This window comes from Colletotrichum phormii, assembly GCF_030913505.1.
Source record: "Colletotrichum phormii strain CBS 102054 chromosome Unknown BDP81scaffold_10, whole genome shotgun sequence".
Classification (NCBI taxonomy): Eukaryota; Fungi; Ascomycota; class Sordariomycetes; order Glomerellales; family Glomerellaceae; genus Colletotrichum; species Colletotrichum phormii.
The window spans coordinates 995,701-1,205,429 of record NW_026851452.1 but is presented as its reverse complement, the minus strand read 5'-3'; the positions used below and the strand labels follow the sequence as shown (position 1 = coordinate 1,205,429).

At 54.0% G+C, this 209,729-nt stretch overlaps 67 protein-coding genes across 67 annotated transcripts; 36 read left to right on the top strand and 31 right to left on the bottom strand.

The window, feature by feature from the left end:
• Positions 1-9,114: 9,114 nt before the first annotated feature.
• On the top strand, positions 9,115-11,242 carry BDP81DRAFT_471755 (uncharacterized protein; the record flags this gene model as incomplete). The annotated part of the gene is made up of 3 exons (XM_060594594.1): positions 9,115-9,372; positions 9,744-10,191; positions 10,598-11,242. The coding sequence occupies 3 exons, from the start codon at positions 9,115-9,117 to the stop codon at positions 10,942-10,944; spliced, it is 1,053 nt and encodes a 350-aa protein (XP_060445377.1). The 3' UTR covers positions 10,945-11,242.
• Positions 11,243-11,839: 597 nt separating this feature from the next.
• On the top strand, positions 11,840-12,334 carry BDP81DRAFT_394420 (uncharacterized protein; the record flags this gene model as incomplete). Its single annotated transcript, XM_060587957.1, has 1 exon — positions 11,840-12,334. The coding sequence occupies one exon, from the start codon at positions 11,840-11,842 to the stop codon at positions 12,332-12,334; it is 495 nt and encodes a 164-aa protein (XP_060445376.1).
• A 152-nt stretch (positions 12,335-12,486) lies between these two features.
• BDP81DRAFT_428278 (P-loop containing nucleoside triphosphate hydrolase protein) lies at positions 12,487-15,115 on the top strand. The gene is made up of 6 exons (XM_060590411.1): positions 12,487-12,509; positions 12,615-12,848; positions 12,959-14,029; positions 14,143-14,302; positions 14,404-14,464; positions 14,680-15,115. The coding sequence occupies exons 2-6, from the start codon at positions 12,618-12,620 to the stop codon at positions 14,768-14,770; spliced, it is 1,614 nt and encodes a 537-aa protein (XP_060445375.1). The 5' UTR covers positions 12,487-12,509; positions 12,615-12,617; the 3' UTR covers positions 14,771-15,115.
• BDP81DRAFT_27985 (uncharacterized protein) lies at positions 14,963-15,785 on the top strand. The gene has a single exon (XM_060582995.1). It carries the CDS (start codon positions 15,154-15,156, stop codon positions 15,652-15,654), a length of 501 nt encoding a protein of 166 aa, XP_060445374.1. The 5' UTR covers positions 14,963-15,153; the 3' UTR covers positions 15,655-15,785.
• A 3,820-nt stretch (positions 15,786-19,605) lies between these two features.
• On the top strand, positions 19,606-20,325 carry BDP81DRAFT_27928 (uncharacterized protein). Its single transcript, XM_060582992.1, has one exon. The coding sequence runs from the start codon at positions 19,648-19,650 to the stop codon at positions 20,191-20,193; it is 546 nt and encodes a 181-aa protein (XP_060445373.1). The 5' UTR covers positions 19,606-19,647; the 3' UTR covers positions 20,194-20,325.
• A 596-nt stretch (positions 20,326-20,921) lies between these two features.
• BDP81DRAFT_449749 (uncharacterized protein) lies at positions 20,922-23,106 on the top strand (the record flags this gene model as incomplete). Its single annotated transcript, XM_060592447.1, has 2 exons — positions 20,922-21,512; positions 21,586-23,106. The coding sequence occupies 2 exons, from the start codon at positions 20,922-20,924 to the stop codon at positions 23,104-23,106; spliced, it is 2,112 nt and encodes a 703-aa protein (XP_060445372.1).
• Positions 23,107-23,421: 315 nt separating this feature from the next.
• BDP81DRAFT_27924 (uncharacterized protein) lies at positions 23,422-24,016 on the bottom strand. The gene has a single exon (XM_060582990.1). It carries the CDS (start codon positions 23,855-23,857, stop codon positions 23,531-23,533), a length of 327 nt encoding a protein of 108 aa, XP_060445371.1. The 5' UTR covers positions 23,858-24,016; the 3' UTR covers positions 23,422-23,530.
• Positions 24,017-24,876: 860 nt separating this feature from the next.
• Positions 24,877-25,664, top strand: BDP81DRAFT_319535 (ER membrane protein SH3; the record flags this gene model as incomplete). The annotated part of the gene is made up of 2 exons (XM_060584444.1): positions 24,877-24,964; positions 25,099-25,664. The coding sequence occupies 2 exons, from the start codon at positions 24,877-24,879 to the stop codon at positions 25,662-25,664; spliced, it is 654 nt and encodes a 217-aa protein (XP_060445370.1).
• A 214-nt stretch (positions 25,665-25,878) lies between these two features.
• On the bottom strand, positions 25,879-29,918 carry BDP81DRAFT_27906 (valyl-tRNA synthetase). Its single transcript, XM_060582987.1, has 5 exons — positions 29,631-29,918; positions 29,081-29,515; positions 28,078-29,014; positions 26,558-28,026; positions 25,879-26,500 (listed from the first exon to the last, which is right to left on the bottom strand). The coding sequence occupies exons 1-5, from the start codon at positions 29,659-29,661 to the stop codon at positions 26,094-26,096; spliced, it is 3,279 nt and encodes a 1,092-aa protein (XP_060445369.1). The 5' UTR covers positions 29,662-29,918; the 3' UTR covers positions 25,879-26,093.
• A 227-nt stretch (positions 29,919-30,145) lies between these two features.
• BDP81DRAFT_374651 (uncharacterized protein) lies at positions 30,146-32,131 on the top strand. Its single transcript, XM_060586698.1, has 3 exons — positions 30,146-30,399; positions 30,470-31,409; positions 31,465-32,131. Exons 1-3 carry the CDS (start codon positions 30,286-30,288, stop codon positions 31,983-31,985), a joined length of 1,575 nt encoding a protein of 524 aa, XP_060445368.1. The 5' UTR covers positions 30,146-30,285; the 3' UTR covers positions 31,986-32,131.
• Positions 32,132-32,315: 184 nt separating this feature from the next.
• Positions 32,316-33,447, top strand: BDP81DRAFT_449745 (6-phosphogluconate dehydrogenase; the record flags this gene model as incomplete). The annotated part of the gene is made up of 2 exons (XM_060592446.1): positions 32,316-32,440; positions 32,502-33,447. 2 exons carry the CDS (start codon positions 32,316-32,318, stop codon positions 33,445-33,447), a joined length of 1,071 nt encoding a protein of 356 aa, XP_060445367.1.
• Positions 33,448-33,782: 335 nt separating this feature from the next.
• Positions 33,783-34,226, bottom strand: BDP81DRAFT_394413 (uncharacterized protein; the record flags this gene model as incomplete). The annotated part of the gene is made up of 1 exon (XM_060587956.1): positions 33,783-34,226. One exon carries the CDS (start codon positions 34,224-34,226, stop codon positions 33,783-33,785), a length of 444 nt encoding a protein of 147 aa, XP_060445366.1.
• Positions 34,227-36,070: 1,844 nt separating this feature from the next.
• Positions 36,071-37,611, bottom strand: BDP81DRAFT_449744 (uncharacterized protein; the record flags this gene model as incomplete). Its single annotated transcript, XM_060592445.1, has 8 exons — positions 36,071-36,597; positions 36,653-36,800; positions 36,854-36,920; positions 36,972-37,023; positions 37,076-37,107; positions 37,165-37,196; positions 37,405-37,503; positions 37,564-37,611. 8 exons carry the CDS (start codon positions 37,609-37,611, stop codon positions 36,071-36,073), a joined length of 1,005 nt encoding a protein of 334 aa, XP_060445365.1.
• Positions 37,612-38,621: 1,010 nt separating this feature from the next.
• BDP81DRAFT_461179 (Anp1-domain-containing protein) lies at positions 38,622-39,786 on the top strand (the record flags this gene model as incomplete). The annotated part of the gene is made up of 2 exons (XM_060593743.1): positions 38,622-39,704; positions 39,766-39,786. The coding sequence occupies 2 exons, from the start codon at positions 38,622-38,624 to the stop codon at positions 39,784-39,786; spliced, it is 1,104 nt and encodes a 367-aa protein (XP_060445364.1).
• Positions 39,787-40,399: 613 nt separating this feature from the next.
• BDP81DRAFT_481335 (ubiquitin-conjugating enzyme) lies at positions 40,400-41,769 on the bottom strand. The gene is made up of 2 exons (XM_060594962.1): positions 41,196-41,769; positions 40,400-41,096 (listed from the first exon to the last, which is right to left on the bottom strand). Exons 1-2 carry the CDS (start codon positions 41,464-41,466, stop codon positions 40,771-40,773), a joined length of 597 nt encoding a protein of 198 aa, XP_060445363.1. The 5' UTR covers positions 41,467-41,769; the 3' UTR covers positions 40,400-40,770.
• Positions 41,770-42,724: 955 nt separating this feature from the next.
• On the bottom strand, positions 42,725-45,658 carry BDP81DRAFT_319725 (cell wall proline rich protein; the record flags this gene model as incomplete). Its single annotated transcript, XM_060584462.1, has 1 exon — positions 42,725-45,658. One exon carries the CDS (start codon positions 45,656-45,658, stop codon positions 42,725-42,727), a length of 2,934 nt encoding a protein of 977 aa, XP_060445362.1.
• Positions 45,659-49,562: 3,904 nt separating this feature from the next.
• Positions 49,563-49,936, bottom strand: BDP81DRAFT_428250 (uncharacterized protein; the record flags this gene model as incomplete). The annotated part of the gene is made up of 1 exon (XM_060590410.1): positions 49,563-49,936. A coding segment is annotated over one exon (184 nt), but the record flags the coding sequence as incomplete, so codon positions are not given.
• Positions 49,937-52,795: 2,859 nt separating this feature from the next.
• BDP81DRAFT_394408 (uncharacterized protein) lies at positions 52,796-53,276 on the top strand (the record flags this gene model as incomplete). The annotated part of the gene is made up of 3 exons (XM_060587955.1): positions 52,796-52,862; positions 52,928-53,073; positions 53,136-53,276. 3 exons carry the CDS (start codon positions 52,796-52,798, stop codon positions 53,274-53,276), a joined length of 354 nt encoding a protein of 117 aa, XP_060445360.1.
• A 1,108-nt stretch (positions 53,277-54,384) lies between these two features.
• BDP81DRAFT_394407 (uncharacterized protein) lies at positions 54,385-55,832 on the top strand (the record flags this gene model as incomplete). The annotated part of the gene is made up of 2 exons (XM_060587954.1): positions 54,385-55,106; positions 55,187-55,832. The coding sequence occupies 2 exons, from the start codon at positions 54,385-54,387 to the stop codon at positions 55,830-55,832; spliced, it is 1,368 nt and encodes a 455-aa protein (XP_060445359.1).
• Positions 55,833-61,873: 6,041 nt separating this feature from the next.
• Positions 61,874-65,559, top strand: BDP81DRAFT_488708 (PX domain-containing protein; the record flags this gene model as incomplete). The annotated part of the gene is made up of 7 exons (XM_060595244.1): positions 61,874-62,024; positions 62,092-62,321; positions 62,412-62,720; positions 62,785-63,062; positions 63,118-63,483; positions 63,536-64,379; positions 64,430-65,559. The coding sequence occupies 7 exons, from the start codon at positions 61,874-61,876 to the stop codon at positions 65,072-65,074; spliced, it is 2,823 nt and encodes a 940-aa protein (XP_060445358.1). The 3' UTR covers positions 65,075-65,559.
• A 29-nt stretch (positions 65,560-65,588) lies between these two features.
• BDP81DRAFT_428241 (uncharacterized protein) lies at positions 65,589-67,621 on the bottom strand. The gene has a single exon (XM_060590409.1). It carries the CDS (start codon positions 67,412-67,414, stop codon positions 65,897-65,899), a length of 1,518 nt encoding a protein of 505 aa, XP_060445357.1. The 5' UTR covers positions 67,415-67,621; the 3' UTR covers positions 65,589-65,896.
• Positions 67,622-68,347: 726 nt separating this feature from the next.
• BDP81DRAFT_488704 (RmlC-like cupin domain-containing protein) lies at positions 68,348-69,656 on the top strand. Its single transcript, XM_060595243.1, has one exon. It carries the CDS (start codon positions 68,807-68,809, stop codon positions 69,602-69,604), a length of 798 nt encoding a protein of 265 aa, XP_060445356.1. The 5' UTR covers positions 68,348-68,806; the 3' UTR covers positions 69,605-69,656.
• An 841-nt stretch (positions 69,657-70,497) lies between these two features.
• BDP81DRAFT_461173 (ELMO/CED-12 family protein) lies at positions 70,498-72,645 on the bottom strand (the record flags this gene model as incomplete). The annotated part of the gene is made up of 1 exon (XM_060593742.1): positions 70,498-72,645. One exon carries the CDS (start codon positions 72,643-72,645, stop codon positions 70,498-70,500), a length of 2,148 nt encoding a protein of 715 aa, XP_060445355.1.
• Positions 72,646-74,426: 1,781 nt separating this feature from the next.
• On the top strand, positions 74,427-75,136 carry BDP81DRAFT_319987 (uncharacterized protein; the record flags this gene model as incomplete). Its single annotated transcript, XM_060584487.1, has 2 exons — positions 74,427-74,727; positions 74,808-75,136. 2 exons carry the CDS (start codon positions 74,427-74,429, stop codon positions 75,134-75,136), a joined length of 630 nt encoding a protein of 209 aa, XP_060445354.1.
• Positions 75,137-75,994: 858 nt separating this feature from the next.
• Positions 75,995-77,967, bottom strand: BDP81DRAFT_461171 (oxysterol-binding protein; the record flags this gene model as incomplete). The annotated part of the gene is made up of 7 exons (XM_060593741.1): positions 75,995-76,430; positions 76,481-76,794; positions 76,844-77,093; positions 77,148-77,426; positions 77,482-77,592; positions 77,660-77,765; positions 77,853-77,967. 7 exons carry the CDS (start codon positions 77,965-77,967, stop codon positions 75,995-75,997), a joined length of 1,611 nt encoding a protein of 536 aa, XP_060445353.1.
• A 239-nt stretch (positions 77,968-78,206) lies between these two features.
• BDP81DRAFT_27704 (uncharacterized protein) lies at positions 78,207-79,077 on the top strand. Its single transcript, XM_060582975.1, has one exon. The coding sequence runs from the start codon at positions 78,401-78,403 to the stop codon at positions 78,974-78,976; it is 576 nt and encodes a 191-aa protein (XP_060445352.1). The 5' UTR covers positions 78,207-78,400; the 3' UTR covers positions 78,977-79,077.
• Positions 79,078-80,906: 1,829 nt separating this feature from the next.
• Positions 80,907-84,860, bottom strand: BDP81DRAFT_27681 (uncharacterized protein). The gene is made up of 3 exons (XM_060582971.1): positions 84,569-84,860; positions 81,119-84,440; positions 80,907-81,066 (listed from the first exon to the last, which is right to left on the bottom strand). Exons 2-3 carry the CDS (start codon positions 84,381-84,383, stop codon positions 80,999-81,001), a joined length of 3,333 nt encoding a protein of 1,110 aa, XP_060445351.1. The 5' UTR covers positions 84,384-84,440; positions 84,569-84,860; the 3' UTR covers positions 80,907-80,998.
• Positions 84,861-87,939: 3,079 nt separating this feature from the next.
• Positions 87,940-89,599, bottom strand: BDP81DRAFT_319793 (uncharacterized protein; the record flags this gene model as incomplete). The annotated part of the gene is made up of 2 exons (XM_060584469.1): positions 87,940-89,018; positions 89,077-89,599. The coding sequence occupies 2 exons, from the start codon at positions 89,597-89,599 to the stop codon at positions 87,940-87,942; spliced, it is 1,602 nt and encodes a 533-aa protein (XP_060445350.1).
• A 1,166-nt stretch (positions 89,600-90,765) lies between these two features.
• Positions 90,766-91,803, bottom strand: BDP81DRAFT_27641 (uncharacterized protein). Its single transcript, XM_060582969.1, has one exon. It carries the CDS (start codon positions 91,591-91,593, stop codon positions 91,090-91,092), a length of 504 nt encoding a protein of 167 aa, XP_060445349.1. The 5' UTR covers positions 91,594-91,803; the 3' UTR covers positions 90,766-91,089.
• Positions 91,804-92,510, bottom strand: BDP81DRAFT_27640 (uncharacterized protein). Its single transcript, XM_060582968.1, has one exon. The coding sequence runs from the start codon at positions 92,371-92,373 to the stop codon at positions 92,014-92,016; it is 360 nt and encodes a 119-aa protein (XP_060445348.1). The 5' UTR covers positions 92,374-92,510; the 3' UTR covers positions 91,804-92,013.
• Positions 92,511-95,022: 2,512 nt separating this feature from the next.
• BDP81DRAFT_461168 (uncharacterized protein) lies at positions 95,023-95,904 on the top strand (the record flags this gene model as incomplete). Its single annotated transcript, XM_060593740.1, has 2 exons — positions 95,023-95,110; positions 95,162-95,904. The coding sequence occupies 2 exons, from the start codon at positions 95,023-95,025 to the stop codon at positions 95,902-95,904; spliced, it is 831 nt and encodes a 276-aa protein (XP_060445347.1).
• Positions 95,905-96,409: 505 nt separating this feature from the next.
• Positions 96,410-98,219, bottom strand: BDP81DRAFT_394396 (ubiquitin-conjugating enzyme; the record flags this gene model as incomplete). Its single annotated transcript, XM_060587953.1, has 9 exons — positions 96,410-96,419; positions 96,468-97,342; positions 97,404-97,572; positions 97,625-97,636; positions 97,695-97,791; positions 97,848-97,869; positions 97,925-98,019; positions 98,073-98,106; positions 98,187-98,219. 9 exons carry the CDS (start codon positions 98,217-98,219, stop codon positions 96,410-96,412), a joined length of 1,347 nt encoding a protein of 448 aa, XP_060445346.1.
• Positions 98,220-99,802: 1,583 nt separating this feature from the next.
• BDP81DRAFT_319697 (replication factor C) lies at positions 99,803-101,123 on the top strand (the record flags this gene model as incomplete). Its single annotated transcript, XM_060584458.1, has 4 exons — positions 99,803-99,918; positions 99,990-100,068; positions 100,117-100,899; positions 100,953-101,123. The coding sequence occupies 4 exons, from the start codon at positions 99,803-99,805 to the stop codon at positions 101,121-101,123; spliced, it is 1,149 nt and encodes a 382-aa protein (XP_060445345.1).
• Positions 101,124-101,246: 123 nt separating this feature from the next.
• Positions 101,247-102,791, bottom strand: BDP81DRAFT_320054 (uncharacterized protein; the record flags this gene model as incomplete). Its single annotated transcript, XM_060584495.1, has 1 exon — positions 101,247-102,791. The coding sequence occupies one exon, from the start codon at positions 102,789-102,791 to the stop codon at positions 101,247-101,249; it is 1,545 nt and encodes a 514-aa protein (XP_060445344.1).
• A 366-nt stretch (positions 102,792-103,157) lies between these two features.
• BDP81DRAFT_428224 (Sec63 Brl domain-containing protein) lies at positions 103,158-110,192 on the top strand. Its single transcript, XM_060590408.1, has 2 exons — positions 103,158-109,475; positions 109,533-110,192. The coding sequence occupies exons 1-2, from the start codon at positions 103,390-103,392 to the stop codon at positions 110,062-110,064; spliced, it is 6,618 nt and encodes a 2,205-aa protein (XP_060445343.1). The 5' UTR covers positions 103,158-103,389; the 3' UTR covers positions 110,065-110,192.
• Positions 110,193-110,702: 510 nt separating this feature from the next.
• Positions 110,703-113,301, top strand: BDP81DRAFT_27530 (uncharacterized protein). Its single transcript, XM_060582961.1, has 6 exons — positions 110,703-111,123; positions 111,212-111,704; positions 111,775-112,126; positions 112,178-112,402; positions 112,456-112,989; positions 113,042-113,301. The coding sequence occupies exons 1-6, from the start codon at positions 110,919-110,921 to the stop codon at positions 113,081-113,083; spliced, it is 1,851 nt and encodes a 616-aa protein (XP_060445342.1). The 5' UTR covers positions 110,703-110,918; the 3' UTR covers positions 113,084-113,301.
• Positions 113,302-113,907: 606 nt separating this feature from the next.
• Positions 113,908-116,502, top strand: BDP81DRAFT_428221 (origin recognition complex subunit; the record flags this gene model as incomplete). The annotated part of the gene is made up of 7 exons (XM_060590407.1): positions 113,908-113,958; positions 114,011-114,226; positions 114,284-114,357; positions 114,407-114,635; positions 114,691-114,830; positions 114,884-115,157; positions 115,207-116,502. 7 exons carry the CDS (start codon positions 113,908-113,910, stop codon positions 116,344-116,346), a joined length of 2,124 nt encoding a protein of 707 aa, XP_060445341.1. The 3' UTR covers positions 116,347-116,502.
• A 1,561-nt stretch (positions 116,503-118,063) lies between these two features.
• BDP81DRAFT_27503 (uncharacterized protein) lies at positions 118,064-118,937 on the top strand. The gene is made up of 2 exons (XM_060582960.1): positions 118,064-118,617; positions 118,698-118,937. The coding sequence occupies exons 1-2, from the start codon at positions 118,289-118,291 to the stop codon at positions 118,819-118,821; spliced, it is 453 nt and encodes a 150-aa protein (XP_060445340.1). The 5' UTR covers positions 118,064-118,288; the 3' UTR covers positions 118,822-118,937.
• A 315-nt stretch (positions 118,938-119,252) lies between these two features.
• Positions 119,253-120,122, bottom strand: BDP81DRAFT_394390 (pre protein translocase subunit Sec66; the record flags this gene model as incomplete). The annotated part of the gene is made up of 3 exons (XM_060587952.1): positions 119,253-119,543; positions 119,614-119,918; positions 120,017-120,122. 3 exons carry the CDS (start codon positions 120,120-120,122, stop codon positions 119,253-119,255), a joined length of 702 nt encoding a protein of 233 aa, XP_060445339.1.
• A 963-nt stretch (positions 120,123-121,085) lies between these two features.
• Positions 121,086-123,199, top strand: BDP81DRAFT_319399 (NPL4 family protein; the record flags this gene model as incomplete). The annotated part of the gene is made up of 4 exons (XM_060584430.1): positions 121,086-121,169; positions 121,223-121,347; positions 121,397-122,885; positions 122,933-123,199. 4 exons carry the CDS (start codon positions 121,086-121,088, stop codon positions 123,197-123,199), a joined length of 1,965 nt encoding a protein of 654 aa, XP_060445338.1.
• A 759-nt stretch (positions 123,200-123,958) lies between these two features.
• BDP81DRAFT_461160 (carbamoyl-phosphate synthase) lies at positions 123,959-127,666 on the bottom strand (the record flags this gene model as incomplete). The annotated part of the gene is made up of 5 exons (XM_060593739.1): positions 123,959-124,066; positions 124,126-124,869; positions 124,917-125,502; positions 125,554-127,234; positions 127,327-127,666. The coding sequence occupies 5 exons, from the start codon at positions 127,664-127,666 to the stop codon at positions 123,959-123,961; spliced, it is 3,459 nt and encodes a 1,152-aa protein (XP_060445337.1).
• A 1,645-nt stretch (positions 127,667-129,311) lies between these two features.
• BDP81DRAFT_319395 (tRNA synthetase class II core domain-containing protein) lies at positions 129,312-130,909 on the bottom strand (the record flags this gene model as incomplete). The annotated part of the gene is made up of 2 exons (XM_060584429.1): positions 129,312-130,460; positions 130,514-130,909. The coding sequence occupies 2 exons, from the start codon at positions 130,907-130,909 to the stop codon at positions 129,312-129,314; spliced, it is 1,545 nt and encodes a 514-aa protein (XP_060445336.1).
• Positions 130,910-131,234: 325 nt separating this feature from the next.
• BDP81DRAFT_428211 (uncharacterized protein) lies at positions 131,235-133,010 on the top strand. The gene is made up of 2 exons (XM_060590406.1): positions 131,235-131,716; positions 131,767-133,010. The coding sequence occupies exons 1-2, from the start codon at positions 131,460-131,462 to the stop codon at positions 132,542-132,544; spliced, it is 1,035 nt and encodes a 344-aa protein (XP_060445335.1). The 5' UTR covers positions 131,235-131,459; the 3' UTR covers positions 132,545-133,010.
• Positions 132,609-133,817, bottom strand: BDP81DRAFT_320052 (18S rRNA biogenesis protein RCL1; the record flags this gene model as incomplete). The annotated part of the gene is made up of 1 exon (XM_060584494.1): positions 132,609-133,817. The coding sequence occupies one exon, from the start codon at positions 133,815-133,817 to the stop codon at positions 132,609-132,611; it is 1,209 nt and encodes a 402-aa protein (XP_060445334.1).
• A 719-nt stretch (positions 133,818-134,536) lies between these two features.
• On the top strand, positions 134,537-136,702 carry BDP81DRAFT_319219 (pentatricopeptide repeat domain-containing protein; the record flags this gene model as incomplete). Its single annotated transcript, XM_060584417.1, has 1 exon — positions 134,537-136,702. One exon carries the CDS (start codon positions 134,537-134,539, stop codon positions 136,700-136,702), a length of 2,166 nt encoding a protein of 721 aa, XP_060445333.1.
• A 140-nt stretch (positions 136,703-136,842) lies between these two features.
• BDP81DRAFT_394384 (uncharacterized protein) lies at positions 136,843-137,949 on the bottom strand (the record flags this gene model as incomplete). Its single annotated transcript, XM_060587951.1, has 1 exon — positions 136,843-137,949. One exon carries the CDS (start codon positions 137,947-137,949, stop codon positions 136,843-136,845), a length of 1,107 nt encoding a protein of 368 aa, XP_060445332.1.
• Positions 137,950-138,471: 522 nt separating this feature from the next.
• On the bottom strand, positions 138,472-141,490 carry BDP81DRAFT_406553 (Nop14-like family protein). Its single transcript, XM_060588982.1, has 2 exons — positions 141,161-141,490; positions 138,472-141,104 (listed from the first exon to the last, which is right to left on the bottom strand). Exons 1-2 carry the CDS (start codon positions 141,458-141,460, stop codon positions 138,660-138,662), a joined length of 2,745 nt encoding a protein of 914 aa, XP_060445331.1. The 5' UTR covers positions 141,461-141,490; the 3' UTR covers positions 138,472-138,659.
• A 293-nt stretch (positions 141,491-141,783) lies between these two features.
• Positions 141,784-142,850, top strand: BDP81DRAFT_394382 (uncharacterized protein; the record flags this gene model as incomplete). Its single annotated transcript, XM_060587950.1, has 2 exons — positions 141,784-142,156; positions 142,207-142,850. The coding sequence occupies 2 exons, from the start codon at positions 141,784-141,786 to the stop codon at positions 142,848-142,850; spliced, it is 1,017 nt and encodes a 338-aa protein (XP_060445330.1).
• A 3,555-nt stretch (positions 142,851-146,405) lies between these two features.
• Positions 146,406-148,895, top strand: BDP81DRAFT_319995 (CAP-Gly domain-containing protein; the record flags this gene model as incomplete). The annotated part of the gene is made up of 2 exons (XM_060584489.1): positions 146,406-146,896; positions 146,951-148,895. 2 exons carry the CDS (start codon positions 146,406-146,408, stop codon positions 148,893-148,895), a joined length of 2,436 nt encoding a protein of 811 aa, XP_060445329.1.
• A 1,442-nt stretch (positions 148,896-150,337) lies between these two features.
• On the top strand, positions 150,338-151,855 carry BDP81DRAFT_319963 (kinase-like domain-containing protein; the record flags this gene model as incomplete). The annotated part of the gene is made up of 3 exons (XM_060584485.1): positions 150,338-150,457; positions 150,562-151,195; positions 151,311-151,855. 3 exons carry the CDS (start codon positions 150,338-150,340, stop codon positions 151,853-151,855), a joined length of 1,299 nt encoding a protein of 432 aa, XP_060445328.1.
• Positions 151,856-152,268: 413 nt separating this feature from the next.
• BDP81DRAFT_319699 (family 38 glycosyl hydrolase) lies at positions 152,269-155,667 on the bottom strand (the record flags this gene model as incomplete). The annotated part of the gene is made up of 4 exons (XM_060584459.1): positions 152,269-152,878; positions 152,931-153,661; positions 153,715-155,458; positions 155,522-155,667. The coding sequence occupies 4 exons, from the start codon at positions 155,665-155,667 to the stop codon at positions 152,269-152,271; spliced, it is 3,231 nt and encodes a 1,076-aa protein (XP_060445327.1).
• Positions 155,668-157,717: 2,050 nt separating this feature from the next.
• Positions 157,718-158,996, bottom strand: BDP81DRAFT_27349 (uncharacterized protein). The gene has a single exon (XM_060582948.1). It carries the CDS (start codon positions 158,795-158,797, stop codon positions 157,850-157,852), a length of 948 nt encoding a protein of 315 aa, XP_060445326.1. The 5' UTR covers positions 158,798-158,996; the 3' UTR covers positions 157,718-157,849.
• A 3,238-nt stretch (positions 158,997-162,234) lies between these two features.
• BDP81DRAFT_319404 (muts domain V) lies at positions 162,235-165,397 on the top strand (the record flags this gene model as incomplete). The annotated part of the gene is made up of 2 exons (XM_060584432.1): positions 162,235-162,705; positions 162,791-165,397. 2 exons carry the CDS (start codon positions 162,235-162,237, stop codon positions 165,395-165,397), a joined length of 3,078 nt encoding a protein of 1,025 aa, XP_060445325.1.
• A 334-nt stretch (positions 165,398-165,731) lies between these two features.
• BDP81DRAFT_27300 (ribosomal protein L10) lies at positions 165,732-167,111 on the bottom strand. Its single transcript, XM_060582942.1, has 3 exons — positions 166,816-167,111; positions 165,940-166,703; positions 165,732-165,886 (listed from the first exon to the last, which is right to left on the bottom strand). Exons 1-3 carry the CDS (start codon positions 166,987-166,989, stop codon positions 165,880-165,882), a joined length of 945 nt encoding a protein of 314 aa, XP_060445324.1. The 5' UTR covers positions 166,990-167,111; the 3' UTR covers positions 165,732-165,879.
• A 197-nt stretch (positions 167,112-167,308) lies between these two features.
• BDP81DRAFT_481309 (WD repeat domain-containing protein) lies at positions 167,309-169,263 on the top strand. The gene is made up of 3 exons (XM_060594961.1): positions 167,309-167,986; positions 168,043-168,744; positions 168,799-169,263. Exons 1-3 carry the CDS (start codon positions 167,412-167,414, stop codon positions 169,163-169,165), a joined length of 1,644 nt encoding a protein of 547 aa, XP_060445323.1. The 5' UTR covers positions 167,309-167,411; the 3' UTR covers positions 169,166-169,263.
• On the bottom strand, positions 169,232-171,589 carry BDP81DRAFT_428190 (DnaJ domain-containing protein). Its single transcript, XM_060590405.1, has 5 exons — positions 171,413-171,589; positions 171,056-171,168; positions 170,928-170,997; positions 170,035-170,871; positions 169,232-169,982 (listed from the first exon to the last, which is right to left on the bottom strand). The coding sequence occupies exons 2-5, from the start codon at positions 171,089-171,091 to the stop codon at positions 169,663-169,665; spliced, it is 1,263 nt and encodes a 420-aa protein (XP_060445322.1). The 5' UTR covers positions 171,092-171,168; positions 171,413-171,589; the 3' UTR covers positions 169,232-169,662.
• Positions 171,590-173,808: 2,219 nt separating this feature from the next.
• BDP81DRAFT_319994 (uncharacterized protein) lies at positions 173,809-175,089 on the top strand (the record flags this gene model as incomplete). Its single annotated transcript, XM_060584488.1, has 6 exons — positions 173,809-173,856; positions 173,913-174,012; positions 174,117-174,655; positions 174,713-174,769; positions 174,844-174,974; positions 175,050-175,089. The coding sequence occupies 6 exons, from the start codon at positions 173,809-173,811 to the stop codon at positions 175,087-175,089; spliced, it is 915 nt and encodes a 304-aa protein (XP_060445321.1).
• Positions 175,090-175,299: 210 nt separating this feature from the next.
• On the top strand, positions 175,300-176,767 carry BDP81DRAFT_27219 (cytidine deaminase). The gene is made up of 3 exons (XM_060582938.1): positions 175,300-175,983; positions 176,083-176,164; positions 176,221-176,767. The coding sequence occupies exons 1-3, from the start codon at positions 175,628-175,630 to the stop codon at positions 176,296-176,298; spliced, it is 516 nt and encodes a 171-aa protein (XP_060445320.1). The 5' UTR covers positions 175,300-175,627; the 3' UTR covers positions 176,299-176,767.
• Positions 176,768-179,272: 2,505 nt separating this feature from the next.
• On the bottom strand, positions 179,273-181,573 carry BDP81DRAFT_428169 (ATP-dependent RNA helicase eIF4A). The gene is made up of 5 exons (XM_060590404.1): positions 181,203-181,573; positions 180,956-181,030; positions 180,809-180,877; positions 180,395-180,753; positions 179,273-180,339 (listed from the first exon to the last, which is right to left on the bottom strand). The coding sequence occupies exons 1-5, from the start codon at positions 181,234-181,236 to the stop codon at positions 179,686-179,688; spliced, it is 1,191 nt and encodes a 396-aa protein (XP_060445319.1). The 5' UTR covers positions 181,237-181,573; the 3' UTR covers positions 179,273-179,685.
• A 644-nt stretch (positions 181,574-182,217) lies between these two features.
• BDP81DRAFT_319660 (F-box domain-containing protein) lies at positions 182,218-183,983 on the top strand (the record flags this gene model as incomplete). Its single annotated transcript, XM_060584454.1, has 2 exons — positions 182,218-182,579; positions 182,816-183,983. 2 exons carry the CDS (start codon positions 182,218-182,220, stop codon positions 183,981-183,983), a joined length of 1,530 nt encoding a protein of 509 aa, XP_060445318.1.
• A 1,885-nt stretch (positions 183,984-185,868) lies between these two features.
• On the top strand, positions 185,869-188,164 carry BDP81DRAFT_320016 (smr domain-containing protein; the record flags this gene model as incomplete). The annotated part of the gene is made up of 3 exons (XM_060584491.1): positions 185,869-186,809; positions 186,865-187,551; positions 187,606-188,164. The coding sequence occupies 3 exons, from the start codon at positions 185,869-185,871 to the stop codon at positions 188,162-188,164; spliced, it is 2,187 nt and encodes a 728-aa protein (XP_060445317.1).
• Positions 188,165-189,274: 1,110 nt separating this feature from the next.
• BDP81DRAFT_320217 (uncharacterized protein) lies at positions 189,275-190,603 on the top strand (the record flags this gene model as incomplete). The annotated part of the gene is made up of 2 exons (XM_060584506.1): positions 189,275-190,065; positions 190,138-190,603. 2 exons carry the CDS (start codon positions 189,275-189,277, stop codon positions 190,601-190,603), a joined length of 1,257 nt encoding a protein of 418 aa, XP_060445316.1.
• Positions 190,604-191,094: 491 nt separating this feature from the next.
• Positions 191,095-193,065, bottom strand: BDP81DRAFT_449698 (uncharacterized protein; the record flags this gene model as incomplete). Its single annotated transcript, XM_060592444.1, has 2 exons — positions 191,095-192,588; positions 192,832-193,065. The coding sequence occupies 2 exons, from the start codon at positions 193,063-193,065 to the stop codon at positions 191,095-191,097; spliced, it is 1,728 nt and encodes a 575-aa protein (XP_060445315.1).
• Positions 193,066-194,037: 972 nt separating this feature from the next.
• On the top strand, positions 194,038-195,514 carry BDP81DRAFT_394366 (Alpha/Beta hydrolase protein; the record flags this gene model as incomplete). The annotated part of the gene is made up of 2 exons (XM_060587949.1): positions 194,038-194,098; positions 194,166-195,514. 2 exons carry the CDS (start codon positions 194,038-194,040, stop codon positions 195,512-195,514), a joined length of 1,410 nt encoding a protein of 469 aa, XP_060445314.1.
• A 49-nt stretch (positions 195,515-195,563) lies between these two features.
• BDP81DRAFT_461139 (carboxylesterase) lies at positions 195,564-197,417 on the bottom strand (the record flags this gene model as incomplete). The annotated part of the gene is made up of 4 exons (XM_060593738.1): positions 195,564-195,760; positions 195,822-195,879; positions 195,940-197,016; positions 197,121-197,417. The coding sequence occupies 4 exons, from the start codon at positions 197,415-197,417 to the stop codon at positions 195,564-195,566; spliced, it is 1,629 nt and encodes a 542-aa protein (XP_060445313.1).
• Positions 197,418-199,251: 1,834 nt separating this feature from the next.
• Positions 199,252-200,328, bottom strand: BDP81DRAFT_298037 (uncharacterized protein; the record flags this gene model as incomplete). Its single annotated transcript, XM_060583108.1, is given in 3 exon segments — positions 199,252-199,534; positions 199,548-199,713; positions 199,782-200,328. Coding segments are annotated over 3 exon segments (996 nt in total), but the record flags the coding sequence as incomplete, so codon positions are not given.
• Positions 200,329-201,492: 1,164 nt separating this feature from the next.
• On the bottom strand, positions 201,493-204,922 carry BDP81DRAFT_320189 (DEAD/DEAH box helicase; the record flags this gene model as incomplete). Its single annotated transcript, XM_060584505.1, has 13 exons — positions 201,493-201,530; positions 201,614-201,719; positions 201,770-201,854; positions 201,909-202,013; positions 202,071-202,298; positions 202,345-202,788; positions 202,843-203,070; positions 203,123-203,226; positions 203,278-203,279; positions 203,335-203,809; positions 203,870-204,052; positions 204,104-204,369; positions 204,457-204,922. The coding sequence occupies 13 exons, from the start codon at positions 204,920-204,922 to the stop codon at positions 201,493-201,495; spliced, it is 2,730 nt and encodes a 909-aa protein (XP_060445311.1).
• Between the last annotated feature and the right edge of the window lie 4,807 nt (positions 204,923-209,729).

Genomic DNA, 209,729 nt, shown 5'->3' with positions numbered 1-209,729 from the left:
ATGGTTCGTCAGTGATTCACAGCCAAGCGCGATAGGCTCCGATATCTGCGCCAGAAAGGCGTCCACCTTCCGTGGGGTCCACGAACGGGAGATAAACTCATTTCCTTGTCTCTAACTACCGACGTTCTTCAACCTTCTAGAAGTGATTAGCGTGGGGAATGGGAGATTGAGCGTCCCGGATTCCAACCTCAGCTTTTGTCATCGATGCGGTCTCTCAGTATCCGTACGAAGTACCGCACACCGCACAGCCATCGAAAAACTAGAAACGGACAGGAAGCCGATGCATCTATCAAGACAACGAGAAGACAAAAGTAGCCTCGGCCAACGGCTAGCATTTCGGGATACCTAACTAAACTAGTGACAGCTCCATGGTCAATAGACCGACAACCTCGTACCGCCAGGATAAGCAGCACTGTGACACGAGTCGGTAAATGGGCGCGAAAAGACGACAGGCAATCTGTATTGAATGATGCATCCACCTGAATGAGAGAGCGACATGCGGGTGGTGACTTCATCAAAGTCCACGGGAGCCAGCTCGCAATGCAACAACTTTCACGTGGCGAGAGACAGTTGCAGTTTGCAGCCTCAGGTGAGCGGTCAGTGTAATTTGCTGCACCAGGAACTTGGAACTCTACAATGTTGGTAGCCAGTAAGGTGCCGAGACGCTTCCAAGATATCAATGTTTACCCGGTGGGTGATTGGGGGCAAACTGCCGTTTCCGACAGATCATGCGCGAACAATGTTGGTACTGAGGGTTTTCGCCAGACTTTGGCACATCGGATACGATGAAAGCTAGGTAAGGTAAGGTAAGGCAGCTCACGGAGCACAAAACACAAGCTACAACCCCACCACCAGGACGACTAGAGGCAACAGACACGAGAATTTTGGCATCCAACCCGTTCACCTCGGACTCGGAAACTTGTCGGTACTCTTGCGAGTATGCAGCGCCCAACTTTCGAGGTCTTTTGGCAGCCCTGAAACACACTGTCTAGATGGTAGCTTCGGGAAGAGGCAAACTTGGTGGGAAACTTCGCCTGCATCATGCCGAGTGATGAACGGCGAAGGAGTGCGTTGGTCACAACCATTCTCAAACCTGCATTGCATCGATGTGTGGTGAGCAGACAGACTTTTTCGCGTGGAAAAAGACGTCCGCATGGTCGCAAATGCAGGTGTTTGAATACCTATCTGGGAGCGAGTGCACACTAAGGCGGGCATGCATATGGCAACCCTCTCTCAAACTACGTTATGCTGCAACTTTGCACCTGGGAAAACGAACGGCGTGTTCCTGAAGCAGAGACGTGATGGAGGGGTGGGTGAGTGGGCACCGTCTGCCTCCAAGAAACCCATTGCTTTCCAGCAAACCGGCTGTCTCTCCGGGCCTCCGGGCACACCGGTGTCTTCTGCCCCGGGGATTTTAGAGCGGGCTTGGGCCGAATGGTGGGTTGCATTTGTAGCTTGATGCAGGCAAAGGGCTCGCTCAGGCACACGGCGCACAAGGCCGCATTCAATTTCTTATCCCGATTTTACTACCTCAGAGTGCTCAGTTGTTGGCCACAGGTGGTCAATAAGACATCGCGTGAAGGGCGATATCGACGCAACCCAACGCTTGACACACACTCTCTTTCTCTCTGGGTCTCTCTCCACACGATGCGTGTCGTCGCCACAAGTTCATGATGACCAGGGCCTTGGGAGGGATGATGTCGCGAAGCAGGGCCAGGTACTCTCGACAAAGGCATCGAGACTTGTGCGACACTAGAATTCTCCATTACTGGGTCTACACTAATACCTCGGGGGGGGGGGGGGGGGGGTCGCGGCTGCGTGAAAATCGCATCTACCAGTCTGCGCTCGAGACTCGGCGATGATGGAAGCACACTCACTCTGAACTTCATGACTTATTCCCCGAGATTCTATCTTGAGAGACCGTCCTCTGGACTTCCAATGGACCCTAAACCTGACCACGTTGATGGCTTTTTTGTGTGCCCGACTTAAAGATCAGGGTAATTGGGCTGCTAGTGGCTTTGCCTGTGATGGCATCTTCCTGGGTCAAGATTGCGATCTTCAGTCTTTAGTTGAAGATCCGAATGGGGCTCTTGTCAACTTTCGAGCGGGGGCCGCCATCTTCATGCGGAAGAGGACCTTGCGTTGCAACACTACCAGAAAGCCCTCCCCCCGGCTCGTAGGATAGAGGAAAGAGAGGGACACTGGGACAGAGAGAGAAAGAGACGAGAACATCATCGGTGACGACCCTATGCTCGAACCGGTGCTCACCGCTGAATATCGAAATTCGGGAGCCGTCACGTCTGCCGAATAATTCCGTCGATCCTCACTTTTTGTGCCTGGGGAATGTCTTCCCTTCTACCGACGACGCAGAAACGTACGTGCTTGGATGAGACGTAGATCACAGCAAGAACGTGCGAAAGTCACCTTGGACACTTGGAAAGCAAGCACTATGGTTACGTAGTAGTATGAGAAGTTGAAAACTAGGCCATCAGCATCCCACTATTGCTGTCGGCACTGGCCTAGGTGCAGCAAAATGCAGCAAAATGCAGCAAGCATTTCTTCTGTCGGGCCCTCTGCCGCCAAAAGGTCGCAGACAGCGGCCGGCTGCTCTTCCTGCGTCTCCCCCCCGCCCGCTGAGTCGACGGAACCCCGCACATTCCGGCCGGTTTGCCCTCTGTCGCGTTCAGGCGAGCGGTAGGAAGTTTGTACGGCCTATACGGAGTACCTACGTGTAAGAGAATTTTTTTTTCGGTTTTTTGTTATCCATCGTCGTTGCTTTTCTCGCTAAGAAATGTCTCGCAGATGCTTTGACCTCTCCCTCTCTCTCTAGCTCTCTATCAGGAACCGAACGGCGGCAGGCAAATTCTGGCAGGCGGAGCGCTGGGGGATCCGCGCGGTCCACGCCAGCGACGCTGCCGCTGCCGCTGCTTGGCTCGATGAAGCGTCCGTGTCACATGCCGAAAGCTCTTGGGACGACACTGACAAGCCAGGGGATCCTCGAGGGGGGAGGGAAGGAGGGAGGGAGGGTCGCGGGTGGGATGGAGGGGAAGACAGGCGGATCGAGAGAGCTGCCACTGTGTCTGTTCGCCGGTCTAAGAGGATTGGATTCTTGACGTTTTTTCGTCCGTCAGGTTCTGTTGGCTTTGTGGCTCGGGCCCTGATGCTGACAACCTACGCTATATTGCTGCCGGCGGCAGCGACGTGCAGGCGAAAACAGAAGAAGGAGGATGAGTCCGGTCAGATCTAGGGGATGTGAGATATCGTAGGCCGCTTTGCTCCGCGGTTCCGCGTCCATGAGGGGATGCGTGAGTGCGTTTCCCCGGAGAGGCGGCGCTTGTCAAGTGACTGGCCGACGATGCGTCCTGGCTGGTGTGTCGAGGCCCGTCCAGATCCAGCCTGGCACACCTTGGGTTGGGTCGCTCTAGTCCGTCTGAGCACCGGAACGGCGGCGAGGAGCGGATTCGCGGAGAGAGACTCCCGGGGGGAGGCGTGTTTTGCTCCTCTCTCTCTCTCTCTCTCTCTCTCTCTCTCTCTCTCTCTCTCTCTCTCTATCGGCGGTGGCGTTTGTTGAATGGGCTGACTCGTAGCTCCGAGACCCTTACAACCCCAACGATGGAACACAGAGTGAGAGACGTCTTCATCGTTTCTGTGTCGCCCTATTTCTAAGAGTCTAAACTCACCGGACTAACGCTCGGGGGAGGATGAACTAGGTTTTAGGCCGCCTCACCTTTTTTTCTTGCTCCTCTTGTCTCACACAAGAGGCTCGGGGCGGGCCATTTCTACACACCACCAGATCCCTCCTTTTTCTCACTCTGCTAGGCGGGCGGAGAGTTTCCCCCCTCCCTTGGGCTTAAAGGGCGCCGGCGCACCGGAGGACAAAGAAGCCGTTGAGGGGGCCACGGCCAGCGGGGGACTACGGCGGCTCGGGCATGTTTGGCTCTTCCGGCTTACTACCTTACTCACTCCCAAGAAGGGCGCCGCGTGGTTTCAGGCGGCTTGTGGGGTATCTCGCTCTTCTTTGAGGGTGTCGTGGGTGTGTGTGGAAGCCGCGTTCCTGAGCGTGATAACTGAGAAGTTTGTCGTTGGGTTGGTGATCATCGGGGGGGGGGGGGGGGGGGGGCCAGCGTGAGGGTGACTATCCCGAGATGGTGTTAGTTTTTTTTTCGGGGTATCTATCCGTCAGGCGTGGATAGCATGGGAGGCCGGGTGCCGCAGTTTAGTCGAACGCGTCGCGACGACAACGCGGCGAGGTTTCGCGATTGGAGGCGTTCGTTGGGGCCGTCGTCATGTTTGGTAGATAGTCCCATGGCGTTGTGCGTGGCGTGTATTGCCACATGTTTTCCGGGCCCGGGGACTTGACGAAGAAGAGACCCATCCCGTTTTCTGAGGTCCGGCCGGAGGCTGCGGCTGGTTTTTTATTTTCTCGTATCTCGATATTGTGAGTTCAGGTGGGCTGAGGATGGTATGCAGGGCTGTACAGTTAAGGGGCTGATCGGATCCCAAGATGTTGGGTTGGCTCGCGGTGACTGTGTAGTCTTGGGAAAGGAGAGGTTTCGTGCCCGGTAGGTCATGTCCAAGGTATCACTCAATCAGAAATACATTGGATAATGGTTGCCGTGATAGCCTTGATGGCTGTTGTCTTTGTGGTGCGTGACCACTTCTTGCTCTCGAAGGCTGGCAGAGCCTTGGTGAGATTCAATGTGTGACTCGGACGTTCCATACCTGGGATGCCTTTCGTGCCTCCTTGTGTACGTGCTGTGTGACTCGAATCATGTCCTGCGCCTACGTGTAGGACACGAACAAAGTGGCCGTGACGTCGTTCTTGTCTTAGGCGACCTAGTTAACGTGCCTGGGAATCCGGGGGCTTTCTCTTTGTGAATTTGATCGTAATATTGGGGCATGGTATCGAGAAGAGGGATATGAGTCGAGTGTGCTATAGAGTTGGCTCAGCTAATTTCTCGTTCTCAGCGAGGTATCCCTCTGTCTTCATACTTTGAGTCGTTTTAAGTCTGTTTTGCAGGCTGGTTACGTTCTGCACTGTTCATCGCTGGCTGTTTGGACTATCTCATTCGCCTTGTCGATAACGATGCGATGTTTTCGACGGATAAAGCACGTGTTCCATGCCAGCTCAGGCATACAGGAGGTCAGATAGCGACTTGGGATATCTGGACTTGTAGCTCGTTCCAGGGCAGCATGTAACTGTACCAAAAGCCCCAGTCGCAAACGCTGCCGCTTTGCGATGTACTATGAAGCAACTCGTGATTTCGTATGCCCTAGGGATGCCGGTCGAACTTCTCAAGTAGAGTAGTTTGAATCGCTTCTTGAAAACCGCGAAGAGGAACTGAGTCGTGTTGCGACATCATCTCGACCCCGAGGACCTCTGCGTCCTGTTCACTTGGTGTTCTGCCGGGATTAGCGACTTGATGTCAGTTTTCTCTCTCGCGTACAATGTTTCAAGGTTGGTGGACTGTGAAGTTTGTAGTCTTTCTGGAAGCAAGATGATGTATAACGGAATCAAGGGCTCTACGGTGTCCCTGGGGTGAAGCGTGGTCATTCACAAGGAGGCTCATGGTAATCTGCACAAAAGACAAGTCATGCGCAGAGTAATAGAAGGGGGGTTGAACATGGTAAGGATGGCTCGTGGGTGGCCGCGTGCCTATATCGACTACATGGAAGTAGAATTCTTGCGAGTTGTGGTTGGCATCGCCTCTGTCAAATCAATGCGCTTGAGATCTTCTTCGACGTTTTCTCGTATGACCTACAGTCACCATAGCACAAAACGTAAGTCTCAAACTACGCCGAGTTCAAGACTTGAACGTGACAAAAAAAACCTCCCATATAAGAAAGCACATATCCCCAGGCACGGGGGTTCTCAAGTATCCCCTCCTTGCCAAGTAATGAATCCGTATCTCGAACGCAGGTGACTCTAAACTCCCATTACATGTCCTTGAACATCAGGTAGGGGCAAAAATTGTTGACATCTCCACGAAGTCTGTACGCTCGTTGTGGACTTTTAAATATCAGGGGTTGAAGTCCATCGATAATTTCAGAGGAGTAGCCGCCAATGTGAGCTAGGTACGGAAAGGAGGTGCCAACCAATTATTCTAATAGACCAAATTCATGTTGATTGTTGATTCGCGATGATACTCCCGATCGAATTTGATGCATTGTCGAACATAAACAGTCCTTCTTGGGGCCCCTGTACTAACAGATCATTCTCTTCTGTATACTTCTCAGATACCCACAGGAGTTGTATGTTTCTGTGATTATCTTGTCATGGGATACTCTTCCCGTGGGGGGAAAGTGGAAGTTGAAGGGTGTGTTGGCCCCTATTTCCACGCTCAGGGGCTTGCTACTCGCTCTACGTCCATGGACTTTGGAAGGACTCGTCTGTCTTTCAACTCTCCGCTTCCGGCTTCGGATGGGCAAGCCAGCCATGTCGAGTGTAGCCATTGCTTATATTTGCCTCTCTATGCTCTGCAAGTCCTCTCAACCGCCGACAGCAATTTCATTCGGTCAAGAAAGATGCAAGAACACTGGGAGTTGAATACCACTAACTGCACTTGACGACAAGTCATGGTATTTTTCCATCTTCGGGGTTGAAAGCCTGGACGCGTCATCGCTCGCCTGCAGATTGATGGTGCGAGAAGAAGCAAATGGAGAGAAGAGGGTAGGTGCGGTCCGGTAAGGTGCTTCAATCAAGTGCCCGGGTTCGACTATTGCATATATGAATCCCCAGATGCTTCCATTTCCGTATCGCGTCTCCAAGCATGGCTTTGAAGTTGTTCATCATGACTAGATCCCAAGGATTAAATCGACCGACACATACCTAAGCCCGGTTCTAGTCGATCAATTGCATGGCCCTGACAGGTACATTAGTGTCAAGGGTGCTTTTCTGCACCTCGAGCTGCTCCCAGATACTTGTAGACATTTCGACAGTTTACAAGGGAGAACACTCCAAGGACGTGGATGAATAAGGAGAACTACTTCGCTATGAAGTACTTTTTTTAGTCCCTTTTCCTGTCGCGTTCCGCACATCCCATCTATAGGCCCTTGAGGACAACATAGTCCCGTACCTTGTCCTCGATACCACCGCGCTGACGCTTTCTATGGGACTTTCTTGTGGAGGTAGACTACAAAGGAAACCATAGAGCCTGTGGGATTAGCTTCGTCTTTTTATATGGCAATCTACCAAGTCCCTGGTGGCATCGATCTAGAGTCCATGGGTCCAGGCGAGCGCGAGCGAGATCAATGGTATTTATGGTGTAGGTTGTTGCTATCCGCTTTTTTCATATCAAGCGGCCAACACAATGTCTCTGGTAATTACCCTGTCCGAGTAGCCTTGAGTTTTCCTAACCAGAAGATATCCTCGTTCTCAATATCGACGCTCTAGCATTGATCAAGAGCCTACATCTTCATATACCGTCCTTCTCGCATTTATTATTGATTGAATACTACGGCGGCAGATGGCAGTCAACGGTAGGGTGATGTTCTTTCCCTCTTGAAGGTACCTTACGAACCTGTGCGAACATCCCGAGCAAGTCTGCAGTCTCGTACAAACAGAATCCTATTCAATGCGGTCTCGGCCCTGGTTGACACCGTGACCGTGGGGATCCGATCGGCGAGAGGCACCGTTGAGGCGGTCTTTTGTATTGCTGTCTCATATGACTTTAGAGCCATACTACTACTGTTGGACTCAGGTATATGACAATGAATTCATTTCATTGCCTGGACTGCTTTTCTGCTCATGCCAAGGATCGGCTCCGCCCAGGTACCTTCTTTCGACTTTCGCGACGTTCGAGTAGGCACGCATTTATCTTAGCCATGAGCCGGCGCGCGTATCAATGGCTTACTATCATGGAGCGGTGCCTCGGACCACCGGTGATATTCTTCGCGGGGGCGCGGGTTCCTCATCTCGGTGGTGATTGATCTGTCGAGATCACATGAGAAGCATCTTGTGAGGGTTGAATCTCTGCTTCCCTGTGAACTCTATCTACAGTCCTCACACCAACAAGCCATACGTTGGCAAGATAGTACTCCACTCTACAGATTACCTCACGGCAAGTGCATTTGGCCGGGAAAATTATCAAAGTGGTACGGTTGCAGTTCATCTCCGCTTGTGATGGGAAAGGTGACATCGTTCCAAGTCTTGACCGCGAGCGAACGCACAGCAAGAACTCAAACATTACACACCTCGAGTCTTTAGCTTGAGATTAACCAACGTGATGACTTTCTCGAATAAAGGTGCAAATGAAGTCAGCTTTCCGTTGGAAAAGGTAGAAGTGAGGTTGTCAGACGTCCGCCGTGGGCCGAAGGTGACCCGTACAGCCGCACCGACAGCCGGTCCGATTGGCGACGGGTAGGACCCCGTGCCATCGGCATCGGCGGGGTCGAGCGGCTCTTAGAGTTCTAGAGACGGCCTAGATCTTGGGATGGTCGGCGACCAACCAATAGACGGCAAACCCCTCCATCCCAAATTCCATTCCCAATGGATAAAATCAGATAAAGCTCTAGAGGGGCCCGAGCTACCTATGTCATGGGGTTCTTTTTTTCACCATGTATCCGTACACGTGAAGAAGACGGAAACTCGACTCGTCTCGTCTCATTTCATTACAGGAAAGGAGCTGCACTTGCCAGCCTCATCTTGTTCAAACTTTATTCCTACGCTACCTTTTCCTATACCACCTTGCCATCCATACTCTCAAGTCTCAACGGCCATCCTTTTAATCCTCCACTGGCAACGCTTCCCAGGTCGGTCCCCCAATTATTACCGCGTCCTCCGCCGCCGGCCGAGAAAGCGCGCTAGCGAACGGCGGCATTGCATGAGGAAAACGGCACTAACGCACCTCCATCAGCCGCCCTGCGCGATCGCCCACCCCAACCTTCTCCATATCTAAGCTCAACGGGGAGGAGAGCTTTCCCAAGAGCCGAATTCTGGCCAAGAAACTTTTTAGTGCCATTTCTCGTCTTTCAAACCCGTCTCTCCCCTCTTGATCACGTCACCAGACCCTTGTTCTGGCGTGAGGGACGCCATCTTCAAACCCCCGTTTTGCCTCTGTGTGCCTCTTGTCTGTTCGTCCGAGGGCACGTCCAAATGCCCATGTCTCGGACGTGATGGCTTCCGCCCGCGATGAAGCCGCATCGATGCCGGCAGCGGCAGCGGCTACTGCTTTTCTTCCTCTGCCACCACCACCACCACCATCACCACCACCGTCGTCCGATGCTCATCAACCGCAGTCCCAGTCCTCCGCGACCGCCTCGCCGCGAGGGTTAAGTAGGCGTTCCTCCTCCTACGACGGACGCTCTCCAGCGTCGCCGCGCTCGCTTTCCCGGAAGCAGAGCACCAACGAGCGCATCAACGAGATATTAGAGGTACGTTCTTAGCTTCTCTCGCTTCTGCATCCTACCCACTGTCAACCGAGGACCTGGAACTGCGGGTTCTCTTTGGTGTGTTTCCATTATGTGTTTGTCCACGAGCATGTACATTTCGCCCATCGCTTGGCACCGACGCTTCTGGCCGCCAATCTACGGCATTCTCTGAACCCTAGTTACTTCAACGTTGGCCTCGCTTCTCCGTTTCCTTTTCTGCCCCATCCCCATGTTCTGCTTCCTCCTTCCCAATTCCGGATCCTTCTCACCCGTCCACCATCGTACCTCCTCCTCCTCCTCCTCCTCCTCCTCCTCCTCCTCCTCCTCCTCCTCCTCCTCCTACTTACATCTCCCTCTCTCTCGCCCCAAAACAGACCGCACGAGGCCGCGCACAAGCCATGGGCGGCGGACTCTCAACAACCCGCTCCGCCCCCGCCAGTCCCCCGCGGCACTACTCCCGCGCGGACGGCTCCCACGATGAGAACGTCGGCATCATCTCCCGCGGCCCGGACCGCAACTACCAGAGCATGAACTCGGCACCGCCGCCGCTGCCGCCGCCGCCGCCGTCTGCCGTCACCACTACGGCGACGACCCCGGAGCTGGCTGGTATGCGGCCGCGCAAGTCGGTCCAGTCGACGAGGAATTCCCTGCCGGCGCAGGCCGAGGAGGAAGAGGAGGAAGACTACGACGCCGTGGTCGCGCGGGAGGAAAGGGAAAGAGAAGCGCAGAGGAAGGAACCCTGGTACACGATCCTGCTGTCCAGCTTTCAGAGCATTGAACTGGAGAACAAGGGCAGCGTGGCCCGCGATCATCTGGCCCTCGGTACGTATCCGCCTCATATCAAGTCTCTCTACTCCAAGCCCTCAGCCCATCCGGGTTTCAACCATCACGGTCAGCGCCTCTCAACAGCCACCAACGGCCAGAGCACAATCCTTTATGACCAACCTATTCTCCTCTATTCAACAGGCAAACGGGGGTTCAACCCCTCGGGCGCTTTAGCCCAGCGGTGAATATGGACCACTCAGCCGGGGACGGGGGATTTCCATATGTCTTACGAGACGGACCTCGCCCCCTTGAGTTCGACTCCACGCTAGGGAGCTATTTTTTTATATTACTTTTTTGCACTTCTTTGCACTCTTTCCACTCCCTCACTTACAGAGAATCATGACTGCGCATATATGTAACGCAGTTCCAGCTAACCTAGACCACTCATTCTCACACAAAACAGAACGCACATTCCTCGCATGGCTCCGCACATCCCTCGCCTTCGCCTCAATAGGCATCGCCGTAACCCAGCTCTTCCGCCTCAACTCGTCCCTCTCGACGCCGGGCACCGACGACCCAAACAGCCACACCCTCCGCCAGCTGGGGAAACCGCTCGGCGCGACGTTCCTAGGCATCAGCATCCTCATCTTGTTCCTGGGCTACCAGCGCTACTTCCGCGCCCAGCAGTGGGTTATGAAGGGCAAGTTCCCCGCGAGCCGCGGGACTATTATTATTGTTTCCATGGTGGCTTTTGCGCTCATGGCTGTGAGCTTGGTTGTTGTTGTGGTTGTGAGTCCTACGAGTAGGTAGGGAGCGGTGATGTTTTTTTTTCCTGTCTCTTAACATATGATGTTCTTTTTTTTTAAAAAAAAGAATATGACGCGGGGGAAATATATATCTATATCTGGCTGCATATATCATAAGAGCGTTCTGCATCAACGGGATACTGGGGCTTTGAGTTCGTTTGAAAGCTGCGTGTTTATGTTGTGTCTAGTTTCTCCCTGATCTAATGCAGCAATGAGCACGCAATAATACTTAATCGTCAACCGAAGACGCTGTATGTAGTACTTGTAGTCATATACATGACATGAGATATTCTCGTTTGCAACCCAACCAGCGTCATGTGATTCAATGTTGAGGAAAAGTGTTCCGATATGAAAGTCAGCGAGGGCAGTCCTTGGGCACGCTGACTCTGAGGGACAACCCCTCACCCAACTACGTACCCTTTCCAACATACGTACTAAATTCATAGGAAATTTCCTCCCAATCTCTGTACAATTCAAAGCTATGCCGGGCAATTGCATCAATGGCATGCTGCAAGATGCAGGTATCCGACCGTTCGACAACCTCATCTCATCTCGTACCTGAGAGCTGAGAGCTTCCCCTCCAAACTTCAACCTATCAGATGACGTCAAAAGCTGCAGTCTGCACCTCACTTGTGGAGACCCGCACAGAACCACTTACAACCTCCTCTCACAACGACACTCACACCTTTCATCTCAACGGCAGCTCCCTCACCTCAACTTTCCCCACAGTCCCGAATATCACCACTCATCAACCTACACCACCCGAGGTCTACAAACCTGACTGCACCAACAAGAAATCCCAATCCCAAGAGCACAGCAACCACCTCTAAAAGGGGACCACACGGAACAAAGACCAAGGCAAAGACCCCTCCCAAAAACAACCTCCCCCCCCCCCCAAAATGTCCCCCTCATCAGAACCCCTCTCCCCCCCCTCCTTCGCAACAACCCAACTCTCGCTCCTCGCAACCGAACTCGCCGCAGAAGTATCAGAATCATCCGCCCTCGTCTCCTCCCACTCCCCCACAGCCCTCCAGCGCGCAGGCCTCGCCCTCCCCAACCTCGTCGTCATCGCCCGCCGCACAGGCCTAGGCGGTCGCACCGTCCTCGAACTCTCCCCGGATCCCGCCACTTCCTCTTCTTCCTCTGGTGAGAATGAACTACCGGAACACGGCCTCCGGCCGGGGGACATTGTCCTCATCTCGGAGCAGCCCGCGGGCAACGCCAAGAAGAAGGAAGTAAAAGAGCTCGAGAGTAAAGGGGCGAGAGGGGTGGTTACGAGGGTGCGGAGGGAGGTTGTTGGCGTTGCTGTTGATGAGGGGAAGGGGGAGGAGAGGGAGTTTGGGGGGAGGGTTTGGATTGTCAAAGTTGCTGATGATGTCACGTACCGGAGGTGAGATTTCTTCTTTCCTTTTCTCTTTCACTTTTCTCGTTTTCTTTTTAAGTTGTCTTGTTCTGTTTTGTCTGTCTTTGAGGGATCCCATGTTGGGGAGAGATAGAAGCTTGTAAGCTGCATCACTCGAGACCAGAACTTCATGGATGCACGCTAGGGCTTCTATAGGTAGTTGACAACTAGTCCATGACCTGTTGTCAACAATGGCTTCCTAAACCATGGGCAGTATCAAAACTCTACAGTATCTACGGAAGGCAGACAGGGCTGACGGGGGGGGGACCTACAGAATGAGCCAAACCATGGGCAAGATCGAAAAGATGACGGAATCGGAGTACACGTCCTTCATGCGCGTCCTCTTCGGCCTCTCGAGCCCCTCACCGGTACCACCAGACCTGGCATCCGATCCGGAGCTCACAAAGATCCAATGGATCGACCCGTCCCTAAACGACTCCCAAAAGGACGCCATCCGCTTCGCCCTCGCATCCCGCGAAGTAGCCCTCATCCACGGCCCGCCAGGCGTGAGTCTTACTTACCCCCTAAACCAATCCCTCAGTCCCCTCTGCCATGCCACAGAACTAGGATAGAAGAAACGTCGTCCATAACTGACAAAGAAGGGGCAACAACAAAGACCGGCAAAACCCACACCCTAATCGAACTAATCCTCCAACTCACAAAACTCAACCTCCGCATCCTCGTCTGCGGCCCCTCCAACATCTCTGTCGACAACATCGTAGAACGCCTCGCCCCGCACAAGCTCCCCATCCTCCGCCTAGGCCACCCAGCCCGCCTCCTCCCCAGCGTCCTCGCCCACTCCCTCGACGTCCTCACCCAGACCTCCGAGGCGGGCGCCATCGTAAAGGACGTCCGCGCCGAAATGGACGCAAAGCAGGCCTCCATCAAAAAGACGCGCAACGGCCGCGAGAAGCGCCAAATCTACGCGGACCTCAAGGAGCTCCGCAAGGAGTTCCGCGAGCGCGAGCGCGGGTGCGTGAGTAACCTCATCCGCGAGAGTAAAGTCGTCCTGGCGACGCTGCACGGCGCGGGCGGGCACCAGCTCCGGGACCAGCAGTTTGACGTCGTCATCATTGATGAGGCGAGCCAGGCTCTCGAGGCGCAGTGCTGGGTGCCCTTGCTGTCGGCCAAGAAGGCTGTCTGTGCAGGTGATCATCTGCAGCTGCCGCCGACCATCAAGTCGCTCAATTCCAAAGTGAAGGCGGCGGTACCGCCAGCAACGGTCCCAAAAGAAGACGCGGAGAAGCACATCAAGGGCATGACGCTGGAGACAACCCTGTTCGATAGACTGCTCGCCCTGCATGGGTCATCCATCAAGCGTATGCTCACCACGCAGTACCGCATGCACGAGAACATTATGAGGTTTCCCTCGGACGAGCTCTACGAGGGGAAGCTCATCGCCGCGGACGCGGTAAAGGAGCGCTTGCTCAAAGACCTACCGTACGAGGTCGAGGACACGGAAGATACCAACGAGCCGCTCATCTTCATCGACACGCAAGGGGGCGACTACCTCGAAAGGAGCGAGGACGACGACAAGGACGCTGTCAAGAAGGCAAAGTTCAGCTTGCACGGGGAGAGTAAGAGCAACGAGATGGAAGGGGCTCTGGTCCGGCAACACGTCCAGAAGCTGGTCGACGCGGGAGTCAAGCCAGAGGACATTGCCGTCGTGACCCCTTACAACGCTCAGGTAAGCCTAGTCAGGCCCAACGAACCTCCTTGATTCCGGACTTTTTTGTTTGGAACTGGTCCGTCGTCGCGAAGCAAGGCATGAAAGCTGATATCGGATGAACCGAACCACAGCTCGCCATCTTAGCGCCCCTGAAAGAACGGTTCCCGGGCATCGAGCTGGGCAGCGTGGACGGCTTCCAGGGCCGTGAAAAGGAGGCCGTCCTTGTCAGCCTTGTACGGAGCAACTCCGTGGGAGAAGTAGGGTTCCTGGGCGAGAAGCGCCGACTGAACGGTAAGCTTCAAGTGAATGATGAACCCGCCGGCCGCGGGCCCGGCTGGGAAGATCCCAGCACGCGACCGGCCGTTAGCGCATGAATGTTAATGCGTTCTTAGTGGCGATGACGAGACCCAAACGCTCGCTGACGGTGATCGGGGATTCGGAGACAGTCAAGAGGTGAGTCGGTTTGAGGAAGTTGCTTCTTTTCCCCCCATCTCTTCCCCAAACTTCCCCCTTCTCTAGTTGGTTTTGGGACGTGCGGCGCAGAGGTATTCTGCGGTCTGCACAGATGGTGGCAGGCTTGTCCTGAGACATTTGCTGAGCCGCGTCAAACGTCCAACACTTCGGGCCTGTTTCTTCTGTTTTGCTAACTTGGGTTGCGCCATGATCAGAGGCAGCAACTTTCTCAAGAGGTGGATGGACTTCCTCGAAGAGAACGCTGATCTGCGTTATCCGGATTTATCGTCACTTCAAGGGTCCTGAAAGGTCCCCAAATTTGGGATGGTTGGGCAGGCCGTGGGCTGGCGGCGGCACCGAGAAACCATCTTCCATGCAAGGCCCGCCCCTAATGTCAACCTTTATGCGACGAGAGGACTCGTGGCGACAAAAGAACAGACGATCTGGAATACCGACGAACCGGCTTTGTCGATGTGGTAGCCCGCCGTGGAGAAGGGAGCTGGGATGAATCCTTATGCGGTAGGATGTGCTGGTTTCCCAACGTTGCCAAAATAGGAAAGGGCTGCATTGTCTGACTTTTTGGCGCGGCGTATCGTAGAATTTTGAATCGGCCGTCAACCATGCTCGCGGCCCACAGGGGTTCATTGGGGGGGGGGGGGGGCGGAGGGTGTGTCCGTTGACGCAAGTTGATGGGCGCCGGGGCACAGGGCCACCACAGGCGACTTGGGTCACGTCGTGGCGTGTTTGTTGTCCTGGACCAAATGGACGAAAGAAGACGGAAGAGAAAGACTCTGGAAGTGGAGGGACGGGGGCACAGATGTCAGCCGTCACTGATCAGACGAAGAAAGTGGCATCCATGTATGTTTCAGGTTACTTTCCTCGTCTGGCGACCTGTGCCATCCTTGTTCGCGTGGCCAGACCCGCCATATTCTCCTACCGAGGAGTCTCGGGGGATGCTTGACTTAGAGTTGGCTCGCTCGGTCTCGACGAGATTGTGCGCTGGAATTCGCGGTGTCTTCGGGGTTGTGTACGGAGTCTGCGGACTATTCGTACGGATAGAGTATTTGAAAGCAGACCTGAGACTGCGGCTGATATTGGGTTGCCCGCACCAAAACTCAACAAATCAGTCTCGAGCCTCTTGGCACAAGATATCATCTGCAATCCGACCAGGGCTCTCTCTTTTGAGTTAGTTTGAAGCCATGTCCGTTGTCAAGACGAAACCAAAGTGAAAACTTCAGTCACCCACCTTGTACTTCGTATCTCTCGCTGCGTCAATTCCGCGCAGCGAATACATCTTGTTGGCTTTGGCATCTGTGGTTATCAGATTGTACCGTCCCGACTGCAAGACAAGTTTGGGGATGATAGAGAGTGAGCTATGACACTGCACAGCCCATATCACTCACAGTACGGCACATCAACTCACTTCCAGAAGAACGGTTCATCCCCATACCTATGAGACAAGGCCAATACCGGGGCAAACCACCAATTGGACGCATGTTCCGGTGGCTGGAAGAGCGCTGGCGAGTAATGTGCTTTGCTAGTATCGCTAGCCGTGCCATTTTGTTATACTCGGCTCCTATAGATGCCGGCCGCTCGTGCTCTGGGCTGACGGCCGATCATAAGTCGGTTGTCTCGCTATATGATGCTGCGCCAAGGTCCACTGGGCGAGACGATCAAACCGTTGCTGGAGCGGGATAGCTTCTTTGGTGTTGGATCGAGGTTGGATCGGGGGCTACATTGACGTGATTGACTAGGCACAAGTACTTCGTGTGGGTGATTTGGCGTGGCTTTGCTATCCGTACCGCCCACGTAACAGTACTATGCACTGCATGATGTTGGTTGTCCACGAGGGAGCCGCTGCCTTCCTGGTTGAAGCTATATCACGAATGCATATAGGCACCAGAAATAGCTGACTGGTCAAGAAGAATTTTTCCGATGCCTTGCCCTCTGCGACTCTGGCGAGGTGTCATAATCCAGAACCCAAAGAAAGAATCCACTCATCAAAGATTTGCGGTGAGTTCGCGGTGCCTTTGGCCGTCGCTGAACAACCCCCACGAGTCAGTGTGGACAGGCCAAAGAAGCCAGCATATGCTGCGTTGCGGAGAAGCTGTCCACATTGACACGAGCCGCAGGACGGTCGTCGAGCTTCGCCCAAAAATGGAATGGCCTTGATCTAGGCAGACGATAGGGGACAACGGGGGTTCTTCTTGATGGGCAAAAGGCTTGCAAGCCATGTGGTAGTTTAGCCTCTGAATCCTGCGAGGTGGGGCTGTCCTAAATGCAGTTGTGTGGATGCTGGTCTGTCTTTTGGACGCGAAGATGCTGCACGTCGTTGACGGGGGGGCTGGAAGACGCGGCCGAGGAAGGGTTTCGCTCCTCCAAGAAGGGGCCCAAAGTGAGTTATGATGGAAACTGCTTGATTCCTATTGAGGTACTGAATTGTGCCGCAGCATCCAGAGGTTGCCGCCGGTGTGAACCAAGAATAACGCAAGTAGGTGGCAGGTGCATGCAGGAGGACGTGGCATGTGGTTGCAGCGATCCGAGTGAGGAAAACTCCGTCGTAACCTGCGGCTCGGTGGCACATTGGATTCGTCCGAGAGACTAGCAATCACATCTCTGCAGCGTTGCTTCTGAGGAGCTGAAGCTAGCGCTACCACAATGATGGACAGTCGTTGAGCCATCGGGATTCAATCAGCTAGAATCTAGTGTGAATGGCTGTCAGGTCTGACGGCGGCGGCGCCAGTGGAAGTGACAGAGGCATCCGACGGCAAATGAGATAGTGCAAACGGCCAGGCGGACGAGAGGAGTTAAGGCCGTTGGTCTTGGGTGGCAGGATCCTTGAAACCCAGCATTCCATTTGCCGGTGCCCTCGCTCACTTCCCATTGGGGTAAGGCAGGCGTTCGCTGATACCCTAGCGCGGCGTCATGATATCGGACGACTAGTTGGCGATAGAGGTCTTGGATGGCGGGTGAAGATGCTAGCTAGGCTTGGTCGATTTCCGATGGTGTTGGTCGATGGCTGTCAGACCAAAAGTTACACGCACTGTCGGTTGTTCGTAATAATCATCAGCACCCTCGAGCAGCATGGCTTTGACCTCGTCCACGACTCGCCCGTCAACTTGATGAACGGCTGGGATACAAAAAACCGAGACTTGAGAGACGAGGCCTGTCGCTGTCATGGAATGAGCCATGGCGGGACGGGCAGCGGGAGCGAGTTCCCTTGTTGGGCCCCCATGTTGATGGGAAGAAAAAAGAAAAGGAAGCAGAGACTGAAACAAGACGCCAAATGCGGCAGCTCCTCGGAGGAGAAGTCGGACCAGCAATCCGGGTGAAATGGAGCCGGCAGGGCCGGGAATGACCTTTCCATCTACAGACTCCATACTCTTTCCTCTCAAGTCTTCTCAACCTTCTTGCCCAGGTAGATTTCTGTGCAGGTTCTAAGGTACTCCGTACGGAAAGTTCTTACTCAGTGCCGCCTGCAGATATCATGTCAGGACCACAGATGGTGGCAGTCACGCAGGAGGAGCTTTCCAGTATCCACACAAGGTACTTCTCGAGCAAGGTATCCGTACAGAGTACATAGGTAGCACCCTGGGTATCTACGGATACTTCGATACTCGGACGGAGTACCTCGTAGACTCCTCATCTCACAGCTGTCAGTGCAGGTGAGTCGCGCATGTGGGGGTAGTCACGGTCGTTTAACAAGCAGGTCGCGTGGATCACAATGACCTTTTAGGCATTCGGGAGGGTAAGCTGTTTTGCGTTGAGGCTGAGACACTGCAAACCCGTACGAAGTGTGGCCCTGGACTTGGAACTGGAACTGAAACTGGAACTGCCATTGACGAGATGAGAAGATCCAACAATACCTACCGAGTTCGGATATTCCAAGGCCTCTTTTCATAGCTTTGTACAAAGTATGGGCACCTATGTTTTCCAATACATTGCTCACATACCTTACCTTACTCAGTCGGTGCAACGAGCCCCAATACTGACCACTTCAATGCCACCTTTCACGATATTCCACTCCAACATGCCCCCCCCCCCGCCTACCACTCGTTCCCTTGATCGACGCCTGGAACATTGTTTGTTGATGGACAGAAAGCCGACGTCGCTGGCGGCGAGCTTGGTGCTTGCCTGTATGACAGTGTCGAAGACCAACCTACGCGCCTCTTCCTCCCACATTCCACCCAACCCTCACGTCGCTCATACACGCCCACGACGCCCTCTTCCTGCGTATGGACGACACACGATATCTCAAACGTCACAATTGGTCAAAGTCGACGTCCACCCACGTTCCTCGTCCAATCCCGACTCATTCTCAACCACACAGACCTACCACAACAACAGACACCACACGCAACTCTTGCAGCTCACGTCTAGTCCCGGCTCTGCATCCCCTGGCAAATGGCCTGCTCCGACATGCACAACAAAAAGGTGGCTTGCCTTGGATGGGCAAGGACACCGAGTTCAGTTGGTCGAGGTGTCACCGTCTGCGCCTCTAGCGCGACGACACCACTTCCAGTCCTCCGAGTCCAATGACCCCCAAATGTCCAATGGCTCATCCAATGGCTTCCTCCAAGGGTCCTTCCAGAGTCCAACATGCTCTCCCCAGCCAGGGGGTGTCCCACGTCCTTTCTCCTTCCCCACTGCTCTGGGCGCCCCAAGCACTGGCCTCAAACAAGGGCCATCCCCCGAGCTAGGGAAGCCAAGAACGACATGGAGCAGGGGGCGGCGAGCGAACGGCGACGGCGAAGGCCACGAGGGGCACCGGGGCACCACCAGGGCACCCTGACGAAATGAAATGGAAATCGCCGTGGAATGGGACGCTTCGGCTTCCATTGCGGCTTCCAGCTTTGTCTTTGACCTCCGACCTTTCCTGCTGCCCTGTCACTCTGCTGAGTCCTCTGTTCGCGGCTTGTCCTCTCTTCTTTTCGAATCAACCTTTGGTCTTGAGGATAACAAGGTGCGGATTATTATGTGTGCCATAACATGACATGAACGTCCAGAATTGGGAAAACGCGTCTGCATGGACGGTGGCTATCCGTAGGCGCAGAAAACCAAACGGCTGGCCTATCCTTCTTCTCGAATCTTGCGGCTTGCAACTTGCCCCATCACTGTATCCTAGACGCGGCCAATACGCACCATTGACGGCGTTCCAATGGTCCGTATCCTCCTGGTCGTGCATGCATACTTGTTTCATCGCGCTAGCATCTGCGTCTGTTCTGCATCTGCCTTTCTGCCTCTTCTTCCGTACGGATACTTGGTCTCCATCAGAGCTTCCCGCCCTTGTCTTTCCATCTCCCTCCCCTTCAGGAACCCTTGCTGGTTCATTGTATGTAAAGTCTGATGTACACATCTTGCGCGAGAACAACCGATACAGATACATGCCATTGCTTTCCCTTTTCTCCCGCCCTTTCTGGCTCTTTGTTTCTTTTTCCTCCTGCCCTCTGCCGTGTCGTGCTTTTTGCCGTTGTAGACACGCGAAAGAAAAAAAGAAAAAGAAGCATCTTCTGAACCAACCGCATCTCTTCGCTTCTTCCCCGACCAGTCTTACATCACTAGACGTCTACTATTACCTATTACTTGCCTCACCCGGCTTATTATTGTCAAAGTACGAAGACCGTACCATATTTACTTACCCCCTGATCTGCTTCAGGTACCACTACTTTGCTCTCACGTTCCTTGCACTTCTACCACTATTCATCACGCATTCCTCTCTTGTCGTCTAATTCATACCGTTCACCAACCATTCTTCTCCCACGCCCTACCTCAAGCTAAGCGGCGCGCTATACGCCACCGCCCGTTCTAATCAACATTGCTCCTCCGGCCCGCCTCGTCAGCCTGTCGCAGACCTGCCCGGGTGCTCCTTTGATACATGACGCATGCGCTGCTAGGGTCCCCCCTTCTTAGTTGCTTAACTACTACCCCAATCCTCGATCCCCTCGTGGGTTTCTCTCCTTTATTCGCCTCAGTTCTCGTGCCTTGATTGACCACTCAACATCCTTCTCTCCTCTCGTACGGATACTCACCGTTACCGCGGCTGTAGAGGGCGCATTTCGCCACCCCCTCCGCCTCTCCGATTCCGACAGGCCTAGACGACGCGCCGCATTGCTGGCTATATGCACCATGAATCAGGTTCCAGCATAGATCACCACCTGGCCTAGACATCTGGCGCGTCCGATCAAGAATCCCAGCCTCGACTGGCGAACCGGGCATTGGCATTGGAACTAAACAAACCTTCACGGCACGGCACCGGACGCATCCCGTTGGCAATCCTTTGTGGGCCTCACCAACATTCTCTCTGCCCTTCCTCGTCACTTCTCTTCGGGCCTCACCACACTTCATGGCTTAACAGGGGTCGACTATCAAATACAACGCTCTTCGTCCTCCGGCCTCCTTCACACTCGCTCTAGACCTAGAGCCACGCACGAAGTAATCACCAATTGTTGGAACTGCCATGGGCCTCTTCAAGTCGGCTAACCCACCCGCCGCTCCTGGCGCAGTACCACGATCTTTAACGGGCCAGTCCATCCGGGGCAAAATATCAGGCCCGATTCCTATCCCTAGCCCAGTCGACGACGAATTTCCAATGCGCAACCCAGGCACCGGGATTGCTACGCCCCTGACAGAGGGCGACATGCAGCAGCAAATGATGCATCCGCCGCAGGCCGAACAAAGGGCCGGATCGATTGTCTCGGTCCCTCAGCCTCAGCCCGAAGTTTCACAGGCCCCGAGAGCAGACTCGGTGATTGCACCAACGGGTTCCGCCGGTTCTGGCTCCGGTTCGGCATCATCGCCAACATCCGCGTCACACGCCAACACGCCCCAGTCACAAAGAAGAACAAACGTTTCCAGCAACTTGCGGTACTCTGCCGTGAGTGCGTCATCTGAACAGACGGGCGCGAGCAAGGATCGCCCGCAACGCAAAAAGTCAACATTGCGCGGCGCATTGGGGAGGCTTTTTGGTCGCAAAAAGAAGACGGGCTCTCAGGGTTCGACCGATTCGCAGCGCGTATCGACGTACAACGCCTCGAACCAGCACAAGAGCGTAAGTTTCGGCACCGGCTGCTCCCGTACCATGGCATTCTTTCTGAACTTGGAGACTGACGGGGGACCAACAGGACACTTCGGGGTTAAGCCGAGTCAAGGAAGCCGAACCAAAGCGATCGGCGTCCTTGCCGATCACCGAGTACGACAGAGCATTACGGTCTCACTCCATTGGGCCCCAAGACATTACCGCCATTGAGAGTGCGCGCAATTCCATCAACGTCGACCCAACTCTGTATCAAGGTCACAAGAGGGCAGCTACAGCCACCACAAGTCAGACCTACTCGGCCCCTTTCAGGAGTCGCGAGGGGGAACTCGCAGGTCTCTCGCCTCGCCCCGCAAGCACTCACGTACGCGGGAGTCGCTTGTTCACAGATGACGATGACCCCGAAGAGATTGGGCGAGCCATCACTAGTGATGTTAGCCAAAAGCGCCGATCCAGGAGTCTTAGCGGAATGCAAAATCCAGAAGGACGATCCGAAGTTCGGCGCAGAAGCGACGAAATCCGATATTGGAGGGAAAGCTATGACCCAGCCTTCATCGCATCGCCGGCGTCGTCCAATATTCCAGACCATGAAAATCAGTTCACGGGCATGGCTCCTCCCATGAGCATGCCCGAGTCACCAATCGAGCAGGGACATGTGCACACACCACCTCAACCATTCTCGTTTGGGAACTTGACGCACATGAATGTCATGGCTGGCATGAAGATCACGCAGGCGGCCAGTATCGAGACGCGCATAGAGACACTAGAGGAGAGGATGCACCGTGTGGAGGACGTGGTTACACATCTCTGCAACTCTGTTCCTGGATTCCAGATTCACATGAACCAGCCACAACGTCCTGCGCCTTCGGTCCCAGGTTCGAATCCATCTTCTCAAACGACAAGCACTGCAGTCAATCCGGCACTGCAGCAACTCTCGCGCCAACAAGCCCCAGTCTCTCGGTACAGTAGCTCTGCGCATTCCAAGGAATCCCACACCTCCTTCGGCGAGACTCCCACGTATGTGGGCTCTCTTCAACTCCCTGCATCTATGAACAGGCCGACGTCGAATTCCACCATCCGAGGCGTAACAAGCTTACCGGCACTATCTCGTGTCGAGCCGAACAGGGCACAAGAGACCTTCACAGCAGACCACTACACGATGCTCCTCGCGCTGTTGGAGACGGAAAGAGCCTCTCGACAGGCCCTGGAGTCTCAGGTCAAGAAGCTGACGAGACGCTTGAACATGATCTCTGGACCCAGCGGTCATGGCCGCATGTCTCTGGCAATGGAGCCTCCCCCAACGGCCAAGTCGTTTGGCAGCGTGTCTGCCTTTGACCAGGATTCATCCGACGAGGAGGAAGCCGCGTCCAGGACTCATCGGTTCTTGGCTGAAGACTCTGGCGTCGGGACCGGCCCTGGAGACGAGGACTCGTACTCGGAGGTTTTCGCGACGCCAAGGGAAGAGCAGCATCACGGCTACGGCGCTTTCGGGGAGGAATTGCGCGACGAGTACGAAGACCCCCAGCGGAAGAAGGCAGCCAGGACATTGTCGCTGAGCCAAATGACGCTGGGTAAGAAGCCGCCATCCTCGATAGGGGTGCGGATTTGATGCTTTAATTGCGGTACTGTTATGCATTGTTTCCATTCCAGGTTTGTCATTATACCCCGGGAGATGTTCTCCCACTCACGAGGCGACGATGACGATTCTGTTCTCGGCAGTCGTTGAGTTGAAGGCGTCCCCTGTCTTTGCGATTCAGCACTGATACCTGCCCGGAGCTTCTGACGGGCTCAGCATTGTCATGGTAGCGAAACATTTTCCATATTAATTATTTCTTCTCTTTTTTTTTTTTTTCTTTCTTTTTTTTTTCTTTTTTTTACCCGTACATATGACTACCCATTTCCGTTCTTGACGATCTGGTTGGAACAGTCTTTGTGGGATGCATCCCATTGACGAGGATTTCTGGTTTCTTTTTGTTTTATTCAAGCGTGCGGATATCTCGGTGAGAGGAAAGAAGGAAAGGTCAGCGAGCCTTCTACTGGTGCAATCGAATTTCAGGACGATAACGCCCGGCAGAGGTGGAAAAGGTTGGCCAGGTTGCCTCAACTTGGTTCTGCAGGTTGTGTGCGTGTATAACATGAAGACGTGCCCTCGGTTGGACACGGATTAGTTCCAATGATGACAAGACCCAAAGTACTCTGTTGCTTTTGACACAAGATGTGCCAGACCTGTGATTTACTACGAGTGATGCACAATTTACATCTTGTGCGACAGACAGGCAGACAGACAGACAGACAGATAAACAAACAAACAACGGGCCCGGATGACAAGGCCAACCCAGTTGTAATCTCCGGATTGTCATCTCGGGGAAGGAGGACCAGAATGTTTCGAGAACATCTCCAGGGCCTAAAAACCCCAGGCCAGGCCCGGCAAGCCTCCAGCCACCCTTACCGTCGGGCCAGGTGAGCGGAACGCGGATTCGGGAAAACTGGCAGTGTTGATTAGTTGCCCGGCTTGTGAGTATGTTGTCAGCTCGCCCGTACTTGGTGGCGTTTGTTCGGTCGTAACTTGTCAGTGACAGCCTGATAGGTAATGTCCTTCCGCCCCGCCCCGCCCCGCCCGACGAAAGCCGCACTTCACAGGAAAGCTACTCCTCAGCTGAGAGAGCCTGAGAGACGAGAAACGAGAAACGAGAAAAGTCAGCCAGCCAGCAGAAGCTTTGTTAGCGGGCAGCTGGGCCCGACGCCAGACAGTGTTTCCAATTGGAATTCTCGGGCTTCCAGAAGACTAGGCAATCTTAGCTTAATCCACTCATGAGTCGCTCCCCTCGGTCCAGCCAACTCCGCAAAAAAAGATTAAGATTGAAATTGATAGAGGATTTGTGGATAAGGTGAGGTAGCTTCTCCGCCAGAGTGAGGTGTGGGCAACCTACGTAAGCACAACTCTACCTAAACTGGAGGTCGTTATCAGTGGGAACAAAAGTCTCGGGGACAGCACAAATACGACTTGGTACGGATAATTGAGCATTTCTGCGAACAAACAAACGCACATACCACCCGTCCAACCTCTCTCTCCTCCGCCCACGCTTTTGCCCCTCCGAACGCTTTTGTTCAACTACACACGACTCTGTCTACCAACCCCTCCCACGTTGTTCGTGAGCGCGCGCGATTGATTGATTGACATCAATCGCAGTTGAACGTATCGGTCTCCTCACCTCTACCGAGAAGCCAGCGAGAGATTCCCTCGTATCCTCGACGAAACCGAGTCTTTGCGCTTCATAAAACGAAACCTTTTCGTCGCGAAAGCAAAGTTCGCGCGCATTTTAGACCTCTCTCTTCGCAAGCCACATAGTCGACAGAAAACAAGAAACGACCGCCCAAGATGTCCGGCTGGGTCGATCGGTCCAAGACCACCCAATCGCCCAACTACCGCGGCTCAACCTCCTTTGCGACGTTCATGATCATCGGGCGTACGTCTCCTCTTCCCCCTTCCCCCTTCCCCCTTCTCCCTCTACCCACATCTCGCGCATCACCAGCAAAGAAACACAAAACAGATCCAAGAAGAAGAATCCAAAATAGCTAACAATCTCTCCTCCCCAAACAGCAACCTGCTTCTTCCTCGGCATCCTCTTCGCCTCCTTCCCCTACGACTTCCCCCTCCTCTGGACCTCCGCCCCCGTCCCAGAAACCTTCTTCACCCACCTCGAAACCCACCTCAAATTCATGCACCAATCCCCGCCCCTCATCGGCCGCCTCCTCAACATCATCGTCTTCACCGGCTTCCTCGGCTTCTTCATCAAACTCTTCCGCCCATCAGAGGCAAACGTCCTCTTTGACGGCGCCTCCCTGGTCCTCTACCTCATCGGCGTCGGCGTCTACATCACCAACATTGTCAAGGGTCTTCGCTCCGTGAGCGCGGGGATCTGGGATGACCCCAATTTTACCGGGGAGGTGAAGGACGGTCCCGTCACGGGGGAGGTCATCCTGGGAAAGGAGGATAGCTTAAAGGTGCTGGCGGCGAGTAATACCATTTTGGCGCTCGTGTTGGTGGGTGTGTTGGTGTTGCAGGCTGGGCAGTGGTATGCTGAGCGCAAGGACCGCGAGGACTTTGCGAAGCTTGAGAAGGAGGAGAAGGGGGCCAAGGGGTCTGCGAACAAGAAGAAGCAGTGAGCAACGGGTGCGTTGGGCTCTTCTAGGTGGTACGTGGGTGTTGTTACGCAGATGGAGACTGTGGATCTGTTGAGGGGCTGTGTGAACATGTCATTGCGATTGGTATGCCCTCTACATCAGCTTTCAATGCGGTTAGGGTAGTTTGAGGTGATGTTTGGTGTCGATCGCATCGGTTCAAATAAGGGTCACTATATGAGTCGCATCATACAAGTGGACAGGCAGATTGTGCCTCATTCGAAATATACCATGTCTTAACGCCACTCTTTTTGAACTTTGACATTCGGGCTCTATTTAGACCCTGACCTCTTGATAAGGTAACAACGACAAGCAAAGAAACCCTGCTCCCTCCACGAGCAGTCCTATCGCATCTCTACCACAGACGAATGCGTCTACCATTTTTTACTCCTTCCTCACATGCGAAAAAAGCCCTTACTCGAGCTTGAGCTGCTCAAACTGCTTAATCGTGTCCTCGAAACTCCTGGCCTCGGACTCGAGATCGACGAGCTTCTGCTTGTCCAGCTTCTGGACGGCCTCGGCGACCTTCTCCTTGTAGATGGGGTCGTTGAGGACCTTGTGCTGCTTGTCAATGTTGGCGCGCGCCTTGTCGAGCCTCTTCTTGGCCTTCTCGACCTCGGCGTCGAGGTCGACGCGGCCCTTGACGTGCAGGTACACAGAGGCGGACGAGGCGACGGGGAACGCGACGCAGCCGGCGGGACGGGCGGCGTCGGAGGCGATGATGTCGATGCCCGTGACGCCCTTGCCGCTGAGGGTCTTGATGGAGGCCACCTGGTCGTTGATGGTCTGGTGAGAGGTGGCGTCGTGAGACTGGATGATGACTTCGGTTCGTGTTAGTGGGCGGGATCTACATCGCAACATCGGCACGGGCGACTTACTCTTGCTCTCCTCCTTCTGAGCGTACTCGCTCATGAGCGATCTCGCACCACGCGAGCATCCCAGAACAAGCTCGTAGGCGGCCTCGGACTTGGGGTCGTCAAACTTGGGGTCGTAGACGGGGTAGCTGGCAAGCATGATGGACCTGGTCTTGTCTTCAGGACGGCGAGGCAGACGCTGCCACAACTCCTCCGTGAGGAATGGCGTAAAGGGGTGGATCATGGTCAGCGCACCCTCCAACACGGTGTACAGGGTCTGGACGGCGCTGGCGGCCTCCTCGGGCGTGCCATCTCTGATGATGGACTTGCTGTTCTCAATGTAGACATCGCAAAGGAAGTTGAGAATGTACTGGTACACAATACCAGTGGCCTGCTGGAAATCCCTCGCCGCCAGAGCGGTGTTGATCTCCTTCGCGGCGTTGTTGAGCTTGTGAAGGATCCACTTCTCGGCGAGAGTGACACCAACGGTAGCCTCCTTGGCGGGAACAAAGTCCGCGGGCAGGTTGCCGAGGACGTACTTGGACGCCTGCCAGATCTTGTTGCAGAACTTTCTCCAGCCGGTCATGACCTTGACGTCAAAGTTGACATCACCGCTCGTCGATGTGAGCGCAGCCATGGTGAAGCGAAGACTGTCAGCACCGTTGCGAGGCAGACCATCAGGGAAGGCCACCTTCTGGTACTTCTCGGCCTTGGCAACTTCGCTGGGGTGGAGGTTACCAGTGCGAAGCTTGGCGTGGAGGTCCTCGAGCTTGATACCAGCGATGGCGTCCAGGGGGTCAATGACGTTACCCAAAGACTTACTCATCTTACGGCCCTCAGAGTCACGGACGAGACTGTGGCAGTACACCTCAGTGAAAGGAACCTGGCCAGTAAGCTTGATACCAAGCATGACCATTCTGGCGATCCAGAAGAACAGAATATCCCAACCAGTCTCGAGAACGGAGGTAGGGTACAACTCCTGCAGATCTTGGGTCTTGTTGGGCCAGCCCAGGGTTGAGAAGGGCCACAGACCAGAAGAGAACCAGGTGTCGAGAACGTCCTCATCTTGCTCAAGAGTGAACGTCTTGCCGGGAAGGGCAGCCTTGGCCTTGGCCTCGGCCTCCTCGCGGTTCTTGCCAGCGAACCACCGCTTGTTGTCCAGGGAATCAGACTTCTCGCCCTCAACCTTGGCCAGGTAAACAGGGCAGCGGTGACCCCACCAAAGCTGACGGGAGATACACCAGTCGTTGATGTTGGCCATCCAGGCGTAGAAGCTGCGCTCGGAGGACTCGGGCTTGATCTTGATTCTGCCGTCCTTGACAGCGGCAACGGCATCGTCGGCCATGCTGCGCATGCTCATGTACCACTGGGGCTTCAGCAGAGGCTCAATGACGTCCTTGGAACGCTCGCAGAGAGGGATAGTCATGGCGTTGTCCTTCTTGTCGACGTAGAGACCGAGCTGCTTGAGCTCCTCCTGGATGGCATAACGCACACTAAAGAGGTCAGTTCACGTTATGCTATACGAGATCAGCACAATCACTTACTCGAATCTCTTTTGGCCCTGGTACTTGCCACCATTCTCGTTGATGTTTCCATCATCGGTAAGAATGTTGATGAACCCAAGACCGTGCTTCTGTCCCAAGTTGAAATCGTTGGGGTCGTGGGCCGGGGTGAGCTTGACGGCACCGGTACCGAACTCCTTGTCGACGTAGGTATCCGCAACGATGGGCATCAGACGGCCCTCGATGATGGGGTGCACGGCCTTCTTTCCAACCAGGTGCGTGTATCTCGGATCATCCGGGTGAACGGCGATACCTGAATCACCCAGCATGGTCTCAATACGGGTGGTGGCAACCTCAAGATATTCATCGGTGCCCTCAATCTGGTACTTGAAATGAATCAGAACACCAAACTCGATCTTCTTCTCGTAGCCGGGAACCTCCAGCAGTGTCCTTCCAGTCAGCTCCTTGTTGATAACCTCGAGGTTGGAAAGGGCGGTGGTGAGCCGGGAAGACCAGTTGACAAGTCTGTTGGCGCGGTAGATGGTGCCCTCCTCGAACAGTCTGACAAAGGTCTCGGCAACGGCGGCGGACAGGTTCGCGTCCATGGTGAAGGCCTCACGGCTCCAGTCGAAACTTCCTCCCATCTTTCGGAGAGCAGCGTTGATCTTGTCGTGGTATTCGCCCTTCCAGGTCCAGACCTTGTCGACAAAGTCCTCACGGCCGAGGTCGTGACGGGTCTTTCCTTCTCTTCTCCAGAGCATGTTTTCGACAACGCTTTGTGTCGAGATACCGGCGTGATCGCAACCGGGGATCCAGAGCGTCGTCTTGCCCAACATGCGGTTCCATCGAATCATGATATCTTGAAGGGAGTCGCCGAGGGCGTGGCCCAGATGCAGGGCACCGGTAACGTTGGGAGGAGGGTGGGCGATGACGAACTTGCCCGCGGGCTTAACCTTGCCATCGGCAGTAAATTCGGGCTCTGTTGAGGTTGAATTAGCTCAGGCAAAGCCTCCCGCGAAGAGGGGGGTTGCCGGGAATCACTTACTGAAGAAGCCTTCCTTCTCCCACCAGTCATACCAGGCACTCTCGACAGCTTCAGGGTGATACGCCTTGAAGTGGGGGTCCTCAAGAGGCTTGAGGCGCTTCTTCTCTCCCTTGGGGGTATCTTCAACGTATTCGGGGATGGCCTCCTCCTCCTTCTTCTCGGCCTTGGCCTTCTTCTCCTTGTTCTTGGACGCAGCGGGGGCGGCAGCGGCCTTTGCGGCCTTCTCGGCGAGCTTTGCCTTGAACTTGGCGTCTTTCTCGGCCTTCTTGCGCTCCTTCTCCAATTCCTTCTCGGTCTTCACCTTTGGAGGTGCGCCGGTAGTCGCACCAGCATCCTGGCCAGCGGCATGGGTGGCATCCGTCGAGGCAACCTGGGCCTTGGTTTCGTTTGAGACGGCAGGAGGCGCCTGCTCCTGGAGGCCCTCAGTGGCGCCGACTAGGAAAGGAGACACTTGGTCAGCTCAATGTCTGGAGGGCATCACAATGGGAGTTGGCTCGGGAGGCATCGTGAGAATGTGGGGGGTGGGCTGGGGGAGGAGGGGCTTGCGCACTGGGGTTTCCGCGTCCGCTGTCGGTGGCCATGGTGGCACGTGTCTGTAGGAAAGGTCGAAGACGGGGAGGACGTGGACGTAGACTGAGTGATGGAGGGCGCACGCGTAGTGCTCGAAGAAATATTGAGTTGGACGTGGTGGATATGTTTGCGAAGAAGCCCGGGGAGGTGGGCTTCGACTGATGGTACAAATACAAAAAAATCTCCAAAGGTCTCTGAGGAGGGGCAAGCAACTATGACTCGGCGGTCTGATTGCAGCACTTCGCGGATTTGAGTCACAGGATTGGGTGTTCGAGGAGGAGGGCCTTGGAGGGGTCATGCAGCTAAAATTCGGGTGCGAGCCACACGCGCAAGGAACCTGAGGTGCTCAAGTCCGATTTTCCAGCCACAGGGCAGGGGTGGTCAAGGTACCTTATCGATGACTTTCCTTATCGATAAGAAATATCCGTACCAAAGTTCCATTGGATGAGTTGCACGCCGCTTTTGCCCTGGCGCATTTCCTATCGACTGATAGAACTTGGAAGCTCAAGCTCCAGCCACACCAATCAAGGTCGTTGGATAATTCATCATACATTCATTCACTTCCTACCTTCCGAAGCTGGGAACCTGACTCACCTGGATTCTCCATTTGTTTCAATGGTGGTGGCCGTGACGCCATGTATATCCAGAGAGCCATCCCCCGGTTCGCCCAATATGCCAGACAACCACTCTCAAGACGAGGGATGCAAACGGCATGCTTCAGTATCCACGGAAATGAAGACAGTTGGCAGGTGAGCCTGCCTTGAAAGATCTTACTTGCATCGAGACCTCCTATCTCAGTCATACTGACCGCGTTCATAGGGCACTCTTGTTAAGAAAGTGACCAGGACCGTCAGGGCCTTTGAGAATCAAGGCCTCAAGAAAGTCGACGGCACGGTTGTAGTGCTTGCGTCCCGGCAATATGCGTCATGGCTGCTAGATGACAAGTTCATGGCCGCATTGCTGCGACCCTTTGGTGATTCGAAGTCAGACCTCGAAGTGGGCCGCGAAGTCACCGCTCTCGCCGGTGTAGTCGATGGGCTTCACCCCCTCCGTGCATTCGGTGACATCCCACACGGATTCTCATTCTACTACGGGCCAGAGCATATAATCATGCCGAGCCTGTGGCAGAAGAATCTTTCTGACGCGCAGTCTGCTCCGTCCAGCAACGCCAAGCTGAACGCTGCCATTACCTTCTCCTACGGAAGGAAGCCTGACAATTACGTATGCACACTTCCCTTGGCAAACACAATCTTCCAGAATGGCCTCCAGTCGACGCTCATCGCTAGCCGCTGGTATCTCAACAAAAAGGGGGGCTTGGATCTGATCGAGCGCGAAGAGCGGCGGGCTCAGGAAGTCAACATCTTCACCAACAGAGAAAGCGAGACAAACAACTTGATTCAGGCATCCCTGGTCCCGATCACGGCTCCGCGAAAGATCGTATCGGGTCTGGGCAACATCATCAGACAGGTTGAGGTAGATGGCAAAGAGACGCCCGCTTCAGCGGAGCTCGAGACGGCTGTCCAGGCGCTTTTTGACAGGCGGACGGCAGAGGGCCACGAATTCCCTCCGGGCCCCGTGGGTGTATGGGGCCTCGTTTGCCCCCCTGGCGATGACCAAGCGGGAAACATCGAATTCTTGAATAAGTGGTCGGGGTGGGCGTCAAAGATACAGAACGCTGGAGACGAGTGGAGACTGGCCTTGGATATGAAAGACTATCTCAAATGGCTCATCAAGAGGGGTGTCAGAGTCTATAAGATTCGTAAGTTGAATACCCAGCTCACCAAAGTGTAAGCTCATCTAACACTCGAGTGAAGAGAGTGGTGGCGGCGGCTGGGGCAAGAAGGCAGGCCTCCTTTCGCTCGACCCCGAAGTCAAGTATTCTGCTTCCTCCGAGGAAGAGGACCTCGACAGTTTTATCCGTTCCTTTGAGAACCGGAACGAGGGCGGCGGTGTCGATTTCGAACAAGGCGTCATCGCTCCGGGCTCGTACATCCAATACTTTGTCGCCCCGCCCTTCGCCGCCGCCAAAGTGCATGCGGCAGCGGAAAAGGAATCTCAGTTTACCGACTGCTTTGGAATGACGGACGACACGCGATTGGAGGCATCGGCTCTGGTCCCCGTTTCGAAGGCGTGGCAAAGCATAAGGCACCAGTTCGGTGCGGTGACAACCCACGGGCTCTTCATCGAGTGCAGGTCGGAGCCTCCTGTCGTTCGGGAGACGAAGCTGGACGTTCCCGGAGCGTGGATCGGACATTTGGGATTTTCAGACCAAAAACGTTCCAATTTCAGGAAGCTTAGCCTTGAGACGGAAGGAGGCTTGGGGACTAAGGTGTAAAATCTACGATTGTAAGATTAGGAGAGAAACCGCTGTAACTATTTGTACTGGAAAAGAGCTCTGTTATGTATTTCTATATTGTAGCTACGAAGCTTGGGCCGGTGATCCGGTGTTCGCGGTGTAGGTAGGTAATTGAGTGGCGGGGGTGGGGGGGGGGTTTGACGAAAAAGAACTGACGCAATTCTGTAACTTGCAGCTCAGATCGCCGCAAGTGGATGCGCGCGCACCTTTCTCTCATACATCTCACTCACCCTCATCGACCAGATATGTTCCCAGCATTTAGACAGACATCTCAGACAACATAACCCTTAACTCACCATTTTCTCGATCATGGCCGCAGACAACGGGACGCCCTCAAAGATCGGAGTCATCTCCATCGGCGACATGGGCGTCGGCATAGCCAAGCTCCTCATCGCCAAAGGCTTCCAAGTCGCAACGAACTGCAAAGGCCGCAGGTAAAGTCAAAATCCTCCCTCCTTTCATACATCTCCCAGTTGACTCACTCATATCTCACAGTGAGGACACCCTCCAACGCGCCCGCGACGCAAAAGTAGAGCTCCTAGAAACATATGAAGCCCTAGCATCCCAATGCGCCGTAATCCTATCCGTCGTGCCCCCGCGCGACGCAGAAGCCACATCAGACCGCATCATCGACGCCCTCGCCGGCACATCCTCATCGCGCGAGACGCCCCTCTACTTCATCGACATGAACGCCGTAGCCCCCTCAACCTGCAAATCCATCGCCGCCTCCTTCGCCCGCGCCCCCCGCACCCCCGCACGCTTCATAGACGCCTGCATCATCGGCGCCCCGCCCAGGCTCAAATCCGCCCCCAACGCCGGCACCAACGTCTCTGCCTCGGCCCCACTGCCCGGTACTACCGGCGGCGGCGATGACGACAACGACCCGGATGCGTGGTCCGTCCCGGGCATGCCCATGTCCGGCCCTTACAAACTATCCGACCTATCCCTCCCGGGCACCACGGAAGACACAGACTTTGGCGCCCGCCTCAGCACCGTCCTAGGCGGAAACCACATCTCCGATTCCATCGGCGCCGCCTCGGGCCTGAAAATGTGCTTCGCCTCCCTCTCAAAGGGCTTCACCGCCATCGCGACCCAAGCCTTCACCTCGGCCCACAGAATGGGCGTCCTCCCGCACCTGCGCGCCGAGCTAGCCGCCCGCCTGCCCTCGCACCTGCAGTCCGCCGAAAAGGGCGTGACGACGATGCCGCCCAAGGCGTACCGCTGGGTCCGCGAGATGGAGGAGATCAGCGAGACGCACGCCGAGGAGGGCGGGTTCGGGCCCGAGTTGTTTGTGGGCGCGGCGGGGGTGTACAAGTCCGTGGCGGAGGATTCGCCACTGGGCGGGGAGAAGATTGGCAAGAGGAAGAGGGGGACGACGGTGGAGGATGTTGCTGCTGCTTTGACAGAGGGGTTTGAGAGGAAGAAGAAGAAGACGGAGTGAATCTGACGGTGCTGCTAGAATCACGACTTTGGTGGAATGGTAGGCGTTGGGGAAAAAAAATGAGTCAAAAGTAGATATCAAGACTTAAACGGTGTCTCTCAGTTACATTTCAATGCCGCACTAGTTTTTGTAGTTTTTAAAACATTGCTCTCGACGCCGTTCCGTACCATGAACCATATGCTGCCTGCCCAAACCTCCTAGCGCCTCTTATCTCCAGTACTATTACACCATGTTCCATTATGCGCCGGTCAGGATACTCTTACACGATTAATATCATCGCACATTCATCGCACATTCATCCCACAAAACTCCTTGCCGTTGTTCCAGTACAGATATTACAACACTGATAGCGTCAGGTCCCCCGAAAGCTTCGCCTTGATGTGGACCTCAACATCCAGATTGAGCCTGAGGTCGACTATGAAGCCTCGCTCGCCTTCGTGTAAGATTTCTCGCGGGTTCTTCTCGCGCTGCGGTCGAGGTGTAGAGAAGTTGGGACCGCCAGGAGGGAGCTCGCCCCCGTCCTCGAGCATCTCGGTTATCGGAGCTCTCAATGAGAGATTCATATCCGACGGTGGCCGACGGCACGCCGGAGGCCGCCGGATCGGCGGGAACGCTGAAGAAGAAGAAGAAGACGAGCTACTCGTGGTGTCGGTGTCAGATGCCAGCGCAGACGCGCTGTTCTCGCCGAGGCGCGGTACTCTCCTAGGCGCGGCCCGTCGGTTCGAATGGCCTGGGCGGAGTGGTACCGGGTCGACGAGTTGCTCATCTTCCGAAGGCATCGCTGTCGATGGTGCTGGCGCAGGCCGAGGGGCAGCTGGGCGTCTCCTCGCAGGCCTTGATGCAGGCTGTCCCGAGCCTGTGTGACTGAGCCTTGGGTTGGGAGCACCCTCCTCAGTTTCGTCAGTCTCCCTGTCACGATCAGAACCGTCTGACGTAGGTCTCCTATTTGATTCTGACCCCTGTGGCCGCGACGGTCTCCTTCGTTGCTTGGGTGGTTGAGACTTGGGCCGAGGGCGTGATTGTTGTTGAGGGTTGTGCGGTGTAAGTCTGGAGTTGTTGTGTGAAGATGGCGATGGGCCCTCCGTGTACTGGGCTGAATCCATCCCGTGTAAGTGATGAAAAATCTGCCCAGTAGACCCGGTTGATAGATGACGACGGAGTATAAGCTGGTTAAGAGTTGGTAGAAATGACCCAGGATGCGCTGAACAGTACGATGGTGTGTTGCGTATGTTCCGCTGATCTCAAAAGTTAAGATGTTAGAGCTTCGAGGGTTGAAACAAACCCTCGTGTCGCGGTCTGCAGGTGGTATGTCTCTTTATGTGTTGATCGTCGTTCCCACGATTCAGTCATACAGCGGAGGGCGCACAACTGGCCTTCGGGCTCGGGAGAGGTGATATAAGTCTGAAATACCACTAATAGCCGTCATATTGTTGCGTTTGCGGCTTGCCCTATCGTCGGTCCGTTTAGGGTCGCCTGGTCGATGGTAGTAATCGGTGTCCCCGTTGGAATAAAGTGTGGTCGTGGCCGTGTTCACGGTTCACCGTCGACTCTCCATTCCGGTTGCAACGATTTCCAAGGTTTGAGGTGACGGTGGGAAGAGGGAGGCAAGGTAGACGCCGGGAGAGACCTGGAGTAGTTGTGGTGGGAAACTTGGGGGAGAGATGGGAGGATGAGAGGCGCAGACTGGGGGCCGGGGAGTAGGAGTGGGCAGTCGGGTGCCAGAGCTTCCTGCGACGTGCAAACGCGGGCGCGGGCGAGGTGCATGTACCCTGACGTTGCAGGTCGGGACGTGCACTTTGGCGGGGGACCTGGGGCGACACTGGCGATTTTTCTTGGTTTTTGGAGGACCGTTGCCAAGTTGCATGTCGCACTCTCACATGCATGGAGGGTCCCCAGCGATCGCAAACTTGATTTTTTAGGGGGGCGGCGCCGCGGCGGCTCACTCGTGGACCTCCCCAGATAGGCATGTCCCTTGTTTTGACGACTTCGGTTTACGGGCACTGCATTGTAGTGTACAGACAGCCCAGTCTCACCTACACCGAGACATGCCCTTTCGCCGCATGCCGGTAGGTGAGCCCAGCACGCCTACCTTACACTAGGTGGACAACCTGGCCCTGGCACGCGGCACGCGGCACGCCTAGGAACATACAGCCGCATCGACAACTCGTCATTGTTCAGTTACTCCCAGGGGGGCTCAAAGCGGCGAAAACGGGGATCTGCAAACCTACCGAGTAACATCGGCAGGAATATTTCAGGAATTCCTCGGTGGACCACTGGACGGGCAAGTGGGCACAGAAGCCACGGAGGCAATGCCGAAGAAAAGGGTCCAAGATTCCAAAATCCTTGATTGGTACCCTGATTCTCTCCAGTCCCTGATTTTCGACCATGCGCGGACTGCAATCCGGATTCTGTCCAAGTTCTCCAACAAGTTAATGGTGTTATTGTTGACTTTTATAGTTAAGGGTCCACGATGCTATTGGTGTAGGCGCAAAATGGGGGTCTTTTGAAAACTGGCTATCCACGTGTCTCATCCAGGCTTCCCCTCTCGCGCAACTTGGTCTGGTAACTGGTCCGAGACATTCCGTGCAGCATAAATCAAGGCCAGACTGAGCTGGATCAGGGTTTACTCGATCATGTCGATATCGTCGTTCGTGGCGGGTACCGCGGCAGCGGCAGCGCCACCGTTCGGCTGAGGCGCAGTCTCTCCGGAGTTTCCTCCACCAAAGTAGTCCGCCATCTCGGCATCCAGTTCCTCCTGGGTCTTCCGAGTACGGCCGTCTCTACCCGAGCGACCACCTCTTCCGCCTTCTTGATCTCTGCCGCCATCTCTTCCACCGTCTCTGCCACCATCTCTACCACCCTCCCTGCGAGCTCCGGGTCTGCGGCCGCCGCCACCGCCACCGTTCCCGTGTCGCCGGGACATAGGGCTTCGCGAACGGTTTCCACGGTTTCCTGGGATGTATCTGTCAATGCCTCTCTCGGCAGCCTCGTCGACGTCATATTTCCGTCCAGGAGACATGGATCTCGACCGACCGCCGGGAGCAGAGATTCGCTCGGAAAGTGGACGGCCCGGCATCACCGCCGAGTCGAAGGGGTTGCGAGATCGACCGCCAGCTCCGCCACCCATGATTGACAGCTTGATCGGTTGGCCTGAGAAGTTAGTCTTTAAGCTGCCACTAACGTAGGGAGTAAGAGAGGCGCATACCGTTTGCATTGGCGCCGTCGAACTGCTTGATCGCATCCAAGGCATCCTCGCGGGACTCCATCGTCACGAAGGCAATGCCTTCCGAGCGACCAGCGCGATCATACTTGAGGTCCAACTTTGCGACAGGGCCGATTCTGTTAAACAATTCCTGCACAAACTTTAGCCAAGGCCACGTTGTTCGACACCTCCAGGGGGCCGTACTTCCAAGTCCTCAGGAGTCAGCTCGTAGTGGATGTTCTCGACGCGGATTTTGGAGCTGCTGGAATCTCTGTGGCATCAAGTCAGCGTATGTTTGTACCAAGTATTGCACTGGGCCTACCTTTGTTCAGGCTCATCGCGTCTCCGTCGAGGGGCCGGTGCACGGCGGTTGTCTGCTCCGTTTTAGCTCATGCTGTGGGTATGGTATGGAACCTTCGGTCGTACCGTGCTCTTCGAATCGATCGTGAACCCATTCACTATTCACAGAGGTTAGTCACATGTTCGAGTGGGGATACGGGCCTGGTTAGACTCACCTATCGAGGTTTCTAGACTCGTCGCGGAAGGACTGTATCGCAGGACGGCGACACCTGTTAGCTAGGCCCTTGCAATCGACAGGTACCGCTCCCGGCCTTCGACGAGACGGTCGGCATGGAACCGAAAGCTGCGCGATAGTCGTGGTCGACCGGGATGAGGAGGGAGGAGGGTCATTCAACCTGGACAATCAGCCTGGAGATCTACCAGGTGACGGGTTGTGTTGTAGTGTAGTACCGTACCTTTCTAACGCCGTCGCGAGGGTATTCCTGGCGTTCGCGTTCGCGTCTTCGGGGGGCGCCTCTACCGTTTCCACGGTTGTTGCGAGGACCGTCGCTCTTCTGCAATTGCGCAAGTTAGCTCCGAGATCGCATATCTTACAAGGCTGCGGGTTCCCTTACCTTCTCGCCGAGGATCTCGTCGAGGCTGCGGTCCAGCTTGTCCGCCATATTGATTTGTTGGGTGAAAGTATGTTCAGAAAAGAATTGATGCGGCTCAAGATGTCGAATTGGGCGGTCAAAGCCTCGGCGCTGTATTGTAGGAGGTAAGCTTTGTTGCAGGGTGTCAAGGGACAACAATGCTGATCGCGACTCAAGTGCCAGAGTAGGCACAACTGGTAAAGGCAAAGCACGGCTGACTGCGGATCGACTGGAGCATCCGACCGCCAAAAGTGTGGCGCTCGCTACGGGAGGGACAAAAGTGGATATGTGGCTGTTGACCCACGACTCAGGTGGAACTTTGCTCGATTGAGTTAGCCTCAATTGGCTTCGAGATGCAGAACAGGAAATCTGAGAATAGCTCCCCATGTTTGACGCCCGGTGGGCTCCCCACTATGTACACTACAGGTCTCAGGGGTCCGAGGATTTTATCTGACCCAGACTCCCAGTGGCTCCCATCCCCCGTTCCATTCTCCACCCTTCGCTCAGTCAGTGGACACAGCGCTGATGGTTGTAAACTTTACAGGTGCTGTCTCGCTTGTCTCGCCTGTATCACCCGTGCCGTCAGCGCCCTGCATCCCCTGATGTGAGGCAGGAGGATCTCTCGGCCCGGAGTTAGTCCTCGAGGGAGATGAAGCTAAGCCCCTTTTGTCGTATGAAGTGTAACTTTACTGTAGAGCTGTCCTCCCAATGCGCCTCCCTTGAGTTGACCAGCCCGTCAGAAGTAGGAATCTCGTATCTGGCCAATTTTCTTCCACTCCCTCGGCGAGAGACACACGAGAAGGGAGCGCTCAGTGTCATCTTTTTAAATTCATTGCATTGCCATCCCAATTTCCTTCGACAAAGGAAAGAAAACCGACTGTTCTCCTCGGGACTATATTTCCCAAAACCCGCGATAACTAAAGCTCGCTTGCAGCTTCGCGAAAGCCAAGCCAAGCCGACATCCATCGAACGACCACCTCTGATCCCTCGACAACCTTTATGATTCTCGCATAGTCTCCCTACTCGCCAGATTGCCCTCCATGGCTCGTCCCATGGGGTCAGTTCGCTTGAAGAAGGCGAACCCGGTGACCCTCGTCCTCGGCGCCGTCCTCTGCATCTTTATCGTCGTCTTCCTCGTCGGGCCCTCCAAGACAACAAAAGCAGAGCCGGCCGGTACCGCTTCCCACCATCTATCGCCGCCCACGGCCCCCTACCGAAAGAAGGCCAAGGGTGACACAAGACCGCCGCCCGTCGTCCGCTACAACCTCAACAATGTCACCATCACGACCGACCCCATCGGCAACCGCGAATCCGTCCTCATCCTGACGCCAATGGCGCGCTTCTACCAGAAATACTGGGATAACCTCTTGAACCTCAATTACCCCCACGATCTCATCTCCCTCGGCTTCATCCTGCCCAAGACCAAGGAAGGAAACGCCGCGACGGCAGAGCTGCAGGAGCAGATCACAAAGACCCAGGGCTCCGAGAAGAACCGCTTCAAGAGCATCGTCATCATGCGCCAGGACTTTGAGCCGGCCATCGCATCCCAGGACGAGGGCGAGCGACACAAGATGGAGAACCAAAAGGGCAGGCGTGCCGTCATGTCCAAAGCCCGCAACTCGCTCCTGTTCACGACTCTGGGACCCCAGACGTCGTGGGTGCTGTGGCTCGACGCCGACATTGTCGAGACGCCGCCGTCACTGATCCAGGATCTGGCGGCGCACGACAAGCCCGTCATTGTGCCCAATTGCTTCCAGCGCTACATGAACACGGAAACCAAGAAGATGGAGGAGCGGCCCTACGACTTCAACAGCTGGCAGGACAGTGAGATTGCGCAAAAGATGGCCGAGACGATGGGTCCCGACGATATCTTGCTCGAGGGATACAAAGATATGCCGACGTACCGCGCGTTGATGGCGTACCTGGGTACTGACGAGAAGGACAAGTCGGTGGAGATCCCCCTGGACGGCGTTGGCGGCACTGCTTTGCTCGTCAAGGCAGACGTCCACCGCGACGGAGCCATGTTCCCGCCCTTCTCCTTCTATCACCTCATTGAGACCGAAGGCTTCGCCAAGATGGCGAAGCGCTTAGGCTGGCAACCGTTCGGACTCCCTAACTACAGAGTAAGCAAACCCCTGAAGAACCTCATTGCCATTGATCGATCCACCGCTCACAATAGTTCAGGTTTATCATTACAATGAGTAAGGGCTAGGCATCACGATGGACGTGAGCTGGGAAAACAAAAAGACAAAAAAAGAAGAGTACATCACGCCTTTCACTCCGAGGTGTTCAATGGAAAACAGGAAAAAACACCACCCACCCAAACTCGCTCCCAGTCGCCAACAGCATCGGCGGCGGTATTACGAATTTTACGCGCGGAACACACCTCATTGGAAAGAACCCCCATATGCCCCCTTTACCCCCTATGTGCAGATACCCCTCCCTGCTTTCGTATCTTGCCAACAAATAATTGCGTTCCAAATTTTCGGGCGGAAAACTGGTGATGGAGGTTGGGGTAACGGGCGTTCTTTGTAGTACATCTCACACAGCAAACTAATACACAGATTGGGAGTCTGGAACATTGGGGGGGTTGGCTGGTAAAGGGGTTGGGAGAAGGGTCAGCAGATGGAGCTGCGAGAAAGCTTCACTGTTGACAAGTGGCTTCTAAGGGGTGTAAGATAAAAACCAACGAAGCGCCGCGGGAACTCGATGGGTGGTGATGGATCGCGGGTTGAGCAAGATATCTGCAGCATTAGAGAGAGAGCACCTATTTCATGTTTTCAAGGGCTCTAGTGTGATAGAACAAATGACAATTTATCCCAAATAAATAAGTTCTTTGCTATTGCAGTTATACAATCTTTCGTGAGTGATGACAATATCCCTCAAAGTTCTCCCTACCAGAAGAGCACTCCATACCATCCTATCCTGTCCCGTCCCATTCCATGTACATTTATATATATATATATGATGCTGTCGAGTATTTTGTCCAAAAACAGAAGCCGCTGCCGAAACCCTACCCAAATTCTCTCCCCTTGACAGACTGGACTACTTAAGTCCACCAGCCAGGCAGGTCAAATTGTCTCCCAAATCACCCTACCTCCGCATAACGATGACAGCGTAGCCATCACATGGCAAAACAGCCCCATATCCAAAACCTCACTCCCTACAGATCCTCTGAAAACCCCATCTTCACGGCCCCTCATACCTTCCCTCGTCATCACGGCACCAAAACTCAACAAGCGCGCGCGTGCCCAACACGTCCCCGCCGCGCAGCAACGCCGCGACGTCGACGTTGAGCGGCGAGTCCGTCTCCGGGTACGCCAGCAGCGTGCGCACGGCGCGCACGCTCTCGAGTACGCTGTAGGCCGGCGTCCAGGCGTCCTTGAGCAGGTCGAGGCAGATCTCGCCCGTCTGGAGGGCAATGTTGGCGTGCACCACGGGGGTGGCGAAGCGTATCGTCGGCGGGCGGAGGGGGTAGTCTTGCGGGATTTGGATGTGGAGGAGCCAGCGGCCTTCTGTTTTTTGGGGGGAAGGTTCACAGAGGTTAGCTTTCAGTCTCAAGATAGGGGGCGTTGTTGAGGAGAATGGCGAATGTGCAGAGAAGAAAAACATACCATCATATCCGTTCCCGATTCCCCGCCCATTAACAACAGCCTCCCACGTCAACAGATCCTCGTCGTCGACGGGACCCAATCTCTCGATGCCCCTCTCCTCCTTCTTCTCCGACCGCCACACGTCAAGCTCCTTGATGAGCCTCTTGATCGCGCCCCGCCCGTCCGACGTGGACTTTGACTTTGACTTTTTCCCGCTTCCTCGTTCTCCTCCTGGCGCGGCGCCCGAGGGATTCGTCTGGGAATCGGGCAAGTTCTGAATGCGCCACGACATCTTGGACAAGTAGAATGTGGCTTCTTTCTCTCTCTCTTCTCTGTATTCTTCTGCTTGGCGATTCCGTTTGCTCGCGCAATGGATGGATCGACCCGTGGTTCGACTGATGGCCCCTTGGAACCAGTGACAAGTCGCAAGGAGGGGGGGGGGCGAAGATGCTGTAGGTGTCTGGGCAGTTGCTTGCAAGTCAATTGGTATGAAATCGTGTATTCGATTGGTATGTATACGACGATTGTTGAGTGGAAAGAAGGATCTCGAGTGAAGCCGGCTACACGGATAGCTGTTGGTAAACTTTTGGGATGGAGAGCTTTGGGAAGAGCCCCCAAGCCGATGGGCTGGGTTCACCTTAGCTAGTAACCGAGCCACGCTCTCCAGCTTCCCCAGGGTGCCAATGAGACGTACCTTGTGACGCGACAGGATGGGTGGGTCCTGCGGGTTCAGCCGAGGTTTCCCAGGCTGGTTCTCGTCTCCAGTCCGGTATCTGGCCAACATCATCCACATCGTCCGTACTGCCGATTCCGTCCCATCTTGATCCTTCTCGTGCCATTTCGGCTAGTGTCACCAAAGTATTCATAATGCCGAAGCTTAAGTTCATTGTCATTGATAAGTATTCAAGAGGAAATAACCAGACTGGCTCTCAGGAATATGTTCATTAATATTTGTCTACGTCGCGATTTGTGCCATCTTCCATCGTCTAGAGGGCTGAAACAGCCGGCCGGCCAAAGAACTATGAGAGACACTGCAAATGTGTCTCGACTTGTCTGCCTCGCCAAGTTTTCGCCTTCCTAAATTCGCATTTCATCCCCGATATGTCCAGAGAACGGAAACAAAACCATTGAACCACATGTTTCCGCCCCCCACAGTTGTCACCAAGACATATGGCCGCGAACCTGCTATGCTCATGCAACTTGCTGCTCATGCTATCATCACAAAGAACGCCGAATCCGAGTCCCAAAAAGCCGAGTCGTTGAGTATTCCATCCTTGCGCGTGTTGCGTGAGGCACTGGTGACGACCCGGCGATGCTTTCCTTTCGCTGGCCAGGTTGCGTCGGCACTGTCGGTTTGTGCGGACGCGAATCCCGTTCCAGCGAAGAAAGACATTGTTCCGCCAGAAGTATCTGATCGGAGAGAAGGTGTAAAGAGTTGTACAATAATTCCATATACATGCGTCATGAAGGCACATTTGTTGTATGCGGTGAAAGCCGACTGGATCGTGACCAGTCGCCCTAGTTCGTTGGTGTGTGACGCCCGTAGTTGTCTAGGATGAAGTCTCCTCCTTGCTTGGCTTCCAGAATCGCATCATCCGGCTAAGTCGTTTCGATTTGCTAGACTTGTGCTTCTTGTCACCCTCGCCATCGTATGAGACCTCCATTGAGAGCTTGCTGCGTTCTCCATGAGAACTGCTGATGAGTCTGCTCAAACTGGCAAGGCTGGATCGTCGACGCCCGAAGGCTGCCGAAGATACTGAGACAGGCCGCTGTTGGTCGGGTCGTATGGGCTCCTGCCTCAGTTGAGAGCTGGTGGCGAAAGAGCTATCCCTTGTCATGGTCGAGTGGCTGGAGGTCAATGAGGGTATATCTGCAGAGAGCCTAACTTCTGGGCCAGGCTCCCCGAGAAGCAGAGATTGAAAGTTGTTCTCCTCGTTGACTGAAGATGGTGCCGTAGAAATTCGCTGAGCGTCATAAGACATGGGCGAACGGGGTGATGGGAAGGAGGAGGCGTGGCTCATCGAATAAGGACTGACAGGAACGTGCGAAGGAGTCGGGAGGTGTAGGGGACTGACGTCGACAGGGGCCAAGTCCTTGCTCGCGAGGATTCTGCGGGGAGATGGGGTTGCGGAACCAGTAGACTCTGCCTTTTCGTTGAAGATTGAACCGGTGCGGAACTCGGGGATCTGGGCAACGGGCTCTTCGACAATGACGTCCTCTTGCAGGGGAATAGGCGCCACCTCTGCGCTCATGTTGGCATCTACCAACATTGCGTCTGTGCCAGTGGCCAGATCACGGCTGATACTGCCATCAGGAACGCTGATAGGAGTGTCGTCGAGAATGGGCTGCTGGACTTTGTTGGTGGCGGGCGGTGTCGCCTCGTCGCCAGAGGATTCCGCGCTGTCGTTGAACTCGCCTCTATTCGCACGGCTGCTGGTGTACAATGATGCGCACTTGCCAGGATGTTCGTCATCTTCTTCATCCTCCTCGAATACGTCGGCCATTGTCGAGCTGCTGCCAAAACGATGGATGCCAAAACGGCCCACATCGAATGGTACCATCTCAGGGGCGCTTTCAGCGCGGCGGTGGTAGTGCATCCCTGGTCCGCTGAAGCCCTTCATACCCTGTGCGCTGTGTAGCTGGCGCTTGGTAGAGGCTGCGGCTTTCTGAGCGGCGTCCCATTCTGGGTTATTCGCCAGAGGCGTGTTAAAAGGTCCCAGTGCGGCATCCAAATCAATCATGGGGAATGAGGTGTCATCTTGGGCCGAGGCAGGACGCGGCTTCCACTCTTGCAGGCTCTGTGGCTGGCTAGAGGTGTCCGTCACCATAAGTGTAGGTGTGACCGGCTCGACGTGCACTTCGGGCTCCACCGTGAGTGTGAGGGGCTCATCCTTTTGCTCGATTGTCTCGAACTGACGAGCAGAATCGCCCGTAAGATCCAAGTCTTTGCACTTCTTGTTCCGCGGTTTGCTCTTGCGTGCTAGAATTGATCCTGCCCAATTCTTGACCTTCTTCTTTTTCTTGGACTTCTTGCCTTCTGCCCTCTGGCCGGCGTGGTCGGAGAATTCTGATGTGCCAAACGATTCCGAAATATGCTCCGAGGTAGACGAGGAAGATGAGCTAGTTGGCTTGGATCCAGACTCTGAAGAACTGGAGCTCACTGGTCTCGTGCGGAGTGGTGACGCAGTTGCGTTAAAGGGGTCCAATCCGAAGAATGACCACCTCTTGGGCGTCTTAGTTGGACTAGGCATCGGGGGGCCGACAGAGCCTGCTTCAGGCACGTTGATTAGGGTGGGAATGGAGTTTCTCCTCCTTGGCGATGCACCGACTGATTGAATGCTCTGGGATCGTTCCAAAACCGCTCCGGCAGTGCTTGGTCTGGATTCATTGTTTTGGCGAGAAGGGGTAAGCACTAGGGGAATGATAGGCTCAGTCTCCACATGGGTGGTTGTCGTCGGGATAGAAATGATGGACGAGATGCTCCCGGATACTGAGTGTCCTCCTGGCCGGGCTGTGACTGTGCTGGAGGTATCACTGGACACCATTGATAGCGGACGCGGGATGAACTCAAGGGTGTCAGAGAAGCCAACACGAGCGCGCGTGACTGGCCGAGCTGCGGGAGAAGCCCTGCCACTTGATGAACCCGAATCCGCAGTGACTGGCCTGGTAAGTTCTCTTGGGACTCTAAGGGCTGGTTCGGATTCAACGCCCTTCAGAGTCTTCTCGACGAGACCTGCATTGTGATGGTCTAAACGTCGATCAAATTCAGCCGGGCTTGTAGGTGCACTGTTGCCCCTGAGGTTACCGGGTGCCGAAGGCTGGACGATGAGTGATAAGTCGTGGCTTGAGAGCGCAGCCGAGCGTCTGTGTTTGTGGCCGCGACCGCCAGGGGGCTTCGGGGGAAGCTGAAAGTTTGGAGACGCAAAGCCACTCTCGGATCTCGTTGGGCTTGTGCCGGTTACGGTGATGGAATCTCCAGAACGAATGCTTCCTCCCACGAACTCGCTCCCTCCTCTCCTGTGTCCGACTCCGGTTGGTCTTGCAGGTGATGCCGCTAGTCTCGGGGACACAGGCGGAGGGGATAAAGGCGGGCTAAGCAGAAGGGATGTCTCCGGGGACAATGAAGCGCCGGGATTGAATGTAAAGTTGGGAAGCGCTGGTGATCTTGAAGGTCGATCTGCTGCGTCAGAATTTAAGTTAAAGGTCGATCGGTCTTGAATTTCGATGGCAGACAGCGGGCGACGCCCAGTCGCTCTCGAGAAAGATGAGGGTGCAGAGGCCGAGGAGGGCCTTGCCGGAAAAACGAATGGTGGATTTGGTAGTGGAGGCATCGTTCGTGGAGAGTGTGGTCCGGAGAATGATGATGTTGAGGAAGTAGAATTATCCAGCATTACCGGAAGAGAAATCGCTTGCATCGAGGGCTCGTCCAAAACCCGTGTACTTGTGGATATCATCATACTCTCAGGTCCAACAGCGGCTGCCATGCTTTACTGAGCCGCTCTGCGGCTACAGGTTTGATCAGCAACTAAAAGAAGGACATAAAGAGGGCGCAAATGCGAGGTGGTCGTCGTTGATTGAGAATGGAGAATCGGTTGGGTGCTCGATGGAGGACGACGCGTCAGGGGCGTTTTGCGAGATGATGACGGGTTTGGTGATTAATTCTGCAAGGTGGCAGGTTTAGTGAGTTGGTTCTTCTTTTCGTTTTTGATATCGCGAGAAGGAATTGGAAGAGTCGATGGGCGAATAAACACCTTTCGGAAGAAGTCGAATGCGGCGCGCTGACGATGGGAATTGGGCGAAATTGGCGTTCACGATTGCGTGCGTGACAGAACCGGTCGACCAGGTAAGACAAATGCTATTTATCGAAGATGAAAATTGAAGGTGTTGTTAAGGAGCGGACGGCACAAGACCAGAAGCAAATCTGCAAGATCTACAACTAGAATTGAACCACGAAACAGAAGTCAAGAAACGACGACGGCCTCGAAGGGTTTTGGGGGAAGAGAGTTGATAGGAAGAAGAGGGGGGTTGCGACGCGGAAGACTGAAGAGAGGATGGGATGGATGGGTGGATTTGGGATTAGAATTGGGGACAGACACATACACACACACACACAACAGCGAAGAAGCGACGAGTCGGGTCCAGCGGTCGGGGTGTGTTGGCGATGGGAGAAAAGGGGGGGGTGAGAAGACAGGGATGGGGGAGGGTGTGTGGGAGGGAAAACCTCAGTTGGGTTTGGACTGGTTCGGGGAGAGGGGGGGGGCAGTCTGCAGAGGAGGAAGGAAGCCCTAGGGGAAAAAGAGGGAGAAGGAGCAGCAGGGACGGCTACGACCAGGGGGTGTGCGATTGTGATTCAACCTGGAAGTCACAGTCAGGGCCCGGACAGCAAGGCAGGGACGACCAGGGGCTGTTCAGGTTGATGGGGCAGCAGCCGTAGCGCACTCGCATTCATCCCGCAGAAGCCAGCCAGTACGGATACTTGTCTCCGTACCTGATTTACCATGCAAAGCAAGGTACCTTTCCTATGTACGGGACAGGGCAAACAGACGGGACACAGCAAAGAGGCACCTCGCGTCGCAGGATTTGACAGAGCACACCTCAGCTTGAACCCAGGAGACATGGACCAGTCATGCAGAGAGTTGGAAAGGACTCAAGGTAAACAGTACATATTATGTGTAGCAAAGGTAAGTATTATCTATTGTTCATGAAGGACGTCGATCCAGAGAGCCGTGTCAAACCAAAGTTGTGTATGTGAGGCGGTTAGAGCTGAACAAAGTTATTGGCTACTCTTTATTCACTGTTTGGGACAGTTGTTGAAACTCGTATGCGCCCACATTCGGGTTCCTAGTTGAGGCACAACACGCCGTATACCTTTCCACACTGAGCAATACCATGCTCTTCAGTTCCATATGTATCCGCAGTTCGTCAGGAGTAACTACTGGATTCCCATCCCATCAACTAAGCCCCTGATTCCCAACTCACCTCAACAATTCGAGATGGCATTGACAGCCTCCGTACTCCTTGCCGGTCTTGGTTGTGTCTGTAACCAACCCAACGTGCAGCAGTGTCGCTGTACTGCCCTGCATTCTGCATGAGGTACTGCATTCACGCACACTCGTTGCAGCAACTAGACGGGCCCTGACAGATTGGTGTTTTGCCCTGCAGCCATGTCTGCACTGAGTTGGGTGCGCCGAACAGCCTGCCTCTGCTAGCAAACCGTCCACTCAAAGCCGCCCAGTTCCTGAGCAACCTGACCGAGTGGCCCAGGTCCAGGTCATCGAGGAGGGCACGGATTGGATTCCCTAGAGTACCGTGAAGTATGGTGAGTAGGCGTGATAGCCCTACCTAGGTAATACGGTAGCACCTAGTCATCGTCGCTGAGGTGAGGTGAAGGCGAGATGCTGGCTGCCACACCTTCTCCTCCCCTCCTCCATGCTAGCGAGCTCTAACACCTGTACCAGTTCGCACTAAGACTCGGCCGTCGTTAGGCGGCCACAGCCCAGGCCCATCTTCTTCTCCTTGATGACCTTAGCGGCGGGCCAGTAGGTCGTTGGCTTGTTTGGCTGGGTTGGCTTGACGAGGTTGCCAGGCAGAAGTTGGCACGAGAGGACTAGACAGAGAGTACTAGAGTCTAGAGGACCCGCGAAGCTGCACCTCAGCCGTCAATGGCAACGCAACGTCTTCACCGCTTCCTGTGGCCTCAAACATACGTTCGCTACTGCTTTCCTTTGTCTCTCATGCGCGTACTTCGTACTTTGTACCCCTTCTTCTAGGTAAGGTAAGCTAAGCTCATGGTTTGGGCAAAGGGAATCTGACTTTTATCGAAATGTTTTTACGATAGTTCTGAGACTGGAACAGTGGATCTGGGCTGGCAATGAGTCGGCTTGCTGCAAGTCAAAGAGAACCTAGAAACAGAAGTGGACTAAAGGCAGGGAATAGAGGCGCTGAGAGTTCAGTGCACGCTGTGTCGTGCATTGTGTAAGGGATGGAGACCACGGTACCCTTGGGCTATCGTGTATGTACTTGATCGCGGTGCAATAGGTAGTGAATTTTCTGTTGGCCACCTCCACTGAGACTGAGTCTGATTTCCCGGTACGGAGTATTCGTACCTTTTTTCATCTTACCTAAGCCCACATCAGCAACAACCTAACAGGCAGGTAAGACGTTGCGGGGAGGTCACGATACGTATCTTTCCACACAGAGGTGGAAGGAACTCTCCAGGACCGCTTCCCCGGCGCATCCCGCAAGTGGCCGACGAAATGCACGGTCAGAGACTCAGAACAAGAATCTTCCCTTTTGCAAAGGGAAAAGGCACCAGATGTTGACTTTCTTCGACGGATAACTTACCAGCAAGGACTGAACCCGAAAATCCAGTACTCGGCGACAGCGTTCGGCCGTCAACTACGTTAGTATGCCTTAGCAGCAGCGCACATCATCAGCTCAACCACAACCACGGCACCTCCGGCTTTGGGGGATGACAAGACAAGGTGCCGATGGGAGCAAATCCAGATCGGTGCTATGATGGACGACCGGACGACCAGCACATGGCAAAATGCAAACCAGACGAATCATCGCAACGCCGTGCCCGACTAACAGCACCAGAGTAGCGATGGCAGACAACCGTCTCTGCAGGTACAGCAACGGCCTTGGCTCCATTTGACCACGCCCCCTCCATCTTCTAGCTGCCATCCGCCCCTTGCGGCAATTCTGCGAGAAAGCCACCACAGGACACAGCTAAAGCCTCGAGAGAAGAGACGGGACGAAGAAGGCGCCGAAAAGTTAGGCCAAGTCACATCATATTTTGCTCAACACCTACCACTTTCCAAGGTACATACATACACCCAGCTATCGCCCAAGCACCACCTCATCGGGGATTACACTTTCGCTTCGTCTTCTAACCTAGATTCAGTCCCGTATACTGAACACCTTCTTTGCTTCTTTTCCCCGACCCGAGCGACCCGGCCTGGTTTCAACCCCAATCAAAGACACCGGCGGCCGTACCTTTGAATATTGCGCGGGGGGGCATCAATTCGATTCGAATCGATAGCCACGCCGCATCTCGAAAATGGGCCGACGCTCCACGTCCAGAGCCAACGCCAGAGCCAAAGCGGTCAAGCGATGTGTGTGGGCTCACTGCAGCGTCCGAAAATGGCTTTCTTCGGTGGTAACATGGGCGCTGAGGCGGCACTGGAGCCGAATTTCTCCTCCATGTCCAGGTTCAACGGCGGCCTCTGACTGGCTTACGGTCCTGAGAACGAGAGATGGCCAGGGGTGTAAAACATATGTGCCAAGGTCCCTTCGTCACTCTTTATTGCTGGGCCTCAGAACGCCCGCGCACCCCCAGGCCCAGAGGAGACGATGGCTCCCCCTCCAAGCCTCAAAGACCCCTCCCATCTCCATTTTATTTCAATCGGCCAGATGACCGATAGCACCTGGGAGATCTGCTTGCTTTTTTCCTTAGTCTGGAAAGGGAAATCTCTGGATCCACTGGGACCACAGCTACGAGTGCCTACCGAACTGTGAACGAAGTACGAATTCACTCGAATTACAGAGGCGTTCCGAGGGGGGACAAATGCCGTTGTCAACAATTGCCTGTTTGGCAATTCACTTTCTGCATATTGGGATGGTGTACGGACACACGACTCAACGTCGTCCGTCTTTCGAGCACCAATTGGCGCAAATCATCCGTCAAATCGTCGTTTCGGGACGGTAATGGCAACATGATGCTAGAGGAAACATTCTTTCTCCTATCATTGGCAACCATCACACGCGTTCCGGATGGGATGGGATGGGATGGGATCATTATCTTATTTCTCCCATGCTCCCGTATTTGACGCCCCCGTTTCCTCAACCCCCCTTGGCCGCCTAGTGGGGGAGCATGTCACACTCGGAGCTGATGGAGCATCAAAGGCAACACAACCACACAACCCCACACAGGGCTATGTCTTCTTCTGTCACTGGCAGGCATGGCAGGCCAGTTCGTATGCACGGTGCGCTCGTTTACGAGCACAACGGCAGCAATCGATTCCAGGGCTTTGTGTTCCGTACGGGTAGTGCGCGTCGAGCCATCATGGCACAGCTTCGGCGGCGCCTTTAACGTTTGAGGAAGCCACGAACTATGATAAACCGCCCGAGGGAGGGTTTTTTCGAGGCTTGCCACTGCTTACAACGGAACAAAGAGAGTATCACACGGCATAACTCTAAAGTCTGTTTTCATTCTCGTTGCCACGGTTGGGAGCCTCAACTTGACTCAGTCGCAACCCCGGGCGTCGGAGCCGGCCAGGAGCTTTCTTGATTGAACGACTGCGGCCGCCGACTTTCTTCTAAGCCTGGTATTAGCTCTGATCAACGTCCGCCAGCCCGTTGGAAGATTAACAGGTTCTTCGTGCGACGGCGCCGTCACGGTTCACCCCATGGCATCAAAGTATGACAAAGAGGCGAAGCTATCCCCAAACGATTAGCTCTGCTTAGTGACCTGGTCATCAACTCTTGACCCTTCGATTTTCTCCGAGTCGCCCATCGCGACGAGCATCAACAAACAGGTGACTCCTACCCGTTGCTGGCCTACCAGGGCCCGATGCTTTTCTCAAGCCGCCCTCATGCGGCTGCTGCTCACTCACCCTGAGAGTTGCAGATACACCTGCAGAAGCAACAGATGATAACCTTCGCGCCTCTTGCGTCGCTCCAACCAATCTGGCCTGTCAATCGCCATGTTGCATTCAAACCCACTACGCGAATTCAAGTTGCATAGTGCACAGACGGACCTGCATGACGCCACGTACCAATCGAGGACAGCAAGAGGCACTTCGGTTTGATAACGACGAGAGGGATTTTGACAATGGTTGTTCGGCATATTGGTCGACACTTAACACAACGCGGTGAGGAATAATGCATCAGTTGCATATCTGCTGCTGTGTATCTGTTGCCGCCATGTTGAAACCCTGGGTCGATGACATGCCGAGTCTGATGGTCGTATCCAACCCTGCCATGGGCAGAATCCTGCATGAGCAAATCAGGAACAGTTCCTCCTTTCAAACACTCATCTCCCAGCAGGGAACGAAAACCATCCTCGTGATGGTGCTTTGCCTCCTTGGCTGACAGCCATCTCCACCCGACTGGGATGTTCAGTCCCCATCAGTTCCCATTTCGTCCTCTTCCCTTGTCAAATGTTTCTTTCCCCCGAACTCCCACCAATTTTTGCAAGCGCGGCTCCGGCCCAAAACATCCTGACTTGCATCATTTCATATCCGATCCGATCTGCCAACTGTTCTAAGAATACTTTCACCCAACTTTCTCCTACGCTTCTGCCAGCCGGTGGCCCTCTGGCAAGACTGTCAGGTTGTCAACGCTTGCTGGCGGCAATTCTCAGCATGCCGGGTCCGGTCGAATTGCGGGTGACCCAAACTAATCTCGCCTGCAAGATTGACCAGCAGCCGCTTTCAGCATGACCCCACGCCTCGGTAATAAAATGAAGTGGTGGCCAAGTCATCACAAATTTTAGGTGCCGCCGCTGTTCAAATTTTAGGTGCCAGCTGTCTTTACCTAATTCCCCGTCAATATTCGCTCCGTTATCCCTGCGCCTACCAGTAAAGAAATCATCATCGAGGATCATTAGAGGCTCTAAACATCGGGAACCTGGGGTTCGATGTCTGGGATATCCAAGTTTGACAGGACAAGGCGCGCGTTCGATTGATTCGGACGGCAGGGATCCCGACTCCAGAATCTGATATTCTTGGCCGAGTTGGCAGCTGGGGAAAGGAGAAATGTCTTCTCAATGTCATTTCGGCAGCCTCGTGCGCCGCCACATCGTCGGACATGAGATTGTCTGCCTGGAGTGCGGTAAATCTCAATCGCAATTTGATTGGTTTGTTGTTGTTCCCTTGAAAAGAGCCAAATTTCAACGCCATTCATCTCTGCCGACACCACACGCCAGTCCTTCATGCCAGTTCCCGGCTGAAGTTGCGTTTTCCTAGAGGCACCAATCGATATGATGTCTCAAAGCCAGGCCCAGCCATGAGCCACAACCGTTGGACGGCGGCGTAAAGAGAATGACACAAATTTCTTGGAAACAAGCTCCGGACGTCATCTCAAACGGCGGAGACGTCGGGTTATTGATGACGGGACTCGATTGAAAGGCTCCTCGCAGGCACGACTCCATGAAGGAGCGAGTCAGCTTTAGGCAATAGATCCAAAGTATATCGCGGAAACGGTCGAGCATCATCATCTAAGTCATGAAGATCGTACTCCTTGTCAATTTTTCGGTATCCCAATGTTCCCAACCTCGAGGGTCGCATCAATGTTGCTTCTGTTACGAAGCAGCGCCATTATCATGCACATCTGGCTTCAGAGCGGAGAAAGGACCCTGAGAAGCATCTTGGCACCCTTTCCTCAGCCACATGCACAGTAGCTTATTTTCTGGGTACTCGCACCGCCACAAGGAGGAAACGCAGCCTAACTGGTTGGACGGCAGCCTTGCGCCCCACCCGCCGCATTCCCTCGCATTGCAAGAAATTTTCTGTTCAGCGCGAGGGACCTACAATGCCGCCCGCTGCACGTTGAAAACTCGACTACGCAAATTAACGTTCCTCAGCCTTGGAGTCTGCGATTCTTCAACACCAGTCATCATGTCTACTGCGGAGCCCCAAATTGCTACTGCCGCTGTCGACAAACCGCTTGGCATGCGGAAGAATGGTACTTCATCAGCTCCATTCTTGGGGCTCATCCGACAACTCGAAGCTAACTCTTTCTCCCTTTAGGCAAGCAATGGCACGAGACGAAGAAGGCCTTTAGGCCGACATCAGGCCTGACTTCCTACGAGAAGCGCGCCAAGGACCGCGTCGCAATGGCGGCGATGAAGGCCAAGGAGAAGGAGATGAAGGACGAGAAGGAGGCAGAGCGCAAGGTATGAGAATGCTCTACTGTGCCTTTTCCTTTCAAGGGCTGTTTAGCTGACAGCAGTTACAGCAAAAAGTCCAAGCTATCAAGGACAGAAGAGCCGCCAAGGAAGAGAAGGAGCGATACGAGAAGATGGCCGAGAAGATGCACAAGAAGCGTGTAGAGAGACTCAAGAGGAAGGAGAAGCGAAACAAGCTCATCAACTCATGAGCAAGCTTGGCCGCCCACGGGCAGACTTGCTGTTGGAACGGGCACTGCGATCGAATCTCGGCGCCGACAAAAGTCAGGAGTAGCGCCGGTTCCCCCGTGACAAATTCCGAAACAGACTTCGGGAGTGGAGGAAAAGAGTCGGGCCTGACGCGCCCGTATTTTGCACAGCTCAGTCGACAGAACGACTCGACACAACACGGGGCTCATGCGAGGCCAAACGTTATGTCGTCGAGAGACCCCCCCGCGGAGATACGAAGGCTACGGCAAAGAGCAAACCCACAGAGCGGGCAACAGGCGACAGGGAGGCGGACTCAGAGCCGGCGGGACGGGAGAGAGAGGAGGGGGGATGGAGCTGCTGATCCTATCTGCGATGATCTACGATGTGTACTACGACGAAAGCCCAATGAGGCTACTCATCCGAGCTTTTCTTTTTTTTCCACTCGGTGAAATCGGATCAAAGGGCCAGATGGCGGCGATAGGAAACCCAGCCAAAAGTGTGCCGCGATTCATAGTTACATAGAAACAATAAGCATATGACTTGACCCTCGTTTTTGGGAAGGGGGGTTCTGGACCAGCAGTTTGCAAGCCCACCAGGGAAAGTGCTGGTGGTTCTTGTTCAGACGACGTTTCATGACAACGGGGAAGGACCCCAAGAGGCGCATGTGAAAGTGCGTCATTGGCCCTGTAGAGAGGTGTGCAGAATGGCAGCACCAACAAACCAGCTTTCACTGGGATTCTGGGAATCTCCGTGCACACTCCACCTCCACCTTTTTTCCCGATCTTCCACACTGCGGCCTCCCCTTCTGCAAGGAAACAGCCACACACCAACACCCAGTGAATCTCTTTGCCCCCCCCAAAGCATTGACCGTTCCAGGCGTAGGCCAGAAAGTCTAACTACCTAGGCCGTCCCAACCAAAGAAATCGTCTGGCTCGGGGGGTTTTATCTGCGCCCTTTCAGCGGGCGGCAGCAAGCATACTCGCTGGGCGTGTGCGGCTTTGCTTTGAGCGCGGGCGGCGGAGCCGTGGCTGAAGCGCCTCTCTCTCTCTCCATCCAGTTTCTTGAAAGGGGGTGTAGTGGAAACAGGACAAAAAAGCACAGGGTGAAACCATGTCTGCCAACGGCGACAGTGCCCACGGCTTCGAGCTGCCGTCGGCATCGGCCTCGACGTTGATGACGGCAGCCGCTGTCGCCAACTTTTCCAAAAATCACGGCCAGCAACAGCAACAACAGCAACTATCGGTACATCAACGTCACGGCAGAAGCAACAGCAAGAGCAGGACCAACGATAAGAGAGCTTCGGTCCCGATCTTGGCGCCCGTCACTGCTACCGCTACCGCTGCTGCTTCGGCTGCCCCTCCCGCAACTGCTGCCACGACCGCCACGGCCACCGCCGCCGCCGCCGCTCTCCTCCCCGCGCGACGACCGCGGCACCAGATCACGCGCTCCATCACCGAGTTCTCGCCGCCGCTCAGGATGCATCGGCACCGGCACAGTCACCACCACCACCCGACGCAGCACGCGCTGCACCTGAACGCGCAGAGCCGGAAAGATAAGGATAGGCTCCTGCTTTTGGACGAGAGGGCGCCCGGCGGTGCTGCTGGTGTTGGTCTGGGTGGGCGGAGCTCGCTGGACATGACGAGGTCGGAGTATGTTACGCCCAGCAGGAGTCCAGATTCGAGTCGGAGGACGAGCGCGCTTGTTGGGCCGATGATTGGGGGCGGAGAGAACCCTGCTGCTGCTGCTGTTACGCCGCCTTCGAGGAGGTTGAGGAAGGTGAATAATGCGGCTGCGTTGGTGGAGGAGAAGGGCAGGACTGCGAACAGGGTTGCGTACGCTTTTCTCTTTCTCTATGTCTCCGTGATGGTTTGATAGGGAGCTTGAAAACTGACTGATCGTGTGTTACATATAGGGGCTTGAAGAACTCCCTCGTCGAGCTCAGCGGGTTCTCAACAGCGACGACCCGACGACTAGACGAGACGTACTACTCGGTCCTCGAGAAGAAGAGCATGCTGCAAAACACAATCTCGGCGATCCGCGAGCTGACGGTGGCCTCGCGGCAGATGACGGGCGAGTTCGTCTCCGAGGCCGACGAGATGGCGCGGGACGTGGCGGGCCAGCTCGACACCTTTGGGCAATTCGGCGAGCAGGAGTCGCGCATCAAACAACTACAGGGCCGGATCGAGTCCGGGCGCACGCGGATCGAGGGGTTGAGCGGGCGCGTCGACCTTGTTAGGCGGCGGATCGAGGGCTGGGAGAGGGCTGATCGGGAGTGGCAGGAGAAGACGCGCAAGAGGCTGCGGGCCGTGTGGATCGTCACGTCGGTTGTGTTTGCGGTGCTGCTCTTGCTGTTTGTCGGCGCGCAGTATCTTGGTGGGCCCGCGGATCTCGAGGGCGCTGCTGGGAGGGCGCTGAAAGGGCTTGAGAGGGGGCCGAATCGGAGCGTGGAGGGGGTGTCGTCTGGCGAGAAGGAGGCGCCGAAGTTGTCGCCTTTGTGGGAGGATAGGAGGGGTAGGGAGGAGGAAGAGGATCGGTTGAGGGTGTTTGATGAGCTCTGAAGAGCTTTGAGAGGTTGACGTGTGAAATATGCTGTGTTTGAAAAGGGATTTGGGCATTGCGGTTACTGCATATTAATATTGATACCCACACAACAGAGGCAGTATTAGATTGATTGATTACACTACATACCATTCATTCGCAAGATGACGACTATCTCGAGTCTGACAGCAGGTTGGTTAGGCATAGTATACAACTTACCCCTATTCCGTTGCTGGAGCTTCTAGGCAAACCCTCGTAAAAATGACTCCGTGAGGATATGACTGTGGTTTAAGCCATCCTCGTTAGCTACAGAATTTGAGTCAAAGGGCGATGACCCTTCACCGTGGCTGTAGCTGCATTCTTCTTTAAACATCAGGTCCTTCTCGACTTCGTAAGACACCCTCTGGCACAGGAGAGCGATGGTTCTCAGTCGATCAAGTCTCGTTGTGCTACCTAGGGGCCTTATGGTAGAGCGGATTCTGAGTGCCCAATTGCACATTCGGCATCAGTCAGTCTTGATTCATCTTGGGATTCTTTCTTCTGTGTAGCACAGTTCACTGCTGCTACTTCTCACTCGGAAGTCATCAGAACTCAGGGGTATGGGACTATAATCCAGAGCAGTGAGAAACATGGGCGGCAGGGGGGCTCCTTGACAGAAGAGCGTGTCGACACTATCCCGCCTCGTTCACTTGCCATCTCGGGGTATATTAGAAGCTCAAGGTACATCTTAACCCAAACACTTCCTATCTATCAACATTGATACACTGACTAGTACGGCTTTACATCGCCTCTGTGAAAGAAAGTATTGAAAAGCGATGTTTTTAGTGAACCTAGATTTGCCTTTGGCAGTTTCTTAAGTCCGGTCATGGAGTGATGCTCTAACATCAGCCAAGAAACATGAGAAGCCGGACCAAGAACCAACAGCGGCACAGCCCCTTTCTTCAACTGTCTCTAGTCAGCATCGCATAGATGTTATGATGTTGTCTGACGGAGTGACATGCGAGCTCCTCCTGAATTATTTCAAGCATGAAGAGAACAACTCTTTAGCAGAGTGACAGAAAGGGTTCTCACGCACGTGGACATGATGTATTGTGCCTAGACATATTCTTCTCCGTTTGTGATTGAGATGTACTTCATCTTGCCTGCCTGCCTGCAATCAGGGGGTCTCACCCCGACAAGACGGTTCTTCAGTGAACTCGGCGAGCATACGAGGGGCGGCCCGCCTCTATAAGTCCCTCTTTGAGCTTTATCCTTGACGCTGTTGAGGGCAGGATGTTTTTCCCTGCCGAAATACTAGACATACGATTACCCCTGTATGTGATCATGACAGAATGCGATGGATGATCGATTACTTATTTATGATCCACCTTTGCCAACGACTTCTGTTTAACTCATAGCTGACCTCATACGATGCAAATACAGGTATTATAACTATGGAAAGATGAAGGATATATGGCAGTCAGGGAACTTGACGTGTAGTTGAAGTGCTCACACTAGACTCGACGGATGTCAGTCTCTGGACGTCACCAGATTGGCGTTCCCAGGGAGACCGTACGTTTATGACTTGATTCATTCAGTGGCTCGATGAAAGGGATCGCCCTTCAGAGAAGAAACCAGGCGGTGAAAACAACAATGCCTTGTTAGGAAGGAGCCACACAGTCGCTGGCTGTGTATGGTCTGTAGGTAAATTATTCGTTTATTCTGTCACCATCGGATTAGGAGATGCCTGGTGCAGTAGTTGCGACTGATCACTTGCAAGAACACACAAAGGGATATTTCTTCAGGGTAGCTTCTCCATCGATTATATCAGAGAATCGGGGCTTAGTGTAAATTGTCTTATGGCAACTCATTTTGGCATATATAAAGTGATCAATACCGAATGAGACGAGCAGCCGACTGAGATCCTAATGGAAGGAGAGCTTTGATGTGTGCCTTATTTTTGAACATGCAATAGAGTAGCTCGTCTCCCGAAAGTGTGTGAAAGGCTGACGTTTAAGTAGACAACATGGCCAGCGTCAACTTCTATTCATTCCTTACAAGGAGACTGGCGATCTTGTTGAGGGGCCTGCCACGGTCGGTAATACATGTCATATGCTCATAGGCAAGTTCAAAACAAAGGCTCAGTTGTATTCCGTCATGGAAAATCTTCATAAGGCGTGATACACGGTGAGATTTTGAAGGTGTAACTATTCAATGATGATATACCGATATACCGGGGATTTTCCTGGTACCATTGAGTTGATATGAACTTGCACGTCGTTCAATAGGCACTTTTCGCCTGAGTCTCACCGCTTTGCTCGCATTAGCCATACATTGGCTTCATCTATCTAATGAGTGAGCCCATGACTGTACTGTACCACCTAGATGCCCGGGGTTATTAGTGAGTACGACACGAGTACTCTTACAACAACCATGACAAATTCGTACGAATACCCTTTCGCCTCAAGAAACGTAAATACGTAAGACGAAAAGTGTGACCCTACAAATTCACAAGCAGTCACCAGTCATTCAAATTATCAAATCGCAAAAGACAATCTGCCGTCATCAGATGGGTAGTTGTTAGAAGAGAAACCACAGGCCGGCGATGTCCCGAAGCGATGTGACATCCCGCCCGCCGGCAGCCGTACGAAATCGGGCTTGCCGAGGTGATTGCTTAAATGAGAAATTATGCATGTTGTTTAGGGCCTGGACGATCACCGAATGGGCGCCCCCCGGCTCCGAATCCCGACGGTGGGAGCCCCACACCCGTGCGTCTACGGATACAGCGTCCTTGAACTCCTGGGCTTCCCGGCACCGTAGCCGGGTGGACGCAAGGGTTGGGTGCATATGGAAACGGACTTTTTATGTTTGTCTCTGTCTTCTGGTGTTCTACTGCTGTGCCGGTCTACCTATTTCCTCGCAGCATGGCAGCGTGGGAAAAGTAAAGCTAATTTGGAAATTTGGTAGTTCGTCACACTAAGGAAGATCGTCCGGGCGGGTGTCCGCAGGCCGCGGGTTCCAGAAGCCCGTCCAAACATTCCATGCTTCCGTCGTATTACGGCGCCAAAAGAGTTTGGCGCGGGTGGGAAACAGATAGGGAAACAGAACCAACTCCCGTCTTTTGGCGAACCGAGCCACGGGCTATCCGTAGTTGGCGATTATTGTGCATCAAGAGACAAGCACGGCCACGGCAACGTTTGTGGTCTCCCAGCGAGTGGATACTGCGGGTATAGATGGGAACAAAAAGTCACCTAAAAAAGGGCCGTAGAATCTCACGAAGAGTCTCCGTACCATTTGTCGTAGCGGATACGTAAGGTACGTGGTGAGGTGGGCGGCGCTAGACGTCGATTGCCCATAAGGCGATTCGGTCTCGTCCGGAGCCAAGCACCGAGGAAGCTGATGGCGACAATGATTGCGCGTCTGCGGCCTTGGCTCTTTTGCACAGCTTCGAGGCTGATGACTGAGTTGACAACAAATGTGTTCTCTGGTGGGGTTACCTACTAGGTAGTTGCTCATGACTTGTTGACTTGGGGGAGGGGCAAGGCGTTTGTTCGTTTCAACGAATGATGTGCTGCGAGGTGCAACTTCTGCAAGTCATGTTCGTTCGCCTTCTGCAACCTGATGACTATATTCTGTATTATTACTTGCTTGCTTTGCGGGTCCAGTGCATTGCGTGTGAATCGTGACGTTGGTTTAGACAAGGAAATGGCAAGCAAAGGCACGGCCAAGAGTGGACGCGTGGTGGTTGCCCAGAGTTGAGATAAGATGATGGACCAGGAAAGTTGAAGAGCTGTTTGTGGCTGAAGTGTGTGTGAGGCGTGTCGAGGAAATGGCGGCTGCGCAGCTTGGTGAAGAAGCTCAGTGGGCGTTGCGTCCGTTTCTACCGTTGTGTATGGTGTCTCTTGTGTCTGGTCTCGGCACTCGGCTCCGCATCGCTGGGGTGGATGAGAAGAGGGAAGGTATCCGTTAAGGCCATGCAGGTGTGCTGCCCCACGACGTCATGCATCCCATGGCCAATTTTCGACAACATGGAGAGACATGTGTGGCAGGTGCAGGTGGGTCACGTGAGGCAGCTCCTTCACATCTCGGAGCTGCCCCACCTACACCTTGCCCAGATATCCAGCCCAGCCAGCGCTCAGCTTTTCCCATCATCATCATCAGATCCAATACAGTAGTATTGCCTCCACAACATGTCATAGTCACCGCCACGATTCTCGGCGTCATTCTGGTGTCTCTGCTCTCGAGTCGTGGTCTTGAGATGTTTTAAGGTATTGCGCAAGGGTGGCTTGGCCCGCTGCGGTGTGGCTGGGCTGTTTGGGCCTCGGAGAGAAACAATTGGGAATAATTCGACGCAGCACACAGTTCAGGCGCAGCAGATCGTCAGCGAAGAATACCTACCTATCAGCAAGCCCGGAGATACAAGGTGGGCGGGACCGGACAGTTCCCTATTCATCCCGGACTTCCACCCAGCGCCAGCGGTGACTAACATGGAAGGCATGCGGGAGCGGAAAGTCTTGTCTTTTTCGAAAAGTACACCTCAGGTTGCTGCGCAGTGACAGCAACATGGAACGGATTGATCCCTGCCGTGCTGTGAGCTTCTTCTTCGTCTTCGTTCGTTCTTATTCGCACCTCCAAATCTCGCGTCTCCAAACTTCGCGTCACTTCGGCTTTGCTTCGCATCGCTGTCAGGCACCGGCAACAGGACCCTGAACTCTGAACTGAAGTCTGTCTGTCTGTTCACAGAGTTTACACAAAGTTGGGCGCACAAGTAAACGAGGATTGGGGACTGTGATTTTTTTTTGGAGGTACTTCCGCGTGTTACGGAAGATGGTTCCTTGCTTTTTTAGAAACGACCCCTGCCTCGTTTTATCTGCTTTTGTCAAGTTTTACTGTTTTCCCTCACCCCGCCAAACGACGCTTGCGTGCCGTCTCTCCGTGCTAAGGATATCCAACGTCCGTCCCGGCCGGGCTTGAGCCTTTTTGAGGCGACTCGCGACATGAGAAAGAATTAAAAAAACATCCCGATCTATCCCCTCCCCTCCCATCCATCCTCCTTCGCCTCACAGCTGACCTGACGCACTGCACACACCTACGCGCTCCCCCTTCAACGCCCAATCAGATCTTAGCTTAGCTACACCGAGCTCTAAGCTCATTCCGTCTCGTCTCATCCAACCTGTTAGGCGCTACGTAACCTGCCGAGCTCCCGCCATACCCTTGATGCCACCCAGCTTCCAGTTGTTGGCAAGAGCTATTAACATCTAGAAGGGTCAAGGAGGGGAAGCATCTGAGGCAAGACCAAGAAAAGGAGGGCTCTGGGCCCATGAGATTGATAATACCAGACACCAAAGACGGCGAGGGTAACGAGTGAAGAAAAGTTTAGGCGGTTTGGGGCTGGGACTAAAAAAAAGGCTTCAACCGGGCTCCCCTTCCTCGAACCCAACAGGGCCTCGCGACGAGCACCTGACAGCATTGACTTTTGGCGGGCAAGGTACATTCACCTCAGGTTGTCTAGTACCAGACCAAGTATCTCCGTCTACCTAGGTATTCACTGCTGCGAGAGCTGCACCGCAGTACCATAGTGGGCAGCGCCTGTAACTACCCCGCCATACGCGCGTTACGTACAGCAACCCTACCGCCTACCTACCGCCTGCGCCCCCACTGCGATCTGGGCCCGCTCCCTGCCCTGCGACCATAACTTACCTAGCACTCCTAGGTACCCATTGGGATCTGCCGCGCGCCCTACCTACACTATTGAGACCCGGCTCGTGCCCAGCCCAAGGTACTTACCCTGCCAGCCCCCAAGTACCCAGTCACCACCTCAGTCACCTAGCCCCCCCCCCCCGTACCGCTGTACCGTCCGTAAATTGATTATTACGTCGCGGGTCCCCAGCTGTTGCTCTGACGCCAGTCAGCTTGCCCACCTTCTCTCGACCCTTTCGACCCTTTCTTACTTCCGCAAATCCGCAACACCTTTCTCTTCTCTCTCCCACGATCTTGGCACCAAACAACGAGGGCATTCCTACAGACCTTGCCAGCCCCGAGAACGGTTCAAACAACACGAAACAAGAAAGCAACTACGCTGATGGCTTCGACATCCCAAGAACAACCGCAGAATGGCGCTGCTGTAGACCCGGCCCAGGCCCCGGTCACAAGGACTGAGCTTCCCCTTCGTTCAAAGAGCAACATGTCTATTCCCCCGCCGGGCCAGTCCCTGACGGGAAAGCAAGAGCATTGTAAGCCCGCCCGTCATTTCCGACATGATACAAGAAGAGGGAAAATATGCTAACATCCTCCTGCCAGACCTCAAGCGCGAGCTCGTTTCCGAGCAAGTCAAGTACGAAATCTCGGAGCTCAACTCCCCCACGGCCCTCAAGCGATTCGGCGCCCCCTTCAAATCCGACGTTGGAGAGGTCTCCCCCCTCGACTCAGAGCTCCCCATCCTGCGCTACATCTTTGTACACCATGTTCGCGATTTCCCTTTCCTCGACAAGGCCAGGGAGAAGGAGTTTTGGCAAGACAAGCTCCAAGTAGTAAGTGCAAAAGGCTTCCCCCGCGCCATTACAAAACGCCCACTTCCTCCGGACTAGCTTCGCTGACTCGTTCCACCACCCCAACTACAGTTCCTAGAATCTTTTGCTACGAAGAACATCTCATCCTCCGAAGACAGACTCGAAGAGACTAAGCGGCGCAAGTTGGCTATAAAATGTCAGAAGCTCGTTGAGCTGATGATGGTGTCCGGCTGCAAGACTTCCTCCGGCTTTGAGGAAAGGATACGCTTTTCCGAGATTGAAGTTGTCGACAGCAATGCCATCGACACGGGCGTCATGCATGCGTTGCCGGAAGGCAACTATATCAATGGCTGGGATGTGAACATTGCTGCCGTTCGAATCACGTCCGAGAGGAAGACCATCCGGTCTCACAAGCACGCTGTAAGCTGACTTCACTTTCTGGTTCTATCTGGGCGAGCAGAGCAGACACTAACTCCGAGTTTAGGAGTTCATCATGCGCATCCACCGAAAGGGTGAGCTCGAGTTCTTCATCGGTAGAAGATATAGCGATTTCGCCAGGTTACATAAGAGACTACGCCTCGAATTGCCGGGCAAGGTTCTGCCCACTCTGCCGAAGAAGAACAAGTCGGATACGACGACTACTGGTCTGTTCTCTTCTCTGGCCGGAGGTGGAAGCCCGGATTCTTCTGCCTCCTCGGTGTCTTCTGTTTCGACCATGATGACTGGTCTTCCTCCTCACGAAAAGGAACCCCATTCCAAGTTGTCGGTGCTAGGTGAGTACTCCTCATTCTCGTGCTGTGCGGCGGATGTTAACCAGTGTAGGCCACAAACGTGCCAGCTCTACCACTTCGGGCCGCAACTCACCGCGTGTGTCAACGGACAGTAGGCCCAAGAGCCCCCTGCCATTCCTCGGAGGAAAGAAGAACGAACAGGTGACGCTGTGGCGTGAGAGCCAGCGTGTGTCTCTCAGAGCATTCATCCGCACATTGCTCTCGAACCCCCAGATTGCGCAAACCAAGGCCATGGAGGAGTTCCTCACTAGGGACCAGATCACGCCGACGGACGCCGACATTGACGACATTGAGCGGAGAAAGGCAGTCGATGCCATGCGTGTGGAAGAGCAGAAGAAGTTTTACGAGGTAGCAAGGAAACGCGCTGCCGAGCTCGACATCTATATGGAGGAGTGCGTAATCCTGCCATCTGTATTCCCCCTACCAAGTACTAACAGTGTTCAGGTTCCGTCAAGAGATTGTCGAGCGCAACGGTCTTACGTCACTGTTCAAGGAGATCAAGGAAAAGGAGACTATCCAGGACCTGAGCATTCAGTACCGAAAGTTTGCCGAGTGGCTTCGGATAGAGGTCGCAGCCACGATCTACCATCTGTTCCTCGCTGAAGACAACTCTCCCGAGCTTTTCGCCCAAGCCAAGAGGATCCACTCGCTCATTCCTTACACCGTCATCAAGAACGTTATCAGAATTGCGAACCCAGCTGCTGTCATGTCCGGTGTCTTGGACGTGTTCCTGGCGCAGCCTTTCGGCACCCGTTCGCTCCTCCAACGCATCTTCTCTTTGACTCTCAACGACGGCATCAAGAGCTTCCAAAAGTCTATCGACACGCTCGGCGCTAAGATCGGCGATGCGGCCTTCACTGGCAAGCTCAAGATGTACACCGAGGCCGAGGAGCACATCAAATTTGCCATCAGGGAGGAGGCGGCTGCTGAGGATATCGACTTGATTGTCGTGATCCTCCGCTCGGATTACCTTGAGCCCGGTCTTACCTCGGAACAGATTGGCCGACTCTACAACGCCTATGTTGCTTTCAACAACGCCGTTGAGAACATCGACGAGGAACTCAAGCAGGGTGCTCAGCTGTTCTCGTACCTCAAGCAGTACCTGAAGCTTTGCACAAGACAGCACGACAAGGCCATGATGCTGCAGTTGGTGGAGCAGCCGGTCACACTTCAGCTGTTCAGAGACCTCTTCAGCATTTTCTACGAACCCTTGGTTCGGGTCTACAAGTCGGCAAACGTTTACAGCAGTGTCACTGACTTTGCTGTGTTCATTGACGACATGATTCAGGTAAGTAATCTAGCGAGACGCCATAGTAACAGCACTAACACGCGACGTAGGTTGTTGAGAAATGCCAGGAGCAGGACGCATCGGCAGACCCGAATCAGACCGTGCAGGCCTTCATTGATCTCTGCCAGAGACACGAGCACAACTTTTACAAGTTTGTGCACGAGGTCCACACCCATGACAACGGCTTGTTTGACCAGCTGATGGGCTGGATCGAGGACATTTTGGAGTTCCTGAGAAAGGGCCCCAAGAATGGCACTTTGAATGTCAATGCGCTCTTCGAGGGAGGTGTTAGCTCTGGTGCCATTGATAAGGCCAAGGTCATCGATGAGGTTAACCAACTCATCTCGTGGCAAGAAGCCAGGAAGAAGTGGCACCACGACAAGACACGACAAAAGATGGCGGCTGAAGGCAACGGAGGCCCCGACCTGGTCCCCACTGGCTTCTCTTCTTCCGACTTTGGTCTTGACAAGATGGACTTGGAGGACATGGCGTATGATGAAGACGACGACGAAGACGAAGACGAGGCCGAGGAGGAAGACGAGCTCGACCCTATCGAGGCCGAGCGCCGTCGCCGGGCCAAGAGACGCGATAGGCTCCGTCGGAGCGCCGGCGAGCCGGCCAAGCCGCCCGTGTCCGAGGTTCACAAGCTCAAGGAAAACTTCCTTGTCATGTTGCGCGAGGTTCTTGCCCAGTAAGCTTTTAGAGAAAGCATGATATCCCCTGGCTCGTAACTTGGGTTCACAAATACATGGGTGGGTTGGGAAAGGTTTCCATGGGTTTAGCACATTTGAGGGCATCAAGCCCCATAAACTCTGGCGTTTTATGGTTTTCATGTCTACAATACCTGAATTACTTTGAACTCGTTAAAAGATTTACATCACACATTTATCTGTGATATTTTTTCTGGCTCTCATATTGCTAGACGCTCTCTGTCTTTCTTCCCTCTCTACCGTCGGCTGATCCTTGGGAAGTGACGATAAGAATCGCGTGGCAACTCAGCATACGCAGAAGCAATGACACCAACACATGTAACTTTATTTAGCTAGCACTTTGAAGATAAGTGTTGTACTCGGACAAAGAGGCTCATGATGTGTCTGATACCAACGGTGTCCCACATGGTAGGTTGGGTATTCAAGTACAAGACCAATGTTCACGAATGGGCGCCTTCGTCACAAAAAAGGGGTGAGATGTAGTGAGGAAGAAAACAATCTTCTTCATATTTGCTATCTACTCACTACCATAGACCATAACATAAGGGCGTGCGTGCGGGGGGTATCCTCAATTCCAAACTCCATCCATCAAAATACCTTCTTCATCCAACATAAGACCATGGGAGCCCGCATTTCATGAAGTGGCTGGCTGGCTGGCCGGCTTGCTCACTGTATCCGAGTCCAAATCGAGTCCGTCCCCTTCCTCTTTGCCCTCCTTAGAAACATCTTTTTTCCAAGTAACAACCAAAACACAAAATAGTATCACAAAGAAGAAGAAAAAAAAAACCGATTCTGGCATCGAGGACTTCAGTGCTTCGAGTACAAGTCCATCATACCAGCCTTAAAATCCGCAATCTGCTCCCTCTGCGTCCTCGCCCTGGCCTCGAGACTCGCAACCCGCTCCTGCAGCTCGGCAATCTTCTCGTCCTTGGCCTTGAGCGCCGTCCGCACCGTGTCCCGGCCCCGCGCCAGGCCTTTCGCCTTCATCGCGAACCGGCCCAGCACGGCTTTGACGGCGCGCGCGGTGGCGTCGTCTACGCCGCCGCCGCCTTTTTGCTGGTCCCAGAGTAGGGCCATGACTTCTTCCGTGGGGTCGAGTTGCTCTTCTTGGGGAGTCGATGTCGGCGGCGAGGAGGCCAGGGCCGTCCCCGCTGCCGCTGATGAGCGTCCGAGTGTTGCTGACGACGTGCTCGTCGAGAAGGATACGTTGCCGGGTGAGATCTCACCGACACCCTCGTCGACTTTGCGGCGCTTCGCGTCGGGGAAGAGGGTTCGGCTGACGGTCTGCGGCGTAGGCAGCGCGCTGTCCTGGATCGTACGCTGCGCCGCCGGGGTGGAAGGCGGACCGCCACCATCATTGCGAAGCTTCTTGGCACTGCGTTCCATAGCCTCCGTCATGGCCCTCTCCTCGTCCGAGGAGACGTCGTCTAGGCCGTATTCATCGGCACCAGCTCCCTGCTGCTGCCCCTCGCCGTCGTCAGAGTCAAAGTCAAAGAGGACTCTTTTCCTCTTTCTCTGCGCGGGGGTGGTGAGCTCGGCTTCCTCGTCTGTGACCATTAGATCGTTTGGTTCTTCCTCGGGTACCTGGACAGGTCGGTTCTTGAAATATGTATCCATGAACTTTTGCTTCGCGGCGCTTCGTTGCGCCGTAGGCGACGGAGGCGGCTCCATTGCCACTGAAGGAGCTGTTTTCATAGCAGGCTTGATGGTGGAAGCCGTACCCGGCGTCAGACTCTGAGTCTGAGCAGTCGTTCCCCGAGGCGTGGCAGCATTACCAGCAGCGGCACCATCCTGCGGCATGGGCGGCAACGTCATGGTCGCCGCCCCGGCCCTATTCTCCGCGTCCTCAGCCCATAGGAAGAAATTGCACCCGCCGCGCCTCTTCTCGCACGTGTAGAACCACCGGCCCCTGTTGGCCGTCTTCTTGCTGACTTGTAGGAATTTGGCAGATTGGCGCGGCTGGCAGTTGCAGTACCAGTTCCCCTCGAGGAACAGACCGTCGAGACGCTTCTTTTGCGAGGGAGGGGGCGAGGGGGACGATGTCCTGCCGCCGCCGGCGTTGGGTGTTTTGGGTGTCGTCGTTCTGCTGCTGCCACCGCCACCGCCGCCGCTGCGCGGGGTACGGTAGACCATTTTCGTCGTCTTTGTGAAGTAGCTGCTGATATCGCGGGTTCCGGTGTCGTCAATGGTGTTCCTGATGGGAGTGGTTGCGGTTGCGAGGGCTGTAAAGGTAGCCCGCGTCCGTGGTTTGCTTTTGCTTTCGCTTTCGCTTTCGGCGTGGCCGACTTTAAGGTGTGGATGCGTCCACGGGAGGCGGCGGACCATGTGCGTTTTGTCCGGAGGGAGAAAGGACGTTGGTCCGTGGTTGTCGGGGAAGCTTTAGTTCCAGGGGCGGTAGGTGCTTCGGGAAGGTGATGTCATGCTGGGGCAGGTACCGGCCAACCTCGAATTTTTTTAATTTTTTTTACTTCGTTTGTGATCAATGGACTTTGAAATGTCGAGTTTACTTTTGTCGTTGTTCACCTCTCAATAGGCTGAAGCTTTCGCAATTTCAAGTCGTAGTTTATTGATATTTGGCAAATCTGGAGGGGGGTTTGAGTGTTGGTTTGGGAAGCTGCCCCGCGGCTGAAGCTCCAATATTGAGGGGGGCTGAGAAAGCAGACCAAGCAGGGGTGGATATTGGGGGCCATTATCTGGGACCGGGGGTGGATGGGACGGGGGAGCTTCTCCAGCCCTACGGATACGATGAACTATCTGTACCTATCCGTATGATATACCTGAGAACGCAAGGCCGACGGCACGTTTATTGAATCATCATTTAAAAGCAGGCAAAAATGAAACCAGTTCGACTACATTGACTGCATGTCACTGCCAGCCATGCGCCCTGCGCCCTGCGTCCTGCGAGCCTGGCCACCGCCGGCGACCATCTTACAACCGACCAATCTCAACCTTGTTACTGCAAAAGACTCACAACAAAGCTGATCAGAAACGAAGAGATGTTGTGCATTTATATCTGTACTAGCTGTGCGTAGAAAGCTGATGGACAAGGAGTTCTTTAAGAAGCTCATCGTCCCGCGCGGCTGGAGCTCTTGAACCCCAGTTTCTAAGTATTCACCTTGCCGCCCCGCCCCACTCTCGCACACTACTAGCCTGGAGATCCCGCGCGGGACCCCTTCCGGCAGTCCCTAAATGTCCGTTGTCCATATCCGTCCGTACGGATACTGCAGGCTCAATCTCATCAGCGACAAAGTTCATAGCTTCGTGATCAGCTATTACCTTAGTGAAGATACATAGCATGCAGAGCGCATGTTGTAAGCATTCATAAGCGTTAGGTGAGATGGATCAAATCGATGAGCTGGGTGGGGTTTGTCAAACTACATTGGCTTAGGGGAGTACTTATACGACATTTACAATGGCGCATCATCGTGAGAAGTTCGCATACAAGTATCGTTCGCCTGTCCCAAGAAGACTCAAGCCGAGAGACTCAATAAATAATTCATTCTTACAACTGACACTACAGCCGTGTGTTTTAAATCACCTTCTTTTTAATCAGCACCCTAACACCTACAACATTGGCAACCATCCACTTACAAACCATGTCGACCCTCCGAACAATACAAAAAATCTTCACCGCCTCAGAGCAATCCGAAGGCGCAGGCGCCCGCGTCCGCCGCTCCATCGGCAGCAACCACCTCCGCACCCCGTCCCCCCTTCCTCATGCTCGACCACATGAACGGCGCCACTGGCCAAGGGTTTCCCGACCACCCCCACCGAGGCCAGGAGACCGTCTCCTACATTCTCGAGGGGTCCGTAGAGCACGAGGACTTTGCGGGACACCGCGGGATTCTGCACGCCGATGACTTACAGTTCATGACGGCCGGCAGAGAGATCATGCATTCTGGGCAACCGATCCCCGCCGAGGACGGCAGTAGCGGGGCGGGATTACAGTTGTGGGTTGATCTGCCGCGGTATTTGAAGATGTGCGAGCCGAGGTATCGCGATCTCAAGGCGAAAGAGATTCCTGTTGCGCAACTTGATGACGGACGGGTTACTGTGACAGTCATCTCGGGTGTCTCTGGAGGGGTCGATAGCGTTAGGGACCTGACGTATACGCCGATATGGTATCTCGACATCCAAATTCAACCGGGCGGCGAGATCTCGCAGCAGATTCCCCAGGGCTGGAACGCGATGGCGTACGTTGTCGAAGGATCTACGCAAGTCAGCTCCTCCACCGAGGACGACCGTAAAGAGGCACGGCAGTTCCAGGCTGTTGTGTTTGGGATAGAGGGAGACGTGGTGCGGATGAGCGTTCCAGACACGGCTATCTCGGCCGCGCGGATTCTTCTGGTTGCGGGAGAACCACTAGACCAGCCTGTTGTGCAGCATGGTCCGTTTGTGGTGACGAGCAGCGAAGAGGCCAAACAAGCGCTTGAGGACTTTTATTTTCATAAGAATGGGTTTGAGAGGGCCGCGGGATGGAAGAGTCGGAACACGACGAAACTGGAGAGATCGTAGAGTAAATAGTTTGGACCCGTGTTTCATACGCAAATGAAGGTACAGATTTCACACTGGATATCTGGGCTTACCTGACGAGCACCACTTCCTTGATTATATATTACACCGCAGAGATTACAGGAGAATAGCCCAAGACGATCTTGGGATACCCAGTGCGGGCAGCAAGAGGAGTAGGCTAAACAATTCGGGTGTCGTACATGGACTTACAGCATTGATTATAAGGACGTCTTCAAAGTTGATTTATGTAGGTTAGTGTAAAAATGTCTTGATGCAAATGCCGGGGTTTTGACTACGCCATGAAACATCTACCATCGTAAGATCTGTGCAAGGCCTATCTACAAACACCATGTCTTGTAAAGGTTAAAAGCCAACCCCTCAAATGGCTGGAGTTGGGAAGTAGGTGCAACGAGCACACACTCACCATCTGTCCTGGTTCATTCATACTCATGAGTTATGGAATTTGGTATTGAAATATACTCGAGCAAAGTCGTCAAGACCCGGCTTTGGATGGCATGATCATACATGAAGAGAGACAGACAGAAAAAAGAGAGAAGGAGCCCTGCCAGCACAGCTATAAACACACCCACCAAACCTGCACATCATTTATGTAGCGCTCTCAGAAAAGTTGCCTACCAAATCCAAGCCTTTCCCATGATTACCTAACGACGCAACTAGACCGCTCGCTATGCTTCATTGTAGGCAGCCAAGCCAGGGGAAAAATTAAAACTGGTAAAGAGGTTTCCCCCCTGTCTTGGCTCCATTCGTTACATCTCTGGTCCGGTGTAGAGCCGGGAGAAGAACGCGGGTATATGTAAACCACAAAACAAAAGCATCACAAAGGAAATCGGACGCTTTCCCATCCCATGTCCCAACTCCTCCAATCGCACAAAATCTCACACGTCGTAGAAGTAGTCTTCGTCGAGACCGTCCCTGCTGGGTATCACTCCTGCACCTGGTGGTGGCCCGGTGTACGCAGCCTCGATCCTGACGTTGAGCAGCCTGATCTTGAGCCCAAAGTCGCTCACGAGATTCACGAGCTTATTCGTCTCGGCCGTGATGGGGGCCTGGTTGAGCAGCATCAGCAGACCGTCGAGCCACTCCGACGCCAGGCTGTGCGTGACCGGGTTGAGAGTCAGGATGGCCTGCTCCTTGGCATCGCCGCCGTTGGCAGCTTCGGCAGGATTGGCGTAGCTGAAGATGGTGATCTTGGTTGTCGATTTGACCGTCACGTTGTTCTTGAGCGTCGAACTACTAGTCGCGCTGCGGCTTTCCTCGTTGGAGGCTGACACGTTGGACACGACTGAGCTGATGGTGCTGAGGTCGACCTTCTCCGTCAAAATGTCAAGACCCGGATCTTGTGCTGTCTGTACCTCAAAGTCGGCGTAGTGTAGGTACCGGCGGTTGTGCGAGAGCTTAGCGAAGCGCCATGGTCGCGGCGTGTACAGGCGACGCTTCAGGTTCTCGTCTCTCGGGTTGGTGTCTCGGCGTGGTAGCGGCTTGGAAAACCAAGATCCCTGGAGCAGACATCGAATCCGTTGCTCTTTGACAAACTGAAGTGCCTCTTGCCTCAACTCCTCTCGGACTTGATACAGATGCTGACCCCACTGATCCTCGAACGACAGTTCTAGAAGCTCCATCTGGAGCTCTCGCAGTCTGGTGCAGTCGTACTCCAACAGCTCCTCCTCGACCTCCAGCACATCCTTGGTCCGGCTTGCCTGGCCGACAACTTGCTCGATGAGGATTCGGACTAGCTCTGCCACCTTTTCGAAATCTAGGTGCTCTGCGGCAGTGGACTTCCACACGCGGAAGAAAGCTTGCAGCCCGGCGGTGTGAAGACGCGACCACTGGAGGAGGAGCGGACGGAATAGCTTTTCGTTGTTTTTAATACCGTCCAAGCCTTGGTAACCCTTAATGTCCTCAACATCCGACTTCTCCACCTCGAAATGATCGTACAGGATCATCGTGACCGCGAGACTTGCCCTGGCGACTGGGCACCTTTCGTTCCTTGGTTTCGTGGATTGCTCCAGCAGCATCTTCTGGAAGCTGTCCTCGTTCTTCCGCACGTAGTCTGTCAAGTCCATCATGCCCAGGAAGCCGGGGACCTCGAACTCCTGCGTGGGACTTTCAGTTTCGAAGCCCAGTCTCCTCCATTTCTCAGGGTTATGACGCCGGCTTCCCTTCTTCCCAAGTTCGTTGAGCTCGTCCAATCGGTGAATGCCATTGACTTGCTTCTCCGGGTTGCTGGCAAGGTGAAGTCCCTTCAGTCCCCGTCTGTGCTCGGGCCGCTCGAGATCAACCCTCACCTCCCGCCACTTTCTCAGCAGAACCTTGGTCAAGGACTGGAACTCAAGCAGAGGATGCGCGAGATCCTGTAGTGACGAGCTCTGCATCAGGTTGTACACGGCCTTGATGAGACCGAGATCTTGCAAGCGCTTGATGAACTTTGACCACTCCTCCATTGCAGGGCTGTTCGCTTTTGTGATACTGGTGTCACTGGATACAGCGTCGCGGATCATGGCATTGATAAGCATGAGGGCATTGGCGCACAGCGCGTGGTCGGCGGACTGGAGCTGGGCGATAACAAGCTCAAAGAACTGCGGGTAGACTGCGACGGCGGGCTTCAGGGCTCTGAAACCAAAGGAACCTGGGGTGCGAGGGGTCGTCGGGCGGGACGACTGTGTGTGGCCGACGAGGGCGACCAGGATCGACATGGCACCGCGCAAAATGTTGACAAGAGGGTTCGTAACGATCAATTCGACAATGCGCTCCACGAGATCCCCTGACGCTGATCCCTCGAATATCTCCCAGCCCATGTCGACCTCCAAAAGGCGCGTCAGACTCTGCAGCGAGTACGCCAACGTATTTCCTCCCGCACTCATAATCAGGCGTCGTAGTATGACTAGTCCTCCCGAGGATATGAAGACGTCGGCGAAGGCAGGATCGTTTATGGAGGATTGCAGCTTGAAGACGGCCATTTTCCTGGCGGCGTCCTCGTCGCTCGCGAGGCGCGACAGAAGCGCGGGGATATCGGCCTGATCCATGGTAGCTGCGTCGAGAAGGTATGTACAGGGTCGGGTCGGGAAGAAAGAGTGTCGGCGCTGTGACCGGGTGTCGAGCAGAAGGTCGTCAGCAGATGGAAGACAGAGTCGCGTCCGTCGTAGTCATGGCCCACTGCTGAGAAAGAGAGAGAGCGCTCGGTTCGGGGTATATAAGGCAAAGGGTGTCGGACGGAAGATCTCGAGGATGGGCGGAAGAGGGTCCGTGTCAAGCAAGATGGAACACGGGCAGAAGCTTCTCTGAAGATCCTTCGCAAATGTGGACGGAGGGAATGGCGTCGATCGTGGGTATAAAAAAAGATTTTTAGGATGTTCCGTCGACAAGGGGAAAATAGTGTACACAGAAGGGTCAAGGAAGGACTGTGAGGGTGGTGTAAATTATTCGTACACACTAAAAAGGGGAGAGAAGGGGACGGTAGAGGGGAGAGTGTGCGCGAGGGCTGTCGAAGCAACAGACCAGATGTGTTGACTTTGGCCCGCGTTAGATGCGCACGGGCGGGAAGTTTGCGCATGTCCTGCAGGAGGTGGGAAAGCACAGATGCAGCGACAACGGGGAGGATCCCAGCAAGCCTCCAACTGATTTTGGGCCGTTTGGGGGTTCACTTTCACACCAGTTGGCCGGTGTTGCACCAATGGCACAGCACGGCCTGGTGTTCTTTGCTCCACCTCTCTTCTCGGGGGTGTTTTAGTGGATTTTGGGGGGGATTTGCTTGGCTTCGAGTCCGAGAGTTGGTGACTGGGAGTCTGGGACGGCGGGACTGCGGCGACTGGTCGGCAAGTGAGATAGCGCGTCCAACGACTGGTTTCACCATGCCTTCCCACCGGAGACCGTGTATATTTTCATCATCTCTCGGAATGAACCTTAATGAAATCACTCAGCGAAGCGCGTGTTTGTTGATTCTCCATCGGGGTGTGGTCTCGTGACCCTGAGGTTTGACTGTTCAACTCGGAGTTTTGACTTCTGTCGACAAGTCATCATCATCGGATGAGTGAACCTTCAGTTGCGGTGGGCAGAACATCATTCAGTTGGGCAGACGCACAAACAAATCTGGAAGCCGGTCCTCACTCCATATCATTCCATTAGACCAATCTGACGATCCTTCAGTCGGCTTCATTGGGTTGAGGAGAACCCAGTGTTTCAAACGAGTAGCTCGAGAAGCAAGTTACGACAGCCAGCGTTGCAATGGATTCAAACAAGGCGTTTTGCGTGTTATTAAGCTTCCATGGTCGTTCTAGATGAAAAGGACATCGAAATCTACCATCGATCGCGGCCAATGTCTAGACTTGGAATGAGAAAAAGCCGTTGTAAGGCTGACCTTGGGAATGTTTGGATTCCACAACAACAAGGAGAAACAACAATTGTAGAAAAAACGTTCTAGACCATCGGCTCGCAACGCCGGTACGTACTCTGTTTATTCCAGTCCCTGAAATCAATCAGTGGGGTTCCAGAAGCAAGAACCACCTGGAACCCACCACTGCTTGAGCCACATGTTTCTAGCCACAGATCCCCGCCACAGACAGAGCTTCAGCCTCAACATTACTAATCGTCGTGGCGCTCGCGAGGCTGCTAGAAATTCCAACCTCTGGTCCGTCGTATTTGTCGCGACGCAAGCAAAGCCCGTTTCCACAGCTCCATCCAACAAACGCGGCCGCCAAAGAGACAATCGCACTTTGTCCCCCTCCCGACGATCAATCGAGCACTCCGATCATCAAAACAGACGATAACGCCTAGATTTCGAAACCCTCGCGAATAGAAAACCGCAAACATGGCCAACTTCCTCGCCTCCATCTTCGGCACAGAGCTCGACAAGGTCAACTGCTCCTTCTACTTCAAAATCGGCGCCTGCCGCCATGGCGACCGCTGCTCGAGAAAACACGTCAAGCCCAGCTACTCGCAGACCATCCTCATGCCCAACCTCTACCAGAACCCGGCCTACGACCCCAAAAACCGCATGAACCCGTCCCAGCTGCAGAACCACTTTGACGCCTTTTACGAGGACATCTGGTGCGAGCTCTGCAAGTACGGCGAGCTCGAGGAGCTCGTCGTGTGTGACAATAACAATGATCGTGCGTCTTCTCCTTGTTTTTTCCTCATTGAGATTGTTGAGAGAGAGAGATCAAATTACTAACACAAAAGAAAAAACAAGACCTTATAGGAAACGTCTACGCCCGCTTTAAATACGAAGACTCTGCCCAAAAGGCCTGCGACGACCTCAACTCGCGGTGGTACGCCGCCCGCCCTATATACTGCGAGCTCTCCCCCGTCACCGACTTCCGCGAGGCCTGCTGCCGCCTCAACTCGGGCGAGGGCTGCGTCCGCGGCGGCTTCTGCAATTTCATCCACCGCAAGAACCCGTCCGAGGACCTCGACCGCGACCTCACCCTCAGCACCAAGAAGTGGCTCAAGGACCGCGGCCGCGACGAGAGGAGCCCATCGCGCTCGCCTACCCCCGAACCCACGCGTCGTCGGTACTAGAGAGAGAGAAAGGGAGCTTGGGTGAAGAAAGATGGATCGAGCTGTCTGTCGGCTACGCATTGTTCGAAAGCTTGTGGTCGTCGTTTGTGGGGGAAAGGGCCACGTCAAAGGGATACGAAAAGTGATGGACCCGGGAGTGGAGCTCTGTTGCCTTTTCTCATTCGGTCAGAACAGACTGTCTGGCGACATCTCAGGCTGGAGCGCCGGGTATTGACGTCCCGTGTCACATCACGACAAATCTAATCAGCAGAAGGTTGAGGAAGGGAGAGAGAGTGGAAGGCGAACCCCCAGAAATTGAGAATTTGATACCCACCCCCCGTACCCGTCTCAACGGGGGGATTGGAAGACGAACCAAAAAAGAAGGGTGAGAGCGGCGTTTATGGCGTTTCCAGGATGGGTTGGGGTTCTATGGGAGAAACTCTTGAAAGGTCAGAGCATCATGTAACAAAGCATGTGAGAATAGGTAGTGCTTCCAAATCGAAGAGCCACTACAACCCCTGTATCGTCGTCGTCGTCATTATCAACCTTTGCCTCGATATTTGCCTCGATACTGACAGTGACTCATGTCCAAAACTTCCGCAGTTGAATGCCGTTATTACTGAGCAGTAAGCAATGCTATACATATCTACAGAGTTATCCCTTTTCTACCAACCCCCTTCCCCGAATGTTCGCCAATGCAAAATATTTATAATTTGTTACCCCCCCCGACCGGCCCCCTTCTCCCCTCTTCCTCCCTCTCTAGCCAGAGGTCCGCCTCCCATGGTGAATGAAAGTGATGTTTGACACAAAGGGGTTGCCAGATGGATGGGTGGGAGAAGAACCAGAGGGACGTGCGTCCTAGATTAGCTTGGCTCTAACCTACTCCAAAGCGTCATGGAAGCTGTCGTTGCTCTCATCGGCTCTCTTAAGCGGCGGCACGCTCTTCTTCATGTCCGTAAAGTCCATCAAAGGTCCCTCCTTTGCCTGCGTTCCGGTGCTGTTGAGTATACCTTCAATGTCTTTGGATCCACTCCGCGCCTCCTGAGCGGCCGGAGGAGTACCGCTTGGTGGTTGAACCGCAGGCGCAGTCGCAGTTGGGGCCGTCGGGGTGATAGCTGACGCGTCGCTGAAATCGATCAGATCATTCCCTCCATCATGCTGCTGAGCGACCGGAACTGGGGTCGGGGCCGGGGCCTCTGTTGTTGCCGAGGGCTGATGGGGAGGAATGGCGTTTGCCGTAAAAGGCTTCTGCCCCGGAAGAATAGGGTATATGGCCAAGATCTGTTCGGTCTGCTTCTCTGGGCTCGTGTGGTCGCTACTTTGCGTCAGCATGTTTTGGTCAACGTAAAAATTGTAAATACTAACATGTGAGCGTTGATGATCCACTCCAACTCTTCCTCGCCTTCTTCAGGCCCACCCGGGCCGCCCTGAACGGCCCTGAAAAGCCTAGGCTTCCATTCAACGCCCTCGCGAGCTCTGGTCTCACGTTCCTCACGTTGTCTATCTTCAACCTTGGTCTTCTCCTCCGTCGCAAGCTCATGGTTGCGATCCTTCACAGCCTGAGCTGTCGGTGCCCAAAGCTTCGGGGACTCGCGCTCATCCTGCTCTTCGATAGGCCGCACCAGGGGACTGCTGGGCTTCGATCGTCTGGCGTTGAAGAACATCTCCTTATGACCAGTCTGAGGCTGTTAGCGACGCGTCATAACTGCAGCAGCATGCCGAGCCTACCTTGACATCTTTGACAAACATCTCATCGTTCCAAAAGCCTGACAGTTCGTAGAGAACTTCGCCTGTGCTTTCGTGCTTGATTGAGCCGCCAATCGCATTATAGGTACCGCTGACCCAGCCCTTCACCTTGAACTCAATGTCGGCGACCAAGTCGAGTTCTGGGCACCGGACAAAGCTGTGATCTCCAAGTTCATACTTCATCTTTCCAAAGAGAATGCCTCGGGCGTACATGTTTGGCTGCGTCAAGATGCTGGTCTCGTGGTTAGCGTATTCCTATCCTAAGTAGCTTCCAAGCCCAACATACTATCGCTCGCCCTTGGTCTTGTCCTTGCCCCTATTAAGGAAGGACAAGACCGCTGTACCCTCCATCAAGCTCGCCGCCGAGTTTCCGAGGAACTTGCTCCTGGGCTTGAGTGTGCCATCAACGCGAATGTTGTGCTCGGGGACCATGTAGAAGTAGCTGGACTTGGGAGGGTGATGCGACGTTTGCTCGGAGATGTAGTATGCCCTCGTGTTATCGGGCAAATCCCAGTAGCAGGAGAAAACCTCGCCGAGGATCGGGTTCAGGGGCTTCTTCACTCCTCTGGGTAAATGTCAGCAATGTGTACGACTTATACGGGTAGCTCGGAAGGACTGACGGTGGTTTAATATGCCATCCACTCAAGTAGAACTTGACAACGGAAACGAATCGTAGTACTGGGTCGTCGATCTCGGGTATAGGGAGGAGCATTTCGGGGTGGCACATGAAGCTACGACAAACACACATAGTCAGCGAAGGAGGCCCCAGATCCCGCGTCTTTCCCGGAGATTACTGACTTTGTAATTCTCTCGAGCATACTACGAGGCTCCAGAATGAAGGTCGGCAAAACAACGCGACTCAGATCAGCTCCAGGGCGAAGCTGGGAAATGATGTGGCCGAGCACTGGACCCCATGTTAGCCGAGTGCGCGTGAAGCATCCCGCGAGCAGCCAAATGCGGGCGCAACGGATCTCGCAAAGGCTTCACTCACCGTTGCCCTGATCGGCCTCGACCACAGTGGTGTCGTCATCTTCGGCAGCACCCCTGGCCTCGTCGACGCTTGAGCGATTGCTAGCTGGTGGGTTGGAAAGCCAAGAGGTCAGCATGGTTGAAGGCAACTTTTGTTTTTCTCGATTTGCGCACGGCAGAGGTTTGGAGAGTGGAGGTGGAGGCTTTTCGGCTCCCGGAAGACGCCAAAGCCAAGGTACGCGACTAGGGAAGCAAGCAGGGTATAGGGAGATGGGCAACAGGCCGTAAGGGTATGTAAGGTGAAAAGGGTGTAAGAATGGGCGCGAGTTTGTCGCTGTATGAAGACCACAAGGGCGCGGCGAGGAGGAGACGACTGCTATTATCCAGAACACTGGACCAGGCAGTGACGCTAGGGCTGGTAAGACTCACTGAGGCTGGACGCTCTGGAGCGTCTTCCTGGCACATGGACCAGACCCATGACTGCGACTGGCTCTTGGTGGGCTGTGGGTGCAGCGATGCCCCTCAGTTGTCTTTCAGACCGCTATCGGTCTTATCGGCGCAGTGCCCGGAATGTGCCTTCTTGCTGGAATGAGGGGTAGTGCTCCCCTAAAAGGCGTCTGCGTGTTGCTTGAAGCTGCAAGTAGGGGTAGAGTCGGTAACCTAAGTAAAGGATGGGGCCTCGCAGCCCGGTACGTAGTCGAGCGAGAGGGAGGGGAGAGAAGAGTGGCAGCAGTTGAACAGTGGACTTTGTGGGAACTTGACGTGATAAAAGTAGTTGGTGGTCGACAAAGCCGAAGATGGTTTGACTTTCTCTGGGGCAAGGGGCTTGCTGGTGAAGGAAGCGTCGGGAGGATGAAGGTTGGGAACGTATCCGTCGGATGCAAAAGTGGGAAAAGAAAGAAATCGGGTTTAATGATGTTGAGCTTGGAGAAGCGAAGAAAGAGAGAGAGGCCCGCTTGGCGAAGGGGCACTGGCGGAGAAAAGATGACCTATCGATGTCTCACTCGCTTGCTGTTTTCGATTTGCCTTGCCGCCTCTTACAACCTGGGCTGGAACGTAAACCAGAGCTGTAGAAAGGAGAATGGAGAAAAGGGTGAATGGGCGCCAACCAGGAAGAGGCCGGGCGAAGAGGAAAGGGTGAGGTGAAGGTCAGGTGAAGGTCAGATGAAGGTCGATAAAGGTAGGTAGCTGTTCCAGGTTACTGATTAACCAAGGAACGGCCGGAATTTGAGATGAGACTGAGGTAAAAGATGATTTCCCATGTCAGAAGTTGAAAAGAAGGAGCACAAGACCGTGTACAATATGGTTTGTGACACAAGATGACGATGGCCTGGTAGATTCCGTAGCAATGATTGATGGTGAGAGCAGATTGGTGTCAAGGCGAGGCAACTTTGGGCATGGTCGTAGGCGGAAGCTACCTACCTGCCTTAGCAGCTTTTTAGCTACCTACCTACCTATGATAGCTGGTCAGCACCTCACCAAAGTCGCCGATGGCCTGGGCTCCCATGCAGTCCTTACGTCGCCTGGTGTAAACCCCACAACGGAGGACGGAGGAGGGGTGATGACGTCGCGTCATTCACTGAGGTGGGAAACTTTTTTTCGTCCATTTCCCCAATGCCATCATGTCTTATGTATTAGTTCCGTGCACCACTAACTACCTGCCTTACCATGCTCACCTTGCCTGAATCGCCCTAGGAGCTCCCAAAGCTGTCATCATCTCTGAAGTCTGGTGCAATGATACCCAAGAAGAAGCCTAAAATGGCCCGACAAACCCGACGAAGAGTCACTCGAAACTAAGGTGTTCATCTGCACTTCCCCAATGCTTCCCATAATTAGTGCCAACGGACGGGGGAAGAGCAGAACATCGAGATGCCAAACCCGCGCATCCGCATCTGTTCGCACGGGAAGTGTCGGTCACCCCAGCTTCTCCCCCCTCCTTCCGTCCCATCCCATGTCCAATACCGCCAAATGCTGTGCTACTCTGCACCCAATCACATGCCCGCCGGCTCCTGTTCACAAGCCAATCAATCAATGAGCGACTCCCCCTTCTGTTCAAATGCTATGAATCCCTCAACCCACCACGCGGTGCACCCTGCTGCAGGGTACTAATTATTGACATTTATGCGGTATCAATCTTGAGGGCATTGTTCATCTCGCGATAGTCGTTCATCGTCCCTTGTATGCGCGGAAAGCATTTAGCCAAGTCATTAGTATCAATTCATTGAAAATAATCTACAGAGATGATAATTGCCCAAATTTGTGATGCATCCAAGTTGAAGATGGAGAGGAGAACACACCGAACAACATCTCAACAAGACCGAGTTGCCTAGATGATTGGCATGCCCAGGCATCTCACCCCCATTATGCAGGTCAATTGTGGCAGTGCTGCTACTTCCAAGCAATATTAACCACTTCCAGTTGTAGACCAAGACCTCATACCCCCAAAGTCCCACGTCTTTTGACCAAGAGATCCGCGACGTTCCAATCAGTCGGACCACTGAACGAACAGCTTTACTTCCGTGCAGCTCATTAGAGAATGGCCCACAAAGATATCATGGTCCATGTCACTCGCGTTTTTTCCGCACCATCGTATGCGTCGGACACACTTCATATGTCACTTGATACGCGTATCATTGTCAAGCTGCTGTCCTGTCTACCTAAGGCACATTGCTCGTAAGCGCATGCTTTTATGCCAGCCCTTTGCTCTACAACCAACATGATTTCCTGACAGGCAGCAAAAAAGTGTCCAAACCCTGATGATCTGGTCGAGCTGTTGCTTGTCCGCCTAAAACCACAAAAAAAGTAGGCCTCCCTGGAGAGGCTCTCAACGATGCCTAGCCTCGCGACCCATGGCGGCTGTCCCGGGTCTTCCGGCCAGACCTGCCACAATATCCGAGTACCTAGGCAGTTGTCATCTCGGTATAAACAAGTGCCAAATCCACCCGCCATCTTCAGGCTGCGGGTTTTGCCCTTTTCCGTCCCCATGCTTCCTTCATCCCTCCTATCTCGCTATTCGTTGTCTGTAAAGCAATGTGATGAACCGACTGATGGGTATCTTGTTTTTCGAATGTCCAGACCTTGCTTCCAACCACGACAATGCTTTGGATAATTCTTCGCTTTTCGCACAGCTCGTCACTCGTCAATTCGAGGGGTCCCTATGGGCTTCGTCTATCGGCCTCTCAGTGACCTGGAACCCTTGACGGTGGCCGGTAGACACTGCGTCAGCCGGTGGCGTTCTGTTCGGGAGTTAGCATGAGTCCGAGTCCATTCGGCAAAGGGAGAACTTACCCGCTTCGTTTTCGAAGACGAGCGTGATGTCGTCGTGTTCACCCGGCAGGTCCGGCAGGTCCAGGCAGATGAATCCCATGTCGTCCGACGGTCCGTCGGTGCCGTTGGGCATACGCGGCATGGGGAACTTGGCGTCAACAAACTTGATACCAGCTTTGCTGCTTCTCGAAAACGTCTCGTATACATCCGTGCCTTTCAAAACGAAGTTCATACACTGGCCGTGGTGAAAGTCTGGGAAGAACGCGAGGAGCTGCATGACTGTGCCTTGTTGCACCACTTGGATTCGAGTCAATCCCGCCTCCCACTTCTTGTGAATGGGAACCACCATTCTTCGTCGAGAAATTGCAAAGGTAGCAGCGAGGCCGTCGAAGATGACTCTGAATCCAGTCAATGCAGCCTGGAAAGCATGGAGATCTTTCTGAGTTGGGAAGCTGTAAGTGCGAATTGTTTGAGTCGTCTGCAGCATTTCGAGCATTTCGGTCATAGCCTTGGGGATCTCTTTGCCAACAGTCCCGTCTGCTACATTTGCAGTCATGTCGAACTGCGGCTGGCGCATCACCACGAGGGACTTGGTCTCTTGAACCTCGAGCCTCACTCGCAATTCGCCGGGTTGGAGGTTCACTCGATCAGTGAGTAAGCCCTGTTTAGATTCGACGATAACTCTCAGCCTGTCGGCTAGAACTGTCCGAGGATAGTCGTCATCGGCATCTTCGTTGATGACTCGAAGGGATGTCCAGGGGATCTGGCTGACGCCCGGAAGATACTTGCTATCCCGCAAAGAAGTCGACATGGAGAATCCGATCAGGGGCACGTCTGCATAAATCGTCTCATCCTTTTGCACAGAAGTGCCGGAAATCAGGCTGTTGAGCTGGGCCCGCTCCCCCTCGTCACCGAACGAGAGCACCATGCTCACCTTTACGCGCTTTTTCGGATCCGGGTTACTGTTGTCGTACTTGAGCATCAAGGCCGCATCACCTCCATCCGACCTAAGGAAACTGAAGGGGATTGGCATCTGTGGCGTGTAGGTGTGGTTGACACCACTGAGTGTTCTTGTGCGAGGGCCTGTCACCACGACGATTCTGTACCCCCTATGGTAAGCGCGTGGGCCTGCAGCAGCATGCTCCTTATGAATCTTCTCAAACAGAGCCACGTCGCAATTTGCCACGGGTTCCTTGGGAAACGCCCGGGCATTAGGATTTGAGTCGAAGTACTGGAATGACCGAAGGGTAGAGCGGAAAACGCAGTGCTCGTCGGATCGAGCATAAAGGGTCGACTGAACCTGGGCACCAAAATCGTACATGTTCCACAGATTTCGGTAGTCCGCATGTGAGCACTGAACCACGATCATGAAGCCTCTGGGCAGTTTGATCTCGAGTGAGTTGGTTTGATTGCGCCAGCGGACATCGTCCCAGGTTGGGCCAGAGTTTTTGTTTCCTTGAATTCGTAGGTTGACCTCTCCGTGTTGACTAGCGATAACAAAGACCAGGTTGTGCTGTTTGTTAGGTCGGACCATAGTCAAGAGACAAGGGAAGTAGAATCTCTGAGAGTCCATGCCTTGTTCCATCAAGAACACGTCCGTGCTGATTCTGCCGAATGTGAAGTTCTCAGCCGTATCATTAGGGGGCAGAGTCTCCAGAATTTCGAAAGCAGAGGGAGTGCGAACAACACCAGTCATGGCCGCAGATGAATCAGCAGTGAGTAACGCAATCATGTCAACGCTCAGTCTGGGATATTCAAGCCAGATAGACTTGTCGATAGTCTGGGGCAAGAACGCCTCCTCAGGCGGAAGAGATCCGTTTCTCTTCATTGAGACGCAAAGCTTCTTAAGAGTGCCGACCAATATTGAGCGGATCTCATTAATGCCTGGGTCGGATGCAAGGCGCGTGTTCTCCTGCACCTCAGGGATGGCTTCCTCCACCAACCAGTAGCCTTTGGAGAGGTTGGCATACGCCTGCTGACGATCATTTTCGTTCTGCATCTGGTCTTGGGGACTACTAGGTTGTGCGCGAACTGCAATCTCCAATGCCGTACGTCCTTTGATGAGCCACCACAGTGCTGCGCGTGCCAGCTCTTGCGGTGAACAGGCTGAAATAGGCTTGATTGTCTCAGCATGCAGTCTGAAAAGCTCATTGAAGTGGCGGGTTCGGGTGACGAATGTGTTGAGAGCGTCATCACCAACAGCAAGGACCGCATCATGCAAGTTGAAAGATGCCTGTCTCGAGGCGACTGTTGCAGACGGGGGCGCCATGTGATACTGGGAGTTGACAGACGGCTGCCGAGAGAAGTTGGCAGCTGTGTTCTGTTGTTGGCTGAATTCGGTGCTGCTCGAATAGATGGATGAGGGGCTCTGGTCGGGAGGCTTTCTGTAGTCATCTGGGGATCTCGGTTGGAGGGGTACCTTGCTAGGCGGCACTGGAGATCTAGTTGGAGATTCGATTATCTGTGGTGCGAGAGGCGCTTGGCCTCCATGCTCCTCCCGCTCAGCTTGGCGTGCGGCCTCTGCAAATGCCTTACCCTCTGCCTGTCGCATCTCTGCCTGTTGGTGCTCGATGAAGGACTTCCGATTCTCGTTCTTCGCGATAGTCGGGGTATCTAGGAATGGCGCTGAAACTGCATTACCCGGTGCCACCTCTCTATAAGCCGGAGGGGGTTCTTTGGGCTCGGCGGGCTCGGTGCCGACAGAGGAGAAGCCCGTTTGTGTTCTTCGCAAGCGGCCAGGCATGAAGTCTGAGTCCTCTTTCGGTGCCGAGGGCGCTCTCGGCGGGGAGTCGTGAACAGCAGCCACGGGTGTATGGCGTGGAGACGGCGGGGGTCGCTGCTTCCTGCGCCTCGATACCTCAATGGCTGGGATCTCCGATTCATCACCACCTTCGCCAATGATGTCGGGTTTCTGGTCCACAAAGCGCACAGTCAAGCCCTTGCGGTTGCTACGCCGCGGGCTCCGAGGTGGGATACCCGGGCTTAGTCCAGGGCTGCGAGCGGAGTACTGGTTCGGGGGGTTCAGGCTCTGCTGTGAGTGACTAGCGACAGACAAAGCTTGAGGATAGCGGGTAGCTGAGGAGATGTCGAGCTTCGAAAGCTGGGGGACGACGGTGGAGGGTGAGGCATGGTTGACCTGCAGGGTATCGGAGGGGCCGTTGAGGAAATCATTGATGTTGTTGCCCGTCTCTTCAGCCGTGGGCTTGCGATCTTTCTCTTTGAGGGCAAAGAGCTTCCCCATTAGACGACCCCGCCTCGAGGTCGCGGAAGGCGGCTCGTTCTCCATTGTTTGAGATCGTTATCGACGCGCGGTAATATCGAAACCATAGGAGTAGGTGGGATTCTGTGCGAGAAGGCGGCGTCAGCAAGGGCAGGTACGGTAGGAGTAGGAGGCGTGAGCTGCCTCCCCGGTGGGATGTTGGAGGAGGAAGGAAGTACGGGTATTAGCAGCCAGACCAGAAATTGAAATACCTTTGGAGAATTGCAGGGCAGACCTCAGTTGAAGCTGCCAACAAATGCCCGCAATCACTCGCAAGCGGGAAGTGCGTTTCTGGGTCTTTTCGAGAATTGGCAAGTCGAGTCGGGAGAAGGACGCGGCGGCACCTTGGAGTAGTTGTGCGAAGTGGCCTACCCAACGTTTGGCGGTAGATGGTCGTCTGTCTGCCAGGCGTGTGCGAAGCAAGGTAGTTGCAGCGATAGCAGTGACGATTCGAGGTTGGAGAAGGTCTGGATTTGGCAAAGCGAGGCCAGACGAATCGGGATTATTTGCCTTGCAGCAGGTAAGGTGGTGGTGCTTGCTGCTGGCGTCACTGCGACTGCGACCGTGACTGTGAAAGAAAGGCGGTCGGTGGCTTCAGCCCAAATGGGGTGAGATTTGGACGATGGGTTATTCAAGAGAAGCAAGGGGTTTCAGGTTCGGAGAGATCGCAGGTAGGTACGCCGTGGTATTGTAGTGGAAGGTGCGGAGCGGCACGGTAAGGTAAGGTAGGCAGGCACGCAGGTAAGTGATGGAAGGTGCAGAGCAGTGAGGTGCAGGTCGACGTGCGGGTTTGCGGGTGCGGAGCTTGACGACGACGCAGGGAAGGTGCTGTACCTGGGTCTTGCCTTCCTCACTAATAATTATCTTGCGGATACCTGGCGAAGTACGGCCACATGCACCACGTTGAGGAAGGAAGTTCCAGCGCCCTCAAGCATGGATGGAAGTTGCAACAGACGCAACAAAAGGCATGGGGGAGTTGAATGTGGGTAGGCACCCGCGAAGTGCGGATACGTGAAGTGAGATTTCCAGGTTGTCTTGGACCGACTCCTCGCTACCTCGAGGTACCTTACTCCGTACAGCGCGTCTGTCTCCAAGTTCCTTGCCTAGGAACTTTACATAAGGTACTCCCCCCTCATGCGTGGACCCTTGAAGACTCCAGTTCGCTCTTTAAGTGGCCAGGGGCTGTCGTTGACACTACTACGAGTACAACAAACTCAAGAGTCAACCCCCCCCTTTCCGGTCCCCGCCCAACCAGGCCCGGTCGAGGTGGTTGCACGTCACAAGCGAGACAGGTACTCTGTACCAGCGGGAGGGCGTTACAGCAGGGCGGGCACACCAGATGGTGCAAGTACGTACCCGGCTGTCAGGTCAGGTTGTCCCAGCATCAGCACCAATCTCGAGTGGAGGGCAACCGCGTCGTTTGCAAATCCCCAAGGAGGAGTCGGGTGGTATCTATTCTTTCTCCACTGATTCTGATTGTGGTACTGATTCTCTCCCGACTACAGGAACTTTGGCTTACGGCTCATTTTACCTGCATGAGGGAGGGAAAGAAAAACAAAGGCAGCAAGGCGATTGTCGAGGTGTTCAGACAAGGGTCTTATCAACTTGACTTACGGATACTTTTGCACGGGAGGCTGCCCTACCCGTTCGGCAACGCAAATGAGACATGAGGAAACAGGTGTCTGTCAACCTCAGTGCACCTCACGCCATCTCCATCGTGGGACATCATATTACATGGCACGCACAGCATGCTGAGAGAGGCACGTCGCAGCATGAGCACGTCCTTTCGTCCATGGCGAGGCTTGACTCCCTCACTGGGCTGTAGGGCGGCCATTCCGGGTCGAGTGTCCGGGGAGGATTGGAATCCCAAGCCCCAAGAGCACGGAACCTCTCTAGGGACCTTGTCCCTGACTCCCTACCGTTCCTGGGTACGGATGCCTTACACCGCACTAATCCTTAGGCGCCGGCCGAAGGCAAATTCCACACTATTTTTGGGGTCCCATTCTCCAGCTCCGAGGCCCAGGGTGCACCAGGCGTGCCAGGTTGGAGGGACCTGTTGCGATTGGGGGCTCTGCTGGACGACTGAGTCGGGTCTTGGTCTCACTTTCGGGGTCCTCTTTGTTGGGCGAGAATGGGACTGCTGAGTGGTGAGAACAGTGTAGGGCGGAGACGAGAAAGCGCAGGCATTGCCGTCATTGGATCGTGTTTTAAAATAAGAGGGAGGTCTGGGGGGTCTGGGGAGGGGCTTTTCGGCCTCGAGCGGTTCACGACACGAACTTGTCGTACTCGCCCGTTGACCGTTACCTATCCGTATTAGCGAACAAAGTGAATTGTCCGCCTACGGAGTACTAGGTAAGTTTCTTTCAAGGTTGAGTGGGCTCGTAAATTCTCCTTCGTGTTCATAGTCTGCATACGACCTGTTTCCATAAAATACTTAATACATTCGTATCCATTTTGGTTCCTGACCACACTTCGCTACGGCCCAACACGGTCTGGTCTGCTGGCTTCAATTCTTCAACTACTCAGTACTACCTTAGGTAGAGGTCACCTTAGAGGGTCGGTCGCCAATTGTGTGTTGACTTGCGGTCGCGTCTAACATGTTGCACGTGTGCGGATAGGTCATAGATCAAATGCAACGCAAGACGCAGTCTCATGTTCGAAGTGCTCCTTTTATCACGGATTTGCATTCACATCGGACAATCCAAGGTTCAGAGTTCAGACGCTACTAACATGATGATGTGCAGCCCTTTAGTTTCAGACATGGGACGAATCTATCAACTGTCCGAACCTTAGCCTACTTGAGCAGCCAGCTTCCTTGGCGAGCCGCAACTTGGCCATCCCATCTTATGAAGGTACACTGCAGCCGACCTACCTTGTCTTGCCGATTTCCTCAGAGATACGGGTAGTTGGAAGGCACTTACTTCCCCCTCAGAGAGGCCACATGTTGCGTGAGCAACACCCGAACTTGCCAACCGGAGCTGTTCCCTGCCAAAAGAAAAGCTTCCCAAAACAAGCAAACACCACATGCAAGATCCCGTCCAAGCCAAGATGTGTGGATAACAAATTCCTTCAACCAAAAGGCTAACCGCCTTGCCGTTGCATACAGCACGTGGCATTGACGATGCGGCCCTTTTCTATACACAATCTTGCCCGAGGCAGCAGAACTTCTCTTCTCCTTCATGAGACATCTCTTCGGGACAATTTGCTGAGGAACAAGCTTCTTGGTGGATGAAGGCATCCTAAGCATCTCGGACACTTCGCAAGTCATGCAAGCCACCAATCGAACCGCTAAGACGGCGCGAAGCCGGCACTTCTTCACACAGCGAGGTACCTACGAGTCATTTTTGCTTTCTTTTTTCCGCGGACACGACGCAGACAATTACCATCAACTCCACAACACAGTATATCGAAAATCAAGTCGCTTTCATCATTTCATTTCCTAGCTGTCGCTCACACCGCAATTAAACCCAACCCAGGGATAGCCGTCCGACCGTATCTGTATGTTCCGTACGGATACAACGTTCAAACTCGCCGCGATCCAACAAACTAAATTCCAAGCGCCGCCACGCCGTTTTCAATGGCTTCACGCATGGACCATCTGTCGGAGTCTCTTCTCAATCTTCTGACGTCCATCTAACGTCTCCCACACATTGTGTGGCGCGTCGTCGACCGTATCCCAATGCTTCAGGTTTCTTGTCAGATGGCTGAAATCTCTCTGCTTGTCCTCCCACTCGCTATCCTTGCGAACATTGACACCGGAACTGATGACCACCAGAGGCGTATTGGGGTACTGGATGGCCTTGCTGCTAATCACCTCACGCTTGGTGAGCGAATCGGCGACGAGACTCTCCTGCAACTTTGAGAACAGGTACTTTCCACTCTGTCTAGCTGAACGACCCCAGACGCGGTCTGCGCTCGTGCGTCCGCGGAAGATGGCGCCTGGGAGACGTTCGATTCCAAGAGGCGAGAATGCGCCGCGAAGCCAGTAGGAGAAGCCTCTGCCAGGGTCCGAAACACGGTGAAGAAGGTCTTCGTGAAGAGGATCGATCAAGAGAAGGCCGTTCACTTCTCTGCCGTGTCGGGAGGAAAAGATCTGAGAGTACACGGAACCGATTCCAGCGCTAGCCAGGATCCAGGGGCCCTTCTCGCCAGCTCGTGCAAGAGCCTCGCTGAGGGCGTCAGTTGCCATGCCTGCTGATAGAGGACTGGGTGCGGTATCGCTCCATCCGTAGCCCGGACGGTCGGCGAAGCAGTATCTCGAGATGGAGTCATTCTTCAGGGCGTTTTGCGCAAATTGCCACAATCCATTCTCGACTGGCAGATCGCCTCCCTCGAAGAAAACGGTGGGGAGCTTGTTGCCCGCGGCATCGGTGCCATTGCCATCGCAGTAAACGTGGATACGGTATTGGTCGCCGTCGACCCAGTACTGCTCGCCTGGCGGGCCGAAACCAGCATCAAGCGATCGCAGAATCAATGTGGCAGTCATAAGGATGATGATCAAAGACAGGATGATATAGGCCACCGTTGAGATGAGAACCTCGGTCCATTCCCAGACTGTACGCCTCGTCTCAATTCGGCCGGTGAGCCTCTCTTCCTCTTCGGCTTTGCCCCACTTCACAGTTCTATCACAAGCAAGCGCCCACAGGCTCACGACAAAAGCCCCTGGGGTGGACTTGTCAGCAAAGGATCAATCACATGATATGCCAAACTCCCAACTTACAGACAACGCTCGCAACTCCCACTCCGGCCTCTTCGTAACGGTTCTTCTGGACGGCAACGATGAGGATCATGTTGACGAGAAGCATGATAGCCATGAAGATGGCCAGAACTCGGACGGCCTTGGATGGAGCCGCAAAGAAGACGAGAGTGAACAGCAGCGTAAACAGTGACACACTCGAATAGCTGAAGGCGTAAAACCCAGAGCCGCGCGTATGCATACCAGGCGGCGTCACGAAAGAGGAAACCAAAGTCAGGGTCCACCACGTGAAAGTAAGGGCCGTGAAGAGGACAGTCACCCATCGCAGCACGCGCACCGTCCACAGGTTGTACGGAGACACTGCCGGGTCATCGGGCGTCAGGTACTGGCGGTTGTCGCTGTCGAGCCTATTCGGTAGGAGCCGAGTGTGTTCGTCGGGTTCCCGTGCCGCGTACTCGTTCGATCCTCTTTCCTCTGGAGGTCCAGGTCCATCGCGGACCTCCTCATCGTCATCCTTTTTGTTCCTTGAACCCCAAAGCGAAGACATGACGGGCGTCTTGTCGAAGCTATCGTCCAAGGCTCGCAGCAAGTGCCACTATTGATATGCAACAGGGTATCTTTCGTAAAATGCAACCTCGACCGAAAAGTACATAAACCGATGCAAAGAAAGGGAGAATACGAGAGAAGAAGGAGAAAGCTGAGAACTGGGGGAAACACGTCCAAGGAAATGGCGGTAGGTAGGTAGTCTGAAGCAGCTAAGACGAACGACCGAGGACTAGGCACTAATACTCACATCCCGCTCACAGACGTCTCAATGACGGCAAGGGGGGGGGAGGGCCCAGAGCTTCGTCGAATCGTTGCTGCAACCACCATTGACCAAAGGCCAGAGCTTCCCGGTCATGTACGTCATCCTCTGCAATTGGGGGAACGCGACACAGCGCTGTCCACCGAATGCGGAAAGGTGGGGAAAACGACCACGGCGCTGGCGCCGTGAGGATCGCCGATTGGAAGGCCCCGCCCCATCTCTCCCAGCAGTCTCGGTCGGGGGTGTCTGTCACTGTTCAGCACGTCCCAGTCGACGGCCCTCCGAAATCTCCACCCGACCTCCAGGTCGGAGCTAAGCTCCGGGCTAGCGTGGGGGATTGTCGAAGGTGCGCAGCAGCGCTGGGCAACGACAGGAGAGCAAAATGCTCGCGCCTCACTCTAGAAAAAGCAGGGAACTTGGAAGTCTTGCGGTGATGATCCAACTACCTAGTTGCTGCAAATGCGCGCTGCAATCTTTGGTGTGCCAACGACATCCATTTCGGCTCCATACCTGAGCTAACACGGGCATCCAGTGGTGTCTTGGTGCTCAAAGTTGACCAACCAACCGCATGCGATCGAGTTGTCACTCACGCTGACCAATCTTCATACCCATTCCGTCTAGGGTACCTTACAAGCCAACGTCGACGAACCCACTTCCGTGATTTCCAGCAAGTTTGAGGGGATTGTTTCGCGATTAGGGACTGATATTGCGACACTAGTCTCCAGATCTCTAAACTGGAGTTGTTCATCATTAATGTATACAACCGTCTAACGGGTACAAGTTCCACATTATAAAGCTACTATCGAATCGATATCAATTGCACAAACGTAACGTCACGACACTGTACATTGGTCAACGTCGACCGGGTTCGTCTGCAGCTGTCAAACACTGGGAACGTCACGTTGACATGTGAATTTGGCACTTAGGAACATGAAAGTAGTGTAGAAATCTTCCGTTTTCATCAGACTATGGTACTCGAAAAGACAGTCGTTTCAGGCTCTCTCTGTCCTGTGGCGCACGAAGGGCCACCGAGCCTGAAAATTCCAACGCAGCTTCCGCGACAGGCTTGTTGCCGTGGCGTATAGAAGCGGGTATAATGCAAAAGCGATTTAAGCAAATCGTCATCATCTTCCAGTCGTTATCTCATTCATCAATCCATACACTCCCGCCTCTGCCTTGCTACAAATAAAGGCATGCTTAACCCCCCAACCAAGGCCGGCCAGTGTTCACGCCTACACCCATGGGGCAATAGGGTTGACCTCCCTGCTGCCTGCCGAAGATTCGGAGGAAACAGAGCCTGTGATTCTCTCACAACCGCCATAGGTTTGGCGAATCTGCTTCCGATTTGCGAACTTCTTCTTGGCAATCGTCTCAGGATCCGGTCCACTGGAAGGCTTGATGGCCTCTTCAGGAATTGCTCCGATGGGGGCATGTAGCTTTGCACTGGCCTCGGGGTCGTTCATTGCGATACCATGCTTGTGGTACTCTTGTTTCTTGAGCTGTTTCCAGTCTTGAGAGGATGGCTCGCCAGTGCTGAACCAGTCTTTAAGCTGGCTAACCCAATGATTTTTGCTGTCCTTGGGTTTGGACTTTTCACTTCGTCTCTTCTTTGTGGGGCTTCCACTGACACTAGCTGTAGAAGCGCTGTACTCAGATATCTGCGAATGGTCGGAGAACATGCGTTCCGGAGGAGACATTCTCAAGTCCATCTCCGAGATTCTGCGTCTGAGGCCCATCTCGTCATCGTCTGAGAGATCGATCAACGTTCCTGGATGGTTGTCTTCTTCGTCTATCGCTAGCCCGATTCTATGAGGGGCTGTTCGCGTGTCGATTGCAGCTATTCCTGAGCTGGATGCCGGGCGAGGTGGGCTCGGCGGGCGTAGGTGAGTGAATGCAAGGTCGACCGACTTGGCGAACTTGTGACCGAGAACAAAAGCGCGTTTCTGGGGAGACACCTTCTTGGGTGGGCTTTCAAGGATAGCCTGAGCTGGCGGATGAGAAATTCGATATCCAGTGAGAGAATCTCGATCAAGACTCTGCGGCGAATTTCTATTGATTCTTGGCAGTTCTTCGAATTCAGTAGTCTTGCTTCTCTGTGGTGTTGAGATTCCGAGGAGACTTCGCCGTTTCTTTTTCTTCTTCTCTGGAATCGGCCCCTAGCCGTAGACAAACGCCTCTGGTCCAGTATCAAAAGTGTAAGACTGTGGATCTGTCGAGGTTTCGACTTCTTCTTCACGTATGGGTCTGTACGATGAAGCCCAGTAAAACGGGGGCTCGGTGCCACCACTGGGTGTGGATGTGTGCGCTTCTCCAAAGCCGGCAGGAGGTAGGTTGATGCCTGGCTGTGTGGCTGAAGAGATGGAAGGTGCCGACGGTGATTGCAGGGCTGCGGTTGGGTATGAGAAGTTCCGAATGGGAGGTAAAGGTGCTGGTGAGTCAAAGGGTGAAAATAAGTCTTCTTGAATAGGGACAGGCGGGTTCTTCTGCTTGTTTCGATGCCGATGGAAGAGCCGCATTGTTCGGTGGGAGGGAATAGACTTGTGAGACTGCTATTCAAGCATTCGAAAAGACACCCAAATTCCCCGGAATTTCCAGTAGATGTCTGACAGGATTCCTTGATAGGTGAGGATGGACAGTGTTGCACAATTTCCGTATAGGGCGAAGTTGATGGTGGCTTGGAGGATATGAATATGTGCGGAGAAGATGAGAAGGAACGGCAGAGTTTGATAACAAGTATTCGAGGCGAAGGAGTTCGATGATTTGGAACAGGGTAAGGTAGTGAGAGATTGTATGTCCAGTCAACTTGAGGCAGTGTTGGAAAGAAGAGAAAGAAGAACAGGCGGGCGAGAGGTAGAAGTAGAGAAGATCAGCGGGGAGAGAAAGAGCGACCTCGTGGCAGTAACGTGCAAATTGACGCCGGCCCAAAAGAAGCGGAATGGAAATATGGGCATGGGACGGAAAGGTCTCAGAAGCCATGCATGCTCGCTGCTCGCTGGCTCGCTCTCTCGTGCTCTTGCCCCGCTCGTGTTGATTACCTTCCCATGTTTTCCACAGGAAAGAGCAGGCGGACTGGCTTGGCCTGCACCTTCCATGTTTTCTTTTGGTGGATGCCATGCCTTGTCCCGCATGCCACCCCGGCGTTCAGCACCTCGTGCTATTAGCTCCTGCCATGTTGAGGGCAGAAAGAGCGAGGCATCACGGACACCATCTATCCGATCCTGGTCGTATGCCAGCCTTGCAATACGACTGGACGCCACTATTCACTAATCATACGCTAATGCCAACGTTGGCAAAGACTGTGCGGTAAACGGTAAGAAGGACGTTTAGTATTCATTGTTAGGGCACCCTCACTGAGTGAGTGACGTCTTTCCTGACGGGAGGTGGCCAGTCTAATACTGCGGCATCGTTGGACCATAGTCAGAGCCCTTGCCTCAAGCTGTTGGAGGGCTGGGACGATGCAAGGAATGGGAGTTCCACCGTCGGACAGCTCGGTCGACCGTCGACCTAGTCATCCCTTGAGTGGATGTCTCGTAGTGTCTCATGAACCAAACCGCAAGACTGGTTCAGCAAAACCAAGTGCTAGCCCTTTGACGGCGTTCCGTTTCGTCCTTTATTGACCATCTTTTAGGTGGGAAATGTGGTGCTGTCAGCTTGAAAGCACGGCTATCCCAGCGGCCTGGTACAAGATCAAGATCCATCTCACACAATTTAGGCTTCCCGTATCGAGGCGCAGCATCCTTTGTTTACTGGACAGTAGGTTGAGGGGGCCCGTTCGTGCGGCATTTGGCTGGATGGAAGGAGGAGAATGCTCGATGCTCGCCGTCAAAAAAAATGAAATTAAACCTTCACCGATGAGGTTCAATATTGAAGACCGACCGGGGCCAAGCCAGGGACCGGCAGGTCATTTGCGACAAGTTTTCTTTATTTGGGGTTGTAGTGCTGGGCAATATCGAGATTTCGATAGCGCGTGGGCTGTAAAATGGAAGAAGCAAGTTTTCTTGCTGCAGCCACAATCTGATGTATCACAGATTCGGCTTGAAGCCCACGATTACTGTCCCTCGTTCCGCTGCATCAGACGTGCCCCCTAGAAGGTCACGTCTCTTAGGGGCCGTCGGAATTCTCACGAATCTAGGCAAGCTCGGGAACTGCCCATGGGCTGTGCGAGAATACGGACGTACGGCAGAACAACGTTGGGCGGATGTTCGGAAACTCTGGAAAGCTGAACTGCTAGACCTAAATCGCACCAGTTCGTTCTCGACGTCATTGCTAGATGATCGAGATTCAAGAATACGCTCATTTCTCGGACTCAAACTCAATGCCCATGGTATGAATTCTCTCCGGAAAGAGGTTCATCGTCGATTCCTACATCGGCGACTCCCCTCACAACAGCGGCTGAACAGAAATCTCGGGATGTCAACCAATCACTTTAGCCCACCTCCTTCTGCTGGCGAAGATGGATGGGGCACTTGGCACGTGCAGACAGTTAGGTACTCCTCGGCGGCGTGATTCAGATCTTGACAATCTTCTGCAGGCACCTTGCTCCAATCGAGCTTAGCCAGTGGCGAACCTGCATTTGAACGTCGTCCTTTGGCCGCTGTTTCTATTGCCCTGTCTTGCATCCAACCATTGACTTTGGAATCCGTTGAATGAATCGGGCGGGCCACAGAAGTAGGTAGGACAATACTTTCAAAAACATCAACAACACCAGCAAAGTCAACAAACAGAAACGGTCGCTTGGCGCGCGCACTTTGAGTTCACCCGACCTCTACGTCCGTTGGCTGACGCAACCCGCCCGACGACCGCATCGCCTAAACTATCACAACGCATTTCTTCTCTGGAAGCTTCCCACAAGGCACACAGGCACCCGCTTGAGAGCCACAGAACCTGATTTAAGCTGAATGCAGCCTTCCCTGCACAGCGCTAGCATCCGAAGCTGACAAAGTTCCCGAGCCATCTGCACGCGCGGCGCGCCAAACGCACGGTGCACATTTAGCTCCGATTGCACTACCGTTCCCCCTCCTTCTCAACCCCACCACGAGACGAGAGACATTCCAACCTCTCAACCTCCAATTCTCCCGCTCACACACTCAGACGCCGACCACCAAACAAACAAAAAAAGAGTCACCGCTGCTCCCGAGAGCGAGCCGCCAGCCCTCTCCACTACCATGCTCGGCCTCACGATACAAACAGACGCGATCTCGCCGCGCACATCGAATGCGCCGGCGCCGGCGCCATCTACGTCTGCGGCTGCTGGTCCGACTGCTGCCACAACCTCTTCGGCAGGCGGAACAAACCCACCACAAGCGCAGCAGACCCCTCCGCGATCCTCTCGCTCCTCCTCCCCCGCCCGGCCCCCCATCAGCCCCATAACCCCGACCCTGCCCCCGGCCCGTCTGCCGGACCCTCCCGCCCCTTTCGCTGCCGACCGCCCAGTACTCACCCACTCTTCCCAGCCGTCCACCGCTGCCGCCATCCCCCCTCCGCGTCCCGAGCCCATCGATTTTGATTCCAGTCCCGATGTTCTCGCCCTCAAGTCAGCCATCTCCATCCTCCAGATGCAATCCAAAAAGGCCGCCGCCGATATCCAAGGGCTCAACGCCGCAAAGAACGCCGCCGTAGATAACCCATCAGCTTTCCTCGCCGACCTCGGCGCAGGCAAAGTGCACACACAAGGCGACAAGCTGTTTGCCGAGTCCGACTCAGACTCGGACGACGAGACAGAGAGCAAGGCAGACGGGAGTGCCGCGCAAGGCAAGGCGAAGGAACTACCACAGCCGTGGGAGTCTCTCCCCAAACCCCAGAACGTGGTGCGCTGTCCACCCATCAACTGGTCGCAGTATGCCGTCGTCGGCGAGTCACTCGACAAGATACACGCGGACCAACTGGCCAGACCAAGCCAAGGCGCTCCGGCAACGTTGGGACCCAGCGGGACATACGAGTTCAAGGGAGAGCCTGGAGGTAACCAGAGACCCTTCATCGGTGTCGCGGCCCCTTACACACCTGGGAAGGACAGGATCGAGAAGAAGGCAAGGGGAGGCAAGCGATAAAACAGCATGTTTCTTCCTTCCAGAAGATTTGAAAAAAAGGAAGCCGTTCGAGGCAAGGTTGCTGGAACAAGCATCCCGGGAATGGGTGTATGATTGATGCTTTCCTACTGAGGTCATGAGATTACGAGGCGTTATGCATGAATGGGGTGCATGGGAAGGAAGGCGTTTTGATGAAACAGGCCAGAGCCTTGGTTTTGAAGAAGAAGAAAACAACGATATCAACTTCCGAATGTAGCTACTTTCGTCGCGTCATTATTCGAGGTATCTACTGGAGTCTAGCGGGACAATCCCAAGCCCGTTCCTGATATGCATGATTCCGATGCCGTTAACGCCGTCCGGACCATTGAAAGCAAGTTGAACCTGGACGAGCCAAGGTCAATTTTCACTACCGTCCTCATTATGACCGAAAAAAAGAGTCGACCTTTGTACCGAAATGGTCGCGTTGTAAGCACAAGCACACACATCATGATGTACCTTAGCCTGAAGGTGGTTTTCAGACGCAATATCATAAGTCACTGTAAAGGTTAGCTCAGGAACATAGGACAAAACTTTGAGCAACTTACTCCATGCTCTGCTGCACAGATCTACGGAGACGCCTGTTGTAGTTCTTCCGCGACTCGGCGCCTCCCCAATAAAGCGTATGTGCCTCAGGGTGTACCAAGGTTCGAGGGTCGTACGCCGGATCTTCTTCCTCCAGGGCCCTGAATACAGCCTCGATGTGAGTTCGAACGTCCTCTTTCCTCAGTGAGTTTGGGAAATAGCAAACTGTTCCGTCCTCTGCAATGCGGTGGTGGAAAATGCGTGTGTGAAACTTGACTCGAGGTTGCTCCTCGGGGAACTTGGTACTAAAGTGGATTTTGAAGCGAAATAAGCCGCCGTCAAGGTTCGTCATTGGACGTCCGAAGTAGGTAATGACCCAAACGAAAGGATTATTGTCCTCCAACTGGACATCGTGGGGGATGTCTTGACGTTTGAACGCCTGCACCACTTGTTCGTATTGGTGGCGCAAGTTTACAGAGAGTGTCATCTCCTTCTCGATCGCAATCTCGCCATCCTTGGCCCACTTGACGAGCTCATTGTCGAGAGCAGCCTTGACATTCCGCAGACGTCTTTCCAGTTCTGTGTAGTTGAACTTGCCGTCCATGGTGTTGCTAGCACCTTCAAACGGCATGCGCACAAACGCCTGGTGGTCTCTGACCTCGACCTTGGCCTTTTGCACAGCAAGCAGGTAATTGTCGTAGTACCATAGGAACCGCTGCTTGCATAAATCCTTGAAAGGCTCGAAAGGAACGTTCGTATCGTCCATGTCCTCGTTGTCGGTATCCAGCTGGTCTCCGTCTGCTGCGGACTGTTGGGCAATAGCGTTGCCGTCGGGTGTGAGACCAAGGTATTCCTCCATACGCTGGATGACGGAGATTCGAAGTGTTTCGTGACGTATCTGCGGCAAGAATCAGCCCCGTTGTCTCACATCATTCCAATACACAAGTATGTCTGTTCACCTTCTGGACGTAGTCCTTCTGATTCTTCTTATCCGATGCTTCATTTGCCTCCTCGAATCCAGGCTCGTTCTCGTATGGGTTTCCTGACATTAAGCTCTGGATTGAAATGAGGATAGATTCGAGGCCTTGTGCTGCAGACCATTCCTCTCCACGCTCTCCACGCCATGTGCTAGATCCTGTTAGTTAAAGTCCCATAGTAAATCCTATGCGCCTGGCTATACCCTAGAATGGACCTGCAGAACGTTAGTACTCCTTGCGCCCAGCATTCTCCGTTGCGGAAGGTAAACCTACAAGCAAACCTTGCCGGATGAGTAAATGTTGGGGTTAAATCGGCATCGGCCTCCGTTCGTTGTAATACCGTTGACGTTGGGCGACTTCCTAGGGTATTCTATTTGTGCGTCAGTCCAAACCACCCATCATTGCCACGTTATGGAAGAAGCGTACCCTTATTGAACCTGATCGCAAACTGCTTTCCCGTTAGCACTGCGTGTAAATGGGGCAATTTCAAAGCAAATTATTACCTCAAAGAACCCAAACTCGTAGGGAGTGTCGTGAGGTCCGATGATCAAGGCCTTAACATTGCGAACATCGACATCGCGACAAGCGACAGCTATGGCTGGAAAGGAGGTCAGCATATGGAATAGATTATGTTCGCGGAGAGGCTCGTACAGAGATCCGAGGTTCGCTGGATGTCGCCGAGTTCCTGTTGTGCGATCAAACATCAGCCTTGCAATTCTAGCCCCTCCTTCATCGCTCTGGTGAGGGGCGGGGCAGCTAAGGTACCTTGGTAATCCGAATAATGGATTGATCCGCCATGGTGCCAGCTGGGTCAGGCGCTGCCCCTTGACAGTCAGTGGGCGTGCTTTGACAGATGCTTGGTTGTAGGCCGTGATCGTAGATTCTCCTCGACGTGGGGTAGGTAGTTGATGGAGAATCGAAGATGTGAGTGCGGCCTGAGAGCCTGGGAGATTGGAAGATGTCAGGTCAGTAAAGCGCTCTCTGCGGCCGGGCAGATGCAACTTGGGTTCTGTTGGTTGTTCGGTTGGTGGGAGGAAACCAGGGTACGGAGGTGGGTAGGTCGGGTACCTCAGAGTGCAGATGGCAAGCACCACAGGGCATCGGGGTGGTAGAAGTAGTTCCGGGCGGTACCTTAGGGACCGGTACTAAGGTAACTTCAGTTGATGAGATGCTGGCGGGGGACGAGGCAGCTGCACCAGGTGCCTAAATTGGCAGTTTGGCGGGGCAGGAGGGGTAATTTTAGCGTGCGTTGATGCAGGCGAATCGCAGCGTTCTTCTGTGGTGAAGGGGCCTCTTTGAACTTCACAACTAAGAACTCCTTTGAAGCCCCACAGCGCAAAGTGGTGCCTTCTTTGATAATTTGATGAGGAGTTTGAGAGATATTACGAAGTTACAAGCCGGGGGGATGCCCACATGATACCTACCTTACCTCAGGCTTATATGAGATGTGGCTGAATGAGATGTTTGATGTCACACAATCACCTTCACTAAACTGAGCCTGCTTTACCAGCAGAAGGCTTTGATGACATTGGCTGGGGTGTGGTACTTGCTTTAGGCGGCGGGTGTTCACTCATTTATTTGTCAAACGATCCCTTGCCGCGTCTAACCGTTCAAAGGTCATCTCTGACCAGGTGTGACTCTTGATAATATAGTGAGGTCTCAGTCGAAATCTAACATTAGACGCCATCGGGTCCAAATCGGATAATGCTTCCTTTTCCTTTTTCTCCCTTCATAATATTATTATCTCACGTATAGCCAAGTTTCTTTGGACCCGAGGAATTGTCTCGAATCCCGCTGTGCTATAGAAGTATCTGGATCCTGATGGTTGGGAAAACGGTAACGCGATGACCAGCTTACCTACTTCCCGTATGATTGACAGGAAACCTCCATACCTATCCGTCCTAACCTCCGTAATCTTCATTTTCTGGCCTAACAATCTTCTTTGATTGAATGAAGAAAGTGGGCGAATAAAATGAAGTCAAGAAAATATTCCAATGTAGAGATGTCGAGTACGGTCAAAGTTGTGATGCTCACATGTACCATCGCTTGACGGAAGTAAAATAGGTAGCTTCAAGGTTGGAGTGAGTATCCCGGTTCAGACAGCTTTCGGTACGTATCTCATGTAAGGTTCCGAGGGTACCTCGAAAGTGGAACGGTCGCGGGGTTCTGTCGACGCGGTGGATCTACACCCCTGTCCGCCGAGAAAGCTCCAACACGCGTCAGATCGACTGGGCAGCGCGTTTGCTAGTTTAATTGATTTTCTTCGGTCGTCACCACCGCCACATACCTCAGGTGCAGAGAAGAGCTACGATTGATTGAAGACGACAAGATCACACGACCTCCAGCGACAAAATTTCGATCGAGATAGACATCAATCACACATGGCGAGCTTTTTCGACCTCAAGGCCAGGAAGGCCGCCGCTGCAAATGGCACGTCGACTCAGAAGCAAGAGAAATCTGCGCAGCCGCCACGAGCACAGCCGTGGGTCGAGAAATAGTTCGTCTTCCCGTCATGGAGTCCTAGAAGTCGTGCGTGTTTGAGGTTGCCATATTGACGTTCACCGATAGCCGTCCCAAGACTCTAAGCGATGTCACAGCACAAGACCACACCGTCACGGTTTTGCAGAGAACGCTGCAAGCCTCCAACGTACGACTGCTCCCTGATGCATTGAGATGTTGCTGACCCGATATACAGTTGCCGCACATGCTCTTCTACGGTCCACCCGGAACAGGAAAGACATCTACAGTACTGGCTTTGGCTAAAGAACTCTACGGCCCCGAGATGATCAAATCGCGCGTACTCGAGCTCAACGCTTCCGACGAGCGTGGAATCTCCATCGTCCGAGAGAAGGTGAAGGACTTTGCTCGCATGCAGTTGACGAACCCGACGAACGAATACAAGAAGAGATACCCTTGCCCTCCTTTCAAGATTATCATATTGGACGAGGCCGATTCCATGACACAAGACGCACAGAGTGCTCTGCGCCGCACCATGGAGACATACAGCAAGATCACGCGGTTTTGTTTGATCTGCAACTACGTCACGCGAATCATCGATCCTCTTGCTAGTCGTTGCAGCAAGTTCCGCTTCAAGAGCTTAGACCAGACCAACACGAAGAAGAGATTAGAGGATATCTCAGAGAACGAGGGCGTTCAGCTGGAGGACGGCGCAGTGGACGCCCTGATCAAGTGCAGTGAGGGTGACTTGCGAAAGGCCATCACATTCTTGCAGAGCGCTGCGCGGCTAGTGGGCGCGGGCGAGAAAGATGCTGCTGGCGGTGACGCGATGGATGTAGACAAGAAGCCCGTCACGGTGAAGATCATTGAAGATATCGCTGGTGTCATTCCTGACAAGACCATCGACACATTAATCTCCGCCATCCGCCCACACGGCGCTGGAGACACATACGCAGGGGTGGCCAAGGTGGTCGAGGACATGGTGGCAGATGGCTGGAGTGCCGGACAGGTAGTTACTCAGGTAAGTTACCCCCTGGTTTTTGAAAGCCCGTGAAATTGCTAACAGATTTCCAGCTCTATCAAGCACTCGTTTTTGACGAGACAATCCCAGACGTACAAAAGAATAAGATTGTCCTCATCTTTTCCGAGGTTGACAAAAGACTTGTGGATGGCGCGGATGAGCACTTGTCTATCCTTGATCTGGTCTTGAGGATATCGGGGGTTATGAGTGGTCGTGGCAACTAATCAGTCCTCGGATTGGGCTGCGGGCTTGATCGACACTAAGCGGCATCTGGTTTGGCAATTAGAGGCGTTGACAATGGCAAAAAGTCCAATCTATGAGGGGTATGTAACAACTGTAGAGACTCATCAAATATGATCTTCATGACCAATGAGACCAAGCTTCCCATCAATGACAGACCAAATATCGTCGTGCTTGACCGTGGATCCCTTAATCTGATGTCTGATGTGCTGCCTCATCCCCGGCTTTTCCGACCCTTGCGTCAACCATATATCTTCCTCCGTCGTGTCTCCCGCCTCCATCTCGGCCTTTTTTGGCTCGTGGCCAAGGAGCTTGTCAACTTCCTGAAGCGCCGTTGTAGAGCCTTCCAGTGCGACCTGGCCTTCCTCGATCTTCTCTGCAACAGCCTCTAATGTTGCAATCTTGGCCGAGTCTGCCGCAAACACCCATGGCTTGACTCGGTCTGAAGGTACTGGCTTCTCGGCCATAGCCGTGGAGAAGTCCTCCCCAAACCCTGACTTGGGTCTGCCCGCTCCGGGCATGGGATGTCCTGGAAGAAGCTGGCTTTCTTCGGCGAGATGATCCAGCGCCTGTCGAGTCTCTCTCGCCTGCTTAGCCAGAACAGTGTGGATATGCGACTTTTGGGTGATCATCCCCTTCTGTTCTCGAGAAAGTGAGAGAAGCTTCTCCAGGTAAGGCAGCAGAAGGTGAGCAGTGGGTGCTGAGGGAATGGACTGGCTTTGATCAGCAGTTGATGAGGCTTCGCCACCGGGCTTCAGGATTGGCTGTGTCTGCTCTGAGACGATATTGAGCAGTGCTTTCCTCGCAGCTACGTATTTGTTGTACTTGCTCTTGATTTCGCCTAGATGCTCGTCGATGGTGGCTTGTTCAGCATGCCCGTTATATCCATTTGCCTGGTCATCTGCTTCCCCTGAAGCCTTGCTGAGCTCCGTCTCGATCCAGTTGATTAACTCAGCCCGAGTAGCATCCAAAGCATGCGCCTTTGCCTCGTCACTGGCTTGGCCTGCCAGGGATGCTGTATTTTGTCGAACACCGTTGAGGAGTTGCTCTTCACGCTGAAGCAGCAGTTTGGCTCTCAGCACGACTTTTTCGAGCTGATCAGCCAGACCTCCCAAGTTCGTCTTCGTTGTACTGGCGCTGACAGAGAAGCCGTTCACAACCTCTTTTGGAACCTCTGGTAAAGACATGGACTTCCTGAAAACATCTTCGAGATCGAGAAAGTCTGGTGATGCTGCAGGCTGGCGTCCCAGTAGATCCAAGTACTTCTGAACCGTCAACAATCGCTGTTGCTTCTGCCATAATTTGACGAGGGCCACATGTTGCTCAATCTGGTCCCTGAGGTCGACAGCCTTTGGCCGCGACGGGGCTGCCGTTACCGCTGCATCTCGAGTGATTTCGTATTCATTGCGAGCCTTGAGGTTGGCATTCAAAGCTTTGAGATATTCCTTCTGTAGGCCTCTAACCTCATTCGTTGGCCTCACCCTGCAAGAAGCATCAACAAGAGACAATGGTTCTTGAATCGGCCCTGGTTGACGGCAGGCTTGAAGATGAAGGGCCAAGGCGCGTCGGATGTATGCTACTTGCTCCCGTGGTTTGACGTAAGGTTCAAGTGATGCCTGAACCTTCTGAATGGATTTGGGAACTGGATCCATTTCGCCGAAAGCCTGAGGCTAAGCCATAGAGAATGTTCCAGTTGCGCCAACGAAGGATAATTCCGTCGGATCGAATTTTGGCCTCAATTCTTCTTTGCGCGTGTTAATGTTGATGATTGCTGGTGCTGTGATTTACACAGCTCGGTGGTTCAGGGGTGGTGTGGATTTCCCTTGGCGTCGCTGCTCCACCCTGTGTCGATACAGTGACAGGTCAGCGCCACGACGTCACGTGCAGCTATCTGCCTTAACTGGAGTGCCGCTAACGCGTTTACCGCTTAGCGCCGTCTCCCGGGTTTTGCCATTGCAACCAGCAGATGAAATTTGTTCCGCGCGACAGGCGTCGAGACATCTATTACACGCCTCCGCCCACCTTAGCCACATCGCGATACTTTTCTCATTGAGTCACTTGAACTTCGGGAACATACCAAATCGATACTGTAATATTGGACGAATCATCAATTTCAAGGTCAACACGGCGTTATAAAAGGAACAAAGACACAGCGCGAGCCGCTCGCTGCTGTCGATCGACAAGCTCCTGCACGAATTCGATCAACCGGCGCAAACGAGACTACACGATACCCTCCAATCCATCGCCAAAATGTCGAACCAGGACCAACACCGCGATGTGTCCCAGTACAAGTACTCGGCCATGTCCAACCTGGTCCTCCAGGCGGACCGTCGTTTTGTTTCAAGACGAAATGACGAGGCCACAGGCGATCCCGAGTCTCTCGCTGGAAAGCTGAGCATTCGTGACATGGGAGCTCGCGTCGCTCGCGAAACCGCACCGAAACAAAAGAAGTCGACTGGTCTCACCGGCGTGGAACGTGGTAGCTTACAGGAGGGCGAGGACGTACTCGCACGTGAGCAGAAGAAGAAGAAGGGCGAAAAGGCACAACCGAGAGGCGCTGGTGTCCTGGGAAGTGGCGACCTATTCGTCGAGGGCATCCGATACCGCCCGCGCACACCGGCAACACGCGCGACGTTCGAATTGATACTGAAGATCGTTTCCGACAATCTCGGTGATGTCCCCCAAACTGCCGTCATCAGCGCCGCCGACGTGACTTTGGAGTTTTTGAAGGACGACGACTTGAAAGACACAGAGAAAAAGAGGGAAATCGATGATCTTTTGGGTGTTTCAATGAGCGCCAAGGAATTCAACGAGCTCGTGAATCTCGGAAAGAAGGTCACAGACTACGATGCGCAAGACGAGGACGAAGACATGGACGACAATGCAGACGATGCCGACGGAGCTGAATTAGACGAAAGACAGGGTGTCGCAGTCGTTTTCGAAGACTCCGATGACGAAGAAGGAGGCATTGTGAATGAAGTCAGGGAAGAGTCCTCCGAGGACGAGGAGGCGGATGAGGACGAGGACGAACCTGCCAAAGACGCGAACGATGCGATGGACATGGAAGACGACGCCATGGTCATTGACTCAGCCCCTCGGAAGCAAGCACAGGAATCAAAGCAGGCAAAGAGTGTCTCTGCTCGAGATATCGATGCATTCTGGCTGCAGCGACAGATCGGAAAGCTGTATGCTGATTCCCACGAACAACACGACAAGACTACCGACGCATTGCGCATTCTTTCCGGCGAGCCTGATGAGCAGGGTGGAGAGGACAAGTCACTTAGAGAGATCGAAAACGACCTCATGGAGCTCTTCGACTACGAGCATCACGAATTAGTCCAACTCCTTATCGAGAACAGGGAAAAGGTGGTTTGGCTCACTCGTCATTCAAGGGCTGAGACGGACGAACAGCGAGCTGTGGTGGAGCGCGAAATGGCTTCGGAAGGTCTTCAGTGGATCCTCAACGAGAAGTTTGGAAAGAAGGGCGATGACCAAAAGGGACGCAAGATGGAAATCAAAATGGACCTTGACGCCCCATCATCACTCAAAAATGCTCCTCCCGCAGAAGACGACCGACCTCAAGGATTGGTGGGTGGCTTGCAACCCCGCAAGCTCATCAACCTGGAGAACTTGGTGTTTGACCAGGGCAACCACCTCATGAGCAACCCAAAGGTTAGGTTGCCAGAGGGCTCGACGAAACGAACTTTCAAGGGCTACGAGGAAATCCACGTCCCCCCACCCAAGAAGCGCAGCGATGCCAGCGACACACTCGTTCCCATTACCGAAATGCCAGAATGGTCCCGCTTGCCCTTCGGTACCACCAAATCTCTCAACAAAATCCAGTCGAAGTGTTATCCAACAGCCTTCGGTGACGATGGCAACATGCTCATCTGTGCCCCCACTGGTAGTGGAAAGACGAACGTGGCGATGCTTACCATCCTTCGAGAAATCGGCAAGAACCGGAACCCTGAGACTGGCGACATCGAACTGGATAACTTTAAAATCGTGTACATTGCGCCCTTGAAGGCGTTGGTGCAGGAGCAAGTTGGCAACTTTGGAAAACGACTTGAGCCATACGGCGTCAAAGTCTCTGAGTTGACTGGTGACCGACAGCTTACCAAGGCGCAAATCGCCGAGACCCAGATTATTGTCACTACTCCCGAGAAGTGGGACGTCATTACGAGAAAGGCTACCGATCTCTCCTACACGAACCTAGTGCGCTTGGTTATCATCGACGAGATCCATTTGCTCCATGACGACCGTGGACCTGTTCTGGAGAGCATCGTCAGCAGAACCATCAGAAAGACTGAGCAGACTGGCGAGCCCGTCCGTCTGGTTGGCTTGTCTGCAACACTGCCAAACTACAAGGATGTTGCCAGCTTCTTGCGTGTGGACATCAGCACTGGTCTCTTCCATTTCGACGGCAGTTTCCGTCCTTGCCCCTTGCGCCAGGAATTCATTGGCGTCACGGATCGCAAGGCCATCAAGCAGCTGAAAACGATGAACGATGTCACGTACAACAAGGTCATCGAGCACGTAGGAGCGAAGGGAAACCAAATGCTCATTTTCGTCCATTCAAGGAAGGAGACTGCCAAGACTGCGCGCTACATTCGTGACAAGGCTCTGGAAATGGATACTATCAACCAGATTCTTCGTCATGATGCAGGAAGTCGCGAGGTTCTCAACGAAGCGGCCAGTCAAGCCACCGACAAGGATCTCAAGGACATCCTGCCTTACGGTTTCGGCATTCACCATGCTGGTATGAATCGTATCGATCGTACAGATGTTGAGGACCTCTTCGCCCGCGGTGCTATTCAAGTTCTTGTCTGTACCGCGACACTTGCCTGGGGTGTCAACTTGCCAGCGCATACCGTCATTATCAAAGGCACTTCCGTGTACTCTCCAGAGAAGGGTAGCTGGGTTGAGCTCAGCCCTCAAGACGTCCTGCAGATGCTTGGCCGCGCCGGTCGTCCACAATACGACACATACGGCGAGGGCATCATCATCACGACTCAGAACGAGATACAGTACTACTTGTCACTCCTCAATCAGCAATTACCAATCGAGAGTCAGTTCGTCAGCAAGCTCGTGGACAACTTGAATGCCGAGATTGTACTCGGCAACGTCCGCAGTAGAGACGAGGGTGTCGAATGGCTTGGCTACACCTACTTGTTCGTCCGTATGCTACGTTCACCCGGTCTCTACCAAGTTGGCGCGGAGTACGAAGATGATGAGGCTCTGGAACAAAAACGAGTCGATCTGATTCATTCCGCCGCTTCAGTATTGAGGAAGTCAAATCTTATCAAGTACGACCAGAAGACCGGTAAGCTCCAGTCAACCGAGTTGGGCCGCATCGCTTCCCACTACTATATCACGCACGGCTCTATGGAGACTTACAACAACTTGATTCAACCCTCGATCACGACCATTGAGCTGTTCAGAGTCTTTTCCCTGAGTGCAGAGTTCAAGTACATCCCTGTCCGCCAGGATGAAAAGCTTGAACTTGCCAAGTTGCTGGGCAGAGTTCCTATCCCAGTCAAGGAGAGCATCGAAGAGCCTCACGCGAAGATTAATGTGTTGCTGCAAGCCTACATCTCACGACTCAAGTTGGATGGCCTCGCCCTTATGGCTGACATGGTCTACGTTACTCAATCCGCTGGTCGTATTCTCCGAGCCATCTTCGAAATCACCATGAAGAAGGGATGGGCGTCTGTGGCCAAGACCGCCTTGGATCTTTGCAAGATGGCAGAGAAGCGCATGTGGCCAACCATGTCTCCACTTCGACAATTCCCCAACTGCCCCAGAGACATCGTGCAGAAGTCGGAGAGAATCGAAGTGTCTTGGAGCAACTACTTTGACCTTGACCCCCCTCGGATGGGAGAACTGCTTGGCATGCCCAAGGCAGGCAGAACTGTCTGCGGCTTGGTTGCCAAATTCCCCAGGGTCGAGGTTCAGGCTCAAGTTCAGCCATTGACAAGATCTATGCTCCGAGTAGAGCTGAGCATTGCACCCAACTTTGAGTGGGATGTCGAGATTCACGGCCCGGCGGAAAGTTTCTGGATCTTCGTCGAGGATTGTGACGGAGAGGATATCCTCTTCAGTGACCAATTCTTGTTGCGCAAGGAGTACGCCGAGTCCGAGTCGAATGAGCACATTGTCGACTTCACCGTGCCCATCACGGAGCCAATGCCCCCGAATTACTTCATCTCAGTTGTCTCTGATCGCTGGATGCATTCTGAAACGAGGTTGCCCGTATCATTCCACAAGCTGATCCTTCCCGAGAGGTTCCCTCCTCACACCGAGCTTCTTGAGCTTCAGCCTTTGCCTGTAGTGGCGTTGAAGGCCAAGGAGTATGCCAAGTTGTATCCTGACTGGGACCACTTCAACCGCATCCAGACGCAAACCTTCAATTCGCTATACAACACCGACCAGAACGTTTTCGTGGGTGCGCCGACGGGGAGTGGCAAGACAGTATGTGCAGAGTTTTCTTTACTGCGGCACTGGTCAAAAGCAGATGCTGGACGTGCAGTCTATATTGCTCCATTCCAAGAGCTGATCGACTCACGCCTTGACGACTGGCAGAAGAGACTTGGCGGTCTCCGGGGCGGAAAGACCATTGAGAAGCTCACGGGAGAAACTACTACCGACTTGAAGATTTTGGAGCGCAGCGACCTGATTCTTGCGACTCCTATCCAGTGGGATGTGTTGTCCCGCCAGTGGAAGCGCAGGAAGAATGTTTCCACTGTCGAGCTCTTCATTGCAGACGAGGTTCATCTGCTCGGCAACAACATGGGATATGTCTACGAAATCATCATTTCGCGAATGCACTACATCCGAACCCAAACTGAGCTGCCGATGAGAATCATCGCGCTTGGTGTTTCCCTTGCTAATGCCCGCGACCTCGGCGAGTGGATTGACGCGAAGAAGCACGATATTTACAACTTCAGCCCGCACGTCCGCCCGGTACCCCTCGAACTCCACATCCAGTCTTACACCAACCCTCACTTCCCTTCGCTTATGCTGTCCATGGCGAAGCCGACATACTTGGCCATCACCCAGATGTCCGCTGACAAGCCCTCTATCGTGTTCGTGCCGAGTCGGAAGCAAACACGAGCGACCACGCGTGATCTGCTGACAGCCGCCTTCATGGATGATGACGAAGGTCGTTTCCTACACGCTGAGGTTGAGCAGATGCGCCCCCTTCTTGATCGCATCTCCGAGGAAGCGCTCGCCGAGTCTCTTTCTCACGGCGTGGGATACTACCACGAGGCTTTGAGTCAGAGTGACAAGCGCATCGTCAAGCACTTGTACGAGCACGGAGCTATACAAGTGCTTGTTGCTTCCCGTGACGTTTGCTGGGAGCTCAACAGTACTGCTCACCTTGTCATTGTCATGGGCACGCAATACTTCGAGGGCCGTGAGCATCGCTATGTCGATTATTCCCTGAGCGAAGTCTTGCATATGTTCGGCAAGGCACTCCGACCTTCGAAGGACGGCAGAGGCCGAGGTGTTCTCATGCTTCCGTCAGCGAAGAGAGAATTCTACAAGAAGTTCTTGAACGAGGCTCTGCCTGTCGAGTCACACCTTCACAACTACCTTCACGATGCCTTTGTCACCGAAATTAGCACGAAGATGATTGAGTCTGGTGACGATGCTATCAACTGGACGACGTTCACCTACTTCTACAGACGTCTCCTGGCTAATCCCAGCTTCTACAGCTTGACCAGCACTACTCAGGATGGTCTCAGTGACTACATGTCTGACCTCATCCAGACCACCCTGCAGGAGCTGAGCGACTCCAAGATCATTGAGCTTGACGAAGACGACGGCTCAGTCGCGCCGCAGAATGCGGCCATGATTGCGGCATACTACAACATCTCTTACATCACTATGCAGACGTTCCTCTTGTCTCTGGGCGCCAAGACCAAGCTCAAGGGCGTCCTGGAAATCATCACATCGGCTACTGAATTCGAAGCCATCCAGATCAGGAGGCACGAGGAAGGCATCCTCCGCCGGATCTACGACCGTATTCCCGTCAAGATGGCAGAGCCTGTGTACGACTCGGCGCATTTCAAAGCCTTTGTCCTCCTGCAAGCACATTTCTCGCGAATGCAGCTGCCGATTGATTTGGCCAAGGATCAAGAAGTCATCATTTCCAAGGTCCTCAGTCTCCTGAGTGCAACGGTCGATATTCTCTCGTCTGACGGTCACATCAACGCCATGAACGCCATGGAAATGTCGCAGATGGTTGTGCAGGCAATGTGGGATCGCGATAGCCCCTTGAAGCAGATTCCTCACTTTACACCTGAGGTTGTGAAGGTGGCGAACGAATTTGGGTATGTACCACTTTCTGCAGTGTTGGTTTGCAAAGCTAACATCGAATCCTCTCACAGCGTCAAGGATATTTTCGACTTCATGGAAGCCATGAACCCCGAAGAGAACCCGGATTACGCCAAGTTGGTCAAGCGTCTCGGCCTCTCGCAGAAGCAGCTGGGTGAGGCTGCCGCTTTCACCAATGACAAATACCCCGACATTGAGCTTGAACACAGTGTCTCGGATGAGGACGATATCAGAGCCAATGAGCCTGCGTATCTTAGTGTGCAGATTCAACGACAAGTGGAGGAGGATGAAGAGTTTGACCCGACTGTGCACGCGCCGTTCTACCCAGCCAAGAAGTTGGAGAACTGGTGGCTTGTGGTTGGGGAGCAGACGACGAAGAACTTGCTTGCCATCAAGCGTGTCACGATCGGACGTGAGCTCAAGGTCAAGGTTGAGTTTACGGTGCCAACAGCTGGTAAGCATGACCTGAAGCTATTCCTAATGAGCGACAGCTACGTAGGAGTGGATCAAGAGCGCGAATTTTCCATTACGGCTGCGGAGGGTATGGACGTGGACGACAGCGACGAGGAAGAGGACGAGGATTAGACGGCTCGGCAGATGGCAGAACCATCTCGTCCGTACAATATCGCAATGTGTACTATATCGATCGAGAGAGGAGTTCGAGGTAATAGACAATTTTGGTCACATTCGGTTCTTCGCTCTTGTCAGCAATCATCTACAGGCGGTTCTTGTCCTCTTTCGACAGGGTTGAGTGGCCTGAAGTCCCGTTGCGCAGACAGTGTGCGGTGTGACAGTGGTTGCGGTGGTGCCTCAGCGGCCAAGGCGGCATAGGAACCTGGTGAATGGCCGTGATTGATAACCTATCTCAAGTGGGAAAGGCACAATCAAAGTCAAGGGCGCATTTTGATCTCTTTTTCTTCAATGAATCTCGAGAGGCAATGTTACCTGGTCGCGGTGCATCTATATAGGAGGCGTTATACAGGGGTCAAAGTGATATTGAAGTGAAGGAAGCGTGGCTGAGTCGAGGCAGCGGACGTTCGGTGGGCTGGGCATTGACCGGGCCACGTCCACGCTCCTCTCACAGGCGTCGCGCAACTGAGACTCCGCGATTTAACTCGTCCCTTGGTGGATCAGCGCTAGTCACGTGTCTCCGCCGTCATCCGCGTCCAACTCCAAGAGTTTCTGCGTTCATCTTTTTCCAGACCATTGCCTTTTTCTGCCACCACAACACGGGGAGCTCCCAATCGCGCCCATCATCCTTCCTGCAGCCAGATTATCTTCTACCATCATCGCGACAACAAAAATCACGAACCGCGCGTATCACGACGCGTGTTTCTTCCTTTGATCCATCGCCATTAGTCTTTGGCGTCGCGACTTGCCTATTTACCCCATCCATACCCTTGCAACCCAGCTTCCAAGCTATCGCCACATCACCGACCATGTCTGACGAGCCGACTACCAGCGGTCAATCCGCACCTGCCGCGACTGAGGAGGTGGAGAAGAAGGTTGAGGGAACCTCTCCTGCTGCTGAAGCTTCTGAGGCGCCCGCGACTGCTGCCAGCGACGCGAAACCATCCGAGTCTGAGGCAGCTGCCAAGGAGACCACCGAGGAGGCGCAGAAGGAGGACTCCAAGAATCAGGATTGTAAGTCCCTTCCCTGTCGCAACACAACCCCAGCACCAGCACTTGCATACTCAATTGGCCATCTTGCTGACGCATTGCTTGACAACAGCTGAGACCAAAGACGCGGAATCATCCGGCAAGACAGACGAACCATCCAAGGACGAGGACGCGGACGTCGAGATGAAGGACGCGACAGATGGAGCTGAGGCGAAGGAGGCATCTGACCCCGTCGCCGATGATGCTGAGCAAGCGCTCGCTGCTGACGCGGACGCCGCTGATGCGACAGCTGATAAGTCCAAGTCGCGTCGGAGATCGTCCGGTATTCCGGAACACAAGGGCAAGAAGCTTAGCAAGAAGGCATCCAAGGCGAAGTTCTTCAACACCAATGCGCAACCTGGCGACCACTTTCTCGTCAAGCTCAAGGGATACCCTCAATGGCCCGTCATTGTCTGCGACGAGGAAATGCTCCCCGAGACCCTGCTCAAGAGCCGTCCGGTCACGGCGAAGCGTGCCGACGGCACGTATCGCGAAGATTTTGCGGATGGTGGCAAGCGTCAAAATGACCGCACATTCCCCGTCATGTACCTCCGGACAAACGAATTGTAAGTCAATTGATGACGCAAGCTCCCGAACCGATCAAAAGACTTTCGATGCTAACTCGTATTTGTTAAGCGGTTGGGTACCAAACTCTGCTCTCCAGGAGCTGAACTCCGAAAAGGCGACCGAGCTCCTCACCGACAAAGTCAAGAAGGTCGAGCTGCGTGATGCTTTCGAGCTCGCCATTGAGCAACACCCGCTTGATTACTACAAGGACGAGCTTCAGAAATACCAAGATGAACTGGCTCAAAAGCAGGCCGCCAAGGATGCCAGAGAGGCCGCGAAGAAGAACAAGAAGAAGACCCCTGCAGTCATTTCGGACGATGATATCGACATGGCTGACGCCGCGGACGAGGAAGAGGAGATACCCGAACCCAAGGAGAAAACCAAGTCCAAGAAGAGAAAGGCCGACGAAGAAGCTATTAGCGTAAGTATCTGAAGGCATGGCAGACCTAGTCCCAAAACTGACTTTCTACAGACTCCGGCACGGACTGATTCTGCCAAGAAGCCCAAGATCAAGCTGAACACATCCTCAACTCCTAAGACGACGAACGGAACAGCTACACCAAAGTCGGCTAAAGAGTCAGCCGCTAAGCCTGCGAAGTCCAAATCATCAAAGAAGGATGGTGCCGAGAAGAAGGCGGAGAAGGAAGTTCCTAAGGAGCCTGAACTTACCGCTGAAGAGAAGCACCAACGCAAGGAGGCAAGTAAAGATAATGACATGGCTCTCGGCCCCTATGCTAACATACACGACAGAAGGAGGTTCTCTTCTTGCGCCACAAACTTCAGAAGGGCTTGCTCACCAGAGATCAAGAGCCCAAGGAGGAAGAGATGAAGATGATGTCAGACTACATTACTAAGCTTGAGAGCTTCCCAGACCTTGAGGTCTCGATTATCCGGGCGACCAAGATCAACAAGGTCCTCAAGGCTATCCTGAAGCTTGATTCTATTCCCAAGGAAGAGGAGTTCAACTTCAAGAGTCGTTCGCAGACGCTCCTTGACAAGTGGACCAAGATTCTCAGCGGTGGCGATGCAGGTGCCGCGCCCGCTGCGTCCGCAACTCCGGCTCCCACCAACGGTGTAAATGGCACCTCTGGAAAGACTGAGGAGAAGAAGGAGACTTCTGCTGCTCCCAACGGTGCTAAAGAGGAGAGCAAGGAAGCTGAAAAGTCCGAGGAGTCTGAGAAGCAGGCCGAAAAGGAGGCAAGTGCCAAGAAGTCCGAGGAGCCTGAAAAGGCAGAAGAAAAGCCCGAAGAGGCCGAGAAGGCCGCTGAAGAGCCCAGTGAGAAGGTACGTGGAAGTGTCTCATGAACAAGGTGACATGACCTAACCAAATTCGTAGGAGGCATCTGCGGCCCCGGAAACGGATGAGGCTAAGGCTTAAGGAACCCGATCACGTTCCCGAAAATCTCGAAAGTAAAGACATGGCCCAGCCGACTGTGGACGTCTCGGGCCATTTGGGCCTGGGCTCTTGCGTTTCCTGGCGTATACGGTTTCTCTCAAATCGCAAAAGCGATCTTAACTTGGTTTCAGTGTAAAATTACTTGTTCCCGTGTTTCTAAGCGGTGCAGCTGGGAATCGTTAGACGACAAGCAACTGCGGCAGTGCCGATCTCAGGCGGCATGCATCGTCTTCGTCCAGTGAAGCGGGTTCATTGTACAAAGGGGTGAAGGCGCCCCCAAGGGAGAGGTATCCAGCTCAGAAAGGACAGTCTTGGTATCCACGGATGCTCGCATTGCCCGCGGCGACCGCTTGTTTAGGTTATGATGATGGAGGTGTAGGATGGCAACAGCCTCAAGTTTTTGAGGTAGAATGAAGCTCACCTCAGGTCAATGGTTTGCGATGTTAGGAGGGCGAGAGGACTGGTAGTCACTAGTTTAACACGGCCTAGGAGAATTGGTTTAATGTCATTTATATGGAAATCCTCTAAAGAAGTGCTTGCGTACCGAAGCACTATCATCTGCCAGCTTTGAGGCATCCAAATGTGCCATGTCAGTGAGATGTCACCTTGGAGACGTGAGTGTCCCAAATTTTGGTACGCACTGTATGTGTCAGCGATTTTGCTTGGAAACATACAGTGCCCAAACTATGTGAGACTGTGAATGTCCGTGCTTTGAAGATGTAGGCGACGCGTGCCAGTGAGAAAAGCGCGACCTCCATTTCAACGACACATCTCCTCGCCGCACACCGTTCGTGACAACCCGCAAAATGAGTACTGAAGATGACCAAGAACCTCAATTCAGGCAGGAGGATCATCAGGCGAGTGATTCTGCTCCTTACATCCGCGGCTGATGCTGACATCTGTCCACAGGCCGCCTTCATCTTCCGGCCTCCTGGTGAGGAAGCTAGATTGGATCGACCCGCCAAACGGCGCCGTTTGTCCAACAAGGCTGTCGTCGAAAAAGCGAATATCGCAGCCTCTTCGTCATTTGTGCCTTTATTGAATGGCGAGGAATTGCCCGAGTGCGTGGCGCTCCGTGAGAAGCAATTCCAGACAAGCTGGGACCATCTCGAATCCAAAGCCCAGGTAAGTAGAGCATCATGTCTAAAACTAGAGTCATACGCTGACTACGAAACTTAATAGGAGAAACTGCGTGATGCCAACTCCGCCACCCTAGATCAAGTGACTGCTTTCATTCGTGATCAGTCTGGTTCATCGTCAGTGAGCACGGCGCGGGGTTGACTTGCACTACTAATAGCATCACAGGAGTAAAATCCCGACTGCCTTTATCATCACCGGCCCGAACATCTCTTCTCAGGACCTATTGTTTGAGCAGTTATCTGAAACGCTCGAGGAGAACACGCGGAGCAAGTTTGTCAGACTCAAGTCATCAGAGGCGTCTAATCTGAAGGCTGCCCTCAAGAAGATCATTGAGGATGCCACATCTCGGGGATCTCTAGATGACGAGGACGTGGAAACCACATCCGGACAAGATGTGATTTTTCTTCCCTTCAGCTCGAACGATGCGACGAGAAGCTCACGAACGACAGGGCCGGAAGTATCTGAATTATGACCTCGAGGGTCTATACGCATTCTCAACGGCGCAGAAATGCGATCACATTTTTGTCTCATTCCAGGATAGCGAAGGATTCGACAGCGCTCTGCTCTCTGATTTGATCATACTCTTCAAGTGAGTCGCTATCACAATAGACTTCAGGAGCATTATTGACATCTTGAAACTAGCTCCTGGCGGCCCAAGATCCCTTTCACGCTCTTATTCGGCATCGCAACATCGGTAGAATTGTTGCAGGCGCGATTACTCAAATCAGCGTGCCAACATCTTTACGGTGCTCAGTTCGACGTTGTACAAACTGGAGCGATTTTGGAGCAGATCTTCAAGCCGACTATTGCGGGATCGGATGCTGCCCTAACTTTGGGAGAGAATTTACTGCAGAGTTTCGTGGAAAGGCAGCAAGACCAGGTCGCCAGCATTCAGTCGTTTATCGCATCAATCAAGGTAAGACTTCTGAAGTCATACGCTACAGTGGCCGGGCTGACAGTCATAGTATGCATACATGTGTCACTTTTATGCAAATCCGTTGAGCGTCTTTGCTGTGGAGGACGATGAAATGAATAGCGAATTTGTCCAGGACGAACACATCGAGTCGATCCGGTCGCTCCCTTCATTTCGGCGCGAGATTGAAAAGGCCGTTGAAGCGAAGGATCTGAGATTAGCGAGGTCTTTGTTGGAGGACGATGACATGCTGCGCGAAAAGATTTTCGACATTCCAGACAAAAAACGGGAATGGGTCACCCGCCTTCTCCGCTCGCTCAAGCTCGTCCAGGCAACGGGAGTCGTTCAAGATGACTTTTCCTCGATGTACATGAAAGCGGTGGCCGAGGGAATTTCCCCTTCGTCCGAGGGCTGGGACATTGTCGAAAGCATCAAGCGGATGCAACCGGATGACTTTGTCTCGATGCTGCAACGTGTTCAAGACGCCATGGCCAGCGGGGATGCCCAGCTGTGTCTCACCGGATGGGAGTCCGACGCCGGGGACCTCCCTTCTCTTGTAGACAGCCTTCTCCGCGACTCAAAGGAGCTGCTCGGCAGGGCGAAAGAGGACGGTAGCACCTTGCGGAGCGCCTACAGTGGCCACAGCCGAGTCCTTCGCACCACCGTTGTTGCGCAAAAGGTGCAGCTCAGCCACGATTCGGCAGCCCTTTCCGAAGACGATAAAGCCTTTACCAGAATCGCGGACCGTGTCGCGGAGCTATTCCAAGACGTCATACACTGCGAACCGGCCGCAGAAATCTTCCTGCACGAGACATGGCTCTACGATTCCAAGACACCGTACCGCGACGTTTTCGTCCCCCGACCCCAGGATGTCTTTGAGCGGAGCCTGAAGCGACCGCAAGACTATCTCGCGTGTTCGTGCTGCAGCACCGACGAGGGCATCTCGACAACGATGCCCGTCACGTCGCTGCTGTATCATCTGTATTTAGAGACGGGTAACCTCATCAACGTCGCAGATCTGTGGTCCGCCTTCTACGCCATGGTTTCCGGTGATACGGACGGCGAAGGGAACGCCGATGAGCGGGGGGCGCTGGTGTCCTTTTACCGGGGCCTGGCGGAGCTAAAAGCACTCGGCTTTGTCAAGATGAGCAGGAAGAAGACAGACCACATTGCCAAGCTCAAGTGGCTATAGGAGCTGAAAGGCTTGTCGACGACGGCCTGGGACTATGAAACGAGGCCGTGGTGTCATGTTGCACGTCAGACGCGTAGTTCCAGGAGAGATGTTACGGGGCTGGTGATGTTCTGTTTTGTTCAGTATCAGCAGGCAAAATTGATTATTTACCTTTACAGACCACTTTTCGCATGATCAAGCAGACGGATCCTGAGCCTATTTCGGAGGGGGGAAGGGTGTCTCTTTGAAGAAAATTTGTCATTGACTTGGTCTCTTTAGGGTCGAGAACAGTATTCTTCTGTCCTTGTCTTCAATAAACCTTGAACAAGGCCATTGTACGTTGACTTCTTTGTCTATTAGTCGCCCGGACCACCACGGAACCGACTGCTCAGCCACCCCTTCACAAATCCACGCTCCGTCCGCAGAACCGCTGAAAGCACGGCTATCCGATTTACCGGTCTCTGGCTCGGCCAAAAAGACTATGCTCAGAGGGAGGAGTGTGACAGAGTGGGAGGAGGAAGGGGAGGAGAGTAGGTAGAGGAAGTATGGCGAGGGAGAAAATGAGTGGAATGGGCGGATCTTGTCTCGGAACCTCCATATTCGGGGCGGAGCTGGCTTCTTGTTGCGGCCGGCACGCGACTCGTTTCTAGGCCGGCCGGACTGGAATTTCTCAGACATTTCAGAAGTGCGCGTAGGTAGCCCACCACCCTTCTGCCTTTCCGTCTCTGGTGTGTGTCTCTCCCCTTCCACCCCCTGTCGAGCTGTCACTTACCCGACCCTCTTCTCCCCCGCCATCCGCCATGTCTCATGCTGATAAAGAAGAGTCAAACCACCAAAACCGCCTGGACTTGTAAGTCCGAATAGAGCGAGAGAGAGAGAGAGAGAACCGGCAGTCTGGGTAGGGGGGCTTACTTTCCTACAAGCCCCCCAGGAGAGAAAGTAAACGCCGCTTACAACCTCGCCTGACCTTACCCAGGATGGCAAAATCTGGCCGTCAACGGACAAAGCAGTCGTGTCTCGCCTGACGTATTAGTCGCCCTGCCGCAGCCCCCCTTCCTCCTCCTTCTCGTTTTGACTTCGGGTCCCAGTCGGTCGGGTCGCCTTTGGTGGAGGAGTGGTCTGGATTTTCTCGTTGTGACGGTTTCTTTCCCGTCCTTGACCCTTTTTTCCTACTGTTCCAGCTGCTTGTGGTCTCCCCCCATTGACCCTTTCGGGGTTTGTTCTCGTTGTTTTTGTCTCTGATCAAGGTTGCTGTTCCGGATCAAAGAAAAAAAACATGTCGAGGAAAAAAGGGGGAACGGCGTGTGGGAGGGTCGAATCGGCTAGTGGCCTAGCCTCGTCCCTTTGGGTTCGGTTTGCTCGCGAACATACAAGAGAGGCAGTCTTCCGCTCCTCGGTTTGTAGATGCTTCATCATCGATCTCTTTCAGATTTCATTACCAACTTTCCTAACTATCTCGAGAATCTATAGAATCAACAAGGTTTTTTACACAAACACGCATTACTTCTTCTAATTCACTCTCCCATCTGTGCAGGCATAGATCTACTCTCCAAAAGCACAGAGCCTCTTTTTTCCATCTCCTATTCAAAGAAACCAAAAATAAGACGAGGAGAGAACGGCATCAAAGCTGAAAGACGCCACAGTCTGTTCCCACGGAGATCGTCATTTTATATTTCTCAAAACATTCTACTTATCACTTTTCTTTCTGCTGAGATCCCATCTCATCACCTTAATCACTACTACAAAACCACTTTTTTTTTCTGATCGTTGCCATCGAACCGTGCTGCCGGTACCTTGATATCCGTAATACTCTTTTTTCCAAAACAGAGAGTCACAGCACTTAAGACAAGTCAATCTCTGAAGACGAACCGCATACCCCGGAAGAGCTTGACAGGAGGATAAAGGGATTGGAGAGCGCAAGAGGAACCACAGAACTCAAGGGCAAAAAAGAAAACAGAAAAAGATGGCAACCAGACACCACCACACCACCAGCGGCGGAATCGGCAACCGACGAGCGTCCCGCAATGCGGCCTTCCAGGAAAAGATGCGCCAGATGCGTCTCCCGCTGGCCCCCCTCGTCCAAATGTCGACGGGCGCCGTCCACCCGGCCTTCCCCGCGACGCTGCTCAACTTTTGGCTCCTCACCGAGGACCAGCTCGACGACCTGGCGCGCTTCTACCACCAGCGCAACCCCTCGCCCTGGTCCGGACAGTACCCCTGCCCCATCACCTGGCAGTCGGGCCTCACCCTCGAGGAGAAGCGCAGGAAGATTGGCAAGTTTATCGGTCTTAGGTACGTTTTTTCAAGAGAATACCGGCTGCTTTGCATGTGTGTATAAGTGGAACCATGGACTAACGTATTGCGCGTAACAGAGGCTGTGAGACTCCCATTCGGATACGCATCAAGACTGAGGAGCAAATCATAGAGGAGGCGCGGCAGGCGAGATTAGCGGAGGACGATGAGGCTCTGAGAAGAAAGATGCCGTGGTACTCATGATCTTCGAGACCGCGAGGGTTGCCATTTGATGTTTTGGGTTCATCCTTCTTCTCGATTTTCTTGCTTTCTTGCATGGCATTGCGTTGATATCACAGGGCATTTTCAGGCGTTGGTGGCACAGCTTTCTTCCACATAGAAATAGACCCCCTTTGGACTCATGTCTGGGAAAAAGAAGGGTCAATCAAGATAGTTTAGAGACCCTCAATCAATTCATGATGCAAAACATGCCGACTATGACCCTGAACGCCTAAAAACCTTGAAGCCGTTGAATGCTCTTTTTCCATACACCGGGGGGGGGATGAGGTATCTAATGACAATGTGGACGGTGCGGGGCGCTGAGGCGCATATCGATATGTGGACGGGACGATGAACGCATGATGCGTGAATGGGTGAATACGTGGTACTGTAGAGAAGAAACGGGTGCGTGTCGCTCATTTCTTGCCCTTCTTCTTCTTGGAAGGCGTGCTGGTGGTAGAGGCGGTAGAGTCAACGAGAACGGCGTCGCCGTCAACACTAGGCGGGGCGGTTGAGCTCTTCTCGGACTCGTCGAGCTCCTTCATGAACTCGGTCTGGATAGTCGATCTGCGCTTATCCCACCACGCCTTCTCCTGCTCGACGGTGTTTTGAACCTCCTCGAGGCGGTTCCGCACGATGGTGTTGGCGGCAATTTCGTTAGCGGACTGGAAGATGGACTGACCCCAGTTGGGGGCGAGGGCGTTGGCCTGGGTATTATGTTAGTACACACTCTCCTCGTTTGGCCAGAGTACCAGGCTCTGTAGCAGGTGTACGGACCTCCATCACGACGTCGCGCAGCTCATCCTCCATCTCCTTCTCTGCGCGCTGGAAGCGCTGCCACAGATCATCACCGACGCTTCCCCGCTGCAACAACGTGCTGCAGGCCTGCTTGGCGGAACGGATTTGGACCAGACGGTGGATATCCTCAACGGCGCGGCGGAGGAGGGCGGCTTTGATGACGGTGGAGGGGATCTTGGGGGTCTTCTCGGCGCCCTCTTCCGGAGATTCGAGGTGCAGCAGCGACAGGTAGATGTTGCGCTGCAGATGGGGGCCGAACCAAGGAGCAAGGTTGGCGCTCTGAGCTGTAGCAATGAAAGAGTCTTGGTCAGTATTCTCATTCTTTCGAGCGACTGTTGGCATCGCGGACTGCTTTGGCGCGAAAGAGGTGGGTAGGACTTACTGGCTTTGCGCTTTCTGTAAATCGTGGAAAAGGTCATGAAGACGCCGCCGAGGACCGTAAGGTAGGCGAAAGGGAGCACAAGGCTCATCCAGTCAACATCGAACATAGCTGCGGTTTATTGTGCGCTCGTAAGGATCGTGGTGGGAAAGTAAAGAGTATGAACGAAGGACAATGAATTTGTGGTTGCAGGCGATTTGTCGTTGGTGTTGATGAAGCGTGTCCAGTACTGTACCCAAGTGACAGGACAGCTTGCCGGTCGCATTGGACACTTTTTTGGCCGCCCACTATAAGTCAAAGGCTGTCCCGCTGCTTTACTACAGGCTCGACCTGAGCCCTTGCACCTTGGATTTTATGGCCCGAGTAATGATTAGAAGAATTCGATTGATTGCGAACTGACAATAGAATGAATCAAAGAGAAGTTCTACGTTCGAATCTTCAACGAAATGAGTATATCTTCCCTTTTCCATGGTCCTTTTGCATGCTTGACGAAAGCAGCTGGTAAAGCGGCAGCTTCCTGAACTGGGTACAAGGGTACAAAGAGACCTCAAGGCTCAAGCAAGCAGGGCAAGTGTGGCTGCTGCTTGTCTGGTCGCACCTTGCCTCTCAAGCCACCCTAGCAAGGCCCGTTCCCAACTGCCCCTGCAGGCTGCTGGCAAGTGCTGGGTGGTGAATAAGCTATGCCAGGGGCCGCTGAAGGAACGTGCAACCCCCTCCCCTCCGTCGTTTTGCCGGACCCACAATAAGGCACCACCTTTGATGACGCTGTTGCAAGCTGCGGCGATCCACCTTTAGGTTGGCCAAGTGGTACGCACCGGAGCTCTCACGAACCCATCCCATCCCACTAAGCAACGACAAAAGCAAAAGCTCCCACGAACTCGAGCCTTCTTTCCACTCCCTCACTCTGCTACAACGTCTTCTTTTCACGCACCGGCTTCAAAACGACGTGTGCAAGGGCATGTGCGCTCTACGCTGAAAACGATTCTATAGATTTTCTTATTTAATCCTTATACCCCCGACCTTTCTTCGACATCGATCGCACCTTCCATAACTTCGAACTTCGCCGCCCAAGATGCTTCTGAGACTTCGAGGGCCTGACGGCACGAATCGTCTGAATATAGACGCAAACGACACATTCGGACACCTCGGTAGTCTGGTATGAGAGTATTCCATTCTACAAGCTGTGCAGGGTCCGCCTAACCGTTCTAGTTGATTCCGAACCTTCCAGAGACCGTCGACCCGAACTCCATAACCCTTTCAAATGCACCTACAGGCGGCGATGCTAAGAACTTGGTCGAGATCGCCTCTTTCAAGGTTGGACAGATCGGGCTGAAGTAAGCCAGCGTCTAACCTCTAGCACGAGCACAATACTAATCTTCGCAGGCATGGCGATCTCATCTTCATAAACTACAAGCTTAAAGATGGTCAAGCCAATGGTGATGCCAACGGCACTGAAGCATCCTCTCACCTTCTGGCAACTTCAAACCGACTCAACGGCAAGCCCATTCTGCCGACCGACAACTTGCCGATCGATCCTCCGTCCGTGACGTCGCCGTCCGAGAAAATCAAAAATCCCTGGGACGTTGTCAGGCAGCACCCACTAGACGATCGGTTAGACAAGAAGGATGGCAAGATCCCGAGAGGTCGCGACCACAAGATGTGCCGGCATGGACCGAAGGGCATGTGCGACTACTGCATGCCTCTGGATCCGTTCAACGCGAAGTACCTGGACGAGAAGAAGATCAAATACCTGTCGTTCCACTCGCATCTGCGGAAGATCAACTCCGCCACGAACAGGCCTGAACTTGGAAGCTCTTACATTCCACCTCTTGTGGAGCCTTACTTCAGAGTCAAGCGCGACTGTCCTTCGGGCCACCCTCAGTGGCCCGAAGGTATCTGCACCAAGTGCCAGCCGAGCGCCATCACCTTGCAGCCGCAGCCATTCCGCATGGTTGACCACGTGGAATTCTCGTCGCCTGCTATTATCGACACATTCATCGACGCCTGGAGAAAGACGGGAGGTCAAAGACTGGGCATCTTGTACGGCCGGTACACAGAGTATGAGGTTGTACCCCTCGGTATCAAGGCCGTCGTCGAGGCCATTTACGAGCCGCCCCAGGTCGATGAGATGGATGGAGTATCGTTGAATGCGTGGGAGAACCAGAAGGATGTTGATGAGGTCGCAAGGCTCTGCGGGCTGCAGCAGGTCGGCGTCATTTTTACTGACCTTCTGGACGCTGGTGCAGGCGACGGATCAGTCGTCTGCAAGAGACACGCTGATTCGTACTTCCTGGCCTCGCAGGAAATCTGCTTCATCTCACGTTTACAGGCTCAGCATCCGAAGCCCACCAAGTGGAGCGACAGCGGCAAGTTTGGATCCAACTTCGTCACTTGCATCGTCTCGGGCAACGAATCGGGAGAGATCTCGATCTCATCATACCAGGCTTCTAATGACGCTGTGGAGATGGTCCGCGCCGATATTATCGAACCCTCAGCTGATCCCAACGTGATGCTGGTTCAAGAGGAAGAGGAAGACGACGGGTCCACGAGCCGAACAAGATACATCCCCGAAGTTTTCTACCGTCGGATCAACGAGTACGGTGCCAATGTGCAGGAGAACGCAAAGCCTTCGTTCCCCGTGGAGTATCTCTTCGTGACTTTGACACACGGATTCCCGGATGAGTCCAAGCCTACTTTCACCCAACTAGGTTTCCCCATCGAGAACCGCGAGTACATGGGCGAAAGTCAAGAACACTCTGCGGCCGCTAGGATCCTCAAGTTCTCGGGCGGTCAGAAGCCCGCCGATGGTGGCTTGGAAATGTCCAATTTCCACTTGCTCACCTTCATTCGCCAGATGGGCATTCTTTCCAAGGTGTGTTGGTCACTTTCCATTGGAAGCTCTTAACTAACATATCCTAGGACGAAGAATCGCTGTTATGCCGAGTTGCATCGCAACATGACCTGGCTGACAACTATCAGCTGCGATCTACCGAGGGCTGGAGGACTTTGCAGGCGATCCTGCAATCGACCGGTGAGCGAATCCCCAAGCGCCCACGGCAGTCCGAGGGCCATCCCGCTTCCAGTGAACTGCATGATCCATCTGGGCGTCAATCCAGGACCACAGAAGAACCCCTTGCTAAACGATTTGCTGCCTTCAGGCTGAACGAGCGTCGCTCACCTCGGTAAGCAGAGCAATTTCGTGAGATGTGCTCTGTGACTCCGCGTATTTGACGCAACCGGATGTCATCAAACGATGATGTGGATCCTTGGAAAAAGGCTCTATCAAGACTCTTGAGGATTACAGACGGGAAAGGTTTGGGAATGCATGCTCATGCGAGTGGCCAAGGGTGGCCAGCCTGGTGTTTGGGGATCAAGGAAGCATACCGGCATGGGAGGCAGAAATGGTCCTTGGGCAGATGAAAGCGACGCGAGGCACCTGTACCTTAGTTAACAGTTACTCCGGATTGGAGGGGTCTGGGTTCAAATAGGAAACCCAAATCAAGCAGCCTGGTCTTCTGATCCAGTGTTCACAATTCTCAAATTTCAAGCCAATTAAACTTAGTATGCTTGATCAGCATGGCTCCACGTCGTCTCCAATTTCTTGATGATTCAAAAGGCCCAGCGTACACTCGGTCTCATTGTCACGGTAGTTGCCCAGAATCAGTTTCGAGGTGAGAATACAGCATGCGCATGGGAGTTATATCCAACAGTGAAGTTTGTTTTGAACAAGTTCTTTTTTTCAACTAAAAAAAGAGGGGGTAAACTAAAAAACAAAGTTCCTTATTTTTTTTAATCCACCCCCTTTGCCGATATCACCATCGCCCTTCGCCGATTTCGAGGTCTTTCTTTTTTGTCGTAGAAACGAGAACATTTCCGGCTAACCTAAAACTCCATTTTTGGGGGGAAAAAACACACTAAATCTTGAACGAAATAAGTTGTTGGTATTTACAAGGGCTTGCCGCCGAGGAAGTTGGACCAGGGGCGGACTTCGGAGGGGATACCCTCCTTGCGGGGGAGCCTCTCGCTCATGCATTGGGCGAAGAGCATGGCAGTCTAGTATTACATGTTAGCAATTTGAGTCTGTAACTTGTTCGTAGTCTTTGGAAACTTACCTTGGGCTCCATGAAGAGAGGGACGCCAAAGTCGACGGCGTTGCGGCGCATGACGTAGTCGACGTCCATGACGGTCTTGCCACGGGCCTGGGCTAGGTTGAAGACACCGCGGATGTCGTACTTTTGGAAGACCTCGCGAAGAGCGCGCTTGTCCTCCTTGGGGAACTCAATGACCTCGACAGAGACCTTGCCCTTTGCGCTGGACTCGATGAACTCCTTGACCTCGGTGTCGGCGGCGAAGAGCTTGTAGCCCATGGGGGCGAGGTAGTTGACGACAGTGGGGAGCCACTCCTTGTTCAGCTGGCCGCCGAAGAGGAGACCTTCACCGGGCTCGGGCATGCGGAAGTTCATGGTCGACTGCAGAGAGGTCCAGTAGGCCTCGACGAGGTCCTTGCCGAAGCAGGCAATCTCACCGGTGGAGGCCATCTCGACGCCAAGGAAGGGGTCGGCGCCGGCGAGACGGGTCCAGGAGAACTGGGGCACCTTGGTGGCGAGGTAGTCGCGCTTGACGGCCATGAGGTCGACGGGCTTGGGGACGTCCTGGCCGACGAGAGCCTTGGTGGCGGCATCGATGAAGTTGGTGCCCAGGACCTTGCTGACGAAGGGGAAGGAACGGGAGGCACGCAGGTTGCACTCGATGACCTTCAGCAGAGGCTCGCCGCCCTCGGGGTTCTCGGCCTTGATGATCTGCATGTTGAAGGGACCGGTGATGCGCCACGCCTTGGCGACACGCTCAGCGATGTCCTTGACACGGTCCATGGTGGTCTGGTCAATGTTCGCGGGGGGAGGACCAGGGTAGCATCTCCAGAGTGGACACCAGCCTGCTCAACGTGCTCACTGACAGCGTGGAGGATCACCTTGCCCTCAGACGCGACACCATCAACGTCGATCTCCTCAGCGCCCTCAATGAACTTGCTGATGACGACGGGGTGGTCGGGGGAGACGTTGGCCGCAGCCTCAAGCTTCTCCTTCAGGTCCTCCTGGCTGCGGATGACAGTCATGGCGGCACCGGACAGGACGTATGAGGGACGGACAAGGACAGGGTAGCCGACCTGGTCAGCGAAGGTCTCAGCCTCCTCGACGGAGGTGAGCTCCTTCCACGCGGGCTGATCGATTCCGATGCTGTCGAGAATCTCAGAGAACTTCTGTCTATCCTCGGCCTTGTCGATATCCTTGGGGTCAGTGCCAAGAACCTTGGCTCCGCCGGTCTCCTGCAGACGGAGGGCGATGTTCTGGGGCAGCTGGCCACCGACAGACACAACGACACCCGAAGCACTTTCGAGCTCGTAGATATCCATCACACGCTCGTAGCTCAACTCCTCGAAGTAAAGCTTGTCAGCGGTATCGAAGTCCGTGCTGTAGGTCTCGGGGTTGAAGCTGTTTGCTTGTTAGCGTTTCGTACTTTGTTATCGAATCTTTGAAACTCACTTGATCATCACGGTCTTGTGGCCCATCTGGCGCAGAGCCTGGGTAGCGCTCACAGCGCACCAGTCGAATTCGACGGAGCTACCGATACGGTAGACACCGCTACCAAGAACGATGGTTCCCTTGTCCTCGAAGGTGACGTCGTGGGAGGAGGCGTTGTAAGTGGTGTACAGGTAGTTGGTGTCGGCGGGGAACTCGGCAGCGAGAGTATCGATCTTTTTGACCCAGGGGCGAATACCGAAGGCAAGACGAGCAGCGCGAGCAGCGTCCTCAGTGCTTCCAGTGGCAAGAGCAATCTGGCGATCAGAGAAACCAAGCTTCTTGGCCTTGGTGATCTGGTCCTTCTTCAGGTTCTCCAGACCACCAGCGGCCTCAAGCTCGTGCTGGCAGTCGACAAGGTTCTGCAACTTGTACAAGAACCACTTGTCAATCTTGGTCAGGTCGTGAACTTTCTCTACTGAGTAGTTCTCGTGGAGCATGGCCTGACCAACGGCGAGCCAGCGGCGGTCAGTAGGGTTCTGGAGCTCGAAGTCCAAGTCCTCGAACTTGTCGCCCTGGAAGCCGACAAACTTGGGGTCGACCTGACGGATAGCCTTTTGGAAAGACTCTTCGAAAGTTCTACCAATTGCCATGACCTCACCGACAGACTTCATGGCACTGCCAATGTCGCGCTTGACGTGCTGGAACTTGGAAAGATCCCAGCGGGGGATCTTGGTGACGATGTAGTCAAGGGAAGGCTCAAAGTTGGCAGTCGTGGTCTTGGTGACCGCGTTGGGGAGCTCGGGGAGGCTGTGGCCCAGGCCGATCTTGGCAGCAGTGTACGCAAGGGGGTATCCGGTGGCCTTGGAAGCCAAAGCAGAAGAGCGAGAAAGACGAGCGTTAACCTCAATGACACGGTAGTCAAGGCCGTCGGGCTGGAGCGCGTATTGGACGTTGCACTCTCCGACAACACCAAGATGACGGACAATCTTGATGGCGGCAGATCGCAGCATGTGGTACTCCTCATCGCTCAGAGTCTGACTAGGAGCAACGACAATACTGTCTCCGGTGTGAATTCCCAAGGGGTCGAAGTTCTCCATGTTGCAAACAGTGATGCAGTTGTTGTTTGCGTCACGGACAACTTCGTACTCGACTTCCTTCCAGCCCTTCAAAGACTTCTCAACCAGAATCTGGGGGGAGAGGGTGAGGGAGCGGGCAGCCATGTTGCGAAGCTCCTCCTCGTTGTTTGCGAAGCCAGAACCCAAGCCACCGAGCGCGTAGGCGGCACGAACAATAATGGGGTATCCGACCTTCTCGGCAGCGTCGAGGGCCTCCTCGATAGTGCCGACGGCGATGGACTTGGCGATAGGGATGTCGATCTCGCCGAGGGCTTTGGCGAAAAGGTCACGATCCTCACTGGTCTCGAGGGTCTTGACGCTGGTTCCGAGAACCTTGACGCCATACTTCTCAAAGAGACCCAGGCGCTGCATCTGGACACCCAAGTTCAGGGCGGTCTGGCCACCGAAAGAGAGGAAGATACCATCGGGCTTCTCCTTCTCGATGACATACGTCACGTACTCCGGTGTGACGGGGAGATAGTAAACCTCATCGGCGAGCGAGTGGTTGGTCTGGATGGTGGCAATGTTCGGGTTAATGAGGACAGACTTGACGCCGGCCTCCTTCAGAGCCTTCAGAGCTTGTGATCCTTCATGCAGAGTCGTGTTAGCCAGAAAGCTCCTTGGTGTCTGTGACTCATTCTCTACACTTGTTGAGCGCGAGATTGGCAAGCAAACAAACCTGAGTAGTCAAACTCTCCGGCCTGGCCAATGGCGAGACCACCACTGCCAATAACGAGCACCTTCTTGACATCGACACCAGCGGAGGGCTTGATCACACCGCTCTCAAGATAAGCCTTGGGATTCGGCGCAGATTGCGCGGCACTGGGACGAAGTGCGCTCGCGGTAAAGAGGCGCTTCTGAAGCAGCTTAGCACTGCTGTTCTGGAGTTGGGCTCTGGCCAGGCCGTTGGAGGCGGCGAGGGTGAAGTTGCGACCGGTCAGAGCTGTAGGGACTCGGCGACCATGTCGGAGGACAGCCGGAGCTCGACCTGCCAAAGAACTTGACATGGCCGACGGCATTGTGAAGGATTCAAGGTTTCAATGCGACAAAGACCTTGGGGAAGAGAGAGAATACTCGAGGTCAGAGCCAATTGAATGGTTTTTGGACCAAGAGAGAAGAGGTATTATGGCCGCCGGGGAGGGAAGGTTTGTGACTCTTCCGTGAGCTTTGTTAGAGTTGTGGGGAGGGAAGATGGTCGCAGCGGTCTTTCGTCTTCAGCGACAAAAGGCGGTCCGAATTCTGATAAGATAAGGAAATTTTTCTCTCAGCGGTTGTTGAATTGGCCGATCGGGGGGGCCCAACAATGGCTCAGGACGCTAACTGGGGTAATATCACATCCGTCCCTCTCCTCAAGGCCCCGTCTGCTGCCCCCGTCTGCCCCGTCTGGTGTCCCAGGGACCACTTGGGCGCCGTTATCGCAAGTTTCTGCGTCACCGCAGTGACTGTACATACCCTCGCACATCCATCCATGGCCCTCTCTCAGCGCTGAGGGACCACCCTAGTGCCTCCCGCCCTCACCTCTAATGAGCGAGGCTTGGGATTTGCCGAAAATTTCTGACAGTGCAGGTACTTGAACAAGGTTTTACAGCGTTGTCAAAACTCTCAGCAATGCATTCTCGTCTGTAACGGTCAGATGCCCCGAGCCGTTCCCCGGCTTTTTGTGTATGTGTGTGTGTATATAAGTATTTGAAGCTGGTGGATCACCCACTGGTTCTTCTCAGACGACTCGAGCTTTGTGCTCACCTTACCTTCTTTCCTGCGTGTCTGCGGAGGTACCCAGCCCTGAGCAGGAGCTCAAGGTGCCCAGACATTACTAGCAGCTTGGACAATATGCACTGTTGAGTCACGGAAACAAACTCTTTTGGGATGGAATTAATGTTACCTGTACGTATCCGTAGGGTACCTTATGATTGACTCAATTGAGACGATTGGAGACACCCATGGGGACTTGCCAATATTCCCCGGGCGTGCTCCAGCTGCTCCAGTCAAATCTGACCGTCGACTCTCGAGTGACTCACGGTGTGGTCGCTCGCTCGTTCGCTCCTGGCCGTGTGCCGGGCTGCGTTCCGTCCGGCGTCTGCTTCCTCAGTGTGTGAGTGTGTCAGTCTCTCACACCAGAGTCGAACTGCACGCACCTTTTCGTCCAGAGTAAATAAGGGCCCGAGCTTTCTTACCGTTTGGGATGCGATCTGACGTTTGGCCTAACCAACCCCGCTACATCTGGCATTTGCCCCGCCTTGAGCACTCAGTGTCGGGGGGAGTCGTGAACTTTTCTTTCCTGCCATTGGCCAATGCCTCATCGACAGTCCGAGCAAATGCCGCTGAACGACTCGGAGGTGGCCGAATCGGTCATGGCGCCGATGACACCAATGACACCGATGTGGGATGTCAACATCTATCATGAGGATCACCTGCCGACCCTTGCTAGACGTTGACACCTCATCTAAATCGACCACCTACGGAAGAGTAGCCGTGGGGCAGCTGAACCTCACGATCGTCGATGGGACAGGCTCTTGAGTCTTGACACCCTGGTAACCTCATGGTTGACAGCTTGACAGTACGACCTTTCAAAACGTGATTGGTATTCCATTCGCCAACATATGCCAGCCCAAGCTCATCTCATGTAAGTCATATCCCTTTTTCTACTTTCCCATGCCGAATCCTCTAGTTTTTATCAAGTCTTACTGCCGGGTTTCTCTCGATGAAGTTCAAATCCACCTTGTGTCCCAACAGCTCACGAATGTTGGAGATGCCGTACTTGATCATGGTCGGTCTCTCCAAGCTCAAACCCCAACCGTACACTCTCAAATCCTTGGGCAGACCCATTGCCTCGAGCATTTCCGGTCTGAACATACCGCTGTTACCGATCTCGACGAGCTTGTTCAAGCCCTTGTGGAAGCTGAAAATCTCCATACTCGGCTCCGTGTAAGGGTTGTACGCCGGCTTGAACTTGATGTCTGTAATGCCCATCTTGTTGAAGAAGATCTCCATGAACTCCATCAAGCCTCCAAGTGTAAGTCCATAATCCGCAATGACACCCTCGACTTGGTGGAATTCAGCCAGATGCGTGGCGTCGACACTCTCGTTACGGAACACTCTGTCGATGGAGAAGTAACGAGCCGGGGGAGGTCTGCCGTCCGGTCCCTTTCTGGAAGCCAACTGGTGAAGTACCGCCGTGGAGATAGCTGTCGTGTGCGTGCGGAGAACAAGCCTCTGAGCTTCGTCCGCAGCCCAGGGGTAACGGTAGCCGATTGAGCCAAACTTGCCATCCTGGTGGACCTCCTTAACGTTATCCCAGTACGTCTTGTAATCCTTCTTGTCGTCTTCCGACTCAGGGCCAGGCTTGTCTGCCACCTTGGGATCCGAGATGTAGAAAGTGTCCTGGAGATCTCTCGCGGGATGTTGTTGGGGCACGAAAAGGGCGTCGAAGTTCCAGAATCCAGACTCGACGAATTTGTCGGTCGGCATCTCCTCGAAACCCATCTCGAAGAAGATTTGGCGGAACTCGTGGCGGACCTTGTTGAGGGGGTGAAGAGCGCCGGAGTTCTGGTCAGATCCAAGAGCTTTGAAGTTGTATGGCTTGAAGTTGGCAGTCTTCCATGAGCCAGACGCAATCATGTCGGCCGTCAAGTCTGTCTCCTCCTTCTTGATTTCCAGTGCGAACTCAGGTCCCTTCTGGATCTTGTATGCGATAACCTTCTGGGTCTTGATGAGCTTGCGCTTCTTCAAGTCGGTGATGACCTTGGGCTCGTGGGTCTTCGTCTCCAGGATTTGCTTAAGCTGAGCCTGGACAACGTCTTGAATCGAGTCGGCCTGGGAACATCGTGTTAGCCCGTGTTGGTAATGTATGAGGCAGACGACCTTACATTTGCAACAAACTTGCCGTCGCCATTCTTCTTGATCCACTTCTCCTTGAAGGCCTTGCCTTGGCCGTTCTTCGCTACGTTCTTGTCGCCCACAGCAGCCTCAAGCTCTTGGACCGTCAACCCCTCCAAAGCTTTCCGGACCGCCTCGAAGACACGAGCTTCGTGGCTGCCGTGCTCGGAAATTTGCTTGCCCTCAGCCTCGAGAATGGCTTCCTCCCTGTCAATTGACTCGTATGTAACCATGGAACGACTGCCGAGACGGTCCAATGCCGCCTTGACGTCCGTGAAGTGGAACTCTGGGAAATGCTCGGCAGAGAGGATGGGATCCTTCTGGGACAAAGCCAGAAGAATCTGGGACGTGAGGTCCCCAGAAGGACCGTTGCTTGTCGTCGCCATGATTTCGTGTGTTGTTGTCTGAAAATGTGGCTTGCACGTCGAGATGTCGATTGTCGATGTTCGGCTCGTTGAGTCAGAGGGGCACTTGTAAATTAGGCGGGAACTCCTGGCAGAAATTTGGCCGCGAATGTCGAATCGGAGGGGAGTGTGGACCCTGCGCGGGATGGATGGAGGGGTACTCGTATCAAAGATACTCCTGCTCCGAACTTCCGATACATTATCAGAAGGCGCCCGCGCCAGTGGGTCTAGCTCCTGAGCTTACCGCGTCGAGTCGTCGACAGCTCGCCTGCCGTGCCTGCCTTCCACATTCCTCAAGCAGAAGCTGTGGCGTCACTCTTGGTATCCCTGCAGCTGGCCTCGGTCGGCTTTTATCCACACCTGTTCGCATCACGGTCCCCAACGGTCGGGAATATCCTCATTCATGCTTCTATCTTGACAGCCACCTCTAATTCCCCGCGCCGTCATCTGCCGATTTGCTGGAGTATGTGAAGCGTCGCTCTTGTCGCCACGCTGCAGGAATCTCCGCCGACACAAATGAGGCCAACGAGCTATGATCGATGATGCCGCGCCAGAGACCCTGCCAGGCCGATCAATCCCTCTCGGGAACGATCAGGAGGATGGCAGAGGGGATCCAGAGCCTTCAAACCGCGCCGATGATGCAGAAGCTCGAAGCTCTAGAAGAAGGCGACGGCGGAAACATCGAAAGATCAATCCGGGCCTGGCAAGGAAGTTCGACTTCATGACCCAATTACTGCGAAATCTCGACTCCTTGGTATACGCAGAGCTATGCACGTTATACTACATGGAGTAAGCAGCTCTTCCCTCCTTTATCGTCCCATATTCTGACAATTATGCAGGTGCTCCATCTTCCGCTTTGCAGTTCGCGTCTATGGACAACACCACTGGCTTACACCGAAGCCTGACGACTACCCATTAACTATGGCGGCGGCCCGGTCACAAGTAATATCGGTGTTTGTCCCGAACTTGCTCTGTGTCCTGTTACATATTTTTGCATCCCTACCTGTAGCTGGCGAAGCTGCTCGTGGTTATCTCCATGGCGGTGTCATCGTCGATTTCATCGGGCAGAAACCACCAACCTCGAGGCTTACTTTCCTAGCCCTCGACTGCATTATACTGGCTGTGCAGTGTCTCATGCTTGCTGTGCACGCCGAGCGAGAGAAGCTACGGCCCATTGTACGGCCACTGTTATTCCGCTTGCCCCCGGCATTAGAAGAGACGATCGGCCTTTCGACTCAAGATCACGATGCTGAGGAGCGAGGGGTGTTGAGAGATGCACCTGGACTCGACTTGGAAGGCGCAGACAGTGTGGAGCTCCAGCCTTTGCGACCCAACGGCGATGCCGAAAATAGCCAGGAGTCCGAACGAAGGCGATCCTCGAGACGGCGCTCGTCCTCAAACGCTGCCAGCGGGATGCATTTATTCGACGTTCTGAGCTCAGGGAATGGCGTTTTGGGAGATTTCCACATATCTCACACTATTAGACATGCCACCACTGATTACTGGGGAGCGGCCGGCCACTCGCTTCAAACCCTGGGTTATACCGCGACATTGACGAGACTATCCGCGATGAGGCGGATGCCGCAACTAGAACGCAATCAGATGAATCAGAGGTAGTCTAGATGGTATCATGATATCCAATGGCAATTGATCTTCAATTGTGCCGTCGCATTCTGGTATCTTAAGCAATTTTGCGACCAACATTACCAACACCGCTTCCCTTGACCGAAACAAGAATATCGTTCGACTCGTCGTCTTCGACGTCCCTTAAACCCCAACTACTCGCGCCGAATGTTCGCAAGTCCCGCGCGAGCCCAACCATCTCTTCTGATCCAATGACATCTCTTCCTATTCTCAATCTGCCCACATCTTCAGATCCCATAGCCATCAAAGTCATGATAGTGCTGGCTGATGTTTTGCTGATACATCCACCCTGCGCAATGGTTTCCAGCAGTTGATAGGCACAATTCTTGCCAATATCTTCGGGGACCACGCCGCCCACGGGTGGCGCCACCACATCTGCCGAGTAGAGGACTCCGACAGAGCTTGATTCAGCGACCAAACTCAGACCGAAACCAATACCTGTTCGTGTCTTTGACTTGTCCGCTGCCGTGATGAGGGGTGCTGTGTCGTACTGCGCTGCAATGTGGATGTCTGAAACCAGAGCATTCAGAACCTCTCTTGCCGAGTGGATCATTCTGCTGTTGTTGGATGCTGAGACTCCCGTACAGTATGCGACTCCTCGTATCCTCCTTATTTTGCCGGGGTTGCGGTTCAGGTGCAACGTTTTCGGGAGTCGGACCTGGCTTGCGAATCGGAGCTCCACGACACCACCGCCACCTCTGCCATTCTTTCCAGGGCAGGATCGCGACAGCACTCTTAGCTCGATTCGCGCCGGCGGGATGCCGAAGAGCCCGAAGAGGGGTAGAATTGCTGTGCGGAAGGAGTCGACGGAGATGTCGCCCGTCTCAGTCGCAGACGTAATGACACCTGGGCCGGTGAATCGGATGTTGACGTGTGCCTTCGAGAATGGCGCGAGGAGGCAGATGGGGAGGAGGAAGTAGGTGACGCCGCGGTTGTTGTTCGCGGGGAGGTTGTGCTCGATGACGTCGCCGTCAGATGCGCCAAAGCCGGCCATCGTTCCAGTGATCAGGCCGGGGTGGTATGTGATCGTCGTACCGGTGTACGAAATTTGCATAGAGCTGCCATTGGTAACGGCTTCCAATAGACGAAGGAAAGAAATCTCGTGCGGCGCAAGACCGGGGTGTGTCGGCGACGAGCTGCGAATTTTGGAAATGTGTACTGGCCGACCAGTCAGAGTTGATATAATTAGTCGCTGCGCAAAGGACCTGTGTCCTGTGAACCGCAGGTACTCGGGAGCGGAAGCCATTTTGTCGTCGGTCGCTTGGTGCTGGTGATATCCGAGGCCGAAAAAAAAGAGTTGACGAAGGTGGGATCTAGAAAATTATCTTTTTCTGCCGGAGTGTGGCTGCCGACTCTGTTTCAACTGGTAGGCGGTAAGTACAGCTGGGATGTCTCTGATAAGATAAGCTCTTAATGATTCGCGACGCGCAGATGCAGGCGCACCTAGGTTCAGGGTCCATCAAAAAATCTGACCCGTTTCTCTACCTGCCATGAGCTTCCTCTGTGCTTGAAGCTTCCCTTTTTCTTCAATTTCTCCTTTCATGTTGACCAACTACGACTCTCCTTATGTCTCATAGAACTCTTTTTCGTGACATAGCATGTCGGAACACATTCATTTGCCAGTCATGCCAGTCCACTTTGGGCTCTTCTGCCCCGCCGCCATGGGCCATTCGACATAGCTCCCGTATTGCTCAACTAGGAGTCAAGCCTCGACCAGGTGCTCAGAAAACACAGCGCAAATCTTCTCCGACGCCATCCGCCCCAACCGACGCCAATCCGAACAAAGCAGCCGCCGACCTTCTCAGGGAACTGATGCAAAAGAGAACTGACGAGCCTACTATAAAGTTCTTCGAGAAGGGCGAGTCCGGCAAGATTGAGCAGCTGGGGGGCGAGGATGCCTTCACAGAATCTATGGCTGGCGCAGACGATCTGAAGAAGGGGCTGAATGATATGTTTGCAGCTAATATGCGGCGCAAGCTCTCTCGATTCCAGAATGAGGGCGGCTTAGGTGCTTTGGGAATTACCGACGTCGAATCGATTGCGAAAGATTTCGAAGACAAGCTCGGGGACACCAGTAACCCCGAAGAAACATTGGAGAGCTTGAACGCATACATCAAAGACTTAGAAAGCCAATTCGAGGCGAGAGGATTCGACGTCAGCCAATTCGACTACAAGAACCCCGCGGCAACGCTGGGTGTCATACAGGCGACTGCTCGCCTAGACCCCTCGCAACGAAAGAAGTACCCCCCGATTCCGCAGATTCCCGAGAAAGTGTGGAGCTTCAACCAGCGAAAACGGATCGTACGATTGAATACGCTCCTCTCTCGAACGATGAAAGAGATGCGACGAGGCGAAGACGTCACGGCAAAGACTGCCCAGACGGTGTGGAAAACGTACAGCGCGGCGAGGCAATCTCTGGCGAAGGCTTGGGCGCATGTTCCCCAGGATGTATGGAACCTTCTGTGGGATATTTTGTCGCTTGACGATGCGAGTAACCCAAGCCGCCTCACATACCTTTCGCTACTAGCAAGAGACATGAGCGAGGCGAAGGTTGCTTTGAGCCCATCGCAACAGCTAGTCACAGTCGAAGCTATGTTTGTGGACGGATGGGAGGCTAAGGCCATCGACAACTGGAAGCGATGTATGTCCACCCTCGGCGACAGTGGTGCAGACACCTTCAAGGAGTTTTGGGAGCTTGGAGTGCGCATGTTCTGCCAACAAGGTGACCTTGTGCAGGCAGAGCGCGCAGTGAACAGGCTACTCGAGCGCCAACTCGATCCACGCATTCTGTTGCCGTACGTTAGGAGCTGTGCAACAAATCCCAACGCTGAGCCAAGAATAAAAGCCTGGGACGCATACCGTCGAATGAGGGACCTTCTTGGCTCTTCAATGGGACTCGAGGACTACGACCAGGTGATCTCCTTTTTCTTGACGACGGGACAGACGGAATACGCTCTGCAAGCCTTTGTCGATATGATGAGCTCCAGTACAGTCGAACTAGGTGGACGAGACCGATTACCTTCTCAAATTGGCAACAAGTTCTTCTTTGGCAAATGGCTGAAACGACTTATCGGGGCTGGAGACCTCAATGGAGCGCATAGCGTTTTCGAATTCATGCGCTTCAAGGGCATCGAAGCGGCCAGCATCCAGGTAAACGGGCTTATCGGTGCCTGGCAACGGTCAGGTGGCGCCGACAACCTGGAAAAGGCGGACAAGCTGGCATGGCAGATGATTAATGCTCGCGTTGACTTTGTCGAGAACCGTCGTCGCCTTTCAGCCATGGAAGGGCCGGTTCGAAGAGTCGAAGTGTCTGTCAAATCTCATACGGCTGCCATGCCCAAGGCCACGCTCGAAACGTTTTCTCTGCTCGCGGAGAATTATCGCCTTCGTAACCTTCACGGCGACCTAGCGAAGTTATGGGACGCCTTCAGAGAAGCAGAAATCAGCCCGGACGCCTTCATGATGAACCAGTTACTGGAGTCCTACTCCCAGAACAACAATATCTCTGGGGCGCGCCAGCTGTACCAGACTCTCGTGTATGAGCGCCAGGTCAAACCGGACCCCTACACTTTCATGGCGTTGTGGAAGATGCAAGGTGTCAACCGCCTGCACAACATCGCTGGCGAGGAGCTTGCCAACGAAACCAGAATCACACGCGAGACGTTTGCAGAAATGGTTCGCTTTGCATCCGTCTTCAAACCAGATGGCCTCGACGGCCAAATCGCAAGGAAGATCCTCCACACATTCCGCCGGCTACAGGACAAAATTGGCATCGTCGTGGCCCTCCAAGCTTTCAAGGCCGTCTTCGACTTCACTCCGCCCGAGGTGTTGGCCCTCGAAATGATGATGGAGACAACAAGTCTGGCCTGGGAGACAACGCAGGCGCGACAGAAGCTTCGCCTTATCAAGCGCAAGATTGATTCGCACGTCGAAAGCCGACAGAAATCCATCGGGGGATCTCTGACTCTGGACGAGATGACGCCCAAGCAGCGTGGCGAGGAGTACTCTTCTTACTTGCAGACGGCGTACATGCAAGAAGCCGGTGAGCTGGCGAACGGCCAGGTATCGATGGTGGCCAAGGAGATGGGCGTGTACGATATTTTGGCACGTAAAGGAAGGGGAAGGGGCTAGACGCCACAAAATCCTCTCTGTAATATCAAGATGTAGATATTGTACATTATAATGACACCTATCATGACAAATCCCCGACCCCTTACTCTCATACCATACAGGCATAAGTTCTTTTTATGGCGTGCCACACTCAACACAACTCAATCGTGATCCTCCTCCGTGATACCAGAGCATCCCTCCATCTCATCGTCCGGATACGTATACTTGCACCAGAAACAATACCGGTGCTCTCTCCTCAGATACTCCACCAGCCGCCGCAGCTTCTCGGTGTCCTCCAGCTCGTTGAACGCGTCGAGCTCGGGATCCTCCTCGTCCAGGTCCTCCGCGGTGACGTAGACAATCTGCTTCTTCCCCAGCGCCGTGCGGTCGTCAGCGTCCTCATCGTCGTCCTCATACGTCGGCAGCCGCGACAGGCTCTGCTCCAAGTCGTACCGCATCCTGCGGTCCCGCTCCTTTTCCTCGCGGTGGCGGGCAAGGCCCCTCCAGAGGACATTGATGGACTTGAGCGGCCTCGATGCCGCGCCGGTCGCTCGTGTCTTTTTTGTCTTGTCCTTCTTGCCGTCTCCTTTGTCACCATTGCTTGTGCCGTCTGCTGCCCCTTGAATACCCAGCAAGCCAGCCCCCTCGGTCTCCTCGGCCTCCTTCTCCTCCGCCATCCGCTCCGAAACCCGCTGCGCCGCAAACACCTGCGCCTGTACCCTCGCCGCCTCCCTCTCCATCCTCACCCGGTCCCGGTACTCCAACGGATCGACCCGCACCCTCTTCCCCTCCCTCACCTCCTCCTCAATCCTCTCCGCCGCCTCCCTCAGCTTGCGCTTCCTCTCGCTCTCCATCCCGATACCGCCCCGGTCCGCCTTGACCTCGACAGCAATCGGCTCCGTCCTGGCGCCATTGCCAGCACCGGCGCCAGCACCACCAGCACCGCCATTCGCCGCCCCAGAACCAGCACCACCAGCACCCAGCGCCTCACCCGCTTTGAAGCCCATCTTGGCCATCATGGCGAACCCTTTACTCTTCTTGGCGGCCGCGGTCTCAAGCAAGGAGCGCGAGAGCGCCTTTTCGCGCGCCGCTTCTTCCTCGGCCGCGAGTTCCTCTTTGGACTTGGGACGGCCGCGGATCTCGCCTTCGCGTTTGAGGCGCTGGCGGCGCTGGAGGGAGGTTTCTGGTTGGGATTTTGAGGTGGCGGAGGTGGTGGGTTCGTCAAAGGTCATGTTCATGTAGTCGTCTTCCTCGTCGGAGGCTGCCATGGCTGCTGTATGGTGAGGGGTTTATCCTCTGACACACTGGAGATTTTTGTATAGGTGAGGGTAAGTTTGAAATGCAGAGCTCCGTCTAAGTGGTACTGATTTCGTATGATGTCGTGTGAGTGAAGCCGTGTAAGCACGGTCTAGGAAATATTCAGTGTGATGAGGCCCAGCGTTGATGTCTTGAATCCAGGTCTTGGGAGCTGGAAAAGTGAACGCTGATGAAAGCCCGGAGGAATCTTGAGTTATTTTTACTAGGATGGCTGATTGGATGAACGCCTGTGATATCGGCAATTCGGCCTCAAATCGCAACTTTGAAGTTGAAGGATGTTGGAAGAGCTTGTTGATGCACGTCCTGGGATAGTGTGGGACCGACGTCAGCTGTCAGCTGGGACAGGCAAAAAATGGTGGGAATATTGCTACTTGCACTGTACAAATGGACTTCACTTGGACGAGCTCGAATCACCTCACGTGCAAATTCATCATAAATACTGATGTTTCTAGACTTCATAATGGTAACGCGTCCCTCGACTGGGTCATTTGGGTATGGATTTCGATTAATGGCCCGTTGCCTGCTTTAATCATCTATGTCAAGCCACGGGTGAGCTCTCCACCCCTCTACTGGTATTGAATACAAAAAGGGAATAAACTATGCCGAAAAGCACCCATCAACTTTTTGATACCGTAACACAAAAGACTAAACCGCAAGCCGTCTACCGGGCCCTGGACCTCTTTCTGCCGTCCTTCTCCCTCTCGTACGCATTCGCCTCCCTGCCCTCCTCGTTCTGGATCTCCGCCACGAGCCTCTTGTACTTCTTCTCGTACGCATCGTCCTTGGACTTCTTCGCACGCAAATTTTCGCGGGCCATGAACTGGGCGTCCTTCCTCAGCTCTCTCATGGCGCCCTTGCGCTCCTTCTTGTGCTCCTTCTTCAACTTGGCCATCTCCGCACGATCGCGATCCGGGTCGTAGTGCTTGTTCGGGTCGTACGAGTCCTCGAACTTGGGGATAAACGTCTTGATGGCAAGCGGGCGGTGGTGGTGCAGCTCAAGCGGCCGTTTCGCGAGCTGAGCGATCTTAAGCATGCGCTCCATCTTGAGCTTGGACTTGTCGACTTGTTCACCAAGAGCCTCGGGGAACTTTGCGCGGCTTGACTTGCTGCTCAAGTGCGCCACGATGTCTAGTGCTGGCTGGAAGGTCTCGTTGAAGGCAGGCTTCCCAGTCCAGGTATCCGCAGCAGCACTCAGGAGCTGAAGCGTTGTGCCCAACAGGGCAACCTTCTTGGACTCGGCTTCCGCACCGCTCACTTCTGTCTTGGCGCAGTCAGCTGGCGAGAGCTGTCGGAGCTCCGTCTTCCGCGCGTTTGCGACGCGAATACCCGCTGCTGGCTCATGAAGAGGGAAGTTGCCCGACAGCTTCGAAGCTGCCGAGGGAGCTAACGCGCACAAGGTGTTGAGAGAAAAGCTCATCACCTCGGGAACGTATCGCTTTGAAAACTGCTGGAACTGAATTGCCAGAGTCGAAAGGTAGATACCAGTGGCGTAGTCACCGAGTGTTTGAGGAATCTTGCCACCGAGGTAACGCCCGATGGTAAGCATGGCAGGAGTTGCGACCTGGTGGAAGTGGTCAGATGTAGGGAATGTCGATCCGATAGCAGTCAACAGTGTTAGGTCGCCGACATGTACGGCAAGAGGTCGTTGCTGGCTGATCTCCTCGAGATGAGAACGGTACTGGTTGGCGATTTCGACGGGGAACATTTTGGCGAGAGAGTGAATATGTCGTACCAAGCTCTCCAGTACTTGGAAAGATGGGCTGCTCTCGGTCCGTGGGCCATGACCGATCATGTCCACAAGCGCCTGAGCAAACTTGCCGAGCTTCTCCTTGTTCCTGCTGTCCAGCTTAGGGTGGTACAAAGCTCGAATGCGCTGCACAATGGTAGGCAGCTTGTCGCTAGGGTACTTCTGTGCCAGCGCCGAGAGTTCTTCGTAACTTTGCGGACATGGGAAAGTGTAAGGCAGGTCGGAGCTGTCGAGTACCGCGCTCCCTTGTCCACCAGCGTTTGCGAACACAGAGCTCTTTGCTTCCTCCTCGTTGAGCAGACCTTTGGTGAACTCTTCGTCCTCGGAATCGTCGTCTTGATATTCTTCCTCTTCGTCCGATTCTTCCTCGTCGCTCTCGATAGGCTCCAGGTCCGAACCGCTAGCAATCAAGTCGTCCTCGATGAGGAAGTCATCTTCATCGTCAAAGCCAAGCTCTGTCGCCGTCGGGCGGGTCTTGGTCTTGATACCCTTTCCGAGGCCGAAATCCTCCTCTTCCTCTTCAGGGAGCCACTGGAAAGCAGGATCTTCGGCAGGTTGATCCTCCATCTCCTCATCCTCCTCGCTTTCTTCGTCGGAAGAGACGGCCTCGCCGTTCATTCTCTTCAGGCGCTTTTCTTCGAGCTCCTTCAGCCTCTTGGATTCCTCCTCCACCAATTCCTCGTCAGTCTTTGTGCGCTCTGTGGGGGCCGCACGGCGATCCTGAACGAGCTTCTTCATGCGCAAATCAAACTCCTTATCGAAAGTTGCCTTGTCAACTCCAGCAATCAACTTGCCACCCTCGTCCTTCTTCTGCGCATCCGATTTTCCATGGGCCATCAGGAGAGCGTGAAGGTTGGGGAGCTCCTTGTCCAACTCCATCCGCAGGTCCTCGTCTTCGTCCTTGGCAATCTGCCTTTCGTATTTATGCATCTTCGATTTCGCCATGACTTCTTCCATGACTTCCTTCTTGGACTTTTTCCTGTCTGGCTCGTCATTCGCCCCCTCTTCGTCTTCACCGAAACCAGCTTCGCGCAGGCGCTTAAGCTTCTTCTTCTTGTCAGATAAGGAGGAGTCGCTGTCGTCATCTGAACCAAGGTCATCCTCGTCGAAGTCGTCGGCCATATCCGCATGGTGCGCAAAGTTGAGAGCCTGGCCCATGTGTGTCAATTCGCCTAGCGGCTCGGCTTCCTCGAGATCGAATAGCGACGTCTTCTTGTGTGACCTCTGCTTTTCGCGGGCGAAACGTTCGAGCATCTTGTCCTCTTCGGCCAAGGATGGGTCGTTTTCACCAAATCGACGATCGAGAATTCCGCCGACCTTGTTACGCTTTTGCATCTCGATGAGCAGCGTCTCTCGGCGCTGTCAAATTCGTCAGCATCGCATACCACGGCGCAGGAGCAGCAGTGTAGCCTTACCCTCTGCTCGCCCAGAGACTTGGCCTCGGTGGGACGGCCATTGATTCCTCTCGCTGCGGCACCTGTTTGAGGTCTGTTCGTTGTGACTTCGAATTTGGGTCCTCGTGGGTTGTGCTTCAGGTCGAAGGGATTGAATTGTTCTCTGATTTGTCCCAGGGCAGCACCTCTTTGCAGGCGCTTGTCCGTCTTGGCCTTTTCGTCTTGCGCAAATTGACGCTTCTGCTTCTTAGACTTCTGGGGTCCAGTGATTCCCTGCTCCCTCAGGGAGGCTTTGAGCCGCTTGAGTTGCGAGCCGGCCATCTTGTCGAGCGTAACAAATACTCGGCGTTGTTGTCGCTGAGGCACGAGCAAACTCCATCAAAAAGCAAATCGGTCCTCGCACTTGCCCAAATTTTTTGAGCGGGACGGTAGGCTTATCTTATCGGGATGGTGGGGATTGGATGGGCGGTGGCGCAAGGCAGAACCCATAGATGCAACGGCTTGAGCTCCCCAGCACCCGTCGGTGCACCTAAGCTACATGCTTCATCCAGCTGTGTGCCTTGAGTTTCCCACGCGCGAAAGCTCAATGCTCAAGATTCGATAGGCGATCATGCTCCATAAAGTTATTTTCAGCATCAAACAACATGACTTTCATGTCATTCATTCGCGATGAGCGCATCATCCTCGTTGGCATTGGCGCCGCTACGTTTGGCCTGGTCACTATGATGACCCAGATGCTGACATACATTCGAGACGACAACGAAGTTAAAGTCACGCCGCCAAAAACGCAGTACATCACTCAAGAGACGGAAGATGCGCTTGGCCTTGATACTCTCGACAAGCTTCTATGCCACCCCAATTTTTCGATTCGGGATGTCGCCATCAAAATACTTTGCGACCGTGCTGTCAACGACAGCGGTACGGTGCGACAGCTCCTCTACGGCATCACGCGACCGGACTACGATACTCGTATGAAGAATCTTCGTGCTCTGGCAACGCTGACTGGGCAGACCAACGGTAGGCAAAGCAATCTCTCTTGTAAGACGGACGAGCTGACTGACTTTTAGACTTTGCAGAGGGCCTGTCGAAGTTGCACACATGGAGAGCGTACTCGGCCCTTGTCAGATCACTCGAATTAAGTCTCGACGATACGGAGCAAACGAAACTCGACGACAAATACTGGGACGAATACTACCTTCGCGATATGGCTGAGAGGTTCTGCCTCATGTTCGTCCTCGAGCTAATCACCAAGTACGGTGCGGATATGTTGGTTAAGGCCAAGTTCGTGGAAAAGTGGTTGGCGAAGCAGCAGTGGGGAGACACCGATGCCGAAAGGCAAGAAAACTTCATTTATTATATGGAGCACAAGAGCAACCGTATCGTCGACATTGTGACTAGGATCGCACACACTACTCAGGGAGCAAAGGCCATCCTCGCCTGCAACCTTGCCGCCAAGACCAGTTTCGATCTCAACCCGGATACCAACTTGGCCGGATTCACCATTGCCTTACAGTCCACATTATGTAACGCTGATGTTGACGACGACGCGGAAGCGCTGCTGGCAGTCGAGCAAGTCCCTCGGACACGAGAGCACTCGGCCGAAGAACAGCGTCTTAGGCGCCAACACCGTGAGGCAATGGTGTTCAACGATGGTACAAGACCAATAGGAAGGGAGGACATAATCGAGAGAAGCCACGATTCGCCGAGCTAAACACCAGGCATGGTACCAGCAAGAAAAGAAAAACAAGCCGAAGAAATGGCACAGTGAAAGTGCGCAGCATATGTACACAACAAACGTTCAAGGACGGATTCGGGGGCCAGATCAACCTTACAATGAGTTGACAGGCGACGTGCCGTCAAATTCTCTATGGAGACACTTCCACTCAGCACAGGCAGGCGAGAGTTCGGATAGCCAGGGGGGCACTCTTAAGCCATCGATTTTGATTAGGGTAGCCTCATACCGCATGACTTACGTAGTACGGTGGACTGAAGGCACGCGTAAAGACGCGACATATGTACGAAGTACAGCATTCGCGTCTAATTGACTCGGGAGGTGGGAGACCCGGCCAGATAGTTAAAGGGGGTGGGTGGGCTTCTTCCGCGAGCAAATGCCCGCAACCGTGCAGCAAGCTTAGCAGCATAATACCAGCGATAGACTTATGACGGGACACGAAAAACAGGAATCATTTGCTTATCAACTTAGTTCGTGAACTGCCGTTCTTACCCCACCGCCTGTTGTGCATGAGAGGTCATGGTGATAGATTGGCGAACCCAGGTTAAGGTATTTTCGTCCGATGATGCCCTTGGACCTTGAGGAACTCCCACCTCAGCATCCAGCTTTAAGAAATTAGCGCGTAAACGCACTGAACCGGTGGCACCCTGTGACGCCGGTCAAGCCCACCTCAGCAGTCGGCACCCGATTCGGAGGCTTGTTCCCAGAAGCTTTGACACTAGACCCCGGGACCCGTCTTTCACCGTCGGCTTGTACTCCGTACCCATTTCTCAACCGACCAGGCGGTTCTAACACGGCTCATCCGGTTCATCGGGTCTTGAAGCATGTGGAGCAATTATCCGTAGAGTGCTTTCAGTTCAAAAATGTCGAATGGGCGTCTGCGTTGTATTACGAGCAAGCTGGACATGACTTGCACCGTTCTGACTCGGAATCAATATTGTTTACTTGAGCTCAATGCAGGGGTTTGATACGGGTACAGCATAACGACGAGCCGGAATGCGGGCTCTCTCCAAAGTAACAAAGGTCAGCAGCGACCGTTTGGCGGATCTGATGCGACGCTGCCCTTTCCTAACTGGTGCTGATTCGCATCATGCAGCCGCGTGACGAGCTGCAGGGGGGATCCATCTGCTTTTCAACGGATAACCTGGAGTCTCTTTCTCCTTTGAGAGAACAGGACAGCAGCAATGCCGCAATGCTCGGTGCTCGCGACTCATCCCCTGGCTACTTTTGAGTCGGTTCGACCGTTGAGGATGAACACTCACGGTCTGCCGGGATGAGGGGGACTGATGAGGTAACATCTATTGTGGTTATGTGACCCTCCAATCCATCTGAATTCGGCCGGTGTCTGTCTAAATTTGGGAGGCGCAGACGGAACGAACTGGTGCATCAAGCCAGAGGTAAGATTGCTCACCGATATTGGACTGTGAGTGGTTGCTCGCCATAATTACCCTGATGCAAAGCCAGTGTACCGGAGTACACATTGACACATTGGAGAGTAATTGCTTTCCATAGGCCCCATGTGTGACTGCAGAGATTTTGGTGAAGCACACCATCAAGATGAGAGGAGGCAGATTTTCCAACACTATGTTATTAGGAGCTTGCTGGTGAACCATCCACTCACTGCGTGGCAACGGTGGCATGAAGGAGAGACAACCTAACCTAAGCCTGCAGACGACGAACACGTCGTTGCATGCAGGCGGTCAAACTGCCCCTGCTCTGCTGGGCTGGGCGTCACTGCACTGGGCGTCTACACCTCCACGCTCCGTCGTCTGCATGCAGCGGGTAAACCGTTAAGGCAGCCACCGGTTCGGACGATGCAAAGCTACGACAGCGTCATGGCAACCGCGAGGGGAACGGAAGCAGCTGGGGCCACTTGGCGAGCCTTGCCTTCTGTGCCTTCTCGACGTTCCAGGGTCTTTTTTTTCGTGAGATCTGCGGCTGCGCTACGATGTGCGATGGGGAAGATGAAGGAGCGATGCAGACTGACAGCCCAATTGCAGACGAGCATCTACTTGGTCCCCTACCTGTAGCCCTTACTCCGTAGGTACCTTACCTCGTCACCTCATGAAGCTTCAAGACCTGGTACCAAAAGTGACGAAGCTGTCCAGTGACCGAATCGGGATCCACGTAAACAAGTAGCTGAGCTGTTGCTCCGCGATACAAAGAGACAGCTGTGGAATGTGCCCGACCTGACGAGACCAAAACCAAAACCAAAACCGAAAGACCAGCGCAGACGCACTTGCTCTCGTGTTGTCTCATCCCAACTCAGATATAGCTCTCTCTTTCCCAATCATTCGTCTTCCGTCTTGTCTCGCCCTCTTTCTTCCCAGCCCGTGTGTCACGGCGTGTGTCACGGCGTGTGTCACGGCGTGTGTGTCTTGCTCTTGTCATTCTTTGCATCCCGCCATCCCGCCATCCCACCTCATTTGCGAATTTGCGGCTCCGACCTTTACTTCACCTCAATTACAGAGTATTGAGTATTCACCCAAAGAATACCACCTTCCAACGACAACACGCTTCCCGTCAAAGTACCTGATCCCACCGCAAGGGTAACGCTACTCCAACTGACGGATCACCAACCCATTTCCCGCTCCCCTTGACATCCATCACCCCTGCATCTCGTTGGTCTACGGATCCTTACCCAAAGAGCTGAACCAAAAAGTGGTCGACGTCTGAGACCCCATCCCAAGGACCAAGACCGGCCGTGCTCTCTCACAAGGGGAAAGGAGGGGCTCAGAGCGTCACAAAAAGCCCCTCGTCTGCCCGGCGACCGCTTTTTCTCTTTTGCTTGCGCTGGGCTTCTTTTGTCCTTCATCTTCCCATCGTCGCCGTCGTTGCGGACTGCCCTGGTATCTTTGCCCGGGCCTCTCTTCCGCTCTCTCTTCAACTCATACGTAACCGCCCCCATTGGGAGCAGTCGGCGCTGGTCAAGCTGTTCGGAGCTGCCAGATGATCTGTCAAGCTCATTGAAAGACCAAATTCGCAACAACTGTTAGAGACAAATCATTCTCCACGTCAAAGACACGCCCAAGGACCCGAGACGATCACACCTCACGGTTCTTCAGCTCTTAGCGCTCTTTCGGTATAGCGTCCGTCTCTCTGTCTGCCATTTTCCCGCCTACCGCCCAATCGACCGAAATTTGTCCTGTCCGCCACGTCTTTGTGCTTGCTTTTCCCACTCAAGGCTGTCAGACATTTACGAATCAACCCTCCCGATCTGTCGCCCAACACGGCCTGCCTCGCGCATCTCATTCGCTACTCAGCTGCTATTGCGACTAAGGCAAGTAACCTTAGTTGACGCTGGCCCTACCTTGCGGGCGACGAGTGGGGCGTTCGGGAATCAACACCACAACCTGGAACCTGGCCTGACCTGCGCCGCCTAATAGCGAGCCAAGGCCAGTAGAGCTGCCATCCAGCGCGCAATCTAGCGGTCGCATTACTGGCCGGGTCCCTGTACACGAGCCGCCGCGCCCAATAATTTTCTGGATCTGTCTGGCCTTAAACACCCAAACCGACCCGACCTGACTGGCCATCATGTCCGTCACCACAACAACAGCGACTGCCGCATACGCGCCGACCCATAGAAGTCTTGCCCACCCGCCGCGAACTCTTCGCAAAGCTACCAGCTTCACTAGCAACTTCGCCTCCTCCACAACCGCTTCCTCTCCCAGTCTTAATTCCCTCTACAATACCCATTCGCGTCTCACGCCCTCGCATCAATCCCTCCCGCGCAAATCCTCTCTGGCCGCCCTCACTCCCAAGTCTCTCGCCTCGATTCCCGATGTAAGCGAGTCCTATGCCTACAACAGCGTGCTAGCCGAGTCGCCCGATCGCAAAATGCCACCCGCCACGCCCGGTAGGGCCGGGACCGACTTCGTTCTCGGCGATGTCGTCGAAGTCCCGGGCAATATGCTCGGCACCGTCCGTTTTATCGGTTCTGTGGATGGGAAGAAGGGCACTTTCGCTGGTGTCGAGTTGCATCCCGAGTTCTCCCAGCGGGGCAAGAACTCGGGCGAGGTAGAAGGGTAAGTTTGCGCCCAACCAGTCTGTCAATAACATTCGCGCCTGACTTCATCTAGTGTTTCCTACTTTACTACGACTCTTCCTGGCGCAGGCATCTTCCTCCCTCTAAACAAGGCTGTGAGACGGGACTCTCCTCCTGGCTCGTCCTCTAGCTCGTTTCCTCACACTCCCACTGCCAGCACTATGGGCGGTCTCAAGGTCGGCACGCAGAACTCAACGAACACACCTCCGACGCCGTCAGTGCCGCTGTTCAGCAAATCTGTTGGCCCTGGCATTACCCCCGGCCGATCAATCAGTCCCCAGCTGAAGAAGTCAATGAGCAGGCCTTCTGTACGCCCAGAGTCGCCTGTACGAAAATTACAGATGACCCCAGGACCGAGACCATCACTGGCGACGCCCGGAAAAGTGCCTTCCAAATACAACTCTCCTGCCCCGAATCGCTTCGCGCAGAGTGTTCGTGGAACGGCCGGAGACCCGAGCAAAGGTCCACGGTTGGATAGGAAGCCAAGTGTTGGTCCGCGTAGTGCCTCTGCTCTTGGCCAAACGTCAATGTTTGACGAGGAGCCGATGCCTCAGCCACCAGCCACTCTACAGCGAACACAGACAAACGGAAGCACCAATTCGGTATCTTCATATAGCTCAAAGTTCAGAGTGCCATCGCGGGCTGGAGCCGGGTCAAGGGCCGCATCGCGAGCACAGAACGACGATGAGGTTGACCGGCTTAGAGCACAACTGGACGACCGCGAAAGGCAGTTGAGGGATCAAGCATCTACGTTGGCGGAGATGGAGAGCAGTTTGACCGAGCTTCAGACTCTTATGGAGAGTTCGGATCTGTCAGCACCCAAGCGCAACAGTCTCGACGATAAGGACTCGATGCAACTTCGCGCACTGGTCAGGGAAAAGAACGAGAAAATTGCGATGCTCACTGCCGAGTTCGACGCACACAGAGCCGACTTCCGAAGCACCATCGACACCCTCGAAATGGCGAGTTCCGAAACCGAACGAGTGTACGAAAAGCGCATTGACGAGTTGATGATGGAGATGCGTGAGCTCGAATCACGGACCGATGACGTCGATTCCGTTGCTCGTCAGCTGAAGCAGCTCGAAGAGTTGGTTCAAGAGCTCGAAGAGGGTCTTGAGGACGCACGACGCGGCGAAGCTGAAGCAAGAGGGGAGGTCGAATTCCTCCGTGGTGAAGTCGAGCGCACACGAACCGAGCTGCGCCGGGAGCGCGAAAAGGCCTCGGCCGGGATCAACGGCGCCCCAGGTTCCAGCAACGGGGACCGTGGCTCCGTTTCCAAGGAGTTGGAGCAGAAGGAAGACGAGATTCGGGGACTTAAGGCGATCATCCACTCTCTCAGCCGCGATTCTGTTCCTGGGGCCGACAAAGCTGAGGACCCCTCCGTACGCGAGAATGCGATGGCTCGTGAAAGGCTGGAGCTCGAGCGGGAAGTGGAGAGGCTTCGTAGAGGAAGCGCCACGTCTCAGCTCGATGGGCCCTTGGCCAACGGGGGTGCTCAGCGTTCTTCACTCCGCGATTCTCGGGATACCGTCATCCTGATGCGTAACAGCGAGCCCCAGTCTCCTACGGCGACGCACAAGCGTGTTCGTACACTGGACACGATGCCCGAAAGCGACGCCTTCTCGTCAGTCACGGATAATAGTACTCTCTGGTGCGAGATTTGCGAGACTGGCGGACACGATATCCTTACTTGCACAAACATGTTTGGCAACGAGGGTGGCAAGACCAACGGCGACGCCAGCAAAGTGAGCAAGGAGGACCTGAAGCCCATCCCCGCCGAGGACAAGCCGGCTCCTCTATCGCCCATCAAGTCCAAGCCACTTGCTCCTCCGCCAACTGTCAAGATCTTCCCGAACCCGATGGATTCCGGCCCTGTTGCTGGAAAGGAGAGCGGGATTGTTGACGTCTCCAAGTGGTGCGCTCTGTGCGAGAGAGATGGACACGAAAGCGTCGATTGTCCATTCGAAGACGCATTCTAGGCGGATGGGCTTTGAATCTCGACAGCAAGCGTTGTCTTGGGTTGAACGAAGGGCACGGCTACTCTGGTGTGCCTGTCTTCAACGGTCTTTCAATGTCAGAGTGCGGTATATCCCATTTTGTGTAGGATTCAAGGGCGGCTAGAGCGATGGAAGTCTTTTTTCGTTCGTGATAGCATTTGTAGCGATGATACCACAGCTCGATGAGAATTGTGTTTCGCGGAGTTGGATTCGCATGTTGAAGCCAACCAACAGCAGGAGCAGGGGATGATGGCATGAGGTCATTGGCTTTGTTGACTTTCAGTTCACACCGAGAGGTTTCTATAATACTAATAGTAGTAGACCTTAAAACATGAATAATGAATCCATTGCAGACACCCAGGAACAGCATCAGCAAGGCGCTCCATTGACTATGGTCTTCTCCCGGGCTATGAAGCCCCTCGGTCGAGAAGTTTATATCATCAAATGTCTCCTGGTGACGGGCTGCATTCAGACGACAAGGGTCTTCCCGTCGCTGCCGGCCGGGGGCCCTTTGAAGTTCAATGCCTCTCTCCAGCGTGTGTGCCCGTCCACGTTTCTCCACCTCAGAGGGTCCCCGGGTGGCGTTTCACGGCCTCTGCGCACGACGGGGGATTCGTACGTACCTCGAATCCTCAGCAGGGCGCAGCCCAGAGCAGTGGGACTTGATGAAGTAAGTACATAGGTAATTGATCTGATGTTTCTGGGAAATCGCCTCAGATCTCGTCAAGGTTTTTTCGTCGTAATTTTCCTTCAATTCCCATTGACAAGAAGTTTTTTATCCAAATCCATTGCTTGCGGCGAGCAAGAAAAAAGGTTGCATTCCTTTTTCTCAACGACTACCTTATAGTATACCTTGTCCGTTCACTTGATTGCAGACTCGACAACGGCCCTCCCGATTCCCGTGTTCCCCGAAAGCGGATCCCTAGACTACCTTGGCACCCACTGGACCGAACCGCAGCACTACGGACCTGCGTCAGCGTCCCCGTCAGCTTTAGGTTCGCTGCCCACTTTGGTTACCGGGGGGAAAGCAAGCAGCAGCAAGTAAGCAAGCTAGGTATTAGCTGTCCTGATTCTTGTTCCTCCCAATCGCGCTACGCAAAAGAAACTCACGACTTCGCAGTAAACGACCCATTGAAGCCTTTTCCTCTCTATTGAATTCTTGTCTGCGCAATTTCGATCACGAAGTCTGTCGACGACACTTCTCTCTCGTTCGACACGGACTCCCAATTCCGGGTAAAGAGTACGCTTTCTCTCTCTCGAAGTGTCCGATCACCACCACCACCACCTACCCGACCAAGAACGGACGACCGCTGCGCTCAACTCAACACCAACAATCACGAACTCGACGACAACCCTCAACTACTGTATTATACCGGGCTGAACCCCCCGTCGTTTTACGCAACAAAAACACACAATAGCCCAAGATGGCGCAAATATTCCTCGACGTGCTCTACTCCTTTGGCAACTGCCTCAACTGCTTCCCCGGCTCGCCGACACTCAAGATCAACAGCCGGAGCTTCAAGATCCTCCGCCTGCTGGGCGAGGTAAGCTCTCGCGATCCCTCTCTCTCTCTCTCTCTCTCTCTCTCTCTTGTCATTCTACACAAAACTAGACTCGTGCTAATCACTGGCGACGAACGGAAAAACAGGGCGGCTTCTCCTACGTCTACCTCGTCCAAGACACCCAAACCGCAGAAGAATTCGCTCTCAAAAAGATCCGATGCCCCTTTGGCGCAGAATCCGTCGCCCAGGCCATGAAGGAAGTCGACGCCTACCGCCTCTTCGCCCGCAGCCCGGGCATCATCCACGGCGTAGACCACGCCATCGCCACCGAGCGCGGCGGCGAACCCGGCTCCAAGACCGTCTACGTGCTGCTCCCCTACTACCGCCGCGGTAACCTTCAGGACCTCATCAACGCCAACCTCGTAAACCACACCGCGTTCCCCGAGCGCAGGCTCATGCTCTTGTTTTTGGGGGTGTGCAAGGCGCTTAGGGAGATGCACCATTACACTGGCGGAGGCGGAGGCGGCGGGCAATCGCAACAACAGCCTGCGGCGATGGAGAGGATGGAGATGGGCAACGGCGACGAAGATGACCAGGGCGCCGGGCCGAAACGCAAGAAGAGCGGGAAGAAGAATAAAGGCGGGAAGCGCGTCGCCAGCATGGCCGCCGCCGCGGGCGCCGACGAAGAGGACGAGAATGAGCAGCAGAGGCCGCTGATGGAGGGCGAGACGCCCGGGTCCGGAGACGTAAAGTCATACGCGCACAGAGATATCAAGCCAGGTTCGTTTCTTTCCTCATCCCTAGGCCCCTTCTTCCCTTTCTTTCATTCTTTCCGCGCACAATCAACAAGGTAAAAACGTTCCAAGTACTAACAAACAAACCACAACAAACGCAGGCAACATCATGATCGACGACTCAGGCTCGAACCCAATCCTAATGGACCTAGGCTCCATCGCCCCCTCCCCGATCCCGATAACATCCCACTCCCTCGCCATCGCCGTCCAAGACACGGCCGCCGAGCACAGCACGATGCCCTACCGCGCCCCCGAACTCTTCGACGTCCGCACCGGGACCGTCATCGACACAAAAGCAGACATCTGGTCCATGGGCTGCACCCTCTACGCCTGCCTCGTCGGCAAGTCCCCCTTTGAGGCCCGCTCCGACGAGACGGGCGGCTCCCTCAGCATGTGCGTCCTCGGCGGCGACTGGCGTTTTCCCGACGAAGGGATCAAGCGCACCGGAACCAGCGGCGGCATGAAGGGTAAAGCGGCCGCCACGGACGCTGGGGCGGGCGCCGGCGAGGTGAAGATCAGCGAGCCCATCCGCGATGTCGTGAGGAAATGTCTCAATGTTGAGCCTACCGAGAGACCAGACGTGGACGAGCTCATTGACTTGGTGGAGAGCGTTATTGAGAACTTGCCTCAAGACGGATCCTTGTGAGTGGGGGTAGACAGACCCAAAGTCGAACACAGGAGGAGGGGTTTGCGCAGAGTGATGTATTGTATAATGATGTTTCATACTTCTACTATTCCCAGGGAAGATTTGATAGGCTTCATGTTACCACGGCGTTCTAAGGAGGGCGCATGTAGGGAATTGAGCTAGAGAGATGTTCTGTCTTTTTCTTTTTCAAGAGTTTTTCTGAAGTACAGGTATTCACGTCCCAGACGCCTATTAAAAGTCTTCGTTATCCATCACAGCGCCCCCTGACCAAAGTGCACATACTCATGGTCCAAGATCTCACTCAAGGTGACGATCTCGCCCAAGGTGGAGGCGAGCTGTTCGTTAACTTCGTCATACTCGTTCTCATCCGACAGACACTCATGGTCGAGACCGCAATCGCTCAAGGCTTCATCCTACAACTCGAGGCGGTAGGTTGCGATCTCAAAGGGTCGCAGAGTAATCGAGAACTTTCCACTCTCAATCTTGATCTCCTCAATGTCATCCTCCAAGAGGTTACACTTGAAGACGCGCTTGACGTCCCAAGTCGTCTCAACAACGCCCTTGCTCTGGCCGCCGAGACTGTCGTACACACGCAGGATAACGTTGCGGCCCTTGCGCTTGGGAAGCTCGCCACGCGTTACATCCTCGTCGTCCTCGCCACGCTTGACGGTATCGAGGATCAAAGAGCCATCGCCAGTGAGCTTCACGGGGCTCTTGTTGAGGGATGCCTGAACGGCACTGGGCGCAGAGAGTAGCTTCAGAGGGCTGTTGAAGGCATAGGCTGCTCGCACAGTGGCAGAACTCAATGTTCCTTCATGGGGGAAGATTGCCCAGCGAATTTGGTGAGTTCCCATATCAGCGTGAGCATCAGGAGCCTTGGGTGACCGAAGAAGAGAGAGACGCTGCAGGTTGCCAACAGTGGCGAAACCATACTTGCTATCGTTAAGGATGGAAACTCCGTAGTTGTGCTCTGAGAGATCAGCGAAGCGATGGCAGCAGACCTCGAACTTGGCCATGTCCCAGCTGTGGAATTCATTAGCAATTGTTTCTCCAAAATATTCCAAGAAAAGCATACCTGGTGTTGTAGTGAGTAGGTCGCTTCACAAGACCATACGCTGTTTCATACGAGGCCTCAGTGTTTCTGACGTCCACAGGGAATTCGACCTTGAGGAACTTCATGGTCTCGTGCCAGTCAACTTCAGCACTGCACTCAACCCATGACTGTTGCCCCTTGAGGGCGGCTGAGAGAGTAATGGTGGACTTGATCGAACTCTCTTCGCTGATCTTGATCTGAGTAGTCAAGCTGACGCGATGGGCCTTTTGCTCAGTGATTGAAGTTGTGCCGGACGGGAGCTCCTTTCTTGTGTCGAGGTGGTACACCTCAACATCCCAGGCTTGCCAGTAGAGAGGCTTGTCATCAAAGATGACATATTGATTGGCCTTGCCGCCCTTCGCGATCACCTCGCGATCGGCATTGCGGTCGTAGAGGGATGTAATGGTGCCATTCTCGACCTTGACCTTGAGCTGATCGTTCTGCAAGACGAATACACCGCTGCTGACTTCTTCAATCGTAACAGCCGGTTCTTCTTCAGAGATCTTGAAGGGACGAATGGCCAACAATTGGCCCTCGCCACAGGCAACACCTGCCTCGGTCTCGGAAATTTCGACAACCTCTTTTCTGTGCCAAGGTAGAGTGTTCAGGGCTACGGTCTCACTCAGACGACCAGTTGTGGCAGTGGCCGCTCCAAAGACGCCGTGGATGTCCTCAAGAATCTTCTTGCCTGTCTTGAAGACCATGTCGTAGAGCTAGCCAGTCTGGTCAGCAACTATTCAAAGTGTTTTGCTGCGTTACGGCTTACCTCGTCTGAATCATCATAACACATCTCGATGGAGCTACCCGGAAGACAATCGTGGAATTGGCAGAGCAAGACGGCCTCCCACATATCGTCAATCTCCTTCTTGGGATACTTGTAGCTCTTGCTGGTATCACTGAGCGTCGCAATAGTGGCAAGTAGTTCAACTTCTCTGAGCAGAACCTCCGACTTGCGGTTGTTGAGCTTGTTGTTCGCCTGCGTCGTGTAGGTACCGCGGTGAAGCTCAAAATAGAGCTCACCGTACCAGGTGACAAACTCTGTGGCTTTCGGCTGGAGCTTGTCGAAGAAGTCATCGACGCTGTTGCCCATCTGCACTCTAGGCAACATGCCAATCTGATCGGAGATACCGCGACATCTGCGGAGCTTTTCGAGATGTTGCCAAGTAGGGCCGCCACCACCATCGCCCTTTCCGAATACCAGCAAGGAGGTGTGATCCTGGTCCATCGACTTGTGCTGGCTGACACTGCGCTTCACGTCGCCAAAGTGTGCTTCGGCAGTGTAGGTCTCTGACGGCGGCATGTGGCAGATTACCTGGCTACCGTCAAGAGCAACCCAGTTGAAGGTAGTGTGTGGGAAGTTATTGATGTTGTTCCAGCTAAGCTTCTGGGTGAGGAAGCGGTTCATGCCAGCAAGGCGGCACAGCTGCGGAAGCTGGGCAGCATATCCAAAGGTGTCGGGCAGCCAGAAGGTCTGGCAGCGCTCGCCAAAGTTGCTCTCGAAGAATCTCTGTCCGTACAGGAATTGTCGCACAAGAGACTCTCCACTGGGCATGTTGGTGTCGTGCTCGACCCAGCTGCCTCCAATAGGGTGGAATCGGCCCTCCTTGACCTTCGTCTTGACACGATCAAAGGCGTAGGGGTAAATCTCCTTTAGCCACTTGTATTGCTGGGCTTGCGAGCAAGCAAAGTTCAGCTCCGGGTATCGGTCCATCAAATCGCACTGGTTAGACCAAGACCTGACTACTTTACGCTTGGTCTCAGCCCAGGGCCAGAGCCAACAACTGTCGATGTGACAATGGCCAATGCCGTAGACTTGAGGCTCTTTGTCATCGCTGTAGACCTTGTGCGAGTCGACATTCGAGCCAAGGTACTCCTGAGCGATCTTTCGACACTTTACGATGGATTCCTTGTTGCCGAGCTCAAAGGCGTCAATGACATCGGTGGCAACCTTGAGAGCTCTATGCTGCTCCCACGAGTCCTGAGGAAACTCCCGCGCAGCATCGCCAATGATCCAGATATCAAAGTAAAGTGCTCGTGCTTCGGGATTGACGGCAACTATGTCAGCTCGCCCAAGTTGGAAGTACTTGTTTGGGTCTGGAGGCTGGATCGAATCTCCACCGGGAGCGTTTCCGAACATGCCATTGCAGGCCATCTCGATGTAGATGGTGTGCTCCTTGCCGTCCCTGAACTCCTTGGGCAGAATCCATTCTACCCGCTCGCCGCCCCCAGTAAGACCCTGCAGCGGCTTGCCATCCTCAGTCCAGATGAGGCCTTCATTATTGGCATCCCAGTGGAGTTCAAGGAGGTCCTTGTCACAAAGTTCTTTCGGAACGGTTAAGGTAACCTTGAACCAATGTGTCGACCATGATGGGCCAAACCATGCGCCCACCTCGGTCTTTTTGAATTCGTGTGAAACAGCGTCCTTGAATGTCGGCCGAGTGGTTTCGGGTGCGTCCCATACGGACAGCTTAACATGAGGTTCGCCCGATGCGGTGCCCTCCGTCATCATGCTATAACGCAATTAGCGGGACGTTCCCCAGCTTTACTACGGGGCCTGGTGGGGGGTTACGCACGCCAGGAGGTTATGCTTCTCCCATTGTCCAGTAGAGTAGAATTGGTTAATTCTGTCCTTGTAGAGCTTTGAGATCCATTGTCCGACAGGTCGGGATGCGAGAGCTGGGTAAGAGCTCTTGCTCTTGAGTTCTTTTCCGCCGCCCATGGTGGTCTGTTCAGCGAAGCTATCGAGTAGCCGGTCTCCGGACTGTTTCAATTGCTCGACAGGACCAGGTGGAGCTGATCGATTATTCAATCGACGAACACGATGGGGCACCGATAAGTGGTGATGATCGGATCGCGAAGCACTTGGGGGTGGACCGGCGCCTTGTTCTTCTGAAGACTGGGGAGCTCGAAAGGCGTCGTTGAGATGTTGATTAAGGGGTTTGGGTTTGTTCTGACTACGAAGGAAGGGTGTTCGTGTTAGCTTTGACCTCGGGATTGTCTGAAAGCAGAGACGGACTCGAAGCTCTTGAGGGGGGAGCTAAAGCAGAGCACGGGAGTACCCCTGCAGTACAGATAAACAGACGCTGAAACACAGCCAGTAGGAGCGTGCGGGGACAGCTCGGTGCAGCAACAAGTGCGGGGAGGTTGGGCAAAGCGTGTGATAGAGGTGACGCAGCCATCATGCGATCCCCCTTGGATAAGTTAAGTAGCCGGAACGCCGGGCGGAATATGCTCGGCGGATCGTCCACCATTAAGAGCACCTCACATACCTCATCTTGTCGATGTGGTGATACGGATACAGCGCCCAGCGGCTGAGAGGGGAAGGTGACGTTAGAGAGGATTGTTGACAAGACCGGTGTTAGAACCTTGATTCGATACCTGGGTCGAAACAGCCGGAGCAACAAGCGCTGCGGATGGAGATGAGGTAGAAGAGTACAATGAAGATATGCGAATGGTCACCAAAAAGGAGTAAGGGCCGTTGTAGAAACGAAACAAGAAACAATGCAGAGCACAGCTTGTTATTGTGAGGTGTCGAATGCTACCTTGCGGTAAGTGTGAGGTTGATGAATGGATTCAGTGACAAGCCAGAGTGCAGTCGGTGTAAGTCATCCTCTCATGGCTAGGTATTCAGCGAGTGCACCTACCCAGATCAAGCCGGCATGCACCGAGTGGGTGCGGCTACCCTCCATTAACGCACTTGAAACTTAGGTCCCTTGATGTTCAACCAAGAAGCTATCGCAGTCTGAAATACTCCTGCTGTGTCTGTAGTAGGCGAGTACGTAGTGCTCGTTGAACACGCAACCTGAAGTCACAACCACCGACGATTAGGGCTCTGCAGTCAACTACCTACCAAACGGCTAAATCTCTTAATCAGATGCAAGCTCCTGCTTCTCATCATCTCGGTGAAATGCATTTCTTCCCCATCGTCGTTCTCAACTTTACAAATTATGCAACCGGCCAGTAATGATCCAAATGGTGAGAGGGGAAAAATCATGTCAGATAGTCAGAGTGCATAGTCTTTACGTATTCGCACCTCCGAGTTGGATCTCGTGAATAGTCGCCCAGCAATCAAACGCAACATCATGCACCACAATGTGATAAAAAGTGGTCTTGTGAGCTCGAGACGCAAAAGCAGTTACACCAATACAACTACAAAAAGAGGTCACATCATTGGGGAACATCGGACTGAGCAGGTGTCAATTCTGTACGCCCTCGCTTGTATGTGCGGTAGAACGAGGTGGATATCCGGGGCAACTTGTAGTGTGTAGGCATGCAGATGCGTGCGCATATCGCTTGTCAGTCAAATGGGGTACTGCGGCAGCTTGATCGATCACGATTCACCAGCTCGAGAGTCCGAGGGCATTTTTTCGAGGAGACGCCCTCCACAAACCATGTGCAAAATAAGAGCTCCGGAAAATGTCAACCGACAGAAGTGGCGCCAAAAAAAGACAAGCCCAATCCCAGTTGGTTGGAGGACATGGGTTGCTGTTCGTAAACGAAAGACGATGGTTCGATTGTTCCACGAGATTCAAAAATTTGGTGCCCGCCAACATACGATCCCCGATTTAAGGTTTCCCCCCATGTGCTTCTGTCACTTTGCAAGTTCGCAGGCAGAGGACTGTCAGCTCTTGAGATGATACACGCCCTCACTCATCAGCTGAAAAATGTGCAATGGGACGAACTTGAGCTTTTTGTAAGAATATTCGTCTTTGTTTCCTACATACGCGGTCCAGGATATATAGATACTATGTGCAGAGTGGCCAAAATAGCAAGGTATGTAGATCGCCCAGGGTAACTATTCCAATCGTCACATCATTGTCCATGCCCGCCGTTGAACGCCACACATTAAAAAAAGCAAAGAGCCGGGAAAGAAGCAAATCAAAAGACCCCAAACACCAACTTCAAGATGACAAGCCAGAGTCCTTGCCCCGGCTTCCAGTGCCGGTGCCCGTACCGCGGTGAACGAGTTCGGACCCATCCCCCCCCTCGTCATCTTCATCGTCCAATTCCAAGTCATCTTCATCGTCGTATTCTTCAACCTCGCCATCTTCGAGCTCATCCTCCATGAGCTGATCAAAGTCGTCGTCGGCTTCGCTCCCACTCTCACTTTCGTCCTCCTCGAAGCCTAGCACGCCGAGGATGGGCACTTCCACCTTGCGGTACTGGCTTCTAATCATGTTGTCCGCCATCTCAAATAGCTTGGAGTCCTTGTCCGGTGGGACCTCCCTGTCCATGGAGAAGTGGGCTTCCTCTTGGTCAGCGGGGTCGTCGAGCCCCGGAATGTGCGGTGATGACATGCCCTCGGGCACGTTCATGACCCAGCGCCGGACCCCTTCGCCCTTTGTGACGCGGGACCGGGTGCTCTGGGCTCTCAGCCCAGTGCGGAACTGCTTCTTTTGCCTCCGGCGTCTCCGCTGGATCCGATCGCGGATGTACCACGCCACCACCAACATAGCTGCCTGCATCATCTCTTGACACTTTTGCCTGTGCATGTTGGCCCAAGCCTGGCATCTTTGCTGCTGCGCGTTGGAGATAGCCTGGCAGCGTTGCTGGTAGTAGGCGGCGATGCGTGATACCATGGCGACATATCGGGGATCCATGGGCGGCTGGTTCGGGTCTGCACTCGCATTCGGAATCGACGTCGACTTTGGCGGGACCATGGACGGGTTGTTTAGTGATGATTGCTCCTTCTTCATTGTGACATGATCATTGGTGATGTTTGCCTCGGCGGCTTTGCGTTTCAGCTGAGCAGACAGAGGAAGTGCGGGTTTCCGGAATGAGAGATGCTCAGGCGGAGGTGTAACGGGAGCTAAAGGGTTGAAGTTGATTGTAGGGAGATGCGCCGCCATAGAGGGTGGTTGTGTTGTGAGCAGCTTTGCTCTATCGTGGTATGTGGTGTAGTTGGTGTTTTGGTGTTACTCCGGTTGAAATCGTGAGTGAACCGGGGCGTGTAAGCGGGTTCGCTCTAGGTTGTCGATCGATAAAACACGTTCGGGATAGCAAAGGGAGGGATAATGTCTGCTATCCAAGTCCTAGACAAGTCGTAGGATAAGGTACTCGATAGTGATAGATAATAGAGAGGTGAGTCTGGGAGGATCGAGGACCAGGCAGGAGTCGTAGATGTTGGGAGCGGCGGGACTAATAGTAGTGGTGGTGGTGGTGGTAGTAGTAGTAGTAGTATTGGCAGCAGATGAGACGGATAAGGGTGGGATCCGCTGAAGACAGATAGACAGGCGAGGTAGACGTATCAAACCAAGTGTTCGGTAGGAAATGAGTGGTGACTGGCTAGAAACGGGAGGCACAGAAAAAGAGATATATACCTACAAGGCGACATTTCAAATGCAAAGGGCGACATGACGGTGCATGTCGCCATGCTTGGGCCAAGGGTCTGATGATAAATCTGGAGAGTGAGCGGGAATGGGCTGAGAAGTAGTCGAAATCGGCCGATACCGAATGGCAACCGCGCCGTACTTTTGGGGCCAGGCCCGGTACGTACCCCACGTACCTCGATGCTCTAGGGCGGGCGGCCCAGGTACTTTCACCGACTTGTTGCAACTCCGCTTACAACGGCCATCCCGTGGGCTCCGGGTGGATCCTCTTCTTTTTTTTTCTCAACTCCTTCTTCCGTCCGCTGCTCTTTCTCATCAAGCGGACATAGGGATTAGGGGATGTTCTTTCCTTCCATTACCGTGGTACCTACCCTAGTGTAGGTACGGAGTACTTAGTCACAGGTCAAGAGCCTTAGGTAAGGTACCTAGGTACGGTAGGTACATCTAGGTAGGTAAACTGGTAAAGGAAGGTAAGGACGGTCAAATTGTTCTTTCCGTCGAAAAGCGATGTATCCGGTGCAGGTGAGGTAAGCAGTGGGTGGCATTATTGTGCTTACACGTCGCAATCCTCCGGGCCCAACCTCATTACACCTCACCTTGGAAAGTCGGACTGAGTGGGTGGACTCTCATCCAAGCATCATCCAGTCGCCTGGTATGAGTGTGGCATGCTACGATCCGAACCATCCATTTCCCCATAATCCCATGTTACACTGTCGTCTGCCTTGCGTCCACATGCGCGCACATCCGACGATGCCTTCTCCAGAGTGTCAGACTTCAACAGCGGCTGCCAGACCAAGCCACCCCATCATCACCCATGCCGTCTCAGTAGCCACACTCGCACAACATTAACGCAACTTACCTTTACTGAACTCCATCTTTTGTTCATATTGACTTTCTCCCCTTTCTTTGACTCCCCTTTGCAGCCCCGCGCGGCGCGGGTCGGGTCCTGGCATGCGGATTCTTTTCTCGATCCATCGTCAATGCCAAAACACAACAGCCCATGTCTTTCCATCTAAACCGGACACTCCCATGCCGCCGCAGCCATGTGTTCAGACCCAGACACAGCCAGCACACAATACTTCGTACAGGCACATAGAGCATCGGTACCTAGTCGTCCAACTAGGCACGCAAAGCTACCCTGAAAAGGTCGAGAAACGCAGTGCTGCCACACAATGGAGATTGGGTGTTCTGGGGTGGCGGCAATCTCTGGCCGTCTGCCCATCTTTGATTGTCTCCAGCCCACCCTCGTCCGCCTTCCTGCAAGCAGTCCCAGGCTCATGTATTCTCCCCCAATTGACCCAAAATGGACACGGTGATGGATCCAGCTGTCCGTTGATCCCAATGGCCGGTGAGCCACGATATGGCCATGACCGCTGCGTATGATGCGACCCCCCGCCCTGTCAATCTCAACATGACGGTGTAATCATTCGACGATCGCCCGCAGGATAATGCACTACAGCATCAGCCTCACCACCAACACAGAGCTCGCTCGCCTCTCAGTGGTTGTCTAGGCGCTGTTGGGACACAAAGCACTGTGTTTCTTGTGCCCGGAAATCTTAGAATTTCTGGTTGACCTTCCTGCTCAGGCTGCTGCAGCGAGGCATCCATGCTGCCGGGTCGTTCCGCAACTCGAAGCAAAACATGGCCCAAAACTACCCGAACCTTCCCTCCAAGGCAACCTCAGACCTCACGTCTTCACCCTCCAGACGAGAGTAGGGGAAAGAAATACAGTTCTTCTGATCAGGAGCGCACTGTCACCCACACACCATACTCCATCGAGTCTCCCTATCTTTGCCAAACTGTCGTTATAATTGTGGTCCCTTCGACTCCAACGGGCCTGCTGCGTACGACCTGTCCAACAGAATGACGCTAGACGAAACAGAGTCTCGTAAGACGATGATGCACACCAGGCAGGTACCCGTAAAAAAAAAAGTACCAACGCGCCAGCGTGCCTACCCAAACACGATAGCCTACAGCAAACGCAGTCCATGATCGTCATTGATGCTCTCCCTTCTTGGCTTGTTCGTGCTCAAAGCAACTCGCGATCTAGACGCATCCCTCCCTTTCGCCGCGGATCTTGCTTACAAGACCGACCTTATCTGCCTCGGAGCCTGGAGGGCCAAACAGGACCTGACTTCTGCGGGTACAGGACCCCTAATTCCGACATCGTCCCCTTCTCCATTAACCCCGTTTCTTCTCCGCTTGGCGACTCCATTCTTGTTTGGTCCTGCATCCGGTTGGCGAAGCTTCCGCAATGATTACGTTGCCACTGCAAGAGACTGGAATACTGGATTTGCGCAGGTGCCAACCTAACGTGTCAGTAAGGTAGGCATTCGTTGTTGCCCGCTGTCCCATCTACGGAGTACCTATTGTGTAAGCAGGTCCCGTCCCCCGCCGTCACATCTCCGACGATACAGAGGGCCTCGTTTAACGTTTTATCGCCGATAGCCTTCAGGAACATGTCATGCCATTTCTACCCCGGTCCGTCCCATGCCATGCCATGCTACCTCACCTTACCTCAACTCGAGGCACCTAATAAGGGCGATGCGAACCAAACCCGGACACCTGGACCACAGGACTTGCCCCATAGAACAGTTCACAGCGGCCTGCCAGTCCCGTCCCATCTGCAAAGAATCCTCCCAGTGGGAGCCAATTGATTCGGGCGGATTCAAGCTACCGTCCCGAAAATCTCGCGATAATTCACGTCCGCGCCGCCGCTCGCATGATTTCCATTCAGCCCATTCCAACCCCGGTTTCTATCTATCTTTTACCCGAATCATTCATTATCTTATCATTCGACTGTAACCTCCGCTTGCCGTCACAGCACCACACCTCATTCCCAAGCTGCCTTGCGCATGGACACTGACTAAACCAACCAACCAACAAGACCAGAACAAAAAAAAAAAACCCTTGCATCGACGTCGCGTCCAAACAGCTCACATTCATGATATGCTCACATGTTACCCCGACCACTCACCACACTCGCCTGTCATGATCTGGTTACCCCGTTACTGACTACTGCCCGATCTTGCTCTGTCTCCGCACATCACCTCCGCCTGCGCCGCTACAATGGAGTGATTCGCGGCTCCATCTTCGGCCGAGAAGCTGGGGTTTCTGGATTGCCGGACACCAGGAGCTGGCACTTATCCATCTTTGCCAGGGGTAAGAAGACAAAGTCCAAGGTGAAGCTGGACGATCTACCCCAAGGCGTTTTGCCGCTGGATCCCCGTCCCGTGCAAGATGAGGGCCCGACCTATCCAACAGTCGTGCTGCAAGCGCGCCGCAACATGCAAAAGTTCGACAACTGCGTGCTCTTGACGCGAGTCGGCGGTTTCTATGAGCTGTACTTTGAGCACGCCGAGGAGTTCGGCCCTCTCCTGAACCTCAAGGTTGCTCAGAAAAAGACGAGTGCCGGTCCGGTTTCCATGGTAAATTAGTTCTCTCTTCGTGTACCAGGAAAAACGTGTGCTGTTAGTCTCGTGTTCATTGGGTCTGATATGTGATGATTACTAGGCCGGCTTTCCCTTCTTCCAGCTGGATCGGTTCCTCAAGATGCTGGTCCAGGACCTGAACCGCTACGTCGCCATTGCTGAGGAGTTTCCCAATAATGCGTCCGAGAAGGTCAAATCTGGTGGCCTGTTGCATGATCGAAGAGTTGCTCGTGTCATCACGCCAGGAACCTTGATTGATGAGAACTTCATGGACCCCTACGCCAATAACTACGTGCTGGCTATCCATGCAACGGCAGCCCAGTCCGGGGGAGGGGTAGACGAGACAGAAGCCCCAGACTCGTCCCATTCAGCCGCTGACCGGAGCGTGACTCCGGCAACTGGTGACTCTGCCGCACCACCACCGCTACCCCTGGGCCTCGCCTGGCTAGACCTGTCCACCGGTCAGTTCTACACGCAGGCCACCGATCTATCGGCTCTATCTTCGATCTTGTCGAGGATATGCCCCAAAGAAGTCGTGCTCGACAGCGAGATCCAGGCCCAGACCGACCATGGCCTGTTACCCATCCTCGCCGAGGACCGCCATCTGGTCACTTACAGTCCCCTCGGCGAGATTAGGCGTCTTTCTGATTGGACCTTTATGCTCGAGAGTGAAATTCCCCAGGCGACGCGTGATGCCTTTACCGAGCGTGAGGTAACGGCCGGCAGCCTCCTGCTGCATTACGTCAAGGAACGGCTGCTAGGGCTGAGCATGAAGCTGCAGCCGCCGACGCGGCACGAGAACATGCAAATCATGAGCATCGACAAGAATAGCGTCCGCTCGCTCGAGATTAAACAGACGATCCGAGACGGCAACTTTCGCGGCAGCCTGCTCCATGCCATCAGACGGACGGCCACCAAGAGCGGTGCCCGGCTCCTCAACGACTGGCTCAGCGCGCCGTCCACGTCGCTCGACACCATCAAGCTCAGACAGGACCTGGTCGCCCGCTTCATCGAGGAACCGGACCTGCGTGACGCCGTGGTCCTCCTGCTCCGCCGCAGCCACGACTCCCAGCGCCTGGTGCAGAAGTTCGCTCTCGGCAGAGGAGACCCGGACGACCTGGTGGCCCTGGCGAACACGATCCATGCCACAGACAGCATCCATCAGCTGTTGGCGGAAGCGGCCGACGAGTCCAAATGCCTCGCGCACATGACGGCCCGCCTGAACCTCAAGGGGCCCCTGGGCCTCGCGCGCCGCATCAAGGACGCCATCGATGAGGAGGGCATCGTACACCAGCACGAGATCGAGGCCAGCGAGGCGGGGCAGATGATGGCCCTCGCCCAGGAAATCGTCAGCAACGAAGGCACGGAAGACGACGCGGTCGTCCTCCCCAAGGGAGCCTCCGCCGCCGCTGCCGCCACGAAGAAGAAGCGCCCCACCTCAGTCCGGGAAGCCTACGCCGACGACAACGAGACGTGGATCATGAAACCCGAAGCCAGTGCCGTCCTCCGCCGTCTTCACGCCGACCTAGCCGCCCTTCACGTCGAGAAGGAATCCCTTACCGAGACGCTCCGCGACCGTCACGGCGCCGCCTCCCTCACCCTCCGCTGGTCCCCGGCCCTCGGCCACTTCTGCCATATCAGGGGCAAGGACGCTCGCGCCGTCATCTCCTCCTCCTCTTCCACAATAAGAGCCCTGAGCTCCAGCAAGTCGACAAGCTCCTTCCACGACCCGGAGTGGACACGGCTCGGCCACAAGCTCGAGCACGCCCGGCACAGCATCCGCACCGAAGAGCAGCGCGTCTTCCACGCCCTCCGCGCCGCCGTCGTGCTCAACCTCGTCAAGCTACGCCGCAACGCCGCCGTCCTCGACGAGCTCGACATCGCCACCTCCTTTGCCAAGCTCGCCGTCGAGCAAGGCCTCACCCGGCCCATTGTCAACAATTCCACCGGCCACACCATCATCGGCGGCCGGCACCCAACCGTCGAGGGCGGACTCCACGAACAAGGGCGCACCTTTGTCCGCAACGACTGCCTCGTCGGCGGCGGCGGCGGCAGCTCCAGCTCCGGCTCTCCAGGCGCGAAGCTCTGGCTCATTACAGGTCCCAACATGGCAGGCAAAAGCACCTTTCTCCGCCAAAACGCCCTCATCACGATCCTCGCGCAGGTAGGTTGCTACGTGTCGGCCGACTACGCCGAGCTGGGCGTCGTCGACGCCCTCTTCAGCCGCGTCGGGTCCGCGGACAACCTCTACCGGGACCAGAGCACCTTCATGGTGGAGATGATGGAGACGGCGCACATTTTGCGTAACGCGACGCCGCGGTCCTTTGTCATCATGGACGAGATTGGCCGCGGCACGACGCCCGAGGACGGCACGGCGGTCGCGTACGCCTGTCTGCATCATTTGGTTACTGTTAATCAGTGCCGGACGCTGTTTGCCACGCATTTTCACCGCGTTGCTGACTTGGCGGTGTGGGATGGGTTGAGTGGCGAGGGAGGGCGTGAGCAGGGTCGGGTGGAGATGTATTGTACGGATGTGGACGAGGATGAGGATGGCGGATTCGTCTACGTTCACAAGTTGGTCAAGGGCATCAACAGGCAGAGTCACGCACTCAAGGTTGCAAAACTGGCTAATCTGCCTGACGCGGCAGTGAGCATTGCGAAAAAGGTTCTTGGTATTGAAAAAGCTTAGACTAAGTAAAGCATGGATTGTCATCACGTTTGACGGCAAGGGGAAAGGCGAAAAGGGTCACTGTACGATATGGGCGATGTATTATAAAAACCTGTACACTTTTGTATGTTAGCCATGATACCCATGTGAAACCAAGGCTGAAAAGTAAAGAAGACGATTGAAGTTGCTCTCTCATACGGAAATTGTGTGTGACATCAAGTAGATCAGGGTTAAAAAGCTCTTGAACATTTAAATAATCATAGGAAGCATAGGAGAAGGTGTAGAAGAAAGAAATGAGTACTAACCTTTGAAACATTGGAAAGTGAATGCTCACGAGCATAGTCACATCACCAAGAGTCGAGAGCGAATTGTTGTTTTGCCGTCAAATGCGATGTGCTTGATTGACCGGCAACCCATCTATACAGCGATCAAGATCCACGTATCTTCGTAAACCCATTCGTAGCCCAGATAGTAGCCGTATCATCACCGATTTCCCGTCATATTTAGTCGCTAGAAACGAGGTTAGCAATGACAAAGAGCGCAAGGGGGTTAGGTGAACATACAAGAGACCGCCGAAGCCGCCATCCTCATCGGACTCCTCCTCCTTCTCCTCCTCCTTCTCCTCAGCCTTGGTCTCGGCAGCACCGCCGGAAGCAGCACCGGCAGCGGGAGCGGCAGCGGCGTACGCGTCGGGGTTGGCGATGCGGTCCTTGAGCTCGTCGATCTCGGCCCAGGAGTAGTCGGTCTCGATGGCGACAGCGAGAACCTTCTTGTATCCGTTGAAGAAAGAGTGGATGACGGAGGGAAGGGTGGGGAAGTTGATAGCCAGGGACACAGCGGCGATGGTGGTGACGGCGCTGGTGAAGGACTTGAGAAGCTGGTCCTCAGAGATGTCGAGGACATCAGCGGGGAAGCAGTTGCCCTGGTCGTAGATCTGGGAGATACCCATGCCGTAGGTGAAGGGAGAGATGTTCAGCATGTTGAGGAGGGTGGCCTCGGAGGGGCCAACCTTGGTGTTGGCCTCGACGAGCTTCAGGTCGGACACAATTTCAATGGTACCACGGGCAATCTTGGTGGGGACACCGAGAGCCTGGAAGAAAGAGGTCTTACCGGGCTCCATGCCGGTGTTGCCAGCGGGAACCCAGACATCGGCGGGGGCGAGAGCACCGGCACGGGCAGGGGCGGCGACCTTGTTGGCGAGAATCTTGTCACGGATGTCCTTGAGCTCGGAGTTGGTGAAGACGAAACCAACGTTACCCTTGACGAAGGGAAGGAGACGCTCGTACTCGGGGGAGTCGGGGATGAAGGTCTTGAGGGCACGGCGAACCTGTATTCCAACTTTGGTTAGCAAACGCGTTCTTCATCCAGAGACCAACGACGCGCCGGCGAGAGTAATTCTTCCAGGCGCTCGATTGAGCTTCGCGCAAAGACAAACATACCATGGTGTTCTTTCCCATCAGGACGACACCCTCACCACGGAGGGACTGTCTGATCTCGTGCATCTGCTGAGAGCTGACATTGTCGACGGTGACGATGAAAATGGACTTGTACTCCTCGAGCAAGCCCTTGAGCTTGTCGAAGTAGCCGGCCTTGTTCGCAGATTTGCCCCCCATATCTTCTTATTTACGAAGGCAGGTTGTTTAAGGGCAAATGAATTTTTGGGTAGTGGTTGGTGGATGGGAATTGGGTATCAAAAGTTGATGTTGTAAAAGGCAAAAAAGAGGCTGTCCCCAGAATTTGCGCTTTTTGCTTCACCAAACGAAATTTCGGTGTGTGCTGCCGGGCGCCGCTGCCCCCATCAGGGCAACCGAGTGGGTCTAGTCTCAGAAGAGGCAAGCGCGGGGCAGCTTGCAAGGAGGTCGATGGCCCAAGCTTTGGAGACGACTTGCACCGCTTTTTTTCCTCAGACATCCGGTGGTGGGGCATTTACTCAAATGCAGATGAGTCTGAAGTGAAAGTTCTACGTCCCTTGCAGGCGCAACTTCAACTCATGCCAATTGAGCACGAACAACACTGAATAAGTCGCATTTTCACGATGAAGGTTCCCTACAACTGTCTAGAGCCTGCGGGTAATGTGGTCTTTGCTGCCAGGGGTGGAAAGATTCACTCGTTCAGCCTGGAAGATGGCGCTCACATCTCAACATGGAAGCATCCCGACGTCGAAAAGGCTGTTGCTGCTGCTGCGTCGGCTGCTGCCGCCAAAGTTGAGATTGAAGTGAGTTCCGGTGTTCCCACACCTTCAAACCCGGCCAACGACGATGATGAACCACCCGCCAAGCGTCAGAGAGTAGAGAGCGGCAAAGAAGACAAGGCGGAGGTACAGGAAGAAGCCAAGGATGTCGATGCCATGGTTGTCGATAGTGAACCTCAGAAAGCCGAACACCAGAAGAGGGATAGGAGAAAGGGTACCAAGAACATGAGGCGAAACAACCGGGATGGTCAGCAAAACAACCGCGGCACGGCGTTTGCGAGAGTCCCAGACTATCCCGTCATTACCATCATGACGACTACTAGTAACGGAAGTCACTTGTTAGCCATCTCGGGTCATGACAAGTCTCTTTGGGTCTTTGAGCACGACGGCAAGGGAAATCTGAAGGAGTTGAGCCAGAGGTACGTTGTCCGACTTACACCGTCATGTACACTAGCCTTAACACATATCTCAAAAGACAAATGCCTAAACGTCCCTGCTCGGTTCTCATCTGCCCAGACAACGAAACAGTCTTGAGTGCAGACAAATTCGGCGATGTCTACTCTCTGCCGCTGATCCCCTCGGAAGCTTCACAATCCTCCGAGGCCGCGGGCCAGCCCGAGGCCGCCCCTGAGACGGCTCCCGCAGCTGCCAAACCCTTCACGCCGGAAGCGAACTCCTTCACCGTACACTCCAAGAGCAATCTCCGCGCTCTCCAGAGCCAGCTGCGTGAGCAGCAGAAGTCGAAGCGCGACGTCACAAAGGAGCAGCCGACGTTCGAGCACACGCTCCAGATCGGCCACGTCTCCATGCTCACTGCCCTGACGCTCGCGTCAAAGGGGCCCCGGCGGTACATCATCACGGCCGACCGCGACGAGCACATCCGCGTCTCGCGCTTCATGCCGCACGCCCACGTCATTGAGGGCTTCTGCCTCGGTCACGCCAACTTCATCAGTGCGCTTACGCTGCCAAGTCAGGACGTTTTGGTCTCCGGTGGTGGAGACAGCGAGCTGTTCGCCTGGGACTGGGAGAACGGTAAGGTCCTATCCAAGTTCGATGTCCTGGGACAAGTTCAGCAAATCGACAAGGAGACTACCAAGGTCGCTGTGTCCCAGCTGCTCTCGGCCAATGTCACGGAGAACGGCTTGCAGGTGCCTGTCGTTCTGGTAGTGTGCGAAAGGTTCGTCACTCTTATATCTAACACCAAGTTCATGGCAGCTAAGACATCATCTAGTGTTTCTGCCATTCTCGTCCTTCGTTTGGCGGAAGACAACACCCTTTCACATGTACAGACCATCTCGCTCCCTGGAAACCTGCTTCACGTAGCACCGATTGTTACCGAAAACTCAATGACGAGCATACTGGTGACCATTGACCCGGCAGAGAACGAAGATGCACCCAATGGTATCGTCTCTTTCAGATGGACCGGCGCCGCCTTCTCGTCCCAGGACCTTGAGATACAGGACGCAAGCGTGAGTGAGGCTGAGTTCGACATGTCTCACGAGCAGGTAAGAAAGCTGTTGTACAATACCGAGGACTTGCGCAAGCGTGGTGATGATGAGCAAGGAGAGGAGGCAGAGGGCGAGCCTGTGGCGAAATAATTAACGTGAGAGGTTGCGTCATAATTTACGTTGCGAGCACTGTATATATCAGGTGGGCAAAAGCAATTCAGGCACGTTTATCATCAATTCGATTTAGCGAATTATCCTCTCTATGACCGTGAACGCCTTCCTCCCAAGTCTCGAATGTCCGTCGAGCAAAAGAAGCCAAGTGATGTTTTGAGAATAAGCACGCGCTGGACCAGTTTCCCCTGTTACTGTGTGCTGGTCCACTTGAATCCAGCCTCCATTCTCGACGAACCTGACACGGGCGTCTAGACAAGACGTCGTGGCTGGTTGATTCCCGCCATCTGAGAAAGGTCTCCCAACGGCGAACCCCTTAACCGTTTCCATGCAACCGTGTCCATCCATTCGTGACTGGAGAAAATATGCAAATTTCGTTCTGTCGAACAGGTTCGTGAAAAGAAACCTCGCCCGCGTCCTCTTCCCCTCACCGCGCCGAAGATGCTCATAATATCAATATCGGAACATGACGTCATTTACTGAGAAGCGCACTGCACGCGCTCGGCACCGCCGTGGCCGTCCTCATCGTCCTCGTCCATACCGCCAGCACCTCCGAAGACTCTAGCCTGGGAAGAGTTGTCGAGATCCTCGAGGTCGGCGGGCTCGGTCATAGCCTCAGGGGGAGGAACGGTCTGCAGCGAAGGGGCGGGAAGCAGCTTCTGGAGAGCCTCGAAGGCCGCGGGGTCCTCAGTCCAGCCCTTCTCGGGGAACTTGACGTTGAACTGGATGTAAAGGTTGCCGAAGTCGTGGTGTCTAGGAGAAGGCATACCCTGGCCGCGAACCATCTTGACAGCGTCTGGGACGTATTAGTAATTATAAACACAAATGGAGCACAGGAATCAACATACCAGGTGCAATGGCTTCACCGGGAAGGATCTCGATGCTGAGCCACCTGTCGTCGAGGTGCTCGATGTAGATAGTTCCACCAGCCAGCGCAGTCACCAGCTCGATCTCGCACTGGTACAGAAGGTCGTCCTCCTTGCGAGTGAAGCGGTTGTGGAGCTTCTGCTCGATCTCGAAAACAACGTCACCGGCCTGGATACCAGGTGCCTGGTCACCTTCGCCACGGAACTCAACCTTGGTACCGCTTCTGACACCACGGTCGACGTGGACGTGGAGAACCTTGCGATCGACAATGGTCTTCTTTCCGTTGCACTGCTTGCAGCGATCCTTGTCCTTGATCGTCTCACCCTCTCCGTTACAGTCAGGGCAGACAGTCTGGAAACGCTGGATCATGGGACCCATTTGTCTCATCATGGTCTTCATACCGTGGCCATCACAGCCAGCGCAGCGCTTGACAGCGCCCTCCTTGCCGCCACGGCCCTCGCACTTGGAGCAGATGACGGATCGCTGAAGAGCCAGCTTGGAAATCTTTCCGCGGTAGACATCCTCGAGGGAGACCTTGTGGGTGTGGTGAATCGTGCGAGCCTTGGGGGGTCCGCGGTTTGGCATGCCGCCGCCACCGAACATGCCTCCGAGGCCGCCGCCGAAGCCGCCACCGGAACCGAAGAACTGAGCAAACAGATCCTCGGCAGCCATGCCACCACCGCCGCCAGCACCACCTTCGAGACCAGCCTCGCCATATTGGTCGTAGACAGTGCGCTTCTGGGAATCGGAAAGAATTTCGTAGGCGTGGGAAATCTCCTTGAACTTCTCCTCAGCATCGGGGTTGTGGGCGTTCTTGTCTGTGGAGATCTTGTCAGCAAGTCCGTGGCGATGCGGCGGATTCGTTGGTGCCTACCAGGATGATACTTCAGGGCATTTGTCTTGTACGCCTTCTTCAGCTCCTGTTCGGTCGCCGTCGGCGCAACCTGTTCCGATGTTAATAATCTGTCCCAGCTACACGAGGGGCATGTATGTCAAACGTACGCCGAGGGTTTCGTAGAGCTTCGTTTCTTTGACCATCGTGCTGGTTGGTACAGTAATCCTTATCTAAGACTTGGCGATAAACCGGAGTTCTGGATAGGAATCTATGGAGGGGCCTTGAGTAACCAAACGTCAGCTGAACGAATCGAAAACGGTTCGCTAATTTCGCAATGTCGTCTTGCGCATCCCCGCCCTTGTAGCGCAGAAAAGGAGAGGCGAAACAGAGGAATGTCGGGTTTTTTGGCGGCTTCGAGGCAAAGCCGTTCCAGCACGTAGAATAGGGAAGGCGGATTTGCTTTGGCGGGTAAAAACACAACTCGGATTCGCTTTGCGCTGCAGAAAACACCGAAGGGTACTCACTTTTTGAAAGAAGCCGACAATGACGATTGCGCAACTGGGTATCTGATGTAAACTAGAAAGAGGGAGGTAGTTGCGGGGGAAAGTAGAAAAAAATTGAGAAGAGATCTGTAGCCGGGCTGGCGAGGAAGTTAATGATGGGTGAGGTTCCTGGCGGGGAGGAGTACGGTGGAAATGTACCTTGGCTGAAGGGACCGAAGTGCGCTAGTGACGGGACACTGGGACACTGGATTTTTCACAATAAAGGGAGAAGCAGGCTGCAAAGGCGGGTCGCCTTGCGCATGTCCCGCGCCCAAATGGCCCCAAATTGAAATCGATGGAAGAAGATGGAATTCTTTCCAGCCACTGTGGCGGTGCTGATGATGCAATACCTGCAGCCTCTACCAGTGTCTATGTCCTCTCTGTCCACACCTGGTCCGAGGGATCCCTTCGTCTCCTACCTGGAGCCTGGAGGACCATTAGGACCCTGATCGCCCCAGAAATAACTCTTTGTCCGCCTTCCAGGGGTCTCTGATAGCAGTTTGCGCCTTCTCTCAGCCTGATCTCCCTCACCCAACCCGCCTCGAAGCCTATTCTTATCCCATGCATCCGACGTATGGCACAAGTAGCCCTTTAACAATTTCCGACAATCCGGTCCCCACCACCCGACGGGAATCTTAGCTAAGCGGGGCCCAGACACCCAGAGGTGGATTTCTCATCCGTCATCGTCATCCAGCGCGATCGGTCCAGGACTCCAGTTTGGTCTCCAACGGACTTAACTCGCCGTCGGCGATTGCCTGCTAGTTGAGATGCTCGCTTACACCACTCGCCAGCTGAGTGCGAGACAACCACCTCGTGGTACTGTCACATATGTGTTCCGAGGCCGGCACTCACCCTATCAAATGCCCATCAAACAAATATCCGCGGTTATGAGTATTTTATTTCAACAGCTCGTCGGCGACACAACTTACGATTGCAACGCAAGTATCTTATTACTGCCGGAAACCCCCACGACATCGGCCAAAAGTATCAGCCTACTCTCGTGTTCTCGGTCACGCGAAGTCGCACCCTATTGTCCAGTATCGTCCCATCTAAGTGTTTGTTGAGGTTCCTTGACTTCCAGAATGTTGGCCCGGTTGCAAATGTGTTCACCCTCATCCTTCTCTCCTCCTGCAGATGTCCGTGATTTCGAACCTTGGGTAGTCAATGCGTATCTTGCCGTGCTCGGACAGTGTCGTCCTAGGAACGATATGCTGATTGTTCCTTCGGAAACACGGCACTGGATGAGCTCAGTATCCCAGAGAAAGATAAACTACAGAACTGTATTCGCCTAGAACGTCTTCCGCTTCTCGTTGCTGGAATACGACTGGCCTCACTGACGTCAGCACAAGCTGACCCTTAACCCTCATGGTTTTCGATGCTCAGCCAAGGCATTCCAGAACCATCGCTGCCAACACAGCTAGCTAATCTCATGGGTTACACCACGTTCCTCCCCCTGCATTGCGTTGCATTGAATCAAAGAAAGCTTGCGCGATTCCTCGACACATTGTTCACCTTTTCAAAGCTTGACTGCTTCGAACAGTCCGGACTAGCCACCAAAGATGTAGGTTGCAAAGGTTGCCAATAAGCATGGTCAACGATTGCATCTGAGTGGTCAGCAATACAGCACTACGAGATGAAATACGACGATGGTCGACTCACACAACGACCAACAACTCTTGAAGTGCATATGATAGGCCAATCTGCAAGGTGTTGCTGCAACGGCAGAAGCTGGCGGGGGAGATATGAGCATCTCCGTCGTCCGGGCCCTAGACAGGAATCGTCCAATCAGACAAAGATGATTTGAGCACCGATATGAGCATTAGGCGCGAATCCCAATGGACACCCCGCGTGGACCGAAAGCTGGGGTTTATGTCGACCCCAAAGCAACGAAAAACACCGTTAGCTAGTTTGGCGGACTGAGCTGTGCCATGTCGTTTCGCTCAAGAACAACGTAGACAAAGACTGATTTCTCAACACAGCAAGTGAAACAACACGTGGATCCATGGTGTCTGGATTGATCGATCCATTGCAGTTAATTCCTTATCAGAAAACAGCATAAGTCTTGCACTGATTGTAGGCAATTTCGCCTCCACAACCTAGTAGCTGCCAGTCCTGGTGCTCTCCTCGGAGAAGCATCATTTTAGCCCGCGTGTAGGTGACGGCATTGGCCTGTTTGGGCATGCAGGCTTGAGCCGCTCAAAGTCTAGGCCTGAGTGTGGCACAACTTGAGGTTATTTCTTCTGCCCCTGAAGTGTTGTGTTGAATTTTACCAATTGTCCTTGCCATCCCTTATTCTACCTGAGAGACGTCCAAAGTTTTGTTCTTTGACCGTAGTTACGATTCAGCATTATTTACACTTCATCTGATTTTCTTTGAAGATGGATACGACCGTGGACTTCAGTCCCTACCGCGCCGATGGCAAGCTTGTACGTCAGTGTTACCATTATAAGTCTATGCGTGATGTGCTAAGTATTGTGGCCAGTATGGCTTCGTCTGCGTTGTCACGGGCGCTGCTCAGCCTGTTGGACGGGCTATCATCGAGGAGCTGGCAGGCAGGAGCTTGTTCGCTACCTCGAGGAGGCGTCGCTAACACATAGACAGCTCATGGAGCCGCTTCCATATACGGTAAGATTAGAACCGGTATCTTGAGTGACAACGACGACAGAAACTGAATGACACGGTCTAGCATGCGACAAGACAGTCAGTGATGAGACGGTCAAGCCTCTGGTCAATAAGGTGCACCAAGAGCACCCGAACACCAAGATCATTCCCTACCCGTTCAACGTTGCCAAAGAAGAAGAGACTCTGGTCCTTATTGACGAGCTTCTCAACGCCTTTGGACGCCTCGACATCTGGGTATCATCAGCAGGTCTGCTGGGGCCCCCGTCCATCAACGAAACGACACCGGCCGACCTCCAGCGGTGCTTCGAGGCACATTCCATGGCACCCTTCTTTGCGCTCAAGTACGCGCCTCCCGCCATGGCCAAACTGACGGAAAAGCAATCTTACCCGAACGCGGCGCCCAAGAGCCAGAAGTACGGCAGCATCATCGTCATCAGCAGCGTGGCATCGACGTACGGCGGGTGCTGGGAGCCGTGCTATACGATGGCGGCCCACGCCGCGCTCGGTGTCGTGAAGGCCGGCGTTGCGGTGCTCAAGGGCTCGGGAGTGAGGATCAACTGCATTTCTCCGGGCCAGATTGATGTTGGTCTAGATTTGAACGGGGTAAGAGTTCTTCGCTTCACTAGGCCGAGCAGACAGCTGATCAATGCAACCTAACAGGTCGATATGAAGGGGATGAACTCCCAGTTCCCACCTGTGGTTTTGCAAGGAAAGGAAGTAAGTCGAAAACGGGAGGTGATGAAACGGAGTATAAGCCCGATGAATCTAGCAACTGGTACCCGTCATCCAAGGCCTCCGAGGCAAGCGTGGGCCTCGAGCGACCGGGTAGTCCTCAAGAAGTAGCTCGAGTAGCCGGGTTTCTAGCTTCGGGCTTCAGCTCCTACGTCACGGGAGCAAACCTTGTGGTTGACGACGGCTCTTCGTAAGTGTATCCCATCAAGGCACATCTCGTGACCCCATAAATCAAGGCATTAGCTAACGGATATCGATTACCTAGTGCCATGAACCCGCTTACGATATCCCTCGGCAAGGCGTAAGTCGGCTTTGAAGGTAGGCAGGTAGTCAGCTGAGAATGAGACTGCGGGGTTATCCAATGGTTGCAGAACGTCAAGGCGCGCCGCCTACATGCTGGTCATACGGGGAATGTCCGTCCAATCCGGGGATCGAATGTCATGAGTGTAAGCAGCCCAACTAGGCAGGAAATTTGGAGGCGGAAACGGACATCTGCGATGATGGTTGGAGAGGACGGGAGGAATCATGGCAATTGCGGGTTTTCGGTTCCGAAACTGATAGCAAAAAGATTACTTCGAGGAGACGCAAACGGAATTCGGAGACGGCCGGGGGTCGCTATTGGCACCCGGACCCCCCATAAATGGAGCATGCCAGTGGCTCCCACAGAGGGCGTTCCCACCAGAGAGACCCCCAAGAATAAACTAACACCAGCAGCCCGTAGACCTATCATCCAACTACACACATAGGATCATAGATTCATCTCACACATCATATCCGATTCCTCATCTCACAAACTCATCCTATAACATACTCACTCACGTCGTTCCTCTCACTTCTTGCAACATGGGCTTCACACCAGAGGTTTTCGATGTCGCCACTGAGTCTCAGACGGCCGAGACGGCCAAGAAGTACGGACTTACCCCAGCCGAGGTGACTAAGCTTCACCAAAAGGCGACGGCAGCAAAGGCGACGGCATACTGCCCTTACAGTCAATTCCGTGTGGGAGCGACACTCTTATCTAAGGACGGCAAATATACATCTGGAGCCAACGTTGAGAATGCCTCTTATCCCGTTGGCACGTGTGCCGAACGAGTAGCGTTTGGCAAGGCCATCACGGAGGGTATTCGAGGATTCAAGGCTGTCGCCGTAGCCACCGATATCGAAGCTCCGTGTAGCCCATGTGGCATGTGCCGGCAGTTGTGAGTCAACCCCTTTGTAACGCCCCAGTCTTCTTCACACAATCTTCAGAGGGGTATCATGAACCGCTGAGGCAGCCTTTAACTGATAATTTTCACTAGCATCCGTGAGTTCGTGGACCTGGAGACGCCTATTATCATGTTCAACAAGGACGGAAAATACGTCGTCATGAGACTCGAAGCTGTAAGTTTACAAGACCAAGTCATTGAGAAAACCCTTGAGCTGATCATCGTGAATAGCTTCTCCCGCTATCGTTTGGCCCTGAGTACCTCCCGCCACCGGATGTTCTGGAGAAGGCCCGGGCCGGTGGAATTTAGGCCACTGTACAGTCCGTCATCGTGTCGGACGGTTAGGTCAGAACCTGCTGGCGCATGCGCTCATCAGCCTTAAGTGTGTGGAAGGAATTCTATGCGGTGGTGACGAAATATTTACACGGCCTTCCTTGGTACAGTGTAATGAGGTATAAATGAGTGGCGCAACCTGGCGGTGGGTGATTTGGCGTTGATATCGGGTAAGGAAGGGAAAGTTTGCTTGGCCGGGGTGATGAGAAATGAGCTGCTTGAGTCAAGTTAGGTCGATGCAGACGGGCGGTTGATTAGCATTCGATCCCACTTTACGCCTTTGGCGGGATCTTGCATTGAGTTGTGGTCAATGATCTGTGGCCTTACCTATCTAAATCCCGATCAGATTTGTCACTCATGATGTGCTCCTGGCCCGTCGTAATGCTTGGGACGCGTATCATGCCCAACAAAAGGTCCGAAGTACAATTTGCTTATATAAAGCTACGCGGTAATAGTCCTTACCCCTTGATTGACGAAAGATGGGTTTCATCATCAAGTGCTTTGCAGCGTCAATTGTTCTTCGATGGACTTATTCGATGGATGAGCACCCCCGGGTCAAACATCGCGGGTGAGTAACTTGGGAGTGGAGAGGTCCAGAACAAAGAAAGAAGCCGGCAGAACTCCTTTTGGCCTTTACCTTAAATATATGAACCATAATCTCTCCCATATGTTCCGGTTCTTACAATGCCATCATTTCAAGACATTGACAATACATCGTCGAACCCTTAGCAATATCATGGCATGCAACACCCAGCTACTACTTTGAGCTAACAGATCATGCTATGTTGTGGCTTGTGGACTTGACAGCATCTTGTAACGAGTCAAAGGCATCATGAAATGTAGACAAAAGAAGGAATAAAGCAGATATCCTGATGGCCGGTCTAACATTACACGAGTTTGGATTCTGACACTTATCAATGGACGAATGAACATCGTCTCTTACTAGCAGATGACTGTAAATTATATGCTCTCGTTGCATGTTTGAACAGCCTTGCTTTTGACAATCCTAACTTACTGTATAGAGATGTTTTGATATGTGACCGACCTACCAAGTTTCCGGCATCAAGAGTCCATTCTTTCTCAATGGGCAAGGTGCTTCATTCACCATTCGAGAGTTTCAAAGAACCATACCCTATTGTCTACCGCCATGTCGTTGGCGGCGCCTATCTTTACCGCCTTCGCAAGGAGGCTCTTCAGCCGTGCATTGCTCTGAATTCGCGCTTCTGGCATGTCATGTCTTAATCAGGGTCTGATAGAAAGCAACGTCTAAACATGCGGACTCGAAGCTGTACGAAGTACTACCCCGAGATGCGCCGGCAATGCGGCCCCGTATAAGTGGACAGGGACCAGTTTCCCTATCTCACGCCCCCCCTGGCAAGGGACATATTCCTCGTTTAGTTGCATACACTCAATAGTTTCAATGCAGGTTTCAATACCGCTTCCTTGCAACCCTAACGAACTGCCCAAACGAAACGAAACGGAAGGGGGGGGGGTTTCCCAGGGGTGGTCCCCCCGACACACTTCAGACGGTCTTTGACAGGACGAAGGGAGAGAAGGGGAGGAGGGAAAGGCCGGAAGGGCCAGGGCAAGGAGGGGAGGGGGGATTCTGCTGTAAGTGAGCAGGAGCGGACCAGGAAGCAAAAAAAAAAAAAAAAGAATAAAAAAAAATTTCCCCCCAGGCATGAAACTTTTCTTCCCCTCCACCAAGGTCTATCCGCACACAACTTGAAACCCTCATCGGCCGGGCCACAAAAATTGTTGTCTGCGCGCCGATGCAGCGCACCGGTCTTCCCGGGGTGTTCAACGGGAAAGAAAAAAATCACATTCTTCATGTTGAGTACAATACCAAGTGTTTGAAGCGCTACAGGAGAAGATCTTGATTCTTTTAGTTCGTGGTAAGCGACAATGAGTCTCGATAGTAACTTTGGTGGTGACGGGGTCTTGGTGTGTTTGGCGGGGTAAAAGACCGGTCTCCCGCAAATCCCCCACCAAAGTTTTCACAGCACTGACATTCAGGTTCTCGTTGAGGAGGGGTGTTTTTGCTCCCCCTCTGGCCTGAGGATGTGAAGCCTGGAAGATGGCTACTGCCTCAGGCGCGCAGCACGGACCAGAAGGTGTGCACGCGCGAACCCTCTATAGGGAGCCAAATTAGCTCTGAATTTCGCCTTCGGGCATTTGGTCAATTTGAAACGATACAGAGAAGATGTAAGTTTATCTCCGAGGTCCCAAGTTCGAATCACGAAGCAGTCACTGACTTCCCTCACAGTAGCATGGCCCCTGCACTAAGGATGACACGCTCAATCAAAGAGAAGCTACCAATTTTTTTGAGCTTTTTTTCTATGTGCTTAAAATTATCGTCGAGCAGTTGAATGTGTTTTTACGGGATTTCTACATAGGATACTTGCCGCGCAAAACTCGATAGAATGAAAGGAAGGGAAGAGGAAAAAAATTTCAGTGGACGCTTGGGCTCAAGGCAGGCCGCCCCACCCTAGGGACAAGAAGTTGAACCGTGGGTTGTATGGATGCGTCGAGCCACGAACGTTGTGAGCTTCTTTTCATCTGGAATGCGATTAGAGACGTTGAATCCACGGCCCGCCCACGTGGCGCAGCCCAACCTCGTCCGATGGGCTGGTGTCTCTCCGAGTGCCTTGATAACAGGACACGCACTGCGTGTTAGTGTGTCTGAATGAACTCCGGCCACTTGCAAGCCTGTATGGTGGAACATCCGAGAGCGATGCTCCATGTCGTGGCAGCAATTCGCCCTGCCATGCCCGAGTATCCAGCCTCGTGCATGCTCGCCCCGCTTCCTTCGTTGAAACCCTGGCGGTAAGTTGCCGTACGGCCATAGTGTCCAGAGAGGAGTTTGGAGAGCTTCGCCGTGACTTCCTGATACAACATATACCAAGACACATATTCATACAATCACTTTCAACAAGAGGGACACAGAGAGTACTTTTAAGAGAAGATTCATCGTAACGTGGCCCCTACGTACAGAGAGACTAGGAAACCGAAAATCAAAAACTAGAACCCTTGCCAATGATTCTTTTAGGTACCAGTCCGCCGCACCTTCGTGGTATTAAGGTGCCAAAAGACTCGTAAGCCGTTCCGCATGCAAGCCAGTTTTCAATTCCACCCATGAGTCGGGGCGCGTCCAGCAGTCAACCAAGAAGATGGTATGCTGGCCACGCCCTGTGACTCGCCAGGTAGCCTTCCGCGATCTATCAACAAACAAGTCCTGATGAATCTCGAGTAAAATCCACCCTCAAGCGTCAGTGCCAGATCCGGTGCGTGATCGATCTCGGCAGACAACAGGGCCTGTTCCGTTCCAAAGAGAAAGTATGCGTGTATCCGTGAATTCGTTACTTAGATGAGGTCGGCAACGTTCATGGGCATCTCCTCAATCTGGGTGCTGTAGAACTGCTCAATCTCTCTCATCATGCGGACGTCCTCGGCGGTAACGAAGTTGATGGCAACACCCTTACGTCCGAAACGACCACCACGACCGATGCGGTGGATGTAGTTCTCGCGGTTGGCGGGAAGGTCGTAGTTGATGACCAGGGAGACCTGCTGGACATCGATACCACGGGCCAGAAGGTCAGTGGCGATCAGGACACGGGAAGATCCGGAACGGAACTCCTTCATAATCAGATCACGCTGAGCCTGGTCCATGTCACCGTGCATGGCGGAGACGGTGAAGTCACGGGCAGTGAGCTTGTCGGTGAGCCAGTCAACCTTTCTGCGGGTGTTGCAGAAGATGACAGCTTGGGTGATGGTGACAGTCTCGTACAAGTCGGAGAGGGTGTCGAGCTTCCACTCCTCCTTCTCAACGGCAATGTAGAACTGCTTGATACCCTCAAGAGTAAGCTCGTCCTTCTTGACGAGAATGCGGACGGGGTCGCGCATGAACTTGGTGGTGACCTCGAGGACGTCCTGGGGCATGGTGGCGGACAGAAGGACGACCTGGGTGCTCTGGGGAAGGAGCTGGAAGATGTCGTAGATCTGCTCGGTGAAACCGCGCTGAAAACATATGTTAGCATGTAGTCGAGCAAAATCCAAGTCTATCAAAACTTACAGAAAGCATCTCGTCGGCCTCGTCAAGGACGAACATCTTCATGGAATCGGTCTTGAGGAAGCGGCGCTGGATCATGTCGTGGACACGGCCAGGGGTACCGACAACGACCTGGGGACCGTCCTGAAGGGCCTTCATGTCGTCACGGACGCTGGTACCACCGATGCAGGCGTGGCACTCAATGTTCATGAAGTCGCCGATGGCGACAACGACCTTCTGGATCTGCTGGGCAAGCTCACGGGTGGGAGCAAGGATGAGGGCCTGGCAAGCCTTGACGTTGGTGTCAATCTTCTGGAGGACAGAGACGGAGAAAGTGGCGGTCTTGCCAGTACCGGACTGAGCCTGGGCAATGACATCGTGGCCTGGGCAAAGCATGAGCAACTGTATTCGCAAAGTGAAAGTGGTTATTGAACATACCCTTGATGACGGGCATGATGGCACGCTGCTGGATGGCGGAGGGACGCTCGAAACCGTAGGCGTAGACACCTAGCGAAGCAAAGTCAGCAACATGGTCCACAGTGAGGGTATTTCCGCCCGAAAATTTTTGAGCGCGGGAAAACATACCACGAAGGAGCTCCGACTTGAGGTTCATGTCATCGAAGGAGTCGACGGTCTCATCGTAGTTCGACTCGATCTGGCCTGTAAAGAGGTATTTGTTAGCGACTTGTCGTCTTTCGAAAATGCGCTAGGCGCCGAGGAGAGGGAGGGGGAGGTGGCCGGTCGGTCACTCGTAGACGACGACCTCAACGTCGATAGCCGAAGCCTTCCTCTGCCGAGTCCACGATCCCTCATATGTAGGCGCAAGACTTACCCTCAGGCACATCCTCAAGACCCTTGTCAGCCATGATTGCGGTTGTGTTGTGGGAAAAAATCTAGATCACAAGCACAGCTTGGAATCTAGAAATATCGTCGCGAAGGTGGGGTTTGGCGAGGGGCTGGAAAATCGCAAACGTCTCGTTGGAGAGTTTTGCGAAATGTGTCGACGAATCGAAGTCTAAGAATTAAAGTCTCAACTAGATCCGATACTCTTGGCGAAACGCAAGAGTAGAACTGAATCTAGGAAGAAAGGTGCGTTTGGTTTGGTTGTTCGTGGGGTGATGGTGCACGTTGATTGTTCGGGGTGGGAGGTGAAGTTTTTATCAGCAGCTGCAGGAATTCTTGACCACGTAAAAAATTTCCTGGCGGCGGGCGGCCCCTCGTTTTATGCGGTAAGCGAGGTGGCGCTAAACGGAGACAGGCAGGATGGGTGATTAGGGCACACCTGCCGTGCCGTCCTCAGTGAATGAGCGATCACTAGCAGTGCAGCTATGGGACCGGAGACTGCTGTCGGCGGAACTCAGCGCTGGGAAGGCCGGAGATAGCAGGAACGACAGAAGGCACAGCAGCCGCACTTGCCTGCTAAATTTTCTGACCTTGTCGCCCGACCCCCTCTAGGATGCGATGTGGCGGAATGCCTGCCAGATTTTCATCTAGACAATCTTCATGCATTAATTGAGTCACAGAACATGTTTATCGAAGCATGTGTCCGCCACGCACTGCTGCTACCCAACACCTAGCTCGTACCACCTGCACCCGCGATGCCGCTATGCCCAGTGACATGATTCCTTGTACAGCTTTTTTCTCGTCTCATTTTCACACCCTTCTTTCTCCTTTGACTTCAGACTGTTAGACTCTTCAGCCTTTTTGCTTGCCTGCTTTCTCCAACGTCACCCCCGCCACTAACTTTTTTTTTTTTACCTTTTAGCCAAAAGCAGCAGACACACATGTCAATGTTCTCCCAATAACCCAAGGATCCTAGTTGCTCGCCTACCTACCTAGTACCTTACATGGCGAACGATACCTCATCTGTGCCACACCATGGCACTGTATCCAATGGCCGGACCAACAACAGCCATGCTGACAACACCAGCCTCGACAACTATGACTCAAAAGCCCTGGAAAATGCAGTCACGTCGACTGAGTCAATTCCAACCCATCCTTTGGGAGTGAAACCGCTGGGCAACCAGTATCTCTCGGGCCGTCCGAACGCTCGGAAACACATCGGATATCTGAAAATTTTGCCCGATGAGGCTCTTATGCTCCTTTTGGAGTATTTCGACGAGGATCGTCTCCGAAATCTAGGCTACACTTCCAGATTCCTTTACGCATTCTGCCGCTCAGATGACTTGTGGAAGACGCTATTTCTTCAGTAAGTCAGTTGCTTTGTTGAGTGGAGGAAAATCATGGGACTGGGTGTTATTGGTATTCATTAGCAAGAGCTGCGGATTACACAGTCACCCTGGTGGTTTCGCCCGATTGAAACAAGAGCTGTTCACGACCAGGTATTCCTGGTGACTCTTATTCCAAAATGATCAGATAAAGATACCGTGATCATTCGACTGAATCTTGGCGTGTAAACTATTGACTTTACTGACGGAACTTTAGATCTCACAGCTCAGGAAGATTTGAAGGCAAATGGCAGGGATCTTGGAGGGCTACCCAGCTGAAGCTCTCCTCTGAGCAACAGGCAAACATTGACTGCAGCAATGTCTTCTCTGACGTTATACACCGACCGTTTGTCTGTAGTCATGTAGACTTGAAGCAATTCACCTCAAGGATACCAACTCGCAACATGATCCGGCGCATGGAAACCCTGACTTACGAGGATTTCTCTGAGAACTGGACCGATACCCCTTTCGTTCTCACCAAATACATCCAGAAGTGGCCTGTCTGCTACGAATGGACTATCGATGCCATATCAAAACGCTACAATGATGTAGAGTTTCGCTCAGAGGCCGTTGACTGGCCCTTTTCGACCTACAACGAGTACATGAACAATAACGACGATGAGAGCCCTCTCTATCTATTCGACAAAAAGTTTGCCGAGAAGATGAAGATCGCGATTGAGCAAAAGGAGGGTGCGGCTTATTGGAAGCCGGAATGCTTTGGTCCGGATTTGTTCGAGCTTTTGGGAAAGGAACGGCCCGCCCATCGCTGGCTCATCATCGGACCCGAACGAAGCGGATCAACCTTTCATAAGGACCCCAACGGTACGAGTGCGTGGAACGCGGTGATCCAAGGTGCGAAATATTGGATCATGTTTCCACCCACGGCTATGGTCCCCGGAGTGATTGTCTCGCAGGACAGCAGCGAGGTCACCAGCCCCTTGAGCATCGCAGAATGGCTTCTCGAGTTTCATGCAGAAGCACGTCGGTTACCCGAGTGCGTCGAGGGTATCTGCCAAGAGGGGGAAGTTTTACATGTGCCGAGCGGGTGGTGGCATCTAGTGGTCAATTTGGAAAGCGGCATTGCACTGACCCAGAATTTCGTACCGAAAAATCAACTCTCCGAGGTTATCTCATTCCTGAGGGATAAGCCAGATCAAGTTTCTGGCTTCAAGCAAGAAGTAGCTGATCCATACGCGTTGTTCATCGAGCGACTGCGCCAGGAACAGCCAAATCTGTTGGAAGAAGCCCTTCTTATTTTGGAGAAGAAGAGCATTCAGAAAAAGAGGAAGTGGGAGGAAGCAGTGGGCGGAAGCCAGGCAGAGACCAGCGGAGGTGGCTTCAGCTTCGGATTCGGGGATGACCTGGATGACGAAGAAATCCCCTGAGCTGCCTGTTGTAGACGATAATACGGCGTACTGGAGCATGGAGATTTCTAATACCGGAAGGCAGAGGTCCTTCGTCGTTTCCGTCTTCCGAGTACATCACTCACTACTTTCAAAGACATGGCTACGTTAATGGAGGGAAGTGGAGAAAAGCCCTCGTCCTTCACATCTGGCGTCCGTGTACTTTTGTCCGACACACCTCGAAGGCAGCCCTTAGCTGAATGTCTATTGGGAACAAGGTACAAGAAGGGCTCCTTGGTTGAACCTTGCTCGGGTATCGCCAAAGTCAGCTTACTCACTCAGAAGGAGCGACGAGGATAGCACAAAGGGCGCATTGTGGCCGGCAAGGGCAGAGCTGAACAGAGGGTCGGCTACAATGAAAGCACCGAATAAAAAGGAATCTGTCTTTCAATCCCATTCAGTGGAACGTCGTCGAGTACCGCGCCGCTTAGCATCCAAGACTGGAGAGACAGTATGCCAATGTTTCCTTCCCAGTCGACAAGGTATCCGAATGGTCTCTCAAAAGCAAGAAACCCCTAGAAAGTGTAGTTTACCAAGATACTGGTCTTTCTCCCAAGTTATAGATAGGTCCATACTTCACATCTCAGGCCTCACGTCATATGCCGCTTCAAGCTCTCGCTGAAGTCAAACCCCTGGATATTCTTGAGTTCGAACAGTTAAGATGAAAATGTCACTCCTGGGTGGGGAGGGCGTGTCTTCCGAAGTTGAGGTACCTTAGTAGGGAGGGTACGTACTTCATTAGTTGCCCCGCCCCGTTGTGGTTGTCCCTGAGGACTCCCATCAGTGGATCACTGGATAGACAATTAGCAGGTGTGCTTCTTGGGGGTACGTCCCGGATATCCTAGTGTGCCTCATGATTGGCTACTTTCCGGTACGTGCCCGCTAAGCGTGAGCCCACTGACACTGGGTCCCAGTTCCCCGACCCCCGAAAGAGCTGTTAGCCAGCTGGTGGGTGGTGCATCATCCCTTCCTACACCTGGAGGTCCTGAACTCCTCCTCAACCCAAGGTAAGGTACCTAAGGTATTTGCCTGCATCCACAGGAGCGGTGCAGCGGCAGCAGCAGCAGCAGCAGGAAGCACGCACCCCAAGTACCCGACCGCAACTCACCTTACCTCTCCCGCCCTCAGGTGGCCCCGTCCCAGTTCCTGGTCCCCGTCCTCAGCTGAAGGGGGAACGACGACGTGCACTTGGCTGCATTTCCCACCATCCAAACCACCATCTCCAAATCTTCCACTTTCCTCCCGTCGTATCTCGCTTCTACCTTAGCCTTTCAACGGCTGGCAACAACGGCTCAGTCTGCGAACAATCCAAGTCCACCCGAACGGGGCAGCCTCTTTCTTTCGCGCACTTTATGCCCGTAATACCGACCGCCTCATCCAACAGCAAGCTCGAGACGATCCCCCCTCTGCCCCTGGCTCCGAAACCATGTGACGGAACCATCGAATCCCGCCCACCAACTTCGCTCTCATCGCCAACTCCCTCGCTTTGCTTCGATTACTCTTCCAAGCACACACAAGACTTTAGCGCATTCTACTTCTAGTGGTTCCGGCTTTGCTTCAGCGGACAGGACAGCTCGTCCACCTTCGAACTCAACCCCCCACGGCCACCCGCGAAGGCTGACATCCGACGTCAACTCCCACCTCAGCCCTGCCTGACGCTGCCGCAAACCACTGCCTTTACACTCCCGCCGCCTGCCTTACATAGTAGTTGCTCCGCTCCAAACCAAGACCGAATACCATCTATAAACGCGCCGTTGCGGTCTCGGCTCCAACCCTTACATACTCACGCAATATATACTCTTGACGCACCTTTGCTGCCTCCACCTGCTATCCCCAGGCCCGCGTCTCGGCCTCAAACCGCGCAAACATGGTTTCCGACGAGCACTATGAGATCTGCCTACCGATCCTCCAGGATGCCACCCTCGAGGACGAAGACAAGACGGACAAGCTAGAAGACCTTTTGCGAAACCAGACGACTCTGAATGGTTCCTCACTAGATAATGCGATTCTCGATGTGTTATGGCGATACCGTGATGGAAGTGGACTTGCGGCCTCCCCTCCTCCTATCCGTCAGACTATCTTACGGCGACCATCACCTGCATCATGGCGCGGCAATGCCACTCCCCTCTCTGGCTCGCCCAGACTTGGAGTTAGTCCTTTGGCCCCTCCAGGCTTTGTTCCGTCCTTTACTCCATCTTTCACGAGAACGAAATCGTCTGCGGCTTCTCCTTTCTCCTCTCCGAGACCCTCTCCGAGACTCGCCTTTGCGACACCCGCCATACCTAATAGCCCGAACTTGAACGCATACGAGTTCGCCAACGACAAGTCACCTTCTCACGAAACTTTTGGCGACTATCAGACAGAAAACGTGGAGTGGCTTGTCGCTGATGATGCTATCAGCGTTACATCATCTGTCGGAACCTCAAGTGGCTTGAATGCTGCTGCCCCTGAGTTCTCCTCCATGTCGTCACAGCAAGCTGATATGTCTCCATATGACATGCTGCGTTCAATACTCGGCCGGACGCGAACTGACGAGGAGATCGAAGCAGCCCTTGCGCTTCACGGCTATGATCTAAGCGCAACGATCGCGTCTATCATGGAAAGTCAGGCGCAAGAGAATGGATACAGCAGCTCGCAGCCAGACGACAATAAGGTGTCTCTGATAGGAAAGGCGCTGGCTGCGGAAGGACGGCCCACTACCCCGGCTGGACAAAGGTCGGGTATTATCTGCAAGTTCTACATGTCTACGGGACAATGCTTAAGAGCAGACTGCAGATTCAGCCATGACTTGAGCAATCATCTGTGCAAGTAAGTATCTACTCCTCCAGCCTTGAGTATACCCTCAACTAACATGAGTACCAAGATACTGGGTAATGGGCAATTGTTTAGCTGGCGAAACTTGCATATTCTCCCACGATCCAGCACATCTAATGAACAAGCTGGCGCTGGACGGGGCCAGTACTCCTCCAACCAAGCAGGCCAATTTGTCCGACTTGAACCTGTTTCCAGCACTTCCACCTGGCACGCCTGACCACATTGGCAGTTATAGTGGAAGCCCAGGTGTTACAATCGGGCTCACGCCACCACCCGGCCTGAAGCCGTTCTACGCGAGTGACAGCCCTCGGTCTAGGTCTCGCCCAGGAAGCCGACACCAGCAAGCGAGGGAACTTGTGGCTCCATCGCTGGACGATGCGGACGCATTCCCTACTCTAGGTTCTGCTGCGGCGAAGCAAGGCAAGAAGCACCACGGGAAAAGGGGTGGGCACGGCCACAATCACAAGGAGAATTATGCACCAAACTCTCTTGCTGAGATCGTCAAGATGTCGCCATCTCCAGGGCCAGCTTCACTCCGCCAAGATATCAAAAAGATTGGACGAAATGGAAGCTCGACCAATATCCGGAACGGGGAAAATAGTGCGGCAGCACAGGCGATTCAGAACCCGAAACACATTCCATGGTTAGAAACTGGTGAAAGAGCCAACAAGGCCTACCTTAAAGCTCGCCAAGAAGCCATCAAGCACGGCGGTCTTAGGAACAAGTTCCTCCAGAGGTAAGAGATCAACAATTCTTTAATGACGTTTCACGGGGCTAATCAATCGATCAGCGCCGCTCAAGCATGGAACCGAAATGATGCTAGGGCTGCCAAAGCTCTGAGTCTACGGGGCCAGAGTGAGAATGACCTGATGCGGAAGGCGCATCGAGAAGCCGCGCGCGAGCTCTACGAGGAACGCAACAGAGGCATTGCGAACAGTTCTGAGATATATGTCGACCTGCACGGACTTCATCCGGAGGAAGCCGTGGAATATCTGGAGCGAGTTTTGATGGAGAACGGCAAGGAGACTAGACCGATTTACGCCATTACCGGTACCGGTCACCACAGTAAGAACGGCAAGGACAAGGTCGGCAAGGCGATTCGTAACTTCTTGAACGAGTGGAGGTACGCCTATCGCGAATTCTCCGTCCCTGGAGATCGCAATAATATGGGTGGCATCTTGGGCATTGATGCTCGAAGCTACGACAAGGCGTTGGCACGCGAGGGAACGTCGAGTGCAGACGACAGTAAAGAGGAGGTTGATATCTTGAGTCAGGGTGTGGAAATTGGAGACGGCAAAGTCAGGATGCTTGTTAGGGATCCCCCGAAGGGACCTAGCGGGCGGCGATGACGACCGACTACCTAGAAGGAATGAAAAGACAATAAAGTAGAAAGAACCGAGAGTAGAAAAGGTCAACAAGACGCTCCAGGAGCGAACTCCTCTATCAAGATTATATCAAGGTCCTGGCGCGTTAATTATTGCAGTGAAGGTGATAGTAGAAGCAGAGCCGCTTTTACCTAAGGGAAGGTCGGGCGGGTATCTGTACCTTACGGTAGGTTGAGTTCATGCAGGGAAGAAGCACTTGGAGCTTTCCAGCTCGAGTGGAGCCCCCACCGACACTGGAGAGCGCCGGATACTGGCCGGTCAGTCGGCAGGCAGACCGACATGGACGGGATGCACAGCGGCTGCCATTTTGGGACGTGCGAGTGCCTTATGCATCGAACCCCCTGTATGCCATGCAATTGAAACCGTCCGCAGGAAACATGAGACATTCTCATTGCGTTTTCCCATGAAACGGGCTCTTTAGGTAATGCTCTGTGAACGTCGTCATCAGGAACAGTATCGAACCTCGGGTCTCCAACTAAGTTTTTCTTTCCATGTTAGTTCGTGTGTATCTGTTTCCTCCGTCCCTGTGTACGTGTACGGAGTATTCGTCCGTTCTGGGGCAACTAAAATAAGGTCCGTCGTACTAGGGCATTTCCATTGACCCTGGAGAACCCCGGTTATTTTTGGCCAGGTAGCAGCCCGCCCGCATTGACGGGCCCGACGATCCATGGAAGTTAACCGCGGACCTTGCGCATGTCTCTAGGTGTGGCTTGGGGCACTTTGGTTAGGCAGCTTACCTCATCGCAGCGGGTGTGAGGTCAGCTCCTTCAACATTGCGACGCACTCTTCCTCCCTCACCATAGTCTTCTTCCCTTGTTCGTTCCATTTCTGTACTTGCATCAAAGATTTGGTTGTTTCTTTCGAAATGGCCCCGGAAAACATCGAGTGAACCAGTTACAATTCTAACTGCGAAAGAGACGAACTTACTGTAAACCGAGCGTACAATCGACTGGTCGAAACCCCCGCGAATAGCTTCCTGTATCCGTAGCCTCCGGGCCCCAAAAAGCCACCACGCTCTCAACTGCCTCTTGCCGCCAGATTGCCCCCTTTTAGACCCCCGATCGACCGCCCACGATGCCGGCCGACTACGAATCAGCAGCGAGGGCTCTCTCCCTCTCGCCGAATCCCCCATCCTCCCCCTCCGAAGCCCACGCCGACGTCCGCCCGCCATGGATCCGCAACATCGGCGGCAACTCGTCCTCCTCGAGAACAACAACCACCCGCCGCATGTCCACAGCACGCTTCGGCCGCGGGGCCCAATCCGGCTCTAGGAGAACCACGGCGCTCTCGGGCGTAAACCGCGCGGTGCGCTCCGCCGTGAAAGCCGGCAACCGCCTGTGGAGCATGTACCTCGGCCTCACCCCCCTCCAGCGCGTGGCCGTCGCCGCGTTCCTCCTCGTCGTCAACGTCCTGGGCCTCCTCTTCCTCATCTACTCGCACGCAATCTTCAAGTGGCTGGCGCCCGTGTCGCAAAAGTGGCGCGCGCTGCCGTTCGGCTGGCTCATCATCTGGGCTTTCACGTTCATGACGGCCTTCCCGCCCATGATTGGCTACAGCACGGCCATCTCGGTCTCGGGCTTCGTCTACGGGTTCCCGCTGGGCTATCCCATTGTCGCGACGGCCACGGTCGCGGGCAGCCTGACGGCGTTTTACACGAGTAGGGGCATCTTTAGTGGTTACGTGCACAAGCTCGTCGGGCAGGATCATCGGTTCATCGCGCTGGGCCAGGTGTTGAGGAAGGACGGGATCGGCATGTTGACGGCGGTGCGCTTCTGTCCGCTACCTTATAGTTTGTCCAACGGGTTCCTGTCCACGATCCCGTCCATCAAGCCTTGGACCTTTGCCGTCTCGACCGCACTTGCCAGGTAATTAAAGCTGGGAACCCAATCGTATCCTTCGCTACGGTTCCAGCATGACTAACAGAGGATCCCCAATAGTCCAAAGCTTCTCGTCCACGTCTTCATCGGCAGCCGCCTCGCCCTCATCGCCGAAAAAGGCGACGAGATGACGGCCGGCGGCAAGGCCATCAACTACATCTCCATGATCCTCGGCGGCGCCGTCGGTCTCGTCGTCGGCTGGCTCATCTACCAACGCACCATGGCCCGCGCCGCCGAGCTGGCCCTGGAGCAGGCCGAGATCGAGGGCGGTCTCGTGCCCGGCCAGGACGCACCCGACTATTCGGATATTGAGGCCGGCCTCGTGGACCCGGAGGACGTGGCGGCGCTCATGGACGATGACGACATTTCGCTGTGGGCGCGCGAGGCTGATGAGGAGGGCGGGTATCATGATGACGATGACGATGAAAACGAAGGCGGTGGGCAGAAAATCGGGCGCGAGGATCCCGTGAATCCGTTTGATGATGAGCACAGTGGAAAGGGGGGCGGGTTCAAGGATTCGGATTAAGGCGTTTTTTTCAAAGGACAGTAAAGGTATTGTAGACTTTGAGTTGATGTGGAACTAGACACTGCTTCTAGACATCAAACATGACTGAAATGTTCCAGAATATTGATGCCCAGAGCAACGTACGGGTAAGCGAATTTTGCAGCAATAAGTATTCTCGTGATATCAATGTCTCATTTCTGGTCTTGTGTGGTATCATACGGACGAGTTCTGTCTGCTTTTTCCTCCTGCGTCCATTCATACCATTTCCCCCCCTTGCTGCCTCGTCAATCTGTACATCAAACTCGTGTAGTACACCGTGGAGTGTAACTGGAATAGGAAAGTCCATAAAGATATCTGGACGAGAAAAACTAGCTCTGCATCAAAGGTCACATTCCAACGCCTTCGCTTAAAACAGACAAACGCCTCCCCTTCCCAATAATAGAAAGCCATATGTGCGAAACAGAAAAATGGAGAGAGAAACAAAGATGAGAAGGTGTCATGGGCTCAGACCACTACTGCCTCCCCTGGAAGTGTTGCATGAATTGGATTGCCTGCTCAATGGGATATCCGATGAAGACTGGACCGGTGAAAACCATTTGTGGCATGCCGTTCGGTGTGAACTGCTTGTTCGCGTCGAGCGGGGGGTTGATGAAGGTCGGTTGTTGAGGGGGCATGCTTTGCGATGGCTGCGGCTTCACAGGCGTCGATGGCAGTTCGATAGGTTGAGGATCCGGTTCGGGGTGGACATAGGTTTGATCGCCAGTGTCTGGCGCAGGCGACGCGAAGCCCATTGCAGCAAGTTGAGCGTGATCGAAGGGGCATTTTCCAGCAGGCTTTGGCGGCGATGCATCCTCGCCTATATCGTTTGACATGAGCTTGGGCGCTGGTGTAGGAGAGACAGGTTGAGCCTCTTCGCGAGCGGCTGCCATCGCTGCCATCTTCGTATGATCGAAGGGACACTTGCCAGTCTTTGGCGCTGGTGTTTCCTCGCCTTCAGAACCAGATGGCATGAAGACGGGTGCTGGAGGAGGCGAAAGAGGTCGTTCTTCATCGCCCATACCATGAGGCTCGTAGATGGGAACCGATATGCCCCACGGACGGCTAGGAGACTCGCCGACTCGAACCTCCTTAAGCGTTCTGTCAAAATGGCTCTGCCGAGCCTCATCTGCATCCTCAGGCTCAGGCTGGGACTGGTCGGCATCGTCTGCTGACGTATCCGTGACAGCCTTTGCCCAATTGTGAACCCTCTCATTCGAGGCACGTTCGATCTCTTCCTGCTCCTGCTGTGACTCCGGCAACATGGGCTGATGTAGCGCACTAAGCCCCTGAATCATGTTTACCAAATTGCCGTATTTTGCGTCCAGCTTCTTGATTTGCACCTCATTCTTCTGGTATCTTCTCACACAGACCTCGTGACTGCGAGGCAATTCGTGCTTATGCGTCTCGACGTAGTGTGCGATCTCTTCTGGGGAGTGCTGGTCCAGGTAGCGAATCGGACATTTGGCGGGGGAATCGGCAGCGCCGGGAGCCGGTTGAGATGTTGATTCCTCGAACATGGCGGCACAGATGGGGTCCGTAGAGTGGTGCGGAGTAGGGTCCTGGGAGCCCTTCTCGGCGCTGTGCACTTCACCATCGCCCTCGCCCGCGCTGTCCGCCTTCTGAGAAGAGAAAGGACATTCCAAAGGCCCCTTCTTCCCCTCGATCGTGAAGTCTTGCTCAAGCACGGTAGACATGGAAGTTCCGGTCTGGGCCTCACGAGAAGAAGTCTCTCTACTAGAGTCGCTCGTCTTGCTCGTTTCGCCGATCGACGTAAGCTGCTGGGCAACGCGCCGTCCGTCTCGGATGATGAGAGCAATCTGATTTCGGGTATCCAGCTTGTTGCGCTTCGGTAGCGGTACGGGGTTGGCGTCTTCTAGCGATGGATTCGCGAGTTCGGGCGGCAGCTGTAACTTTGCCAGTACTTCGGAGATTTCGGGGGCAGCAGGGGCATGTTTGTCGGCCAAATACTGGTACTGTGAAGGTCGGCCGATTAGCAAGAATTACCACCGAGGCTGGCCCGGAGACGAAGATGATGGGGGGAAGTTGCAAAAGCGCAAGTCAGAAAATGGTAAAAGGAATCAGTCTTCGCCCCTTGTGAAAGGAGCTCTTGATCTAGAGCTAAGGTTGTTCATCATATTGGAGGTGGTGAGGAGAGTGTCGCAAAGCAGTGGCTCTGCTGACAAACCCCTGCGCGTTTCGTTTCAACTCACCTGCTCGTGGGCGAATCTGAGCTTGTGCTCCAGGATCGTTTTCCTATCGGTCAGGATCTGGACCTCATCGGCGAGAGCGTTGAAGGATTCAACAAGCGTCGTGGTAAGATGTATGTAATTCATCCCACTGTTGGTGGCTTCGCGCTCGGAACATGTGGAATGGGGCATGAAGTGGCGGGAAGAGAAGGTATTCGATGTTTGGGTGGATGGGGAGACTTTCCTTTGGCAGCCCATCGTGCACCAGGCGCTTCCCCAAGTTGGGACTTGGTAAGGTTCGCTAGAGAGGCGGCGCGCGTGGAGTCCGACCCAGGTTTTGCCGAGCCGAGCACATTCGGATCGTACGCGGGGGTTGATGTCATTGGTGGATTGTCACCCGGAATCGGAGCTGAGCTTATGTAAGGAGTCTAGAACATCGCTACCTCTAAGAAAGTGAAAGTGAGGCAAGAAAGGAGAGTTGAAGAGAGCTCTGCCCAGCAACGGATGGCCGGCAATATTGCCAGCATACTTGCTTCTTTTTACGCGCGTGTTCATTGCCAATACGGATACAGCCTTGAGTAATTGTATCGTGCGATAATAAGCAAGTCTTGTGATTATTCTCGGATTTATATTTACCACCACATGATTTCGGTCTCTACTCTGGGACTCCGAAGACTCCAGAACCTTATACTCCATTGAGCAGCGACTGTCTCTTAATACTATTCAAGTAGGAGGAAATCCATGATCAGGTGCATCTGCATTTTCTCATCACTTCTGTAAGGAGGTAGTAACTGCGTCGTCAATAGATACCTTGACCAAGTCACATCCCAGGATTTGGACTACAACCTCTCAGGGCAGATACCGGTCCGTCAAGACAAGCAGTTGAAGTCTAAGTCCATGGAAGGAAGCCTTGCAAATCTGGACTGATTGCAAATCCTCGAAAGTGGAAAGCCGGAGGATTTGAGATGGAATTCTATCCCTCAAGATGCAGTTCCTGGCACGCAACGCTCACAGTGTCACACTGTGACTGCCCCGGTCGCCCAACTGAGAAGGTGCGACATCTCACGGCACTTTATCTTGCACCATCATCTAGGCGGGGTTCTCAGGGTCCTCATATTTGGCTAGTTGCCAACATCAGATTCAGTGTTCATATCCAAGCCTTCTCCTTTTTTAACTACTTTGCTCTCTCGCACAGTCATTAAGCCTTCGCTTTACCCCAGCCGGCTCAACATGGCTTCCAAAGTAATTAGTGCGGCGAAGCTTCTTAGCAAGAGGTCGCATGTCATCCCAGGTAATTTCCCCAAAGGGCTGTTCATAGAAAAGGGCTGTTCATAGAACAGTGCTGATCAGAACGATAGGCCAATTCCTCGTGTCTGAACTCTTCTTTGAGGTCCCAAAGGACTACAGCAACCAGTCCTCGGGTGTTCTTCAATTATTTGGCAGAAGTGTCACCAAACACGAGAGGCCCATAGTCCCTCCCAGCGAAAGTGAGAAGAAGCAGGCAGAGCAGAAGCCATGGATGGTGTTTCTGCAAGGTGGGCCGGGATTTGGTAACCCAGAGCCTCAAGACAGTCCCATCACCCGCACTGCCCTAGATCGAGGATACCAGATCCTATTCTTGGACTACCGAGGAGTTGGACTCAGCTCTCCCGTCTCCGCTGTCACCCTCGCCCTCGAGGGCAATGCTCAGAAGCAGGCCGACCACCTCAAATTACTTCGCCAGGACAACATTGTCAACGACCTCGAAGCCGTCAGAGCCTATCTTACGGAAGACTTCCCGGAAGAAAAGAAAAAGTGGTCCCTCTTTGGTCAATCGTTCGGCGGGTTCGTGTCTCTCACCTACCTTTCGAGATTCCCTCAAGGCCTTCGGGAAGTCTTCCTTACTGGAGGTCTCGCACCCGTCGGCAAGTCGCCTGAGCAGGTGTATGGGGCAACTTTCAAGAAAGTCCAGGAGAGAAACCAGGCCTACTACCAAAAATATCCCGAAGACATCGAAGCTGTCCACCAGGTGGCTCGTTTCATTCAGGAGAAGAAGAAGGTCACTCTTCCTGGTGGTGGTTATCTCACAATCCCGAGGCTGCTCACCCTTGGACTTGCCTTTGGTGCTCATGGGGGACTCGACTCAGTGCACTCGACCATCCTCAAGCTGAAGACGGACTTGGACCAGTTTGGCTTCTTCACGCGCGCATCCCTGACTGACGTTGAAACGGCCACCTCCTTCGACAGCAACATCATATATGCTATTTTGCATGAAGCAATCTACACCGATGGGCCAGGTTCCGCTTCCAACTGGGCAGCCTACAGAGTTGGCAAGTCCTTGGAGAAGTTCTCCTGGTTGGCGAAGGAACCCGCCCTCTCCGAGTTCACGGCCCCGCCCCTCTACTTCTCGGGCGAGATGATCTTCCCACTGCACTTTGAAACATACCCGGAGCTGATTGAACTCCGCGAAGCCGCCGAGATTCTCGCCAAGTTCGACGAGTGGCCGGAGCTGTATGATCAAGAGAAGCTGCGCGAGAACACGGTGCCTGTATATGCCGCCGGCTACATTGACGACATGTACGTCGACTACGAGTTCGCCAAGGATACGGCCGCGCTCGTCAAGGCCAAGGTGTACGAGACGAACCAGCTGTACCACTCCGCGCTGCGCGCCAAGACGGAAGAGGTGATGAGGGAGCTTTTCAAGCTTCGTGACAACCCAATCGACTAATTTGTACGTCTATATCATTACTACACGCATGTACATATCTAGAACCGCTTCAAATGGGTATCTTCGCAGCCGTCTTTTTCCAAAATCCGCATCTCTTCTCTAGTAATCCCAAATCAGCCGTCGCGAACCCTGTTGGGATGACGACCCATTCCTTGCTGTCCTTGAGGGGCGGTACACCAGCTTGCGTTGACGCAGATAGCTTGAGCGCGTTGGGGTCACCCGTCTGGAAGAAAGACGCAAATGCACCTGGAACAGCGAGTTAGTGACAGTGTTCTGCGGTAAGCAACATACAATCCTTTATACTCACCAGCATAGCCTTCGTAGCGGGCAGGGTCCGTCTTTTGCACGGCGTTGACCTGATTCCACTACATACCTGTTAGTTATCCACTGACTAGATTCTTTCACGGAAAGGGACCAAAACTCACCCAGACGGTATCACTAGCATGCTTGGACGGGTTCAGCGAGTACTCGCCCAACCAACCCCCCTTCGGCGCCGCGCCCGAGAACCAAAACGCCGGACACGACAGAACGACGTCCCGATAAATGAGCCCGGCCCGCACGTACGTCGTGTTATACGAAACCGTCTCCGTCGTGCCGGCCGCGGGATACAGCCTCTTTACGCCGTCAATCTCGCAGTCGCCAAACCCGGGTAGGAACCCCCTCAGCCACTTGTCAAACGAGGCCTCGCTCGAGTTGAACGGCGGAGACCCGACGTCCGTCGCGCTCTGGAGCCCGCCGGGCAGGAAGTTCTCGCCCTCGTGCGTGTTGTGCATCGCAAAGGCCAGGTCCATGTTCACCCGCCCCGCGGCGGCGGCCTCAGAGAGCGGTTCCCGGAGAAACTCGCCGTCGATGACGGGCGACCACGTGAAGGACGACGTGTTTGTCACATGCGAGCTCGAGATGGCGAGACTGGCGTCCCGGATCGTCTGCACGTCCGCCTTCTTCAGGCAGGCCAGGCTGTCCTCGACGCCTGCGCACCCCGTGCGGGACGCGAGCTCGTCGTAGAGCGCCTGCGCCTCGGGGCTGTCGTACGCGTACGTCTTTGGCCAGAACGGGCTGCTGGCCATGGCCTTGCGGAAGAGCTTCTGCTCCCCTCCGCGGCCGAGGGCCTGCGCCAGCACGCTGCCGCCGCCGGCCGACTGGCCCCAGATGGTCACGTCGTCCGGGTCGCCGCCGAACTGTTTCACGTACTTTTCCGTCCACTTGATCACAGCCTCCTGGTCCAGAAGGCCTGGGTTCAGGTCCGATTTCGGGTCCGCGGCAATCTGCTTCCCGGGGAGAAGGCCAAAGGCGTTTGTGCGGTAGTTTGGGTAGATGAACATCATGTCGGACGAGGTCGAGACGTTGAGGATCGGGTAGGCCGAGGGCGGGATGCTGAAGTAGGCCGAGCCCTGGATGAAGCCGCCGCCGTAAAAGGTGACGACGACGGGCTTCAGAGGCTGGTCTTGCGTCCAGGGGCGGGAGTAGAGGCCGAGGTACAGACAATCTTCGGAGCCGTTGACCTACAGATGCGTCCAGGACTCAGTCAGCGCCAACATCCTTCTTGATCTCATATCTCACTCAACGGCCATGAAGCAACGAGCTGAGGGGGGAGCAAGGAACCTACCGTCCGTTGAGGGCACATATCAAACGGCTGGCTAGAGTCATACACGACGCCGTCCACCGCCGCGGGTGGCTGCGGACCCCGGAACCGGTTCTCGCCCACGGGAGGCGCCGCGTAGGGGATCTTCTGCCAGTACGATATGTTATACGTGTCCGAGTAGGCGCCCTGGAAGTTGCCGTAGTCGAGCTCGGCCAGGAGGTGATTCTGCTCCGCCAGCCGCTGCAGAGCGGGGCCGGAGGTCCTAAAGGCCGCCGTCAACGCCGTGAATACCGTCGCTACGGTACCTGAGATGGGCGCCATCGCGTGTACACGATCGGGGGGTGATCCTCCTTTCGGCGTGGGGTTGGTGGTGTCCAAAGGGGGGGAGAAGATTGACTTCGACGAGGCGGCAGGCTCTCACGAGAGGCTTCAGCAGGAACGCCGGAAACGAGCTTGATCGACTTCTACTGACGCTGGTGGCTGGAGGACGACTATTATACCTACATAGAGCCAGTCATCCCCAGTTGCAACCGATGGCCCCCGGGGGCCCGGGGAGGGGGGCAAAGGAGGAAGAGGGTCAACCAATGATGTATGTAAGTAATCAAATCAGGCCTATTCAATCTACACTAGTTTGCATTTCCACCATACATGCGCGCCCGGGAACAGAGCCAGTTTAGGGCCTGTTCCGGACGAAAGCATTGTAACAGGGAAAGACACCCAAGAATGAGGAAGAATGTAGAAGCTGTCATTGTTGCTCTCTTGTGCTTGGTTCCAGTGGTTGCGTGGGGTAGCTAGCGCCGATGTGGTGGAGTTCGCAAGTTGCACGGACAAGGTTTCCCCTCTTCTTTTTTCCACTGGTCCCCGGAGCGGCGGAGCTTCGAGCAGCGCACCTGAGCCAGTGAACAGCCTCTGAACAGTGAATCCCCAGAATCCGAATCAGCGACATTTGAGGGAAAAAAGCTGGGGTGACGGGGGGCTTGGATTGGGGTTCGTTCGGCCTGTCGGCCGGGGTGGTGGGCTCGCACCGCCTCGGTATTTCTGCTCAATCTTGCCCCGAAAGTAGTGTACACTATTCGTATGGATGGCAGGCTCGACGATGCAATTTCTCCGCCGCAACCATTCTGTCTTTATGTTTTGTGTTCCCTCGTTTGGATCAAATGGCATCAATGACTCTCTTGCGCTCCGCTCCTACTGACCGTTTGACGGAACCCGGCAATACTCGTAGGGACTCGCGGATGCAACGGCAGAGTCCATTTCCACATCATGATGCAACGAAACCTCCAAATACATACACCTTTCATCGATCCTATCAACCAACATTATCTGCTTCCAATTCACCAACATTAAACACCATTTTGCCCCGCCGCCTCGGTCCCGACACGACGCAGTCTTGCAGCGCCAAAATGGGCCGCTGGCACGAAAACGATCACATGGGCCGGAGACCTGCATGGATTTTGGTTCGATCGGATAAACGGGACGCGTCTTTGTTTTATTTCTGCAGTGCCTCCTTCGCTTTCATCCAAATGATGGGGTAATATCTCTCAACAAAGCAGTGAGTGACCCGTCGCCGTGGGACAAAGGCTCCCGAACATGGGGCTCCATCGAACAGAGTCTCTTTCGCCTTGACCACTTGACCACCCATGCTCAGCAACGTCGTCGCTTTCCTTCTTTTTCCAACAACATACGGATACAAACGCCTGATACCCAGTCATGTCGACGGCGTTTTCCTACCTCCATGTACCATTCCTGCAACCTTTTTTTTTTGTCGAATAAAACAATCATGGCAAACAACCTCCAGGGCAGGATCCCTTAAAGGAAAGCTGTGCCTTGTGCCAACCACTTAAACACCAAACGGGCCTGGATGCCAATGATGCGGCGGCGGAGGCGGAGGAGGCCGCATATGAGGATGCATGGGCGGCGCAACCGGCCACATGGGCATGGCGTGAGGGCGCGTCGCCCGTTCCATGGACGGCAGCGCTCTACTGCCTAGATCCTCCTCTCTTCGGATCGCTGTCTCGCGGAGCATAAGAGCCGCAACTTCTGGATGCCCAATCAGAAAGTCCGACGTATACTGCGGCGCTCGTTGCCAGAGCAAAGGCTGTAAGAAGCCAACGCGCGCGAAGATCATCCTCAACAAAGGGTCTGATTCGGGGACGCCGGCGTAGAGCTTCGAACAAAGTTGCAACACAATCGACTGCGCTGCGTCAGGCCCGGCGGATTCGAGCATATCGATACAGTGACGCTGGATCACGGTTTTGAAATCGTCCATGAGAAATTTATTGGCGACAATGTACACCTCCAGGCTTAGCTCATATGTGAGCAAGAAAGTCCGCATGTCTTCGCCTCGTATGCGGTCGCCGTCCGCGTACTCGTCATTGACAGAGAATGGCACCCCGACTGAAGGCGTTGACCCTGGCGGTGTAAGGACTTGTTGTCGGCTACGGCGTCGACTGTGTGGCTGTAAGCCTATGGGCCGCACTGGTGGCAAGGGATTGATGATATGCGGCGGAAGGTGGCCGGGAATCGGCCTTGCGCGACCAACGCCACAGTTCCAGCATGGCGGTCCGGTGGTTGTGGTGCAGCGCGGACATCTGCAATCTGGGCGGTGTGTGCCTGGCTGCTTCCGGTTCATGCGGTCCCATTGCCGCTCCCGCCGCCGTTGCCGCCGCTGAGCCCGGATTCGACTTCTGGCGCTGGCATCGCTGGCCTCCGACGATGAGACCTCCGACTCCGAATCGCTTCGATAGCCAGAGTCTTGTGCTTTTCCTCGTTCTGATGCCTCAACATCCAACGCTGACGCTGCTGGCTTGATAGGCACGAAGCTTCTTTGATACAGGAAGGCGACAAGAAAGTGAAAGATGGCCGGATCCTCTTCTGGAAAGTCCATGGATTGCGCCTCAGCTTCTCTAAAGTCTCCGCAAAGAGCTTTTCGGAAATATTCCGCGGCTAGCAAGATGTTCCTGTGTACATGGAAAACCTCTTGATTCGGCGCTCGTCCAACTCGCAAGGGGATGATGGTTGAGTTGTATCGACCGTCTGCTGAACTTAGCCACAAATCTTCGCTCGGGCTAGGATCGTCTTTTCGTTTGTTCTCTTCGTGTGTCTCATCGATGACAATGACATCAGGGAAACTGGTCGGTCCTGCTCTCATCACATCGCCTAGAGTTCGAACGGCACCATCTGCATCAGCGCTGCTCCCGCCCCTACTGTGCGTATGGTTCTGAGTGGACATTTCGCAATGTAGTCGGTGTATGAGGTTATATCAGTTTAACTCTGTAAAAATCGTTGCGAGGTTGAGCCTCACAGTGTTTTTGGTGAGCTGCAACATGTAACCAAAAGAGAAAATGAACAAGTCGAGTCAAAGAACCAAGAGAGAACTAAAACAAGAAGGAAGGAGAGGAATATGAGAGCGTATCTCGGAGACAAGGAACGACCCCTTCATATAGCTTAGACTTGTACCAGACCGAGGTCAGGCAGCCACACCCACAGCTATATGCAAAAGTCGAACAAGACGGATGAGGGTGGGTAGCTCGGTGGGCGCGGTGGCTGTCAGACCTTTGTTGGTCGCGAGCCTTCTGGGCGCGACCACCAACTAATGGCGAGGCGCATCTCGGTCACTAGAGGCCCGCCGGACAAGGTTCTTTCGGGACAGAGTCAGTTTCTTTGCTTTTCCCGTCTCCCCTGCTGTGTAACTCGCGCATGAACCGTTGTGTTGTCGCATAGAAGAATCGATTGCATGTCAGGTGTCACCCAGGATTTGCGCTGGGTCGCCATTCCTATTCCTCGATCGGTTGTGGCTCTGTTTCTCTAGCGAACATTCCCGGGAATGCCACCCACCTCGGTCTGCTTTCCTATGCACTCCGTCGTCGTGGGTGTCTTGGTCAGTCATGGTGTGGGTGCCTGCCTGGACCTATGCGCAGCTCCGGAACGGGACGCAGACAAATGCAGCACCGTACTGCGGGTGCCATGTGATGAGCCCGAGTTGCGTTTGGTTGTCTTGCACCGTTGCACCTTTTTCGTGTTGGTGGCTGTCGGTCTACGGCTTTGTTCCAAAATCGCGGCTAGTCAGGCCACTGAGAAGCCATGGGAGCCCAGAGTAGCGGTGGGTGCGGACCTCCATCACACGCACTTGTCGCGTTAATATCCGGCCCTGCGAATGCGGTGGGAGGGGCTGGCATCCGACGCAATGCAGGTTGGGCATCTTCGTCACCAATTATTGGCGGATGTGCGGCGGAATGCATGCGCATCTATTGCGGGAGGTAGTAGAAACAGCCTATGAGCACCATAGCCAACTGCCCGGGTACGATGTACCAGCTTCACAACGGCCGCGGTGCAACCAAGCTACGAGGGTGTTGTCGGCCGCTCCAACCCTTACCAACGACCTCCGGCATGTTGGTCATTCTTCCTCATAGACTTCCTGTTGCATTTGAATACCTGTACGCACGCATAGTCAGCTGCTGTGCCAGCCCGACTCACATTCCACCAACGGCGCCGATATGTCTCTCGGTTTGACTTACGCCACAGTCGGTTGGCCGAGTCCGAGATGACCCTGGCCTTGGCCATGAGTTTTTCTTCGTATTTGATGCTTTCCTGTTCCTTGATACGCAATTTACTCGGTTGAGCCTGTCAAACAATGAGTTTGTTATCAATCTTGAACTCCGTCGCTTGCTTACCTGCATCAGGATTGGCAAAAGCTCATTGGGATCAGCATTTGCGACGGCCGCAATGCTGCGAAACCCGTTCTCCCAAAAGACTCTACTGTTCCACAAAGTTAGACGAAATTCCGATGCATTACCCGGTCGCGCAACTCACGCTGTCCGGCTCTTCACGAACGTAATTCTGGCCAAGGCCAGCAAGTCGGCTTTTGCCCCAGCTCTTAAACGATCTGAAAAGTGATCTAGTGCAGCAGACATAACGCTGGCCGATGCGATTAGTGATCGATCTACTACGCGTGTGACAAGCAACTCGACTCACCCCCAATCCATATGTTCGCAGAATTTGATCATTCCAGCCGCAAACCCGTTGCAAGTTTGGGATAGGGTTTGGACAGCACCGCGCGGCACATCGTACTTTCGCGCCACAACGTGGATGGGCATCTCGTTACACAGGTCTCGTAATTGAAAGGCCATGTAAAACCGACGGTGTACACGAACCATCTCTTTCTCCTCGGCAGTCGTCTCTTTGAGTGTGCTACCCTGCGCCCTGGTCACGGTTAGCGACATCGGAAAAAGGGGCCCGAGGTACCTACAACCGGTTGATCACAGCACGCTTGAGCCCAAGGAAGCCGAGAACTCTATGGCCACTTTCATCCATATTGTCCACTTCGTTCCTGAAAACCTGCCAATTGATGTTGGTGCCAGAGTCCTGGACGGGCGTAAAAGTGTAAAGGATGTGCATCTCTCCATCCATAACAAATGCTTGAAGCGCCCTTTCCAGTTCCTTGTGGATAAAGACACCATCGTCAGGATCCAATGCAAAGGCTACAATGGCCCTCCCAAGTTTTGTCGGCTGATAGTTGTCGCAAACGTCCACGGACACAAAGCCCATGTTTGTCAGATTTTTGAGGCTGACCTCGACGCAGTCTTGGAGGGACTCCAGAGGCCCAGAGCGGCTTAACAGAGTCTTCGTTATGTACTCGTCCAGCGCATCTCGGCTTGTTGCCAATCGTATGGCAATGACTTCCAGGAGTGCTCTGGATGCTGTTAGCACGATGAATGCTACTGCGCATCTATGCCGGGATTCTGACCTTTGGATTCGCTTCCTATCCGTCATCAAACCGCTGGTGATTTTTGGCATCTCGGCGTGCATCAAGTCGACAACCTGCTCAAGATCATCTTTTCGGCAGCACAGGTAGGTTTCTCCGACTTCGTCTTTTCCCTTGCGACCAGCACGTCCACGCATCTGTCTGAGCATCGATGGCCCCACGAAATCTCTTCCCATGCGAGCATTGTGAAGGATAACTCGTCGTGCCGGCCTCAAACCTGTCAGCAAGCCTAACCACGATTGTGATATACCTCTAGACTTACAAGTTTATGCCAGCTGCTAAGCTGCATGTCGCTACACACACTTTGAGGGTCCCGGCATCGTATGCATTGGCGATGATGTCTCGTTCTTCGGTGGTAAGACCAGCCTGTGATATTTAGCTGCTAATTCAATAGCGCTGCATTTGATGCAAACTGACATCTGAATATCGCCGTATTAGTTGCTAAGCTTGTAAAGGTTTCGTAATTGGACTTACGGTGAAATGCAACGCCCATAGGTACCGTCTCTTCCAGGACAGGATCGATGCCCGTCCCGAGACTGCGCAACTCAGCCATGAGTTCAACCCTCTTCTCCACAAGGCCAGGGTCGAGCTCGTCTTGCGTCGGCATGACTTTGGCAATCCAACGGGCGTCTGCTTCACAGCCGTAACGACTGCTGGCGAAGACCAACGCTCCGTAGCCAGCCTTAGCAGTCTCGCTAGCAAGTGAAATAACAGCATTGAGCACGGGATCTTGGAATTCCTTGTGACTCGAAGGTTCGATGCGTCTTGTGGCTCTAGATCCCGGCTGGTGAGTGGCTGTATTGAGGTTCTTGGCCGTCTTCAGCAGCTCACTTGTCGTTGTTGCTGGGTACACATTGCCCTCGTAGACAAGATGTTCTTCGATCGGTACTGGGCGATAACGCGTTTCATACGAATGTGCTCCCAGCCATGTAGCCAAGAGACTGATGTTCTAAGAGGTTGAGTCAGTATGTGCTGTGATCGAGTATATATGCAACGATATCGCACCCACAGACATGGTGGCGCTCATACCGATGATTTGCACCGGCTGAGGCAGGGTGAGCAACTTTGTGCCCATCAACTCCATCAGATAACCGCGGTGGTCATCGTCGATCATATGAAGTTCGTCGAGGACAACCGACTTTAAATGCTTGATTGAGCAATCGTCTATTGCCGTATTGACAAGTGCGTTGGCCTGCCCGGTCAGAGTCAGCTAGATCCGAGTTGTAGGCCGTACGCTTCCCACCTTCTCTATGGTACACACGCCGATGTCAAAGTCAGACCAAGTAGGCTTGATTTTGCTTCCTCCAAAGAACCCAATGACCCTGATCGTGTCTTCGTCTGCCCGCCGCCTCCAGATGCGTTTCTCGTCGTCAATCTCATCTTTGGGTTTCATCACACCCTGGACGATGTTTCGAAGCCAACGGACCTTTTCCTGTACGAGGGCAACATAAGGCAGAACCAAAAGAACTTTGGCGTTCTTTTCCTCTAGCACCCTCTTCAGCATCAAAACTGTCGACTAGTCAGTCTGGTGTCAGCCATGATGACGGTCGGACTTGCCATCAGCCACAAGGGACTTTCCGCCTCCGGTCGGAGCACTGTAAACGAGGTTTCTTTCGCCAGCGAGAAGCCCCGGCCCGCGGAGACATGCTTTTTGCCATGGATACATTATTTTGATACCCAGGCTGTAAAGGTTCCGGACCAAGGATCGAGGAAGTCCATAGTATGGATGGGCAAGAGCAAGCAACGGATCCGAAGATGACGAAGGCGTGGACTGGAATTCTCTCCGCTGTGTGTATTCAGATGGACCTTGAGTGGCCGCCGGGCTCAATGAGATTATCGGGCTCGCTGTAAGTTTTGGAGGCACAGGAGGCAAACTTGCCGCTCTCTGCACTAGAGAGGTGTGGCGAGGCAAATCTGTCGGTTTCGGTGCAATAGGATGAGCAGACTCAGCCCGAGGTCGTTTCTGCCCAGCAATTGTGGTTGTCACGGAGTGATAAGCTCGGCCTTGCTCCTCGGCGGCCTCGACGGATGTTTTATGCCAGATGCCGTAATTGGTGGCCATTGTGAAGCAAAATAGTACCAAATGTCAGAATGCAATCCATGGAGACAGGGCAAATCCAAGTTGCAGTCAGAGTAAAAAAAAAAAAAAGCCAAGGCTGCAAAAGGGAGAGCAAAGAAGTGAAATGGGACGGGCTCCAAGGGAAGACTTGAATGTTGTGCGCGTCCTGCAGAACGTGTGGAAGGCAGCAGCAGGGATGGCCCGCTTCCGCTGGGCCACGCGAAATCATGTTGGAAGGTGGTGGTCCATTGGGTTGGTTACCTCAGCAGGAGCACCGTGATGGCAGACGGTCGGTGTGTATGTGCCGCCCGAATTTTGACCACCAGGTGGAAGTTGAGCGACTGGATTCGGCCGGCTGACGGAGTCGCAGGGTACGTACTCTGCACCGGCCAGACCGCCCCCACTTGAGGCCGAGCCACACTTCACACAACCCGTTTGGTGGAGTACACTGGCGATGCGTGGCTGACTACTCACTCCATGGGCCAGACGTGGCACTGACCTTCCATCGCTGTTGCAGAGATGTTGGAATCGAGGCCGACTAGGTAGTCAGGGACCGGACCAGATAACCTTGAGCCGATGGGGGCTACGGGCTGCCCCAGGTAGGATTTAGATTTTGAGGGGAGACGAAGTTCGCTTGGCGCTGGGGGGGCGCTTGTCTGAGCTGTAAGAGAAGAGACCGGATGGGGTGTGATCGGGGGGTGGGAGGGCAGAAATCTAGTCTTGTTCGATAGACATTGGCAAGAGACAAAAACCCGCTGTCGAAAAGACAAAGGGCAGGCCGGAACAGAACAGATCAGCGTGCGTTGGGGACAGGGGCATGCGGTTCTTTGTAAGAGGCACCAGACAGGTGGCCAGCCGCAACCATCAGGAACCCGAACTACCTTTCGAAGTGCACCGCAGAGCAACTCGCGTGGGCGAAGGATGATCCAGGCTCCGAGCCAGCAGTATTAGAGCATTGGAACCATATGGTAGGGATCCTATTACACAGTAATAAGGTAGGGAATGGAAAGTATCGGGGTGGTCCCCCAAGGCCTGGCTTTGGTGAGGAACCAGACCCTGTCGCAATACAGGGATCATCAATTCGGCCCCACACATTCCTTAACGCTCCGTCATGGCCTGCCACCACCAGTGATCACGACCCCATCTGTTTCCCAATGACGAAGATGGTCAGTCAGAACGGTTCCCCTCCTTCGATGACCGACGCTGCTGTCAACGTAGATTGAAGCTATTCGTCACTTCGTCGACCCGACTGACACAGCGAGCTAAAGTGTGTCTCTAGCAGCAGATCAATGGCTGCGCCGAGGATTGTCACCCTAGTCAGGCCTATACCACGCCCGAGCCTTCATCTTATACGTCTCCCCACATCAATACAGCTACTTGTATCCGTACATTGAGCGGCAGACTGTCAACTATCCGTACATGAGCTGGAGCATGCCTTGTGCATGTCACGCTCGGAGCACCAGCTTCAAGGGCAGAGATGTAATACTACGTATGTAGGTATTCCGGCACAGGCCCAGGTTCGAGATCTAACATTGGCATTTTCGGTCAGGGCGTCGATGACTCGGCGCAGGGCACATGGTTATTGGTCCGACCGGAGGAGCGGTTGCCTCGTGTACCTCGATGCACTACTCCGTACTGCTGGCAGTTAAGTGAAAGTCGAATCTTCGTTATGGAAATGCCGCGCTCTCCCGCTGCCCAAGTTGTCGATTCCCCTCCCATTCGATGAAACGAGTCGGGGTTCAAGGCAGTGCATGACTTCGAGGCCGGTAGATTAGGAGTGATTGGAAATGGCCAGGAATGCGCTTGTTGCTGGCCAGCGATCAGCCCCTGGCAACATGTGGCATGTGGTGCCCTTCTTTTTTTTTTCCCTCTCCTGTGCGGCGTGCCGGACCAACCGACAAATGCGGTCAATCTCATCTGGGTTTTCTGACGTCCCGTCTGCCGCTGGTGGGCATCTGCACCACCGATCGCGAAAGCTGTCGCATTCAGATAATTTCCAGTCGACAGTAAGCATTCCGGGGAGCTAGTGATTTAGGTCGTCCGAAGCCTTTCGATCATATATCTACCCTTGATAGCATGTGTGAAAAGCTGCCTACGCGATTCTGAAGGATATGCGCTCGATTGACTCATGGACGAGCTGGCTGGGCTTTCTACCAGGGTAAGCTTGAGACTCGACATCGTGGACATTACTGAGAAACCCAACAAATGGAATCGATGCGTATCCCGATCGCTGGAGAGAGAGCACTCAATGGCGACAAAGGGGGCAAATGAATTTGGGCCCGTAAGAAGAAAAGACGTGGCTCATTCGTCGTTCTGCTCCGGGGCTGCACAATCCAGGCTCAAATTGGACAGCCAGCTGCTTATACGCCTTGTGGGTGCCCACGCCCGTCGTCGACTGCACACCACGGAGAACTCCTCACCTCATTAGTCGTGCTCGCCGAGGCTGGCCCCCCGTTTGTTTGGCGCAATGCGGTCGCTGCCGCCGATGGCTTGCGGCGCGGTCGTGGCCCATGCTGTGAGAGCACCAACTTCACTCTGCATGATGCTGGAGACAGACAATTGTGCCCTTTCTTTTCTCATCAGATAACACTGATTTGAAGGCTCAAATTCCAATCGCTCAGAGCCTTCAAAACATATGTCTTGAAGACGAGAGAACGTGAGAAGAAGCACTTCCCGGTTTCTCATCATCGTTAGGATAAGGTACGTTCAAGTTGTCTTAGGTAAGGTACCTAGTGCCGCAGCTCCTGCAATGGCAGAGAAAAAATACGTACCTCTTAGTCGCCAGCCAGCGGTCCCTTGCGGCTCCACTCCGACGTCCAAGCCGATACGTATCCGTACAGATACATGGACCATGTATCTCTCCACGACGCCTTAAACCTCAGCGCGCTGTGTCTCCGTGCCAGGAGGGAATGGGTCAAGCTGGCTCGTGGTTTGAACTATGAAACACATCGTAGTATTGTTTGCGCTGATGTGTCTTCAAACCTGACGGTCGCCAGAAACGTCTACAGGATATTGCACTCGCCTAAGAATAAGTCCCGGGATTGCGGGAGCGGGAACGAGTGTGCCTCGATCTCATCTGTACTCCGTACTCCTCAAGTACTTGTGTGGTGGTGCGCGCGCCTTGCCTCGGAAGCTGGGCGGGCAACGGTCGGCATCTGACTGCTCTCTTAAAGCAGCTCTCCCGTGTCCCGCTGTTCAATACGGTCTTTCTTCGCCTCGCATTGTTTCTCAGAGACGGAAAGAGCCATTTTATACAGGAAACTTATAGTTGTCCTATCAATTTCAGCAGACGGTAGCCTGTAGTGTAGGTTTCGCAAGCGGGCTGGCGGGCTGATTCACCACCAATAACGTGCAGTATCCACACAGCTCAAGTGTCAGAAAGCCTTTCGATTGAAGCCAAAAAAACAGAAACTGTCAGGGACATAGTTGACGATATGGACGACCAGTCGCGGATTGAAAATGCCTACACCAGGAGCAGCAAAGGTGTTTTGACTTGGCATGGCTGACAATCGGTGCCTGGACTAGTACATGACAGAAACCCAGATTACATGCCAGGAAAACTAACACTCGATGGGATAATCCGCCGAAAGGTGATGTTCAAATTAAGAAAATGGTGAGGGTGGCAAAAAAGGGTGTTCGATACCGACAGCGGGGGGCTTTGGAAGCGTTGCCGTGATAACCTCCGGAATTTGTTACCCCCATGTCGTGCATATGACTTTGACAGGGTTTTGATGCACATAAACCAGGCTCTGTGCGGAAATCGTACATAGTTCGGAATGGCGAGTTCATACCGTCGGTCTATTGTCCGAAGTCATGCTATGACTGATTGGAAAGGGAAGGAAAATTGGATAATGGGGGGTAAAAAGGGTACCAAGGGAAGACAGCACCCGTATGAGGTTGGGTGTCATTAACGAGGCACCGTCTCATCCGGTTGGAGTGCAGGTCCAGTTGAGCCAGAAGTGACCAACTCATGCGGACACCGTTTTGTGGAGAAGACAGCCTTCTGATGTAGAGCAACGATCGGCCAGCCTGTACTCCGTAACCGTAGCGATATGCGAATAAGATGCAGGCAGAGAAGGCTAGGAAAACAGAAACAGGGCCGGTCGAATAGGCGCCTAATTATTGAGGGAAAGCGAAAGAGAGGGAGAAGGCAGGCAGACGGTGAGAGCACGAGGTGCTGTTGATTTGATATTGGGGTGGGCGGCCAAGAGCCACTGAGCATCCCAGGAGGTGGGATGGAAATGGAACCGACACACATGGATGATGACGGGGGTATGGACGACATCTCGTGGGCACATCCCTACGTGGTAGGGAGCCCTTCGTTTCCACAGGGTTGGACAAGCCGGGGTGCTACGAACCTAGCCTAGGAAGGGCATCGAAGGAAGAAGTGGGCGAGTCGTTGACCTGTCGAACATAAGCAGCAGCCTTCAATCAGCAAGCGACAATCAGATGAGACGCAGCGAGTGCAATAGTCGACGCTGTCAGTCTCTATTGAGGCATGGTCGCTCCCGCCCGGGTTTGCGTCTCCATCTCTCTGTTGTGCTCTTTGTCACCAGATGAGGAGCATGAAAGATATCGCGGTGGATTCTCGAATCAAGACGCCTTTCTCATTCGATTAGATGATGCCGGACGAGGGACGTTTGAGGCGTATGTATAGTGAGTGGCATGAGAATTGACAAGGGAAAGACGGTCGATATCCTGACGAACTAAAAAAGGCATGTGCGACTGGGAATGAGGATGAAGTAGGAAAGTAGGAAGGACCACGGAGAATTGGTTAGCTGGGAAAGGCGGGCGATGTCAAAACTGCAAG

Bases quoted from the DNA above. Each gene is read 5' to 3' on its own strand.
- BDP81DRAFT_428278 (XM_060590411.1), top strand. From the start codon at position 12,618: ATGAGCCAAACCATGGGCAAGATCGAAAAGATGACGGAATCGGAGTAC. The intron at 14,030-14,142 runs GTAAGCCTAGTC...ACCGAACCACAG, and splicing joins TGACCCCTTACAACGCTCAG to CTCGCCATCTTAGCGCCCCT. The intron at 14,465-14,679 runs GTGAGTCGGTTT...CGCCATGATCAG, and splicing joins GATTCGGAGACAGTCAAGAG to AGGCAGCAACTTTCTCAAGA.
- BDP81DRAFT_27985 (XM_060582995.1), top strand. From the start codon at position 15,154: ATGGGCGCCGGGGCACAGGGCCACCACAGGCGACTTGGGTCACGTCGT.
- BDP81DRAFT_27928 (XM_060582992.1), top strand. From the start codon at position 19,648: ATGCATACTTGTTTCATCGCGCTAGCATCTGCGTCTGTTCTGCATCTG.
- BDP81DRAFT_27924 (XM_060582990.1), bottom strand. From the start codon at position 23,857: ATGACAATCCGGAGATTACAACTGGGTTGGCCTTGTCATCCGGGCCCG.
- BDP81DRAFT_27906 (XM_060582987.1), bottom strand. From the start codon at position 29,661: ATGGCCACCGACAGCGGACGCGGAAACCCCA. The intron at 28,027-28,077 runs GTAAGTGATTGT...TGACCTCTTTAG, and splicing joins CAGGGCCAAAAGAGATTCGA to TGTGCGTTATGCCATCCAGG. The intron at 26,501-26,557 runs GTAAGTCGCCCG...CACGAACCGAAG, and splicing joins TCAGAAGGAGGAGAGCAAGA to TCATCATCCAGTCTCACGAC.
- BDP81DRAFT_374651 (XM_060586698.1), top strand. From the start codon at position 30,286: ATGTATATCCAGAGAGCCATCCCCCGGTTCGCCCAATATGCCAGACAA. The intron at 30,400-30,469 runs GTGAGCCTGCCT...CCGCGTTCATAG, and splicing joins GAAATGAAGACAGTTGGCAG to GGCACTCTTGTTAAGAAAGT. The intron at 31,410-31,464 runs GTAAGTTGAATA...ACTCGAGTGAAG, and splicing joins TGTCAGAGTCTATAAGATTC to AGAGTGGTGGCGGCGGCTGG.
- BDP81DRAFT_481335 (XM_060594962.1), bottom strand. From the start codon at position 41,466: ATGTCGTGGCGCATTCAGAACTTGCCCGATTCCCAGACGAATCCCTCG. The intron at 41,097-41,195 runs GTATGTTTTTCT...CCCAAAAAACAG, and splicing joins AATCGGGAACGGATATGATG to AAGGCCGCTGGCTCCTCCAC.
- BDP81DRAFT_428241 (XM_060590409.1), bottom strand. From the start codon at position 67,414: ATGGTCCGCCGCCTCCCGTGGACGCATCCACACCTTAAAGTCGGCCAC.
- BDP81DRAFT_488704 (XM_060595243.1), top strand. From the start codon at position 68,807: ATGCTCGACCACATGAACGGCGCCACTGGCCAAGGGTTTCCCGACCAC.
- BDP81DRAFT_27704 (XM_060582975.1), top strand. From the start codon at position 78,401: ATGTGCCTTCTTGCTGGAATGAGGGGTAGTGCTCCCCTAAAAGGCGTC.
- BDP81DRAFT_27681 (XM_060582971.1), bottom strand. From the start codon at position 84,383: ATGGAGAACGAGCCGCCTTCCGCGACCTCGAGGCGGGGTCGTCTAATG. The intron at 81,067-81,118 runs GTAAGTTCTCCC...ACTCCCGAACAG, and splicing joins CGTCTTCGAAAACGAAGCGG to AACGCCACCGGCTGACGCAG.
- BDP81DRAFT_27641 (XM_060582969.1), bottom strand. From the start codon at position 91,593: ATGGGCCTCAGACGCAGAATCTCGGAGATGGACTTGAGAATGTCTCCT.
- BDP81DRAFT_27640 (XM_060582968.1), bottom strand. From the start codon at position 92,373: ATGCGGCTCTTCCATCGGCATCGAAACAAGCAGAAGAACCCGCCTGTC.
- BDP81DRAFT_428224 (XM_060590408.1), top strand. From the start codon at position 103,390: ATGTCGAACCAGGACCAACACCGCGATGTGTCCCAGTACAAGTACTCG. The intron at 109,476-109,532 runs GTATGTACCACT...ATCCTCTCACAG, and splicing joins AAGGTGGCGAACGAATTTGG to CGTCAAGGATATTTTCGACT.
- BDP81DRAFT_27530 (XM_060582961.1), top strand. From the start codon at position 110,919: ATGTCTGACGAGCCGACTACCAGCGGTCAATCCGCACCTGCCGCGACT. The intron at 111,124-111,211 runs GTAAGTCCCTTC...GCTTGACAACAG, and splicing joins GGACTCCAAGAATCAGGATT to CTGAGACCAAAGACGCGGAA. The intron at 111,705-111,774 runs GTAAGTCAATTG...GTATTTGTTAAG, and splicing joins TACCTCCGGACAAACGAATT to CGGTTGGGTACCAAACTCTG.
- BDP81DRAFT_27503 (XM_060582960.1), top strand. From the start codon at position 118,289: ATGGCAACCAGACACCACCACACCACCAGCGGCGGAATCGGCAACCGA. The intron at 118,618-118,697 runs GTACGTTTTTTC...TGCGCGTAACAG, and splicing joins GGCAAGTTTATCGGTCTTAG to AGGCTGTGAGACTCCCATTC.
- BDP81DRAFT_428211 (XM_060590406.1), top strand. From the start codon at position 131,460: ATGATCGATGATGCCGCGCCAGAGACCCTGCCAGGCCGATCAATCCCT. The intron at 131,717-131,766 runs GTAAGCAGCTCT...ACAATTATGCAG, and splicing joins TGCACGTTATACTACATGGA to GTGCTCCATCTTCCGCTTTG.
- BDP81DRAFT_406553 (XM_060588982.1), bottom strand. From the start codon at position 141,460: ATGGCCGGCTCGCAACTCAAGCGGCTCAAAGCCTCCCTGAGGGAGCAG. The intron at 141,105-141,160 runs GTAAGGCTACAC...CGAATTTGACAG, and splicing joins AGTCTCTGGGCGAGCAGAGG to CGCCGAGAGACGCTGCTCAT.
- BDP81DRAFT_27349 (XM_060582948.1), bottom strand. From the start codon at position 158,797: ATGGCGGCGCATCTCCCTACAATCAACTTCAACCCTTTAGCTCCCGTT.
- BDP81DRAFT_27300 (XM_060582942.1), bottom strand. From the start codon at position 166,989: ATGGGGGGCAAATCTGCGAACAAGGCCGGCTACTTCGACAAGCTCAAG. The intron at 166,704-166,815 runs GTATGTTTGTCT...GTTGGAATACAG, and splicing joins TGATGGGAAAGAACACCATG to GTTCGCCGTGCCCTCAAGAC.
- BDP81DRAFT_481309 (XM_060594961.1), top strand. From the start codon at position 167,412: ATGAAGGTTCCCTACAACTGTCTAGAGCCTGCGGGTAATGTGGTCTTT. The intron at 167,987-168,042 runs GTACGTTGTCCG...ATATCTCAAAAG, and splicing joins CTGAAGGAGTTGAGCCAGAG to ACAAATGCCTAAACGTCCCT. The intron at 168,745-168,798 runs GTTCGTCACTCT...GACATCATCTAG, and splicing joins GTTCTGGTAGTGTGCGAAAG to TGTTTCTGCCATTCTCGTCC.
- BDP81DRAFT_428190 (XM_060590405.1), bottom strand. From the start codon at position 171,091: ATGGTCAAAGAAACGAAGCTCTACGAAACCCTCGGC. The intron at 170,872-170,927 runs GTAGGCACCAAC...AGATCTCCACAG, and splicing joins TGCCCTGAAGTATCATCCTG to ACAAGAACGCCCACAACCCC. The intron at 169,983-170,034 runs GTATGTTGATTC...AATACGTCCCAG, and splicing joins CGGTGAAGCCATTGCACCTG to ACGCTGTCAAGATGGTTCGC.
- BDP81DRAFT_27219 (XM_060582938.1), top strand. From the start codon at position 175,628: ATGGGCTTCACACCAGAGGTTTTCGATGTCGCCACTGAGTCTCAGACG. The intron at 175,984-176,082 runs GTGAGTCAACCC...AATTTTCACTAG, and splicing joins TGTGGCATGTGCCGGCAGTT to CATCCGTGAGTTCGTGGACC. The intron at 176,165-176,220 runs GTAAGTTTACAA...CATCGTGAATAG, and splicing joins TCGTCATGAGACTCGAAGCT to CTTCTCCCGCTATCGTTTGG.
- BDP81DRAFT_428169 (XM_060590404.1), bottom strand. From the start codon at position 181,236: ATGGCTGACAAGGGTCTTGAGGATGTGCCTGAGG. The intron at 180,878-180,955 runs GTATGTTTTCCC...TTGCTTCGCTAG, and splicing joins CAAGTCGGAGCTCCTTCGTG to GTGTCTACGCCTACGGTTTC. The intron at 180,340-180,394 runs GTAAGTTTTGAT...ATATGTTTTCAG, and splicing joins AGGCCGACGAGATGCTTTCT to CGCGGTTTCACCGAGCAGAT.